General features: G+C 36.6%; 2 protein-coding genes across 2 annotated transcripts; both read left to right on the top strand.

Moving 5' to 3' along the window:
- The first annotated feature begins 22451 nt into the window (after window positions 1–22451).
- WDR49 (WD repeat domain 49) lies at window positions 22452–210318 on the top strand. Its single transcript, XM_045386671.2, is given in 19 exon segments — window positions 22452–22642; window positions 27037–27274; window positions 53670–54110; window positions 60313–60489; window positions 61350–61524; window positions 78811–78978; window positions 81029–81177; window positions 111629–111862; window positions 127945–128109; window positions 133246–133361; window positions 148003–148133; window positions 151925–152023; window positions 153616–153780; window positions 155937–156124; window positions 157152–157349; window positions 162701–162870; window positions 184009–184118; window positions 188407–188553; window positions 210011–210318. Coding segments are annotated over 18 exon segments (3117 nt in total). The 5' UTR covers window positions 22452–22642; window positions 27037–27109; the 3' UTR covers window positions 210130–210318.
- Window positions 210319–217306: 6988 nt separating this feature from the next.
- SERPINI2 (serpin family I member 2) lies at window positions 217307–246863 on the top strand. Its single transcript, XM_065540142.2, has 8 exons — window positions 217307–217564; window positions 221941–222171; window positions 223552–223746; window positions 223827–224019; window positions 236132–236229; window positions 239742–239828; window positions 242340–242429; window positions 246622–246863. Exons 1-8 carry the CDS (start codon window positions 217318–217320, stop codon window positions 246696–246698), a joined length of 1218 nt encoding a protein of 405 aa, XP_065396214.1. The 5' UTR covers window positions 217307–217317; the 3' UTR covers window positions 246699–246863.
- The last annotated feature ends 1407 nt before the right edge of the window (window positions 246864–248270 follow it).

The following is a 248270-nucleotide window of genomic DNA, read 5'->3' as shown; positions in this document are numbered from 1 at the left end:
TATATCTGAAATAATTTTAGAATTGCTTTTGCCTATATCACTGTAAAAACAAGATTTATTTTCAGTTCTTTACTCATATCCTGCTCAAGGTTAAGGATAATGGCTACATTGTGCATTTATAAATTAGTTGTATTTTTTTTTCTCCTTCACTGTAGTTATGTTATTTGAAAGATAACATATTTGCCTTCAGGTTTGAAATTTTTCTCCCAAACTCCTCCCATTCTTGTTGATCTAATTTTATTTAAAAATTTTATGGGCCGGGCATGGTGGCTCAAGCCTGTAATGCCAGCACTTTGGAAGGCCGAGACGGGCAGATCACAAGGTCAGGAGATCGAGACTATCCTGGCTAACATGGTGAAACCCCGTCTGTACTAAAAAAATATATAAAAAACTACCCGGGCGAGGTGGCGGGCGCCTGTAGTCCCAGCTACTCAGGAGGCTGAGGCAGGAGAATGGCGTAAACCCGGGAGGCGGAGCTTGCAGTGAGCTGAGATCCGGCCACTGCACTCCAGCCTGGGCGACAGAGCAAGACTCCGTCTCAAAAATAATAATATAATAATAAATTTTATGGAGCCATAACACGCTTCTAGAAGTTAGAACCTTACCAAAACATATACCCAGAAGCGTAACTTTCTCTTCTATCTGTTCTGACCCATTCCCATCTGTTGTAAGTATCCAGCTTCGTTGGTTTTGGTTTTTGAAGCTTCTTTTTTATGGAGGAAAACAAAAAATGTATATTTTCTTTCCATTCTTTCTTATACAGAAGGTAGCATACCTAAAGGGAGACCAGACCAGCCATCTTAGTTTGCTTAGTACTGAGAGGTTTCTTGGGACAAAGAACTTTTAGTGCTAAAACTGGGACAGTCAGGCAAACGGATGGCAGGTCACCTTACATACACATTCTTCGTTAAAACAGTTTTGTTGATGCATAATTTGCATACCATAAAATTCACATATATGTCTCTTTAAATATTGAGGTATAATTTAATGCCATAAAATTTACTCATTTTAAGACTGTGCTATTTCGTGATATTTGACAAATTTACGGAGTTGTATAACTTGACCATGGTCTTACTAGATTGACATCATTGCTACAAAATATGCTCAGTTACAGTTCATCCTTGTTTCCTCTTCCAGCTCCAGGGAACTTCTATCTAGTTTCAGTCCCTATAGATTTTTCTTACCGGGACATTTCGTATAAACAGAATCATCTAATAATACCTTTTGAATCTGGCTTCATTTGCATAATATGTTGTTTTGAGGTTCATCCATGTCATAGCATATATAGGCATTTCTGTCATTATTGCTGAATGGTATTTTATTATATACCATATTTTATCCATTTACATGTTGATGGACCTTCGGACTGCTTCTTTTTTTTTTTTTTTTTTTTGCAGTGATGCATAATGCTGCTATGAACATAAAAGTGCAAGTCTCTGAAAGTGGCTTTTCATTTAGGGGTAGATATGTAGGATTGTAGTTGCTGGGTTGTGTGGTAAATTTATATTTATTTAAGAAACGACCAAACTGTTTCCTAAATAGCTGTATCGTTTTACATCCACATCAACAATGGATTAGGGTTTCCTGTTTCTCCACATCCTTACTATTTGTTAATGGCTTTTAAAAATTATAGACATTCTTGTAGGTGTGAAGTGGTGTCTCACTGTAGTTTTAATTTGCATTTTCGTAATAACTGAACTTTTTTGTGTGTGCTTATTAGCTGTTTCACATACATGCTCTTATACATATTCCATTTTTCACTTACTGTTTCCATAAATCACTCCATGTAAATTCAGAGATCTCTCGCTCTCTCACTTTCTCTTTTGTAGTATTCCATGACATATAGATGCCAAAGTTTTTTCTAATCAGTCTGCTATCTATGGGCATTTAGGTAGTTTTTAATATTTTACCAAAATACAAATAATGCTACAATGAATCGCCTTACATGTGTATTTCTGTTTAAGGTATTTCTTCAGGCTACATTCATTGAATACTAAGTCAAAGGATATATATATGCATGTGTAGTTTTGTTGGATATTGCCTTTCCATAAAGGGTGTGGCATTTCAGATTCTACCAGCAATGCGTGAGACTGTTTTCCCACAACTTCACTAATAATGATATGCTGTAAAGCTTTTGAAGTTCTGCCAATCTGCTAAGTGGAAAGTAATATCTCATTATAGCTTTAATTTGCATATTACAAATGAAGTTAACATCTTCAAGGACTATTTTTCTAGTTTGTGATTGTGTGACTGTGTTTATGGTGTTACATTGCCATGCAAACTTTTGATTTATGTTTTGGTAGTCAAATTGATTAACTCTCCTGTGAAACCATCTGAGTTTGGTGTTTTTTGGGAACTAGTTTCTTGATTATTTCTTATATTTAAATTGATTTCTTTACATTTTTGGCTTAAAGCGGTCAGTTTGCTAAACTGTATATTTTTAAGAAATTATCCATTTCCTCTTAGTTTACAAATGTATTTCCACTGAAGTAATCTTTTATGTCTTTTTAAAAAATTCCCTATATCAATAGTTATTTCTCCCTTGTTATTTTTTCTTCTATCTGCACTTTCTCCCTTTTTAAAAAAATTAAACTAGCAAGTCATTTGTTTTATTTTTTTTTTATTTTTTTTCAGGACTTTACTCATTAATTTGATATCCTGCTTTTCTATTTTCTATCTCAATTTCTGTTCTAATAATATTTTCTTCTTTGGACTTTTTTGTATTTTACTTTGTTCTAGTTCTTTCAAGTTAAAAATTTAGCTCTTATGGATACAGGTATTTAGGGCTATGATTTTTTTTTCTGATTACTGCTTAGAATGTATCTCATAGATATGTTTATTACCATTATTTTTCAGAAATTTTGTAATTTTTGTTTGTATTTCCTATTTTGTCCAAGCACTAAGTTTAACAGAATATCTTTAATTTACAAGTAGAAGGGCCTTTTTGGTTTCATTTTTAATTTCTATTTTTATTGCACTGTGATCATTGGTATTGTTTGTAATAATTTTACCTTCTACTACCTGCTGATATTTTCTTTGTGCCCTAATATATGTTCAAAACTTTTAAATATACATGTGAATGTATGTATAGATTGTATATTCTTTTATTATTAGGATGTAGTATTCAGTATATATTTAAACATCTACCTTGTTGATTGTTACTTAGTTCTTATGTATCTTTGTTTTTTGTTTGCTTGACCTGTCTTCTTGTACTGTGTGTTAAAGTCTCCTTTTAGTAGTATGTTTGTCTTTTTGCATCTGTTGTAGTTTCTGTTTTAGGTAGGTGTTGCTGTATTGTTGTCTAGATACGTGTTACATCCTAAATGTGAAATGTGGATTTTAAAATTATAAAAGTGTCCTTCTTTGTTTTATTTAATGACTTTTGAAATGTGTCTTTTGACCTTGAGTTAAACCCATTCACATTTATTGATATGTCTGTCATGTTTAGGCTTAATTCTATTTTTTTTTTAAATAATTTTCATGTGTATTACGCCATACTTACTGTGTCTTTCAAGGTTTGGTATGTTTCTGCTTTTACAGGAAGATTTACATTTTTGTTCCAGTGGTTGCTTTGTATTAATATTTTATAGTCTTTTAAATGTATTAATATTTTATAGTCTTTAATATTTTATAGTCTTTTTTTACTTCAACTTTTACTATCAGATATGTTGTCTTTAGAACATATCCTTTAACTCTCACCTGTTACCTAAGTAATAGTCAGTGTGCTCATTCATACTTTTCTCTTTTTCTCTCCTTTTTCTTTACATTTTAAATTGCATTTTTCTACTTCATCAGAACATCGAATGTTATATATTACTATTTTACCCGTGTTCCCATCGTTATTTCAGTCTAAACTTTTCAATTAAATATATGCAGTGCTCACTGTCAGTCCTTTTGCCAAAGTTTTCTTAGTCATTTATTGGTTAGATGAAGTTCATCTTTTAGCAGATTCCTCAGGAAAGGCACATCTATATAGTATTCTTTGAGTTATTTTGTGTTCAACATTATTTTCCTATGGTCTTGATACTTAAAGAATACTGCGGTTGTTTATAATATCCTTGTTTCACATCTTCTTTCCTTAAGTTTCTTGAAAACATGGCTCTGCTGTTTCCTGCTTTGTATGTTATTTGGTAAGTCTGCTGTCAGTCTAATTCTCTTGCTTTTAAATTGTTTCATCTTTTGCCTAGAAGCCATTCAGACTTTTTCTTTAATTTCAGAGTCTAATAGTTAGGATATGTATCACTGTGGATTAATGCAGGTCAGTTTTCCCTCTACTTGATGGACATTTTCTGTGTGTAAATAGAGGTGGCCTACTTTCTTCTGTCTTCTGTCTTCTGTCTTCTTTCTTTTTTCTTCTCCTTTCTTCTTCCCTTTCTCTTCCTCCTTCTCCTCCTCCTTCTTTCTCTTCTTTTTGCTCCTCCTCCTATTTTTTTTTTTTTTTTGAGACAGGGTCTTTATTGTCCAAGCTGCAGTGCAGTGGCACAAACATGGCCTACTGCAGCCTTGACCTCCCAGGCTCAAGCAGTCCTCCTGCCTCAGTCCTCCAAGTAGCTGGGACTACAGGTGCATGCCCCCATGCCTGGCTAATTTTTGAATTTGTTGTAGAGACAGGGTTTTGCCGTGTTTCCCAGGGTGATCTTGAACTGAGCTCAAGTAATCTGCCTACCTCAGCCTCCCAGGTACTGAGATTACAGGCATGAGCCAATGCACCTGGCCCAAGGTCTTTTTTTATTTCTGGAAAGTTTTGTTAAATTAATAGTTTAAAATATTAGTTTTTTCCCATTGTTTTTGTCTTTCTGGGTCATCAATTAAATATATGTTGGACCCTCTTTGCCTGTCATCCATTTCAACCACTTTATCTCTGGCCACTTTTACTCCTTGCCTACCTCATTTTTGTGATCACAGTTCACGGTTGTTTTTCTACTTTTCTTTAAGACTCTATAACTTTTGTATCCAAATATCTTCTCTGAGCACCTTTTAATTTAATTTGTGTTTTTGTTACATATATTTTTCTATTTCTTTCTTGCATTTAATCAACTCATTTTATTTCTTATTATTTTTGTGCATTCTGTTCTGTGTTTGTAATGCTTGTGCTTCTGATTCAGTCCAGTTTTTTAAATATGCTTGAGAATATTTAGTTGGAATGTGCTGGTGCAGTTTTCATTGGCTTGTATTTTTGTTTTTGTTTAATTTCTTTTAGATAAAGGGAGATTTTCATCAGCAGAAGTGAATTGTGTTGATGTTGAGAAAAGAAGGACTTCAGCATACCTTGCTCTTTTTATACCATCAGAGATTTAATCTTTCCTTCTTATTTTATTCTTCCCTTTCACTGCCTCATTATCCTCTGGAAGCAGTGCTTCACTAAAGCTTCCACTTCCAGTCTTGCTTCTTAATATGTAAGTAGTGTTGTAAACTATCAAGTACTTACCTGTGTTCAGAATTTTAGACTTTAATATTGCACTTTCCCTTTCTAGGCAGAAGTTTTCCTTTGCTTTGTCTAAGTCTTCTGTCCCCTGTACTCCTTTTCACAGAATCCCTTAAGACTCCCCTTGCCTACTCTCCACACTTAGAGGCTTACAGCATCAGGGGAGCAGTAGGAGCTCTCTGTTGGAATTTTTCTTCTCTGCTTAGAGGTGACTTGAAGGCTGCAGTACTTTCTGAATACATAGGTCATCTAAGGTTTAATTTATTCTCTTTGTTAATATATCATTTCATTTAGTAGGATATGGGGAACATTCATAGCTACCATTGTTCTTTGGAGCTATAAGATTCTTTTCCAGTTTTTAAAGTAATTTTGTTTGTGAAATTTATTATTCCTGAAATCTATGGATTAGAAGACTGACCCTTAGAGATAAACTATCCTGTGCTGTCTCTTGGGAGGACAGATTCAGCAGAAAGTTATTGGCTCTTCTCAGTTTTTCCTTTTTCCTTCTCTCTGAGATCAAGGTGCCAGTATGGTTGAGTTCTGGTGAGGGTTCTGACTTCCACACAGCTTTCTCACTGTGCCCTCACATGGCAGAGAGAGGGACAGAGAGAAAGCTAGCTCTCTGATATCTTTTATAAGGGTATCAATCCTGTTACGAAGGCCCCACCCTTAAGATCTCATCTAAACCTAAGTATCTCCCAAAAGTCCAATCTTCGAATACCATCACATATGGAGTTAGGGTTTCAACATATGAATTTTGGGGGAATGCAATTCAGTCCATAGCACCCCTCAAGATAGTACCTGCTTGGAGTATAGAATTCAGGATTCTAGCAGGGCAAGGAAAGTCTGACACTGGTGGTTGAAAAGAATAGTATTCTTGAAAAGAACAGAAATAAGTGTATTGTTGATAGTGTTAGCTAAGTATCGTAATCAAATGGAGATGAGTTCCACAAAGAATTGAGAAAGAACACGAGAGATGGCAGCCAAAAGAAATGGTGAATGCTTATTAATGAACTGCAACATAGCAGGGATAACGCAAAAGAAATCAGTGAGAAATGAAGATCATATATTAATATATTAGATATTCCTGAAAAGACCCCAGAAGATAAAACAGCAACTCAGATATAAAGACATAGAAAGTTCTTCTTTTTGGGATGTTCTACTTTTCCAGAGGGCTATACATAAATGGAAATTATGTTGTAAATTTTATTTCCCTAAAACCTGTCTGTGGGTGGGATAACTAAGCAGAGTCTTATTAGCTGTGTGCTCTTATATAAATCGTAACTTTCTGAGCTTTAATTTCCTCACATAAAATTTTGGGACACATGAGACTTTCTTCCCAAAATATTAGCCCACTCAATATTTGCTTTCTTTTAAGGAGACTATCCTCATTATATTTTGTTTTTGGTTCCCTCTCTGCATTCTCCTAGTAGAAGATGGGATAGAGAATAGGCAGTAGAACTGTGTATGAGGGTTCTCCAGAGACTAGGATATAAATATATGTGTGAAATTAGCTCATGATTACAGAAGCTGATAAAGTTCCAAGATCTGCTTCAAGGTAAGCTGGCAAGCTGGAGACCCAAGAAAGCTGATGGTTTAGTTGCAGTCTGAGTCCAAAGGTCTGAGAACCAGGAGAGCCAATGTTGCAACTCCAGTTCAAAGACCAGTAGGCTCAAGACCCAGGAAGAGCCAATGTTTCAGTTCAAGTCTGAAGGCAAGAAAAAAGCAATGTCTCAGTTTGAAGGTAAAAAGAATTTTCTCTTAGTCAAGGGAAGGTCAGCCCTTTTGTTCTAATCAAGCCTTGAACTGACTGAATGAGGCCCACCCACATGATGGAAACAATCCTGTCTATCCATGCCGCTGATTTAAATGTTAATCTCACCTTAAAACACTTTCACAGAAATACCCAGAATAATGTTTGACTAAGTATCTTGGCACTCTGTGGCCTAATCAAATTGGCATGTAAAATCAATTGTCATAGTTGACAAGAAGGGAGTCTCGTCCTGTTGGCAAGACTTGCCGTAGAGGGAAAGGAAACAGCAAAACAACCTAGAATCAAAATTATAAATAATTTTGATTTAGAATTTAAATCACAGGAAATATTCTATTGTTTTTGAAATGTGATTGTGACATCACCAGTGAGGCCAGTCTTTACAGTAATTTTGGTTCTGAATATGAAAATCCTTAATTTTTAAAATTGGCAAATCAATGGTCTATTTTGGGACCACCTCCCCCACTACCTCCATGAAAGCCAAACTTTATAGCAGCGGAGTCCAGTCTTTTGGCTTCCCTGGGCCTCATTGGAAGAAGAATTTTCTTGGGCCATGACAATAGCAGATGAGCTTTAAATATATATATATATATTGCAAAAAAAAAATATTTTAAGAAAGTTCACAAATTTGTGTTGGGCCCCATTCAAAACCATCTTGGGCTACATGTGGTCCATGAGCCACAAGTTGGACAAGCTTGTTCTATAGCTTACCAACAAGTAGGCCTAAAGAAAGAGGAAATATAGTTCATTTTAAGGGGAAAATAGCCTACAAAAGTTTAACCTGAAAAGTCAATTGAGGCTGTTGAAATAAACTGATAATGAACAGATTAATTGGAGAAAAGGCATACAGATTTATTAATATGCACACGAGCTGAATAAAATGTGAGACTCTGAGAAGGGCCACATAGCTGAAACATAAATAGCATAAAGGAATAGGAGCTTGATACATTGGGGGGGAGGTAGCAACAAGTTAGGGGAGGGAAAGGGGAGGAACCAAATGATGAGCAAAGGCTGTCTTATTATTTAGATAAAAGTTGTTTTAGAGCTGCATCCGAAAGAATAGGTGATAGCCTGTCTGCCTGCAGTGATGAAGTAATCTCCTCTGTGGTGATTAATCTTTCCTGGTTGCTTGATAAGTTTCCTTGGAAAAGGATTCCAGACCATTCTGTTCCTTTTGGAAGAACTTCCTTCACTCAGTCAGATAAGGGAACTTCAGAGAAAGGCCCTCCCTGCACTTCAGAAGAGAAGTTGTGGGAGGAGCAGAAGGTCAGAGAAAAACATTGGTTCTTTCTGGAGCATTTTAATCTCCTTTGTTCAAAGCACTCAGCATGTTTGGGGTGTCATTTTCTGAGCCCCAATACTACTAAATTGTCAGATTACTGACCTTTCAATATTGAAGAATGTCATCTTCCTAAAACATACACACAAAAGAATACAGAGACCAGAAGAAGGGCAGTATATTATCTAGCCGAGCATCCAGCACAGTGCTTAACACTTAGTAGGTACTTTATAAATATTGAAGGAATGACCCTTTAGACTTCTTTTGCTTCAATAATATCAAGTATGTATTACTTACAGAAAATCTGTAGGAAAGATAAAGTTAAGAGATTAAAGGTGTTAAAACAGAGTTTTTTCTTGTAGAGAAACAAAAGAATAATCAGGGAAGAGAATGCTATAAAAACTAATGAACCTTCCGACATCTTAAGGGAAACCTAAGATAGATGGTCCCTCTTGCTAAAATTAATACTAAAGAAAGGAGAGGAGGCCCATGGCGCAGAGCAGGGTGGGCTGGGTGGGGGTAGGAAACCACACAAGAATGCAAAAGTGAATTTGTTTACCATGCCTTTCAGCTATAAGATTTATAAAAAGAAGTTGGGAGAAGAAGGAAAATGTCCTGAACAACTATTCTAAATAACATTACCTTATAAATGTACTGAAATGTTAACTCAGCATGAAATAATTGAGATATTTGTTATTGTTTTGTAAAGATGCTAAATAAGAGGGCAAACAGCACTTCAGAGAAGATGTCTCTTCATCTAGGCACAGCCTAAAAAGCTGAAAATTATCAGCAGATACTATTCTAAATGGGATATGGAAGAGAAGAAATTTTGTGGATTAAATTCCAAATGAAATTAAGATTACTGTGGGAGAAAACTGCTGCATACTGTTCTATTTCACCTACTTTCTTGATTAGCATTTGTATTTGACCTCTTTATCATATTTATACATTTCTATTTTCTATTAGGCTTCTCCAAAATTTGTTTTATAGAGTTTTTATGATTTTGACAGTTCAGTGTTTATATTCCAAGCAAAAGTGATAAGCTTTTTCAGGCATGTGTTCCTAAGGTCTTAGAGAAAATAAACCCAGTCATTTGATACAACAGCAGGGAAATAGGAGTCATCTTTCTAAATCAAACCAGCTATTCATACACCTATTTATTATCTCATTTTATTCTACAATTATCCTACATACCTGGTTTTTCAAGTGCGCATAGGAAGCTATTCTGTGCATGCCAGTATACTCACTATTTCTTAGCTCTTTCTTTTGTTTTTAAGACAGAGTCTCACTGTGTCCCCCAGGCTGGATTGGAGTGCAGTGGCATAATCTCAGCTCACTGCAACCTCTGCCTCCCGGGTTCAAGTGACTCCTGCCTCAGCCTCCTGAGTAGCTGGGATTACAGGCCCAGGCCACCACACGTGGCTAATTTTTTTTTATTTTTAGTAGAAACGGGGTTTCACCATGTTGGTCAGGCTGGTCTTGAACTCCTGAACTCAAGCAATCCACCCGCCTCAGGCTCCCAAAATGCTGGGATTACAAGCATGAGCCACTGCTCCCAGCCAGCTTTTTGTTTTTTTGATGATACAAGTGCTAAATGAGTTAGTTACCTTAGTTTTCTCTAAAGTCCCCTTCTGAAGGAAGCTGCCTCACCTATGCAGAAAGAGATCTGGCCTATTCCTATGTGACCGTTCCCAGGTACAGTGATTAACTAGACCAGCAGCAGAATCCTTATCCAAATGAAAAAGAATGCTGACTTCTGGCCTTGGAGATAGCTTTCCTCAACCATGATGAGCTGGGTCACTTCACATTCTTGCTCCAGATTCTAAACCAGGTAATTCTAAGAAGTACTGGTTGGCAGTGAGAAAGGAAGCTGAAAGGATACGAACAGGCTCATAGCAGAAGGAAGCACACAAGAGCCAATATTCGGAGAAAGCAGAAAGCATGAGTAAGAATGAGGAGAGAATTGATCAAATGTTAAGTTGTCTGTTGATAGAGAAAGAGCAGAGTATAGAAGAGAGAAACAGCTGGAGAGTTGTTTAAGTTACAAGGAGATGAAAGTTCACCTGGCTGCTGTTGAGATAAAATAATCCAATCCCCAGTCCTGATTTGTTTCCAGAATGACCTCCCAGTTCCAAACAGAATCAAACTTGGCTGTTCCATAATTCCTTACTTACCTGTTCTTTTGCCTCCTTGTGTGTTCAAAAATACAATAAAACAAAACAAAACAAAAAAACAGAGAAATATAGGCAAATGATTTCAGGTATAACTGCAGTGAATAGTGAGCAAAATGCTGATCTGCACTTTATAAAAAGAAGAAATTGGGAGAAGGAAAATGTCCTGGATGATAATTCTAAAAAAAATTACTTATTAAATGTACCGAAATGTTTAAACTGAAATGTTTAATACTGATCTTATATTGTCCTCCCTTCTACTCCCTCCTCCCTCCATCCTCCCAAAATACAAAACACCTAAGAAAACACACTCTGACACACATAGCCAATTTTTGATTGGACATCCCATTGAGCTGGTTCTCAGAAGCCTAATACTACTATCATGTTCCTAATTGCTGTATTTGTTAGGAATGTATTAGGTTACGTGCAACAAAACTAAGTAATGTTTAAATAATTTTTTTAACGTAGAAAGAAATTTAGAAAAATGCAGTTGCAGATATTGATAGTGTCTTAAATATAGACTTTGGGAGACTTTCATAGGCTTTTCCTCAGTTGCTCATTCATGTCCACATTTCAGGCAGGGTAAAGGGAGGAGGGATTCTCTTGTCTTACTAGATAAAGTGAAAGTCTTTCCAGGGTCCCCAACAGTCTTCCATGTATGCTTTCATTGTTAAGAATTGTGTCACATGGTCATTTCTGCTTATTAGGGAATCTCGGAAAGTACTGGGTAATAACTGGTGTTGGGCACCATGTTCTTCTGCAGGAAAAGGAGTTTCTATTAGCAAGTAATAGATGTTATAATAGAGATGATAATACTGATGGAATGGACTCTGTGACACTATGACACCAAATTATAAACAAGCCCCCTAAGGCCATGCCTTGAGATAAGCAATATTAAAACATTTGCAGCTCACTGACTGCCAGAAGCTGACTGATACTCTCCCACCCCTATTCCACAAGCCGTAAGTACAGCTTCGATTTGACAAGAGACTGATTTCAGTAACTTTGGGCCGATGAGAGACTACTGGCCATGGACTTGTTCTGGCCAGTTTACAGAGGCTGCACACTGAGTGCCTTTGCCTCTGCTGCTTCACCTTTTGACATATTGAGCTTCACCTTTTGACATATTGGGCCTAAATACGTTTAAATGTTAAGTCTCTATGCCAAAGATGCATGCATGCACGTTTGCTTAATACACATGCAGATGTCCCCCACTTTGTCAATATTCATAGTTCCTCCTATAACCTGTTGAATATATATACCTAGCTAACCTGCTTAGCATAAATTCCTGTCTCACCTTTCCTCCAAAGTGACTGTTTTTGGCCTCTGCTGGAGGCTATCTATACTTCCCTACAGGCTGCAACACTTTATAAGAAATAAAGTTCTCTTGAAATTTGTGAACCTTGAGATGAATGAGATGCAGACAGACAGCACTGGAGAATGAACACTAGTCATGGACACCTGGGCATAGCCCAGAACCAGGGACTTACCTGGGTAAGGTTGTCCTCATACTCAACTAGCCATCTGTTGGTGCTACAACAGCTCAAGCCTAAATCCTGAAATTCGCACTTTTCTTTTAGCTTGAAAAAAATTTAAAGCTACAGAAGAATTGCAAGAATTGTACAATAATATGTCTATATGTATGTATGTATCATTGTTATATAATATATATTATCATCATTGTTGAACCCGTTTTAAATGTTGCAGACATGATGACCTTGTCCTAAATACTTGACCATATATCTCTTAAGAACAGGTATATACTTTTACATAACTTAGGGCAATAATCAAATTCAGAAAATCTGATATTGATTTAATACTGTTATCTAATATAGTGTCATATTTCAATTTTGTCTATCCTTCCAATACTGTTCGCTCCCCACCCTCCCACCCCAATTCAGGAGCCAATCTAGGATTATGACATGCATTCAGTTACCATCTATCTTCAGTTTCAATTTTTCTTTGTCTTTTCGTAACATTGACTTTTTTTTAAGAGAACAGCTGGTCATTTTATAGAATTCCATCAATTTGGGTTTGTCAGATTATTGACTTATGATTATATTTAGTTATGAATTTTGGCAAGGATATTGCAGAAGTTATGGTAGGTTCCTCTTAGTGGATCTTACCAGCATACACATGATGTCTGTTTGTCCCATTATTGGTGATGTTAACTTCCGTAACTTGCTCCAGAGTACCCCCTTTCTTTCTGTAATTGTAAGTAATCTATGGAGAAGATGCTTTGAAATTGTATACATATTTTATTTCCTAAGAAACTTTCATCTATAGATAATCCTTTCCTGAATCAATTATTATTAAAGTTTGTTGTAAAATAATGAATTTCTATCTCTATCAAAATTTCTTTACTCCCTTGCTTCTTCCCCTCCTTCTTCCCTTGCTTCCTTCCCTTCCTCCCTCTCCCCTCCCTCCCTCCTTCCCTCTCCCCTTCCTTCCTTCCATCCTTCCTTCCTTCCTTCCTTCCCTCTCTCCCTCCCTCTCCCGTCCCTCCCTCCTTCCCTCTCTTCCGTCCGTCCTTCCTTCCTTCCTTCCTTCCTTCCTTCCTTCCTTCCTTCCTTCCTTCCTTCCTTCCTTCCTTCCTTCCTTCCCTCTCTCCCTCCCTCCCTCCCTGCCTTTCTCCTTCCCTCCCTCCCTACCTCCCTCCCTCTCCCATTCCTTCCTCCCTCCCTCCCTTCCTTCCTTCCCTCTCTCCCTCCCTCCCTACAAAACTGCTACAAGGAAACATTGGGGAAAATCCCCAGGACATTGGTCTGGGCAAAGACTTCTTGAGCAATACCCCATAAGCACAGGCAACCAAAGCAAACATGGACAAATGGGACTACATCAAGTTAAAATGATTCCACAGAGCAAAAGATGCAATAAACTAAGTAAAGAGACAACCCACAAAATGGGAGAAAATATTTCCAAGCTACCCCTCTGACGACAGATTAATCAGTAGAATATATAAGGAGCTGAAACAACTGTATAGGAAAAAATTCTAGTAATCAGATCAAAACATGGGTAAGAGATTTAAATAGACATTTCTCAAAAGAAGACATACAAATGGCAAACAAGGATTTGAAAAGGTACTCAACATCACTGATCATCAGAGAAATGCAAATCAAGACTATAATGAGATGATTGTCTCACTCTAATTCAAATGGCTTTTACCCAAATAACAGGAAATAGCAAAGACTGGCAAGGATGTGGAGAAAAAGGAACTCTTGTACACTGTTGGTGGGAACGTAAATTGGCACAACCACTATGGAGAACAGTTTGGACATTCCTCAAAAAGCTAAAATTGAGCTTCCATATGATCCAGTAATCCCAGTGCTGGATAGATACCCCCATCTCCCACCGGAAAAAAAAATCAGTATATCAAAGAGATATCTGCACTCTTATGTTTCTTGTAGCACTGTTTACTAAGCTAAGATTTTGTAACAGCACAGTTTACTAAGCTGAGATATGGAAACAACCTTAGTGTCCATCAACAGATGAATGTATAAACAAAATGTGGTATTTATACACAATGGAGTACTACTCAGCCAGCTGTAAAAAGAATGAGATCCAGTCATTTGCAACAACATGAATGGAACTGGAGATTATTATGTTAAGTGAAATAAGCCAGGCACAGAAAGACAAACATTGCATGTTTTCACTTATTTGTGGGATCTAAAAGTCAAATCAATTGAACTCGTGAACTAGAGAGTAAAAGGATGGTTACCAGAGGCTGGGTAGTGTAGAGGGGGTTTGGAAGGAGGTAGGGGTGGTTAGTGGGTAAAAACAAATAAAAATAGAATTAATAAGATCTACTTTTTGATATCATAATAGGATGACTGTAGTCAACGATAATGTATATTTTTAAATAACTGAAAGGTAATTGGGTTGTTTGTAACTCAAAGGATAAATGCTTGTGGGGATGGATACCCCATTCTCCATGATGTGCTTATTTTACATTGCATGCCTGTATCAAAATATCTCATGTACCCCATAAATATATGCACCTACTATGTACCCATAAAAATTTTTTAAAAATTTAAAAGTTGAAAAATGTATTTTTTTAATGATCCTGATTTGGTCAGTGGGAGCTCCTTTTTGGTTTCTCTTATTTTCTTATTTTAAAAGCACTTTATTACTTCCTAGGCAAGAAAACATTCCAGATTTCTTACACTAACCCAAGAATCATTCATTTCTACAAGTAGAATCGTATTTAGAAATGAAGACTTGGACTGCAGGTGTCACTTTGTAACTGAGATGTCTCAACAGTCAGTGATAGGAAATAAATGTGTTTGTGTGTGTGTAAATTTATACTGATAATACTCATTCCCATCCAATAGCACAGAGTTCTTCCTTGCCTTTCTCCTTTCCATATTTGTATCTCTCTTCTGCTATAATGGAAACCCTGATTCCTAAAATAAAACAATGTTTACTTATTTGTACAATTCTATAATAGTCACAAAATTGCTACTCCCATGCCACCACAATCTAGAAATCTGTTAGAGGTCAAAATTTCTTTGCACATGCTCTAAAGTTCCTCTGGATTTCCCTCCGCCCCTTGTGGTTATGTCATGCACTTGGTTAGGTTCATTTGTTTCTATTTGTATTCAATTTTAGTTTGTTCCCCAATTTTGTTGACTTATTTTTATTTTTTAATGTTTAAAATATTTACACATTTTCTGAATTCAAAACTTTGCAAAAAGATATTTCAGAATTATGCTGATCCATTCTTGATTCTTCTCCTCTATACTCACTGAATACTCTTTCTTGTATTTCTGATCTTTTTCTAGGGTGTAAATAAGCCATCATCACCTGTCAACTTGATTATCTCTGTTGTCTCCTAGCTGGTTTTGTCCCCTTTCAATCCAGTGATTTGAACCTGGGCTGCACAATAAAATATTTTAAGGAATTTTAAAATATATTGGTGCCTAGATTCCACCTCCAGGGATTTCAAGTAATTCTTCTGTAGGGGGCTGTTATTGGATTTAAAAACAAAACCAATAAACAAAAACTGCCTAGATCATTTATGAAAATACCTAGATGAAAACCACTGGGCAATTCAATGATCTTTCATCAATGAACATGTCATTATATTACATTCCCAGCCTAAAATTGCGATAGCTTTCCAGTGTCCTCAGCATGAACACCTAACTCCTCCCTATGGCTCCATGATCTAGGCTTACTTCTCCAGTCAGACTTGTGCCCCTTCTCCCTAACCTTCCTTACCTATGCTATAAGAGCCATCCAGAGTAACTACTTTTATCCCCAGGTATCCAAGGGGATACCAAGGGCCTGGCCACCTCCAGACCTTAGCACACACTGTATCTTCTGCTTAAACCCTCTTTTTCCTATTCTTTATCTGGCTAATATCTAATCATTTGGGTGCCATCATAGATAAGACTTATTTTAATCACATCTTTCTTACCTGATCTTCCATATCTGGTTTAGGAGCCTGCGTATGTTCTTCCTTGGACCCCCTTATTACTCTTTTAATAAAAATGTGTAGTAACCTTCTGCTTTTTGCTTATCTCACCCTACTAGATTACAAACTTCATGGGAGAAGGGCCAGCCTGTCTCTGTCATCATCAGTGCCTATCACCATGCTTGGCCATCGTGGCTGCTCAATGAACGAGTGGGGAAATAAATAGCTGTGTGGATAAACAAATAAATAAATTGCATTCTTTTGATAGAACCCACTTGCCATAACCAAGTTCCAAAATCCTCACTGGTAATCCAGTAAGAGAAACAGGTAGTGCAGGGCTAAGTGTGTGACAGGTTGTACAGATGCTTGACTGACAGGTCGACTTATTTATCCATATGATGATTTCATTTATAATTATCAAAAAAGTATTTACAATGTCCACAGTCATGTTCTGAGTACTTCCAGTATAAATGCAATAATATTACCTGAGACATAGTGTCTTTTATTTTTCTGTAGAGCTGTCAGTATTCTTGTACTTTCCCTTCCCCATCCTTCTTAAATTAAGTACCAGAAGAGACTTTAAAGAAAATGTAATTTAATCTTTTAATTTTACAGATGAAGATTCTGAAACCAGAGAAGTTAAGTAACTTACCCAAGGTCATGCAGCTGTTTATTGTCATATATCTGTATCATTTTCCTCCTAATTGAAAACTTAACTCATTTCCCTAAATTAATGTCCCACTTGGTAAAGTTGTAAGCCCCATGATTTCCTCCACTGTATTTTCCCAATAGGTACATGAGCTCTGTTTCCTGAGCTAATCACCACCCAACCCCCCCCGTGTAGTGGACTTGAACACAACAATTATCACTTGTACCATTTGCTCTGAACATACAAGAATACGTTTTTAAAGTTCTCCTAAGAACCTCATATTGTTCAGACAATGGCAAGAGTTAATCTTGAAAATTGCAAAACCAAAATGTGTTGAGTAAATTGAGATCCATTTTCTCTGACAGCATTTGGCCTAGGCAATGATTGCAAAAGCTCCATCTGCATTTTTGTAAGATGTCTTCTTTATGAGTACACTTGCAACAACTTGATTTAGGAGTGCACTTCCGATATTAATTTGATGATTGCTGCTCCTGCTGTGGAGAAATAGAGGCCTTTGGTCTTCATAGCTTTCAGTCAAAGGCACCATGCTCAGGAGGTACACTATGTTCCGTGAGAAAAATTTATTGTGCCAGTATTCTCTCTTGGGACTATAGCTTTCAATCTTTCAAAGTGCATTTTGTTTCAGAACTTTGATTTTTACAAGTGTAAAATTCCTTTCTATTGCCCTTTTTCCCTTTTATTTGTTTTCCTAGACATAATTTCTTAAAGTAAACAAAGGTGAAGTGGTAGCATTTTTCATAGAAATGTGGATGTTTCTGATTTTTTTGTGGTAAGTAGAGGCTTTGCCCAGGAAAAAAAAAAAAAAAAAGAGGATGAAACAGATTAAAACATGTATTTGATGCCAGTCCATTCCTCTTTCTGTGATCTCCTTTTTGTTGGTTAAAACATTCATTCAATATTTATTTGGTGCCTACTATGTGTCAAGCACTGTGCTGGGTGCTTAATATTGTAGGTATATTATTATAATATAATGATTCTATTTATTTGTATCTTATATTAGTCTAATAATAACAAACTTCAACAACATACATTTCTACCCATAAACTTGCTTTGCTGTGTTCCCATATAACCAAATGTATTCGTTTCCAAGGGCTTCCATAACAAAATACCACTAACTCAGTGGCTTAAATTACAGAAATTTACTGTCTTGTTTCTAGAGACAAGAAGCTGACATAAAGGCATTGGCAGGGCCATATTCCCTATGAAGGCACTAGGAAAGGATCTATTCCAGGCTTCACTTACAGCTTCTGATAGTTCCTTGTCTTGTGACAGCAAACTCCAGTCTTCACATGGCTTTCCCTGTGTGTTTGTGTATGTGTGTGTGTTTATAGACAATTTTCTATTTTTATAAGGACACCAGTCATATTGGATTGGAGCCCACACTACTCTGGTATAACCTAATCTTAACTAATTACATCTCCAATGACCCTATTCCAAATAAGGTCACATTCTGTGGTACTTGGGTAGCCCCAGTTGAGACTTCAACATATTAATTCTGGGGCACACAGTTCAAGCCATAACACCCATTCAAATGTCACCAATTCCAAAGCCATTTTTACTCAATCTACCATGCCTCCTCAACCATATATAATTAAGCAATATTTTCCTTAACATCCGTACCATTTCACCTATACCCTTTTTTACCTATCTGATTCATATAGATGGCTTATGTCATTTTCTGGACTTTATGCTCCTTAATATTAAGACTCATAACTGATAGCTATTGGGTATCACTAGGGTAATGCTCTACACACGTTAAGTCACATAAACATAAAAAATGAATGAATGATCCAACCAAAAAATAAATATTTACATAGCCATTTCTGGCTAGAAAATGTTTTTCTATACATGATTTCATTTGAGTCTCAAAGTAATTATTTGCACTGTGCATGTAGGAATCATTATCGTCACTTAGGACTGTGGAAACTGACACCCAATGAGTGTAAATTTTCGAGTCATATGGACATGGTGGAGGCTGCACCAAAATCCAGGTCTCCTGACTCTAAATTTAGAATTACTGTTTCATTGTATTTTATTCCCTTCAGAGATACTCTTATCGCTATGTTATACTTCTGCCACCCCAGTTAGTGGTCAGTGTACCCAAAGTACTATAACTTCCCACAGTTTCCCCTTATGAGGCAACTTATCTAAGAAACTTCCAGTCTTATACAGTGACATGTCTCCCCTTCTCTCTATCTCTCTTCTTCTCTCTGTCTCCTCTGTGTCTCTGTCTCCGGGTGCGCGCATGTGTTTATACGTATATATCTCTTCCTTTGGGGTTAAGTCATTCAGTGAGACCAAATTAAAATCGACTTTCTTTCTAGAATAGAGCGTTTAATGTTTTAGGGAAAAAAAACGTCTGATTCTGGGGATTCGGGCACTCAGACAGTCTAAGAGGGTCACATTATGGTAGACAGTAGTTACACTGCTTTGAATATCATTTCTGTTGTTGTTAAAAACAGATTCAGACAGTGCCGAACAGACTAAGCCCTCTTAGGGACAATGTCTATAGTTGACATTAACTCTGACTAATCATAAGGAAGGAAGTATTTTTTCAAAATGATAAAACCACACATCTACTAACTCATACAAATGTGTGTGCACACACAATCATTGCATTTAATAACTAACATTGAAATATTGATATAGCATTGCTCTCTGGGATAGATTTAGACATAAGACCTTCCTAAACACAATGAAAATGATTACAGAATCTCAGCTTTAACGTGAAATGTCATGATATAGATAATTTTGCTTCATTCTGTTTTACAATTCTAATATTCCCATCTCTCTGTGAACTCCTACCTTATTTTCCCAAGGTTGCACGAAATACACCTTCTTCCAACTGTGTAATAATATTAATGTTAATTCATGTGCATAATGTTTTAAAATTTACATAGAGTTTTCACTGTATTTTCTCTTTTTAACCTTAAGACTATTCTGTGAGATAAACAATTCTGCTATCTCATTTTGAGAAATGACTCAACCTGCCCGAGATGATAGGGCTGAAAATGAGAGAAACAAGACTTGAACCTGGTATTTTGACTCCAAATTTTAAGCCCATTTGACTTTATTTCCTAGTATGAGCTTTCTTATTTCTTTACTTTTTGCACATTTTAGCTCCTGAACTGGGTTAGAATTTATTGTGGTGGTTAGCAGTCTACCCTGCACAGGGCTTTATACTATGGAGAAACTTGGGGTTTCAACTCCAGCTTTTCTACTTCTTGCTGGATGATCCTAACACGTCATTTGCCCTGCCTAAGCCTCAGTTTCTTCATCTAAAAATGGTGACAATAATAGCACCCATATCATCGGATTTCTAGGAAAATTAAAGGAACTAATGTATGTAATGTTCTTAAAGTGCATAGCGTCATTCTATTGGCCACTGCTACATTATACAACTTGCAAGTTGTAAGTAGTTGGATGAGATATTTTTTGTTTTAGTTTCCTCATCTGTCAAAAAAAAAAGAGGAAACATTAGGTACCTTGCAGAGATATCACAAGGATTAAACAAAATAACATTTGTGAAAGTGCTTAACACAATGTTTGGCGTATACTAGGAACTCAATAATTGTTCATTTCCCACCTGTTTTCTGTCTTTCTTCAAGGAGGCAATCAGTAAATGCTTACTGGATTATGAGTGACTTCTTTCATGCAATGATTTTATGACTGTTTTCTAGTGGCTCTAAACATGGTTGCAAGTGTTCGATATTTAGGTGACTTTGACAAACTGTTCTAAAGCCCCAAGTAGAATAGCAGACAGTTCTCTCAGAGAAGCAATGTAAAGAAATGTAGTTAGGTAGTTCAGAGCAATTGCCAAGTAAGTGGCTCCCTTATGAAAGCCCCACTGGTGTCTGAGAGACCCACATATGACTGAAAACAAGGATGCTGGATTTCAAAGGGAAGATACGTTAAAGCAAAGAGGGACAAAAGTGATTTGTTGTTGGAAACACTCATCAGAATTTGCATACATAGACTGGCCTTCTGAATACTTTTTTTTTTTTTTTTTTTTGAGACAGTCTCACTCTGTTGCCAGACTGGAGTGCAGTGGTGCAATCTTGGCTCACTGCAACTTCCGCCTCCCGGGTTCAATCAATTCTCCTGCCTCAGCCTCCTGAGTAGCTGGGATTACAGGCATGTGCCACAACGCACAGCTAGTTTTTGTATTTTTGTACAGATGGGGTTTCACCATGATGGCCAGGCTGGTCTTGAACTCCTGACCTCAAATGATCCTCCTGCCTCGGCCTCCCAAAGTGCTGGGATTACAGGTGTGAGTCACTGTGCCCAGCCATGAATACTTTCAAGTACTGATCTCAATATTAAATTTGGCGGATTCTAAGTGTCTACTGATAAAGTCTTAGTGCACTTTTTTCAAGTAAGTTAGAACATTTAAGTGAAAAATTTTCTCAATTTTACAAGCTACTTCCACATCTATTTTTAAATTTGGCTACCGCTGCTTGCTTCTTTATGATGTGTAATTTACTACAAAATTATATATTTAGTTGTTTTAGGATATCATTATTTTAATAATTCTGTGTTCAAATACTTGAAAAGTTTGAGAAATGCTGTCATGAAAATCCAGTTTTGTCTGGGTACAGTGGCTTATTCCTATAATCCAGCACTTTGGTAGGCTGAGGCAGGGGGATGGTTTAAGCCCAGTAATTCAAGATTAGCCTGGGCAATATAGGAAGATCCTGTTTTTGCACAAAAGTTTTAAAATTAGCCAGGCATGGTGGCACATTCCTATAGTCCCAGCTACTTGGGAGGCTGAGGTGGAAGGGCCTGTGAAGTTGACGGTGAAGTGAGCTGTGATCACAGCACTGCATGCCAGCCTGGGTGACAAGGCAAAACTCTGTCTCAAAAAAAAAAAAAAAAAAAAGAAAGAAAGAAAATAATAAAAAAATTACAGTGTTGTTACTTTGAATATTGTTCAGCATATCAAAAAAAAGAAAAGGCTAACGTTATGTTGCTCAAGATTAACAATGGAAACTGCTTTCTCAAAAGATAGGATGAATTCAAAGCCAACATTTACTGTGATACGTGTCTCTGAGCAATGATGGGCACAGAGACCTATCTCATTTATCTTTGCTTTTCCAGTGTTTAGAAGCAGTACCTGGGACAGAGTAAAGCCTCAAAATGTATTTGCACATTACATAGAAATTGTATGGAAAAAAAAAAAGAAATGAATTTTTTCAAAAAGCACTTGATAATTTTGTTAAGTGGCTTCAAGATGCTGTCTCAAATTTTATTTCTGTCACTAATTTTCTTTCTCTCTTTTTCTTAATGAACTTTGAGTCATATGATTTTCTTTTTTCCCAGAATTCTGCTGCTCTTTCTGATTCAATGCCACCTATTCCCAGGCCCCTTGCTTGGTAACTCAAGGTTATAGGTGAATGTCTCCTTTACCCATCCTGTTTACAAACGAGCATACATTACTGTAGTGTCAAGAAATTTATGCAACATGCTGTGTTGGGAAATGTAAGGCTACAGCATTAGTGAGGTATCATCCCTGTTCTTAGGAGTTAATCTAGTGGGAGAGAGAGCTACACAGACAACTAATTACATTACAAAGAAGGAAGAAAAAGTGCTGTGGTTAAAGTCTGAAAAAAATGCTGTGGTTGCAGAGTGAAAGGAATAATTAATTCTAACTGAGAGGATAAGGAACAAAGAGGGAAAGAAACTAATATCTGTTGAGAGCTTAAAAGGTGCCAAGGGCAGGGCCAGAGCTTTCCCGAGGCTTTGAGAGGAAGTTCCCTTTACACAGAGCCAGCGGGTGTTTGGGGCTATCCTGAGAAGGCCTGAGGTCAAGAGGCAAGAAGCTGATGGGAGAAACATCCTTTCTTTCTCTTCCTGGAGAGATGAGGGCTGGAACAAGGAGCAGTGAGGACTTGAGAAGGCTTGGATGGAAATGAGGTTGGTAAAGTAAAACTGATTTCAATTGAAGCGAGGAGGTGGAGGGAGAATTTAGGCAAAGATTAATGAGTAAGAACAGGCTTCAGTGTGAACGGCGGGCAAAGAAAGAAAGAGGAGTTAGAAGAAAAGGAAAACGGAGATCTATATGTTGGTGGGGATAAATTGTGGGGGGGAAGGAGAATGAGGATAATGATCATAACTGCCTTGTAGGGTTGTTTTGAAGCTTAAACAAGACAATGAATGTAAAGTTTTAGTGCCTAGCACATGGCGACTACTCAAAAAAAGTTAATTTTTCTTCTTTTACTTGCCCTTTTTATTATTATTAGCTGAACCAGTAATGACACTGCAAGCAGTTTTATCATTAGATTTATTATATTATGGTATACTGTGTTTTTCTCACATTTTCAATGAGTTGGAAGCTTTTTTGGACCATCTCTATTTTATATACATAGAAACTAAGACAAAAAGAATATAAGGAATGGATTCCTATCCTATAAGAATAAAACATTTTCTGTGTGTAAAACATACAATTCCAGAATTTCATGCTCTTTTCTTTGGCTAATCATATTGTTTCATAATATGTATCCTACTTTGTAGAAAATATAATAGTAAAAAATTGTCCTTAAATAATATAAAAGGGAGGTCTATATTTATGTTGGTGGCAATAAATTGTGGGGGAAGGAGAGAGCAGGGATCTGGGTATGGACTGTGAATTGTGATAAAGACAGAGATTGGTGTGTCTATTTAGTGGGGAGAATTATTCAGTCCCAAAGTGTCGAAGACCAGTGGATGTATTAGCTTACTCTGCCCTCTTGGTATTAGGGTTCCACTATGCTGGCAGGTGTTGGCTGATCCCTATAGGAGAAGGGAGCAAGTGTCAATCTGCTTTTTGGCCTTCTAAAGGTGATTAAACTGTCACCATCTTGATTTTCACAATATCATAATAGATGCATGACAAGCAAGAGGGTAAATTTCATCAGTCAAGAGACTAGTTATGGATTTTACAGTGCTGCAGAAATTAAGCTGAAAATTAACCACACAGTTACAGAGAAGGTTAGAGCCTCTTAAGACTTTATGATGAAGAATTATTTCTAATGCCATAATTTTATAGCAAGAAAACTGTGTCAATTGATTAACTTCTACTGTAATTTGTTAGCTGCTCATTATACTTTCCTGTTTTGACTAATGAAAACACTTAGAGCTGCAACTTTATGGCAGCTAAGTAGGCCAGGCAGCTTGTCTGTCTTAGAATAATTAGAGAATTTTGCATTGTCGGCCAGTGGGATACCTACCTCTCATGGTGCATCTTTACAGAATGTTTTTCGTATTTCCTCTTCCTTCCCTCATTAGTGTCTGTTACTGAACTAAGCCCAACTCTCTAGAATATCACTATAAAACATTTTACAAACATTTATGGGGCTGATCCAACAGATTTAAACTATTATTAACTTACTAATTAGGGTGGTAGGTAGACAAATTGTGTTCCCATGTAAGATAACTTAGGGGAACTCATAATATTGGGGTTAAAACTGTTTTCCTAACTTATAAGAAGGGCTTATCTAAGAAAAGCAAATCTGGTAAATATACCCTCTGTTCTGTGTGTGTGATACATATCTATCTCTATCTCTATCTCTATCTCTATCTATCTATCTATCTATCTATCTATCTATCTATCTATCTATCTATAGAATTCCACTCTTTTCCTTCGAGCCTAGCTATGGCTTCAGAATCCTCTGAACATAGCACTATAAAGAGCAAGAGGTTGGAATTGGCATTAAAGATGAGCTAGACGGATAATTGCTCTGACTAGACTGTAAAGCCCTCATGGCAGGCAACAGGTCACAATTCAGAACTTGACATATATTAGGTGTATACACACACACACACACACACACACACACACACACACATATATATATATGGAGGGAGGGAGAAAGAGAGAGATAGAGAGAGAGAGAGAGAGAGAGAGAGAGAGAGACAGTGTCTATCTCTGTCACCCAGGCTGGAGTGCAGTGGTGAGATCTCGGCTCACTGCAACCTCCACCTCCCAAGTTCAAGCGATTCTCCTGCATCAGCCTCCCCAGTAGTTGGGATTACAGGCACCCGACCACATCCAGCTAATTTTTATATTTTTAGTAGAGATGGGGTTCCTCCATGTTGGCCAGGCTGGTCTTGAACTACTGACCTCAAGTGATCTGCCCGTCTCAGCCTCCCGAAGTATGGGATTACAGGCGTGAGCCACCATGCCCTCCCTATTAGGCTATTAATAAATGGTTTTTTGAAAGAATAATGATAGATAGATGGATGAATAAATGAAAGCATGAATGAAAGCATAAATGAACTTTTCCATAATGGGTACAGGAACTCCCACAGGATGCTCTTCTCTCTGTTCTGTATGATGCCTCTAGTGAATACCAGCTCAGAGAATGTTAGAGCTGGAAGAGACCCTAGAGAAGATGTAATGCCAACTTTTTAGTTTACAGAAATAAAAATAAAGTGTGACAGGCACATCCATCTAAAGTACAGTGATACGGTTTGTCAGTGTCCCCACCCAAATCTCACCTTAAATTGTAATAATCCCCATGTGTCAAGGGCGTGGCCAGGTGGAGATAATTGACTCATGGGGCAGTTTCCCCATACTGTTCTCCTGGTAGTCAATAAGTCTCATGGAATCTGATGGTTTTATAAATGGGAGTTACCCTGCACATGCTGTCTTGCCTTCTGCCATGTAAGACGTGACTTTGCCCTCATTTGCTTTCTGTCATGATTTTGAGGCCTCCCCAGCCAAGGGAAACTATGAGTCAATTAAACTTCTTTCCTTTAAAAATTAGCCAGTCTCAGGTATGTCTTCATTAGCAGTGAGAGAACAGACTAATACATGCAGTCTTTGAAGTTTGGGAGCCATTCTGTTCTCTTCCATGTGTTACTAATTGTGTGAGCTTTGGCATTTTCTTTGCTTTTTTTTTTTTTCTTTTTTTTTTTTCCTTTTTTGAGACGGGGTCTTATTCTGTTGCCCAGCCTGGAGTGCAGTGGCACAATCTTGGCTTACTGCAACCTCTGCCCCCCAGGTTCAAGGAATCCTCCTACCTCAGCCTCCTGAGTAGCTGGGATCACAGGTGTGCACCACCATGCTCGGCTGATTATTTTTGTATTTTTACTAAGACACAGTGTCTCATCATGTTGCCCAGGCTGGTCTCAAACTCCTGAACTGAAGCCATCCACCCGCCTCAGCCTCCCAAAGTGCAGGGATTACAGGCGTGAGCCCGTGTGCCCGGCTTTTTACTTCTTTATCAGTAAAATGGGGATAATGATCATATCTGCCTTGTAGGATTGTTGTGAAGCTTAAACAAGACAATGAACGTAAAGTTTTAGTGCCTGGCACATGGTGAATACTCAAAAAATGTTAATTTTTCTTCTTTTTCTCCTCCTTTTCATTATTATTAGCTGAACCAGTAATGACACTGCAAGCAATTTTATCATTAGATTTATCATATTATGTTATGCTGTGTTTTTTATAACATTTTCAACAAGTTGGGAGCTTTTTTGAACTATCTCTATTTTATGTACATAGAAACTAAAACAAAAAGAATATAAGAAACAGATTCCTATTATATAAGAATAAAACATTTGCTGTGTATAAAACATAAAATTCCAGGATGTCATGCTTTTTTCTTTGACTAATCATATTGTTTCATAAAATATGTCCTATATAATGTTAAAAGTCCTTAAATAATACAAATCAATTAAATACAAAAAATTAATAAAAAATGAGTGAAATGAACTATCCTTTTATTAAAAAAATTTCAACATTTACATTATATATTCAAACTTTCAGTTCAGTCATTAGCTGGAGAGGGGGCAGTGAAAGGGAAAGTTTTAGTTGGCTTTGTGTTGGTTGCCAGGAAACATACAAAGGGATCAGAACAGATGAAACAAACAACTCCACATTGCTGGGAATGTGGCCTTCAGAGTCAAGTACTTCATTGGTAGGGAAACTTTGCAGCTTTGTCATCTAACTCTGCCAGACAAGAAAGTGGAGTTGACAACTACAACATGTTAATGGAAGCAAGGTTAGCCAAAGAGAGTTTTGGGAAGGTGATTTTCTAGTGCATTTAAAATGAAGATTGGAAGTTGTTTTCTGTGTCAGTTACTATAAATGTGGGGAAAGCTTTACACATTTTTAATCAAGCCAGGTTAAACAGAGTATAACGAAGGGGTAAAAAATGCCATTTTAAAACCATTCAACTAAATTTTGAAAATAAACTCTGGAATCAAGTAAGTGAGGGGGTTGAGGGCTTTCATTTCCCAGCTCCGCTTGCCTCCTAATCGTACGCCTTGAAAGGTTTGTACTTTCATTTTGGAATTTTATTGCTAAGTTGAGTTTCTTTTCAAAGGCACCTGTTGAAGGGAAAAAAGATCCAACCATCTAGAAATAGTTGAAGGCAGCTGAGAAAACGTGAAGCCATTATGAGTTGCCAGAAAGCTGCACTTGAGTTAAACACAGGGTCACAGCCTGGGCCAAAGAGCCCTGAGAGAACAGAAGATGTAACTGCATTTGAAGACTATGGCACAGGCCTGCTTGAAAACCAACTCAGCGTGTGTGACTTTGTAAAAATACAGAAGGCCTTTGAGGTAAGTGTGAAGCTTATTGACTAGATAGTTTGAGTTGTTCATGAAGGAGCCTAGAATGAAACACAGAGATATTTTTCTTTCAGCATTAAAAAAATATACTTAATGGTTATAGCAGAGAATTAAACATAATTGGTTAGACCTAGATTTAACACAACATGCTTGGTAACTTTGCCCCCCAGTTCTTTGGGCCAAATAATATTCTTTAGTTTGAAATTGCTTCACTGAATTTCATTACTATCAAGAAAGAACTATCTACTCTTGGAAAAAAATTTTTTCTCAGAGTTCAACATATTTTGGGGAAACAAAAAATTACGGTTGTAAGTGAGGAAAGCCAGATCTCTAAGGTGACCTCCAGGAATAATTGTTCTTGCATTTAATACGGACATAGAACTCAACAAATGCAAATATGCATACACAGTTTGCAAAAATTTCCTCCTGTCTCACTCACCCTAAGTGGCACAGCTCCTTTTCTAAGCTGATTTCGGCGCTTTGTTGTCTCAAGATCCCTTATGAGGGATGAGTCTCCCATTTATTTTGTAAATCCTGGAACAATGCCAATAAAAACAAAATTAGAATTTTTCATTTTAACTCTACATAAAAAATAAACTGTAGGAATTTAACTAACATGAATAATTTTCTTCTTTCTCTGTTAGTCAATTAATTTTGAATTCTGCAGCTACGCATAATGAACAGCATACATCAAAGTGATTTTTAGTTTCAAATATGGATAGAAAGAAGTGCTCTTCCATGATGTAGAATTTAGGTAGTCATGAGCCTCCAATGTTTCTACTATATTATGTTTGCTAAAATATGATCTAGGGGCTTCTTAAGATTGTCTGTGGGTGCTAGGAGTATCCATATTAATTTGAAATAGAAAATATTTTGGAATACCACCTGGGAATTAATAAAACATAATAAAAGCTCACAATATATTGGCCTGTAATAGGCACACATTTTTATCTTTAGATATCCACGAAAGAATATAACAAGTTGGGTTCCACCTGTATTGATAAATTAATGTCCCAATAGTGTCAATTATTTCTTTATAATAGAACTTACCATATTTAGTAGCAAGACATGCTCTGTCCTACACTTTTCTCATTTTAACCTTCATATATTTGCTATTCACCCAACCTCATTTATCTGAAAGATTTCACTGCTGCTGCTCATGCCCAGTGCCCCAAGTAAATTTGGCATATTTTGATAGACATAGCAAACATTTTGACAGCTTGAGGACATTCAGTAAAATGTAACAGCAGATTATGACAGCTTTGACTCTGTAGTGAACAGAAATGTGGCAGTTTTGTTCTGGTGCTAAGAACATAAAGAATTTGAATGTTAGGGCCTATTAGGAGAGTCTACATTATAAAGTTGATGTGTTAGTGAAACTGCTACAGAAGGTTAGAGGTGGGTGTTCTTTCCAAACTAAAGATTAGTCTTGAGTGAACCCAAGTGAAACTGGAAAATTCAACCTCAAGTTTTAATTTAATTTTATTTTATGTTAAACATTTCAAAGGCCAGACCACTTAGTTTTTCATTACCAGTTGGAAAAGCAGGAACTAATGGACCCAAGGAGAGAAGAGAAGGTAATTTAGAGCTTGTATGAACATAGATAGTTTTTTTAAAAACAGAAGTTGAGCTTTGCAGGTGTACCTTCAAAACAAACAAACAAACAAACAAACTGAAGTTCATCCATTTTAGCAGACTCAACAGCCAGTGAATGGAATAATCCCATGGCAAGTGTGCAGCCAGTACTAAAAGTTAGACCTTTGAGCCAACATGATTTCCAAACACAGCATGGACACCTAAAGAAGAATGATGCACTAGACAATTTTAATGGTATTCAGTCCATCTGTCATGAGTTTTAGGCCCAGAGGCCACAGGTATAGATTTTTGTAAAAGGATAAAATGCCCTCAACAGCATTCCTGCAACTTCAAACTCTAAAGGCAGTTATTTGTGGTCCAATTACTAAGGACATGCTCTCAGAAATGTCAAGATTCTGGCACCAGATTCCCTTTATCTTCATTTTTTTTTTCTTACACAGACTGCTTGTTTGGGGTTGAAGAGTTGTTAGATATTAGGTGAAGTCCATCTCCTTAAATAGCAGTGGCAATTCTTAAGTGAAAAAACAGGAAGTTGGGCCTTTGAATTACGCAGTAAATGTTTTACATATCTTTCCAAATAAAATATCACGTACCATACGAATTGTAGTAGTAACATTTAGGAATAAAGCAAGTAGTGCTCATGTTCATTGTGCAATGGTATAAATGGATCAGAATCATGCAGTGTTTCAGATCCGGGAGTCAGATTTCCTGAGCTTAAATCCCAGCTTTGACACTTACAATGTGACTCTGTGCAAATACTTAATCTCTCTGGGCCTCAGTTTCTTTTATTTCTAACATGAGGATAACAGAGTTTTCATGAGGATTAAAAGAGGTACTATATGGAAAGCACTTTAAAAAGTGCATGCCACAGAGATTAAGTGCTCAATTAACATTAGATATTACTTATTTAGTAAGTAGAAGTTAAACCATATGACCTCTGACAGTACCCTGATTCTAATTCATACATTTCTTAAAGGAAATTAAACTTCAAGTGACACTTGCTGCTATGTGTCTTCATTCCTATTAGTGGTGGAAAGAAGTAGTAAGAGTTGCAAAGACATAAATTCACATAGAAGAGTAAAAAACACAATTGTTCTATCTCTCATTTCATATTTTCTTAGCAGGCAAAAAGTCTAATTGATGTCTTAATTCTTTTCTTTGGAACAAATAAGTTACTCAGGTAGAAGGACAGAAAAGTAACTTGTGGATTTCATTTTCCTTTAAGTGATGGTGTCAAAAAAGGCATATATCAGCCTGAAGGGAGAGAAACTTGCATTATTCATGGAATCGTAAAATGGTTGTTACTCAAACTTTCCCGTAGCATTTGCAATACTTAGAGAAATGACATGGTCTCTGGATGCTCATGTGATTTTGATGTCATCCGTATCTTACATTTTCTTTGAAACTACAAAAGCCAACTATTATTTGAGGAAGAGTAGTTGTGGTTTGCTGATTTTGTAGGAGTGGGGAGAAGTAGAAATTTTGGTCTAAGGAAAATGGAATTTTGGGAAAGCCATGGGTCCTAATATTTACTGAGAGTAAAGAGAGTCTGGCTATGTAGGTATCTGAGTATTTCTTTTTTTTACATTTTCCATTGTTGATCTCTGTATATCAACAATGGTTTAACATTAGGCCTTGATCCTAGATTAATTGCTCCTGTTTGCCCTGTGCTCCTGGGCTCTCCGGGTTAGGTCCTGAACTGCCTTTATCAGCAACTGTGTCTATATCTTCTCCTGGCATATCTGTTCTGGCCTGATTGTAAGCTGAGAGCTGGGGGCTGGCCCTACCCTGTCAGCTCCGTGCTATCATTTGGCCAAGTCCTGCTAAATCTTTAGCTTTAACTATAGCTAGAAGTGAAACCTCCTGAGCCACACGTAAAATGTGAGGTATTTATCCTTAAAGTAGGAAGGGCCAAATAGTTTAGTGTAAGAAAGGCATAGTAAAAATCCTAGAAAGAATGCCCCAGAGACTATTCGGTGAGAATTCTTAAAATAAATGTGTTTTGGAGGTGAATGAGATCTAAACACAATGCACTTATTCAAACTGAATCTCAAAAGACCAGAGAAGTTCAGTAGTCAATTCTGCAAGTTCTAGAATTGTGCTTAATGGGTAATACAATTACATTTAAAGAATTTTGATATTCTCATCCTTGATTATCTTTATAAAATTCCCAAAACACCTGAACAGTATCTTGGGAATTTTAGAAAGCATTCTACAGCAGGGTCTATGAAGTGTGCTTGTTTGCTTCAAGACAAAGCTGAGAATGTTGATGTCCTGCCAGGAAAGTTAGGCTCTATAGGAATATAGAAAGTCAGATCGGGCCCTTTCTTATCTTCTTTTACTTGTCCTTCTTTCTGAACTGTCAAGCTTCCTCCAAATTTATGGAGGACTCATCCTTCTGTAGGCCTTCACGTTGTCCATTGTACCTTCACTACTAAGGTACCCAAATGAACAGGTCTTCCTAGACATGTCTCATACTCAAAAACTATCCTCATCTCTTGCTTCTTTCCTTTCCACCCAGGCACCACCATCCCAAACACATAAATAAAATTACCCATTTTTGTTTCATTCCCTTTCCCCAGAACCTTTAGATGTTCTTGTCTCTGATAAAATGAGATGGTTCACAAAGTTCATTTAAAATTTTTTCTTAGATAAAACTGTTAAGGTGTAAAGCTGGATATTATACTATCCAACAATGTTGAGAATTAGAAAATCTTTTTTATAGTGTATGCAAACTGTGTAAAATATATAACATCTGCAACATGACAGAGGTATTATTTCCTGTTCACATAAAGTAAAAAGCAGCTATTTCTAATGGGCAAGCAATTGCAAGCAGGGATTCAGGTCTCAGGTTGTTCCCACCTTCTGCCTTCTACACAAGCCATGCATCAGCTGGTAGCAGTGGGGAGCACTGGGGAATTTTTGCAGTCCAGCTCATATCCCATTGGCTAGCACTCAGTCATATGTCTACATGTAACTTCAAGTTACTTCAAGTTGTATGGCAAATAGGGACAGCTGTGCGCTCAGATAATGATCTCACCCGTGATCCTCTTAGAATTTTGTGGAAAGAAAACTTTCTTCTCTCCTAATGAACCAGCATGCTTCAGTTTGTAAATTATGGAGACTTTTGTGTCTAACTGTATTTTGTGTTCTGTCTTAGCTGCCAGGAAGTTCAAAGCTAAATTTAGTGTTCAACTGTTACAACCATGCTTAACTTAGGTTTTCTGGGACAATTATCCGCTATTTTTATTATATGATTCTTGTTCTTTTATCTTTAATAGTCAGTCCTATTGCCTATGTATCTTCTGTTGTAACTGAACTAAAATTCTTTCTGAAAATCAGTGTAGGTAAAAATGATGAATAAAAATTTAATACCTTTCAAGTATAGTAAGATTTTATAAAGCACTTATGTTGGCATCATGTTATTTGTTCCTTTACCAGGCTGAAATATAGGCATGGCATACATTTTTACTTCCCATTTACAAATAAGGAGATGAAGGACTAAAAATATTCAACTGAATTCCCCCATGGGCAGAGCCAGAACTCAGAGGCAGATTGTCAACTTTGGAGTCCATATATGGCATGACTTCCACTGGCCACAAGGTAACCTTCCTTTGGCACGTTGCTCTAAAGAGCATGAATCCAATAGGATAAAGATTTCCTAAACAAAATGCATGTTAAATTAATAGTGCACAGGCCCTGTGCTTTGCTAACTTGGAGCTAATGTATAATCAGCAAATAGTCAACAACAGCTACAATGAAATCAATGTAGAGAAAGGGTGGAAGAATGAAAAGAAAATAATAACCAATTCCTTTTTTTAAAAATACTTTTTTTCTTTCTAAAGGCATCTGAATGGAGACTTGTGAGAAGGTAAACAGGTGACGCTTAGTCTCACCTGTATATAGTAAATAGTGCATTTTGCTGCCTCAGTCAATTCATCATCTGTTCAACAAAGACAGCAGGTCATAGCATTTCTCACCCATCGCTTTTAGTGTAATCAAAATACCTATTTTTAATGGCAGCAGAAAATATTAAGGTGATAGCATGAAGACAAATCCAATACCACTGCAGTTGGCACAGTTAAAAATGGCAGAGGAATTCTGTGGTGGTTTTATCTGATTTCTTAAAATTCACGAAAAATGATAGCAAATGGCGTCATCACCAAAACCCAAGGAAGTGAAGTTGTATCTCACTACAAACAAAAAATTTGCCTTTCTGAATCCTGCTGCCTTTGTGCTGAATTTTGTGACAAGTTCTAACAGTTTCCTGCCTTTTCAACCCTCTCTGTGTACTTTTATAACAGGCACTTATAAAAATTAATCTGGATCAGTGTGTGATGAAGAGTGCTTTTAGTAAACAAGTGTTTTAACCTTGAGTTTTGGCCAAAACTGAAGAAGTAAGGACAACCAAGAAAAACTTATTACACAGGAGGGAGGGAGAAAGAAAGCAAAGATGTCTATTGCTGTTCATGTGTAGTGCATCAGCTTAGCCAGACCTGTGAACTAAGGGCACTGCTACTTTTGAAATTTTCCCGAGAGTTAAACAAGGAAAATGAATAAAAGAATGAAAGAACCATTATTTGTGGCATTTTGGCATCGTTTTTATCATATTTTGCCAAGTATAACATATTAATGATGACACAAGACACCCCCAGCTCTACTGCTAGAAACAGGAAGCCTCTAAACTGTCCTTTAGTGATTTCTGACCTTTTCCCAAGGCTCTGCCTCATACTTGTGCAGGAAAAAGTCCCTTGGGGTCTTTTTCCCTTCATCATGTCTCACCAACATTCTATGGATGTGACTATCATGAAATCCTGGTTCTCTAGGCACCGACATCTCTGTCGAGGCATTACCAAAGACATTATTTTCCTCTACTGCTTCACTTTCCATGTGTGCATGCATACACCTTTCTCTAATCTTCTCAATACACCCAAGGCCAAATTATCACACTAGTTTTGCTACAGATGTGTACTCTTCAATATGTGCTACACTTGGTTATTTAAATAAAATAAGAATTTCATAAAATAAAGTTCAGTTCCTCACAAGCACCAGCCATTTCAGGTACTCAGTAGCCACATGTGGCTAGTGGCTACTATACTGGACTGCAAAGAATATAGAACATTTTCATCATTGCAGAAAGTTCCACTGGACAATGCTACTTCCAACCCTTTCTCATGACTTCGTACTAACTCGTTCTGCTTCCTCACTTCTGGACATATATTTGTGACCAAGGAGCTGCTCTCAGCACCTCAAGCCCCCTGTAAACACATCAGACTGCCCATGTCTTAGAACCCAGAGACCAAACTGATTCTTTGTCCCAGAGATAGCAGAAAATATTTTCTTCACTCTAGTCTAAGACCTGTTTTTCCATGTTCCCTTCGTAGGACTGTAAAGAATGGGAAGATCTATTCCTTTCAGGGGAATATTTTCCTTCTTCCTTCTGGTGCAACTCCCCTCCTCTCAACTCCCAACACACACACACAGGTGTTTAGTCTGGACTTATGGTTCCAACAAGTCCACCACAAAATTATCTGACCTGGACCATTACCCAAAGCGTTTCAGTCATGCTGATCGTATTTTACTTACTTTTGTTTTAGGGCTTACCAGATGCTGGTGCCTCAGTCTGGAATATTTCTCTCCCATCCCCAACAATTTCCTGGCTAACTCCTACTCACATGCTTGTAAATACCACTGCCTTAGGAAAGCCTTCTCTTACCATGAAGGCGAGATTAGCACCCTACCTTGACCCTGCTTTCTCGTCTTATAACTTCCTATATGTTCCTTTGGTTGCTTTCATCTTAGATGCTCTGATTAGTGCAATGCCATTATTTGTTTAAAGTCAAATAGAAGTCCCAGGCAGGCTATGAGAGACAACTGAGTGTGAGAAAATCGCAACATAGATTCTGGAGGAGACAGACCATGAGATGAGATATCTGGAGAAGAGAACAGACTGTTTAAGACTGGACTTGACAAAATTCTTCAAGGCTGTGGAGAAATAGCTGGAGTTGATAGATACAAGAAATAAAGCAGCTGAGTTATTTTCCAGAAGTAGAAGGAGAAGAAGTAAACAAACAAAAAAGGAGGGTATAGTTAGCCATATAAAATTTCATTTATTTTTATGATTCCTATTTAGCAATCCTTGTATTATTAAAATAAATAAAGCTGGGCATGGTGGCTCATGTCTGTAATCGCAGAACTTTAAGAGGCCAAGACCACCTTGGCCAGCATGGTAAAACTTCATCTCTACAAAAATATGAAAACTAGCCAGGTATGATGGCAGGTGTCTGTAATCCCAATTACTTGGGAGGCTGAGGCGGGAGAATCGCTTGAACCTGGAAAGCGAAGGTTGTAGTGAGCAGAGATTGCGCCATTGCACTCCAGCATGGGTGACTGAGCGAGACTCAATCTGAAAACTAAAAATAAAAATAAAAAAATTAAATTAAATACATAAATAAAATAAAATAAAATAAATATAAGTAACACATTATTCTCATGGTAAAAAATCCAAGTTAAACATGAAATTTCCCCCTTAGCATGGCCCACCCTCTGTCATTATACTCCCCTGGGTAACTACTTTTAATAATTTCTGATATATTTTAAATGCATTTTTACAAATATATACACATATACATATCACATGTAGCTTTGTTTTATGTAGAATATATTTACATACATTATCATATTTTATATATTCAAGAAACAGTGCTATACAAATAGCAGCTAATCATGTGAAAAGGCACCCAAACCCATTAAGAATTTGATTTGATACTCTAATCAAGAAAGAAGACATTCTTTTTACAATCATCAGATTGGCAAATATTAAAAAGATCAATAACATTCACTGATGGCAAAGAACCAGGGGAATAGGCACTCTTACTAAGATTGTAAATTGACAAAACTTTTCTGGAAGGCAATTTGCCATTACATATCAAATATAAAATGTACCACATGTATACTTTTTAATCAGCAATTCTAATCCTCCCAGCTACCCCAAATACATTCTGAAGTACAGAAGAAAATACATGCAAAAGTATGATTGTAATATCACTTATAAACTAGAGTATTTACAATCCAAATATTCATCAATTGGATGAATAGATAAATTATGGTATACTCCTATTACTCAGCTATTAAAAAGAATAAGGGAGACTTACATAAGATTGCCAAGATTTGATGTTGAGTGAAAACAAGAAAATCACTTAATAGTGCATAATCATGTTCTAAAATAAAAAAGTACGCATTTGTGTGGTGTAGAGGTTATAGAAAAAGAGAACTGTGATTGTAGTGGGGTAAGTTATAGCAAATGGGTTTGTGGGCACCTTATCCATACCATAATTCAATGCAAACATAAACATTCTTAAAATGCTGGTATATCTTCATAACCTAAAGACTCCGTGGTACTATTTCTAAATGTATGTCTAGCAATGCTGAAATTAAGAGTACTGAATTTAAAAGTAGTGCCTTTTATAGATACTATGTCCTTCTACTCAGAGCATTAACTTCCTTCCATTGAATTTTAGCATTAAGAGAGAGAACATAGAGAACCACCACTATGCTGTCTTTATTTTACGGATGATGAACAGAAATCCAAAACAAACAAACAAAGGTGGTAGGGGTGGGATTTCTCCTTTTCTATTGGGTGATTTGCAGAGCCAGAACATTGTCCAACATGGTCTGGTAGCCAGTTTTTGTTTCTTTTCTCTAGTGAACAATTTAATTCTATTTTAACTTGTTTATAATTTCCCAAAGTTATTTTATACATTATTATTCTATAATCTTGGCCACCATTCACTATTATGACACCCTCCCCAAACTTGCTATTATCAGTAAAACAGATGAATATCTCTTTCTCAATATAGAAAAGAATGTTTACAATATATTTATCATTTACTCATTCTTACAACAGATATTTATTGAATGTCTACCCTGTGGCAGTTAAAAGCTGCTTAGACCCAGGCCTTCCTTTATGGAGGGCTATATTTTAAGTAAACTTCCCTAGGAACAAAGGCATTCTTCTGGATAACCATAATGCCATTTTTTTATACTCAGGAAATTCAACTTTATACATTACATAATGCAAAAGTTGATATTAAAATGTCCCTTCTTGTCCCAGTAATGTCTTTTATATAGTTCTTTTTAAAATCACAGATCCAATCCAGAATTATACATTTGCTTTAGTTGACACATCTCTGTAGTTTCCTTTAATCTTGAGGAGTCCCCCATTTTTTCTTGTCTTTCATGACATAAACATTTTTGAAGAATTCATGCCAGTTGTTTAGAACATCCCATAATCTGGATTTTCTTATTGATTCTTTACTGTTAGATTCACCTTCATCATTTTTGGAGAGAATATTGCGTAGTTATCTCCACTTCTTGTATGGCATGGAGAGTCCCATTATGTCACTTTTTCCCATTACTGGTGATGTTATAAGTTGGATCCCTTGATTAAAGTGGATCCACCAGAGTTATCCATTGTAAAGGAACTTGTAGGCTGATACTTTTATAGTATATTGTGAGTATTCTTCAACAATATTTCATCCATTGGTTTCACTACTGATTGATTATCTTTGCTGAAAACAATGACTGTACCAAAGGTTGAAAAATGGTGATTTTTAAATGCTATTGATTCTTCCTCATTTTCAGTGTGTCATTTTTCTTTCTGTAAGAGAAAGTCTTCTGTCCCTCTTCTCTTTCACGCTCTCATTCTCTCTCTCTGCCTTGAGTCTGACCACAGATTTATGGATTCGTTTATTCTATTCAATGTGCTGTTTTCTATTATGGTCATTATTTTATGATACTCAAAATGCCCCAAATTTGGCTAGTGTGAGACCCCTTCAAACCATCTCTTATTTCCTTTTAACATATTTTCATCAATCTCTTATTACTGCTTTGCTTTCCGGCACAAGATGATGTTACTGCCCAAGACCTGGAACCAGCTATTTCTCAAAGGATCCCCAGTTCCATTTATTGGAGAATGGTATTTAGAGTCACAGGATCTGGGTAGTAGTGTGTTCATTGCTATTAGGGGTGTCATTGCTTCCAGGTCCTTTCAGTTGACATAGCTAGGATATATGTATACCTATCTAAATCAATCTTTATATTTATTGATCTATACATATTTTTAAAACTAATGAACGTATACTAATACTTCCAATTCAATTCAAACACCACAGGGTTCTTCCCCTCCCTCTGTCACTCCATACTTGTATCATTTGTATTTCCATGCTCTCACATTTTGAACCTTTGTTCTAGCAGCATTAAAATGTTTATTCATATGCTTTATTCTATAATGTACATGAAATAGTATTGAACTATTACATCAATACTACTCTAAAGATGAAAGTAAAATTCAAGACTTATTTGCAGGGTTTTTTTTTTTGCATTATATTGCATTAAGGGCACATGGGTTAGAGAACTGGGCTTATAGATGATACTAAAATTAATTTATCTTATTGTGTGGTTGTATAAGCTTGTTACATGGTTAGGTGAGTATATATACATAGTAAATTTTAGAATTTAAAAATTCTTTGTTTTGATTTTATTTTGTTGACTATATGAAACATTTTTATGGTTCTCAAGACAAAACAGTATAAAAATGCATATTTAGAAAAATGTTATTATCTTCCCTATCCTTTTCTTCCCATCCTCTCATTCTGCATTGATAATAATTTTCATTAACTTCTGAAAATTTTTTCTGTGGTTCTGTTGTTTTAAATACATGTTTCTCTATGTGCATTTTTTTTTTTACCTTCTCTCTCACATAAAACATAGCATACATTTATTCTCTGTGGCATTTTAATTGTATTTGATTAACAATGTATCTCCATATAAGTTGATAGAGAGTATTTTCATTTGTTTAACAGCTGTATTATACTGTTTTGTTAAATGTAGTTTGGTTCATTCAACCTCTGTCATATTCATGGACCTGTAGGCTGTGTTTTCCCCCAGTGTTTAATTCTGAAAATATTTAAATCTAAAGAAAAGAGGAAAAACAGATTATTTCTGAGGGAGAATGAATTGTTATTTAGACATGTTGATTTGAATTATCTATACAGGACTTCCAAGTTAATATATCCAGAAGGGAAATAGGATATAAAGATTTAGTGCTCAGAAGAGAGGTCTAGATAAAGATATTTCTTTGGGCATTCTCAGCAATTAGACCATGTTTGAAGCCTAAGAAATTGGGTCATATAAATCAGCTAGGGTATATGATGGGAGAAGGGAACAGGTCATAGGGCCAAAAGCTAATACCTCATCCTGTCTTATCTTTGTTTTATCTTTCTGTAAGTACCACAGAAAAAGTGGTACTTACAAGAGATACTGAGAAGGAGTGATCAGAAGTGTTGCTGAGAAACACAGTGTAATGTAAACCAAGGAAAGCAAATGTTCTTAGAAGTAGGGAAGAGTCAACAGAGGCAAATTCTGCAGAGATACATATTAAAAACACATAACTCATGGGTGAGAGTCTTCCAAACTTAGAGAGATGGAATCATTGGCTCGAACCCTTATGCCATAATATTGGAAATCCAAAGCCCTTTCCAAATTTCTGCAAATGTAAAATCACCTCTGCCTGCCCTCCGTTGCAGCTGCGATCTCTCTTCTCTATCAGATTAACACATGCCTGAGACTCAGCTCCTTATGTAGTTATTCAAGACTTTCCATTCAGAAAGCATTTACAAATCAAGTAGATGCAACTGAAGGTTTTTGGGAAGTAGGTGTGTGGGTTGGAGTGGGAAATATGTCAGAAACACACAGATACTCCCATTATTAAAATAATTTTAGCCATATTGCCTGTGGGGTTTTCTCAATGGCACTTTATTACTATGCAACCCTCTGCCATCTTGGAGTCTCCCATCCTTTCCACCTCCCATTTCAGCCACCGTTTCCTTCTCTCTCCCTCTGTCTAATCGAATAAAAAAATCAAGAAAAACAAACACTAAATTAGTTTCCTCTTTTTTTACAGCAGCTTGATCCCTGTTCTTTCTTGATTGGGGTCTTGCACTTAACTCAGGTTTCATTTTCCAACTAAATGGGGACCTCAAGTTATTTTCCCAAACAAAGATATTTTGGCACTAAACATTAACTTGGTACATTTTTACTTTTATCAGATGAGAACCAAACCAGAAAAAAAATGTATTGAAATGTTTAGCCACAGGATTTTTGGTCTTCTTGTTAAGAGCAGCTTCAGTGGAGCTGCTAGATTGCAATAGGTTGAGTAAGCTGGAGGTGAAGAAATTGAGACAATGTGAGAACATGATTATTTCAAGTTGGGTGAAAGAAGGATGAGACACTAGCAAAAAGCAGATGGCAATGTCAAGGGAAGATGGTTAATCGAATGACTTGATCATGTTTAAATGCTGATGAAAAGGAGTCAATAGAGATCAAGAGAGAATAACAATAGAAGAGATTCTCTAGGTGGTGGGAGAAGGATGTATCCAGAACACAGAAGTTCTGCTGTCACAGGGGAGAAGGAGATGGCTGCAGATACAGGTCATTATATATTTGGGTGTAAAAACATTGAGGATATTTCGACCTAATTGATTCCTCCATTTCTTTCTCCCCCTTTTCATTCTCTATCTTTCGCTCCTTTTCCTTGTGGGTTAGGAGTCAAATTTCTTTATTAGGAAGAGAAGGGAAATGATAAAGTAGGAGTTTAAAAGAAGTAGAGAATAAGAGTGAGAGTTCAGCAAGAAAACGTGGAAGCATTCCTACTATTATAGAGGGACATTTGAGGTTGGAGATCATTATTTTGTTGTGGTGACATCATTCTGCCCTATCCATTAGTGTTCAGCAGCCTGGGTATAGGCACAGAGAGGATACTTTTCCAGTGCTGTGTTTTGCCAGATATCTGGGGTGAAAGGATGGCAGAACCAAAGAACGAAGATAATTACCAGAGATTGGTTGAAGTGTGATCTTTGGTTTGAGAAGGATGTGACAGTAAGAAAGAGCTGATAGTTTGGTGAAAAGATTCCCCTCAGAACGTGGATTAGAATCTTTCTGACTTTTTATGCTTAGCTTATCGATTCAAAGTTTATATGTGAAATGTAAGTATATCATTATAAAGCTTTAGGCTTCTAAATAGATAGCTTTTATCAAAATAGTATGAGATTATTTGGGAGTATACATTCCAACCTCATATTTTTCTGGTTTGTTCATGACTGTGTTATCCTAAAGAAAATCAGATTTTGTTGAAGCCAGTGTATTTGAAGTGTGGTAAAAGTGGTTAAGAATTGGAAATTCTTGGTTCTAGGTCTGTTTCTGCCAATAGTGAACTATGTGACCTCAGAGAAATCTTTTCTTAATAAGCCTGAACATCGGTTTCTTCCCTTTAAAGGAAGGGTTTGGTGTAGATTCTCTAAACTTTCTTCTAGCTCCAACATGGTATGAATCTATGATCCTATGGATGCATAAACTTCTTTGCCATAATCATGGTCTCCAACAAAGGAATAGCAATTTAAAAAAATATATCTTTGTATTGCTACAGTGAGATTTCCAAATGAAAATCAATGTAGCTCAGCTCTCTGTTGGCTGCACCATTTCACTGGTCACTCTTATTCCCCCAAGTTTCTACCCTAGGCGCAAAAGATGATAGTGATAAACTACACTTTAGATCCATAGCAGATATTGAAGAATTTCACAGACTTAGAGAAAATTATTAAGAACAATTATATTTCTCAGGGGTGATGATCATCTTCATTTAAAAGAGAAAGATTTATTGAGTTTTTCCTCCTTCAGCTTTGATTCACTTCTAATTCACCAGCTAGATAGGAAATCGAAATGTTGAATTATTGACTTGTGAGAGTTTGGTTCCAAACCTTAAATTCAGTCAAGGTTTGTGTCTTTGTTAGTTACGAAACTTTAACTTTATTCAAACTGATGGGCTCTTGAATAATTGATAGTATAGCAAAAATGAAAATTAAATTCTACTAAAATCTATTGAAGCAAGAAAAAAAGAGTGCTATGGACCTTGACTAGCAGACTAAGTTCCCCTGTTCTGTTGTTCATTTTCTCATAAATGTTCATCAGTAGGTAAAAATTGCAGGGGATGATATAAACTGATGCATCTGTTTTGCAATAACATATCTAATCTTCTGCTCCAGGAGACGTTCACAGAATTTGACAGCAAACCCTAATACATATTCATAACCAATATGCTTTGTAACCAAGGGAAATTGAGGCAAGTACAACAGAATGAAGCATGAGAAACCAGCATGTTAATTTTAAATGTAATTATAGTTATAGGGGAAAAGGCTGCATATTGATAGCGTATACTCATTCAGCTGTCATGGAACATTAAAGAAAAATCATGCCGAATGTCTGACAAAAGAAATATTAATTTTGGTGAAGTGTTGATAAAACTAGCAGCTTATGAAGAAAATAAAATTTTGAGATCCTATTATGAGCAATTTTTCGTGTAGATAAAAAAAGCATTGTGGCATTCTAATCATCTGAAATAAAATCAGACAACTTCAAAATTATGGAAAGGTATCTAGTCCATACAAAATACGTTTTAATGGAATGTTTCAGCATGCTTAAAGGCTACATGCCATTTAAAATTAGGAAAAGCAATAGTTAATGTGATGCTTGTAATCTTATTACTTTTGATAACCTAAAAACATGTGTTATTAGTAACCAGCACACCTAGTCTCTACACTGAAGTGTGTGTATTCAAAGAGCATTGATCTTGTCGTCTTGTTCAAAGTAATTGGTAAAGAGTAAGTCAAACTGTTGCTGTTTGCTGATGATATGACTCTGTACCCAGAAAACACTAAAGACTACTCCAAAAAGCTCCTGGTACTGATAAAATAATTCAGCAAAGTTTCCAGATACAAAATTAATGTACACGCATCAGTAGCTCTCCTATATATCAACAGCAACCAAGCTGAGAATCAAATCACGAGCTTAACTCCTTTTACAATAGCTGCAAAAGAAAAAATAAAATACTTAGGAATATACCTAACCAAGGAGGTGAGGTGAAAGACTTCTACAAGGAAAATTACAAAACTCTGGTGAAATAAATCATAGATGACACAAACAAATAGAAACACATCCCATGCTCATGGATGGATAGAAGTAACATTGTGAAAATGACCATACTACCAAAAGCAATCTGCAAATTCGAAGCAATTCCTATCAAAATGCCACAATCATTCTTCACAAAACTAGGAAAAACAATCCTAAAATTAATATGGAACCAAAAAAGAGCCCACATGGCCAAAGTAAGACTGAGCAAAAAGAACAAACCTGGAGGCATCATGTTACCTGATTTCAAACTATACTTTATGGCCATAGTCACCAAAACAGCATGGTACTGGTATAAAAATAGGCACATAGACCAACAGAACAGAATAGAGAACCCAGAAATAAAGCCAAATACTTACAGCCAACTGATTTTCAACTAAGCAAACAAAAACATAAAGTGGGGAAAGAACACCCTATTCAACAAATGGTGCTAGGGTAATTGGCAAGTCACATGTAGGAGAATGAAACTGGATTCTCATGTCTCATCTTATACAAAAATCAACTCAAGATGGATCTAATACCTGAAACTATAAAAATTCTAGAACATAACATTGGAAAAACCATTCTAGATATTGGTTTAGGCAAGAATTTCATGACCAAGAACCCAAAAGCAAATGCAATAAAAACAAAGATAAATAGTTGGGACATAATTAAACTAAAGAACTTTTGCACAACAAAAGGAACAGTCAGCAGAGTAAACAGACAGCTCACAGGGTGGGAGAAAATCTTCACACTCTATACACCTGACAAAGGGCTAATGTCCAGAATCTACAATGAACTCAAACAAATTAGCAAGAAAAAAAGAAACAATCCCATCAAAAAGTGGGCTAAGGACATGAATAGACAATTCTCAAAAGAAGATATACAAATGGCCAACAAACATATGAAAAAGTGCTCAGCGTTACTAATGATCAGGAAAATGCAAATCAAAACCACAATGTGATATCACCTTACTCCTGAAAGTATGACCATAATAAAAAATCAAAAACTAATACATGCTGGCATGGATGTAGTGAAGAGGGGACACTTCTACATTGCTGATAGGAATGCAAACTAGTACAACCACTATGAAAAACAGTGTGGAGATTCTTTAAAGAACTAAAAGTAGAACTAGCATTTGATCCAGCAATCTCACTACTGGGTATCTACCCAGAGGAAAAGAAGTTGTTTTACCAAAAAGATATTGCCCAAGCATGTTTACAGCAGCACAATTTGAAATTGTGAAAACGTGGAAGCCACCCAAACGCCCATCAATCAACAAGTGGATAAAGAAACTGTGATATACATATATATATATGCAATCAACAAATGGATAAAGAAACTGTGATATACATATATGTATGCAATCAACAAGTGGATAAAGAAACTATGATATACATATATATGTGTGTGTGTGTGATATACATATATATATACACACACATACACACAATAGAATACTACTGAACCATAAAAAGGAATGAATTAATGATATTTGCAGCAACCTGAATTTAACTGGAGACTATTATTCTAAGTGAAGTAACTCAGGAATAGAAAACCAAACATCGTATTTCTCACTCACAAGTGGAAGCTAAGCTATGAGGATGCAAAGGCATAAGAATGATACAATGGACTTGGGGGACTCAGGGAAAAAGATTGGGAAGGGGTTGAGGAATAAAAGACTATAAATTGGGTTCAGTGTATTTTGCTCGGGTGATGGGTGCACCAAAATCTCACAGATCACCACTAAAAAACTTACTCATGTAACCAAATACCACCTCTTTTCCAAAAACCTATGGAAATAAAAAAATTTTAAAAAATTTAGTGGTGAGTACTTACAATAATGTTTGGCATGGAACCGACACTTAATAAACATTTGTTGACTGAACAAATAAGTATACCTATGCTGTGCTGCTTTATATGGTATACATCTTTAATATACATTTATTAATGAATAGATCAGTAGGTGGAAGGATGGATGGATGTATTTCTCCCAGTGGCTTACAACTTATCATTTGACATTTATTTTCAGTTTCTGGAAACACATACTCACCAATGACTTAAGGGCAGTAAACCTTGGGTCAGTGAAATGCTAACCCACTGACAACCTTTGACAGAAGAGAAAATACCCAGACCAAGTTGGATTGTGCTTTCTCAATAGTGTTGAACTGGGACTTTTGTCTTGGCCAAGTTCTTATTTGCAGAGTAGGAGAAAAGAAAGTATTTCTTTCCTCATTTCATTATGAAATATGCTATTGGAAAAAGGGGACAAAAATATAAACAACATTTCTAAGGGTTGGCAGATTTTGAAAGATAAAATGTCCGCTTTAGAAATATATTTTTCCTCCAGAAAGTAAGTAATATTTAGGTTTATTTAATAGAACTATACTTTAGCAACCAATCGATAAGTCTTAAGAAGAATAATACCACACCTTTATGAGGGTCTTGAGTACAGGCAACCTCCTACTTTGTTGATGGGAATGTAAATGTATTCAACCTTTTAGAAGAGGATTTGGCAAAATATATTTAAAAAACTTTCAGGACATGTAAATTCTTTGATTCAGTAATTATGCTTCTAGAGAATTTCCCTTAGGAAATAATTGGACAGCTTAGCAATGATGTATATGTAGGAATATATATATGTTGCTGGGTTGTTTATATAAAATTGTAAAGCATTGGGAACGATTGAAATTTTTAATAATGGGATTATAAATAATTGTATGTCTTCGCTATAAAATATTGTGCAGTCATTAAAAATAGTAATAAAGACCAATGTATATTGTAAGAGGCATAGCTTTATGGTATGATATAAGTGGAAAAAGCAACATAGAAAGATATGTATGTATATCATGATGCTATTTTGTAAATAATAAGTGGTCATTTCTGTTTCTGCCTAGAAATAAATCTGAAAGGCTGATGGCATTATAAATGATTTTAATTTTTAAATTATCTTCATTTTCTATAATACATGTGGATTCTTTTGTGCAAAAAATAAACATTTGTAAAAGTATGTTGGCACACTCAAGTTGCCAATGGCACATGATCTCTTCTTAATGGCAAAAATGCCTGTCGAGTGTCAAGGTTTTTTTTTTTTTTTAAGTTTTGCACTTATGGTTAGAGCTCACTTTTCATATAAATTATGGTTAAATCCAAATCTTATAAAGCTCAGAACTGAAGGAAATTTTAGAGTTTATGCTTTTTCTAAATAGACAGGCAGCTCACTAGAACTGACTGTAACTGCAAAACATGCTTTTTAGGCAAAAGGAAATGATTTTCAGAATATTCTTTGAAAAGAATTCAGGAAGACAGGAACATTTTCAAAAGGTCTAAAGTTGTGTCTAGTGATATAATCAGCTGGACATTCTGAGTATATTAGCTTTCTGGCTCTTGCCACAACAAGTGTAGACAATTTAATAACTGGTTATTTTCTTAGTAGTTAAATAGATATAGCAAAATAAATGTACAAACATTGTACTAGGAAGAGCTGAATGAGATCATGTTTTCTAATGGCTCATATACTTTTCACCTTTATTAGAAGAGGAGTTCTAACAGAGGCATGAGCACTATTATTACCTCAAAAAGACCATACAGATAATATAGATTAATAAAAATCAAAGGACATATCTTTAAAACACTATTAAGTAGTTTTTATTTGAAAGCCTACATTTGAATGGGAGCACATTGTTTATTGGAATAATAAAGATTTTATTAAAGCCATAGTAATTAAACTTTTCATTGAAGGAAATGAGAATTATTTTATGCTCTATGTTTTATAATGAAGTAAAATTTCCTGAAGTCCTAATATTTCCCTATCTATATTAAGTGTATACTTGTGAATTCATCCTGTTGCAGATGCGTCAGCAATAACTGATGCTTGAATAGAGTTGTCTAATGTAAAGAAAATGGCCTTCATACAGATTATCTTTTTGGTACTTCATGCAAACCCGGAGAGAGGTCATGACTGCCTTAAGGGCATACAAATGTTACGTGTCAAATCCAGGCATAAAGCCCAGACATAAACTAAATTAGCACTAATTTGAAGATGTATGTCTGTATATGCATGTGTATGTATATCTCTAAAGACAGCTCAATGGTAAATTATTTCGTCACTCAGTATTGAATCTAATGCAAACTAAGAGTTTGTAACAACTAAATGATGCTCTATGCAAGTTCCTTTTTAGATTGAAAGGTTATCTTTGCTTTCTTTCTGTGGAATTACTTTCCGCCAGTAAGTCCAGGATGGGGATATTTGGCTCACAGAGCAGCACTATGAGTGGCTAAAGACAAGACAGAAGCTGGGATTACTCACATGGATGAAATGTCGCTCTTTTATATGTGAAAGAGCCATGGTTCTGGGAACAGGTAAACTTTACTTTCACCAGGCTCACTTAGGACAGTTTTATATTTGTGCCTTTGAAGAAGAGCAACTGAAACAGTGTGTATGGTTGTTTCTTTTTAAGACAAAAATTAGATCTGCTGCTATGATGATAATAGTCATAGAAGCAGAGAGTTTCAGACCATTCTGCTGGTACAGTATCCTGCACCTATTCTCTGGGCCCCGAACAAATCTTTAAGAACTATCTAGTTAGCAACTAGCCACCCTGGTAGAGATCACTAATATTAGTAATTATGAACGTCTCCAAAGCCTTACACACACACACACACACACACACGAGTTTGACTAAATTCTCAGAAAACCATGATTGCTGACATGACGACTCAATTTATAATTTTTCTATTCCCCAAACCCTTTAGCAGGGCATTAACATTTATTGAATATAAATGTGCTATACATACATTAAATTATCCCATGTGCTATATGTACATTAAATTTTGAATAGATCTTCATAACAGCACTAGGAATTCATTATTATTATTCCTATTTAGAGGTGCCATAATTGGGGCTAAGACTTAGAGCTCCACCTTCTTCACTACCACACGATTTCCCAACCACAGTGTATGATATATATAGTATGAAGACATGAATGAATTAATTCTAGTCCCAGAGGGTGGGAGTCACTGATGAAACAAGAATTAATTATGTGGTAAAAGTTAATGCATTTGTGCTTTTAAGCTTGTGTAAAAGATCAATTACCTTAATTGTACATTTAACTAATTTATTCAAGTTGGCATATGATAGAATTAATAAACAACATATTAATCAAAGCATCATGCTTCTTCAAAAAAGTTGGGATTTTTTAGTAAAAATAAACTACTAGATTTTAACTGAAGGTATGGCTAAAACATGGTTTCATTTTCAAACTTAACAAGCTAATGGGTGAACAATGGATAACAGAACTGCCAGGGATATCATACAATTGTACTTTCTGGGCCAAATTTCATAACCTAGCCATATTTCTTGTCTCTTTCCCCAGTGGATATTGGCATTATCAATGTGCAGAAAGTATGTAGTTGATTGCTTATATTACTTTGGGAAAGAAAATTTGTCATTTACAATTTGTTTCTAATTCTACATTCTTAAATGTAAAGAAGAAATTGTTTTGATATTTGTCAGAGTAGTTTCTTATTCTCAGAAATAAAAAGTAAACTACCAGCTTATAGGAAGAAAATACACTGAGATCCTGCTTTTAAATGTTGTTTCATTGATGAGACAATCTAAGAGACTGATTGATGCCATTATGTAATAGTTTAAAATAAAAATCAACATTGCCTTAGTTTTCAGAAATAGCTTGCAGTTTTGACACAGATGGAGCACTTTTAGGACCAGGTTTCTTTCTCTACCCTTAAAATCTGGGTCCCTCAAAAATGTCCAGCTATCTAAACATTTTAGACTAAAAATAACTGAAAAAAGATACGAATAATTAACTCCTGGCTGGTTCAAAGGGCTTGATATCAATTATTTCTCAGAAAGTTATTTTAATTAGTTAAGTGCCTAGACTAACCTCCATTAAACTAACCTCTATTATCTCAGCTAAGCTTCATAACAATTTTCTTACAACTGATACTGCTTTACCTACTTTACAGATGGGAAATTAGCAGTGAAGTACCTTGCCAGTAGTTCTCACAATCTCTGGTGGAACCAGGCTTAAACCTACATTGGTTTGACCTGCTCCACAGTATGCTGCCTCTTGTGCTTCTTCCAGGCCTGACTCTGGCTCTGACATGGTGGGAAAAGTTTATTCTCTCATAATGAATCTCACTGAACTAAACAGCCCATCAATGTTAAGCTAAATACTTGTTTGAAATACAGTTAATCTTCATTATTTGTGAATTTTATACTTGAAAATTTGCCTACTTCCTAAAATTGATTAATCCCCAAATCAATACTCGTGGCACTTTAATGGTCTTTCCCAGACATGTGCAGAGTGGCAAAAAATTTGAGTCTCCCAATGTGTACATTCCAAGCGGAGATCAAACAAGGCAACAGTGGGGCCGGGCGCGGTGGCTCAAGCCTGTAATCCCAGCACTTTGGGAGGCCGAGGCGGGCGGATCACAAGGTCAGGAGATCGAGACCACAGTGAAACCCCGTCTCTACTAAAAAAATACAAAAAATTAGCCGGGCGCGGTGGCGGGCGCCTGTAGTCCCAGCTACTCAGGAGGCTGAGGCAGGAGAATGGCGGGAACCCGGGAGGCGAAGCTTGCAGTGAGCCGAGATCGCGCCACTGCACTCCAGCCTGGGCAACAGCGTGAACTCCGTCTCAAAAAAAAAAAAAAACAAAAAAAAAAAAACAAAAAAAAAAAAAACAAGGCAACAGTCTGCTTTCTTGTTCAGTTCTCATATTGTAAGCAAGCGTCCTTTTTAACCTCTCTCTCGCTCTCTCTCGCTCTCTTTTTTTTTTTTTTTTTTTTTTTTTTTTTTTACCATACGGCAATTTCTTTTTTTCTTGTTTTTCTTTATTTATTATACTTTAAGTTCTAGGGTACATGTACACCTTGTGCAGGTTTGATATGTAGGTATACGTGTGCCATGTTGGTTTGCTGCACCCATCAACTCATCATTTACATTAGGTAATTCTCCTAATGCTATCCCTCCCCTAGTCCCCCACCCCCTGACAGGCCCCAGTATGTGATGTTCCTCACCCTGTGTTCAAGTGATCTCTTTGTTTTCAACACCTCTTTAGTGCCACGTTTTTCACATGTTGTGCTTATTGTTGGGGATTTCACACTTTAAAATGGCCCCCAAGTATGGTGGTGGAGTGCTGGCTAGTGTTCCTAAGCACGAGAAGGCTGAGATATGTCTCACCGAGAAAATATATGTGTTAGCTTCATTCAGGCACAAGTTATGATGCTGTTGGCTATGAATTTAATTGTGATTAATTAACAATATATTAAATAACATGTCTTTCAACAGAAACACACATAAACAAAATTATGTAGTGAGCAGTTGTGCAGAGGCTTGCAGAAACTTAACCCTGTGTTTCCCCTAGGAGCAATGGTTCAGTATCTACTAATTTAGTGTTCTCAGAGACTTTATAGAATATAGCTACGAACAGCAAGAATCAATTGCATGTGACTTCACTGTTCTTTATAATGGCATATGTATAGAAGTTAACTTATTGCCCTTTCATTAAAGTTTCACCATGGGGTAATTTTGCTGGCTTCACTAAGCATTCTTCAGGGATTCACCCAATTTTCATCAACCACTTGACAGGCACACCTTGGAGATAGTGCAGATTTGGTTCCAGACCACTTCAATAAAGTGGGTATCAGGATAAAGTGAGTCACACACATTTCTTTGTTTCCTAGAGCAATAAAAGATATATTTAAGCTATACTGTGGGGTATTAAATGCCCAATAGCACATATCTAAAAAACTGTACATATCTTAATTAAAAAATACTTTATTGATAAAAAAATTAACAATCATCGGAGCCCTTGGCGAGAGGTAATGTTCTTGTTAGTGGAGGGCCTCAATGTTGATGTCTGCTGACTGATCAGGGTGGTGGTTACTGAAGGTTGAGATGGCTATGGCAATTTCGTAAGGAAGATAACAGTGACATTTGCCACATCGATGGATTCTTCCTTTCATGAAAGATTTCTCTGTAGCATGAGATGCTATTTCACAGTGTTTCACTCACAATAGAATTTCTTTCAAAATTGAAGTCAATACTCTCAAAACTTGTCACTGCTTTATCAACTAAGTTTATTTAATAGTCTACATCTTTGTTGTCATTCAACAATGTTTATGGAATCTTCACCAGGAATAGATTTCATCTCAAGAAACAACTTTCTTTGCTCATCTGTAAGAAGCAACTCCACATCCATTCGAGTCTGATCATGAGATTGCAGCAATTCAGTCACATCGTCAGGTTCCACTTCTAATTGGAGTTCTCTTGTCATTTCTACCACATCCGCAGTTAACTTTCTTCATCTAAGTTTTGAACCCCTCAAAGCCTTCCATGAGAGTTGGAATCAACTTTTTTCCAAACTCCTGTTAATTTTGACATTTTGACCTCCTCTCATGAATTATGAATATTCTTAATGGCATCTAAAATGATGCCATTCTAGTGAATCCTTTCCAAAAGGTTTTTAATTTATTTTGCTCACATCCACCAGAGGAATCACTGTCTATGGCAGCTATACCCTACAAAACATCAGAAATGAAAGTTGAAGTTATTTCTTAATCTATGGGCTGCAGAATGTACATTGTGTTAGCAGGCATGAAAACAATATTAAACCCCTTGTATATCTCTGTTGGAGCTCTCGAGCCACCAGGGACATGGTGGAGCAGTACCTTTTTAAAAGGAATATTTTTTCAAAGCAGTATGTCTTAGCAGTGGGCTTCAGTGAACCGTGCTGTATATTCAGTAAACCATGTATATTCAATAAACCATGCTGTAAACAGTGTGCTATAATGCAGGCTTTGTTGTTTCACTTATAGAGCACAGAAACAGGGTCTTTCTCTGTTGGCCAGGCTGGAGTGCAGTGGCGCAATCATGGCTCACTGCAGCCTCTACTTCCCAGGCTTGAGTGATACCCCTACCTCAGTCTCCCAAGTAACTAAGACTATAGGCTCATGTCACCATGCCCAACTCATTTTTTTATTTTTTGTAGAGATGGAGTCTCACTATGTTGCTCAGTCTTTTCTCAAACTCCTGGGCTCAAGCAATCCTCCCCTTCAGTCTCCCAAAATTCTGGGATTATAGGCATGAGTCACTGTGCCCAGTCAGATTTAGCATAAATCTTAAGGCCTTAGAGATTTTTGGGAATAAAAATGAGCATTGGTTTCAGCTTAAACTCACCAGTTACATCAACCCCTAACAAGAGAGTCATTCTGTCATTTGAAGCTTTGAAGCCAAGCATGGCTCTAGCTATGAAAAGTCCTAAATGGCATCTTCTTCCGAATAAGGCTGTTTCATTTACATTGAAAATGTATTGTTTAGTGTAGCCACCTTCATCAGTTACCTTAGCTAGAGATTCTGAATAACTTGCTGCAGCTTCCACATCAGCAGTTTCTGCTTCATGTTGACTTTTATGTTGTGGAGATGACTTCTTTCCTTCAAACCTCATGAATCAACCTCTGCTAGCTTTCACCTTTTCATCTGCAACTTCCTTACCTCTCTCTGCCTTCATAGAATTAAGGAAAGTTAGGGCCTTGCTCTGTATTAGGTTTTGGCTTAAAGGAATGTTGTGCCTGGTTTGATCTTCTATCCAGACCACTAAAACTTTCTTCAAAGCAGCAATAAGGCTGTTTAACTTTTTTATCATTCTCGTGTTCAAAGGAATAGCACTTTTCCTTCAAGAACTTTTCCTTTACATTCACAACTTGGCTGTTTCGTGCAAGAGGCCTAGTTTTCAACCTCGCTCATCTTTTGGCATGCATTCCCATTAAGCCTAATCATTTTTAGCTTTTGATTTAAAGTGAGAGATGTAAAACTCTGACTTTACTTAAACATTTCGAGGCTCTTATAGGGTTATTAATTGGCTTAATTTCAGTATTTTTGTGTCTGAAAAAATAGGAAGGCCCAAGGAAAGGGAAAGGGAAAGCGGAATGACTGGTTGGTGTAGCAATCAGAACATACACAACACTTACGAATTAAGTTTGCTGTCTTGTATGGGCATGGTTCATGCTGCCGCAAAACAGTTACAGTAGTAACATCAAAGATTACGGATCACAGATCACCGTAACAGATATAATACTACTACTAATAAAATTTTAAATATTATAAGAATTACCAAAATGTGACACAGGGATATGAAGTAGGCATGCTATTGAAAAAAAATGGCACTGATAGACTTGCAAGGTTGCCGCAAACCTTCAATTTGTAAAAATCACAGTATCAGCAAAGTACAATAAAGCGAAGTGCAACAAAAGGAGATATGTCTGTATTAATTTCCTGTTGCTGCTGTAACTAATTACCAAAAACCATGACTTAAAACACACAAATATATTAATATACAGTTCTGGAGTTCAGAAACCTCAAAGGGATTTTACAGGGATAAAATCAAGTTGTCAGGATTGCCTTTCTTCTGCAGACTCTAGGGGAGAAACCTTTCCTTGCCTTTGCTAGCTTAAATAGAGGTAACCTGAATTCTTTGCTCACAGCCTCACATCACTCCATGCTTCCATCATCATATCTTCTCCTGCCTTACTCTTCCCGATATAAGGACTTTCATGATTGACTTTTTGTGACTGAGAATGTCAACTTCTAGTCCTGTCAGTTACTTGGTCCCCAGCTTAAGTTCACTTGAGTATATTACTGTTATCAAGCAAAAGACATTTTTCTTTTCATGTTGGCAGAATTGCTGATTAAATTCACCTTTGTGAGTAGCACACATATGATGCTTTCACTGTTGTCTCATTATTGTTTTTGGATTCCCGTTTCTAGTCCCCAGAGCCAAGGAAAATCATTTGTATGTCCAGAGAAGACTTTACACAGAAGATGACAGAGATTGTTGGTTGGGGCACGAAGGAAGAATATGGGGAGCTCTTTGACAAAGTGGATGTGGCCCAAGATGGCTTCATTAATTGGGACAAGCTGACTTCCTTTATACTGCTAGAGCTTAACAAGCAAGATGAACGAGCAAAGGCAACTGTGGTGCCCCAGTGGAAGGACCTGGAATTCCTCCCAGTAAAACACAAGGACAACATTCAAAAAGTAATTTTCTTAAAAAGTTCAAGTCATTATCTGACGATTAGTAAAGAAGGTTTATTAGCAATCTGGGGAGAGAATTTAAAGCTGCAAGAAACATTCCCCATCACTTCAGATGCCACCAAGCTCAAACACCTGTGGGTGACAAGCCTGGTTTCTCTGGAAAATGTAAACAAGGTACAGACTCTTTATAAAAAAAATTACTGTTTGTAAAAGAGGAAAAAGTTATGGGGTGGGACTCCTGGCTAGCAGTAACAGAAAGCTATATTACTCTTGGTGGCTTTCTCCTGACCTGGAGGGGGAACAGGTAGTGCCAACAGAACTACATGATTTCCCAAGCTGTTCTCTTGGGTGCCTTGTAATGACACTGTGGCTGATGGCTCAGATTCCTGGCTCTGTCTTCAATGAGGCCATGCTTCATTATTAGCTTATAAGAACTTTACTCCTGTATAGTTTACAGCAGGATCATGGATCTATATGTAGAACTGAGAGGCTATTACTGTGCATGGCAGGATTCAGTGCAATTAAAGAGAACTGCTTATCTAATTTTGATCACTGTACTAGTCAGTGTCTTCATTCTAATAGGGCCTACTGGGTCTAAACATCTTCATATACCTATACCTCTCAGAAAGATAACATACTGTGAGTAAAATAATTTTGACATGGAAGGTTGGATCTTGAAGAATCCACATGTTAATATTTTATATTAAGCAGAAGGTAGATTTTACTATGAAAATTTTCAAGTGCATGCACAAGCAGAGAGAATAGTATTAGAAACCTGATGTACTCAGTATTCACTCAATAATTTTCAATTCACAGCTAATCTTGTTTCATCTATACCTCCCCTTTAAGATCCAAAACATCATATTATTTCATCTGTCAATATTTCTGTATTTCTAAAAGATGTCTCTATTTTAGCATAGCCAAAATACCGCTATCACACTTAATATCCATAGCAATATTTTCTTAATATCATGAAATATCCAGTCATGTACATATTTTCCTGATTGTCTTATCAATAGTTTGTTTCAATGAAGATCTGAATAAGGTCCAAATATTGTGAATGGTTAATATGTCTCTTTTGATACACATGCTTTTCTTTTTTCCTGCTTTTTTTTTTTTTTTTTTTTTTTTTTTTTGCAAATTTTGGCTGTTGCTGTTGATGTTTTTGTTAAAGAAACCAAGGTTTGTCCTTTAGAATTTTCCACAGTCTGGATTTCACAGACTGTGTCTACATGGTGTTGTTTAATATGTCCAGCCATTCCGTGATTTTTCTAGTGAATTGGTAGTCAAGTGTAAAGCCTTGTGTAGTTTTGGAGTGGTTAGTTTGTTTAGAACAGATGACTATGTGTTCTTCAGCCAGTAGGTATTAAATACCTGGTTCTCCCTCTTCTTGAGATGTTAGCAGTTATTGCTGACTATTCCTAAATCCATGAATTTTTTTAGGGGTCAGAAGATGATATTCTAATTTCACAATTTCCTTTTCCTTTAAGCTAGAATACCTTATAAAAAAGAAATAATCCCATTAATTGTTTAGTCATCATGTGGTACAAATTAAAGGCAGAATAAATGCGTAATTTTTCACGTTTTTTGCCAGTTTTCAAAATAATGAGCTGGTTTTCTAATATTGTCTAAAAATAAACAATGAGTACTATTATTATTATTATCAGTATAATTGAAAAATCATGGATTTAAAATTTTTGATTTGTTTTAATCTACTGAGTTGTTATCCCATACCAGAAATTGCACCCTCTTTAGAGAGTGGGAACAATGCAGGTTGGCTTCTGAGTCTTTTTATAATCCTGACAGCACTTGAAAGCTTCTTTGTTTCCTGGTATGACAAAATGTTCTAGAATCATCTCGTATATTTCCTATGCCAGACCTAAAATCAGCATTTCTCCAAAAAGGCAAGTTATTTTTAGTGGGAAAATGTATGCTCTATTGTTTGGAACCATAAATCATTCTCATCCTCAGTAGCTTCCTATGCCCTTATCTATTCATCCTCTCAAAATCACCATGGAGTAGTTATTATTCCCACTTCACAAATGAGAGACTGAGCAAAGAGAAGTTGTATAATTTACCCTCAGTCACAAAGGATGTAATCAGGGTTGCCAAGACTTGTAAACTGAGGTAGGCCAACTTTAGACCTGGGCTTCAGTCTTTGCTGCCTCCATAGTGACTGCTGACATGAGATCCAATTCCTTTTTGCTAAGTATCTAGTGCTAATATTTAACTTGTATGAATTAAAAGATATAGTCCAGATGATTTTTTTATATCTGTGTGCAGTGTGCTGTTATTATTATATGATATTTCTGTTGCACTATTTCTTCTTTTCAGCACTGAACTAAAATCTTAGTCTTTCTTTTGTGCTTACTCAATATAGAATCTTAAAGAATGTTGCTTTTATTCTTTTTGAAACAGATTTATTGAAATATAACTATACAAAATACACTGCACATATGAAAGTGTCCCAAGTTGATAGATTTTAACACATACATGACCTGTGAAAAATCAACAGTATGAAGAAGACAATGAACATATTAATCACCCTCAGAAATTTCCTTGCAGTGTTTAGTAACTCCTCCCATCCCTTTTTTGTTAAGCAAGCACTGATCTGCTTTCGGTCACTATAGATTAATTTGGATTTTCTAGAGTTTTGTATAATTGGCACCATACTGTGTGTACTCCTTTTTTTCTTTTTCTTTCTTTTTTTTTTTTTTTAACATGGCATAACTATTTTGAGAATTATCCATGTTTTGAGGTATACTACTAGTTTTTATTGCTCTGCAGCATTCCATTTTGTGGATATGGCCTCACAAACATTTGGTATGATCAGTTATTTTCTCTCTCAATTTTAGCCATTTTAAAAGGCCTGCATTTAGATCTTATTATGGCTTTAATTCATATTTACCTAGTGACTAATGATGTTAAGCATATTTTCACGTGCTGGTTTGCTACCTGTACATCTTATTTTGTAAAATGTCTATCCAAATCTTTTCCAATTTTTTATTAAGGTTGTTATCTTATTATTGAGTTTCGAGAGTTTTTATATATTCTGGGTAGATAGATTTATCAGATGGATACTTTGCAAAACCTGCATCTTAGTTTTTACATTCTCTTAACATTGCCTTTGGTAATTTCATTTTTAGATTGTTCATTGTATAGAAATACAATAGATTTTTCAAAAATGATAATATATTCTGCATCTTTCTGAAGTCATGTGTTAGTTCTGTAGTGTTTTTGAGCATTTCTAAAATTTCCTATATATAATATCATGTTATCTCCAAATAGATATAGAGATCTAGTTTAACTTCCTCCTTTTCAATATCGATATTTTAAAATTTCATTTTCTTGCTTAATTTATCTGGCTAGAAACTCCATACCATATTAAATAGAAGTGGTGAGAGTGAACATCCTTGTCTTATTTCTGATCTTATGGGGAATATATGTATTTTTTCACCAATATGTGTGATGTCAGCTGTAGGATTTTTGTTGTTGTTGTTGCTGTTGTTGTTGTAGTACATGCTGTTTATGAGGTTGAAGAAATTCTCTTCTATTTCTGGTTTGTTGAGTGTTTTTATCATGAAAATGTGTTGGATTTTGTCAAATGCATTGTTTGCATCTACTGAGATTACCATATAGCTTTTGTCTTTTATTCTATTAATATGATGTATTACACTGATTGATTTTTGCATGTTAAACAAACCTTGTTTTCCTGGGATAAATATTACTTTGCTATGATGTGTAAACTTTTTTGTATGTTGCTAAATTCTCTTTGCTAGTATTTAGTTCAGTATACATTTTACATTTATATTAAGAGGTATAGATCTGCAGTTTTCTATTCTTGTGATGTCTTTCTCTGGTTTCAGTATTAGGGTAATCCTGGCCTGATAAAATGATTTGGGAGGTGTTACCTTTGCTGTCATTTTTTGGAAGAGTTTGAGAAGTATTGGTGGTATTTTCCTTGAAACGTTTGGTAGAATTTATCAGTGAAGCCATCTAGTTGAGGATTGTCTTTGTGACACTTTTTTTGACTATTAATTTAATCTTTCATTCATCATAGTTCTGTTGATATTTTCTGTCTTATTGAGTTGGTTTACATAGTTTTTGTTTCCTGAAATTTATGCAGTTCATAAATGTTAACTAATTTCTTGGTATATAATAATTTTATCTTACTAATACTTTTTTATTTCTGCAACGTCGATGGTACTGTCCACTCTTTTATTTCTGATTTTAGTAATTTATATCATCTCTTTTTTTCTTTCTTTCTTTTTTTTTTTTTTTTTTTTTTGAGACGGAGTCTCACGCTATCTCCCAGGCTGGAGTGCAGTGGCAGGATCTTGGCTCACTGCAAGCTCTGCCTCCCAGATTCACGCCTTTCTCCTGCCTCAACCTCCTGAGCAGCTGGGACTACAGGCACCCGCCACCATGCCTGGCTAATTTTTTGTGTTTTTAGTTGAGATGGGGTTTCACCGTCTTAGCCAGGATGGTCTCGATCTCCTGACCTCGTGATCCACCCGTCTCGGCCTCCCAAAGTGCTGAGATTACAGGCGTGAGTCATCGCGCCCGGCCTATCATCTCTTTTTTTTTGGTTAGTCTAGCTAAAGTTTTGCCAATTTTGTTTATCTTTTCAAAGAACTAATTTGATTTCGTTGTTTTTCTCTACTGCTTTTTCATTCTCTATTTGCTTTATTTCTGTACTAATTTTATTTTTTTCTTCCTTCTGCTGGCTTTGGATTTAGGTTGCTCTTCTTTTTCTGGTTTCTTAAGATGGAAAGTTAGGTTATTGATTTCAGATTTTTTTTAGATTGATGTTTGCAAATATAAATTTTACTCTAGACATTGCTTTTACTCTATTCCATAAGTTTTTTGTATGTTGTGTTTTTGTTTTCATTCATCTGAGTGTATTTTTTTCATGTCTCTTGTGATTTCTTCTTTGACCCATTGGTTACTTAGAAGTGTGTTGTTTTATTTCCATGTAGCTGTGAATTTCCCAAATTTTGTTTGGTTGAATGATACTTCTAATTTCATTCCATTGTGTTTGGAGAATATAATTTATATAATTTATAATCTTTTAAATTTATTGAGATTTGCTTTATCACCTAATATATGGTTTACCCTGGAGAATGTGCCATGTGCACTTGAGAAGAAATGCATCCTGCTGAGGTTGGAATGGAGTGTTCTTTAGACATACCTGAGATCTAGTTGTTTTATAGTGTTTGTCAAGTCTTCATTTTCTTACCGATCTTCAGCTCAGTTGTTCTATCTGTTATTGAAAGTAGAGTATTGAAATCTCCAACTGTTATTGTTGAAATGCCTACTCTGTCTTCAATAATTTTAGTTTTTGCTTCATGTGTTATGGGGCTATACTGTTAGAAAAATGGCAGATGTAAATCTTACCTTTTCAGTAATCATATCAATGGACTAACCACTCCAATTAAAGGGCAAAGATTGGCAGAATGGTGATTTTAGTAATTGATGCATGTTTCTTAAAATTCTCTATTTGATGAAACATCATTCTCATTTCTTTCTTTCTCTCTCTCTCTCTCTTTCTTTCTTTCCTTCTTTCTTTCTTCTTTCTTTCTTTCTTTTTTAAAGATGGGAGTCTCGCTGTGTTGCCCAGGCTGTTCTTGAACTCCTGGCCTCAAGCAATCCTCCTGTGTCGGCCTCTCAAAGTGGTGAGATTACAGACATGAGCCATCACACCCAGCCACATACTTTCCTTTACTTCTTTAGACCTCGTTTTCTTTAGTTGTTTGAAAAAAAATATATATATATATTTGTGTGTGTGTGCGTGTGTGTGTGTATGTGTGTGTGTATATATATATATGTTGAATTGAAGTCTTTTTCTAGTAAATTCAATGTGTGAATCTTCACAGGGACATTTTCTATTGACTTATTTTTATGTTGTTAAATATTTTCCCCTTTCTCGTATAGCCTTTAGGGTTTTCTCTGACTTCAGATAAAGCTACTTATAGAGTCTGTATCAAATGATTTCCATGAAAGTCTCTATTTGCATCATAAAACATGGTTTGTAAAGTTTCTGGTATGACTGTATAATGCCATATCTTTGTGCCTTAGTCTCTCCTATGTGATTAGAGGTCTAGTCTCCCATGGATGGGGATGTTGGTGAGCGTGTGGAATAGGGATAGGAAATAAAGCATGTTCAAATGCTTCTAATAGGAAAAGTTTCTTCTTGGCTGGATTCCACAGTTAGGATAAAGTACATTTGTGCCACTGTTCTTTGCTTCTGTAATACTGTTAAGGATCCTCAGAGAACAAAGTCTGATTTGGCAATTAGAGTGGCATGTCTGCTTTGCATATTAATTTTGCTAAATCCATCAGAATTACTTTCTGATTTTCTACTCTGCTACTTTAGATAGCAGTGGCTTTTACAAGTAAAGAGATTTGTTTCTATGATCTGCTGTCCAAAGAAGAATTTGTTTGCCAGTAAAAACTCCAAGGCCTGAAAGGAACACCAATTTGCATGGATTATTGGTATGATCCTCTTGATGCCAATGAATCAATTCTTTCTTTTGGGGATATAACTGGAAAGGTAAGTGAGGGTAGATTAAGATTGAATACTATGGATTTAATCATCAAACTGTAGTTTAAAATAGAAATTAAAATGCAATGAGTGTGACCTCCAAATTTAATTACATTATGGCTTATATGCACATTGGACATGGAAGAGATGGATTAGGTCACAGTTTGTCTTCTTGCTTACAAAAACAAATCTTAATTGTGTGTGTGGGTTTGTTTGTTTTTTGGTCTGTCTATAGTCTCGCTTTTCTCATTTAGAAAAAAAGATCTTCCTAACCTTTTTCACCATAGGATGCTTAATTTATTAGATCCCAATATGAATAAATGTTTAATATTAAATGATTACATTTATTCCTCAAAATGCTTTCAAATTTATTGTTCTTGTTTTCCTACATAGAATATTGGGTTTCTCAGTACCAATTTCCTAGTGAGTGCCCATTGCCTGTATCATATAACAAAAGGATTAGAGATGGCAGCTCTGAAACCTAGATATTGGATACAAATATTTCTGTCTTCCTATCAAATTTCACCTGACCTATGAAAAATTATTACTTACTGAATGAAACTAGAATATATCTGTGACCTCTGAAGTAGGCTAATTTAAACAATTTCCTTTTGTAATTGTGAAAGGTTTTCATTCTTACTATTTTGACGACGAATGTGTCTTAAAAACAAGTAAAAGACTGCCCTTTAGTAACTGTGTCACCAAACTAATAATTGTTCTGTTTTTTAGTATAACAGCCTGCATCCTTTAAATAGTATTGAAGAAATTCTTATTAAATTAAGAGCTATTCCTTATTAAACTAAAATAACATAGAATCTTCTTGCAACAATTATCCTGTTGACTGTTGTTCTTTCAATGTCTTCATCAAGGTTCAAGCGATTGCTTTCACAGCAGCCTTGATTTCCCTGTTTGAACGGCCTGCTAGTGCATGTGAAGATGGAGAAGCCACCATGACCATTAACTGGGCAGAGCTGCTCTCTGGATGTCACAAATGTTGCCACATATTAGAGCATAAACTTCATCAAGGAGACTGGGTCAGGCAAGGTATTGAATTTGAACAGTAATGAAAGTAAATGGTCACCTCTGACTTGTACATTTATATTATTTGATGAAAATGCTTCACACAAAACGTTTAAGTCTAGAAACCAATAACTGGTTCTCTGGAGGTTGTGGCCTGCACTCTGCTATCCCTTGAATGCTGGCAAGGATTCTTTTTGTTTTTTTTTCCTTCTGAATTTATGCCTCATACAATTAATTCAGGTGACCAATGTGCTCAAGAAATCTTAAGAGAAAGGAAAACATTGTCGTAGAATTCATTTAGCTTCAACTCAACTCTGATCCTAGCTAATCTCATCTAGTTACATTCAGGGCTGTTTAATAAAAGAAATTAACAAGTTCCCTCAAGAACATTCCTTTGTTTTCTTTATGTTCTCATGGGAAGCATATTAGTTTGACTGCCTTTAAAATTGAATCGTCTTAATTTTCTTTTTTTGATGTAATGACCGAATTTCTCTAATCTAGAGTACTTGAGTGGCGGTTCTTTGTGTAATAAGACTATGTTATAAAATCAGTGTCTATAGAAAACCAGAACTTTCTTAAAACATAGTCACCAATGAATTAGTTTCATAAAATATCTTAATTTTAACTGATGGCTCAAGATTCAAATGTGCAATATCTGCATTAATATTTCTTTGTTTAAATACTAAGGAGTATGATAATAAATTGCTGCATTAAAGAATGTTCACTGAAAAGAATGAAAATTAACAATCTCATTGACTTTAATGAAATTTGGTGAGATTAATGTTATTGGTCTATTCCTAATATAGTTTGAAGAAGAGACAGTCAACATGGATCCAACTGTTGGCTTTTATGGTAATTTAACCCTCTTTGGGTTTCAGAAGGTTGAAACTAATTCTTTAATGTATAACCACAGTAATAATTTCCTATGTGAGGAACTATGTGCTCTGCATTTTTTTATTTTATATAAATCATACCATGCCTTTAGTACCTTCTTTACATTTTTAAATTCTGGCATGATATTAATTGCAGGAAAAACAAAAGATGACAGTTTTTGGTCATCTACTAAGTGTGACAGGCAGAAAATTACGTGTTAAGTTTTCATAACATGAAAATGAGAATCAGAGTTTTAAAAATATCCGGAATGGAGCTATTTCAACTTCTTCTGAAAAACATTATATTTTTAAATTTGTATTCATATTCATATTCATATTAGTATATTAATATGAATATTCATATTCATATTAGATACATATGCCAAAGACTAGATTATAATAATAAAGTGATAGTTTTTGAAATTTACTTCCAGTAGGTTCTCTGAAATTTAATGTATTATTTGAGTCAATAATCTTAAATTAATATGAGTAAATACAGAGAAGCCTATAGAAAGCTGTCTTAGAAAGGGTTGGAGAGATAACAAGTAAGGCTTTTAAATTGTGATTGTCTTTTCCGATGATGCATTATATCTATATACTCTCATGTTTAGGAAGAGAATGGGAAAGCTCTCACTGCAGACTCTGCCTCAATTTTATTTAAGGTTCTCAAAAAATCAACCATACCAATGAAGTAACCTATCAGTGAGCATTTGTCTCTTAAGTTATAGGACAAGGATTGTTCTCTAGGTCAATGCTGATTTGCTACTTATCATGTGTCCATCATAGCATTCTGATCTTTGATTCCCTCCTCTACTGACAAACAAACATGGGAATTTAGTTTAGTATTAGCAGTGGAGATTCACGTTTATGACCTAAGGAATCCAATTTCACAGTCTGGCGTCAAATCACTGCAAAGTAGGAATTGGCTACAGAGAAGTTTTATGTATATATAAAGAACTATGTATGTAATACAAATTAGGTATATATATATACACATACATACATATATAGTTAAGAATCTTTGCTATCTTATTCATATTACATATTTCTCAGTTCTTTGATTAAAAATTCATTATAATCAAGTAGATAATTTTTGGGACAACGATAGGAATACACACAAACACATTTACTTTAAACAGTTTATTTGATTTATGGACTGGAGTGTCAATCAACAATTATTTATTTATCTTTTATGTGTCTTAAAACGGTCTTAGGCATTTGAGACTATAGAAGAAAGATTAATTATAGACTCAACCCTCAGAAAACTTAATAACTGAAAGAAATAGAAACTAATACAAGTCACCTTATTAGAACATTGTTCAGTGGTACTGAAAATTAACTACTAAACCTTATAAACAAGATTTTGACTCCTAGAGTAGTTCTTAAGCCTGAAAAGCCATAAGAAAAAGCCTTAAGGATTAGTGGTGGTACTTGAAGGATGGATGAGGGAGAGAAAAAGAGAACATGGGCAACATGAGCAAAAGTAGACAAGCAGACACAATGATGACAGAAGGAGAGGTAAACATGAATAGATCAGACACTGAATATTAGGGAAATAAGAAACAAATAGGTCATATGGGAACATAACGTTGGAAGATATGGGCCGTGAAACATTGAAGGCTTTTGAGGAAACTTGGACAGACCCAATGCAGACAGCATTTAGGAAAAATTTGCTTGGTAGTTTGTTCAGCATGGATTGGAGGAGAAAGAAACTGCAATCAGACTGGCTAGTTAGAAGGTTTTTGATCATTAGAAAATGGAAATGATAAAGAAAGGACAGAAACAGGCAGCTCTCTGAAGCAACCGTCTTCAGGATTGGAGGTCTAAAAATGTGGAATGATAAACCATCTTAGGATGTCTTCTAGAACTTTCCACTTCTAGCTAGGGAATTTTTTATTTGAAGATTACAGATCCTACCTGGCCCAATGCACAGACTCTTCACAGCTCATCTTCTCCTCCTCCGGAGGATTCTTCATTCTGAGATACCCCAGATTCTGCAACCAAAGACGAGTATTTCTTTTAAAAAATGTTTTTGAAGTTTCTTTTGTTTATTTGTTTGAGATGGACTCTCACTCACTGTGTCGCCCAGGCTGGAGTTCAGTGGTCCGATCTCGGCTCACTGCAATCTCTGCCTCCCAGGTTCAGCGATTCTCATGCCTCAGCCTCCTGAGTAGCTGGGATTACAGGCACATGCCATCACGCCCGGCTAATTTTTATATTTTTCGTAGAGACTGGGTTTCACTGTGTTGACCAGGCTGGTCTCGAACTCCTGACCTCAAGTAATCCGCCCATCTGGGCCTCCCAAAGTGCTGGGATTATAGGTGTCAGCCACTATGTCTGGCCTACCACAGAAGAGTCTTTCTTGCCAACGTTTTTCCTGAAACGTCCTTTATTTTTTGCCACTTCACCTTACATCAAACTCTTTATTTTGCCTCTTCCTCTGTCTAATTCAGATGGACTCTTCATTGCATTATTTGCAAGGTTCTCAATTTTGGCATTGCTCCTGAATTCTTCTTCAAAATCTTGCTTTGCAATGCTGCCCACCCTGTGAACCAAACCTACCAATTTCTGTACCCACGTTAGAATTTGAGTCCTGCCTCTTACCTTCCCAAGCCTAGAAGGAAATTTGAATGCCCCACATGAAATTACATTTACATATAAATGGAAATTAAAACATTCTTCTTGGGGCAAGCACTATATTGTTCATTCACCTTAGTATCTACTATAACACGGAATACAATGTTTTATAAGATTTTCTCTTTATCACTGATTTTAAGCCATTTGATTATGATATACCTTAGTTTTTCGTGGGGTGTATGTGTATATGTGTATGTGTTTATACTGGTTAAAATTCATTAAAATGCTTGGATTTGTGAATCTGTAGTTTTCATTAAACTTGGAAATTTTTCTATTGTTATTTTTTCAAAATTTTCTTTCTTCTCTCTCTCTCTCTCTTTTTTCTCTAGGACTGTCCCATATTTTCTAGCTGCCTCATGGTCCTCTAACTCTAATCTTTGTTTCTCCAACTCTGGAGACTGCTAGGCTCTGTGTGGTTTCCTGCTCTGTGTGCTGATAGTTTGGAAATTTCTTCCAAGAAAGGCAGAGCAATTGTAGGGCCCACTTCATTTGTTTCTCTTCCTTCAGGGTTCACAGTTCTACTTTGCCTACTGTCAAAATCTGAAAATATTGTTGCTAATATTTGTCCAGTTTTCCAGTTGTTTATGGTGAGAGATTAAATTCAGTGCTTGTTATGCCATCATGGCTGGAAGCAGAAATCCAGCACAATGCTTTTTAAATAGTGAATATACAATAAATATTTGTCAATCAGTTAGTCTCTTTCTTTTGTTGAGATCTTTCAGTCACCTTAACGCCCTTTACCAGCTGCAAGGATAGGAACTTCTATGTGATATTCACCCAAAAAACATTTGCTAGGTAATTACTATGTAATAGGCACCATATTAAGCACTAGCATATTTCAGCTGAATTCTGTTATCTAGATCCATCCCAAGAAACTTAACTTCTAACATCCGACTAACTAAGATTTTTAAATAATCACTTCAAGGTTTGTTTATTATCATGTTCACTTTGAAGCACTCAAAACTAAGCAGCCAGTCAGTAACACTTAACAAAGTATCCTTCTGCACATGGTATTGTGTACTAGGAGCTCTGTGATAATTATTGTAGGGAACAATGGATAATTTATTTATCAAAAGATGCTGGAGTGAGTGTCTTGTTGAGATTAGTTAAGGGCAGAGAAAAACTGGAAGCTTATCTATTGATGCTGAGAAACTGAGCTGTATTTTAATATTAGTGTATGCCAAAATGAACTATCTGAAGTCCCGTGAAAGCATTATATTAATTTTCTTCTTCCTTTTTTCTTTTTAAAAGAATTGCACTTGTGTCTCTAATTAATAATTCCTATTAGTTTCCACTATGGGATTTTATGTTTTGATTTTGAGCAAAAAAAGCCATTTTGCAATTTGACTTTGAAGGTCTTAGATAAATTATTGGGTGAATTTTCACAAGAAAAGAGAAATACCAAAATAAATTATGTTAATATTTGTAGAATTTCTTTCTTTCTTTTTCTTTTTTTTTCTTTTTTTTTTTTTTTTAATGGAGAGCCAGGAGTGGTGGTCTATGCCTGTAATCCTAGCATTTCAGGAGGCCAAGGTGGGTAGATTGTGTGAGCCTAGGAGTTTTAGACCAGCCTGAGCAACAAGGCAAAACCCTGTACTCTATAAAAACCACAAAAATTAGCTGGGTGTGGTGGCATGGGCCTGTAGCCCTAGTTACCCAGGAGGCCAAGGCTGGAAGGATCACCCAGCCCAGGAGATTGAGGCTGCAGTGAGCCGTGATCACCACTATACTCCTCAAGTACCTCTGAAAGGTGAATATACTTCAGTCCTAACCAACGAAAGAATGCCTTTTCTTAGATTTAGTAATAGAGATTAGAAACTTAAATATGACTTTTGGTTGTTGTTTGAAGCTCAGTTATTTCAATACGAGAAAAGAGAGGAAGACTGAAATGAAGAGGAAGGCAGAAGGAGGAAAGGCAGGATGGATTCAAATGTAATAGAATGGGATTTGTAGTTGTTTTGGATTCTGCTCCTTTGTCTGCAAGATTTGCTGTATCAGGAGCGAGCAACCAATGGCTGTTTAATTTGGGATTCTCTTTACCCCAGTAACATGATTTGATATTCTTAGAACTCTTCATGAAATATTTTTGGTGATTTTTGTCTCAGTGTGAAGAGGGAATATACAGTTGAGAAAAGAAAGAAACCCATGAGCAAATATGCTAATAATTTTTATTGACGCTAAGGATAAAATATCTGTAAAAATGAAATGTCACAGGAAAAACTCAGTTTCAGACATAAGAGTATTAGCATACTGCTTTAAGATAAGGTTCAAATTTCTTATTTAAAACTTTGAAGGAGTGAATGTTTTCATCTTCTCTGAGTGGTTCTGTGTCATATTTTAGTGGAAAAATAACTACATTCTGAAATGCTTGTAAAGTAATTGTAGAGATTTTGTGTAATAGTGCTAAGATATAAATGTCTTGAATTTCAGAGAATTTTCCTTTTTAATAATTTTCTCCTCATATAGACAGTATCATTGGAAACCTTGGAAACCATAGTCTGGGAATGCAGATATTGAAAGAATGAGGCCATGAGCATTGTCTCATGCCTGTAATCGCAGCATTTGGGCAGGCTGAGGTGGGCAGATCACCTGAGTTCAGGAATTCGAGACCAGCCTGGCCAACATGGAGAAACCCTGTCTCTACTAAAAATACAAAAATTAGCCAGGTGTGATGGCGGGCGCCTGTAATCCCGGCTACTTGGGAGGCTGAGGCATGAGAATTGCTTGAACCTGGGAGGCAGAGGTTGCAGTGAGCTGAGATTGCACCATTGCCCATTGCACTCCAGCCTGGGTGACAGATCAAGACTCCATCTCTGGGGCAGCGGGGGTTGGGGAGGGAAGAAAGAAAGAATGAACATGAAATTGCCAGCAACAAAAGTCATTGATATTTTATTGCGTTGAAAATGTTTTCTCCCATTTGACCAGGGTTAGAAGAAGACACAAAACAGTTTGAACTGTTAACAAAATCACTAATTGCTTTTTTTGCTTTTTTTTTTTTTTTTTTGAGACAGTCTTGCTCTGTCACCCAGGCTGCAGTGGCACAATCTCCGCTCACCGCAACCTCCGTCTCCCAGGTTCAAGGGATGCTCTTGCCTCAGCCTCCCAAGTACCTGGGACTACAGGCACGTGCCACCACGCCTGGCTAATTTTTCTATTTTTAGTAGAGACGGGGTTTCACCATGTTAGCCAGGCTGGTCTCAAACTCCTGAACTCAGGTGATCCTCCCACCTCGGCTTCCCGAAGTGCTGGGATTACAGGTATGAGCCACCACACCCAGTCGCTAATTGCTACACTAATTAGTGGAACAAGTGCCAGAAAATTTAGAATACAGACTCCTCAGGGAGTCTTTATAATTGATAGGGGCTAAGTTGGCAGAGAAGCCAGATTTAATATCTTGCTTGTGAATGGCTCTACTTCCCTGCATCTAAATCAGTCTTCCAGACCCTACCGAGGTAGCTAGACCACACTGCCTTTCCTGCCAGTTCTGTCACTATGTTTAAAGCAGTTGAAATCCGCTGTGAGCAGTGACCCTGGTTTGAGGAAAGGGCTCTATGTCCTACAGCTTATTCTGTAGCATGGTAGAAGAATATGATTCATTTGTATCATGGACATGGGCCTACTTGGCGCTTTGAAAAGTAATTGAATTAATTGCATTATTATTTTTAAATATGCTTAGCAGTGCTGAATTCTTATTTTAAAGATAGAATAGACAGTTATACTTTATTTTTTAATTTAAATTTTTTTGTGGGTACAGAATAGGTGTATATATTTATGTGGTACATGAGATGTTTTGATATTGGCATAAAATATGAAATAAGTACAACCTGGGAACTGGGGTTTCCATCACCTCAAGCATTTATACTTTGAGTTACAAACAATCCAGTTACACTCTTTGAGTTATTTAAAAATATACAATTACGTTATTATTGACTACAGTCACCCTGTTGTGCTGTCAAACAATAGCCTTACTCTTTTTAAGTATTTTTTTTTTTTTAACAATCCTCACCTCCCCACTAGGCCCCCACTACGATTCCCAGCCTCTGATAACTATCCGTCCACTCTCTATGTTCATGAGTTCAATTGTTTTGATATTTAGATCCTACAAATAAGTGAGAACATGCAATGTTTGTCTTTTTGTGCCTGGCTTATTTTGCTTAACATAACAAGATTTCTTCCCAATTCAGTCTTGGTGGGTTTTATGTATCTAAGAATTTTTTCATTTCTTCTAGATTTTCCAAGTTATTGGCATATAGTTGCTCATAGTAGCCATTAACGATCCTTTGAATTTCTGCAGTATCAATCATAATGTCTCCTTTTCCGTTTCTGATTATATTTATTTAGATATGCTCTCTTTTTTTCTTAGTCTGGCTAAAGCTTTGTCACTTTTGTTTAACTTTTCCAAAAATAAACTTTTTGTTTCATTAATCTGTATTTTTTTCAATTTTATTTATTTCAGCTCTGATCTTTATTATTTCTTTTCTTCTACTAATTTTGGATTTGTTTTATTCTTGCTTTTCTAGTTCTTTAAGTCGCATCATTGGATTGTTCATTTGAAGTTTTTCCTTTTTTTTTTTTGATGAAGGCATTTTTAGCTGTAACCTTTCCTCTTAGTACTGCTTTTACTGTATCCTATAGGTATGTAGTTTTTCTATTATCATTTGTTTCCAGTAATTTTTCAATTTCCTTCTTAATTTCTTCATTGATTGACTGGTCATTCAAGAGACTATTGTTGAATTTCTATATATTTGTGTAGTTTCCAGAATTACTCTTGTTATTAGTTTCTAGTTTTATTCATTGTGGTCAGAGAAAACACTCAATATTATTTCAATTTTTTGAATGCCTTAAGATATTTTTTGATACCTAACATACGCTATATCTTTGAGAATGATTCATGTGCTGAGGAAAAGAATGTGTATTCTGCAGCTCTTGGATGGAATATTGTGTAAATATCTATTGGATCCATTTTGTCCATAGTGTAGATTAAGTGTGATGTTTGTTGATTTTCTTTCCAGAAGTTCTGTCCAGTGCTGAAAGTGGGGTGTTGAGGTCTCCAGATATTATTGTATCGAGGCCTATCTCTCTCTTCAGCTCTAATAATATTTGCCTTATATATCAAAGTGCTCCCATGGTGGGTGCGTTTATGTTTAAAGTTTTTTATATCCTCTTGCTGAATTGACCCCTTTATCATTACATGGTGATGTTCTTTGTATCTTCTTATAGTTTTTATCTTGAAATCCATTTTGTGTGATAAAAGTATAGTGACTCCTACTCTTTTTTGGTTTTCATTGACATGGAATATCTCTTTCATCCCTTTTATCTTCCATGTTTCAGTCTATGTGTGCCTTTATAAGTGAAGTGTATTTCTTGAAGATCACATATCAATGCATGTTGTTTTTTTGCCTATTCAGCCAGTCTGTGTCTTTGATTAAAGAGTTTAATCCATTTACATTCAATATTATTAATGGTGAGTAAAAACTTACTCCTGCCATTTTGTGATTTGTTATCTGGTTTTCTCTTCCTTCTCTCTTTCCTCCTTATGTTCCTCTAATGAAGGTGGTTGTCTCTGGTGATATGATTTAGTTTCTTGCTTTTCTTTGTATATTCATATGTTTTTTGGTTTGAGGCTACCATGAGACTTGCAAATACTATCGTATAACCCATTATTTTAAGCTGAGAACACTATTTGCATAAAGAAACACAAAGAAAACTAATCAAAACTCTACACTTTAACTTCGTCCCTCTGCTTTTTATCTTTTTGTTATTTCTATTTATATCTTATTGTACTATGCCTTGAAAAGTCATAGTTATTAGTATTGATTGGTTCATCATTTAGTCTTTCTATTTCAGATAAGAGTAGTTTATACAGCACAGTTACAGTGTTAGGATATTCTGTGGTTTTCTGTGCACTTACTGTCACCAGTGAGTCTTGTACCTTCAGGTGACTATTCATTGCCCATGAATGTCCTTTTCTTTCTGATTAAAGTATTCTTAGCATTTCAGACCTCAGACTTGATCTGGGAAAATTCTCTGGATTACCAGAGACTCTTGTTCTCTCCCTTACTTTCTCCCAAACATACAAAGTCTCTCTCTCTCTGTGTTCTGAGCCACCTAAAGCTGGGGGTGGAGTGACACAAGCACTCCAGTGGCCACCACTACTGTGACTGTGCTAGGTCAGACCTGAAGCCAGCCCAGCGCTAGGTCTCACTCAAGACCTGCTTTAACCACTCCCTGGCTACTGCCTATGTTCACTCAAGGCCCTGGGGCTCTGCAATAAGCCAGTGGCAAATTCAGCCAGGCCTGTGTCTTTGCCTTTAGGGCAGCAAGGTCCCCCAGCCCCTGGGTGGGTCCCAAAATGCCATCTGCAAGTCAGGGACTAGAGTCAAAAACTTTAGAAGTTTACCTGGTGTTCTCTTATTGCAGCTGAGCTGGCACTCAAACAACAAGATGCAGTTCTTCCCACTCTTTACTCCTTTTTCCAAAGGCAGAGAAGCCTCACCCTGTAGCCACTGCTCCCCCAGGCCAAGAAGAGTACTTCCAGACTACTGTTGATGTTCCCTAATGGCCCACTGTTTCTTAAGTCAGCTTGTCTGAATGCTGCCTGACCCAGGGCTTACCCTTCAGGGCAGTGGACTCCTCTCTGGACAAAGGCAGGTCAGAAATTCCATCCAAGAGTCAAGTCTTGGAATTGGGGTCAGCTAAGAGCCTGCTTGGGTGCTCTACACCCCTGTGGCCATGCTGGTACCTAAGGTGCAAGACAAAGTCCCCTTTACTTTTCCCTCTGCTTTTCTCAAGCAGGAGGAATTTTTCCCCATAGCCTCCACAGCTAGTAATATGCCGAGTCTCACCTGAAGCCAGCAAGTCTCAGAGGCTCATCCAAAGCCCTCGATGTAATACCTGAATATTGCATCAGGGGACGAGGGCTCTTCAGTTAGCAGGTGATGAATGCTGCCAGGAATGGCTCCTTTCCTTCAAGGTAGTGGGTTCCCTTCTGGCCCAGGTTGTGTAGAAGTGTCATCCAGGAATGAGGGCCTGGGTTGGGGGCCTTACAACTCTAACCAATGCCCTCTCCTGCTATGGCTGAGCTGATATCCTAGATGCAAGGCAAAGCCCTCCCCACTCTTCCCTCTCCGCTCCTCAAGTGAAAGGAAGGCACCTGTTTTGGAGCTGTGAGCTCTGCAGCCTAGGGTTAAGAGAGGGTGATGCCAGCCCTCCCTTGGCCGCCCCAGCTGGTGTCTCAGTATGTCGTGCCCCCTCAGTCCATTGTTTCTGGGCCTAGTTCCTCACAAGGACTCACTTATGAGTTGCAGTCTTCATAGCCTAGAACTTTATGGCATTTCAAGTTTATTTGGAGACAAAGTGTTCTGTAGCCCTCAGTGGTGAGGTTTACTGGTGCTCAAGGTCAGACCCCTGGGCTGGGTGATTCCCCTCTGCTAAGGTTCCCTCTGTGGGTGGGCATCAGTTGAGTTTGGTCCAGGTTTCCTTTCTGCTCTACCAGGACGCACAGAGTTCAATGCCACACAATTGCTGTGCTCTTTCTCCCCCAGTTCCCAGAGAAGCTCTCAGCACCACACAGTGCTGCTAGGGGTGGGGAAGGGTGGCATTAGTGATTCAGGACTGTTTTTTTTTTTTTTTTTTTTTTTTTTCTATCTCTTCAGTGCTTCTTTCAATGATATGAAGTGAAAACCAGGTACAATGAGGGCTCACCTAATTTTTGTTTTGTATAAAAATGTTTTTTCTGTGTAGATTGTTAACTTGTTGTCCTTGCCTGGGTAGAGGGGAGAATTGGTGGAGTCTTCTTTCCTACCCTGCCACAATGTCTGTCAGTTGGCAAACGTTATAGAGTGCCATATTTTATCTTACTCTAAGTGCACTTAATAGCGTTACTTACTTACTAAGCATTACTTACTTAGTTTTTAGGTATCACCTTTCATTTTCAAATCACTTTCCCACATTAACTAATTGCTGTTACAGAGGGTCATTTTGACAGCACACATGAGGACACAGATCAATGGCAGGGTTCCTTAATATCTTTTTTTATGACTGTGTGGCAAGAGAATTAAAGAGTTGAAAGTCAGCATCTTAACGGACAAATATAATCAAGTTGTTTTTTTCTCTATGATGTTATATAAAAGTAATTTTAAAATATTTTCCTCTACCAATTCCAAAACTTACTGAGAATATGAACAATAAATCATTTATTTTACCAGCTTATCCTATTCCTTAGCTTGATGTTTTTAAAACTTTTCCATCATAACCTATCATTTCCTTACCTCAATTCAAGAAATGAGAAAAACATTTTTATTTATCAGACAATTTGATTTTAAGGAAATGGCTTTTCTCTCACCTTTTACTCAGGCATTCTCAAGAACTCTGGCATTCTACAATTTAATCAGAAACAAGTTGTATCTTGGTTTAGACATTAAGTGTGAATTGTTGAGCCTCCAATATGTAACACTTCAGGCCCATAAATGTCGTTTTGTAACCTGGAGATTTAAATCATAAAGCAATACTTCGGATGCCAGAGCAGCATACACTTCCTTCTATGTATTTCTTTATAACCTGAAAACTAAAGATGATAGTTGGATGAAATGGGGAAACACATGACGAAGTAATTTTCTGGGTAGGAATATTTTATTATGATTGTATTGTAATTATATTATGGGATTTCCATGCACTTGAAGATATAATTGTAGTATTATGTTGTATAGTTTAGGTCTTATAATATTGTTTGACTGAGTGTCAGGTTATAATAAGCCTTTTTTGTAAACAAAGAGAATATTTTCAGTGAGGCTGCTTCCTGAATGAGAATCATTGCCATCAGATTTTATACTATTGGAACTTCTAGTACAGTAGTAGTAGTAGTGCAGCAGGTAATCATGGGACTTTATGTCCCTGAAATTAATTGCTCTCCAATAAAACTTAAAGGATTCTCCTTTATAGAAATGAATTACTTCCCAGATCCTTGCCTTTCTTTCTCTTCCTCTCTCCCTCCCTTTTTTCCTCCCTCCCTCTCTTTTTTCCTCCCTCCCTCCCTTTTTTCCTTTCTTCCTTCCTTTTATTAAGAAGAAAGGAAGGAAAACGATGAGAGAGACCAAGGAGGACATAGAAATACTGTTCCCTTGGGGATCAGAGTGAAGTGATCAGGGAAGGGAAGACTCAAGACAAATTAGGAGCTTGGTCTGGTATTGAGGGTATGGGAACAGAAAGGTAGTTGGTAATAAGAAGAACCCCAGGTCTGGACCTGTGATACACAGCGCAGTGAGGCTTAGTACAAAAGATGGAGGCAATAGCACAGGAAAGGAGAGTTGACAGCCAAACAGGACTGGGTTCAATCTCTTCTCCACCTCCAATTAGCTTTGTGCCCTTGAGCAAGTTGGCTTTCAGATTGCTATCTTCTCATTAGGAAACTTGGAATAATTTACCCACTAAAGATTATTATAGGGTGGGAGCACCCAGAGTGGTACTTGTACATGGGAGCGATTCCAAAAATAATCCAATAATTATTTAAAGTAGTCATAGGTCAAAGAGAAATTCCATATGGGGGATAAGCAATAAACGTACTGTTGGGGCTCTGAAAATGATACCCAAAAATGAAAACCTCAGAAGCAGCCTCCAGAGCAAAGTCTTTCTCTGACCTTCTCCTGCCCGTCTGTCTCTCCTGCTCATTCTTTCCTGAGCCAGGTCATAGAAGCTAGAACTCCTTTTCCCCAAAGGTAGCCGTAAAGTCTAAAAATATTATTCTAACATTCCCCTACTTTTAGTGTAACACCTGACCATAAAGAAATGGAATGACATCCCTCATTCTAGAGTGGTCCTACCCCATACCCAGGAGAAAGGAATGCCGTATAGAGAAGTCAAGAAGAATCTGAACAGACAAAACTTGCTGGGTTTTCCACCCAGTCTATTTCCATTAATGCATATTCCTTTTTCCCAGTCACATTTCTACATGGCTCTCCCTGTGTCATAGAACCTAAGTATAAAAATGGACAGTGTCTTGTATATCTTTGGGTCTTCATTCTGAAGGTTCCTGTGTCATGTAGATCTATGATCAAATGAATTTTTTGTGCTTTTCTCTTGTTAACCTGTCTTTGGTTATAGGGGTATTGGCCATGACATTTATCATGAGGAGGAAAGGGGTCACTGTCCTCTCTACCTTTATAACACTATCCAGGTAAATTCTACGCAGAGGGGAGAAACAGACCATTTTGGCCTTTGGCAGCACTTTTGTGTTTCATGACACCCTTCCCAGTGAATTATTCTGTGAGCCAGCTCTGTAAGCCAGCTCTACTCTGGTCCCCTTTCTGAATGTCTCCTTTGTATCCCATTCTCTCTTTATTTTCCTCTTAGAAATAATCTGCTACTAGCAGTATGCCAGTATCAAGGGCCAGTTACACTCATTTACATTAAAGAAGTGGAAGCTTAAAAGAGGAGCCTAAAGTGGGTATTGACTAACACAAAGGACGTACATCATTAGTAATAGAAATTTTAAGAACCACTTGAGGAAGCAGGTGAAGAATAATTTCTCACTCCAAAATTACCTGTGGCTGGAGGTTTATCACCTAAGTTCCTCAGAACTATTATGGTTGGGCTTTATGAGTATAGTGAGGAGGTTCTCAAGATCATGATATTTTATATAAAATTTTGTGTGCATGTAACCTTTCTGATGGAGAGGGTCTACAGTTTTCATAAGATTCCCAAAGGGATGTTCGACCTCCCAAATTTTAAGAACTATGGATTCATATACTCTCTAGAGTATAAAATAATGGCAACACTTGCATTCTAGTGCTTTGCTACTTTGTGTGGTTCTCAGAGAGCATCAGGAGCAACACCTGGGGATATGAGAAATGCAGAGTCTCAGGTTTACATTGAATGAGAATCTGCATTTTCACATGGTGAGTTGTGTGCATGTTGAAATTTGAGAAGCCGCGTTCCCGTAGTCAAGAGATCAGGCCCTGTATTCTGAATTTGTACTCTGGCTCTGCCAAATACTAGTGTCCTAAGCTTCGATTTATAATATTGCATGTCATAACACCAAACTTAAGAGTTAATCTCAGAACTTCAGACCTGAGTTTGACAATTACTTGCTGACTTTGGCAAATCATTGAAACTGTGTGGATGAATCTCTATTTCTTTACCTATGAGATATAGAAGTAGATTAGCTCTTTTTCAACTCTCAATTCTGGAGTTTACCTTTTGTTTCCCACACAGGTGATTTGTAATGGCCTCTCATCTATTGAAATGCTTTTTGTCAACATTCACCAAATGTCTCTTAAACGCTGAAAGGCACACTGATTTCTTTCTTCTTTGAAATTCTGTTATACATTTTGTATCGTTCAATTTATCACTTTATGATGTGCTAAAATTGTCTCTAATTGTTTGATTTACATGTTTTTTCTTCCAAGTTTGGGGCCATATAATTGAAGTCCAGGCTGCGTCTAGTCTATTTCTTTCCTTGTTATCTTTATCATAGCACAGAACACATTGTAGATGCCCAATACATCTTTGAGGATTGAATGCCATGTTTTGAGAGACGATATCTGTAAATGACACATTGAATAGTCTCAACTTCATTAATTTAGTTATAAATTGGTTGTGTTAAGCCATTTATTTCCTAGGGAGATAGCTATGAAATTTTCTAAATCAAACTGTTTACATATCAATATGAGCTCTTGAATGAATAAATCTAGTTACATTTAGAGACAGCCCAACTGAATATGTAAGAGGAAAAGGAATGCATTGAGCTATTTTCCTGCTTCTCAGAACTTTCTTGCCTTTAGTAATTGGAAATGTATAAATACCTGTGTGTGTGTACATATATATACACACACATACACATATTACAAATATATGTGTGTATATATACTCTATATGTATATGTTTACACACACACACACACACACACACACTCACAGCAAATTAAGTTATCATACCAAAATAGTAAAACTGGATACTGTTTTTAACTCTTTAATAAGGGATGCTCTTTTTATGAAGCAGAAATTTATTCTCATAGTTCTGGAGGCTGGGAGTCAAAGATTAAGGCACCGTCAGATTTGCTGTCTGGTGGGGACCTACTTTCTGCTTCCTAGACAGTGCCTTCCACCTGTGCCCTCACATAGCGGAAGGGGCAGACAAGCTTCCTTGGACCTCCTTCATAAGGGCATTCGTCCCATTCTTGAATGTTCTACTCTCCTGACCTAATTACCTTTCAAAATTTCCACCTCCTTGTATCATCATCTTGTGGGTGAAGGTTTCAACATATGAATTAGGTGGTTGGGGGGTGGGGAGAAGGCCAGAAATACAAGCATTCAGACCATAGCAGTGCCCATTAAGAACTGTGAAGGGTCTAAACTTTTATGTTATTTTCTAGTTACCTATTAACAAGTTTGCTTACCATTTCCAGCATAATGAGCAATACAAATATTGTGATGCTTACTTGGAGAGAGAAACGTTAAAAATCTTACAATGACAGAGGACATAAGACTTCCATGTCAGAGAGGAAAAAAGACTATTATTCTCAGGAGAGCAACAGCATAAATATCATCACATTTATTTCAGTTCCCCTGGCCATCAAGTCCACAGAGGCAATGCAGATGGGCCCAGACAAATCCCTGCACAGGCACTGTATTCCATTACAGTAAAGGAACCCCAAACCTAAGGAATCTGAATCTTTTATGTTGGACAGAAGGCATGCCTAACTTTTGCTCCAGAGGAAGACATTATCTTTATTATTCTGGGCAAAGGGAGATGCTATCTTTACATTCTATGGCCGTTTGCTATGCAAATAAAAACTCTTTGAAAAGATAATCCAGAACAAAGGGCAGTGAGTTCTTAGCTTCACAAGAAGTGCAGAAATGCTAGCAATCCATTGAGAATTGACTCCCCAGAATACGTTACCCCTGATTCTATGTAATAAATTGATCACAAATATTTCTGAGCCATTCTACTAAAAAAAACTTCCCTTAAGCTTTATAAAGCAACAGCATTCCTCTTTGTGTGGGGCAGGAATTTGATCTTGAGGTCAAATCAGAAATCCTCCAACTGTGGGACACAAATAATTGAGCACAATGCCAAAGAGAACTTCTGCCTAACCACAGAGGGCATGGTGGTTTCAAGTTGATCAAAGAGCAGCTATGGCTGTTCATTGGCCTTCTGGAGCCTGTAGGTGTGAGAGTAATGGCAAGGTTCTCCTAACAAAAGGTAGTAGGATCTTTATCCTTGCTTGGAAAGTGTGAATTTGCTCCACAATGTCTGGCACTGGCTCATCAGGAATGCAGAAGAGCCACTTTGACCTGAGCCTGTAGCTTTGTTTGTGAATCTTGGCAAGGAGTTGAGTCCTGGCCATTTCACTCTCCAACAGTTTAGATCAGTCAAAATTTAAATAAACCACTGTTTAGGCATGAGCTGGACCTTTGGGGAGCAGCAGATGGTTGATAAGCTCCTGCTTGTCCCAGACCCAGGAGGAGGAACATAGGAATTTGGCCAATTACTCATCTTACAGCTTCAGAACCCCATATGGTTATTGTGATTAACATTGTTTCGTGCCCTGTGTTCCAATTTTTAAAACTTCAAGATATCTCTAGATTGGGGGCAAAGTCAGAATGTAGAATTTCCTGTAACTTCTCAATGGAATTGTTTTGTGGGAGGTGGGAGAAGGGGTTTGTGAGGTGTTTTTTAAGTGTCAGTTTGTATCATCATAGTTTGAGTTTAATTTTTAACTTTACATGTTAAAACAGCTCCATTTTACTAATATCTTGTGAAGAATCAACTAAAGATTGTTTTTCTCTTTTTAATTTTTTATTAGTTACTTACAATGCATCTTTAGATGCTATCATTTCCAGTACAACCAGCAATACAAAGAGTGTGGTGCTAGCTTGGAGAGAGAAATCAAAAAAGCATCTTCATATGACATCCTTCAACATTGCCCAGGGCATTCATGCTTTTGATTATCACTCTCGGCTCAATTTAATTGGTAGGTAAAATAAATCTTGATAACTATGAGGGCCTCATAAATAGTCTGGGGTGCATTTGTATGCATGGAGCCTTCTCCACCTTGTTGTTTTATTGCTAGAGAGACCATCTTGAGCAGCTCACATTTTATTGCCTGAGAATGTCTGATAATGATGCATTATGACGGGCAGTGTATATGAACTACATTGGGGTAAAAATATGAGAAAGTGCCCAATGCTTTAATGAGTCTTTTTTATTACAATTGGTGAAGGGTGTAAAATGATACAGAGAAGGAAGACAGTTTGTGCAGCATCTGCCATTCTGCCATCTTCCTAACACCACCAAATGCTCCACCCAAACAAATGCATTTTTTCATTGCTACTACTACAGCTACCACTACCAGCGCATGCACACACACACACACACACACACACACACACACACACACACACACATCCATACACAAGGGAACTGCAAAATATAGACTGTTTTTCAATTACCTTTCAGAATACAATCTCTAATGATTTTTGAAAATGTTCAGATTATCCTAGGTTTGTTTACTAGAGGGGAGTTCTTTCGATGTAAAAAAGAAGTATATTTTAGCTGAGGAAATATAAAGTTTCTCAGGCATTAACTATTTAAATTAAAAATTTAGATATTCTGAAAGCTGATAATTTGATATACATATTGATATTAGTTCAAACATAAAAATGAAGTATAGATGTATTATTGAAAAATTAATAGGGTAGTTACAGAGCATGCACATGGTCTACAGAATGGGTCATATTAACTCACATTCAATAGTTGTCATTCATACAAAGAGTATTAATATTAGCTAAGGAGCTGTGTCCATAAAATTCCCAAAATAATACCTGACAATCACAGTAACAGATACCTTGAATATGAATTCATGAATATGCCAACATCAAATCTTCAAGGAGTACTGTAGATTTATTAGAGAAGGATAGAGGAGTTGGTGACTCATTTTGGCAAGGACTCAAATAGCAACTATTTAATACATTGATTGGTTAATCATTTCAATCTCTGTAGAATAATAATTACTTTGTACCTGCTATGGTGCTGGAAAAAATAAGGATGATTAAGTTCAGCTCCACAACTGGCCCTAAACTAGGAAGCAACAAAGAGTATTGTGTTGTATTGAATAGATACATTTCCTGCTCTTGAAGAGCTCCCTAAATATAACTGATTGATGTTCAAAAATATCTTATTCCATTAATAAAGCAGGTCAAAAGTATATTTGTGCTGCTTGTTTGCTTGCACATACAGTCGTGCATTGCTTAATGATGGGGATAGAAAGGCATCATTAGGTGATTTTCCATTGTGTGAACATCACAGAGTGTACTTACACAAAGAGATGGTGTAGCCTACTACACAGCTAAGCTATATGCTATAGCCTATTGCTCCTAGGCTACAAACTTCTATATCATGTGACTTACTAAACACTGTAGACAATTGTAACACAATGGTATTTATGTATCTAAACATATAAAAGGTACAGTAAAAATACCATATTATAGTCTCATGGGACCATATTCGTATATGCTGTATGCTATTGACTGAAATGTTATGAAATGCATGACTGTACTTGATTATTTGATAATTTGTCTTTTTATACTTTTTAATTAATTTGTGAACTTTCAACATTGTTTTCTTTCTTTCTTACACTTGGGATAACTTTAACACTGCCTACATTTCTAGGTGAAGCTGGCTGGAGAGGGGAAATATCAGGATTAGAAAGAAGGATTCTGTCCCTTCCTGGTTGAGCTGTTGGTTGGTTTCTAAATGGGACTATATGTTTTCTTTCACCTCATACGTAGCCTTTTCCCCTTCATGAATTTTTTCTTCCCTACTCCCTCCATTTCAACTATTTCTATTGACAGAACTCATGCCCTATTAGCCTGGTCTAGTTAGACAACGGCAAAACAGGGTGCATTAGTCAATCTACAGTTGACATTTATCAAGCTACAGTTATACGGTAAACTCATTTCACAAAGAAAATGCTGTGGGCTATTTATGCTACTAAACTTTTTTTTCTTTCTAATTCTGATTAGCAACTGCTGGCATTAACAATAAAGTTTGCCTTTGGAATCCCTATGTTGTCTCTAAACCAGTGGGTGTCCTTTGGGGCCACTCAGCCAGTGTAATAGCCATCCAATTCTTTGTGGAAAGAAAACAACTTTTCAGCTTCTCCCAGGATAAAGTAAGTAACATTGTTCTTTTAATTAATTTAGTTTTGCTTCCCTGGTTCCTACCCAAATCAACTCTGGGATCTGAATTTCTCTGAGAGATTGTGTCAGTTTTTAAAATAGACTGGCTAGCTACTTACGTTTTTGGAAATCTATATTTGGAAAAGGTGTTGGTTGATGGTTACTTAACAGTAGTCCTAGACAACTGGGCAAAGTATTTCATTAAATTTTTTCAAATCACATACTCAGGGATTTAATCTTTATTGGACTCTCAATATGTCACACCTTGACAGCTTCCAATGTTCTCACAAATTCAATAGAAAAAACAGAAAATGAAATGTTGCTTTGATAAGATAGTGGCCAGGCATAGTCAATTAGATATTATTGCTTTGGTATTGAAGAGACTCAGTTAATTAGAAATTGAAGTTAATCTGAAGAATATCAAACACATTAAGAACCTTTTAATTAAATATATCAGTTCATCTCTGTTTTATGATATTGATGGGATATTTTAAATATGGTGGAAAAAATATGGCACTGGAGTCATAGAGTCCAGGTTGAATCCTGACAACACTATTTATCACTTATATCCACTTAGGCAAATTTCTCCTTCTCTGAGTCTTGACTTTTGTTCCTTGGTAAAATTTCAATCTTATTTAATGCCCAACTTAAAGATCCATTTAACATGATAGATTTCAAGATAGTTGGTTATGAAGAGGAGGGTGCATATAAAGTGATTGATGATAGTCTTTGAGACTCTTTGAGTGAATATAAGTTTTTGGTGTATTCGAAAATATATGCAAACATAAATTACATAGAAATTCATCTTCCACTCCTTAGCCACACCCCATAAATTCTACCAAAAATTCTACCAAAATTAACCACCATAAATTCTACCAAACTTACTTATTTTACTGTATTACCTAGCATGTAAACTTTTTCTTGAACTTCAACAATCAACTGCCAATTCCTGTTGATTTTATCATCAAAATATGTTGATCAGTTTCACCTCTCCATCTCAGCTGCTACTGCTATAATGCAAAATCTTATCTTCTTTTTCCCAAAATACTGCAAAGGTTTTCTAACATATTTCTTTATTTTTGGACTGATCTGACTCTAATCTGCCCTCCATTCTGCTAATTTGCAAGAAGCTTGCAGAACAATTTTTCAGTCTTTCATCTCTGCCCTCTATGTAAATATGAACTCCAAAATTCTTAAACTTTTATACAAAGCTTCCCCATCTACTAGTCCCACTTCACTTCCCACTTTTCTCTTTCAAATTCATTTGATGCTCCAGTCATATCAAATTATTATCTTTTCTCACCATGCAGTTTCATGGCTTTGCAACGTGCTCTTCCTTCTGCCTTCAATTCCCTGTCTTCTATTAATTGGCAGACGCCTATGTATCCTCCACATTTTAGACTTTTTGAAGTCTCTTACGCAGACATAGGTGTTTCTTTCTGTGTGCTCCTGTTGCATTTGTGTGTCTCTCATTACAGCATGTATCATGCTGTACTGATATTGTTAGTTTGCTTTCTTAAGACGCATCAATATTGAAAATGTAAAATAGGGATGGAGCAAGATTATGGAATAGAAAGCCCCACCAAAGGTACCCCCCTTAGAATTTAACAACTATCTCCACATACACAAAAACACCTTCATAAGAACCAAAAAAGTCAGGTGAGCACTCACAGTGCCTGGTTTTAACAAAGAATCACTGAAGAGGTTAGGAAATACAGTCTCAAATTACCAATGCCACCCCTTCCCTTTTCCCACCACAGTGTCTGTGTGACATGGACCACAAGGACTGCAACTCCTAGGTGAGTTGTAGTGCCTGAGAAGGGCTAAAAGTCAGTAGACTTGGGGGAAGGGTGGGGGGACATGACTTACTGAGATACCAGCCAGGGCAGCTAAAGGAGTGCTTGTACCACCGCTCCCCCAACCCCGGGCAGCACAATTCACAGCTTCAAAAGAGACCCCTTCCTTCCACTTGAGGAGAGGAAAGTAATTCATAAAGAGGACTTTTGTCTTGCAACTTAGACACCAGCACAGCCACAATAAGATAGGTCCCTGGTTAGAATTTTGAGGTGCCCCCTTCCAGGCCCTAGCTCCCAGATAACATTTCTAGACATATCCTGGGCCAGAAGGGAACCCGCTACCGTAAGGAAAGGACCTAGTCCTGGAAGGACCCATCACTTGTTAACTAAAGAGTCCTTGAGCTCTAAATAACCACAACAGGGATACCCAGATAGTACACCATGGAACTTGGATGAGACTGAGATGTGTTGACTTCAGGTAAGACATGGAATATTACTATCTGTGGTGGCTACAGTGAGCCATTTCTATTTGAGAAAAGCAGAAGTAAAGGTGATTATTGTCTAGCACCTTAGGTACCAGATCAATCATAGCGAGATAGAGCACCAAGGAGGTCCATGATTCTAGCGTCGTCCCTTGGACGACCCTGAGCCATAGCGGAGCCCACTGCCCTGAAGGGTGAGTCTCAGGCTTGGCAGACTTCACCACAAGCTGACTGAAGAGCCCTTAAGCCTTAAGTGAACAATGGCAGTAGTGTAGCAGTTCTCCCCATGGGACAGTGGTGGTGATGGTCATGAAGTGAGGCTCCTCTGCCTGTGAAAATGGGAGGGAAGAGTGGGAAGAACTTAATTTTGTGGTTTGAGTGCCAGTTCAGCCATAGTAAAATAGAACACCAAGTAGATTTCTTAGGTTTTTGACTATAGCCCTGGTTCCTGGACAGCATCTCTGGACCTGCCTGGAACCTGAGGGAACTAACTGCCCTGAAGGGAAGGACACAAGGCTGTCTGCTTAACCACCTGCTGGCCATAGAGCCCCAAAGCCTTGGGAAAACATAGGTGGTAGCCAGGTAGTGGTTATAGCAGGTCTTTGGCAAGACCCAGTGCTGTGCTGGCTTCATATCTGACCCAGCATAGTCTCAGTGGTGATGGCCATATAAGCCTGTGTCACTCCACCCTCAACCCAAAGTGGCTCAGAATAGAGAGAGAGAGAGAGAGACTCTATTTGTTTGGTAGAAAGTAAGGTGAGAGAACAAGAGCCTGTCTAGTAATCTGGACACTTCTGGATTTTATGCAAGATTCCAAACTGGACCTTTATGAGTCTGCAAGAACTATAGCATTACTGGGCTTGGGGTGCTCCCTAATGAAGATACAGATATATCACAACACTCAAGTCCTTTCAATATCTGGAAAGCCTCTCAAAAAAGAATGGTGTATTAGTCCATTTTCACACTGCTACAAAGAACTACCTGAGACCGGGTAATTTATAAAGAAAAGAAGTTTAATTGATTCATGTTTCCACATGGCTGGGGAGCCCTCAGGAAGCTTACGATCATGGTGGAAGGTGAAGGGGAAGCAAGCCACATCTTCCATGGCAGCAGGAGAAAAAGAGTGGGGTGGGGGAACCACCATGCACTTTTAAACAATAAGATCTCATGAGAACTCACTTACATCATGAGAACAGCATGAGGAAACTACCCCAATGATCCAATCACCTCCCTACTTTGACACATGGGGATTACAATTTGAGATGAGATTTGGGTGGGGACACAGAGCCAAATCACATCATTCCACCCTGGCTCTTCCCAAACCTTATGTCCTCCTCACATTTCTTTTTTCTTTTCTTTTCTTTTTTTTTTCGGTGGGGGTGATGGAGTCTTGCTCTGTCACCAGGCAGGAGTGCAGTGGTGTGATCTTGACTCACTGCAAACTCTGCCTCCCAGGTTCAAGAAATTCTCCTACCTCAGTCTGCAGAGTATCTGGGACTACAGGCACCTGCCACCATGCCCAGCTAATTTTTTGTATTTTTAGTAAAGACGGGGTTCACCATGTTAGCCAAGATGGTCTCGATCTCCTGACCTTGTGATCTGCCCACCTCACCTCCCAAAGTGCTGGCAGCCACTGTCCCCAGCCCAACCTTCTCACATTTCAAAACACAATCATGCCTTTCCAATGGTCCCCCAAAGTCTTAACTCATTCCAATATTAACCCAAAAGCCTAAGTCCAAAGTCTTATCTGAGACAAGGCAAGTCCTTTCTGCCTATGAACCTGCAAAAGCTAAAGCAATTTAGCAACTTCCAAGATACAATGGGGATACAGGCATTGAGTAAATGTTACCATTCTAACAGGGAGAAGTGGGCCACAACAAAGGGGCTACAGGCCCCATGCAAGTCCAAAACCCAACAAGACAGTCACTGAACCTTAAAGTTCCAAAATTTCCTTTTACTCCATGTCTCACATACAGGACATGCTAAGGCAAGGGGTGGGCTCCCTGACCTTGGGCAGATTTGCTCCTGTGGCTCTGCAGGGTACAGTCCTTGTGGCTGTTTTACAAGCTGGTGTTGAGTGTGTGTGGCTTTTTCAGGTTCATGACGCACCTGAAAGGGTACATTCACCCTTCTGGGGTCTAGAGGATGGTGACCCTCTTCTCACAGCTCTACTAGTCAGTGCCCCAGAGGGACTGTCTGTGGGAGCTCCAACCCCACACTTCTCCTCTGAACTGCCTTAGTGGAGGTTTTTTATGAGGGCTCCCTGCACCCAACTTTTGCCTGGACATCCAGGCATTTTTGTTCATCCTCTGAAATCTATGCAGAGGCTCCCAAAGCTCAATTCTTGTCTTCTGTATGCCCACAGGCTCAACACCATGTGGAAGCTGCCAATGCTTGGAGCTTGCACCCTTTGAAGTCACAGCCCTAGCTGTACCTTGGCCCCTTTTAGCCAAGGCTAGAGCTAGAGCAGCTGGGATGCAGGGTACCATTCCTTGAGGCTGCACAGAGGCAGCAGGACCCTGGGCCAGGTCCATGAAACCATTTTTCCCTCCTAGGACTTTGGGCCTGTGACGAAGATCTCTGAAATGTCCTGAAGACATTTTCCCCATTGTCTTGGCTATTAACATTTGGCTCCTTGTTACTTATGTAAATTTCTGCAGCCAGCTTGATTTTTCCCTAAAAAATGGATTTTGCTTTTCTACCACATGATTAGGTTGCGAATTTTCCACACTTTTATGCTCTGCTTCCCTTTAAACATAATTTCCAACTTCAGACCATCTCTTTGGGAATGAATGTAACTGTATGCTTTCAGAAAAAGCCAGGTCATATCTTGAATGCTTTACTGCTTTGAAATGTCTTCTGCCAGACACTCTAAATCATCTCTCTGAAGTTCAAAGTTCTACACATCTCTAGAGCAGGGGCAAAATGCCACAAGTCTCTTTGGTAAAGAATAGGAAGAGTGACCTTTGCTCCAGTTCCCAATAAGGTCTGCATCTCCATCTGAGACCACCTCAGCATGAACTTCATTGTCCATATCACTATCAGCATTTTGGTCAAAACAATTTGACAAGTCTCTAAGAAGTCCCAAATGTTTCCACATCTTCCTGTCTTCTTCTGAGCCCTTCAAACTTTTCCAACCTTTGCCCGTTACCCAGTTCCTATGTTGCTTCCACACTTCCAGGTATCTTTATAGCAGCACCCCACTATCTCAGTGCCAATTTTCTGTATTAGTTTGTTCTCACATTGCTACAAGGAAGTACCTGAGATTGGGTAACTTATAAAGAAAAGAGGTTTCATTGGCTCACAGTTGCCATGGCTGGGGAGACTTCAGGAAACTAAAATCATGGAAGAAGGTGAAGGGGAAGCAAGGCACATCTTACATGGTAGCAGGAGAGGCAGAATGAGAGATGGAGACCACTGCACACTTTTAAACCATCAGATCTTGTGACAACTCTCTATCATGACAACAGCATGGGGGAACCTCCCCCATGATCCAGTCATCTACACTAGGTCCTTCCCTCAGCACATGGGGATTACAATTTGAGATGAGATTTGGGTAGAAACACAGAGCCAACCATATCAGATAGCTACAAATAAGCCAAGACAGTGAAGACTACAATAAATACTTAACTCTTTGATGCCCAGACACCAAAGAACAGCTACTAACATCAACACCATCCAGGAAAACATGACCTCACTAAATGAACTAAATAAGGCATAATAACACATCCTGGAGAAACAGAGATATGTGACCATTCAGACGGAGAATTCAAAATTGCTGTGTTGAGGAAACTCAAAGATATTCAAGATAATACAGAGAAGGAATTCAGAATTCTATCAGATAAGTTTAACAAAGAGATTAACATTATTTTAAAAATCAAGCAGAAATTCTAAAGTCGAAAAATGGAATTGACAAACTGAAGAATGTGTCAGTCTCTTAATAGCAGAATCAATCAAGCAGAAGAAGGTAGTGAGCTTGAAGACAGGATATTTAGAAATGCAGTCAGAGGAGGCAAAAGGAAAAAGAATAAAAATGAATGGAGCACACCTGCAAGATCTAGAAAATAGCCTCAACAAGGCAAATCTAAGAGTTATTGGACTTAAAGAGGAGGTTGAGAGAGAAACAAGGTAGAAAGTTTATTTGAAGGGATAATAACAGAGAACTTCCTAAACCTAGCAAAACATATCAGTGTCCAAATACAAGAAGGTTATAGAACACCAAGCTGATTTAACCCAAAGAAGACTAATGTGAGGCATTTAGTAATCAAACTCTCAAAGGTCAAGGATAAAGAAATAATCCTAAGAGCAGCAAGAGAAAAGAAACAAATAACATAAAATGGAGTTTCAATATGTCTGGCAGCAAAATTTTCAGGAGAGAATGCATGACATATTTAAAGTTCTGAAGGAAAATAACATATCTGGCAAAAATATCCTTCAAACATGAAGAAGAAATAAAGACCTTCCCAGACAAACAAAAGCTGAAGGATTTCATCAATACCAGACCTGTCCTACAAGAAGTGCTAGGGGGAGTTCTTCAATCTGAAAGAAAGGAATGTTAATGAGCAATAAGAAATCATCTGGCCGGGAGCAGCTGCTCACGCTTGTAATCCGAGCACTTTGGGAGGCCGACATGGGCAGATCACGAGGTCAAAAGATGGAGACCATCCTGGCCAACATGGTGAAAACCCATCTCTACTAAAAATACAAAAATTACCTGGGCATGGTGGTGTGCACCTGTAGTCCCAGCTACTCGGGAGGCTGAGGCAGAAGAATTGCTTGAACCCAGGAGGTGGAGGTTTCAGTGAGCGGAGATGGTGCTACTGCACTCCAGCCTGGCGACAGAGTGAGACTCCATCTAAAAAAAAAAAAAAAAAAAAAAGAAAAGAAAAGAAAAAGAAAAAAAAAAAAAAGAAATCATCTAACAGTACAAAAGTCAGTGGTAATAGTAAGTACCCAAAAAACCACAGAATATAACCCTGTAACTGTGCTGTGTAAACTATTCTTATCTGAAATAGAAAGATTAAATGATGAACTAATCAAAAACAACTATAATAACTTTTAAGACATAGGCAGTACAATAAGATATAAATAGAAACAACAGAAAGTTAAGTGGGAGGATGAAGTTAAGGCATAGAGTCTTTATTAGTTTTCTTTTTGCTTGTTGGTTTGTTTATGCGAACAGTGTTAAGTTGCTGTCAGTTTAAAATAATAGATTATAAGATAGTATTTTCAAGCCTCATGGTAACCTCTAACCAAAAATCATACAATGAATACACAAAAAAATGCAAAACAAGAAACTAAATCATATGACCAGTGACAGTCACCTTTACTGTAAGGAAGACAGGAAGGAACGAAAGAAGAAAGAGAAGACCACAAGACAAGAAAACAACACAATGACAATAGTAAGTCCTTATTTATCAATAATAGCATTGAATGTAAATGGACTAAACTGTCCAATCAAAGGACCTAGTAGAGTGATTGGATAAAAAAAAAACAAGACCCAATTATCTATTGCCTACAAGAAACACACTTTACCTATAAAGACACACATTGACTGAAAATAAAGGAAGGAAAAATAATATTGCATGCCAATGGAATACAAAGAAGAGCAGGAGTTGCTATATTCATATCAGACAAAATAGATTTCAGGCCAAACCTATAAGGGACAAAGAAATCATTATATAATGATAAATAAATTAGTTCAGCAAGAGAATATAACAATTGTAAATATATGTGTACCCAAGATGGGAGCAGCCAGATATATAAAGCAAATTTTATTAGAGTTAAATGGAGAGATAGACCACAATACAACAATAGCTGGAGACATCAACACCCGTTTTTCAGCATTGAGAAGATCTGAAAATCAATAAAGAAACATCAGACTTTACACTATAGAAGAAAGGGGCCTAATAGATATTTATAGAACATTTCATCCAACTGCTGCAGAATACAAAATCTTTTTCTGACTACATGAATCATTCTCAAAGATAGACCATATGTTAGGTCACGAAACAAGTCTTGAAACATTCCAAAAATTTAAATAATATCAAGCATCTTCTCTGATCACAAGGGACTAAAACTAGAAATCAATAACAAGAGTAATTTTGAAAACTACAAATACATGGAAATTAAACAATATTCTCCTGAATTACCAGTGTGTCAATAAAGAAACTAAGAAGGAAATTGAAAAATTACTTGAAACAAATGATTATGGAAACATGGCATACCAAAACCTGTGGGATACAGTGAGAGGAGTACTAAAAGAGACGTTTATAGCTATCATCAAAAAAGAGAAAAAACTTCAAATAAACAACCCAATGGTGCCTCTTAAATAATTCAAAAAACGAGAACAAACCAAACCCCAAATCTGTAGGAGAAAAAATAAAGATCAGAGCAGCAACAAATGAAGTCGATATGAAGAAAGAATACAAAGATCAATGAAATAAAAAATTGGTTTTGGAAAAGATAAACAAAATTGACAAACCTTTAGCCAGACTAAGAAAAAAAGAGAGAAAACCCAAATAAAATAAATAAAAGTACAGATGAAAAAGGATATATTATTACTGACATCACTGACATTCAAATGATTATTAATGGCTACTATGAGCCACTATATGTTAATAATTTGACAAATCTGGAAGAAATAGATAAATTCCTAGACGTATGCAAACTACCAAGATTAAACCCTAAAAAATTTCAAAACCTGAACAGACCACTAACAAGTAATGAGACTGAAGCCATAGAAAAAAGCCTCTCAACAACGAAAAGCCTAGGACCTAAGGTCTTCGATGCTGAATTTTACGAAACATTAAAAGAAGAACTAGTACCAATCCTATTCCACTAAATAAGGGAGGAAGGAATACTTCCAAACTCATTCTACAAAGCCATTATTACCCTGATACCAAAACCAGACACAGACACATCAAAAAAGAAAACTATAGGTCGATAGCCCTCATGAACATTGATGCAAAAATCCTCAACAAAATACTATCAATCAACATTTAACAACATGTTTAAAAGATCATTCATTATGGCCAAATGGGATTTATCCCAGGAATGCAAGAATGGTTCAACATTTGCAAATCAATCAATTTGATACATGATGTCAATGGAATGAAGGACAAAAACTAAATAATCATTTCAATTGATGCTGAAAAAGCATTTGATAAAATTCAACATCTCTTCATGATTTAAAAGACTCAAAAGGTTTTAATTTAGAAGAAACATAACTCAACATAATAAAAGCCATATATAAAAGACCAACAGCTAGTATCATATTGAAATGGGAGAAAGCTGAAAGCCTCCCACCTAAGATCTGGAACACAAGAATGCCCACTATGTTATTCAATATAGTACTGTAAGTCCTAGCTAGAATAATCAGACAAGAGAAATATAAAAAGGGCATCCAAATTGGAAAAGAAGAAGTCACATTATCCTTATTTGCAGATAATAAAATCTTGTGTTTGGAAAAACTACTCCACCAAAGAACATTAGAATGGTAAGCAAATTCAGTAAAGTTGCAGGATACAAAATCAACATAATCAGTTGCATTTCTACATGCCAACAACAAACATTCTGAAAATCAATAAAGTAATCCCACTTAGAATAGCTACAAATAAAATTAAATATCTAGGAATAAACTTAACCAAAAAAGTGAAGGACTTGTATGATGAAAAGTATAAAACATTAATACAAGACATTGAAGAAGCTACAAAAATGGAAAGATATTACATGTTCATGGTTTAGAAGAATAAATATTGTTAAAATATCCATATTGCCAAAAGCAATCTACAGATTTAATGCAATCCCTATCAAAATACCAATGACATTCTTCACAGAAATAGAAAAAACAATCCTAAAATTTATGTAGAATCACAGAAAACCCAGAATAGCCAAGGCTATCCTAAGCAAACAGAACAAAAGTGAAGGAATCACACTAACTGACTTCAAGTTATACTGTGGAGCTGTAATAACCAAAATGCATGACATTGGCATAAAAACAAACACATAGACCAGTGGAATAGAATGGAGAACCCAGAAATAAATTCATCGATCTACAGTGAATTCATTTTAGACAGTGGTGCTAAGAACATATATTGAGGAAAAGACAGTTTCTTCAATAAATAGTGCTGGGTAAATTGAATATATGCAGAAGATAAAATTAGACACCTAAAGCTTGTCATTTACAAAAATTAAATCCAAATTGATTATATATTTAAAACTAATACCTCAAACTATGAATCTGCTAAATAAAAACATTGGGGAAACTCTCCAGCATATTGGACTAGGCAAAAATTTCTTGAGCAATACCCCAAAAGCAAAGGCAACCAAAGAAAAAAATGGACCAGTGGGATCACATTAAGTTAAAATGCTTCTGCACAGCAAAGTATACAATCAGTAAAGTGAAGAGAGAACCCACAGAATGGGAGAAAATATTTACAAACTATCCATCCGACAAGGGATTAATAACAAGAATGTACAAGGAGCTCAAACAACTCTAGGAAAAAAAATCTAATCATCTGATTAAAAGTGGGCTAAATACCTGAACAGACATTTCTCAAAAGAAGACAAATGGCAAACAGGCATATGAAAAGGTGCTCAACATTATTTATTATCAGAGAAATGCAAATCAAAATTACAATGAGATATCATGTCACCCCAGTTAAAAATGGCTTATATCCAAAAGACAGGCAATAACAAATGCTGGTGAGGATGTGGATAAAAGGGTACTCTCACGCACTGTTGGTAGGAATGTAAATTGGTAAAACCACTATAATAGACCTAAAAATTGAGATGCCATATGATCCAGCATTCCCACTGCTAGGTATATACTCCAAAGAAAAGAAATCAGTATATTGTATGGATATCTGCTCTTCCATGTTTACTGTAGCACTGTTAACAATAACCAAAATTAGGAAGCAACCCCAATGTCCATCAGAAGATAAATGGATTAAGAAAATGTGGTATTTATAAACAGTAGGGTACTATTCAGTCATAAAAAAGAGTGAGATCCTGTCATTTGCAATAACATGGTTGGAACTGGAGGTCATTATGCTGAGTGAAATAAGCCTGTTAGAGAAGGAAAACTTTAAGTGTTCTCACTTATTTGCGGGAGCTAAAAATTAAAACAATTGAACTGATGGAGATAGAAGAATGGTTATTAGAGGCTGGGAAAGGTAGTGGTGGGGGAGGTTGGAGAGGAAGTGAGTATGGTTAATGAGTACAAAAAATAGAAAGAATTAAGAGGACCTAGTGTTTGCTAGCACAACAGAGTGACTATAGTCAAAAATAGTTTAATTGTACATTTACAATATTTAAAATAATATAACTGGATTGCTTATAACACACAGGATAAATGCTTGAGGTGATAGCTACTCCATTTACCCTGATGTGATTATTATGCAGTGCATATCTGTATCAGAATATCTCATGTAATCAATAAATATATACACCTACTCTGTATCCACCAAAATAAAAATAAATTAATTAGAAAAAATAAAAAGAGGGCTGCCGTGGTACCTCACGCTTGTAATCCCAGCACTGTAGGAAGCCGAGGTGGGTGGATCACTCAAGCCCAGGAATTCAAGATCAGCCTGGGCAACATGGAAAAAACCCATCTCTACAAAAAATACAAAAATTAGTGGGCATAGCTGTGCACACCTGTAGTCCCAGCTACCAGAAAGACTGAGGTAAGACAATCATCTGAGCCTGGTAGGTTGAGGCTGCAGTCAGGCATGATCATACCATTGCACTCCAGCCTGGGTGACAGAGAGGGACCCTGTCTCAAAAAAGAAAAAATGAACAAAAAAGTTCGGTGTCTTTTCAGCTTGTATTCTTGGTATTTATCACAGTGCTTGGCACCTTGTAGTGCTTATTCAATAGTTACATGTTGACAGCTTGAAGTGAAGACATATTACTTTGAGTCTAAAGTACCAAAGAAACTTGAGTGAAACCTTTTATGATGCCTGAGTTAGATTTAGCTGGCCTACTTTTTGAGATCTTTTAGCACTTTGTTTCATTTCCATTATTGAATTTAACACAATCTGACTTGGATACCAGAGCATTGTATATGTATATTTTGTTTTTCATTAGATTCTGATTGCTTGAAGGTAAAAATTATTGGCTGAATTTATTTTTGTGTTTCCCAAGACCTAGAAAATATTAATGTATTAAATACATGTTTTATACAATATATGAAATCATATAATTATCAACTAAATGATAGGATTCATCAGGTTAGGGGCAATGTCTTTCTGGAATTATGCCATATATCTACCAGGTCCCCAATAACTTGTAGTTAAATGAGAGAATCTTTATCAAATATATATATGAAACAAGTATCAGATATTTTATCATTACAGACTTCTATGAGAGGTTTTATAATGTAAAAGCAAGTGAAAAAATGTCTTTAGAGTCACAGTTGATTATGTACAGCCATCATCAATGCTGAGACTACCTGGCCTCTTCTAAAAACAGTTTATCTTTCTATTTTTGTTTTGTTTGCATTATGTTATAATGAAGCTTGTCATGCTGTCTTTCTGTTAGTCTAAACCTATTTCACTTTAATAAATGCACCATGATCTCAGTCTTTATGTCCTTACAACAAACAACAATGCATTCCGCCACCAGGGCAAACCTCTGCTTTACTGCCATCAAATTCTTGTGGATATTTTATAGGACTGGGGCTAAGTTAGAAAAAATGAAAACACATTTATGTTTTCAAGAGCTTTTGATTGAAACATGTTTTGGTCAATGAATTGCTGAATTAGAAGATCTGTAGACAAAGCAATTTAGATCTACAAAATTTTCTGCAAAAATGATCTGAAACTTCATTTCTTTTTTGGAAATCTTCTCTATTGCTACTTTCCAGTGATGATTAAAGAGTTCAGTTGTATTTTGCTTTGAACTCCTAAACTGATTATCTTGAGATGGCAGTCACTGGCGCTGAGGCCCTGCTGAGGGCAAGTAACTTGGTCATTTGGAGAGGAACCACCATGCGGAGTAAAAAAGATTTTCAAAGCCTATGTCAAACCTCTCTGCTGGAGATTGACATTCAGCCTGTGAGCCTAATTCAGTTTTTTCATTACTCCTAACTATTCTCCCCTAGGCCACTAATCCTGATTTGGTCAGAGGAAGCAAATCAGTCTGTGACTTTATCCTTTGTTTGAGGTTCTGCTTTTTCTCAGAGCCTGGCTTCTATATTGTAGACCTATGGTTGGTAAGAATATAATCAGACTTTTGTGTGGAATGACTACATCTTACCCATTTGTCTTCTTTTCTTTTTTCCACACTGTTCCCCACCCCGACTTCCATCTATCCATCCAGAAACCAAGCATTTTCATTTAAAGTACACCAGTAAATGGATTAATGCCATCCTATAAAAATTACAAATGATGAGGAAGCATGTAGTGCAAAAAGTAAATATTCCTTATGATCATTTCACCTTCAAATCAATTTCTTTCCCAAGGAATAGCTATTAACCACCCTTGATGTATATCTTCTTATATTGTTTTGCTATATACTTAATATGTTATACTTAATAATGTATTATAATATCATTATAATAAAATACAACTTTAATATGTTATTATATATTATCCTATGAGTGTGAACAAATACAGGGTAGTATTTATTATTAGTTTTTATGTAAATGGTATCATATGACACATATTTTTCACAATTTGCTTTTTCCTAAACGGTATCGCTTGAAGATCTTTATAGATAGACACATAGATATACATATATCTGCATTTTTTGGCTATATAATAATTCATGGTATGGATGGCCATAATTTAACTACTTAATCACTTATTGATTAAAAGAAATATTGTTTCTAAGTTTTTTACCTTTGTTAGCCATGATACACACACACACACGCGCGCACACACACACACACACGCGTGCACACACACACACCCCTTTAAGACCTCTTACGGTTTTTTTTTTTTGTAATAAGTTTCTAGAAGTTATGCTACTATTAGATCTCAAAGGCTTTCCATAAATATTGCCTATTACAGTGAAGAAATGTACCCATAGGCATGCTCATCAGAAGTATAGGAAAGTGCTTGTTTTCCCATACTCTTGTCAACAGTGAAAATGGGTTCATTTTTGTGTGTGAACCTGATGAACAAAAACTAGGGTGAATTTCTTTTACAAATATTTATTGGCCATTTATATTTATTGATTATTGCATTTATTGATGCAATATTTGATCATGCCATTTATCTAAGGAAACTATTTCTTAGACTCAATTTTATACATATTTAAAACTTTTAAATGAAAAAAACAAAGTTTGACAATTTATGCTTTAAAGAGGCAAAATATTTGCAATGTGTATAACAAGAAAAGACAACAAAAAATTTTAAGCTATTTCAATCAAGAAAAAGTCAAGACTTTAAAAAATGAGTCTAAGGAATGGTTTTCTTTATGGCTTTAAATTTTGTGTCTAGCTTAGACACAAAATATCTTCCACATCTCCTATTTGTAAGTTATTATAAAAATATTCTTTATTTTCTGCTAATACTTTTTCTATTGTTGATTTTTTTTTGCATTTAACTTTATAGTTCATTTTTGTGTAGTTTTTTTCTACAAATGGTTGCCTAAGGTTATTTTTTGAATAATCTGTCTCTCCTACTGGTTTGAAATGCCATTGTTATCATCATCTGAATTACTATATATACATGAATTTGTTTGTATATGCTTTATTCTTTCCATTAATTTACTTATCTTTTCCTATACTATTATACCATGGTTTAACCATTCTATCTTTATTGTGTATTTTGATGCCAGGTAGGGTAATTCCTACTTATTGTTTTTCTTTTTCCATTTGAACTATCCTCTGACATACTATCCTTCCAAGTAAATTTTAGGATCAATACCAATGTCCCATTCCCATGAAAAGCCCTATCAGTATTTGGATTGAAATTTCATTGAGTTTGGTAATGCTTGACATCTTTAAAACATTGAGAAAGAGCTCTCAGTATTTCTCTGTTTATTCAGTCTTCACTAAATTCCGTAAAAATTGCATGCTTTAATTTACATCCCATTCTATGTTCAGATTTGTTTCTCTGTATTTTAGGAGGCATTCTTATCATATTCTTGACTTTCTTGAGATTGTTTCTAATGGAGAGGAGGCCACTTTCTATATTACTCATACATTGGGTTTTAATTTCAACTAACTTTTTTCTAAAAGGTTTTTTTGAACTCTCTTGTAATTTTGGATAGTCTCTTGTTGCTTGTTCATTTAGGGGATCCTGACTTTTAACTCTTTAATGTTACACCTAATTATTTTACATTCTTGCTTATAATGAGAATATCTGGAGTTCTTTGTGTTCTTAATTTGAATATTTGCTATTCTGGTGATTCTTCCTCATAGTGACTTGTTTCCTTTTATGTTTGGTTATCTTTCTTGTTCCCTCATTTTTTACTGTTACTAATGTATAGTTATTCTGAGGAACTAAACTGAAGATGCTTTCTTCCAGAGAAGATTTGTGTTTGTTTCTGTAGGGTATAAATGTGCAAAACTACTGTCTTGAGGCTACTACATGCTACATCTCAGTTGCCCAGTTTAAGAGTCTCACTGCAATGGCTATATCTTGCTGGAGGACCAAGGCTTAGGCTTCTGGTTGTAGTTCTTTCCTTTATGTCTACCGTTACTGTCCCCATTTTAAGTTTGTTTCTTTTTCCCTTGTTTTGTTTTTGGACCCATGGAAATGCTTCTTACTTCCGGAAGGTCCAGCAAGGCAACAGAAAGTATGTTTTATGTGTGTGTGTGTGTGTGTGTGTGTGTGTGTGTGTGTGTGTTTTAAATAGAGACAGGGTCTTTGTATGTTGTCCAGGCTGGTCTCAAATTCCTGGCATCAAACGATTTTTCCCACCTCAGTCTCTCAAAGTGCTGATTCCAGATGTGGCCACCACAGCCAGCCAAAAATTATGTTTTATTCAGAACTGTATTTCTTTGAAGCAGGAAAACCCCTTACAAAAACCTAGTTTTTAATGATAATTGAATCAGAATTCTCATGTTGTAGCTGCTTTTGATTTTTTTTAAGTTGTTAGTACAAGTATTGAGTAAAAAAAGAATTTTAAAATTTAAAGTGTTTTAATTTGTAAATTAAAAGAGGAGCCGTCATCTTTGAAAGTTAAAAGACATTTTAAAGGCAAAGAAAAATTCTGTTAAGATTTTAATTTTATGTGAATAATGATAATTGCAAAGAATCCTGAGATTTATAAATTCTCCAAATGGGCTGGGCACAGTGGCTCAAGCCTGTAATCCCAGCACTTTGGGAGGCCGAGACGGGCAGATCACGAGGTCAGGAGATCGAGACCATCCTGGCTAACACGGTGAAACCCCGTCTCTACTAAAAAATACAAAAAACTAGCCGGGCGAGGTGGCGGGCGTCTATAGTCCCAGCTACTCCAGAGGCTGAGGCAGGAGAATGGCATAAACCCGGAAGGCAGAGCTTGCAGTGAGCTGAGATCTGGCCACTGCACTCCAGCCTGGGTGACAGAGCGAGACTCCACTTCAAAAAAAAAAAAAAAAAAAAAAAAAATTCTCCAAATGAACTTCTGTCCTAAAAAAGGAACACACCTTAAACGAAATGTTGGCATTATTTAAATTTATTGTAAATTTGTTTCTCTCTCTCTCTCTCTGTGGTGTGTGTGTGTGTGTGTGTGTGTGTGTGTGTGTGTGTGTGTGTGTTTGTTTTGAGACGAAGTCTCGCTTTGTTGCCCAGGCTGGAGTGCAGTGACCTTGGCTCACTTCAACCTCTGCTTCTCAGGCTCAAGCAATTCTCCTGCCTCAGCCTCCCATGTAGCTGGGATTACAGGCCTGCACCATCATGCCCAGCTACTTTTTTGTAGTTTTAGTAGAGACGTGATTTCACCATGTTGGCCAGGAAGGTCAACTCCTGACCTCAAGTGGTCTGCCTGCCTCGGCCTCCTACAGTGCTGGTATTACAGGCGTGAGCTACTGTGCCCAGCCTATTGCAAATTTGAACTGGGAAATCAATGAGATTTCTGCCCAACAATTCAGAGTTGTTAGAAAACGTTTTGCCTCTTTTAAGGTCAATGAAAAAATAAACAGACACATAATGGAAATTCGAGTCTTAGAGCTGTGTGTCTTCTCTCATTTCTGTTGAAGAGAACTAAAAAAATAGAAGATAATGGTTTTCACTCGTGTCCCTGTGAAGAGACCACAAAACAGCCTTTGTGTGAGCAATAAAGCTTTCTAATCACCTGAGTGCAGGCGGACTGAGTCCGAAAAGAGAGACAGCGAAGGGAGATGAGGGTAGGGCCGTTTTATAAGATTTAGGTGGGTAGTGGAAAATTATAGTCAAAGGGTGTTGTTCTCTGGTGGGCAGGGGCAGGGGTCACAAGGTGTTCAGTGGGGGAGTTTTTGAGCCAGGATGAGCCAGGAGAAGGAATTTCACAAGGTAGTGTCATCAGTTAAGGCAGAGACCAGCCATTTTCACTTCTTTTGTGGTGGAATGTCATCAGTTAAGGCAAGAACATGCCATTTTCACTTCTTTTGTGATTCTTCAATTACTTCAGGCCATCTACATGTATACATGCAGGTCACAGGGGATATGATGGCTTAGCTTGGGCTCAGAGGCCTGACATTCCTGTCTTCTTATATTAATAAGAAAAATAAAACAAAATTGTGTTGAAGTGTTGGGAAGGTGAACATTTTGGGGGGTGGTGTGGAAAGATAATGGGCGATGTTTCTCAGGGCTGCTTCAAGTGGGATTAGGGGTGGCATGGGAACTTAGAGTGGGAGGAGTCAAGTTGAAGGAGAATTTTGTGGTAAGAGGTGATATTGTGGGGTTGTTAAAAGGAGCATTTGTCATATAGAATGATTGGTGATGGCCTGGAAATGGTTTTGGATGAATTGAGAAACTAAACAGAAGACGCAAGGTCTGAATAAGAGAAGGAGTAAAACAGATGTTAAAGGACTAAGAATTGGGAGGACCCAGGACATCCCATTAAAGAGTGCCCAAGGGGGTTCAGCATAATTACTTGCTTGGTTGGCAAGTTTAGGCTGTATCCTTGAGTTTTTTTATGTTGTCATATACCAGGCCAGATTGATTTAGGTAAAAACAACACTCTTCATTTAAAAATACGCAGAGTCCTTTTTTTTTTTTTTTTTTAAGCAGTGAGTAAGTCGAGGCCTCGGCAATTTTGGAGGAAAGAGAAATACCAAGCTAGCAATTGTTTGTTAAAGAAGGATTAGAAATGGCTAGGAGAGAGTGACTGAGATTGATAGTGTGGTGGAGATAGCTGGGGAGAGGTAGAGGTTGGCATAAGAACAGGAACGAGAATAAGAGTAAGTATAAAAGTAAAGAATAGGACTTCATCAGGGTGAACGTATTGGAGTGTGCTCTATCACTTAAGATCTTCTATCCACTTAAAGAGAGACTTAAGTGTGGCAGTTTGAGGTAAAACCAGGCGCTACTGAATACCAAGACTCTGAGAAACTGCTTGGGTGATTTGACTAGTAAAGGCCAGTCCGTTATCGGACTGTATAGAGGTGGGAAGGCCAAACCAAGGAATTATGTCTGACAGAAGGGAAGAAATGACCATGGTGGCCTTCTCAGATACTTTGGGAAAGGCCTCTACCCATCCAGTCAAAGTGTCTACCTAGACCAAGAAGTATTTTAGTTTCCTGACTCGGGGCATGTGAGTAAAATTAATTTGCTAGTCCTGGGCATGGGTGAATCCCCGAACTTGATGCGTAGGGAAGGGAGGGGGCCTGAACAATCCCTGAGGGGTAGTAGAATAGCAGATGGAACACTGAGAGTGATTTCCTTAAGTATAGATTTCCACGATGGAAAGGAAATGAGAGGTTCTAAGAGGTGGGCTAGAGGTTTGTAACCTACATGGAAGAGGTTATGAAATGATGACAGAAAAGAATGGGCCTGTGAGGCTGGAAGGAGATATTTTCGTTGGTCCAAGAACCATTTGCCTTGTGTGGAAAGAGACTGATAGGTGGAAGTTTCAGTGGAGGAGTAAGTAGGAGTGGCCAGATGAGAAGGAGAAAAACTGCCGTGAGGGATAGAAGTTGGAATGCTAGCTGCTTTTTTAGCTACCTTATCAGCATAAGTGTTGTCCTGAGTGATGGCATCTGATGCCTTTTGATTGCCCTTGCGTGAATGACTCCAGCTTCCTTTGGAAGTAAAGTGGCCTTGAGAAGCATTTTTATTAAAGAGGCATTAATGATGGAGGACTCTTGCATAGTGAGGACATTTCTTTCTGCCAATACAACAGCATGGTGGTGCAGGATATGGAAGGCATATGTAGAGTGTAGATCCTAAATATTGACATGTAGTCCATTTGCGAGAGCGAGGGTTTGAGTTAAGGCAATGAGCTGGGCTTGCTGAGAGGTGGTGGAGGCAGTGGGGCAGAGGTAGTGGTGCAGAGTGGTAGCCTCAATGATAGGTGTGGAAGATACTATAGCATAGCCTGCCTTTGCTGGTGAGTGGTGATTAGGCCTGGTGAAACTGCCATCAATAAACCAAATGTGATCAGGGTGAGGATCAGGAAAGAAGGAAATATGGGGAAATGGAGTGAATGTCAGGTGGATCACAGAGACACAGTCATGGGGGTCGGGTGTGGTATCCGGAATAATGTGGGAGGCCAGATTGAAGTCCGGGCCAGGAACAATGGTAATTGTGGGAGACTCAACAAAGGGTGAGTATAGCTGAAGGAGCTGGGGAGCAGAAAGCATATGCATCAGGTGTGAGGAAGAAAATAGATTTTGGAAGTTATGAGAGCTGTAGAGAGTGAGTTGAGCATAGTTTGTGATTTTGAGGGCCTCTAAAAGTATTAGGGTGGCAGCAGCCACTGCACGGAGACATGATGGCCAGCCTAAAACAGTAAGGTCAAGTTGTTTGGATGAAAAGGCTACCGGGCACGGTCCCGGTCCTTGTATAAGAATTCCGATTGCGCAACCCTGCACTTCAGCTGTGTGTAATGAAAAGGGTTGAGATGAGTCAGGGAGAACTAGTGTGGGAGCAGTCTCTAAAGTTGTCTTCAAGGAACAAAAAGAGGAGTGGGGAAAGGATTTAGGATCTATGGGGTTAGCTAGATTTCCTTTTGTGAGTTTATATAATGGTTTTGTTAGGATGGCAAAACCAGGTATCCAAAGGTAAAAGTACCCAACCATGCCTAGGAAGGAAAGGATTTGTCGTTTTGTAGAAGGTGTTGGGGTTTGAGAGATCAATCGGACAGGATCAGCAAGGAGACCATGTGTGTTTTTATGAAGAATTATGCCTAGGTAGGTAATGGATGGAGAATAAATTTGAGCTTTGGAGAGGGATACCCAATATCATTTAGAGAATAAATGTTGAAGGAGCAGGAGGGTGTCTTGTTGGGAAGATTCAAAGGAGGGGCTACGAAGTAGAAGGTCATCAATATATTGAATAAGATGAGAAGTGGAGGAGTGGAAAGAAAGTAAATCATGAGAAAGAGCTTGGCTGAAGTAATAAGGGCTGTCCCTGAAGGCTTGCAGCAGCACAGCCCAGGTAAGTTGCTGGGACTGATGGGCGTCAGGGTCAGTCCAGGTAAAAGCAAAGAGAGGCTGGGATGAGGGGTGCAGGGGAATAGTGAAAAAAGCATCTTTAAGATCAAGAACAGAATAGTGAGTTGTGGAGGAAGGTATTGAGGACAAAAGAATGAACGGGTTGGGCACTACAGGGTGGATAGGCAAAACAATTTGGTTGATAAGGCACAGATCCTGAACTAACCTGTAAGACTTGTCCAGTTTTTGGACAGGTGAAATGCGGGAATTGTAAGGAGAGTTTATAGATTTTAGAAACCCATGCTGTAGCAGGCAAGTGATAACAGGCTTTAATCCCTTTAAAGCCTGTTGTGGGATGGGATATTTGCGTTGAGCGGGGTAAGGGTGATTAGGTTTTAATGGGATAGTAATGGGCATGTTATCGGTTGCCAGGGAGGGTGTAGAGATGTCCCACACTTGCAGGTTAAGGTCGGGGGATACGAGAGGAAGATGCAAAGGAAACTTTGGGTTGGAAAGAAGGGATGCAATGAGACGTGGCTATAGTCCAGGAATAGTCAGGGAAGCAGATAATGTTAAAATGTCTTAACCTAATAAGGGAGCTGGGCAGGTGGGGATAACTAAAAAGGAGTGTATAAAAGAATGTTGTCCAAGTTGGCACGAGAGCTGGGGAGTTTTAAGAGGTTTAGAAGCCTGGCCATCAATACCACAGCAGTTATGGAGGCAAGGGAAACAGGCCCTTGAAAAGAAGGTAATGTGGTGTAGGTAGCCTCCATATTGATTAAGAAGGGGACAGACTTACCCTCTACCGTAAGAGTTACCTAAAGCGTCTGTGATGGTCCAGGAAGCTTCTGAGGCATTTGGGCTGAGTCAGTCTTCAGCTGCTAAGCCTAGAAGATCTGGGAAGGAGTCAGTCAGAGCCTTGGGCAAGTTGGACAGTCTAATTTCCAGTGGGGTCCCGCACAGATGGGACATGGCTTAGGAGGAATCCTGGGCTCTGGGCATTCCTTGACCTAGTGGCCAGATTTCCGGCACTTGAAGTAAGATCCTAGGGGAGGAGGTCCTGAAGGAAAACCTGACCACTGTGGCTTAGGTGTGTTGAAGTGCTTGTGTGCTGGAGATGTCCTGGGGTTTCTCTCACAATGGAGGCAAGGAATTGCAACTCAGAAATATGTTGCTACCTGGCTGCCTCTACTCTATTATTGTACACCTTGAAGGCGGGGTTAATTAAGTCCTGTTATGGGGCTCAAGGGCCGAAATCTAATTTTTGGAGCTTTTTTCTAGTGTCAGGAGCTGACTGGGTGATAAAATACATATTGAGGATTAGATGGCCTTCTGGCCTCTCTGGGTCTAGGGCGGTAAAGCGTCTAAGTGTTGTTGCCAAATGGGCCATGAACTGGGTTGAGTTTTTATATTTGATGAAAAAGAGCCTAAACGCTAACTGATTTGGCAGAGGTCTGATAAAGAAAAAGGAGCATTAACTTTGGCTATGCCTTCAGCTCCAGCCACCTCTTTAAGAGGAAATTGCTGGCCAGGTGAGTTTTTATATTTGACGAAAAAGAGCCTAAACACTAACTGATTTGGGAGAGGTCGAATAAAGAAAAAAGGAGCATTAACCTTGACTATGCCTTTAGCTCCAGACACCTTTTTAAGAGGAAATTGCTGGGCAGGTGGGGGAGGGCTAGTCGTGGAGGGAAACTGTAAGCCGGACAGAGGGGGTGTGAGGAGGGGAGGTGATAAAAAGATTATAGGGTGGGGGGGCGGAGGCTGAGGAAGAATTGGGACCTGCCTTGGCCTGGCAAGGAGCAGCCTGGGGAGGAGGGTAGAGGTCAGATGGGTCTGTAGAAAAGGAAGATTGGAAAGTCTCCGCGACGCTTGGGATTGGGACTGAGGGGACAGGCGGGAGGGAAAGAAGGAGGATTGGGGAGGAATCGCATTGGGAACAGAGACTAGGGAGGGAACGAAGTGTGGGAAATGCCTGAATGTAAGGCACCTCAGACCAGTTGCCCATTTTTTGACAAAAATTACCTAGGTCTTGTAGGATGGAGAAATCGAAAGTGCCATTTTCCGGCCATTTAGAGCCATTGTCAAGTTTGTATTGGGGCCAAGCAGTGTTGCAGAAGAAAAAATGGCATTTAGGTTTTAGGTGAGGTGAGAGTTGAAGAGGTTTTAAGTTTTTGAGAACACAGGCTTAGGGAGAAGAGGGAGGAATGGAGGGTAGAGGGTTGCCCATAGTGAAGGAGGCAAGCCCAGAGAAAAGAGAGAGTAGAGACACAGAGAGAAGGGGTGGGAGGTGCTTGCCCCCCAGAGAAGTGGTGCTTGCTGCTAAGGGTGAAAGACCAAGGCAGGTGTTCCCGCATGATCAGACACCTCTGAAATGTGGGTGAATGATGAAGCAGGCGTCCCTTGATTAACACCAAAGAAAGACTGTCTTCCCGAGCCCATGACTGGCGCTGGAGTTTTGAGTTCACCGATAAAACGCTACTCCTCTGTCTCTACCAGAAAAGGAAAGGAATTGAAATGTAGAGAAGGGAGAGATTGAAGGATGGTGCCAGGATTGAAAGGAGAAAGAGGTTGAGAGATAGTGAGAGAGGTTGGAGAAGAGAGTAAAGAGGCCGCTTACCTGGTTTTAAATTGGTGAGATGTTCCTTGGGCTGGTTGGTCTGAGGACCAGAGATCTTAGGAGGATCTTTCTTATGGAGCAAACAGCAAGAGGACAGGGGCTTGATCTCTCAAGGGAGGTCCCCCAATCCGAGTCATGGCACCAAATTTCGCTTGCGTCCGTGTGAAGAGACCACCAAACAAGCTTTGTGTGAACAATAAACATCTTTAATCACCTGGGTGCAGGCGGGCTGAGTCCGAAAACAGTCAGCGAAGGGAGATAGGGGTGGGACCGTTTTATAAGATTTGGGTGGGTAGTGGAAAATTACAGTCAAAGGGGGTTTTTCTCTGGTAGGCAGGGGCAGGGGGTGCTCAGTGGGGGAGCTTTTGAGCCAGGATGAGCCAGGAGAAGGGGTTTCACAAGGGAGTGTCATCAGTTAAGGCAGGGACTGGCCATTTTCACTTCTTTTGTGATTCTTCAGTTACTTTAGGACTTCCAGATGTATACATGCAGGTCACAGGGGATGTGATGGCTTAGCCTGGGCTCAGAGGCCTGACAATAGTTATAGTAGCAATTTAAAGATAAATGGCAGAGGAGAAGATTTTAATTTCAAACTAGTATTTTAAGTTTGATTTCAGTCCTGGGAAAAAAATAGCAAAAATCTTTTTTGAAGGAAGAACTGTTGTATGACTTTAAGATAAAAATGTTAGCCAAGGTATTCAGTAGAATAGTTCTGCTAGCATACATCATGTCAAACAAAATTGTCTTTAAGCATTTACTGATTATGCTTTTGTGGATTACTGAAAGGCTTAACCTCTAAATAAATAAAATAGATTGTTACTACATAAATGTGTGTTCAGGAAAAGCAATGCCCTCCATTCCTGTTATCCTATTATCTGCAAGTAGGCTATCATTTGTGTGGGTTGCTCCTGGTGAGCTGGGCTGCTGCACTGCTGTACTCAAAAATCTCCTAGTAACACACACACACACACACACACACACACACACACACACACACACGGAGGCATATACACACTCTCCCTTTTTTCTTATTGTTATTTTATATCTATCTCTTACAGGATGAAGGAGTTAGTAAATGTTTGATAAAGCCAAGCAGGTCTCCTTTAAATGGAATCATCTAAGTCTGTTTTCTACTTCTCCTTCACTTTTATGCCTTTATGAGGAAATTACAAATTGTTTTATTTTCTGACTACTTTGAATTAAACATGTTGCTAGTATGTAAATAATACTGATTTGGATTTAAAAGTGCACTGAAAATAGATTTTCTGTCCATTCACGCATCTATTTATACCCCTACCTATATCTATGAAGTTATCCATTTATAAACGTAATATTTGTACCACAGAAGAAACGCTTTATTTCTTTATTTACTTATTTATTTATTATAGCTCTGTGATGCCTATGTGAATAACAGTGATTCTGCCCATCTCTGGTGGGAGTAGGGGATTCTTCAGCAAAGCTAGACTGAAAACACGGTGATGTCCTACATTTCTTTGATTCAATCCTCACAATGTACCTTTTTAAATTTGTTTGAAATATTGCTATTTTAGAGTATTTAGATATTACATTGTAGACAAATTTGACAGAACTCCAGAGCTGGCAGAGGCCCCTTCAGCAGAAAGATGAGCAAATGGAAAGATAAAAATCACATACCTGAACTGACTCGGATGAAAACTAGGATTGGGTGTCTGGAGTCTCAATCCATTGATTTCTAGATCTATAGTATATAAATAATACAATATTCACTTGTAATATTGCATTGCTAAGAGGTTAACAGTTAAAAGAAGATAAAGATTATGCAAGAAAATGTCATTATTTGAAAAGCTATATGATATTACTAATTAAGGCAACATTTATTTGCCTTAATATAAAATCATAAACTTAGGTGATTATTCTTGCTAATATAAAAGTGAACATGAAATACAGAGCTCCCAAACATGCCCGTTCATGGACTTGATTTAGTAAGTCTGAGTTTAGACAGATATCACAAGTTCTCAGATATAGTGATGTAAATAGATACAGATCAATTTAAATAAAACTTTGTGGATAATACAAATTACAAAAAGTATTCCATTGTAATTTTCAAGCTTAAAGGTTTGTGAATCTATTTTTCTACTAAGAATAAAGAAAACCTTTCTAGGATATCTGAAATGAAAATTGAAATTAAACATACTCCTTTCTGAACTGTGGTTTAATTCTATTCCAGAAGTCAACTTGAATATAAAAGAAGGTGAGAACGCAGGATTCTCAAATAATGACTAGATATTTAAATGACATTTTTGTCAAAGGACTTGATTAATAAAACTGAATTAATGTGAGGGCTTTTATGATTAAAAGGATATAGACTGATTAAAAAAGAAGGGGAATACAATTATTTGGTTTAAAGCCAAGCTATGCGATATTACTAATTAAGCTGAGGGAAAGATTTCTTTTTCAAGGAGATTATTATTGACCTTAAAACAAAACAGAGAAGTTAGGTATAATACAAAGGAAATGCCTGGGAAAAAATTAAAAAGAAATACTAATATCTGAGCCCCATCCTCAGAGATTCTGATTTAATCGGTCTGGGAAAGGGTCAAAGCATAAGAGATTTCTAGAACATCATAGTTGTTTCTAAAGTCAAGTTTAAGAACCACTGGTAGGAAAAATTAAGAACATAAGGGAGGTCATATACCGTCACCCATTTTATGCTTTCATGGCTGTACTTCAATGCTGTTGCTTAATTCTCAGCAGAAAGCAAAATTAGAGAATTAAAGATGGAAGGTAAACTTAGTGGGATCATTAATTGAGAGAGTTTAGGGTTCCCCAGAGGAAGAAGAACAGTAAACATTAATTTAAAAAATTAATGAATGTGCACATTCTGATAAAAATATTTCTAGTTTTAATTCCTGACAACAAGAAGTAACCTGTTGTAGACTAGGCAGGTTATGACTCACCTGTTTTTAATTTATCATATAATTTATTTTACTAAATGTCAGTGAAATATCAAATCCAATATAAATTACTTAACACAATGAAAAATGATTCTGGAGAAATTATAGTTCATTAATACTGTGGAGTTATTGTCAATGTGTACTCGACTATACCCTATATTATTATTCTGACATGAAGTTAGTTTCTGTTTCTTAGAAGGGTCCGTACTGAACAAGACAGGATTTTGAATAATGAAGGCATGACTATCATTAGTAATGTAAGTATTTGAGAATGATCTAAATATGTCTAATTTTATAACTAACATTCAAAATAAAAGCTTATCAATTCTATTTATATTTAGAACAGAATTTATATATTTTTTAAGATAAGCATTTCCTGGAGAGCTGCCAGAATGTTTTAAACTTTTTTTTTTTTTTTAGTGATGATTAAAAACCCAAATGAGTTCTTTAATAAAAATCTTTGGCAAGAAAACCCAATTTTCTCTATGAATCCATATTTTTCGGGTCAGAGGGATTGGTGATGTGGTTTACTAAGTAGAGATTAACTAGGCTAGTTCAAGTTTGTTATAAGGGCTGGTAGTTAGAGTAAATGGAGACATTACCCTATGCTAGAAGCATAATTATTTTGCAAGATATTTTAAAAAGTCCTGTAAATTTTCATTGTGGATTATGTGAGATCTGCAATTGGGTAAATAAATATGTGGAAGTGAAGGAGACTTTTTGTGTGGGAGTGTTGTATTCTTGGGCCTATCCTGTTTGATCTTTTCATCAATGATCTGGGTATAGACAGAGTGAGCCACAATCTTTAATTCAAAAAATATTTATCGAACACTGCCTATGTCTGTATTAGCCCATTCTCACACTGCTATAAAGAATTACCTGAGACTAGGTAATTTATAAAGGAATGGTGAGGAACTGACTTACAGTTCCACATGGCTAAGGAGGCCTCAGGAACATACAATTATGGCAGAAGGTGAAGGGGAATCAAGGGCCTTCTTAACATGGCTGTAGGAGAGAGAATTGCAAGCAGGGGAAATGCCAGATGCTTACAAAACCATCAGATCTCGTAAAAACTCATGCACTATCACGAGAACAGCATGGGAAAAACTGCCCCCATGATCCAATCACCTCCCACCAGGTCTCTCCCTCAACACCTGGAAATTATAATTCAAGATGAGATTTGAGTGGTGACACAATGGTACAAAGCCTAACCATATCAATGTCCTATGGGATATGTGGAGAAATCAGGGAGGAATTGTCAATATAATTAAATTAGGATTCAAATGATATTATCACTTGAAACTCTACATCAAAAATAGGAAAAATTTTAGTCTTAATTAAAAAATGTATTTTTGGAAACAGGAGAGTAGACATCTGGCTTGGTTATTTGTTCATGGGAATAATATGTAGAATTTTGCTCAATTAAGACATCAAGGCAAGTGAAAAGCATAAAGGAGAGTCTTAATCAGCTAACGAAAAAATAGGCTGCCTTAAAGAAATAATAGCACCTGTAATGATTAGAACACAGTGGAAATATTGGCTCAATTCTGGGTGACTTCCTTAAAGCAGATCCTTAAAGATTTTTGGGTGCTTACAGATAGTGTTAAATTAATGGGTCAATAATTAACGTATAAACATATTTAAAATTATGACCCCAACAGGCCAAAAAAAATTAAAATGCTAACTTGGGAGATATGAGAGGAGAAAGGGAGAAAAGGAGTATAAGTAATTTTTCTTCTTCTTTCTGAGTCACTAGATATAGTTATATATAAAGTATATACACTACACACACATATATACACACACGTGTGCACAATTATATTATTTAGTGTTATGGAAAAAATCATAACCCAGAAAGAATTAAAGAGTAAAAGAAGGCCATCTCTAAGGATTGGGACTGGAGTAGAATATATGAGTTGAGATAAAAGCCTTCTGGTGCTATTTGACTTTATACAATGGACACATCTTACTATGGTTTTTAAAAAGTAAACAAGGTCTGGATGACGACCCTCCCCTAGAGAGAAAGCGGAAACAAAGTCATTGAGAGAATCAAGTGGCCATCATGGTAATACACGAGCACCATGGTAAGTGGTAGTGAGATCTGAAAACTGATATTGAAATGGTTAAGGAATTGGGATCATTTAACCTGGAGAAAAGGGGTAAGAGGAAGCTTATGCAGGTGTGAGAAGAGGGTAAGGTAGAATGAAAAGGTAAAAGAAGATGTCTTTGGATGAACATATTTAATAATTACTGTAAGGATTCCTATCTTCTAGATTCCTAGGACCTGTTGGTGTATTTGTGAGGTGTGTCTATGTACCCAAATAAATTATATGTAAAATTTTATGTATATATGAGTATATGCATTTGATGAGTTGGGATAGAACTATCATTTTCAAGGGATATATGATTTAAAATAGGTTAAAAACTATAAGGTTGCTTGCCTTACGGGGTAATAAGGACTCATCTAAACAGAAACTATCTTCTATAGATAATTTAGAAATATTTTTCAGGTTGGATAGACTAGTTTATTTGAAATAACATTTTCTGCTTTTAGGTTCTAATATTTACACAATGAAAAAATAAAATAGACATAATAAGGAACATTCACTGAACACATTACAGGCTTGTCATCATGTTAAGTGCTTGATACAGACTCTCATTTAATTCTCATAGCATTAGGTGAGGTAGAAACTACGTTAAAAACTCAGATGAAAAAAAAATTACTGGAGGTCCCCCTGTTAGTAAGGAATAGAACTGAGATTAGAACCCAGGAAATCTGACCCTAGGTTACAGAGATATGGTTAAAATAAAAGCCCTGTGATGCTTCTAGATTTTGTACGACAGACACATTCTACATGTTTTTTAAAAGTAAACAAGGTCTTGATGACTTGCTTGATATCCCCTTTTGGAGAGGTTTTTTTTTACTGCCTCAATAGCCTCTCTTAATTCTGTACCACTACTGATAGCACCAACACTTGCACGACAAAGCTATCTTTCTGTTTTCTTCCTGGGACACTTAGTGTGACTCACCTTCTTTGGAATGAAGGGAGCCATGAGAAAATAGAAGAAAAGGAAAAACAATTTTTTAATGTCTGTTGAATCTAAAGCAACCTATTTCTTGAGCAAGGATTCAGTGTTTGCCTTCTACTAGCCATTGGTAAATGCATGTCATTTATGTGTCTTGAAGGTGTTTGAACAAGAATTTAATATCTATGGTTATATGAACTTGACCTCATTTAATGCCACTTCTTTTATTTTACCAAAAATACATATATACATATATACACATACATACATATATATGCGTATATAGCTATATGCACATATATAGATACATATATCTACACACACATATATACATATACATGTATACACACATATATATATAGACAGAGAGAGAGGGAGAGAGAACTGTATTAGTTTTCTATTGCTAGTATAACACATGAGCACAAACTTAGTAGCTTGAAACAGCACAAACTTGTTTTGTGTTCTGTAGGTTAGAATTTGACATGAGTCTCATTCTTTCTGGCGGCTCTGAGGGAGAAACCATTCCTTTGTCTTTTCAAGCTTCTTTGGATCATGGCCCTCTTCAAAGCCGGCAAGACTAGGAAGAGTCCTCATATTGCACCACTCTAATCATTTTTCTGCCTCTCTCTTTCACATTGAAAGACCTTTGTGATTGGACTCACCCAAATAATCCAGGACAATCTCACCATCTCAAAGTCCTTAATTTAGTCATATCTGCAGAATCTCTTTTGCCACCTAAGATAACATATTCACAGGTTCTAGCAATTAGGATACAGACATCTTTGGGGGACTGTTATTCTGCCCACCACAAACACATACTAAATGCCAAGCCTTATACCAGGGACTGAAAGCGAACCCAGTCCCTTTCCTGGAGGAGCTTACAATTTAGGAGATATTTAAACAGGTGACTGAAATACAAAATAATAGGTGCTATGACAGAATTGAGAACCAGTTATCACACTGTGGAGGAAACAACTGTCTGCCTGGTATTGAGGGTGAGCTGGAAAAAAATTGGCTACAAAATTAGAATTATCTTTGACATATTGAAATGATTTTATCACCTTTCATCCAGGTTTTGAGACTCTGGGATATTCAACACCAGCTGTCCATCCAGAGGATAGCTTGTTCTTTCCCCGAAAGTCAGGACTTCAGATGTCTCTTCCACTTTGATGAAGCCCATGGACGACTTTTCATCTCATTTAATAACCGGCTAGCATTGTTGGCAATGAAAAGTGATGCCAGCAAGAGGGTGAAAAGCCATGAGAAAGCAGTCACTTGTGTTCTTTACAATTCTATCCTGAAGCAGGTAATGATGCTTTCTTTGCTTTCACTCTCCTAATATATCTCCAAGTCCAGAGGCTCATTTACTTCATTCGGTTTAAGGTAAAATGGAAGACAAATATAGTAAAGGCAAATATGGGAAGAAATGATTTAATAGCCATATGCTTTTCTGCAATAATACGTATTCAGGTGGACTTGGAGAATGATTTCATTTTCAGCCAGTGACCCCAGGAGCAGTGATAGAGTTATAAGGAATTACAGCATTCCGGCTAAAACAAAACAACCTGTAAGATAATCGAACTTAAATCTTTGTTATCTGCTAGTCTTGAGCTGAATGCAAGTGACCCTGCTTGTAAAATTCCCTTTTATGAATACCATCTTCCTGTATCCCTGTGGAAAGTTCTGAAATATGCATGAAACATAATTAGCAGAGATCCATTTTGCCAGCATATTTTACACCAGTGGTTCACAGTGGCAGCCTGGAATGTATTCATAATAAAATGATTCAGTTAAATGTGATGCCACTTGGTATGCAGCACGAGTGTTGTTTGTCTCCCCACCACTTTAATGACGCTTCGCAGCCTTGGCTTAGGGGACCATTACCTGCATCTCAATGAAGAAGCAGGGCTCCCCTGGAGCAGAGTTGCTGCACAGACCACAGCCCTTCTTGGATGAGAGCGCGGCCCAGCCAGTGAAGCCAGTGATCTCAGTGTGGGGCAGCCTGTGGGTGCCATGAAGGGAGCAACCAGCATCAGAGGTTAGCCTGCTCAGCGATTCCCTCAGGCCTGATGGTAACAGCACAGCAGGAGCCAAACAGAAGCAAGTCTCCAGCTTGCAGCCAATTAAACAGTAACTCAATCCATTCTTTCTTTTCCCTTCTGCAGAAGTTTCTGCATTCACACAGAAATGACTAGTGGAGATTTTGTGCAAGGGGTGGAAAGCCCTTTGTTAGTAATGAGTAGTGTGTCATGTCACTATTTAAAACACTGTTTTCTGGTTATTCTAGGAAATAAAATCATTTAGAAAACAACTCATTTTGAATTCCATCTGCGGGAAAACATTTCCTGCTAAATGTTTTACTGAACTTTATGAAGGCAACCAGTTAATTTGACTCCCTGGTGGCCACTGAAAGATGTATTTGTTTCCAAGAGAACATTCTCCTAATTGAGATCTGCAAAGTTAAAATGCTAAATTTGTGTGTAGATGTTAAAATCCTCTGTTGCCTGGCCATAAGATGAGCAATATTCCCTAAGAAATTCAGGAAATTAGACACAAAGAAGATCTGGATTTATTTGGGGCACAAAGACAAAGCCAAGGTAACTCACATACATGCAACTTATAGACAACCAAAGAACAATGTACATATCGTATATGATATAGGATGTATCACTATATGATTGAGTTGAGTATTCACACCTCTACTTGCTGTGAATAACATAAATAATGATAAGTATTGATATGTATGTAAAGCACATAGAGCTGTGTATCACATACCTCAGCATTTCCTATTAGCTGCTAAGCTATAGAAACATGAACACTGTATGTGTTATATTTATAATTATAAAAATGTATTGCAGAAAAGTGCAAAGAAAATATCACTCACATTCCCATCAACCAGTGATAACTTATCATTTTAGAGTAATTAGACAAAGCAAATAACACAGTTTTGAACAAGTGTCAGTTGCCAAGGATGAAGAATTAGAGATTAATAAACTAGTTTACTCCCCCAGTAGCTCAGGAAGATTCTGCTCTTTAAGGGAAGATCTGGGTCCTACCCGTAGTGCTGATAATTGCTGGACAGGTGCTCCTTACAGGATTGTGGAATGAAGGAAGGGAAGGGAGACATATTACTAACAAGGAAACAGTAGAACGCAGTAAAATGAAGTGGAGGTAAAACCCAAGTGCCCTTTATGGAGAGCGATCAGTTCTGCCTGGGGCCAGTGTTGGTCACATTTCAGCAGAACCCTGAAAGCTAAAATCTCTAAAAGGAGGAGGAGGTAGTTCTAGACCGAAGATACAACGTGAGCACCTGCAAAGAAGCTTGAGCACTCACAGTGCATTTTTGGAGAGAGGGTTTATTTTGGGGTGGCAAGTTTGGGAATACTTCGCAGACATTGTGGGAGTTAAAGCAGTAAAGGGATCTTAGGAGCATATTGATGGCCATTCGTTGAATGCATCACTGTCTGGTCTTGGAAAAGTAAAGCATAGAATTGAGATTAAAACAACATTTTTCACAGTGTGATCTTGGACCTCTGGGAGACTCAGATTCTCTCAGGGAATCTGGGAGGTCAACACTATTTTCATCATAATATTAATTTATTGTTTTCTTTCTAAACTTTCATTCTCTCAAAAGTGTACAGTGGAGTTTTCTAGAGGCTGCATGATGTGTGTTGTGTGATAACAGCATTGCTCTTATGACTAAGGGAATGTGTGCTGTTATATTTTTGTGCATTACTGTCTCCCTATAAATGTCTAATATGGTAAACATATATAAAAATACAGATCGATCTATCTGTGTTATATATGTGTACGTGTGTGTGTGTGTGTGTGTGTGTGTGTGTGTGTGTGTATTTCACATAAAGCTATTTGGATTCTTCAATACTTTTTCAGAATGCAAAGGAATCCCAAGACCAAAAGTTTTCAGAACTGCTGGGTTGGAAATATGTGGGTTCAAATTCTGAACAGACTGCTTAGCCTGTCTGAGCTTTAGTTTGCCAGCTTCTTAAAATGTGTGTGTCTGTGGGGGTGTAGGAATAGTAATGGGAATAACATGTGCCTCCCTGGCATTGCCTTGTTAGGACTGAAATCTTGGAAGTGTCCTCTTGTCTCTCATGCTGCCAGCCCTGAAAGGTTCTTTCAGGTCCCCCATACCACATAGGGCGAATGTCGCTGCATTATGACATCTCCTTTTCTTATTAACTTCTTGAGATTCTTTAATCTTTATGTTAACACTGTGGCATGTGCTAACAAATGTTAGGAAGAATTAGAAGGGTGAGGACACCCTGAACTGCAGTTTGTCCCTACCCCTGCTTCTCCTCAGGAATGCCCCTTGAGGTGGAAAAGTTGTTTATCCTCCTCCTTCTCTTCTTCACCATTGCAGTTTCGTCTTGTAAACATTTAGTTGCAAGCCTCAGCTTTGGTCCTTAGCTCCCTGAAGTCTCCAGAGCCATCTCAACCCACACTTACTTCTCCTCTTCCTGGGCATTGGCCACATTTTTTAGTTGTTTTCCCAGTTAAACACTTAACTAAACTTATTTCTCTCTCTTCCTATGTTTTTGGTGTGAGGGGAAGAGCCTTTACTTCCATTTGTGTGTTTTCCCACAGCTCCAACACTGTTCTGATCACAAAATGAATGCTCAACTACTAGACTTGATAAATTATTGCCATTTTTCATGTCAAGCGTAACAGGAAGTCATGCTTTTTCAGTCCATGGTCTCTTGATCTTTGGTTATTTGGTTTGGTGTCTTTCTTGAACATTTTCCCTTTGCTTGAATTTAATGAAAACCTTCCCTTCTGTTATCATTTCAACATGTTGCCTACACTTTATTATTTCTTTGTATTTGAACTTCAGTGGGGACCCAATATAATTCCTATATAAAAGCAACTTGGGACATTTCCGTGACTTTTATTTATCTTCCTGTCTTTTGAGGCCCTTGTATCCTAGTCTAGGAAAGTGGTGTTAAGCCATGCAAAGCCTTTTAAAAGAAATAATATACTTTATTTCACCTGGCAAAGTTTTTTCTCACAGCCAGCAGCACAACAAGTTGGGACTGGATGAAGGAGTCCTCTGGAATGTACAATTTGGAAAGAATTAAAGCAATCCTATATCCTGGAAGCAGATCTAATGAACCATCTCTGCACTCAGTTCTTATGAAGCTTTTTACAAGAAAACAAAAGAAAACAAAAAAACACTCATGAATTTGGAAAATTTTAAAACATGTATTTCTAGATATATAAACTAGAATAGATGAAATATTTGTGTTATCACAATGAGTCTCATCCTAATGATGTAGGTTTATGTATTTTTGTAAAATAGATAATGTTTCAGTTTGTTGGGAACCTTGAACACATTTATAATCAAGCTAGACATTTAGGTGTCATCAAATTTTAATAGACTAAATGGTATTTACAATTTTTCTTATCAAAATAACTTTTTTTTTAGTAACTGCTGCAAAATGTTACATGATTATTGTAAGAAATTAAAGCAATGCAGTAAAACTCAAATACAAAACTATTGCTGATATCAACATATTCTAAACATCTTTCTGTGCATAGACTATTTTACATAAACAAGGCTCTGTAACATACTTTTTTATTCAATAATATATTAGAATATATTTCCTTGTGGCGAAATGTAGAGCTACTTTATCATTTTTAAAAGGCAGCATAGTAGCCCATTGTATATATGTATCGTAATATACTGATCCATTTCCCTTGATGTAGACTTTACTATTATGATTTTTTTTTTTTGTAGATAAATACATTGATACTTATGACTATATCGCTTTAGGGTAAATTCTTAGGAGTAAATTTCTAGGCTAAAGGATATGAATATCAGATAATTTGAGAAACAAATGCCTCCTAGAATCTTACTTTTTTATCCCGCTTCTAACCTCTAATATATTAATCACATACTTGGTTACATGAAGAGATAGGTCAGACAGTGATCACCTGGATTATTCCAAGAGACCTCCTGAGATTCTCTGTGGGGTTTTCATAATCCAGAAGCATGCTGGCTTTGCAAATTTCAATACTAGACCCTCTTCACTTTATCTGGCTTGATGCTGTTTCTTGAGGCTTGATTATTACACTATCTACAAACTGCCAAATTATTTATTAAAAATGGGGGCTGGTCCAGGTCACAACCATAGAGTGGTGGTGCCCTTACCTTTGGTTGCTTCAAGATTAACTGACAAGCAAATATTTCTCATCTTTGTTTTTTTGAGACAGAGTCTTGCTCTGTCGCCCAGGCTAGAGTGAAGTGGTGCTATCTCGGCTCACTGCAACCTCTGCCTTCTGGGCTCCTGCCTCAGCCTCCTGAGTAGCTGGGATTACAGGTGTGTGCCACCACGCCTGGCTAATTTTTGCATTTTTAGTAGAGACAGGGTTTCACCATGTTGGTCAGGCTGGTCTCGAACTCCTGACCTTGTGATCCACCCGCCTTGGCTTCCCAAAATGCTAGGATTACAGGCATGAGCCATTGCACCTGGCTTTATCATCATTTAATTGCAGCTTTTTGTTTCTTTACTGTGGCACAATATAAAAATATATCAAAGGTAAACACTAAAAAAATCTTTCTTGTGAAAAAATTCCATTATGTATACATGTAAAGCATCTGTACAAAGTTATTATCTATGCCATCATATTCAAAATTTTATAGTAAACTTTTCCACCCTTAACCTTATTTACAATTTATAGTTACCTTATCTTAATTTAGATTATTGCAGTCCAAACAGCTCCATGTATACATATGCATGTCCAAAATTTATAATAAACATGTGGCCTTCCATTATTTAAAAAACAAGGGATGAGGTATAATTTTCTCTTGATAGCATATCTTTTGTCCTCTTTTCTGCACATACTTTTTTGGAAATTGAACGTATTTGAGAACCCAAACAATTCAATTGGTGGTTCCTTTGGTAACTGTAAAATCGGAGAAAAGAGGACAGGCTTGAGGGAAATTTATTTCCATCGTACAAGACAGTCTACCTTTTTAGGACTTACGCTTAGTGCAAAATCCATGAGTTTCTTTCTTGAACAGAACTGGATTTACACAATGAAAATTTTCTCCTTTCCTGCCTCTTTGCTGGGCACCAAGCGACATCCGTTCTGTTAATATAGTTGTGTTTTTTTTTTTTGTTGTTGTTGTTTTGGCTAGCTTAAAGCTGTAATTTGTTATATGTCAGTTCTGAGGCTGTGTGCTGTGGTCACTTGATAAGAAGTTCCTAGTTTTAGAGGTTGTACTAAAACATACATGTACATACACACATACATGTCCGAACAGATACACATTTATTTAACGTGATTAGTTTGGAAGAAATAACATGTTTACATATTGAAAAATTCAAAACAACAAAAAGGAATATGGCAAATATTTTCTCTTATCCCCCTACTCAGTTTCCTTTCCTGTAGGCAACCAGTTTTATGACTTCCACAAGCAATGTTTAAGGGCTATTCTACTCTTAAACAAGTGAATATATATTTTTCTTTATATATACAGTTGACCCTTCAACTTCACTGGTTTGAACTGTGAGGGGTCATATGTATCTGATTTTTTTTTTTTTTTTTCTTCACTGTGTTGTCCAGGCTGGAGTGTGTGGCATGATCATGGCTCACTGCAGCCTCGAACTCCTGGCCTCAAGTGACTCTCCTGCCTCAGCTTCCTGAGTAGCTGGGATTACAGGCATAGCCACCGTGCCTAGCTTCACATGGATTTTTAAAAATGAATGCATTGGAACTTTTTTTTTTGATCTTTGCGACAGTTAAAAGAAATACAGATAAATCACCCAGAAATATAAAGAAATTAAGAAAATATTATACATAGAATGAACTCATAAAAGATATATATATATATACACACACACACTAGCCTATTTTATTAGTTAGTACCATAAAATATACAATATCTATTATAAAAAGTTAAAATTTATCAAAACTTACATATTCAAACACAGACTGTACATGGCACCATTTGCAGTCAAGAGAAATGCAAACAAAAAGATATAGTATTAAATCATAACTGCATAAAATTAACTGTAGTACAGACTGGGTGCAGTGGCTTATGCGTGTAATCTCAGCACTTTGGGAGGCTGAGGCGGGTGGATCACGAGTTCAGGAGTTCAAGACCAGCCTGGCCAACATGGTGAAACCTTGTCTCTACTAAAAATACAAAAAAATTAGCTGAGTGTGGTGGTGGGTGCCTGTAATCGCAGCTACTCGGGAGGCTGTGTCAGAGAATTGCTTGAACCCAGGAGCCAGAGGTTGCAGTGAGCCAAGATAGCACCACTGCACTCCAGCCTGGGCAACGGAGCAAGACGTTGTCTCAAAAATAAACAAACAAAAAAATTAACTGTAGTACATACTGCACTACTGCAGTGATTTCATAGCTATCCCCTGTTGCTGTTGTGGTGAGCTCAAGTGTTGCATTTGTTTAAAATGCCATGTGATACTAATCATCTCCAAATGAGCAGTTGCTCTCTACATTAAATGACCTGTCTCAGGAAAATGTGATCTCTCGAACTTCTTGCATATTTTCATCTTGTTTATTGCAGTACCATAAACTTTAAATAATACCATGGAACTCATAAGAAGTGTCACTAGGGATGCTGTAAATATTACCAAGAAGCAGAGAAAACTGATGACATTGCAAGAAAAGTTGAGTTGCTTGATATGTACCATAGGTTGAGGTCTGCAGTTGTGGTTGCTTGCCATTTCAATATAAATGAATCCAGCATTAGGACCACCATAATAAAAGAAAAAGAAATTAATGAAACCATTGCTGTAGTTACACCAGCATGTGCAAAAACCATATATATTTTTTGTGAAATATCTTTTTACCTCATATTGAAAGTATAGGTCTTATGTGGGTGCAGGTTGCTATAAGAAAGGCATACCTATAGACTAATATGATTAGAGAATGAGCAGTTATTATACAATAATTTAAAGCAAAAGAAAGGCGAAATATTCTAAAGCTGGAGAATTTAATTCCAGCAAAGGATAGTTTGATAACTTTAGAAAATAGTTTGGTATAAAAAATATCAAAATAACAGGAGGAGCAGATTCTGCCAATCAAGAAGCAGCAAATGAGTTTTCAGACACCATTAAGGAAATCATTGAGAAGAAAGGATTGCTGCCTGAACAAATTTTTTTAAGCAGATGAAAATGCCTTATTCTGAAAGAAAAATGCCACAAAGAATGTTTACTAATAAGGAAGAGAAGCAAGCATCAGGATTTAAGGCAGGAAGGAATAGGCCAACTCTGCTATTTTGTGCAAATGCAGCTAGGTTTTTGATCAGGACAGCACTTGTCTACAAAGCTGCTAACCTCTGAGCCTAGAATGGAAAAGACAAACATCAGCTGCTATTCTTTTGGCTGTACAACGTGAAGGCCTAGACAATGAGAATGCTTTTTCTGAACTGGTTCCTTCAATACTTTGCACTTGAAGTCAGGAAGCACCTTACCAGTTAAGAGACTGCCCTTTAAAGTTCTTTTTATATTAGACAATGCCCCTGGCCCCACAGAACCTCATGATTTCAACACTAAAGGTATCAAAGTGATCTACTTGCCCCCAAACACAACATCTCTAAATCAACCTCTAGACAAGGGGGGTCATGAGGACGTTTAAGGCTCATTACACATGGTACTGGGATTTTATGAAAAAGACCGTCAATGCTATGGAAAAGAATCAGAATAGAGAGAACGTCATGAAAGCCTGGCAGGGTCACACCATTGAAGATGCCATCATTGCTATAGAAAAAGTCATGAGAGCCCTCACACCCAAAACAATAAATTCCTGCTGAAGGAAACTGTGTCCACCTGTTGCACATGACTTCACAGGATCTACCACAGAGCCAGTCAAGGAAATCATGAAAGAGATGGTGAACATGGCAAAAACGGTGGGAATGGGGGTGAGGTGAAGGGTTTCAAGATATGGATTTTGGGGAAATTCAAGATGTGATAAACACTAAATCAGAGGAATGAACAGAAGATGACTTGATGAAGAGGAGTGCCTTCAAACCAGTGACTGAGAAAGAAGACATAGAAGAAGCAGTGCCAGAAAACAAATGGACGTTAGACAATAATGGACGTTAGGCAATCTGGCAGAAGCATTCTGATTATTCAAGACTGCTTTTGACTTATTTTATGGCATAGACTTTTCTACAATATAGGCACTGAAACTAAAAAACATATTGGAAGAGGGATTGGTACTATTTGAAAACATTTTTAGAGAAAAGAAAAAGCAAAAAAGTCAGACAGAAATTACAAGATGTTTCTGTGAAGTTACACCAAGTGTGCCTGCCTCTCCTGGCCTCCTGCCTCCCCGTCCACTTCCTCCACCTCTTTGGTCTCTGTCACCCCTGAGACAGTAAGTCCAACCCTCCGTCTTCCTCCTCCTCAGCCTTCTCAATGTGAAGAAGACACAAATGAAGACCTTATGATAATTGACTTCCACTCAATAAATAGTAAGTATATTTCCTCTTTCATATAATTTTCTTAATAACATTTTCTTTTCTCTAGCTTCCTTTGTTGTAAGAATACAGTATGTAGTACATGTAACATACAAAATGTGTATTAATCAACTGTTTATGTTATCAGTAAGGCTTCTGGTCAATGGTGGAATATTAGTACTTAAGTTTTTTGGGGAACAACATTATACATGAATTTTTAACTGTGTGGGGGGTAGGCATCTCTAACCCCTGTGTTGTTGCAGGGTAAACTTATTCTTTGAAATAGATATGTAATATTTAATAACTCAATATTTAAGAATATATATTATTTTATAGGTTTTTTTTTTACAAAAATGAGAGCATTTTATGTGTGCAGACAAACTGCTTTGTACATTGCTTTTATACGTAACAATACATCCTAAAGATAGTCTTATCTCATTACCTAAAGAGTGTCCTTGTCCATTTTCACAGTGGCATAGTATTCCATTGCATGCATATTCCAAACTTTGTTTAAGCATTTAGGTTAGTTCCAGCAGTTTTTGTTACAAATAATGTTGCAGTTTTTCACCTTGGGCTCAGAACTCTGCACTGATGAGAAAATACCTATAGGATAAATTCCTATAGTTAGAATTATCGGGGCAAGGAATATTCACATCTGTAATCTTGACAAATGTTGTCAAATGCTCTCCAAAAAGCTACACTAAACCAGTATAGGAGAGGACCCTTTCCTCAGCCTCTCTCATCATCACAGTCTTAACTGTTTTTAGAAGAAGATTTTTAGAATAAGAGAACTGGTGGAGTTTTAGAGTCCGGCAGAGTTCCCAATACTTTACACAGACTGGGTGATTCAACTCCTCAAGTTTCAGCTTTCTTATCTATAAAATACTAATTATAATACATCCCTTGCAGAATTTTTATTAAGAACAAGTGATATTATATATAAAGATACATGAAATAAAGCAAGGGTAAATGCTTAATTAATATTAGCCAAAAAGAGGAAAGTTTTTTTTTTTTTTCCATTTAAAAAATTTGTTCCCTAGTTCTTATGGGAGTTTGGTAGTTTTGGATTGTTTTGAATCTCTGTGCACCGACTGCAGGCAATGGCTCCTCCCTTCCCTCACACTGCTTAAGCCTTGATGGCTTCCTTGCTATTCCTTGAATGTGCCAAGGACACTGTGCCTCAGGGCCTTTGCACTGCTGTTTCCTTTGTCTGCAACTCTTTTCACCCAAGTATCTGGTTGGCTCACTTCTTCATCTCAGTTATGTCTTTCCACAAATGATTCCTCAGGGAGACCTTCCCAGATTCCCCAATTTAGCACCTACAACAAAAGCCCTCTGCTTCCTTCTCAGCCATATTTTCCTCCATAACCTTTATTACCACCAAACATCATGTGTGTGTGTGTATATATATATATACACACACACATATACACACACATATTACATATATGCACATGCATTTTACATATATGTGTGTGTGTGTTTGTGTGTGTGTGTGTGTAGATAGATATGCTTTTTTCCCTGATCTTGTTGCCTCTCTCCCTAGACAAAATGTAAGAACAGAACTTACTCACTGCTGAATCACTAGTTTCTAGATCTAGGGCCTTGCCTATTACAGGTATTCAATACATTCAAATAATGAATTTGAAAGAGCAGATTACCAATTAATTTAAGAAGAGACAAAATCCAATTAGCAAGATTTATAAATAAAGAATGGCTGCCCTAAAATATTTGAAAAATTTGTACCTGTACTCTGAGACATCATCATTGTCTTCACCTCCCTATTCACTGAAATATGACTTCTAGAGATTTTCTACAAAATGGAAATAAAGGAAGTAACCTATTTTATATTATAGGATCATAAACAGCACTAACTAAAATAAATAAAATCATAAACAGTGATGGAATCAAATATCTCAACCCTCTGTTAGCTCGTAGCATTTGCTGCTGTAATTTTTGGTTTCTGTTTTTTTTTTTTTTTCTTAGACCTAGGAGTTGAAATCCACATAAAAGACAACTAACGTGCCTACTGTTATTGGAATAGCAATAAGACAATTAGGTAACATGAATACAACCTCACATATCTTAGAATTGTCTGATTAGCTGTGACAGCTTCAGATGAGAGAAACAAAATGGAGACACATATTCCTAAACAGTTACTAACTGAAGTACATGAGAGGGAGACTGTTCCCATCAGAACGACGATCGACTGAGGAGGCCCACGTGCCCTGGAGTGTGGTTGTTAGCACCATTTTCACTCTGCAGAGTGTCAGGGCCCCATCCTCATCAGCTGAGGTCTAGCCTGATAAGAGATAATCAGAAATAAATTGCAAACTTAAAGAGATTTGGTATCATTAAAATGTGGCATATAAATGTGACGCCAGGACTTATTCCTAGGCTTTATTGCTGATGAAAACAACTTGCCAAACACAGTTTCCACTGTCATGAAGTGAATCCATTTTCTTCATCTGCCAAGTAATGTTAAATGTACTCCTCTTTCACTAAACTTCGAACGCCTTTTCACCCATATTGTTATTCTTGTATTCCAATATTGTCATAAGTGAGAGGAGATTCTGGTTAATACTGGTTGGATGTTTGAGACATAGTCAGTTTCAACACACTGTTTTCCCGCAAACTGTGCCGTGAGGCAGACTGCCATAAAATGAAATCAGACTGGCTATATGCTGTTATCATGACTGATTTAGATTTCATGAGAAATTGTTAAATGAGTAGAGAAAGGTGATGAAAACTGGTGAATAGTATGTTGGGGCTCAGTCATGTGGGCAGGGGAAAGAGTATAAAATGGCAAAAAGTGAACATTACTAATTCCTCATTGAATATCTACATTAGATAACAATGGTGAATGATTAGATGCTTTGAAATGTGGGTGATGCCCACCCCAAACAGGTAATCAAGTCTTTTCTTTGAACATGGCTCTTTTATTTCTGTTAGGGAAATAAAAAGTACCATCTTTTGGTACTGAAATGGCTAACGTATAATAGCTGCTCAGAAAATGCTTTTTAGTACAGCTAGATCAGAAGAATAAGTTCTAGTGTTCTATAGCACTATAAGGTGACTATAGTTAACAACAACTTATTGTATATTTTCAAACAGCTAGACGAGTGGATTTTGAATGCTTTAACATAAAGAAATAGTAAATGTTTTAGGTGATGGATATGCTAATTACCCTGTTTGATCATTATACATTGTGTACATGTATTGAAATACCACACGGTACCCCATAAGTATGTAGTTATTATGTGTCAATTTAAAATAATAAAAACAAACAAATAAATCCAAAAAATGCTTTTTAATAGAAATAATAAAATCCTTCACAATCTTTAACCTTTTCTTAAAAGACCACTATCAAAATTTTCACATAAGCTTGGCAAATTATACTTTCATGATTTTATCTTTAATGAATGTAATCCAACTTCCTAAGCACTTCCGTAAGAAATTCACAAGTATAATTCAAAATTTCAATGTGCATCTAAAATCTGGTTTCTAAAATATAATTTGTCTACATTCACTGTCATAGTTGGAGGAAAGCAAGATACTATTTTTCTTAAATTGATTTGGATATGCACAGTGATACAAGCCTAAGAGGTTAGGTAAATAAAGCTTAGATGGCATAGTAACACTACTTAACTTTTATGGCTTATTTATGGCTATGCCATGCACTGTGGTAAATGCTTTAAAAATATTAGTTTGTTTAAACTTCATAACAATGGTTTGAAGTAGTTACTATGAATAACTCTGCTTTACAGATAAGGAAGTTGAAGCATAAAGGTAAGTAATGTGCTTGACCTTAATGTCCAAGGTAGAAAAATAGTGAGGCAGCTGACATTCAAACTTAGGCATCCTGACTCCAGATCCAGTGCTCCTAAACACGGTGTATAGTGCACAAACACAATCAAATAGAAACAGTTAATGACATGGGATGATAATTAATGTGTTGTTACATTATTTCAAAGATCCAGATCATTTGGTCTTAGAAATTACACAGTAGTTTAACAATGGTAATTAAATATTTAAGGTACCTTTGATTTCAGTGAGAGAAAATGTGTAGCATAAATACAGGTTTACTTCATTTAAGAAATTGTCTCATTAGAGTTGTAATTTCAGAAAAAGAAGGGCTAAAAGGATCATATGCTCATTATCCGTTCTTTGTTTTTTTTCTGTTTTTTGTTTTTTGTTTTTTTTTGAGATGGAGTTTTGTTTTGTCACCCAGGATGGAGTGCAGTGGTGCGATCTTGGCTCACTGCAACCTCCGCCTTCTGTGTTCAAGCAATTCTCCTGCCTCAGCCTCCCGAGTAGCTGGGATTACAGGTGTGCATCACCACGCCTGGCTAATTTTTGTATTTTTAGTAGAGATGGGGTTTCACCATGTGGGTTAGGCTGGTCTCGAACTCCTGACCTTGTGATCCACCCACCTCGGCCTCCCAAAGTGCTGGGATTACAGGCATGAGCTACTGCACCTGGCTCATTTCTTTGTTGAGATACAAATGTTGCTAAGTCATGGCCCTTTCTTTCAATTGTTCCCCTCCTTTGTACCCCAGAACTACTCTATTAGGTGAGAATCTCTTACCTGTACTCTTACAGCAGCCTCCAAATGGTCTTCCCAAAACTCCAGTTTATTCTCCATACTGTTGCAAGAAGTATTTTTACAAGTCAACCAACAAAAAATACTATATTACTCTTTCCCTTATTAAGAACAATAATAATGTTTTTAACCTTTTAGATTAATCATTGGCCCCCAATGATAATTGATGAAAGCTGTGGGCCCTCTCCCAGTAAAATTGACTTTATACATTACTCAGTATTCTCTGGAGCTGCTTACCAGAGATTTCTAAAGTTTCATCTTCAGCTTGCCTCCTCGTTTGAAATCCCACCATATTTGTCACTTCAAATACTCTGCACTCGGGCTCCATGAAGCTTTGCATTGTTTCTCATTCTTGGAATATTCTCCAAGTGCTTTCCTAAGTGAACTGTTAGTTGTCTGGAATACTGTGCTGGAATAGAGGAAGACCTTACGATGTGGCTTTCTATGTCTAGAATTCAAATCTGTAAGTTTGGGGACATTGTTAGCTAATTACAAACTCAATTTCATCATTGGTAAAATAATGGTGCTAACATTATTTCATAGAGTTTTCGTAAAGACCCAATGAGATTATAAGTGAAAGGGCTTGGGGTACATCTCATAATAAATATATGTCTCCATCTTCAATCCCAGATCAGTTATCACCTTCTCTGTGAATCCTGACTTGCCCCTTGCTCCTCCACTCCCTAACCCAATCCCCCACTCCAGCAAGTGGACTTCAGGTTTTCCACTCTGTGCTTCCACAGCACCCAAAGGTGATACCTCTAAACTTGAAACATTGTTTAGCATTTATCTGTTTCTTGCCTGTTTCTTCATCTAGACCAGCAGGTCATAGGTCAGCCTGTAAATTTAAATCACCTGTGATGCTCTGTAAAAATCAATTTCCTTGGCCAATTGAATCAGAGTTTCTGGTCTGGTATGCAGTGATGCTTCTTAAAGTTCCCCAGGTGGTTTTAATGTACAGGTGTAAACTATAGACAATGGACTCCTTGAGAGCAGGATTTTGCCAGTGAAGTTCCATTGCCATTATGGAGCCTGGATGTTATGCAAGTGGCTGTAGAATGAATGAATGAATGCATGCATGCATGATGGCCAGTCCTGAATATACATTTGATAAACTTCAACCCGTTTGATTATGAAAATGCAGCATTTAAATTTAACATATCATTAATACATTTACATTTATACAATGGTAATGAATACCCAAACAGAAAAAGAAATGCTTTACGCTTTCTTTTTTTTTTTTTTTTTTTGAGACGGAGTCTCGCTCTGTCGCCCAGGCTGGAGTGCAGTGGCCGGATCTCAGCTCACTGCAAGCTCTGCCTCCCTGGTTTATGCCATTCTCCTGCCTCAGCCTCCCGAGTAGCTGGGACTACAGGCGCCCGCCACCTGGCCCGGCTAGTTTTTTGTATTTTTTAGTAGAGACGGGGTTTCACCGTGTTAGCCAGGATGGTCTCGATCTCCTGACCTAGTGATCCGCCCATCTCGGCCTCCCAAAGTGCTGGGTAAAATCTACATATTGCTTTAGACAACTTCCTAGCTATGCATTTATGTGCTTATTATTTTTCTTTCATTATTTTGGTTTTCAAAGTCATATTAGCTAGGTGGTTTTAACCTATGAATCTCTTAAATGTCTTGAACTGAAATTAGCAGTCCACTTGCCACCATAAAATTTCTCATTTTTGAACTGCTGTATATAATCCTTTCCCTTCCAGCATTTGTCTTGTTGCCTTTCTCTCAAAGTGTGCATGTAGATTTATATTTAACCTGTGCTTGTTTGTTTTAGTGACCTATCAGTAATTGCATTTAGCTATAAAAATATACACAGTAGTTTGGGAAAAAAGAAAGCAAAGGACTAATGGCATTAAAAGCATAGTTCTAGTAATTCGTTGAAATTAACATTTTCCATAATGGCTGATAGAGCTTCTTTTCTGAATGCTAAATGAAAGCTGCTATATTGTGAAATGTTTCTTTTCATATAGTAAATAGTGTCAGAGCACCATGACTAGTAAAATCAGCTTTCTCATCTAAGTGGGAAAGGTTCGTAAGTTTATTTTCAGAATTTGATTTTGGAATGGCCTCTAGATACTAAAGCTGAATGGTGAGTAAGGAAAGCAGATTCCTATCTCCTCTGATAAAGAGGATCACGACTTCATTACCTCAGGTCTAGTCGAAATTGAAATGTTATCGGCTTAACAGAAAGAAAGTCCATTACAAAAATGTCTCTGACTATTGGGCGATCTTCGGACTAGAAATGCACAGGCTGGATGTCTTTATTGAAATATAAATGGTTGATTCTGAGACTATATTTAATTTCTTTAAAATGTAATTTTCTCTTAGGTAATCAGCTCTGATACAGGGTCTACTGTTTCCTTCTGGATGATAGACACTGGGCAGAAAATCAAACAGTTTACTGGTTGCCATGGCAACGCAGAAATCAGCACCATGGCCCTTGATGCAAATGAGACTCGGCTTTTGACTGGCAGCACAGATGGAACTGTAAAGGTGCGAACACAATGATGCTTTTCTATCCAGATATGAGGAGATTAAAATACTATGCCAGAAGACATGGCTATAGATATTCTCATTTTTGCCTTTTTGGCATTGCAAGAAGAGAAATGAGACATGATAAGAGTGAGAAAATTCCAACCATCTAATAACAAAACTGCTAGGAAAATAAACCTCTGTGGAAAAATGAATAAATAATTTTTCTGAATAAATTATTTAGAATGAAAATATAACTTGGCTTACTAATTTCAGAAAGCCCCTTTTTTATCGTAGTGAATAGGGGACTACTTTGGGGAATACGACGCCTGGATAATTTCATGTGCTTCGGCTAATGTCTGTAGTTTTCCCTTTTTAAAGTTGATTAAATGAGAAATCAGGACTACTTAAGTAAACTTTAAAAAATGTCATAGATGCAAATTTTTCAAGAAATAAATATTTAAAAGTAAACTATTTTGTAATTTTAATTTTTGTTATGTGAAATTCAGATAGTAGAAAGAATAATCATAATCTTATCCATTCTAAACTAACATGATTTGATGCTTCTAAGTTTCTTATTCTATATTTATCATTTGTTTCTTCTGGGAGGAAGGTGCTAATTTCTTTTGCAAAATTATCAACTTTTCATGAAAAACTAGTTACTTGATATCTGAAGTCATGCCCACCAGTGAATCTTCTCTGCTCCCCTCAGCCCCAAGAGTAACGAGTCTTTGATTGGAAATGGCTTGTGCCACTATGAGACAATAGAAGGTAATTTCCTGAATAAACTTTGAATGTTTCTCAAACCTGCTAAAACTGGGCATTAGACTACCTTCCATGGTGTAGTGTATGATGCACTCAGTTAAGCTGTAGGGGAGGGTGATGGAAAGCTACCTAGATATGTAGGTAGAACATCCTAGAAGTTTCAGTATTCAATGGGATTACAGGCTGGCAATTATTAGTGTGAGGAAAGTGCTATGGGGCGTTGAAAAGGGAATCTCTGGAAATTAGTAGAAGTTGGCCTATGAGAAGGTTAATGGAATGAGGTATGGACTGGAGATTTGGGTTTAAGTAAAGTAATCTAGTTTACAGGAGAGCTGATAAGATGTGTGAAGGTACCGGGACAACCATAATCCCAATAATTGAGGTGAAATAAAAGAGAAATAACTGGAATTGGAGTATTAGACAGTGGTTCAGGCAAATAGGAAAAGCCAATATCTCACTTACCAGTCCTGGGGTGTGAGAATGAATTGAACATTGGAGTGAATGGATTAGGTTCTATTTAACTCTATCTCAGAAAGTAACTGGGTATAGAATCTAGGGTAAGGCTTACCTTGTAGATGTTGCTAAAATAATCCCAACTAAGGGACTTAGTAGGACCTGGGGACATTCAGATCTTTGCAATACCTACTTGTGGAAATTATTTAAGGTGGACTTGGTAAGAGCTATGTTTAGAGGAAAACATAGTGACATGGATGAAGAGTATGTGTGTGCCTCAAGTCTCAACTGAAGCTTTGACATCTTAGAAGTTAATGTGAATTTAGTAGTATAATAACTGCTTCTGAAGGTGCATTTATCTTTATCACAAGAGCACAACAGAATTCTGAAGTCTGGCAACTTCTGTGTAGGACACATAAATCAGGTTCGAGTTGCTATGGCCGTATTCTATGAAGAAACAAGAATGAATGACATTTTCCAATCTAATTTATAATTTAGAATCCAAATTCAGTACCTATGTAATCAAAGACTTAAAATTATTAACTTATTCATCATGGCTTTGAACGGTCTCTTTTTAAATTAATTAATGTTTTGAATAATTAATGTGTGCATATAATAAAATTTTTGAAATATAAAATGGATGTATAGTGAAAATATATCATCGCTGTTTCCAGCTCCTTCTCTGAGGCTACCACTGTTACTGTTTTCTTGTGCATCCTTCTGGCCATAAGCACCATATGTTTGTTTATTTTCATTCAGTCATTCTTGTTTGTTTGTTTTTAGAGACAGGGTCTCACTATGTTTCCTGGGTAAGTCTCAAACCCCTGGGTTCAAGTGATCCTAGTGTCTCAGCCTCCTCCTGAGTAGCTGGGATTACAAACACGTGCCGCTGTGGCTGGCCATTTGTTTCTTGATGGCAGCCTACTATACATGCTGTTCTGCATTTGCATTTTTCTGTCTTGGATATTGACTCATATAAATGGATACAATAATAATAATGTTAGCTAATATTTATTCCATGCTTACTATGAACCAGGCACTATTCTAAGAACTTCACACACACATATACGTATATCTACAAGGTTGGTACTCTTATCATCTTGATTTTACAAACGAGGAAACTGAAGCCCAAAGAGTTAAGGCAACTTGCTCAAGCTTCCATAGGTGGTTGAGTTTTGGCAGAGTCTAGGAAAATGAAAAATGGAAATGACTCATTCTTCTTTACGGCTACATTATATGCTACTGCATAGACAGTCCTTATTCTGATTGTGCTATTTTCTTACTAGTGAGCAATTACATTGATTCAAATCTTTTGCTTTTTAACAATGCTGCAAGAATAGGCTTGAAAATATGTCATTTTACATATATGAATGTATCTGTGAATGATTTTCTAGAAGCTGAACTTTTAAGCCAAAATTTAAGCCAATTTTTAATCATCTGTGGCATGATTTTCTAGAAGCTAAATTTTTAAAGGGTATAGGCCTTTTAGTAATTATTATTATTTTTTGAGACAGAGTCTTGCTCTGTTGCCCAGGCTGGAGTGCAGTGGGACGATCCTGGCTCACTGCAACTGCTGCCTCTCAGGTTCAAGTGATTCTCCTCTCTTAGCCTCTTGAGTAGCTGAGATTACAGGTGTGCACCACCATGCCCAGCTATTTTTTTTTTTTTTTGAGATGGAGTCTCACTCTATCGCTCAGGCTGGAGTGCAGTGGCACAATCTTAGCTCACTGCAACCTCTGCCTTCTGGGTTCAAGCTATTCTCTTGCCTCAGCCTCTTGAGTAGCTGGGACTACAGGCGCATGCCACCATGCCTGGCAAATTTTTGTTTTTTTAATAGATAAGGGGTTTCACCATATTGGCCAGGCTGGTCTCAAACTCCTGACCTTGTGATCCACCCACCTCAGCCTCCCAAAGTGTTGAGATTACAGGTGTGAGCCACTGTGCCTGGTCCCACCTAATTTTTGTAATTTTAATGGAGACAGGGTTTCACCATGTTGGCCAGGCTGATCTCAAACTCCTGACCTCAGGTGATCCGCCTGCCTCCGCCTCCCAAAGTGCTGCGATTACAGGCATGAGCCACGGTGCCTGGCCTGCATTTTAATTTCGATAGTGCCAATGTGACCTCTGTGCATGATGTGCCAACAAGGTTTCATAGTAGAGCTTAGTTTAAACTGCTACTAATCTAATGAGGCTCTCCTTAAAGTATGCCTATTGGGCTTCAGTTTTCACTCCACTGCCTCAGCAGGTAAACCGGAACCGCTTGCGTCCTCTTGAGGACTGTGTCTAGCACCCACTATCAGCAGGAGGTTTTATTGGTAGAGGATGAGAAATCTAATAAATGATGACTGTTTCAGGTTCTGTATCAGCTGTTTAATCCTCCAAGCATCCCTGAAGAGTAAAGTTCCTGTGTCACAGATGAGGAAGCAGAAGTTTAGACATAGTGAAAACTTCAGGATGTCAACAGATTCCACAGTGGTTTTCTTCATGATTTTGTATTGTGCCTCCATTTAGAATACATATTAACTTACAGTATTTGAAGAACTATTATTGGAATAGATTGATAGAGTTACAAGTAGAGTCTAAAATATGTACAGTCATGAACTGTCGAACAACATTTCAGTTAAGAACAGACTGCATATATGATGGTGGTCCCTTAAGATTATAATACCATATTTCTACTGTACCTTTTCTGTGTTTAGATACACAAATACTTACCATTGTGTACAATCGTTGATAGTATTCAGTACAGTAATACTTACCATTGTGTTACAATTGTTGACAGTATTCAGTACAGTAACATGCTGTACAGCTTTTTAGCCTAGGAGCAATAGACTATACCATATAGTCTGGGTGTGTAGTAGATTGTACCATTTAGGTTTGCATAAGTACACTGTATGATAGTGGCACAATGATAAAATCACCCAATGATGCATTTCTCAGAATGTATCCTGTTATTAAGTGATGCATGACTTTATATAGGAAAAAAAGTCAGTTTCTCCTACCATCACACTGAATACAATACACACCTCTGGTCACCAATATATGTGTAGGGATTTTTCCCATACACCAATTCTGTGGTAGATTTTCCAGAGGACGCCAGTTGGGTGTCCTCCAATTCAATTCTATTCTGACACTAGCTACTTGGAGATAGAGTCAGATCCTATAGGTTGAGGGCTCAGTCCCATAAGTCTGCTTCTTTCTTTAGATGCCAGTCACAAGCATAGGTTGTAACTTGTGATTCTGACTGATGGGCTGTAAATCAGCATTCTTGTGACTCTCTCCTTGGATCCGATTAATTTGCTAGAGTGACTTACAGAACTCGGGGAAACACTTGACTTACATGTATTCATTAATTATAAATGATATTACAAAGGATACAGATGAACAGACAGATGGAAGAGATGCATAATGCAAGGCATGTGGACACAGCTCTTCCATACTGGGCTTTTCACCCACCAGCAACCTCCACATATGTTCAGCTGTCTAGAATCTCTTCAACTCCCATACTTTTGGGTTTTTATGGAGGCTTCATTACACAGGCATGATTGATTCCATCACTGACCACTGGAGATGAGCTCAACTTTAAACTCCTCTCTGCTCCCTAGGGGTTTTGGGGTGGGGCTTGGTGTTTCTTGAGACCGGCCCCCACTCTGAAGCTATTTAGGGGATCCCCAGCCTGGAATCATATCATTAGCATACTAAATACTATCTTATCATTAGAGAGAGTCTGAGGGCTTTAAAAGTTATTGTGCTGAGAAATGGGGATGAAGACCAAGTAGATATTTCACAATATTACTAGAGTAATATAGTGGCAAAATTCAATGATGAGTTGATTTTCTTTAATGATTACATATCCTGAATGAATTAATCCTAGTTCAGAATATAAACACAAAAGTTTACCTTCCTGTCTCAAAGGTGGTTTTAATTTTTCTCTTAAAGATATGGGACTTCCATGGATATTGTCACCATACACTGAATGTTGGGCAAGATGGAGCTGTGGATATTTCACAAATCCTCATTCTTAAGAAGACAATACTGGTTACAGGCTGGGAGAGGTATGATTATGCTTCATGGAAAACTATAGGAAGGTAAAAAGGAGAATGTTTTATTTTAATCAAAATCTAAAAGAAGAAAGAACATAAAAATCTTGGTTGACTGTGTGTCATTAAAACTTGCCGGTGACCTAGGTGAGTGATACCCTAGTTGGAATTGACTGAATGCTTAGTGAATAAAATATTAGAAGATTGCATAGCTTGGGTGGCTTTGAGAATTGTTAGAAGGTTTTCTTCTGGCTTTGGAAATTTCTTCTGGCTTTGGAAATTTTTCTTTCTTTAACCATTTCAGGTGGGGATGTATTACCACTTCCTAGGTTCCAAAAGTTTCCCAAATTTTATGGTCAATAAATTCTTAACTTGTAAATTACATTCCTTCAACTGTAAAGGAAACTCATTACTTCTTTTCTCCTGACTTATTTTCAATTGCAACACAAGAAGGAACTAGCCAACTGAGTCCTGTGATAGCTCCTCCTTTCTATCAGTGCAGAAAAGGGCTTTTCAAAAGGCACTTACTCTTCTCGAGGAGCATTACATCCATTTCATTACAAGGAAAATTACTTCTGTTTCCTTTTCTTTCTGACAGAACTAAGGATCATAAACAGTTCTGTGGCACTGTATAAGCAGTAGGAAAATTAAAGTGTGATATGTTTTGAAAATATATTGTCCATTAATTCATCAGTTTAGAAAATATTGCTCTAATAGGTAATCATCCAATGTTATTCACTATAGAATTATGACCTTAATGCTTTGAAGCTAGGATTACATCAGACTTTATACCTAGAAAACCAGCAGTATATATATATGGGGATTTTTATCAATCACAGGGAAGAGTTTTTTCTAATGCAAATGTGCAAATACAGACCAGCAAACATAGTGCCACACGCTACCTTATTTTTAGGAGTAATTTGACAATAAGAAAGTAAGTATAGCCAGATTATTCTACTTGATATTAAGAACTAATTCAATCATCCTCATCCATGAAGGACAAGACTTCTTCACATCTCGGAAAGGATTCATGATCCATTATCAACCCACAACCACTCCACAGTCTATGATCTAATGATCTCTATAATTAGAAAATAGCAGTGAATAAGTTTAGCTCTCTACCATGTGTGATGTCCAGCTGATTCAATTTAAGTTTTAAACATAACAAAAAGGAATTTTAAAAAATAATCAAGTCAAAACTTGGCAATGCCATTTCCTTAATTTATTTTTAGATATCCATAGTTAGGAATTAGCATCAACTGTAAGTTTTTTTGATTGCTTACAAGGGAAAATTGGAAAGATTAGATGTAGAGTCACCTAAAAGTGTTTTAAAGGAACATCTATTATTCTATCTATGTTGGTGGGTGGTCACTTTCTATAATTTGTGGAAGAAGCTTTGGAAAAACTGGGATGAGAGTAGGAAAAATTACCACTTTTTCCATCTTCTTTCATCTTTTCCATTATCCTCAAGGTTGTCAGGACTTGGATACCTTAGTTGAAATTGAAAATTGAATTAATACATTCTGTTATATTATTTCACTTTTATATTGGTGAATTTAAAAATTATATATTCTAAGTCAGAGGCTTTATGTTAAGATAGATTTTACAGGATCTAAGACAGGATTCTTTTTACCAGGAGGCATGTAACAAAAGAGGCAACAGGGCAGGAACTGTTCAGTTGTAGTTAGAGGAGGATGGACCATTAAGCCAACTCCTTAATAGTTTAGTGATTAGAGAAGAAATAACTAGAAGATTGACAGCCGTCTTATTAAGCTTTCTTCAATGCATTGTTTTAGAGTCTATTAGGTTAAGTTGTAACTTTTACTTCAGATTTTATTCAAATTCAGAGATTGGTTCAAGAATTATGTGCAGGATGGAATGGTAATTACATTTTTGAGTAAAGTACTTAAATAAGCCATCCGATTTATTTTATTTACAGTGCTGTGTAGCATTAGCCACTTTATGCACATTAGCTAATTTAATCCTTAGCATCATCTTGGAAGGTAGGCAATATTTTATAGATACCTCAAATGTCTGTCTTCAGGTCTTATCTCTCTAAGCTCAGTTACCCATTTGCTTGCTGTATGTGTCTGACTGCAATCTCAAATTCAACATGTTCTCAACTGAAATAATTATTTATCTCCTTTCCAAAACTTGCTATTTCTCTTTTATTTGGAACTTCAATTAATTGCCAGAGACCAAGACATCCACTCTGCTTCTCTCTCTTTGCACACAACAAAGAAATCACTAAGTCATATCTATTTTATGCCCTAAATATTTCTTAAACCTGCTCCTATAAATTGTACTATGGTATTAGTATAATTCGAGCATAATTTCCACTTTGATGAATGCCACAGCCTTCTAACTTGTCCTTTGTCTTCCTAATGCCCACCTCTCACTTCTTAAATAGATTCTGCTCGCTTTAGCTACAGTGATTTCTTTCTCCAATGAATTCTATGTTATGTCCTTGCTTAAAACCTTTCAGAGTGTCTACAAAATAAATCTAAGCTCCCTCTGACCTGGATCTATTCTTTTATTTTCTAGTTTCATTTTCTCCCATTTTCTGTATATTCTAAACTCTATCAAATAGCAGCTTCCTTAGGGTGTTCGCATACAAACCATACTGTTTTACACCCTTATGCCTTTATTCTCTCATCTAGAAATCCCTGTCAAACTTTGCTCATTTGGCTAACATTTATTCCTATTTGAAGACTCGTTCAGATATCTTCTCCACCAGGACATTTCTCTTAACTCTCAGTATAGAAGACAAAATGTCCCCATTTTGTCTTTGTGCTCTCTAGTTTCTTGTATTTTCTTTAATAGGGATATTTGTGTATGTGTGCATTCCTGGAGCTTACTAGAAACTTGGTGATATTCGTTGAGTGACTTAATAAATGTTAGTTGAATAGACAGGGAAACTAGGGATTAGAGAGATTAATTACTCACAATCACATTCCTAGTGAGAGGCAAGCAGCATAGATATTAAAATCTATTATATTCTCTCTTCACAATGAATCAGAAGTCTAAGTATTAGCAACCCCTTTTTACAAGGAAGGCTACCGAGGCTTGAAGAGGTTGGGTAGCTCAGCCAAGGTGACAAACTTAGTAGGTCGCTGAGTTAGAATTCTGTGCCAAAGTCAGTACTCTTTCTACCACTCCTGGGTAGGACTGATTGCAAATGGAGTCATCACACCATGAGACAGCAATTATATATTTTAAAATAAATGATTAATTGAGCATTTTTCATTTTAATTGAAGCTAATGAATCAGTACATATGAAGAAACACACACACACAAAACACGTGTTAGCAACTTAACAACAACTCAGATATATAGCTTGCTCTCTTTTTTCCCTTTCCTTCCCATATATATTTTTAAATTGCACTAGGTTGAAAGCCCTGAGTTAGAAACTACAGAAGGCTGAATGTAAAGAATCACGATTCCTGTTTCAAACGCATCCACTTTTTTATGGATGGCAGGTCAATACATACAAGGCAGGATATGGTAAATATGAATGTTTGGGCCTAAGCAAAATGAACTAGAGAGCACATGTTAGCTATTTAGGAATACAGTCATTCATATCTAGAGAATTTTTCTGTCAGTAAAAAGAAGTCCCAAATTTAGAACCGTAGAAATGTGTTTCTCATTATTTTCAGCAAAATATACTTAGAACTAAGTTGTGAGTTGGCATAGAGTCAATTCAAAAATACCTGGTTGAATCTGTGGCCATATTTATGTTGCTAAAATTAAATGGCTAGATTATCAGTTAAGTTTGCATTTGTTCAAAGTAGGCATATAATATGTATAGTTCTAGTAAAATTAAATAAATACTCTTAAGAATTTAAGATTTTATCCTGCCTCCAAAATCTATGATTTTATAATATATTTAAAGCTCTCTAAAAAAAAAAAAAATACCTCTTAGTTCCCCCCATTTTAATTTTCTCTTTTCTGTAAAGGAGAAATCTCTGTAGTTTTCCCTCCAACTTTATCCAGGTATAATTGACAAATAAAAATTGTATATATTTACAGTACACAGGTAATGTCTTGATACTTGTATACATTTTGAAATCATTAAATCAAGCTAACATATCTGTCACCTTATATATTTATTGCTTTCTTTTGTGAGAAATTTGTTTATGAAGATTTTATCTCCTTAAAAGTCTAGACATACATACTAAAAAGAGAACCTTTCATATAATTTTAAATGATTCTGAAGATTTTATTTATACTAGCATCCTTCACAGAGCACTGTAGAAAGTAGGAACTCAATAAATAGCTATTGATATAATTTGATTTTTAAAAGTATTTTTAAGTGAAACGAGACTAAAGATTTGAAGTTACTCAAAAATAAAACTTATATATCACAAGATATTACATTCTTAATAATTGCCTTACTAAGAAACTATAACTCTATATGACTCAATTGGTTTCCATTATTAGGATAAGAATCAGCATGGAATATTCCAAAGTTGTAATTTATTTTAGAATAACCATATTGGAGGGAAAGAGGGGGCAGGTATTTTTGAAATTCACAAATAATTCTTACATATAATTTATACTTATTCTAGTATTCAAAATTTGACTTTACAAATTTTAGGAAAATTGGAAAATGACTAAAAATAAGCTGATTTATATCAAATGAATTCTCTGCCTTTGAGATACCCTTTTTAAGTCTAAAAAGCAATGAATTGAAAAACAGGCATTAAAAAGACATGACAATAGGACTAACAACAATTAACTTCTGAGGGAACAAGTAGTTAATTGAATTTTTGTGTTCTCTCCATGACAATTTTTACATGATAAGTTTGGGTTAAAAAGTTATTTGCCTAGCTCATTCATCCTAGAAAAAAGATGGTTTTAAACATTTTTCTTTTTGTATTTTTTTTTTTTTTTGCACTTGACAGGTAAACTAATTTTGTTCTCACAGACTTGGTCGTCATATCAAAATTCGAAATTAGAGACGTGATTCATTTTCACAAGATGATACAATCATTCAGTAGCAGTACTTGTGATACTCTCAGGGTGGCAAATGTGGAGTGTGTACTGGAACTAGTAAACTCCTTCAATGCCAGAAAAAGAAGTCTCTCAGACTCCTAAAATGGCCTTAAAATTGGCTCATTCTGAACTTTAATTTTACTTGGCAAAAGTATAAACTTAAAAACCGTTATCTTTGAAATAGAAAAAGTAAGAGCTGCAGTGTAGATTCTTAAATTATTTTAAGGACAACTGTCATTTCAAATGAAAGTTTCAGGTTCGGTTTCAAGGGGAAAGTGGTAGCTAACTAGTTTTTCAACATTTTGACACACAAGGTCAAATATCAGAAAGACTATTTTTTATGGATTTTGTGCTTTTGGGTGTTATTCTCTGACTATACCTAGTATGTCAATTTGATATGAATATCTTGGCAAAAAGACATTAGACATTGAATTTTGCTTGAGAGATAATGCAAAATATGTAAGATTGACCTTCTATCTCCCATTGCCACCTCACTGTCTCCCTCCTCAAAGGGTAATCTCTTCAACCAAATTTACCAGGAGGAAAAGGGAAAATCAAAAATACATACACATAAAGCTACTATGAGATTAAACTGCAATTTCAGAACTTCAAGTTACCTTGTGTTACCTTATCTTGTGAAGCCTTATTAATAATATTAAAATAATATAGCTATTAATATTACATTTATTTATTTATTTGTTTGTTTTTTATTTTTATTTCAATAGTTTTACGGGAACAGGTGGTGTTTGGTTGCATGGAAAATTTATTCAGTGGTGATTTCTGAGATTTTGGCGTACCCATCACCCAAGCAGTGTTCACTGTTTCCAGTGTGCAGTCTTTTATTCCTCACTCCCCTTCCCCCCTTCCCCGCAAGTACCCAAAGTCCATTATATCGTTCTTATGCCCTTGCATCCTGATAGCTTACCTTCCACTTATAAGTGAGAACATACAATGTTTGATTTTTGCATTCCTGAGTTACTTCACTTAGAATAATGGTCTCTAACTCCATCCTGGTTGCTATGAATGTCATTATTTCAGTAGTATTCCAGGGTGAATATATATATATCCACATTTTCTTTATCCACTTATTGATTGATGGACATTTGGGCTGGTTCCATATTTTTGCAGTCATTAATTGTGCTACTGTAAACATGCATGTGCATGTGTCTTTTTCATATAATGACTTCTTTTTGTCTGGGGAGATACCTGATAGTGAGGTTGCTGGATCAAATTGTAGATCTAGTTTTAGTTCTTTAAGAAGTCTTCATACTGTTTTCCATAGTGTAGTTCTAGTTTACGTTCCCACCAGCAGTTTAAAAGTGTTGCCTTTTCACCACGTCCATGCCAACATGTATTATATTTTGCTTTTTATTATGGCCATTCTTGCAGAAGTAAGGCGGTATCTCATTGCGGTTTTGATTTGCATTTGCCTGATAATTAGTGATGTTGAGCATTTTTTCATGTTCGTTGGCCATCTGTATATGTTCTTTTAAAAATTTTCTGTTTATGTCCTTTGCCTACATTTGGTGGGATTATTTGTAATTGTTGTTTTTTTTCTTGGTGATTTGTTTGAGTTCTTGCAGATTCTGGATATTAGTTCTTTGTTGAAAGCATAGTTTGCAAAGATTTTCTCCCACTCTATGGATTGTCTGTTTACTCTGCTGATAATGTCTTTTGTTGTGCAGAAGCATTTTAGTTTAATTGGGTCCCATCTATTTTTTGCTTTTGTTGCATTTGATTTTGGGTTCTTGGTTATCAACTCTTTGCCTAAGTCAATGTCTACACAAGTTTTTCCTATGTTCTTCTAGAATTTGTGTGGTTTCAGGTCTTAGATTTAAGTCTTTGATCCATCTTGCCTTGGTTTTTCTGTAAGGTAAGAAAGAGGCAAGGATCCAGCTTCATTCTACATGTGGCTTGCCAATTATCCTAGCACCATTTGTTGAGTAGGATGTCCTTTATCTACTTTATGCTTTTGTTTGCTTTGTCAAAGATCAGTTGACTTTAAGTATTTGGTTTTATTTCTGGGTTCTCTATTTTTGTCCCACTGGTCTATGGGCCTTTTTGTGCCTATGTCCCACCAGTCTATGTCCCACTGGTCTATGTACCATCCTGTTTTGGTAGCTATAGCCTTGTAGTATAGGTTGAAATCAAGTAACGTGATGCTTCCAGATTTGTTCTTTTTGTTTAGTCTTAATTTGTCTGTATGGACTACTTTTAGGTTCCATGTGAATTTTAGGATTGTTTATTCTAATTCTGTGAAGAATGATGATGGTATTTTGATGGGAATTGCTTGAATTTGTAGATTGCTTTTGGTAGTATGATCATTTTTGTAATATTGATTCTATTTGTCCATGAGCATGGGATGTGTTTCCATTTGTTTGTGTCAGGTATGATTTCTTTCAGCAGTGTTTTATAGTTTTCTTTGTAGAGATCTTTCACCTCCTTGGTCAGGTATATTTCTAAGTACTTTATTTACTTTTTTTTTTTTTGCAGTTGTTGTAAAAAGGGTTGAGCTCTTGATTTGATTATCAGCTTGGTGGTTGTTGGTGTATAGCAGTGCTACCAATTTGTATACATTGATTTTGTATCCTGAAGCTTTACTGAATTCATTTATCTGATCTAGGAGCATTTGAAGGAGTCATTAGGGTTTTCTAGAGGAGTCATTAGGGTTCTCTAGGTATACAATCATATCATTGGCAAACAGCAACAGTTTGACTTCCTCTTTACTGATTTGGATGCCCTTTATTTCTTTCTCTTGTCTGATTGCTCTGGTAGATCTTCCAGTACTATGTTGAATAGACATGGTGAAAGAGGACATTTTTGTCTTGTTTCAGTTCTCAGGGTTAACGCTTTCAACTTTTCCCCATTCAATATAATGTTGGCTGTGGGTTTGCCATAGGTGGCTTTTATTACTTTGAAGTATGTTCCTTTGATGCAGGTTTTGCTGAGGATTTTAATCGTAAAGAGATGCTGGATTTTGTCAAATGTCTTTTCTGCATCTATTGAGATAATCGTGTGATATTTGTTTTAAATTCTGTTTATGTGATATATTACATTTATTAACTTGTGTATGTTAAACCATTTCTGCATCCCTGGTATGAAACTCACTTGATCATGTTGGATTATCTTTATGAAATGCTGTTGGATTTAGTTGGCAAGTATTTTGTTCAGGATTTTCGCATCTATGTTCATCGGGGTTATTGGTCTGTAGTTTCCTTTTTTTGTTATATCCTTTCCTGTTCTTGGTATCAGGGTGATACTGGCTTCATAGAATGATGTAGGGAGGATATCCTCTTTCTCTATCTTTTGGAATAGTTTCAGTAAGATTGGTACCAATTATTCTTTGAATATCTGATAGAATTCAGCTGTGAATTCATCCAGTCCTGGACTTTTTTTTTGTTGGCAACGTTTTTATTACTGTCTTAATCTCACTACTTGTTATTGGTCTGTTCAGAGTTTGTATTTCTTCCCAATTTAATCAAGGAGGGTTGTGTATTTCCAGAAATGCGTCCAAATCCTCTAGATTTTAAAATCAGTACATACAATAGGGAAAGACTGACACACTGATATTAGTAAGACACCACAGGAATAAAGGACATGCTACAGTTTCTGCAACTTGTCTTAATGCAAGTAAACTCCCAAACTGGGGCTCAGCCTGAGAGCATTCTTGGCTTTGCACAGGAAATAATTTGCGTCCAAATCCTCTAGATGTGTAAAGGTGTTCATAGTAACCTTGAATGATCTTTCATGTTTCTGTGGTATCAGTTGTAATATCTCCCATTTCATTTGTAATTGAGCTTATATGGATCTTCTCTCTTCTTTTCTTGGTTAATCTCACTAATGGTCTACCAATTTTGTTTACCTTTTCAAAGAAACAGCTTTATGTTTCATTTATCTTTTGCATTTTTTTGTTGTTTCCTTTTCATTTATTTTTCTGTGATCTTTGTTATATTTTTTCTTCTGCTGGGTTTGGGTTTGATTTTTTCTTGTTTCTCTAGTTCCTTGATGTATGACCTCATATTGTCTATTTGTGTTCTTTCAGACTTTTTGATATAGGTATTTATATGAACTTTCCTCTTAGCACCACTTTTGCTGTATCCCAGAGGTTTTAAAAATTTGTGTCACTATTATTGTTCAGTTCAAAGAATTTTTAAAGTTCCATCTTGATTTCATTGTTGACCCAAAGATCATTGAGGAGCAGATTACTTAATTTTCATGTATTTGTATAGTTTTCAGGGTTCCTTTTGGAGCTAATTTCCAATTTTATTCCACTGTAGTTTGAGAGGGTACTTGATATAATTTCAACTTTCTAAAATTTATTGATATAATTTCCATTTTATAAAATTTATTGAAACCTGTTTTGTCACCTATCATATGTTGTATCTTGGAGGATGTTCCATGTGCTGATGAAAAGGATGTATATTCTACAGTTGTTGGGTAGGATGCTCTGTAAATATCTGTTGAGCCCATTTGTTCTAGGGTATGGTTTAATCCGATATTTCTTTGTTGACTTTCTGTCTTGGACAACCTGTTTATTAGTGTCAGTGCAGTATTGAAGTCCCCCACTGTTACTGTGTTGCCATCTATCTCATTTCTTATGTCTAGTAATAATTGTTTCATAAATTTGGGGGCTCTCATGTTGGATGCATATGTATTTAGGATTGTGATATTTTCCTGTTGGATTGTTTTTCTAATCATTATATAATGTTCTTGTTTGTCTTTTCTAACTGTTGTTGCTTCAAAGTCTGTTTTGTCTGATATAAGAATAGCTACTCCTGCTTGCTTTTCATGTCCATTTGCATGGAATATCTTTTTCCACTCCTTTACCTTAAGTTTATGAGTCCTTATATGTTAGGTGAGTCTCTTGCAGATAGCAGATACTTGATTGGTGGATTTTCATCCATTCTGGCATTCTGTATCTTTTAAGCAGAGCATTTAGGCCATTTACATTCAATGGTTAGTATTGAGATGTGAGGTACTGTTTTATTCATTGAGCTAGGTTTTGCCTGAATACATTGTTTTTTTTCCCACTGTGTTATTTTTTTCACAGGCTCTGTGAGATTTGTGCTTTAAGGAGGTTCTACTTTGGTGAATTTTGAGGTTTTGTTTCAAGATTTAGAACTCCTTCTAGCATTTCTTATAGTCCTGGCTTGGTAGTTGTTAACTCTCAGTATTTTTTGGTCTGAAAAAGACTTTCTCCTTCATTTATGAAGCTTAGTTTTGCTGGATACAAAATTCTTGGCTGGCAATTACTTTGTTTGAGGAGGCTAAAGATAGGACTCCAATCCCTTCTGGCTTGTAGGGTTTCTGCTGAGAAATCTACTGTTTATCTGACAGGTTTTCCTTTATAGATTAGCTCATGCTTTTGCTTCATAGGCCTCAAGATTCTTTCCTTTGTTTGACTTTAGATAACCTGATGATTATGTGCCTGGGCGGTGATCTTTTTGTGATGAATTTCCCAGGTGTTCTTTGAGCTTCTTGTATTTGAATGTCTAGATCTCTAGAAAGGTCATGAAAGTTTTCCTCAATTATTCCCTCTAAGCAGTTTTCTAAACTTTTAGATTTCTATTCTTCCTCAGGACCACCAATTATTCTTAGGTTTGTCCATTTAACATAATCTCAAATTTTTTGGAGGCTTTGTTCATTTTTAAAAAATTATTTTTTGTTTTTCTGATTGGGTTGATTTGAAATCCTTGTCTTTGAGTTCTGAAGTTCTTTCTTCTACTTGTCTGATTCTATTGTTGAAACTTACCAGTGCATTTTGTATATCTTTAAGTGTGTCTTTCATTTTCAGAAGTTGTGATTGTTTTTTTCTTTATGGTATCTATTTCTCTGGAGCATTTTTTTTCATCCATATCCTGTATTTTTAAAAATTTCTTTTCATTGCTTTTCACTCGTTTCTGGTATATCCTGGAGTAGCTTAATAATCCACCTTCTGAATTGTTTATTTGATGATTCAGAGATTTCTTCTTGGTTTGGATTCATTGCTGGGGAGCTAGTGTGGTCTCTCGGGGGTGTTATAGAATCTTGTTTTGTCATATTACCAGAATTACTTTTCTGATTCCTTCTCATTCAGGTAGACTATTTCAGTGAAAAAATCTGGAATTCAAGGGCTGCTGTTCAGATTCTTTTGTTTCATGGCATGGGGCGATCCCTTGCTGTGGTGCACTGTCCCTTCCCCTAGGGATGGGGCTTCCTACAAGCCAGACTGGAGTGATTGTTGCTGCTCTTCTGGGTCTAGTCACCCAGTGGAACTACCAGCCTTTGGGCTGGTACTGGGGAGTGTCTGCAAAGAGTCCTCTGATGTGATCCATCTTTAGGTGTTTCAGCCATAGATTCCAGCACCTGCTCTGGTGGAGGTGTCAGGAGAGTGAAGTAGACTCTGTGAGAGTCCTTGTAGATATATTTAGTGTGCTGACTTTCTTGAATGCTCATTATGCTAACAGTCAAGTTGTCACATGGACAGACTCAGGACTGCTGGTTAGCCAGGATGTTACAGGCAGTGGGATTAGCTGTTGTTTTCTCCTCCCTTGGAGCAGGGTTGTTCTGTCATGAGTTGCTGTAATGTCCTGAGTTTGTTGGCCTCCAGCCAGGAGGTGGCGTTTTTGAGAAAGCACCAGTTTTTCACCTGTCTCATGGAATTTACAGGAGCCTGTTGCTTCATTCAAAGGATCTGATTATTTAAAATAGAATAATTCGTACATTGATTTGGCATATATTTATTAAATGCCTATCATGTGTAGGTATTATTCTAGATGCTGCTGTTGTAGAAGAAAAAAAACAAAGTCCTTGATCCTCTAGAACTTACTTTGTAATAGGAGAGATAGAACATAAGCAAATAAATATAGAACACAGTGTCATACAATGGTAAGTGTTATAAAAAATGAAATAGAGTAAGAGATGAGAGACTCAGAGAGTCTTCAGATAGGGTGGTCAGGGAAGGCTTGCCTGAGGAGGTGACATTTAAGCAGATAATTTTTTCTTCATTTATGTGACAGATATTTATTGAACACTCAATATGTATAGGTCACTATGCTTGCTACTGTAGGGTTACAGATTAAGACAAGATGCATGGTTTCTAGGAATTTATAATTTAGCCAAGGAGCTGAAACTATATAACACTGGATGTTGTAAGTTAAATGTGAATGATGTTAAGAGGTCAGAAGAGGAACTATTTCTTTTAATCCTAGTTATTAAGGAATTCTACCAGAATTAGATGGGCCTTAAAGAGTTGGTGTGTGGTTAGGTTCATGTGAGTCTGTGTGTAAAAAGAAATTCCTAAGGGCATGAAAAAGCATACCATGAATGAAAACAAAACAAAACAAAACAGAGAGAAATGTCAGAGGTACCTAGAGAAGACTAAGAATATTGTTTAGGTTGGACAAGAAGTTGTGCTTCAGAAACTTAGCTCCTAGCAGTTCAAAACAGCTACTGCAAGCAAAAAATAAATTTAAAACTTTGAATTCCTTTTTTGAAATTCAGGTGAACTTTGCATTCTCTTGCATTAATTCATCTATCTTTATTTTATTAGAAAATTATTCTTCCTCAAACTTTTTGAGTAAAATTAACACTTAAGGTATACCATATTTACCCTATGGCTTCCAGTGCCTCTGTCAAATATTTAATTGGACATTCACATATAACTGAAAAGCAAGGGTAGAAGAATAGAGAGAAATAATTCTGAAAACATAGATTAGATCTATGTATTATTGGGTCTTAAATAACAGATTTACACATTTGAATTTTATCATGTAGAAAATGAAAAACTAACAAATGTTTTCTAATGGGGCATTAGCCTTATCGTTTATCATGTTGTTTTCTCCATCCAGAGTGTTTTCATCTTGCAAATTCTACCCATATTTTATGGTCCAGTTCAAATATCAGTGTTCAACTCAGCCTTCTTTGATTTCTACGCCAGCCTTTCATGGCAGTTAATCAGTACTCTCTTAGCACTTACCACATTTTACCTTGAATTTAGTCATTTTATGCTGATGGCTCTGTACCCTGCATCACTATGAACTGTGACTTCCATGTGGCAAATAAGAAATTCTTACAGAATAAATGAAAATGCCCCAGAGTAGAATAATTAATCTAGTAGCCAGATGAAGAATGTGCCAGAGATGGGTAAACTAGAAGCAGTAAAATTAATCAGTAGGCTATTACAGTCATTCAACCATGAGGTAGTTAGCACAGAACCAGGAAGCTGTCATTGACTGTTTGAAGTAAAATAGTAAGAAATGAATATGTAACATATTGCAGAGATATAATCTAAGTATTTAATTTGACTGGGGAAGAGAAAGACATCCAAAGAGGCTGGAATGTTAGTCTATTAACCATATTTGGGATTGCAGACAGAGGGCTGGTATGGAGGGAAGATGTCAAATTTGGATTTTTGACATGTTGAGATCTTTTGCTGATAGAAGCATTATATGGAACTGTCAACTGGCAAATGGAAGCTATTTCTGGCAAAGATTATGAATGAAGATAATTTAAGAGCCATTTGTATAGCAGTGACATTGGAACTCATGGAGATATATGAGATCTCTAAGCCAGTTTGAGTGGATAGACAGAAGTGGAGGAATGAAGATAAGGAATGTTCCATTGTGTATATATACCACATGTTAAAAAGGGTGAGAGAAAGAAGGGAATAGAAAATAAAGAGTGGGGAAAGAAAGATGAGGAGGCAGGAAGAGAAGCAGGCCACTGGAAACTCTGAGGCTGAGGAGTAACACTGGTAGGACAACTAGGAAACCTTTAGAGTGGTGGAAATAAAAGATCTCAAGAAGGTGAAGAGAGAATGATGGTGAAAGACCCCATAACTATGGTTGCAAATGCTCACTTGAGATCTAGATGGCTCTAGAAGAAACAAGAGGCTTAGCATAGGCTGCTGGCCAGAGCTCAGATCAGCAAGTGAAAACAGGGTGGTGTTAATGCCCCCAAAATGGAATCTTTACACTCCTCCCTTCCCCACCAGGCACAAGGCATTTCATTCTTTGCCCATCCTGTCCTATTCTCAAATTTATCAGCAGTGCCCCCAGATACTGACCTCTCTAATACTGTTCTTTCTGTTCAAAATGTATCTGTTCTATGTCCCACTTCTTTGGGGTGGCGTTTTCTAAGTGTGTTCCACAAATTATAGTTCTTCAAGATGCTGTAGATTCCAAGAGAATGGATTCTGTGATCAGTTAAGTCTTGAAAATGCCACAAGGAGTGCTAAATGTCCTGAGAAATTTTGATGGAAAAAAAACCTTATTGATTTTGTTTGAAGTACAAAACATTATTTGTTCATAGGCCTGCCCTCTGTTTTAATTGTTATTACTATAAAACTCAGTGATCTCATAATACCCATGTGGGGAAACTTTGCTTTAGGGTCATGGTGATGGATAATTAATCTGATAAATGGTTACATGGTTTGTTGTTAATGATTGTGAAAGGATAATTAACCTTCTATTGTCAAAAATTTATAATTTACCAGATAATTTAATGAGGTAATAAAAATGTTTAGTGTGGGAAACTCAGTATTATGGATGTCAATTTGGGATAAATTTTGGGCAGCATAGTCTTTTAGAAGTCTCTAATCACATCATTCAAGTGGATAGTGGTTACTCAATATCTACATCAATTTTAGATCCACAGCTAAATTCTATATCCTTTTTGCTAGGGCTATTACTGTGTTTCGACCCCAAAACTTCAATCAATTTTTCATCCAGCCTGAAGAATGGAAAGGAGGCATACAGCACCATCATGACATCTTATGTGCTGCGTTTTTACCTCCACAAACTGTTGTTACAGGTAAATTGAACTTTCACTTGACAATCATTGGTGAAGTTTGGTTTGTTTTGGTTTGTCTTGGCTCACTCACTTTTTAAAAAGCCTTTTCTCAGTTGTTATATATATATGTATTTTGAGATGGGGTGTCTACCTATTGCCCAGGCTAGAGTGCAGTGGCCAGATCTCAGCTGATTGCAATCTCCGTCTGCCAGGCTCAAGTGATCCTCTCGCCTCAGCCTCCTGAGTAGCTGGGACCATAGGCGCGCCCCACCATGCCTGGCCAATTTTTTGTATTTTTAGTAGAGATGGGTTTTTACTGTGTTGTCCAGGCTGATCTCAAACTCCTAAGCTCAAGCAATTCACCTGCATCAGCCTCCCAAAGTGCTGGGATTACCGGCGTGAGCCACTGTGCCCGGCCATATATTTCTTTTTAACTTATGATTGACACATAACATTAATAATTGTACATATTTGTGAGGCACAACATGATGTTTCAATACATGTATAAATTGTGCAATGATCAAATCATGGTAATTAGTGTATTAATAACCTTACACATATATCATATCTTAGTGATGAGAACATTAAAAAGTCTTTTTTCTAGCTCTTTTGAAGTATACAATACATTATTGTCAACTCTAGTCATCCTACTATGCAATAGACCACCAGAACTCATTCCTCCCGTCTAACTGTAACTTTTTACCTGTTGACCAATCTCTCACCATCACCTGCTCCCTTCTCCCCTCCCCATCCTCTGGTATCCACTATTCTACCCTCTACTTTTATGAGAATAACTTTTTAGATTCCACAACTGAGTGATACCATGTGATATTTGTCTTTATATGCCTGGCTTATTTCACCTAACATAATGTCCACCAGGTTCATTCGCGTTGCTGCGAATGGCAAGATTTTATTCTTTTTATGACTGAATACTATTCCATTGTGTATATATAGCACATTTTCCTTATTCATTTATTCATTGATGGACATTTAGGTTGATTTTATATCATGACTATTGTGAATAATGCTGCAATAAACGTAAGGGTGCAGATATATCTTCCACATGCTGATTTCATTTCCTTACCCAGTAGTGGAATTTCTGGATCATATGGTAGTTCTATTTTCAATTCCTCCATATTGTTTTCCATAAAGGCTATACTAATTTACATTCCCACCAGCCATATGTAAGTGTTCCCTCTGCCCGATATCTTTGCCAATACTTTTATCTTTTGATTTTTTGACAGGATCCATTCTGACTGGAGTGAAGTGATGTCTTGCTCAGGTTGTTTTGATTTGTATTTCCCTGATAACCAGAGATGTTGGACTTTTTTTTTGTATGTCTGTTGGCCATTTGTTATGTCTTCTTTTGAGAAATGTTTATTCAGGTCTTTTGTCCATTTTTAAATCAGGTTTTCTTTGTTACAGAGTTGTTTGATTTTCTTATATATTTTGGATACTAGCCCCTTATACTATCAGATGTACAGTTTGCAGCTATCTTCTCCCATTTTGTAGGTTGTCTCTTTGCTTTGTTGATTGTTTCCTTTGAACATGAATGGATTTTTGAAGAAGCAGCGCTTGCTCTTCTTAGTCCTTATTTCTAGGGAAATATATTAGTAGTTCTGATCATCAGCTCCTATGCCTGGCTGTCTGATTTCCCATCATGGTTCTACCAATTGCCACAACTTGATAATGAGCAAGTTATTTAAACTCTAAATCGTAATTTTGTCTGGAAGATAATAATATATCTATATTTTGGTTTATAGTTCAGATTATCTGTGCAAGAGTTTAACACAGTTCTCAGCACACAATAAGCTCATCCATAAATATTAGCTTTTATTTGTATTGTCCATTTTCCAGGAGCAGCATTAGGGCTATTGGGTACGAATCACACATTGGTGGCACTTAGACGTTTCATAATGTGAACATATTAACTCTTTGGCATAATTTAGCCCAGATAATGTTGATAAAAGTCTGTCCTCACAAAATGTCTACAAATCCAAGCTCTTAAAATGATTCATAGGCATGCTTTGATGTGACATATTAAAGAGAATGAAAAATTGTTGTATCATTTCTGGCCAAAGAATACAATTTATAGAGACAGATTGCACCATGAAATTTTCAAGTCCATATTTTGACAGCTGAATTTTTTTTTTTATAGAACCAAAAATGTCATCAATTAAGAGGAATGAAAACTTACAGGAAAAGATCCAGGATATCTATGAAGTGTTACAATATGAGGTTTACTGATCTATCTACATTTAAAGTTCCCCTGTTTTCAGGACTAACCAAATTACTTTCTAGTAAGACCAACTCTGTAGATAAATTAGCTTTACAGTCACTGGAAGGCCACCCCTGCAGGGAGGATCGCATCCTGAAATGTGATGGGCAGTGAAGTGCAAAACAGTGTGGTTGTTATTGTGAAAGTATTAGTAAATACCATTGTATTGGTGGGTTGACAGTCTCTTCTCTCATTCTCCTCCCATCAATCCTATGTGGAAATATTTGGTCAATCACTGCTAGTAAAGCATAAGAGAAGATGGATGTTTCTATGGACAGCTGAACTCCATCCCCCTGGTTCAATTTGTGAGCTGCACAGATTGCTCTTTCTTTCTTTCTCTTTTTTTTTTTTTTTTTTGAGATGGAGTGGAGTCTTGCTCTGTTGCCCAGGCTGGAGTGCAATTGTGCAATCTTGGCTCATTGCAACCTCTGCCTCCAGGGTTCAAGTGTTTCTCCTGCCTCAGTCTCCCGAGTAGCTGGGATTACAGGCACATGCCACCACGCCCAGCTAAGTATTTTTTTTTGTATCTTTAGTAAAGACAGGGTTTCACCATATTGGCCAGGCTGGTCTCACACTCCTGACCTCCTGATCCGCCCACCTCGGCCTCCCATAGAGACTGCTCTTTCTAGGACAATACAGTTTAGTGTGCATTTCTCTCTTTTCTCCCCTATTCCCAAAAAAGTCACCATTTGTACATCCCACCCAAACTCTTTTGCTCTCCTTGCCATAGACACTCTGCTCAGTGGGTAGCTGTCCTCACTAAGTCACTGAGAACAATGGTCTGGACATTGCTGCTTTGTTCCTCCACAGGACATGGTTGCTCAGACTTCACCTCACTTTGGGCTTTTGGGCTATTTGGGCTTTTCTTTGTTTTCTGTGAAGAGGAGTACTGAAGGACTTTCTGTAGGAAAAACTTTAGGATTGTGGAAGACAAGAATGAAGAGAACACACACACACCCATCCACACACATACACACACAAGAAGGGATGTGTGAAACAGAAACATAGGAGGACTTGATTTACTTGCCCTTACCCAATAATAAAAAGTATGATGGTAATTAACATTTTCTCCAGTACTTACAATATGCTCAGTGCTACTGTAAGTACTTTCATTCTCTACAATAACTCTAGGAGATAAATACAATTATTAACTATTTTTTATAGATGAGAAAATTGCAGCATCAAGTAGAATTAAATAACATGTCCAAGGTCACACAGTAAGTGAGAGAACCAAGACTCAAGCTCCAGTTTTTTATCTGCAAAGCATTTGTTCTGAATGCTTTATTACCATAAGATAAAAGGAAACAGCAGTAATTTCTACACACATATGCTCAGGTTATACTGTGGGGATTGTAAGCTCTAAAGTTAATACAAATACCAATTATTATTATTCATGTTTCTAAAAATATAGAGTGCCCACTATGTGCCATATTCTGTGTAAGATATACTGCTAATAACTTCTTCTGATTGCTGTTGCTCGTATTTTCTATCTTAATCTCCTGGCAATTTATATTCTCCATCCTGTCTTGTGCAGGGAGTTATGATGGAGAAATTGTTCTATGGAACAGTAGCACAGAGAGTGCTCACCATGTTCTTCACCCTGATTACCAGAGGTTGCTAAAGTCAAAATTAGGTAAGCGTGAGTTTGAAACTAAAATAACATGGCTAGTCAAATCACTGTAGGCCTTGTTGTTCATGCACGTGCCTACTGCAACTTGCTCCTAAATTATAGGTGATTGGCTGTAAGCACGAAGGATTAGGGATATCATTGTCTTGTCAAAGTGGCTAAAGAGAATCTTGAGATTTACTTGGCTTAGCAAATTCTCCATGGCATGCCATTTCTTTTCTTTATGCTACATTGACATTTCTGAACTACTGATAGCAGGGAGCAAGACTCTCATTTTTATTTAGTTTATTTTTTTCAATAAACCTTGCCAAATTACCTAAGAGTGAACGTTAGATACCCTTTGCTAAGAAAATGGAAATTCATATTCACTCGATAGGCTGTTGAGACTCAATCTAGAGCTTGTAATAAATATTATGCCACCTGGAAATCTTAAATTATTCCTTGCTTTAGAAGCCCATGAGGAACATTAGATGGGAGTATATTGTATTTTATGGGAGTTTAGCAGAGCACATGAATATTTTATATTTAAGTAAAATGTCTTGACAATTGCCTTTCACATTTTATTTCAGTTTCCTTAGATACTAGAGGTTTTTCTTTAGACTAATTTATTTTGGTAATGAAAATGTCATTCCTCATGGCCCAGTGAGGTTCTGTTGTCTCAACTGAATAAACTCATAGAGGCTGAATTGAACTTTAGGAATGGACTGGTCATCAGATGCAGTTTTCTTTCTGGGTGAAAACTGAGAAGCTATTTTATTAAGAGTAGGAAAGCAAACAAGAGATTTAGGGGATACTTGGCTGCAAACACAAAGCTCTGACCTGCTTTATGTCTTAAGAGCTAATCATTTTAGGATTCATTTGAACTCATACCATGAGGGGTTTGGAATTCTGCCTCTTCCTCTACACTGGGCTTTACAATACATAGAGAGATAATTAAGGAGAAAAGTGAATAGATGTCAAATTTCTGAAAGACATGAAAGGCACTGCAATCGATTTCTTATTTGGGAATTTTGAAAATATGTCTGTATAGATTTTTCATAATTATGGGCGGACTGTTCATAGATTCTGAGATAAATATCCCCAGGTTTTACTAGTGTGGCCTGGAGATGATGTCATTACATAATTGAAGTATGCTTAGAAATGTTTTCTCCAGAGTAACTCACTAACAAATAGTATTGTTAAAAAGCCTCATTTAATTAAACATAGTCATTAGAGCTCATGTTCATTATAATATTTCCAAGATTAATTTTAATGATTAATAAGTTGAAAATGCCACAATATCGGAATTACATTTGTCTTGGGCATATTAGGATCCCTAAGATGTTAGCATTGATGCCAATATTAAGTTCTTATTTAATTCATATCAAGGAAAACACAGCAAGTTTGTATGGAACATGAAAAACAAAAATAAAGTCAAACAGTTCTTCCAGCTGTGGTTAAGAAATGTCAGAAGGCTTGATAGATGTTGACTGGAAGTCTATTGTGAGACTTGGAGTCATTGGAGATAGTGATAGATGGCGGCCTGTTGTTTCATAGGCACTAGTTTTCAAAGCAGATATTTTTCTTCATTAATATACCTGGCTTTGTCTCCATCACAGATACAAAACCTCAAAAACTTCTTAGTGCTGGGAGAAGCCACTCCACCCACCCCGTGGCAGACCAATCTACCATGGGAGTCCGCAACTTTGAGATTGACACTGAGGGCAAAAATGCTGTTATGAGGCTTTGCTTCCTCAAAGTAAGAAAAAACACTGCAGTGACAGGTAAAATATATATTTACATTTTACATGTAGTTGGAAAGGGAGCAATAAAGAAAATCCACTCTATTTCTACTAGATCTTGTAGAATTTGAGTGCATGTAGCTAACCAGTCAGGAGTGTGTCATGTGAGGTCACAGACCATGGCAAAGGAAGTTGGAATTGAGGAGGATGGGTTCAAGAGCAGGAGGCAGACTATACCCCACTACTAATTTATCCAGTGTTGTATATGTTAAGATCAGGAAGGGAACAATTCTGACAAATTATTGAATACGGGCAACAATCAGAATTGTTGTCCCAGACATGGCATAAAGAGATTTTAATACCGTAGGGGCACAGCAAGATGTATGCCAGAGTCAAAGCTTAAGTCCACATATAGCAGAAGAGTTGAGTCTGAGACTCACTATATGAGTACCTAATCAAAATAGGCTGGAAGAGAATAATGAGGAGCATGGATGTTAAGCACAGTAACAGAATTTGAAAGAATTGCTAATCCCAGGATAAGAGCTGCCTGCTCTCTTCTCTGTTCTCATCTTTTTTTCTTTTTTGAAGTATTAGTTATATATTCTAGAGATGTATACTAACATTAATGATATTTTATGATTTACTGTAGTTATTTGATATTATGTAAATGAAATAACCATTTGCTTAATTTTTTCCCTGTTGTCAGTGGCAATATTAGCATGGTGTTGATGCAGGCTGCATCTTTCCGAAATGAAAATCTGCCTTGGAGAATAATGCACATATGTATTGTGTATTTGAAATCTAGACACATGTGTATTGTGGATTTGAAAAGGAAATGAACATATCTGAATTATGTTTATTGTTTCCCATATTTAATTTACAGATGAAAAATCTGTATAATTTTCATATAAAATTTTTAATCATTAAGAATCAATAAAGGTATAGTTTAAAAACATTCTGGGTTGTTTAGAATAAACTTTGAAACAATTAGATTCTAAAACTTTCCATTTTCTAGAACTTGCTTATACTCAAAATATGAATTATTATCCTGAAATTACTCTCATTTCCTCAATACTAATTTTAATGTTATCAGTATTCCCAGATTGTTTTCACTGAAGCAGCTACGTGTTATTATTTCTACCTTAAATAAATATGATTGTTAATTGGCAGTACATTTGTGAGGCAAACTGGAAGTCATTCAGAGAGTTATCAAATAATAGGAACCTTGCCACAGAAGAATAACTTAGGTAAGGTGCTTCAACAAAACATAAAAATGGAAAATGAAAAGGTTAGTTCTAGACTCATTCACCAAAAAAGGGTTTTATAAGGGTTTACAATGAATTATTGATGAAAACATATAAAGAAAGCTCATAAATAGAATTCTAAGCATGCTGCCAAATGGAGAAGTCAATAGCTATTCTGCTGTCACTACATATTCCATCCAAATCTGTGCATGCAGACTTTTACTTCACTGTATATATCCAATGGGTTATTAGGGAAGATGAATTTTATATAATGAGAATATTATCATAATGTTGGAATTAATATTTCATGTTTATCTGAGGAAACAAATTAATTCTATCTAACTTTAAAAAACCCCCGGGCCGGGCGCGGTGGCTCAAGCCTGTAATCCCAGCACTTTGGGAGGCCAAGACGGGCGGATCACGAGGTCAGGAGATCGAGACCATCCTGGCTAACACTGTGAAACCCCCGTCTCTACTAAAAAATACAAAAAACTAGCCAGGCAAGGTGGCGGGCGCCTGTAGTCCCAGCTGCTCGGGAGGCTGAGGCAAGAGAATGGTGTAAACCCGGGAGGCGGAGCTTGCAGTGAGCTGAGATCCGGCCACTGCACTCCAGCCCGGGCGACAGAGTCTCAAACAAACAAACAAACAAAATAAATAAATAAATAAATAAATATAAAAACCCCCAAAACATCAGAATAATGAATGAAGAAAAGGGAACTAAATGTAATGGGACATTTCAATATCCTATGTCATTTAATACTCAACACAAACCAGTGAGGTTATCATAGTGTTACCTCCATTTTATATTTGACAAAATTAAAGTGATGCTGGGAATTGATCTCAGGGCTACTCACCTCTCCAACATCATATGCTTTCCACAGGGAAAGTCACTGAAGAAGTTATTTCCGGCATGGGTTGTTCAGTTTTCTAATTAGATTTTCCCTTACATGTTAGGAGGAGCTAACCTGGTATCATGTGGAGGATCTGGTTATGTCAGATTTTGGGATATATATAAGAAGCAACTTCTGGCTGAATTTTTGGCTCATAGTGGAGCTGGAACGATTATTATGTCTACTGATAAGATGAATCGATACCTTACCACAGGAGATCTTGATGGATGGTTGAAAATCTGGAATATAGAGGTAAATTGAAAAACATTATCACATTACCTTTAAGATTTTTGGTGACCCTTTGTTGCAAGTAACTATGAATCAAGTCTTGTCTGTCTCCCAAACAAAGGAAAAAATGTTTAGTCTAAGTGTTTTAAATAAAACATTTACAAGTTTCATGCAGAGACTTCTTTTAAATAATTAATGAGGAAAATCATATTTTTCTCAATATTGACAGCCTTCTGTTAAGTAAGTCATCCAATTTAGAAATGCCATATTGTTAGGAAGGCACTGCAGCATTATTTGAATGTAAATAATTAGGATATACCTTATTTTTAATGTATTTATTTATTTATGTATCTATTTATTTATTTTGAGACAGGATCTCCCTCTGTCACATAGACTGGAGTGCAGTGGCATGATTATAGCTCTCTGCAACTTCAAACTCATGGCTCAAGCCATCCTCCCACCTCAGCCTCCTGAGCAGCTATGACTACAGGCGTTTTCCACTATGCCCAGCTAATTATTTTATTTTATTTTAATTTAATTTTATTTTTTGTAGAGACAGGGTCTCACTATGTTGACTGAGGTGAGGCTACACCTTATTTGCAATGAGACTGTAAATGTAATTTAAATACTAGAGGACTATTCCCTCATCTAACATTATTGTTACCCTGAGTTAGTTTGGGATTTTTTTCTTTTTTATCACTGATTACCTCCTCAATTTTCCAATAATATTTAAAAGTTGTATATGTGACCACATATGTGTGGTAAAGTTCATCTCTATTAAATAATTGGCTATACTATTTAGATTTTTCTTTCCTTCCTCCTTCCCCACTAGTTCCTTTTTGTATTTCCCAAGTAGTCAGATAAGTTAGAAACCTTTTTTTCTTAATGTAATTTCATTTTCTAGCCTCTTTTATCATGAACTTTGCTTTCGCATTTGGATCACAGGTTATTGTTCCCAAGTTTGAAAATCGGCCTTTTAAAAAAAGTGTTATGTCATTGTAATCGTTTCATATTTGAATTTTTTAGAGGTCTGGTATTTCTTTTCATTCAGGAGTACTGTCTTAATTCCAGTAAGAACAAAATCACAAAGGCCCCAACTCTGATAAGATCATTCCAACCTCATGAGGACCGGATAAGTTCCTTAGAGATGTGTGAGCTGGGTGGTCAGTTACTGATTATCTCCTCCTCTGCAGACTGCAGCATTTGTGTGACTGGTGTCTGCAATGCTCCTGTTTGGATCTTTGGTCAGGTAGAAATATTGCTCTTTATTATTCTAGTATTTACTTGACATTTAGTATTAACTTGGGCTGATTTCTATTTGAATCTCATCAGCTGTTTAATGTTCATTAGTCATGAAAGAACTGACAACATTTCTGAAGCAGTAGCTCCAGGCAACTTTGTCCTGTTTTCCATTAACCAAGACAGTTTCATCAAGCGGAAGACACCAGACACACGGAAAGATAGGAGCTCTGTGCAGCTCAAAATATTCCAAGATTTCTAAGAAAAAATTCTCCTCTAAAATAAATTCCTTCAATTTCAAAATTTAGTAAAAGTTCAACGTGGATAAAATGATCGTGTTACTAAAAAGACAGGTGATTATGACTGTTAACTAAGAACGTAATAATCAAATGTAGAAAATTTTAGGAAAAAACCAATCATCCTATTCATTCTCTGGTTTATTGCCGCAAATAATAATAGTTAATATTTGCTGAGTTTTCCTTGTGTACCTGGGGCACTGTTCTAAGATTTTTTTCAAGAATTAACTCATTTAATCTTCACAATTGCTCAATTCAGGAGGGGGCAGCTCTCACAATTCCCATTTTACAAATGAGCAAACAGAGGCACAGAGAGTTTGAATTAATCGCCTGAGCTTGCAGAAGCTAATTGTGGTAGAGTTTTGCTTTTAACTCAAGTTGGGTCACTTTAGAGCTCACATTTTTAACCCCTTTCTCAAGATCTGACTTGTCCCTGCCTATGAAATGAAATGGAAGTAGGGGGCATGAAATAAAGGAAATATTTAGTCTCATATTTTCTGTTCTTTTATCCTTTTGCCTTCTTGGGAACTTTTCGTGTTCCATTTATGCTTTTGGGGACAAAATATGTTTGACTGGTTTCAACCAGTACTATTCAAACCTGGTATAAGTTTAAGGTGAAGCCTCAATTTCTGTTCAGCCAGCTGATTTGGTTCTATTTAGGAGCCTCAGGTGCCAATCTTACTCTGGAGAGTAGGCAATTCTTTTAGTGTCGGAAGACAACGTTTGTTGTTGCTGTATTTGTAAAGTCAGTTTGATGAGGCCAACCTGTGTGGAAAGAATTCTAAGCAACCCTTTAGGATGCAGAGGGTGTTGGCAAATCAGAAAATCATCTAGGAGGTGGACCCACATTGGCTGGACAATGAGAGTGTCAATGTAACACTCAGGAGCTGTATCAATCTCTTGTATTTTTGTAAACAAGACGAGCACTAGATTTTTCTCAGTCAGGAAAAAAAGCGGCTGAGTGGGAACTCATATGGGTGTGTGATGAGTGAGACAGAGTGGGACATGGCTGGCAGTCTGGACAGGAAAGAAGGTGGAAGCCTGCCTCGGGCCACTGAAGAAGCCAATGCATTGCTGACGGAGGCTGTGGCAAGATGAGGTGGAGGTTTGAACAATGGTAAAGAAACGAAACATCATCAAGTGAGTGACCTAAGAAGTTCCTTAGACATCTGGGGTTGAACCAAGAAATAACACCATTCTAGGTGTAGGTGCCATATAAAGTTCACCCACCAAACATAATCTGTAGCTAAATTTTATTTTAATGCAGAAATGGGTGCTTATAAAACTACTTATTTTTATGTTATTGATATTATTTGTTGTTTCTGTGAAATCTTGCGTTGTTTAAGGACTTCAGACCCAAAAAGCCCTCATGAGAATAATTTTATTTTTTCCTTTCTGTTCAAGACAGGAGAAGAGTCATCAGACCTGGGTCAGTTTTAAAAATTGAAGGCTAGCAAAGCTAGGGAAAACGGTTTCCTAGTTCCTTCTGTTTGTGCTACTTCTTCTTCTTCTTCTTTTTTTTTTTTTAAAGGATTTACTTTTATCAAGCTGTCTTGAATATAGGTGCCATTAGTCCCAAGATGTAGAGCAAAGAGTGTGGGGAAGAGGAAATGGAAAGGAGAGGAAGGGGAAAGGAAAAGAGGGAAAGGAAAGAGAGAGGAGAGAAGGGATTTTTTTTTTTTTAAACAAAACAAAACTTAGAATCCCTTTTATAACATAGCTATTGGGCTTAGGCTGGTTTTCAGGTTAGATTTTTAAAAGTAAGTTGTGTGGTATGTCTATTTCTAGAGTTGGAGAAATAGGAGTGAAGAGGATTTATTCATGAATGCATGTTTATCCCACGAAGCTGTCAGGTGATTGTCGGATAAGAAGAAATTCAAATGATGCTTGAAATTCTTCAGTGCCCCTCTTTGTGCACTAACTACTGTTATGCTAGGCAGAGTTTATGTACTGGCAACTCTCCTCATCTGATTGATTTGATGTCCAGTGACTTTGATTGTGTCTCTTCATCCAGTGAATAATTAAAATTTGATTTAGTTGCCCACATTTAAACAATAATAGATTTCATGTAAAGATTCAAGTTTCTAATTTCTCTTAAAAAAAAGCAATCAGGCAAGAGAAAGAAACAAAAGGTATTCAAATAGGCAGAGAGGAAGTCAAATTGTCTCTGTTTGCAGATGACATGATTGTATATTTAGAAAACCCCATCATCTCAGCCCAAAAAATCCTTAAGCTGAAAAACAAATTCAGCAAAGTCTCAGGATACAAAATTAATGTGCAAAAATCACAAGCATTCCTATACCCCAATAATAGACAAGCAGAGAGCCAAATCATGAGTGAATTCCCATTCACAATTGCTACAAAGAAAATAAAATACCTAGGAATACAACTTACAAGGGACATGAAGGACGTCTTCAAGGAGAACTACAAGTCATTGGTCAAGAAAATCAGAGAGGACACAAACAAATGGAAAAACATTCCATGCTCATGAACAGGAAGAATCAATATCATGAAAATGGCCATACTGCCCAAGGTAATTTATAGATTCAATGCTATTCCCATGAAGCTACCATTGACTTTCTTCACAGAACTAGAAAAAACTACTTTCAATTTTATATGGAACCAAAAAAGAGCCTTTATAGCCAAGACAATCCTAAGCAAAAAGAACAAAGCTGGAGACATCATGCTACCTGACTTCAAACTATACTACAAGGCTACAGTAACCAAAACAGCATGGTACTGGTACCAAAACAGATATATAGACCAATGGAATAGAACAGAGGCCTCAGAAATAACACCACACACCTACAACCATCTGACCTTTGAAAAACCTTACAGAAACAAACAATGGGGAAATCATTCCCTATTTAATAAATGGTGCTGGGAAAACTGGCTAACCTTATGCAGAATATAGAAACTGAACCCCTTTTTTACACCTTATACAAAAATTAACTCAAAATGGATTAAAGACTTAAATGTAAATCCTAAAACAATAAAAAATCTGGAAGAAAACCTTTCAAAACCATACAGGACATAGGAATGGGCAAAGATATCAAGACTAAAACACCAAAAGCAATTGCAGCAAAAGCTGAAATTGACAAATGCAATCTAATTAAACTAAAAAGCTTCTGCACAGCAAAAGAAAATATCAGAGTGAACAGGCACCCTACAGAATGGGAGAAAAATTTTTCAATCTATCTATCTATCTGCCAAAGGTCTAATATGCAGAATCTATGAGGAACTTAAACAAATTTACAAGAAAGAAACCAAACAACCCCATCGAAATGTGAGTGAAGGATATGAGCAGACACTTCTCAAAACAAGACATTTATGTGACCAATAAACATATGAAAAAAACCTCATCATCACTGGTCATTAGAGAAATGCATATCAAAACCATAATGAGATACCATCCCACACTAGTTAGAATGGCAATCATTAAAAAGTCTGGAAACAACAGATGTTGGCAAGGATGTGGAGAAATAGGAATGCTTTTACACTGTTGGTGGGAGTGCAAATTAGTTCAATCATTGTAGAAGACAGTGTAGCAACTCGTCAAGGATCTAGAACCAGAAATACCATTTGACCCAGGAATCCCATTACTGAGTATATACTCAAAGGGTTATAAATCATTCTACTATAAAGACACATGCACATGCATGTTTTTTGCAGCACTATTTACAATAGCAAAAACTTGGAACCAATCCAAATACCCATCAATGATAGACTAGAAAAACAAAATATGGCACATATACAACATGGAATACTATGCAGCCATAAAACAGGATGAGTTCATGTCTTTGCAAGGACATGGAGGAAGCTGGAAACCATCATCCTTAGCAAACTAACACAGGAACGGAAAAGCGAACACCCCATGTTCTCACTCATAAGTGGGAGTTGAACAATTAGAACACATGGACACAGGGAGAGGAACATCACTCATTGTGGCCTGTCGGGGGGTGAGGGGAAAGGGGAGGTAGAGCATTAGGATGAATAACTAATGCATGTGGGGCTTAAAACTTAGATGATGGGTTGATAGTTGCAGCAAACCAACATGGCACATGTATACCTATGTAACAAACCTGCATATTCAGCACATGTATCCCAGAACTTACAGTGGCAAAAAAAAAAAATAAAATAAAAAAAAAAATAAAAAATACAAAAAAAGAACATACATCATTCCTTAAGAGTAACTATAGCCTTTATGTAAAATGAGTTCTCTTTAATTCAGTGTAGCAGTGTAGTCCTTGAATTTTTTTATTGCCTTAAATACTGAGGGTGAGTTTTATTTACTATTTATTACCCATTTATTTTCTTGTATTAGGTTCAATTCATTCATTGATATTATTTGACTGGCCCTGTAGGCATTTTATTCTGCAAACACTTATGACAAGGCTGATCAATTTGCAGACCAGCCAAATATCTGCAGGATGCCTACGGTTCCCCTCGTATCTCACAGGCTGCATTCTTTGGAACATTCTGTGTGCATGAAGCGAATTGATATAAGACGAGAAAATCGGCTCTGTATTTAAAACATAAAATAGATTGTTAATGGGAAACTTTTGTTAGATTAATGCATTTTAAGAAGTGTAGCCAAAATCTGTGGAAATTATTATATAACACATATAATTTTTAGAAAATAATATTTAATAACTGAACTAGCTTTTGAAAACATTTTAAGGAGATAACATGCAAATAAAGTAGTTGAGGGAAAAAATAACTGTGGCAATTCTTTAACAAAAGCTTTGTTTTGTTTTTAGTAAATATACATCTGGCTATTCAGAATTTTAAAATAGGAATGGTAAAAAATTTTTTGTAGTTCATTATTATCTTTTCATTGTTTCTTATGACACATCTCATTTTCTACCTTTATTAAAGGTACATGAATCTCTTTCATTTCCCCTGTAAAACTGTAAACTTCTTGTGGAGAAGAGTCACGTCTTTTTCATCTTCTTGTGTGTCCCACCCCAGGACTTTAATTAGTAATCTAGCACATGGTAAACACACGTAAATGTTTGAAGAAAATAAATTTCATAAAAATAAAAGATGTTTTCGTTTTTTTCAGGCAAAGCACTGGCATATTGAAAACTACCTTTTCCTTCCTAAAAGAGATACTAATTTAGTGGAAAGTGATATTCAAAAGGAAATTTCTTTATTTTCTAAGGAGGAATCTTGTTTAGACCCAACAGAACATTCTCTACTTAACAAGAAAAACAAAGATGACTCAACATACAAGTAAGTAATTTTGAACATTAGCCAGATGTCAACTGGAGTCTAGGTAAGACATAGATAAGACTGGTCCAAACTTCTTTCTGTCCTCTGTGGAATGTTCAGTGACTACCTTAAGATTTTTCCAAAATTTGAGGTGTTGGTAGGTATGTATGGATGAGTGACTTATATTATCGAGGCCATATTTGGTTCTTATTTCTTGACTACATTGATTCTTGATATGTGTTAAGTGCCATCTAGTCTTATATTTCTACTCCATCATCAATCTAATTGTGAAAATTGACCCCTTTCTTCAAAAACTATCTATCTATCTATCTATCTATCTATCTATCTATCTATCTATCTATCTATCTATCTGTCTATCTATCCATCTATCTATCTATCATCTATCTATCTATCTATCTATCTTAGAAAGTGTATCAGATTTTACTCCTGGTTTTGATAAAGTGCACAGGGGTTTATGTGACAAAAGTTCAAAGAGCTTAACTTTGAAGTTAGACATCATTTCTTTAAGGCTTCTCATGCCTCTAGGTTGCTCAGACGTTCTTCTCTTCACGTCACTCTGCTAGGTCCCATATTTACACTCCATTTATGCTCTCATGTCAAGGAGTTTAGTTCTTTTGTTTTCTATGCTTTTGCCAAACCATGCTCTCATAACTTAACTTTTATGCTAAATGGCTATTTTATTCTCGTAGAGATAGATATCCAAGCTTATTACTTGGAGAATAATAAAAATATTTTGGTGCCTTTGATTTATTATCTGTTCCATGTAAGAAAAGAAATGGAGCTTACTCAGAGCTGACAAGAAAATAGTTCTTCTATAAAACTCCCACCATGTTTTAATTCAATGCTTTTGTAACATTCTATGTTAAACAGGTGAAACACCAGAGAGGACTGTCTTTCCTTCTTCCCTTTAACTCACTAGTCACAGTTTTCCTTTCATTGAGGCTCTACAGGTGGGTTGGGAGGCAGGAAAAAGGTAGCATTGCTGTTCTTGAGGCTTGGCAGATGTGCACAGCATACTCTTCTTCCTGGCGATATAGTTGAGGGTTCTTTGATGACCCCACTCAGGGACCTCTGCATTGCACATTTCCAAACTCATAAACTCTTTGGCTAGTTTCTTATGGCTCACCTCCTCCAGCTCATGCCCCTTGTAATACACATCACAGTGTTTTCTATTACAGTCCTGCACATTGCCAAGCCTCCCCTCTTGCACAACTGCTGGTTTAACTTCTGCTTGGCCTATAGGAAACACATTTTGCAACACCAACTTTTCCACTGTTTCCCCACTGCTCCCTGCAACTCCAGGTACAGCTTTTTGCCTGTAGACTTCTTCAGATGTTAGTGAGACAAAGGTCTGCTGTGTCCCTCTCATTGTTACCCTGGAAGACTACATTAAGCTATTTGGGCTATGTGAATAGAGGCTAGAAATGAAAAAGAGAAAACTTTCCTCCCCTCCAATGGGAGTGGGTCACAATTCGCACATAAGACTCTCTCTGATGCAATCATCTCTTATAGTTTCCGCATCCTTTGTTTATATCTTACAGTGATGTTGGCTTAAGTGTCACAAGATCAGTTTTGGAGCTACCTTCTTGGCAAAGTGACCCTGCACATAAAGAGTCAAACCACCTCATGTTGGCATGTAGAAATACTTTTGTATTAAACATCTCAATAGATTACTTTGCTTTCAAACTTTTTGAACCTCTACTGACAGATAGATAGAAGAAAAAAATTCCCCTTTAGCATTCTGTTATGCTAAATTACTTTGGTATTTGTTCTTCCATTTCCTTGAATTATGGCTTGCAGAAATGTCAAGTGGCATTTTACATTTAGGCAGAAGGATATTTTCAATTTAGAAATCTAGCATGAGCAATCCTGTACAATCATAGAATGCTGGGAATGGAAAGACTTTACATAGGATAAAATGTCCCCGCCTACCTATCCTACTCAATCTTACAGATGAAGAAATAAAGTTACCTTGGGATAACACAGATAGATCATTTTTTTTTCTCTTTCCATCACATGCATAGAAGAGTGAAGGCAAGTGTTACAGATTCCTGTTTAAGAGTATTTCAGCCAATATAATACTTTCCCATTCCTTATGACACACTCAGTTATCCTTTAAACATTTTTTTTTTGAGGCTGTCTTGCTTTGTCGCCCAGCTGAAATGCAGTGGTGCGACCACAGCTCACTGCAGCAGCAACCTCCCTGGCTCAAGCAATCCTCCCACCTCAGCCTCCCAAGTAGCTGGGACTACAGGCATGCCACCACACCCAGTTTGCACACACACACACGCGCGCACACTTTTTTTCTGTACAGATGGGGTTTCATCATGTTGCTCAGGCTGGTCTCGAACTCCTAGGTTCAAGTGATCCTCCCACTTCACCCTCCCAAAGTGCTAGGATTACAGATGTGAGCCATCACTCCCGTCCTAAACACTTTTTTAAACCATTCTTTTCCTAGATTCAAACATTGGCAATTTGAACTCTTTACTTCTTTCCTGACTTCATTTTCAGTTAATTTTGTTTTCTATTGTTCCTGAAAACTTTTTGTTATGCAAATCAGTGCTGATATATACAGTTATTAAAAAAATTATTTTAATTTCTGGGGTACATGTGTAGGATTCACAGGTTTGTTACATAGGTAAATGTATGCCATGGAGGTTTGCTGCACCCATATACCTATAACCTGAGTATTAAACCCAGCATGCATTAGCAATTTTTCATGATGCTCTCCCTCCCCATTCCCTACCCCTGGACAGGTTCCAGTGTGTGTTGTTCCCCTCCTTGTGTCCATGTGTTTTCATTGGTCAGCTCCCACTTTTGAGTGAGAACATGTGAATATGTGGTGTTTGGTTTTCTGTTCCTGAGTTAGTTTGCAGAGGATAATGGCTTCCAGCTCCATCCATGTCCCTGCAGAGGACATTATCTCATTCCTTTTTGTGGCTGTATAGTATTCCATGGTGTATGTGTACCACCATTTTCTTTATTCAGTCTATCATTGATGGGCATTTGGGTTGATTCCATTTATTGGCTATTGTGAATAGTGCTGTAATGAACATATGTGTGCTTGTATCTTTATAATAGAATGATTTATATTCCTTTGGGTATACACCCAGTAATGAGATTGCTGGGTCAAATGGTAGTTTAAATACTATTTCTGGTTCTAGGTCTTTGAGGAATCACCATACTGTCTTCCACCATGAGTGAACTAATTTACATACCCACCAGCAGTGCAAAAGCATTTGAATCTCTCTGCAGACTCACCAGCATCTGTTGTTTCCTGACTTTTTAATAATTGCCATTCTGACTGGCATGAGATGGTATCTCACTGTGGGTTTGATTTGCATTTCTTTAATGATCAGTGATGTTAAGCCTTTTTTCATCTGTTTGTTGGTTGCATAAATGTCTTATTTTGAGAAGTGTCGGTTTATGTCTTTGACTGCTTTTTAATGGTTTTTTTTTCTTGTAAATTTATTTAAGTTCCTTGTGGACTCTGAATACTAGCTCTTTGTCAGATGGATAGATTGCAAAAATTTTCACCCATTCTGTAGGTTTTCTGTTCACTCTGATGACACTTTCTTTTGCTGTGCAGAAACTTTTAGTTTAATATCTCATTTGTCAATTTTTACTTTAATTGCAATTACTTTTGATGTTTTCATCATGAAATCTTTGCCTGTGCCTATGTCCTGAACTATATTGCCTAGATTTTCTTCTAGAGTTTTTATAGTTTTGGGTTTTACATTTAAGTCTTTAATCCATTTTGAGTTAATTTTTGTATAAGATGTAAGGAAGGGGTCCAGTTTCAATTTTCTGCATGTGGCTATTCAGTTCTCCTAGCACCATTTATTAAATAGGAATCCTTTCTTCATTGCTTGTTTTCATCAGATTTGTTGAAGATTAGATGGTTGTAGATGTGTGGTCTTATTTCTTAGCTCTGTATTCTGTTCCATGGGTCTATGTGTCTGTTTTTGTACCAGTACCGGGCTGTTTTGGTTACTATAGCCCTGTAGTATAGTTTGAAGTAGGGCAGCATGATGCCTCCAGCTTTGTTCTTTTTGCTTAGCATTGTTTTGGCTATGTAGGCTCTTTTTTGGTTCCATATGAGTTTTTAAATAGTTTTTTTTTTTTTTTCCTAATTCTGTGAAGAATGTCAAGAGTAGTTTGATGGGAATAGCACTGAATCTATAAATAACTTTGGGCAGTATGGCCATTTTCATGATATTGATTCTTTCTGTTCATGATCATGAAAAGTTTTTCCATTGTTTGTGTCCTCTCTGATTTCCTTGAGCAATGGTTTGTAGTTCTCCTTGAAGACCGTTCTTCACTTTCCTTGATAGCTGTATTCCTAGATATTTTATTCTCTGTAGCAATTGTGAATGGGAATCCATCTATGATTTGGCTCTCTGCTTATCTGTTATTTGTGTATAGGAGTGCTTGTGAGTTTTGCACTTTGTTTTTGTATCCTGAGACTTTGCTGAAGTTGTTTATCAGCTTAAGAAGCTTTTGGGCTGAGTCGATATGGTTTTCTAGATATAGTATCATGTCATCTGCAAACAGAATTTGATTTCCTTTCTTCCTATTTGAATACCCTTTATTTCTTTCTCTTGCCTGATTGCCCTGGCCAGAACTTCCCATACTACACTGAATAGGAGTGGTGAGAAAGGGCAACCCTGTCTTGTGCCAGTTTTCAAGGGGAATGCCTCCAGCTTTTGCCCATTCAGTATGATATTGGCTATGGGTTTGTCATAAGTGACTCATTATTTTGAGATATGTACCTTCAATACCTACTTTATTGAGAATTTTTAACATGAAGAAATGTTGAATTGTATCGCAAGCATTTTCTGTACCTATTGTGGTAATCATGTGGTTTTTGTCCTTAGTTTTGTTTATGGGAAGAATTACGTTTATTGATTTACCTACGTTGAGTCAGCCTTGAATCCTGGGGATGAAGCCAACTTGATTGTGGTGGATACGCTTTTTGATGTGCTGCAAGATTTGTTTTGCAAATATTTTATTGAGGATTTTTGCATTGATGTTCATCAGGGATATCGGCCTGAAGTTCTTTTTTTGTTGTTGTTTTGTTTTATCTCGGCCTGATTTCTGTATCAGGATGATACTGAGCTCATAAAATGAGTTAGGGAAGAGTCACTCCTTTTCAATTGTTTGTAATAGTTTCAGAAGAAATGGTACCAGCTCCTCTTTGTATCTCTGGTAGAATCAGCTGTGAATCACTCTGGTCCTGAGCTTTTTTGGTTGGTAAGCTATTTATTACCACCTCAATTTCAGAACTCATTACTGGCCTATTCAGGGATTCAACTTCAGTCTTGAGAGGGTGTTTGTGTCCAGGAATTTATCCATTTCTTCTAGATTTTTTAGTTTATTTGTATAGAGGTGTTTATAGTATTTTTTGATGGTTGTTTGTATTTCTGTGGGGCAAGTGGTGATATCCCCTTTATCTTTTTTTGTTGTGTCTATTTGATTCTTCTGTCTTTTCTTCTTTATTAACTTAGCTAGCAATCTATTTTATTAATATTTTTTAAAAAGCCAGTTTCTGGATTTGTTGATATTTTGACGTTTTTTTGTGTGTGTGTGTCTATATCTCCTTCAGTTCTGCTCTGACCTTGCTTATTTCTTGTTTTTTGCTAGGTTAGGGGTTTGTTTGCTCTTGGTTCTCTAGTTCATTAGTTGTGATGTTAGGATGTTGATTTGAGATCTTTCTAGCTTTTTGATATGTGCATTTAGTGCTGTAAATTTCCCTCTTAACACTTTTTAACTGTGTCCCAGAGATTTTGGCACATGGTCCCTTTGTTTTCATTAGTTTCAAGGAACTTCTTAATTTCTGTCTTAATTTCATTACTTACCCAAGAGTCACTCAAGAGCACGATGTTCAACTTCTATATAGCTGTGTGGTGTTTAGTGAGTTTCTTAATATTGAGTTCTAATTTAATTGTGCTGTGGTCTGAGAGACTGTTATGATTTCAGTTCTTTTGCATTTGCTGAGGAGTGTTTTACTTCCAATTATGTCATCAATTTTAGAGTAAGTGCCATGTGGCACCAAGAAGAATGTATATTCTGTTGTTTTTGAGTGGAGATTTCCGTAGATCTCTATCAGGTCCACTTGATCTATAGCTGAGTTTAAGCCCTGAATATCTTTTACACTTTCTGTCTCGATGATCTGTCTAATGTTGACAGTGGGATGTTAAAGTCTCCCTATTATTGTGTGGGAGGCTAAGTCTCTTTGTAGGACTCTAAGAACTTGTTTTACAAATCTGAGTTCTCCTGTATTGGGTGTATATATATTTAGGAGAGTTAGCTCTTCTTGTTGAATTGAACACTTTATCATTATGTAATGCCCTTCCTTGTCTTTTTTTTTTTTTTTTTTTTTTTTTATCTTTGTTGGTTTAAGGTCTGTTCTGTCAGAAACTAGGATTGTAACTCCTGCATTTTTTCTACTTTCCATTTGCTTGGTACAATTTCCTCCATTCCTCTATTTTGAGCCTATGTGTGTCTTGGCATGTGAGATGCATCTTTTGACTACAGCACACCAGTGGGTCTTTACTCTTTATGCAGTTTGCCATTCTGTGTCTTTTAATTGGGGCATTTAGCCCATTTATATTTAAGGTTCATATTGTTAAATGCGAATTTGGTTCTGTCACCATGATGCTGGATGATTATTTTGCAGACTTGTTAGTGTAGTTTCTTCATAGTATCATGGGTCTGTGTACTTCCGTGTGTTTTTGTATTGACTGATAATGGTTTTTCCTTTTCATATTCAGTGCTTCCTTCAGGAGCTCTTGCAAGGCAGGCCTGGTGGTGAAGAATTCCCTCAGCATTTGCTTGTCTGAAAACAATCTTATTTCTCCTTTGCTTATGAAGCTTAGTTTGGCTGGTTATGGAATTCTGGATTGGAAATTCTTTTTTTAAGAATGTTGAATATTGGCCCCCCAATCTTTTCTGGTTTGTAGGGTTTCTGCTGAGAGGTCTGCTGTCAGTCTGATGGGCTTCCTTTGTAAGTGACCTGGCCTTTCTCTCTGGCTTCCCTTTAAATTTTTTCCTTCATGTCAACCTTGGAAAGTCTGATGATTATGTGTCTTGGGATTGATCTTTTAATGTAGTATCTTACTGGGGTTCTCTGGATTTCTTGAATTTGAATGTTGGCCTGTCTTGCTAGGTTGAGAAAGTTCTCCTGAAGTATGTTTTCCAACTCGTTTCCATTTTCTCCATCTCTTGCAGGTACCCCCATCAGTCATAGGTTTGTTTATATAATCTCATAGTTCTCGGAGGCTTCATTTGTTCTTTTTCATTCTTCTTTCTCTAATCTTTTCTGTCTGTCTTATTTCAATGAGATAGTCATCAAGCTCTGAGATTCTGTCCTCTGCATGGACTATTCAGCTATTGACACTTGTGATTGCATTGTGAAGTTCTCTTGTTGTGTTTTTCAGCTCTTTCAGGTCATCTTTGTTCCTTTCTAAACTGGTTATTCTGGTTAACAGCTCCTGTAATGTTTTATCGTGGTTCTTAACTTCTTTGCATTGTGTTAGTACATACTCTTTTACCTCAGTGAAGTTTGTTATTACCCACCTTCTAAAGCCTACTTCTGTCAATTCATCCATCTCAGCCTCAGCCCAGTTCTGTGCCCTTTCTGGAGAGGTGTTACAATCTTTTGGAGTAGAAGAGGCACCCTGGCTTTTTGAATTTTCAGCATTTGTGTGTTGATTTTTTTCTCAACTTTGTGGGTTTATCTACCTTCAATCTTTGAGGCTCCTGACCTTTGGATGAGGTTTTGTGGGGTCTTTTTTGTTGATGCTGTTGTTGCTTTCTGTTTGTTTTTCTTTTTAACAGTAAGACCCTTCTTCTGCAGTTTGCTGGGGGTCCATTCTAGACTCGATTTACCTGGGTCCCTCCTGCACCTAGAGGTATCACCAGTGGAGGCTGCAGAAGAGCAAAGATGACTGCCTGCTCTTTCTCCTGGGAGCTCCATCCCAGAGGGGCACTGACCTGACGCCACTGGGAACTCTCCTGAATGAGGTGTCTGGTGACGCCTGTTTGGAGGTCTCACCTACTTAGGAGGCATGGGATCAAGGACCCTCTTAATGAAGCACTCTATCTGTCCCTTGGTGGAATGGGTGTGCTGCACTGGCAGGAATTCCACTGGTTTCGACTGCCCTGATTCCTCAGAGCCAACAGAAGGAAAGACTAAGTCCACCAAACCAGAGACCATGGCTACTCTTTCCCGCAGGGGCTCCATTCCAGGGAGATCAGAGTTCTGTCTGTGAACTCCTGGCTGGAATCGCTGAAGTTCCCACAGGGAGGGCCCACCCAAAGAGGAGGGATGGATCCAGGTCCCACCTAAAGAAGCAGTTGGCCACGATCTGCCACAGCCACTGTGCTGCCCTGTGAGGTATTCCTCCCAGGCCAAACTGCCCAGTCTCCCCAGCACTGGCAGGGGAAAACGGCTGATTGGAGCCACAGTGATGGTGACCGCCCCTCCCACTGGGTAGTTGGTTGTCTTAGGCAGTCTCCAGCATGCTGCCACTGGCTGCAACCCAAACGGTCACCAAGAATCTGCACAGTTCTGTGCTTGGAACCCAAGGCCCTGGTGGTGTGGGCTCACGAGGTGATCTGATTCATGGGTCGCACAGATCCGTGGAAAAAGCATGGTTTCCCTGGGGGGTAGCTCAATCACTCACCAATATACAGGTTTTGTAGTTCACAGATTTCTCTTAAAACTGGAGCTTTGTTGTCTATCAGATTAAATAGGAGTACAGCAAACAGGTCTTCTCAGGTTGATTATAAGATTATACAGGCATTGGTAGACTTCTGGGGGTGAGAGGCAAAGTTATTTCTCCTGTACAGCAGTTTGTAAAATGAAAAATAATACATCAAAAAGTACTTGTGATCTTTAAAGTTTCTGTCTTAATCTAATTCAGATGAGACTGCATTGATATAATTTTAAGACTTTGTAATAATCAGATATTATAGAAAAATGTCATTTAGGAATTAAACTAATAAAAAAAGGGTTAAAAACATATCCTCAGAATTGATTATCATGTACATCCTTCAGTTCTCCCAGGAATATGATCAGGAATCCTTTGCAGAAATCAGACAAACACAATAAAATTATCAGCTGTAGAATGTCCTTTGTGCTTTCCATCTAATACAGAAAATATTATAAATCATTTTATTTTTAAGAAATATTGTTCTGAAGAATCTGCCTCTTTACCTAATCAGATTGGCAGATTCAAGGAGAGAATCATGCTAGCTCTCATCCATATGAAAAAATATGAGAGGAAAATAAATGTGTGAAAGAATTTAGACTACAGGGCAAAAAGTACATTTGGTGTATATATGCAGGTGGGGGTATGTTTAGAGAGGGGGGTGTGCACAGGAAGAAAGATGAAGGAAAAAAGAAAAAGTCTAAAGAAAATGGGAGAAACAAGAAACATGAAGAAAAAATTAAGTGTTTTAAAGCTATTTTCTCATTTTAACACCTAAGAGTCTTTTTGCAGATTAAAAAATTATATATATAATTTTTTATATATAAAAATTATATATATATATATATATATATATACAAACATACCTGGGTTTTTGCAGGGCTGAAAGTATTTTATAATACTATTTGTGAGAAGTAGGTAGATGGTAAAGAATTATCTTCAATTTAAGTCCTGGGGAGATGAATATAGAATTTAAGAGATTAATAGAAAGGCCTAATTCTTTTTTTTTTTTTTTTTTTTACAAGACTTTATTTGTTTATTAATAAAGTAATTCATTATGACTTTTGGGAAAAAAAAGTTGTAAAATGTTCTGCGTACATGTCAATGTAGGTTAGGCCAGCCAAAAGACAAAGCAAAGCGTCAACATTAAGTCACAGGCTAGGATTATACAAATAAGAACAAATACACGGCTTATAGTACTTGTTAGGTAAACACAACCAAACTAAACTGTACTTCAAATTTGTTTATATAAAAGCATATTAAAGCTCACTTTAAAATAGTGTCCATCTTTTCTTTTAAACAGGCATAGACTCATTTGCAGTCATGTACAAATATACCTAATAGCTTTCTTCATCTTTTAATACAAGTGCAATTCCTTGCTTCTTTATGCAACCTAACAAAATAATATAGAATGAAGTCATTAGAAAAATATGAACCTTTCTGAATCTATATTACATTTTAATTTAAATTGGAAAATACAGTTTAGATCATATGAAACATATGGATTTCAGACATGTATTATCTGTTTCTAACAGATTATCAGAGATGGTCTTTATTTTGGCTGAAATGCAAAAATATGACTTTCTTAATAACAGATTAGTTAAAAATACTTTCCATTGATAGCAGTGCTAGTCCCTAAAACAAAAGGTAAGCAAAACTTATTTGTAAGTTACTGCCTATTCACTGCCCAGAATATGTAGAGCCTAACTCTAAGCCCTTAATATACATCTGTTTTAAAGATAACTGAAAGGCGATCTCACATGCCTGATAATCCTTAATTTAAACAGTCCTGTAAACATAGTCAAAATCTGCTAATAGAAATACAATTCAAGTAAACATTGCATATTTGATTTAAACCACCTTACAGTTAAATTCACTCATGACACATTGGATCATAACCACTAATATGTAAAAAGTTTTTAAAAAATCATCCTTATGTATAGATGAAAATAAACTTTGTAAACTTGTTCATTTAAAATAACTAATGTACTGCAGCTGCTCTTTGGTTTGGCATGGTTTCAGGTACTGAATATTCAAGTAAATTTGTTCCCAGGTAAACCACGTCTCCTAATTTGTTTTTAATGGCAATGGTAAGACCTGAACTTCATTTTTCTTAAGGTGTCATCACAAATGTTCAAGTGTTTGAAGGACCAAAGATAGTACTTATAAAATTTGACAGGGCTTCATTTTGATTTTTTCTCCCCAAATAGTTGATAGCAATAATCAATACCAGTTGAAATACCAAAGAGGCAGCCTTTCCCTGATTCCCACACCACTTGTAGGCCTTTGCTAGAATGGTCATTAATACGCATGAAGCAGTTCAGCTAAAATATACAGTAAGCACATTTTCATATTAGTTAATATGAGTATCCATGGACAACAACATTTATAATGACTTGTAGCTTTTTAACCATTTTCTTTATTTCAAATACATAGATTGTTTACAAATTTTAACTGGGAAAACACTTCTTTGAATACTTTCATGTGCACATATTAGAATATTTTATTGAATTCATAATTAGAATAAATTCTTTGAAGAGGAATTGCTGAGTCAAAAGGCATAAAGGCCTTTGGGTCGTCTTGCTGAAGGTCATCTTGCTGTCTGGACGTATCAGCTCTCCCTCCAGCAGCAATACAAATGGTTGCTTTCCTGCCTTTGAACCAAGAATGGATGTTATTGCTGTCTTAAAAGTGTTGCTATGATATCTTATTGTTTTAAACTACAGTTTTTGATTATTTGTGAAAGTAAACATTTTCAGGTTTATTCAATAAACCTGAAAAATGTAATTCAGTAATTCAATAATAAATTTGAAAGGGATACTCGAAGTCTACTAGACTAACTCCTGTGGTATCCTTAAGAGAAACACATCCCAGCCTTTTTGAATAGTTCCTATATGACACACTCACATCTCACAGATACGTTTCTCTATTATTGGACTATTCTTAATGTCTCTAACGTTAAGTAAAATCCATCTGTAGAACTCTCACTTATCAAGATCTTCATTCTTATTCTAGAGCAACAAAGAGCATAAACTACTCCATTTTTATTATCTGACATATTTTCCTTTGGTTACCATTTAAAAAATTGCTTGTCTGGAAGGGATTCATTATTAGAAACGAGTATAAAGAGTCAGATGAGAAATGAAACAAAAATTCTGCTAGTTTCCCAGTAATTTTATATAAGGGAGAAGGCACACCTCAAATTAATGTTTCTTAAACATGGAAAATAATTATGATATTTTAAATTCCATGTTATTGTTAGGAGGAAACTGATATTTAATATTATTTACATGCTTTTGATTACCTAGTTATTCTGTCAGTAGATTTCACATGAAAAATTAAATTATAAAATAGATAAATAGCTATAAGAAAAACACAAAATATTAAAATCTCATTTTAAATTAGGCTATATGTGGTGTAAATACTTGAAGAATTGGCAGTCTACTTTCGCCAACAATCTGGCAATAACTATCCTATGTCCATGTATGACAAATGAAAGCATATGATGCTCTATTCAGTTTTTGAAATTTGAACTTTAAAAATACTAGAGCAATAAATTATTATTTGGGGGAGTGCCACATCTTTTTACTTTTTGTCTGATCTTTCTGATAGTTCTCAAAAATATTAGAGCTGCTGTAGGGGGATGTTAGAACTCCCTGCTTGGAGTGAAAAATATTGTCTCGTTCTTGCTTAAAGTGATAGTAGCCAACACCGTCTGAGCCCTGACTATATTTCAGGGCCCGTTCTAAGGTCTTTATGTGTTTGCCTAATTTAATTCTCACTGTAATCCTTGGAGATAGCTACTATTATCATCCCCGTTTCACAACTTGAAAAACAGGTGGAGAAATTTAGTGATTTGCACAAGGTCAACCAACCAAGAGGTGAACCGGGGATACAAATGCAGGCATTCAGGCTCCAGAGTCAGTACTTTACCTAACAAGCATCATGTGAAAATATTGACAAATTATTGGTTTGTGAGTCAAGCCATCAAATATTTTATCAAGTACCTGCTATGTATAAGCCACTACTCAAAGCATTTTTCACTCCCTTTTTTATGCCTAGGAGGGTACTTGAGTGATTGTCACAATCATACCTCCCTTCCACAACCAGAGCCAAGAGAAGGGAGATCAGTTACAGCCTTTCCTTCTCATATTATTTATGCCAAGGCTAGTGGATCCCATAGTAGATCACCTTCCTGCATCACCTACTAAGGCATTTTTGCAAAATGTTTTAAAACTATATTTAAGCCTGGAACTACAGTCTTCTGCTTCTTCTTCTTTTTTTTTTCTTTTTTATTATTATACTTTAAGGTCTAGGGTACATGTGCACAACATGTAGGTTTCTTACATATGTATACTTGTGCCATGTTGGTGTGCTGCACCCATCAACTTGTCAGCACCCATCAACTTGTCATTTACATCAGGTATAACTCCCAATGCAATCCCTCCCCTCTCCCCATAATAGGCCCCGGTGTGTGACGTTCCCCCTTCCTGAGTCCAAGTGATCTCATTGTTCAGTTCCCACCTATGAGTGAGAACATGCAGTGTTTGGTTTTCTGTTCTTGCAATAGTTTGCTGAGAATGATGGTTTCCAGCTGCATCCATGTCCCTACAAAGGACACAAACTCATCCTTTTTTATGGTTGCATAGTATTCCATGATGTATATGTGCCACATTTTCTTAATCCAGTCTGTCACTGATGGACATTTGGGTTGATTCCATGTCTTTGCTATTGTGAATGGTGCTGCAATGAACATACGTGTGCATGTGTCTTTATAGCAGCATGATTTATAATCCTTTGGGTATATACCCAGTAATGGGATGACTGGGTCATATGGTACTTCTAGTTCTAGATCCTTGAGAAATCACCATACTGTTTTCCATTATGGTTGAACGAGTTTACAATCCCACCAACAGTGTAAAAGTGTTCCTATTTCTCCACATCCTCTCCAGCACCTGTTGTTTCCTGACTTTTTAATGATTGCCATTCTAACTGGTGTGAGATGGTATCTCACAGTGACTTTGATTTGCATTTCTCTGATGGCCAGTGATGATGAGCATTTTTTCATGTGTCTGTTGGCTGTATGCATGTCTTCTTTTGAGAAATGTCTATTCATATCCTTTGCCCACTTTTTGATGGGGTTGTTTGTTTTTTTCTTGTAAATTTGTTTGAGTTCTTTGTAAGTTCTGGATATTAGCCCTTTGTCAGATGAGTAGATTGCAAAAATTTTCTCCCATTCTGTAGGTTGCCTGTTCACTCTGATGGTAGTTTCTTTTGCTGTGCAAAAGCTCTTTAGTTTAATTAGATCCCATTCGTCAATTTTGGCTTTTGCTGCTGTTGCTTTTGGTGTTTTAGACATGAAGTCCTTGCCCATGCCTATGTCCTGAATGGTATTCCCTAGGTTTTCTTCTAGGGTTTTTATGATATTAGGTCTAACATTTAAGTCTCTAATCCATCTTGAATTAATTTTCGTATAAGGAGTAAGGAAAGGATCCAGTTTCAGCTTTCTACTTATGGCTAGCCAATTTTCCCAGCACCATTTATTAAATGGGGAATCTTTCCCCATTTCTTGTTTTTCTCAGGTTTGTCATGTTTTGTCAGGTTTGTCATGTAGATGTGTGGCTGCAGATGTGTGGCATTATTTCTGAGGACTCTGTTCTGTTCCCTTGGTCTATACCTTTGTTTTGGTTCCAGTACCATGCTGTTTTGGTTACTGTAGCCTTGTAGTATAGTTTGAAGTCAGGTAGCGTGATGTCTCCAGCTTTGTTCTTTTGACTTAGGATTGTCTTGGCACTGTGGGCTCTTTTTTGGTTCCATATGAACTTTAAAGCAGTTTTTTCCAATTCTGTGAAGAAACTCATTGGTAGCTTGATGGGGATGGCATTGAATCTATAAATTACCTTGGGCAGTATGGCCATTTTCCCGATATTGATTCTTCCTATCCATGAGCATGGTACGTTCTTCCATTTGTTTGTGTCCTCTTTTATTTCACTGAGCAGTGGTTTGTAGTTCTCCTTGAAGAGGTCCTTTACATCCCTTGTAAGTTGGATTCCTAGGTATTTTATTCTCTTTGAAGCAATTGTGAATGGAAGTTCATTGATGATTTGGCTCTCTGTTTGTCTGTTACTGGTGTATAAGAATGCTTGTGATTTTTGCACATTAATTTTGTATCCGGAGACTTTGCTGAAGTTGCTTATCAGCTTGAGGAGATTTTGGGCGGAGATGATGCTGTTTTTTAAATATACAATCATGTCATCTGCAAACAGGGACAATTGAATTCTTCTTTTCCTAACTGAAGACCCTTGATTTCTTTCTCTTGCCTGATTGCCCTAGCCAGAACTTCCAACACTATGTTGAATAGGAGTGGTGAGAGAGGGCATCCCTGTCTTGTGCCAGTTTTCAAAGGGAATTTTTACAGTTTTTGCCCATTCAGTATGATATTGACTGTGGGTTTGTTATAAATAGCTCTTATTATCCATTTCTTCTAGATTTTCCAGTTTATTTGCATAGAGGTGTTTATAGTATTCTGATGGTAGTTTGTATTTCTGTGGGGTTGGTGTTGATATCCCCTTTATCATTTTTTATTGCATCTATTTGATTCTTCTCTCTTTTCTTCTTTATTAGTCTTGCTAGCAGTCTATCAATTTTGTTGATCTTTTCAAAAAACCAACTCCTGGATTCATTGATTTTTTGGAGGGTTTTTTGTGTCTCTATCTCCTTCAGTTCTGCTCTGATCTTAGTTATTTCTTGCCTTCTGCTAGCTTTTGAATGTGTTTGCTCTTGCTTCTCTAGTTCTTTTAATTGTAATGTTAGACTGTCAATTTTAGATCTTTCCAGCTTTCTCTTGTGGGCATTTAGTGCTATAAATTTCCCTCTACACACTGCTTTAAATGTGTCCCAGAGATTCTGGTATGTTGTATCTTTGTTCTTATTGGTTTAAAAGAACATCTTTATTTCTGCCTTCATTTTGTTATGTACCCAGTAATCATTCAGGAGCAGGTTGTTCAGTTTCCATGTAGTTGAGTGGTTTTGATTGAGTTTCTTAGTCCTGAGTTCTGCACTGTGGTCTGAGAGACAGTTTATTATAATTTCTGTTCTTGTACATTTGCTGAGGAGTGCTTTACTTCAAATTATATGGTCAATTTTCAAAGAAGTGTGATGTGGTGCTGAGAAGAATGTATATTCTGTTGATTTGGGGTGGAGAGTTCTGTAGATGCCTATTAGGTCTGCTTGGTGCAGAGTTGAGTTCAATCCCTGGATATCCTTGTCAACTTTCTGTCTCATTGATCTGTCTAATGTTGACAGTGGGGTGTTGAAGTCTCCTATTATTACTGTGCGGGAGTCTAAGTCTCTTTGTAAGTCTCTAAGGACTTGCTTTATGAATCTGGGTGCTCCTGTATTGGGTGCATATATATTTAGGATAGTTAGCTCTTCCTGTTGAATTGATCTCTTTACTACTATGTAATGGCCTTCTTTGTCTCTTTTGATCTTTGATCGTTTAAAGTCTGTTTTATCAGAGACTAGTATTGCAACCCCTGCTTTTTTGTTTTCCATTTGCTTGGTAGATCTTCCTCCATCCCTTTATTTTGAGCCTATGTGTGTCTCTGCATGTGAGATGGGTCTCCTGAATACAGCAAACTGATGGGTCTTGACTCTTTATCCAATTTGCCAGTCTATGTCTTTTAATTGGAGCATTTAGTCCATTTACATTTAAGGTCAATATTGTTATGTGTGAACTTGATCCTGTCATTATGATATTAGCTGGTTATTTTGCTCGTTAGTTGATGCAGTTTCTTCCTAGCATCGATGGTCTTTATATTTTGGCGTGTTTTTGCAATGGCTGGTACTGGTTGTTCCTTTCCATGTTTAGTGCTTCCTTCAGGGTCTCTTGTAGGGCAGGCCTGGTGGTGACAAAATCTCTAAGCATTTGCTTGTCTGTAAAGGATTTTATTTCTCCTTCACTTATGAAACTTAGTTTGGCTAGATATGAAATTCTGGGTTGAAAATTCTTTTCTTTAAGAATGTTGAATATTGGCCCCCACTCTCTTCTGGCTTGGAGAGTTTCTGCCGAGAGATCTGCTGTTAGTCTGATGAGCTTCCCTTTGTGGGTAACCCGACCTTTCTCTCTGGCTGCCCTTAAGATTTTTTCCTTCATTTCAACTTTGGTGAATCTGACAATTATGTGTCTTGGAATTGCTCTTCTTGAGGAGTATCTTTGTGGTGTTCTCTGTATTTCCTGAATTTGAATGTTGGCCTGCCTTACTAGGTTGGGGAAGTCCTCCTGGATGATATCCTGAAGAGTGTTTTCCAACTTGGTTCCATTTTGCCCCTCACTTTAAGGCACCCCAATCAGACGTAGATTTGGTCTTTTCACATAATCCCATACTTCTTGAAGGCTTTGTTCATTTCTTTTTCCTCTTTTTTCTTTAGACTTCTCTTCTCACTTCATTTCATTCATTTGATCCTCAATCACTGATACTCTTTCTTCCAGTTGATCGAGTCGGTTACTGAAGCTTGTGCATTTGTCATGTATTTCTCGTGTCATGGTTTTTATCTCTATCAGTTTGTTTATGGCCTTCTCTGCATTGATTATTCTAGTTGTCCATTCTTCCATTCTTTTTTCAAGATTTTTAGTTTCTTTGTGCTGGGTACATAATTCCTCCTGTAGCTCTGAGAAGTTTGATGGACTGAAGCCTTCTTCTCTCAACTCATCAAAGTCATTCTCCATTCAGCTTTGATCCGTTGCTGGCAATGAGCTGCGTTACTTTGGATGGGGAGATGCGCTCTTATTTTTTGAATTTCCAGCTTTTCTGCCCTGCTTTTTCCCCATCTTTGTGGTTTTATCTGCCTTTGGTCTTTGATGATGGTGACGTACTGATGGGGTTTTGGTGTGGGTGTCCTTCCTGTTTGTTAGTTTTCCTTCTAACAGTCAGGACCCTCAGCTGTAGGTCTTTTGGAAATTGCTTGAGGTCCACTCCAGACCATGTTTGCCTGGGTATCAGCAGCAGAGGCTGCAGAAGATAGAATATTGCTGAACAGCCTGTGTACCTGTCTGATTCTTGCTTTGGAAGCTTCGTCTCAGGGGTGTACCCCACCATGTAAGGTGTGGGGTGTTGGTCTCCACCTAGTGGGGGATGTCTCCCAGTTAGGCTACTCAGGGGTCAGGGATCCATCCACTTGAGCAGGCAGTCTGTCCATTCTCAGATCTCAACCTCCATGTTGGGAGATCCACTGCTCTCTTCAAAGCTGTCAGACAGTGTCGTTTGCATCTGCAGAGGTTTCTGCTGCTTTTTGTTCAGCTGTGCCCTATCCCCAGAGGTGGAGTCTACAGAGACAGGTAGGCCTCCTTGAGCTGCTGTGGGCTCCACCCAGTTCGAGTTTCCCAGCGGCTTTTCTTATCTACTTAAGCCTCAGCAATGGCAGGTGCCCCTCCCCCATCCTCACTGCTGCCTTGCGGTTAGATCGTAGACTGCTGTGCTAGCAATGAGGGAGGCTCCCTGGGTGTGGGACCCTCTTGGCCAGGTTTGGGATATAGTCTTCTGGTGTGCTCGTTTGCTAAGATCCTTGGTAAAGCGCAGTATTAGGGTGGGAGTTACCCGATTTTCCATGTGTTGTGTGTCTCAGTTCCCCTGGCTAGGAAAAGGTACTCCATTCCCCCTTGTGATTCCCAGGTGAGGCGATGCCTCGCCCTGCTTCAGCCCTCGCTGGTTGGGCTGCAGCAGCTGACCAGCACCGATTGTCTGGCACTCCCTAGTGAGATGAACTCAGTACCTCAGTTGAAAATGCAGAAATCACCCGTCTTCTGTGTCGCTCGCGCTGGGAGCTGGAGACTGGAGCTGTTCCTATTCGGCCATCTTGCTCCACCCCTCTTCTGCTTTATCTTCATCCATCACTTCTCCTCTTGAGAATATTTGCCTTGTTCCAGTCCCTTGTGCATTTTCAGAGTAACCACTCCTGCAAATGTCAGATGTCTACCTGTGAAAAGAAAGCAATAGATCGTTGACTTTATTTGTTGTGATTTCCAAGAGATGCTTTCCTACCCTCTGCCTACTTTTCTCCCTCTGTGGATAAAACTCTTTAGTGGAAATGGGCAAAATGTTTTGCTTTGATTTAGATTCCACAGGATGAGATAGTCAGAAAGCAAATGGTCTGAAAACAGGGAAGAGTTTAGTGTATTTTGGAAAAAAAATCGAGGTATGTCGTTAACTACTCTAAAGGGGAACCTCTTTACCTGTGCTCCCCCAATCTTTTGCACATGTTTACATGAATAATTCTTTTCTAGAAAAAGGTATATTCTTAATCCAATAACTGCAGGGCCTAACTGTACTACACTCCATGCTTTCAGTATCCAACACCAACTTCTTATTTTTGTCGATCCCCTTACTATCTTAAAATGCCTCTCTAAGGATATCATTATTTCTTGTCTTGAAAGCCTAAATAGTGGCTAAATACTAATTCTTACTCACATGAGATGGCATATGGCGAGGGATGCCATTCCAGTGCAATTGGGGAAAAACTGCCCACTTACCCAATCACAAAGCTCTCCTAAAAGGAAAAAAAAAATCTATAATTCCAAGTAATTTATGTTGATACTCTCCTGATTCAAGGAAATCATGATTAAGTACCTCCCCCTATCCCCTCTTAAATGTGCGTTGTGCTTGAAAACTTGCTTCCAAAGAGTAGTATATGGAAAAAGGGAAAAAATAACTGTACAGTAGCTATTGTAAACATTACTAAAAACTTGGCAAATACAATGGTGGCCAGGTATTTGAAGTTAACATCAACCATGGAAGTCAGGTTGGTAGCATGCACACTTGGTTTGATGGGATAAGAGCAGCAGTTCACCTTTGTTGCTTTCCTCTCAACAACTCATAACCCCAGTCTCACTGTGAGAAGAATATCAAATAAACCCAAACTGAGGGATATTCTACCAAAAAAATCTGACAAGTATTTCTTAAAACTGTCAAGATCATAATAAACAAGAAAAGCCTCAAAAATTGTCACAGGCCAGAGACTAAGGAGTTAGACAACAAAATATAATGTTGACATTACAGAAAAATGACATTAAGAAAAAACTAGTAAAACTCTAATAAAATATGGAATTCAGTTAATAGTAATGGTGCTCTGAAGAGACTAATAACATTTTTTGGCAATAGTAATGTACCAATATTGATCTCTTTATTGTGACAAATGGTAGTGTAAGATGTTATAATAGGGAAAATTGGTTGAGGGGTATACTGGAGCTCTACTAACTTTTCTGCAAATCTAAAACCTCTAAAATGAAAAGTTTATATATGAGAAAGCAATTAATACATTACTACTTAAAGTCATGCAAATAGCATCTGATATTAAATTTAAGAGAGATATATAGACTTTTTACTTGTATTGATATTTTAAAATCTTTTAAAATTGGAAGATACAGTAAAAATAGGGTGAAGGAAAAAGAAAGCTGGAAATGAACATTACTTGAATGCTATTATTTATTAGGCACATTTCTGAACTTTCATCCATCTTATCTCCTTTAAATCTACAGCAAGAGTCCCATTACATTGAGGAGAAAATTGAGGCTGAAAGTATGGGAAACAACTCAGGGTCTTATAGCTACAAAATCCATAGAAGATATAAGAATAAAAGTCAGGGAGTGGAAGAATGGAAAGGAACTATAAAGGGCTGAGGGATGTGGGGAAGGGAGGCAGAAGGAAGAGGGTGAGTCAAGATCCCCAGGACTCTCCACGATTTTGTGATGATGGGTGTGTTTTCTGGCATGGTGCTCTGAAGAGACCAATAATTTTTGGCAACATAACTTATAGCTGTTAAGGTTGAAGTCTATGACAGTGAATTTTAAATAGATTTGAGATCATTTTCTGTTTTCTCACAAGATTATATACAGCTATGTAATGATTTTTTTCCCATGTTTTATTGATAAAAATTCTTTCTATGGATTCAAGTTACACTAAAGTTTTCTTATAAATTCATATGAGAAAGCCTCAAAAATACTGAACTTTTTTACATTTGGATGCCATAACCATAACTAAAGATACATGCCTAACACTGAATAAATAAGCTTTGACACAAAGCATTGATGCTTACTTCTCATTTTGTAATTTATTAATAAGGCAAGGATAATGTATGTGTTTCTGTAAAATTTTCTTCTGAATAATTTTTTCTCTAAACTTGTTGCTATGGGGACAGGGTCTTTGTTTGATTAGACTCTTGGACACTCTGGCTCTCACTCTTTTCTATTATCACCTGGCTAGTAGGCATTTTGTTAAAAGATATGGCTTGATTAGTGTAAACAAATATCACTACTTCTGTTCACAGGAATAGATTGTTTCTTTTTTCGGTCAAAGATACATCTAGCCAGAAAGAGTCTCTTCATCCCAGTGGTTAATAATGTATTTCAACATGAATTATTTTCTTCCAGTGTCAGACCATCAGAAGATATAAATTTAGGCATAAAATATAAGGAAAGAAGTACCTACATGAAAGAAACACAAAAACCTTATTATGGTGAAGTTATAAAAAAATCATTCAGTAAGTAGTCTCTGTTGTTAATGTATTTTTATAATGTTATTTAATAGATTAGTGTGAATACAAATGGCTACTCTGTGTGTTGGGAATGTACCTATTCCTTAATAAACATGAATATAATGTCCTGTGAACCCCATTTAACAAAGGAGAAAATTGAGGTACAGAGACATTAAGTCACCTGTCCAAGGCCTCACAGAATACTAGCGGAAAAAGTGTAAGGTCTAAGTCAGTGTGTTGGACCACTCTTGTATTGCTACAAAAAAATGCCAGAAACTATATAATTTATTTTTAAAAAAAGAGGTTTAATTGGCTCACAGTTCTGCAGACTGTACAGGAACTATAATGTTGGCATCTGCTTGGTGGAAGGTGAAGCAATAGCAGGCACGTCACAGGGTGGGAGCAGGAGCAAGAGGGAGTGGGGGAGGTGCTACACACTTTAAACAGCCAGATCTCTGAGGACTGACTACCATGAGGACAGCACTAAGCCGTGAGGGAATCACCCTCATGACCCGAACACCTCTCAACAGGCCTCATCTCCAACACTAGGGATTACATTTCAGCATGAGATTTGGGCAGGGACAAGTATCCAGGGTATATCATTCCATCCCTGGCACCTCCAAATCTCATGTCCTTCTCCCATTGCAAAATAAAACCATTCCTTCCCAATAGTCCTCCAAAGTCTTAACTCATTCCAGCAATAACTTAAAAGTACAAAGTTCAAAGTTTCATTTGAAACAAGGTAAGCTTCTTCCACCTACAAGCCTGTAAAATAAAAAACAAGTCATTTACTTCCAAGATAAAATGGGCGGTGGGGGGGGGTGGGGTGGGGGGTGGGGCGGGTGAGATAGGCGTTGGGTAAACATTTTCATTCCAAAAGGAGAAATTGGCCAAAAGACAGGGGCTATAGGCTCCAGGCAAGTCTGAAATTCAGCAGGGCAGTCATTACATCTTAAAGCTCCAAAATAATCTCCTTTGACTCCATGCCCACGTCCAGGGCACAATGGCACCAAGGGTAGGCTCCCAAGGTCTTGCACAGGTCTGCCACTGTGTCTCTGCAGGGTACAGCCCCTGTGGTTGTTCTCATGGGTTAGAGTTGAGTGCCTGCAGCTTTTTCAGGCATAGGATGCAGCTGCCAGTGAATCTACCGTTCTCAAGTGCGGAGAACGGTGGCCCTCTTTACAGAGCTCCACTAGGCAGTGCCCCAGTGGGGACTCTGCATGAGACCTCCAACCCTACATTTCCCATCTGCACTGTGCTAGTAGATGTTCTCTGTGAGGGGTCTGCCCTGCAGCAGGTTTCTTGCTGGGCACCCAGGATTTTTTTTTATATTCTCTGAAATCTAGATGAGGCTGCCAAGCCTCCTTCTCTCTTGCACTCTATTTACCTGCAGGCTTAGCATCACATGGAAGCCACCAAAGCTTGTGGCTTACTCACTCTGGAGTGGCTGCCTGAGTTGTATCGGGCTCTTTGAGCCACAGCTGGAGCTGGAGCAGCAGGGATACGGAGAACAGTGCTATAGTCCTTGTAGGCCTGTGGGCCTGTGATGGGAGGGGCTGTCTAGAAGGCCTTCAAGGCCTTTTACCTGTTGTCTTGGATATTAGCTCTTGGCTCTCTTTTAGTTATACAGATCTCTTTGGCAAATGGTTGCTCCAGAGCCTGCTTGAATTCCTCTCCTGATAATGCTTTTTGTTTGTTTGTTTGCCACATGACAGGGCTTCAAATTTCCTAAACATTTATACTCTGCTTTTTCTTTAAATATAACTTCCAACTTTTAATCATTACTTTGCTCCTACATCTAAGCTAGGCTATTAGAAGCAGCCAGGGAATATCTTGATGCTCTGCTGTGTAGAAATTTCTTCTGCTAGATACCCTAAATTATCAATGTTAAGTTCAAGCTTCCACAGATGCCTAGGCCATGAACACAATGCAGCTGAAGTCTTTGGTAAGGCATAATATGGGTGACCTTTGTTCCAGTTCCCAGTACGTTCTTCATTTCCATCTGAGACCTTGTCGGCCTGTACTTCACTGCACACATCACTGTCAGCATTTTGGCTACTACCATTTAACCAGTCTCTAAGAATTTCCAAAATTCCCCTCATCTTCCTGTCTTCTGAGTTCTCCAGACTCTTCCAAGCTCTGCCAATTAGCCAGATCCAAAGCCACTTGCACGTTTTTAGGTATCTTTTTAGCAATGCCCCACTCTTGGTACCAATTTTCTGTGTCAGGCCATTTTTTGCATTGCTGTAAAGAAATATCTGAGACTAGGTAATTTATAAAGAAAAGGGATTTAATTGGGTCACCGTTCTGCAGGCTGTACAGGTATGGCACCAACATTTGCCCACCTTCTGGTGAGGGCCTCAGAAACCTTACAATGATGGTGGAAGGTGAAGGGGAAGCAGGCAATATCACATGGTGAAAGTAGGAGCAAGTTGGGGGTAGTGCCACACACAGTTAAACCACCAGATCTTGTGAGAACTCACTCACTATTGCAAAGACAGCACCAAGGGAATGGCACTAAACAATTCATGAAAAAATATATCCCCATGATCCAGTCATCTTCTACCAGGCCCCATCTCCAACACTGGGGATTACAATTCAATGTGAGATTTAAAGGGAACAAATATCCTAACTGTATTAGTCAGAAAATATGTGTGAAGTACCTAATACAGTTCTAAAAAAAGAGATGGCACCAGAATTTTTATATTTCCCTTTAGTGTTTAAGAAATGAAGATGAATAAAAACTATTTTTGCTCTCAGAAATCCTGAAGCCACACAGAACAATGCATTAGTCTAGTTGTTGACTGACCAGAAAAGAATTATAAGACCAGTAACCTAAAACAAAGGAATCATTATTATACTAAGGTATATTGTTTAGAAACATAGATGAGAATCCTTCCTGAAGCTTTATTTTATATTAAAAATATGTTACTTACTACAAAATAATCTTTTCAACTTATGTCCAAGGGAATGTCACACTTTCATAGAGCAGATATGTTGATTTCTAAATTTCTGATGAAATTTTGCTGTAAAAAGCTGCCTAATTATTTGTTAACATTCAATGCCCATTTATCAAGTAATCTCCACAGAATTTTTGTTAGGTTTACATGAGATAGATATGTAAAGCACTTTGACTACTGCCTGGCATATTACAGCAACCAATACAATCTTATTAGTAATGTTGTTATTGTTATACCTCGGAGCATAACCTTTGGGATTAAACATATTTCAGCCTAAGTCCATGGTCTGCTATTTAACAGTTACGTGAACTGAGACAAACTACTAAAGCATCATAAGCCTCAGTTTCCTCATCTGTCTTAAGGGCACAATGATACCTTACATGTTGTAAAGATTTCTTCTTTAATTTGACCTAGCACATTAAGTTTTCAAGGAGTGGTCCCTGGCCTAGCACCATAAGCATCAACTGGAACTTACTAGAAATGTAAATTATGGGACCCTCATCCCTGCTTTCCTCCATTAGTCAGAAGCCAAGGGGGTCACACAGCAGTCTATGTTTTAGTAAGCCCTCCAGGTAATTCTGATGCCTGTTATAGTTTGAAATCCACTAACATAAAACAAGACTTGTTCCATATCAGCTGCTGAATATGGATTAGTTTCCTTTTCTTAGGTACTGAGCCACCATCATGACAAAAACCCAGTTCCTACTTTCACAGAACTAACAAAGAAACATAAAATTATATCTCAAATTGAGCTTTTATAGATTTCCATTCTATTATCCAATTATTACATGAAGCACAGAGAATTTCTTTTCACTTTGTTCAAGACTTTGCTTTTAAGAGCATGATTAAAATAGATTTCTATCATCTCATTGTGTGCATAATAAATACAGTAACACAGCTCTGGTTTATTTGATAACATTATTTTAAAAGTACCTGCCAATTCAAAATTTTAGATGTTTTGTTAAACTAAACACTGAAAAAAATAGATTCCATTTCACAAAGGATACAATTTTCTTGTAGATAAAAGAAAAACTGGAGCTTTTCCAAAACTGCAGAATATTCATTTTCAAGGGAAAATAGCAGAAAAATACAAAATAAAAAAAATGAATGGGAAGCCTTGAGTTCCTTTTGGTTCCTTTGAATAAAAAGCACTATGGATTTATTTTGAACAGCTGTGTTTATAGGGTTTGCAGATCACTGCAGCTGTACCAGCTGAGTAATAGGAAGGTTAAATTTATAAATGTTAACTTGAAAATGTGCTAGCTCTTTTCAAGGAATTAATGTTATTGTACTCTTTTTCTCCCTGTCTTCCTCTAAAACCTGCTGTTGTGAAGGTGCATTTAGGTCATTAAGCATTGGAGTCCTGGAAGAGCTGCCGGAAGTGAATAAACCTGCTTTCCTTCTAGACTCTGAGAAATACTTTAGGAAAGAGCCAGAGGAGGAGCATCCCCAAATTCCAGAGGCCCCGTCACTTTTTGAAAGTAAGTTCTCAGCCATCATACACCTCTACTATCCCTTTTCATGAAACTTAATCATTTAAAAATAGAATAGAAAAGCATGAAAATAACAAGTGTTTGCCTTGTAGGTTGCCGTGAAACAAAGTGTGGTTTGACTGTTAAGATTTATAGTTCAGCTGCTGATCTGTGCTTTCAGATAGGACAGCCAACAGGCTGGGATATATGAAATGAATATTTTTATTTTGTTCCTTTTCTGAAGTTAGAATGCCACGAACACGTATCCATGAATCTTCCATGGATGAGAATCTCTCTCCCCAAATAACCTTAATTTTCAAAACCGTTGCTGGAGGAAGCCATCATAAGACCCCTTTAGAACACAGTGTCTGGCAATCTTGTTTATTTTTATGTGAAACACTCTAAATAGAGACGACTTAAAATGTATTGTCTTAAAGTCTTCCAGCTGCAGAGCTAGGCTAATGAGATGAGAAGACAAGAAAGCTTAAGTTGGAAACTATAAGTGAATGATGTCTAAAGATATAGAAACAAGATGTACAAAATAATTCTTTATTTTTCAGACTATTATAGTCTTCTGAATTCTTAAAAGTTTGAGGAATAATTCTGTAGAAAAATTCTTCCAGCAAAGAAGGGTCCTGTGGGAGAATAGGTAACACAACCTGATTCTCAGTGAAGCACTCAGAAAGCATATGGACACTGCAGGGAAGCTCATTTAAAATAATTAATAAAAAGTTCAAGTTTTCAGCTTGTAAGAATCAGAAAAAATCAGAATTAAACTAAGCCATCTGAGATCTGTGGTTTCAAAACTGTTAAAATCCTCTGAGCTGGGATTCAACATCATCCTTGAGAAATAATAATGTTTGTAGTAGAAAGGTGTTTCCTTATATCCACAGTTAGGGAAGTTTAAGAGTCTCCTCTTTGCTTTGTGCCTATGGAAAGGGAGAACAGCTGGTCAACATTTTTGTTGTTGTTGAAATTCTACTTATAGGCAAGGTACAGCTGTCATACTTCATTACCATAGTTTACAGTCTAATTATTATCAGGTATTTTTTTTCTTTTTCTTTTAAAAAAAAAACATTTTCTTAGAATTTCTCTTTGCTTGCTCTTGTGTGGGTAATCTATGGTTTCTGCTCATTTCTCTTAAAAACGAAGCCAGAACTTTAGGGCTTTTTTGCGGGCTCAGAAAATGATACCCCAAAATATGCCACTTTGGCATGTTAAGTGCTTTGAATGAAGTGGATTGAAAGGCCTCAGAACCAGTCTGTCTTACGTTCTCCTGCTGTCTACCCTGCTTTTCCTTTCAAAGTTCAGGGAGGGTTTCTCTCTGAAATTCCCCCATCTGACTGAGGAGGGTTCTTCCTAAAGAAATGCAACTGTAGTGAACCCCCTCTCTAGGAATCTCATCAAACAACCTGTAAATGTTATTTATCAGAGGAGAAGTTAAAAGTCATCACCACATCCAAACAGGCTATTGCCTACTTTTCTGGAGGATGCTCTAAATAACTCTTTTTTAACCTAAAAGACTACCTGCATAATAAGACAACCTTTGTTCACAGTGCAGTTCTACCCCTCACCTTTTAAAACTTGTCATCAGCTCCGCCAGAGCACAAAGAAACTTTGTCCCGGGCTATTTTCTGTTCCTTGGGCTCATTCATTTCCTCTAAAAAGTATTTACTCTTCCTGTAAAATTGCCTACCCCCTCACCCTCCCTCCTCCACCCTGCCATTTGCCATTTCCCTCTTCTCTGTGAATAGGGTATTTAAACTTCAACCCTCTGGCCCTTCTTTGAGTCTCATATTTTGTGGGGTTTTCATGCACATGTGTACATTAATAAATTTGTATATTATTACCTGTTAATCTTCGTGTTTTCAATTTACTTCAATAAGCTCAATTGCCCAGCCTCCAGAGGGAAGGTTTAAACTCCCCTACAGCTCTAAATAACTCTTAGTGTGGCTGATAAGGATTTCAGTCTGTCATCCCATCATTTTTCACCAGGATGACTCACTTTTAAGAATGAAATGGGGGCTGGGCATGGTGGCTCATGCCTGTAATCCCAGCACACTGGGAGGCCAAGGCGGGTGGATCATGAGGTCAGGGGATTGAGGCCATCCTGGCCAACATGTTGAAACTCTGTCTCTACTAAAATACAAAAAATTAGCTGGGCATGGTAGTGCATGCCTGTTGTCCCAGCTACACAGGAGGCTGAGGCAGGGGAATCTCTTGAACTCGGAAGGTGGAGGCCAAAATTGCACCACTGCACTAGCCTGTCGGGGGGGAAAAAAAAAGAATGAATATGGGAAGTACTTATCTTGTCCTTGTGAGCCACAAATAGACATGAAACAGGAACGACCACTAAAAAAGATCCGGACATAGGACAAGGTTGTAAAGATAGTCCAGATACAGGTATACATACAGGAGGAAACCGAGACAGAAAATGGAGTCAGAATTGAGGCAAGATGAATAGGTGACAGAGAATATGCAAAAGCTGGAGGAAAGAAGCGAGAGAGACAGGTAATGAAAGCAGAAAAGACCTCTCTTCAGTGGGTGAGAGTTCCTGCTTCTATGAAGAATCTTTTATATAATCTGTGGCAGAAGGAAGCCACACACGAATTCTTCACATGGGCAGGGAAGATGTGTGGGTGAAGAGGTGGGGTTAATGGCTGGGCAGAAATAACCAAAATACTTAAAAGACTCTAATAAATTTTCAAAGAGAATTTTTTTCCCCTGGATTTCTTATTAAAATTTCCTGTAACTTCCCCACGGTTTTTAAAAGATGTTTTCTTTCTTTTGGTTTTTAATTTTCTTTCTTCAGTTTTTCTTCTTTTACTTCCCTGTTTTGAAAGTGTTTCCTCTTACTTGCCTTTTCTGCAAGTGAAAATAATTTTCTTTTAAAAGCTTCACCAACTTGTGAGAGAAACAGATGCAGATTATTGATGACATAGGACACCACCAATGAGGTTCCATGAAAATGCCAGGAAAAAAGTTTGACTCATTCTGGCTGGAGCATGGGAAAGAATTCAGTCACATTCGAGCTGGGACTTAAAGGATGAGTGGATCAAAGATGAGGGAGAAAACAAGGAAATAGTGAGGAAGGACATATCAAGGTTGAGGAAAGAGCAAAAGTCAAAATGAATCCAAGTTGGCTACAATGAGTGACTTCAGGCATTGAGACATTAACTGAGTTTTACACGTGTTAGTAGAGGTAAAGTAAAATGTGTTTGGAAGGTGTTAAGTTAGAGGTACTGGTGTGCCATTTACAAATAAAGTTCTGGAGGATTGAAGCAGATTGTATATACACTCTGTGATATCATAGTCTTTCACAAGCAGATACTGAAATAATGTTTGTTCATTTTTGTATTTAGCTTTTCCTAGGCTAGATTGCATATAGTAGCATTTGTGCTGGATGCTGAAGATGCAGAGATAATATGTAGATACCCAGCCTTCAGAGATCTTGACATCGAAGTGGAGTGGGGAAATAGATAAATAGACAAATAATTATATTCTACAACAAGGGCTATGATAGAGATACATACTGCATACTATGGGAACACATGAAAATCCAGAGATGACTTTTCAGGAAAACCAGAGTATACCCGAACTAGATGTTAAAAGTTAAGTTGCTATGAGCCAGGTTGGAAAAAAAAAAAGCGAGGGATGATACTCTGGTAGAGGAGTGGTATAGGCAGCTCTAAGGTGGTATAAATAATATGATGTGCTAAGGGAGTTACATGTAGTTGCCACTGGCTGGGTTCTAGAAGGAGCTTGAAGAAAACTAGGCTAGACAGGTAGGTGGGGGGCAATGGAGCATCTAGTAAACTATACTAAGGACTTTGACATTTATTTAATCAGAAGTAGGGAGCTATTGAAATATTTTAATCATTCTGAATTTTACCATTTTATATCCTATATTACCTCTTCAATGTTTATATTTATTTGTATTATTCTTAAAGTGATTGTTCTAGAAGTTACAATGCTTTTTCCTGTGCTCTTTATTCCTTCTTGTGACACTAGGCTTTCATCTGAGACCATTTTCCTTCAGTCTGAAGAATTTTCTACAGAATTTCTTAAAATATGGGCCTGCTTGTGAATAATTTTCCCAGCTTTTAGATGTCTGAAAGATGTATTTATTTCATTTTGACTTTGGAAGGATATTTTCATTGGATTTAAAACTCTAGATGTCAGGGTTGTTGTTATTGTTGTTGTTTCAACTTTTTAAAGTTAACATATTTCCCTGCATCCATAGTTTCTGTTTAAAATCCTGCTCTTAATATTATTGAATCATCTTATCCTGGCTGCTTTTAAAATCTTTCTCTTTAGCCTTGGTTTTCAGATGTTTTACTGTGATGAGTCTAAGTACTGTTTTGTGTGTGTGTGTGTGTGTGTGTGTGTGTGTGTGTGTGTGTGTGTGTATTTATGCTACTTGGGGTTCATAGAAAGTTATCGAATGCATCTTTCTTCAATTTTGAATAATTCTCAGCCATTATCTTTATCCAAATTATGTTTTATTCTATTCCTGCTCTCTTCTGTGATGGAATAGCAATTACACATATGCTAGACTGTTTAATTATATCACAAATGTTTTTGATGCTCCTTTAATAAATGGAATTAAAAAATGGAATAAATAAAATGGAAAAACATTTTATTTTTTTAGGTAGGCTTCAGTTTGTATATTTTATATTGACCAGTCTGCTTTTAAACCCATCTAATCAGTTCCCAGTTTCAGATTATACATTTATGTATATCTGAAATTATATATATACACACATATTTATATACTTTCAGTTTTAGAATGCCACTTGAATCTCTTTTATACAGATTATAGTTCTCAGTTAAATTTTTTTCATCCATTTTGTTCATCTTTTCTCTCTGTTTTTGAAACATGTTTATAATGGTAATTTTTAAAGTCCTGGTTGACTAACTCCAATATCTGGATAATCCTTGGGTTGCTTCTAATACATGTTTTTTTCCTCTTGGTTTTTAGTCTCATTTCTCCTGCTTCTCTACAAGTCCTGTAATTTTTTATTATATGACAGAAAATGTAAAAGATCTATAGACACCAAAATTAATATTTTCTCTCAGCAATCCGTTCACTCTTTCCTTAATTCAGAAGAGAGAATAAGACGCTGATGACCTTAATCTAATTAGGACTTGAGCCGGGTCAGTGCTGAGGTACAGGTTTAGTTAGGCTTAGTCCACTTCTGATTTCAAATGTGTGTTTTAGGTTTCTCCTTTTAGTGGGGTATTGTCTCCCACGTAATGCAAAACTGCAGAAAACATTACTCTGCATTTCCAGTCCAATCCACAGTCTCCCACACCACCCCAGGGCTCAGAGAATGTCCTATGGGAAAGAAGGACCAAACTCTGACATTTCTCTAGATTCCAATACATCACACCAACCCACATAGCCATCAAAACACTTCCAAATTTACTTTCCCATGATAGAGTCTCTCAGTCGAATGCAGGTCTGTTTCTTAGCAATGCCCAAACATAATAAATCCTCAGAAAGAAGAAAATACTTGCAATTTTAGCTCATCTAGGAAGGGCCCTACCATCTCTGGAATTACTTATTTTGGTCATCATTGCTTCCACAGCCTTCTGATGGCTTTAAACATATCATTTGTAATTTATCTTTTTTTTTTTTTTCCTATCTGGTGCAGTGAGAAAGATAACCAGCAACTACCTATTAAATCCTATCCAGAAACAAAATTCCTGTTGAAATGTTTAAAACAAAGTGTCATGACCAGATCTGCATTTTAGAGAAGCGTTCTGAAAACTGTGGTAGATACATTAGTCTAATGGGGCTAGACTGAAGGCAGCAATATTATAGTAATGAGAACTTGTGTGCAGTCAGCTCTCTGCTTTTGAGTCATCACTTCGCCTTCTACTATTCGTTTATATCTGAATAAATTATTCACCCTAGTAAGTCTCAGTTTATTTTTCATCTGTAAAATTGGGATAATGATGCCTGCCTCTTGGAGTTATGTGGGTTGATTATAGCGCGATAGCTAGCACACTAACCATTCACTAGATGATATCTATTATGATTTTGAAGATGAGGAAAACCTAGAAAGGAAATAACTAGCTTGAGAGACATTAAGGAGGTTGAATTTAAAGGATTATGTACCCAATAAGAGATGTATGTCGATCAGTCTTCTAGTTTGGGTAACTATGTTGAAGTAAAAAGACTATCACTGAGAGAGGAAATACAGAAGAGGATGATATAGAGTTAGAAAATGACATTAGTTTCTAAGATATGTTGCGATGGAGGTGACTATGGGACACTTACTAAAGAAAGCTGACACTTTTCCAAGAAACTAGCCATCATAGAAAGGAAAAAGAAGTGATAACTGAAAAGAAACTATAGTTGATAGGCCTGTTTTAGAATTAAGTTCAATATTTTTCTTCTGATTTTAGATTTGATGCATGTGTATTATAGAAAATTGACTAGTAAGAAGTAAGCAGAACTCTAAGGAATATAGGAATAGGAAAATGAAAGAGCAGCCACTACTTCCCAGGCCTGAGATATATTGACCGAGGAAGAGTCCCACCCATCCCAGGGCTGCCTCACTGAATGGCAAACCCACAGAGATGCTGTATGTGGAACTTACCAGAAATCTACCACCAGGGTTTCAGGAGAAACTATCCATAGGAAGGTGCTGTTTCTCAGAACTTACTGCAAACCCATTAAGAGGGTACAGGGGAGGCTGTTCACACGGAAGAGTCACACAGTTGGCCTCTTGCTTGTCAAGGATATTATGGAAAACCATTCATGGAGTGGTACCAGATAGGTGGCATATTGCTGACAGGGGAAACTGCTAGCTCTGGGTTCTGGAGAAGCCTTACCTGCGTTGCCGGAGTCAGGTGCTGGAAAAGCTACTGCAAGAGCTTGGTACTGGAGAAGTCATCCTATAAGAGCCTAGTGCTGGAGAAACAGCAGGGCAGGATTCTTGGGAGAGGAGCACAGAGAAACTGGAACTTGGAAGACAAATCCATTTCTCCTCCAGTGTCTCTCCATTGCCCCTTAGCCAACAACATGCCAGCTAGCAAAGGAGACATTGTAGGCTTGAGTCTGTCATCACAGAGCAGGCATCAAAAAGTTTGGGCAATACATTTGGGCATATTCTCATCTTATCTGCCCCTTCATGCTTGTTCTCCACTCCTGGTCCTTCTACATCATGTTAGGACCTTTAAAATTACAGTTTTATCCCCAGTAAGTTATAAGGTGTAACGGTTGTCTTTGGGGGTGGGGGTGGGAATTGCAATTTATAAAGAGAATAAACCATGGAAATGATAAAGGTATAAAGACAAAATTTTAATTGTAAGACTGGTTTCAAAACAAAGTTCTACTACTTGCTAGTTTTGTAAACTTAAGCAATTCAAGTAAACACTGTGTGCCTTAGTTTCCTCAACTGAAGGTAGGCTTCATCTTAGTTATCATCATAATGTTTCTGTGAACATTAAATGATGTAACCCATGTGAAGCCCTTAGCACAGTGCCTGATACCTAGTAAGACTTGGATACATTTTATTTACTGGTAATGTCCTGTATTATTATTCAACTAAATAGTTCTACAGTGTAGGAATTACTATTCCCCACATTTTTTATATGAAGAATTGTGGCATAAAGAATTCAAATAACTGACCTAAGTTCACATAGATAGTAAGGCTAGAGCCTAGATGGGGATGCTAAAAAACTGACTCAGGTGTTTATGCTATTAATATTTCTAAATGCAGCCTCCCCTGTTCAAATAGTATTCAAATCAAATTCCCTAGTTGCTTATTCTTGCTCTTATTTCTAAAACCAGCCATTTTACTGTATTACCTCTTTTTATTATTTTCATTTAAAATTGTTCATCTTTTCAGAAGGATAATGCTGAATTAAAAAATTGTTATTATAAAACAACACTTCAAAAAACCTCAATTACCAATATATTTCTCCTGCACACTATCATTACGGAATCTACCTTATGTATTTGTACTGCATTTTACCCACCTTGCTGCAATCTCCATAATTACCTCATGCATAAATTATTTGGCAATTGTACAATGAGAGGCATTTTGCCAGTCTCACTTTCAATGTCCTAAACTATCACTTTGGAACTTGGGACGGTTTTCAAACACTTTAAAATCCCCAGGTGATGTTTTAGCCATACCTGCTGGGTTTTTTATGTCCTTTGGTATTCTCTTTCTTTCCCTTTCAACTTGAAACATCTTTCTTCGCACTTTCCTTTTAGCTTTCAAGTTGTTCCCAGTTGGTTCTTAAACAGCTTGAAACCCCTCTTTGATATGCCTTATTTAAAATCCTGGAAGCTACTTAGAACTGGCTCTGGGTCAGGTTTTGCCAGTAAATTCCCCAGGACCCATTCACATTGTATCTGTAAAATCTTTAAAACTTGAAACAGTGTGGAGAAAATGCTCTATTAGTGATACTTCAGGTGAATTGTTTTGTTGTAGCTGTTGTTGTTCTGTGAAAGACAAAGTGTATGAAACAAAGAGATGGTTTTATTCAGCCTACTGCAGTACGGAGAAAGTTCATTAAACAGGAACATCTCAAAGACAAGAAAGGAGGTCTGAGCTTTTGTAGAGATAGGTAGATGAGAAAGTCATCTATGTTTCTTATAGGACTCATGAGGAAGGAAAGAGAGGGTCTTAGAATATACGAGAGGAGAGGAGTCCTTTGTGGTTAGCTGTTTCTAGAACATGAAAGGGTAGAGAGATTTCTTAAATGTCTTCACTTTCCAGGAGCACTGGACTGAGGTAAAGTTCAGCATTGTCAGTCTCATCCACCTTTTGTTTAAGAAAAATGAGTATCACTCATTGCTGAACAACCTAGAAGTGATCCTAAAGCTCCTGGGTGGGGCAAAGCAGAGTCTCAGAAATAGTCTCTCAGGGGTTCTTGTTGGTGTTGCTCCTACAAAACCACTTGAATTTATATTGCCAGGTGGAGGCAAAGGTCAGCTGTTTTGAAATCCTGAAGATCCTGGGAGAAAGGGATAGCTGCAAGGCAACCGAAAGTCTGTATACGGATCTGGGATGTCAGGTTTTAGTTCTTGGTAATGTCCTTAGGTGGGAGGGAGAAAAACTGAAAATATTAGTTTGGAAAGTAGTAGTTAAATGTGGAAAAAAAACATATAAGATTGAAAAGTTTGGAGAGTTGACAATTTGTGCAAGGTAGCAGACTCCAGTCCAATTTGAAGTAAATCCCAAAAGTGGTGTTTCCAAGGAGAAGAGGAAATCAAATCTCTAGTAGATAAGAAAAGTTTGCATATCCATCAGAGACTTGCAACTTGAAAAGAGGGACAAAAATAATTCAAAAACAGTGAACTCAACCAGAATCTAACAACCCAGAAGGGTGTGCTGGAGATAATACATAGGGTTTCATTGGAACACACAATGTTTCACATTACCCCTTAAACTACAGGTGAAAAATATACACATAAGCTTTTAGTAAAATCTAGTTTAATGTATCTTTCTTTTAGAATATTGTTTAAACTCTAGCACCAGTAAAGAAAAATAATCTTTGATATTATATAAAAGTTCTTACTTGAACAAACAATTAAAATGCAGGAAGAAAGCATTCATAGATATATACATTGACGATATGATAAACGAGAGATTGCTACACATGGCTTACCTCAGAACCTTTTAGATAGTGAACATCTAGAATGAACAGAAAACTCAGGGGCATTTTAAAAGTAGAAATCCTTCCTATTGCTCTACATTTTTGTTTACATAATACTAAATTATCTCAAAATTCACAAATACAATACACACATACCAAAAGTTGGGGTCTATAAAACAGAAGTCATTAATATGTGAACAACATATTTAAAAGGTTCAACAGGTCCCAAGCAACCATTATTCGAGAGTCATATGAAAACTATTGAAGTATTTTGATTAATCATCACCACTCTTTCTCACCAACCAGTTGCTTTGTTGCCTGGTTGTTACTGGATGGTGGCTGAAATAAAAGGACATTTGACAATACTGACCTAGAGCTTAGATTTAGAAATCAGAACCTTGACATCAAGATGCGGGCAGTGGATAGCAGCATGGGCATCACCTGGGAGCTCCTTAGAAATGCAGCATCTCAGGACCTACCCCAGATCTGTTGCATGAGAATTTGTATTTTAACGAGATCCCCAGGTGATTCTTATGCACATAAAAGTTTGATAAATAAGGATGATTTGTCTAGAAGACACAAAATAGGACACAGAATAGGAGGAAGAACGTGAATTAGGAAGGAGTTTTCAGAATGCCGTACACTCATAGACAGGTAGTCATTGCATACTACATTACATAGCTGCCAAGTCCCTTGTTGCCAGGGTATCTTTGTGAGTTTTGCCGCTGTTGTTCAGCTGATATAGTTAGTTGCCAATTAGCAGGCAAGGGAAAGACCAGAAGATAATATATAAACCAATTCTTCTGTGTTGAGATCCTTGAATCATTTTATTATAGAGAAAATGTTTTGGATACTTTCCTGACCACCACATCTTCCCTTTTCATCACTGTGAAAACAGCTTTTGGCTATCATTATAACAAACCTCGTCAGGCAACCAAGTATAAAGAGAAGTGATGAGTATATAAATGTCATATTTTCCCAGGAAGGGAATAGTGAATGTAAGTGGTTACTGATAACACTAGATGTTAATTTTTAAGAACTTGGTTGTGGTTACATGGATGTATATGTATATATATGATGTGGAGAATCACCCTTTTATCAATATTATAGGGTCCCCAGGTCTCTGGAATGCAGGGATTCCAAAGGGTGAGGAGTGAGCCAAAGCCTTTGCATGCCTGAAAGTTCCTTCATTCATGTGCTCATATATTTAACAAATGTACTTTTTGAATCCCTTTCCATGAACCAGATACAATGCTGGGTACTAGAGATATATGGTATACAAAGGCAAACAAAGTCTACTGCTGCTGAATTTATTGTCTAGGAATAGAGATAGGTAATAAGTAAGTAAATAAATAAAGATGATAAGTTTGGAGAGTGATATTGATAAGAGCTAAGAAGAAAATAAAACAAGATAATATAATAAGGTGACATTAGGAAGAACATCAGTGGAGGTCTCTCTAATATTTAAGCTAAATCCTAAGATAGAAAGTTCTGCAAAGATGTTGGGCCAGAATGTCCCAAGCACAGGAAACAAGTATGAAGCCACTGAGAACAAAATTGACATGTTCCAGGGACAGAAAAGCGGTCACTGTTGCTAGAATGGAGTGAGGAGACAGGTATCAGATGAGATTAGAGGGCGATCAGGGGTCTTGTCATGTGGGACCATGTTGCCTGGGAAAAAAAATTTGATTTAAGTATAAAGGGAAGCCTTCAGAAGATTTAAAGAGGAATGTGACCTGATGAATCTAGACACAGTGTCTGTTGCTCACTATTCTAAGCAAACTACTGTTCAGGATTCTAAATAAGTTATATGGCCTGGGAGGCAAGAAGTTGGAGGCTTGAGGTTCCTAAGCTTGTGATCATATGGGAACTTGAGGGTGCTTTAAGATAAGCTGTATATTTATTTATTTATTTATTTATTACTTTTTTAAAATGTCAGCTTTTATTTTAGATACAGGGAACACACATGCAGGTCTGGTACATAGGTATATTGCACCCAGGTAATGAGCATAGTACACAATAGGTAGTTTTTCAAACCATGCCCCTTACTCCATCCCTGTCCTAGTAGTCCATAGTGACTATTTTTATCATATTTATGCCCATTTGTGCTCAATGTTTAACTCTTACTTATAAGTGAGAACATGAGGTATTTGGCTTTCTGTTCCTGCATTAATTTGCTTAAGATTATATCTTCCAGCTTCATCAGTATTGCTGCAAAAGACATGATTTCATCTTTTTTATGCTTGCATAGTATTCCATGGTGTGTGTGTGTGTGTGTGTGTGTATGTATCTGTGTGTGTGTATCTCGCATTTTCTTTATCCAATCCACCATTGATGAGTACCTAAGTTGATGACACGTCTTTGCTATTGTGAATAGCATGGTGATAACACATGAGTGCATGTGTGTTTTTGGTATAATGATCTATTTTCCTTTTGGTGTATTTCCAGTAGTGAGATTTCTGGGTCAAGTGGTAGCTCTGTTTTAAGTTATTTTAGAAATCTCCAAACAGCTTTCTGCAGTGGCCGAACTAATTTACATTCCTACCAATGGTGTATAAGCCTTCCCTTTTCTCCACAGCCTTGAAAGAATCTGTTGTTTTTTGACTTCATAATAGCCATTTTGACTGGTGTGAGAAGGTATTTTATTGTGGTTTTGATTTGCATTTCTCTGATAATTAGTGCTGATGAATATTTTTCCTATGTTTTTTGGCCACTTGTGTGTCTTCTTTTGAGAAGTGTCCATTCATGTCCTTTGCCCATTTTTTGATAGTGTTGTTTTATGCTTGTTGATCTAAGTTTTTCTTTTAATAGAAATTGGACGTTGAATCTTTGTCAGATGAATAGTTTGTGAATATTTTCTCCCATTCTGTATGTTGTCTGTTTACTCTGCTGATGGTTTCTTTTGCTGTGAAGAAGCTTTTTTATTTATTTAGGTTCCACTTATCAACTTTTGTTCTTGCTACCATTGCTTTTTGGAGCTTAGCCAAAAATTCTTTGCTGAGACTGATGTCAATAAGGGTATATCCTAGATTTTCTTCCAGAAATTTTCTAGTTTTGGGTCTTATATTTAAATCTTTAATTCATCCTTAGTTAATTTTTGTATATGTGTTGAAAGGTAAGGGTCCAGTTTCAATTGTCTGCATATGGTTAGCCAGTTATCTCAGCACCATTTATTGAACAGAGAGTCCTTTTTCCATTGGTTGTTTCTGTAGGCCTTGTTGAAGATCAGATGGTTGTAGGTAGGCAGCGTTATTTTTGAGTTATTTTATTCTTTTCCATTAGTCTATGTGTTTGTTTTTGTGTCAGTAGCATGCTGTTTTGGTTACTGTGGCCTTATAGTATAGTTTGAAGTCAGGTAATGTGATGCCTCTAGCTTTGTTCTTTTTGCTTATGATTCCTTCAGCTATTTGGGCTCTTTATTTTTGGTCCAATTTGAATTGTAGAATAGTTTTTTTCCAATTCTTAAATGAATGACATTTATTGTTTTGTGAGGAAGCATGTGGTTGATCTTAGAATATGTTCTATGTGCAGATGAGAAGAATATATATTCTGTTGATTGTTCGGTGGGGTGTTCTGTAGGTGTCAATTAGGTCCAACTGATAAAGTGTAGAGTTTAAGCCTAGAGTTTCTTTGTTAGTTTTCTGCCTTGATGACCTGTTTAATGTTGTCAGTGGAGTGGTGAAGTCTCTCAGTATTATTGTGTGGTTGTCTAAGTTTTTTCATAGGCCAAGAACATGTTTTATGAATCTAGATGTTCCAATGCTGGGTATGTGTATATTTAGGATAGTTAAATCTTCTTGTTGGATTATATGCATATGCCCTTCTTAATTTTTATTTGTTTAAAATCTGTTTTATCTGGCTTAAGAATAGGGACTCCTGCTCTTTTTTGTTTTCTGTTTCAATGGGAGAAGTTTGTCTGTTTCTTTACCGTGAGCCTGTAGGCATTTTTACATGTGAGATGGGTCTCTTGAAAATAGCAGATGATTGGGTCTTGTTTTTGTAACCAGCATGCCACACTATGTCTTTTAAGTTAGGTTTATAGCCCATTTACATTCAGGGTTAGTATTTGTATGTGAGATTTTGATCCTGTCATTATGTTCTTAGCTGGTTGTTATGTAGACTTGATCGTATAGTTGCTTTATAGTGAACTGTGGGCTATGCACATAAGTGTGTTTTTGTGGTAGCAGGTGCTGTTCTTTTGGTTCTGTATTTAAGATGCCCTTAAGAGACTCTTGTAATTATGGCTGATCCCATTGAGATAAATTCCCTCAACATTTGCTTGTCTGAGAAAGATTTTATTTCCCTTTTACTTATGAAGCTTAGTATGGAGGGATATGAAATTATTGCATGGAATCTTTTTTCTTTAAGTATGTTGAAAATAGGTCTCCAATCCCTTTTGGCTTGTGAGGTTTCTTCTGAGAAGTCTACTGCTAGCCTGATGTGGTCTTTCTGTATGTGACTTGACTAACTGCCTTTAAGATATTTTTTTTCTTTTGCATTGACTTTGGTGAATCTGCTAACTATGTGCCTTGGGGATGGCCCTCTTGTATAGTATCTTGCCAGGATTCTTTGTATTTCTTGTATTTGTGTGTCAACCACTCTAGCAACATTGGGGAAATATTTGTGGACTATATCCTCAAATATATTTTCCAAGTTGCTTATTCTGTCTCCTCTTAGGATTATCAGTGCGTCCTAGATTTGGTCTCTTTACATAATCTCATAGTTTTCAGAGGTTTAGTTCATTTTTTATAAATTCTATTTTTGTCTGACTGAGTTGATTTGAAGAACCAGTCTTTGAGTGCTGAAGTTTTTCCTCAGCCTGGTCTATTCAGCTGTTAAAACTTCCAGTTGTATTATAAAATCCTTGTAGTAAATTTTTAAGTTCTAGAAGTTCAGTTTGGTTCTTTCTTAAAATAGCTATTTAATATTTCAGCTCTTGGATCATTTTACTGGATTCCTTGGGTTCCTTACATTGGGTTTCAGCTGTGTCCTAAATCTTGTTGTGCTTCCTTGCCATCCAGATGCTGAATTCTATGTCTAAGTTGTGTATTCAAGTAGACATAAATTTTCTTGTTTTCTCAACTTTTATTTTTATTTATTTGTTTTTATTTTTATTTTACTTTGAGTTCTAGGATACATGTGTAGAGCGTGAAGGTTTTTTACATAGGTATCCATGTGCCATGGTGGTTTGCTGCACCTATCAACCTATCATCTAGGTTTTAAGCCCCACATGCATTAGGTATTTATCCTAATGCTATCCCTCCCCTTGGCCCCCATCACCCGACAGACCCCGGTGTGTGATGTTCTCCCTGTGTCCATGTGTTCTCATCGTTCAACTCCCACTTATGAGTGAGAACATGTGGTGTTTGGTTTTCTGTTCCTGTGTTAGTTTGCTGAGAATGATGGCCTCCAGCTTCATCCATGTTCCTGCTAAGAACATGAACTCATTCTTTTTTATGGCTGCATAGCTTTCCATGGTGTATATGTGCTGCATTTTCTTTATCCAGTCTATTATTGATGGGCATTTTGGTTGGTTCCAAGTCTTTGCTATTGTGAACAGTGCTGCAATAAACATACGTGTGCATGTGTCTTTATGGTAGAATGATTTATAATTCTTTATATACCCAGTAATGGGATTGTTGGGTCAAATGGTATTTCTGGTTCATATTTTTTTTTTTTTTACAAGTGGTATTCAACCATCTCCAGACACAAACCACAGGAAATTTGACAAATCAGCCTGTTTGCTATAATAAGAACACATCACTTTTTTGTTGTTGTTGTTGTTGCCATCATCCTGTGATAGTGTACTTCATGGAAAGTGTATCAGTCAGAGGGGAAACAGGGAAGTAAAATCAGCAGGACTCCATATTGAGATTTATTACAAGAAGTTGACTTACGGGTTTGTTGGGTTGGCTGAGCAAGTTCAAAATATGTAGCACTAAGTCAAGAAGGAAGGATCATGGGCAGGCTGGGCACAGGCAGAAACGTTCATTGGTAGAATTTCTTCACTCTTTTAGGGAACCTCCAGTCTTCTTTTAAGGCCTTTTATCTGTTTAAGTCTGGCTTGCCAGATTATCCAGGATAATCTCCCTTATCTAAAGTTCGTTGATCAGGGACTTGAACTACATTTGCAAAATCCCTTCAAAGCAACACTTATATTAATATTTGACTTCATAGCTGTGAACTTTACCCTACGCAACTTAATACATCAAGAAAGTCATCACAGTAAGGTTAAAAACATTTAAAAAATTATTGTAAGCAAGTTCAATAAATGATTATTTCTTACATGTATTATGATCTACTACATACTCAACACATCATCATAAAAAATCATTATGCCATTAACCTAGCAGATGTTACTGCGAATAGTGAGAGGAATTGATTACCATTATGCATTTAAAAGATGTTAAGTTAATGACATCATTTTTGCCACATACAGATTTACAAATGAAGCTAATGAAGGTTAAGTTTTCTGGGCTTCATCTACAAAGACCCTTTGAGTATTAGAAATTGCTAGGAGTTTGAGAGTGTTCTAGGTGAAGAGCAGAAGCAAGGTTACAAGCAACAATCATTTCCAGGTAAGCATTTCAGGTATCTTTTTAAAAAGAGATCTCAGGAGAAAAGGACCTAACTCTAAAAATTACTAGAAATTTGTTGAAATTTATTTTATCCTAAAAAGCCACTTTTATAAATAAATTTATATTTGTAATTTTATATTCTTTTTTTCTAAAGAGAGCTCCCAAAATTGTAACTTTCAGGCCCAAGAAACAGGGACCCACCCCTGCATATGTACTTTTTATAATCCGTTTGTTAACTAAAAAGAAAAAAAAATTAAAAATGAACCATCCAAGTGAGTTTGTCTCTTTCAATATCTTACAAAGACTTATCAGTTATTGGGTTAATGGTCTTGAAACCCAGTCAATTACAATGAAAATTTGTCATCTAGTTGAGAGACAAATCTCAGTAAAACAGAATTTATTTCAGAAGTAACATTCTGGCTTTTACAGTATATCTCAGAAGGGCTGAAAGGCGTCAGAATTGCTTGTGCTTCTAAAGTGCTAATCTGCAGTCATATGGGACAGGACCAGCTGCTGATGTACAGATATCCACATTATCTCATATCACTGGTATTAGGCAAATAGAAAGTGTTGTCTTTCATTTTATCTCTGCTTAATGCTAGTTCCAGATTTATTCATTTTCATCTTATTGCTTAAAAAAAATATTCACAGAATTCAAATATTAGAACATACAAAAAATTATTCATTGAGAAGTTTCCCTCCCTCCTATGATGATGTTCTGTATTGTTCCCACTGTCATCTATTTCTTGCAGCCGCTATTACAAGTTTCTGTGTAAACTTTTAGGGTTTCTGTATGTATTTATGATTTTGAACATGATCCCTGCTTTCTTTGGCAAGTATGTCAGTCAAGGGTGAAACTTCTTTCATTTGTCTAATATATTTTTTCCATTCTTTTATTAATAAATTCCTGAATCATTTTATTTCAGATGTGTTGTTTCGCTTTTAATCCATTTTTTAAAAATCATTTTGTTAAAAAAGTTGGGAAATAGAGTATCTGTGTATTTATATATTAAACACTTTGTTTCTCAGACTGTTTTATGCTATTTATATATTTTTAAATTTTTCACTGCATCTGTAGCTTTTTATTTGTTTATGTTTGTGTGTATATTTATTCTAGTGGTTAACTTTATAATCATAGGAATTATGTGATTCCTCTAGTTCTTCATTTCTCTTAGACACTGTTAGATCTATGCTCAGTGATGATAGAATAAACTTGTTTTCTCATTCTCCTGCCTCCCTTCTACCACACAATTTCATTCCATAACATGATTTTCTTTATGCTTACTTTTATTTTGTTAAATTTGCCTATGCTATTAGTTGATTTTTCAGTTTTCAATGTTATTCTTTGTCTCTGATTTATCATAAACAAGATTTCTTTCTCCTTTATCCTCATAATTTTTGTCAATTGTATCATTCATACATTGTCAGGCACATGGACTTTACCTTCTATTTTTGTCATCCTTAACTCCACATTGTTTTAATTTTACTTCTACACTTAAATATATTCAGTGATCACCACCAAGTTATTTTTTTCAAAAATTTCTCAGTCATTTCTCAGTTTAGCTTTTTTTTTTTTTTCTTTTTTCTTTTTTTTAAGATAGAGTCTCCTTCTGTCGCCCAGACTGGAGTGCAGTGGCACAATCTTGGCTCACTGCAACATCTGCCTCACGGGTTCACACCATTATCCTGCCTCAGCCTCCCAAGTAGCTGGGACCACAGGTGCCTGCCACCACGCCCGGCTAGTTTTTTTGTTTTTGTTTTTTTTTGTATTTGTTAGAGACCGGGTTTTACTGTGTTAGCCAGGATGGTCTCCATCTCCTGACCTCTTGATCCACCTGCCTCAGCCTCCCAAAGTGCTGGGATTACAGGCGTGAGTCACCGTGCCCGGACTCAGTTTAGCTTTTTGAAATTTCCTCAAAGAGGACTCTGCGGAACAATGATCCCTAAATTTCTTACATATTGACACCATTGATAGTTTTTGGATTTGAAGGACAGCTTGAATGTATGTAATATTCTTAGCTCACATATTCTTTCCCTGATTATCTTGTAGGCAATGCTCTACTCTTTTCTGGTGTTGGTCATTCCTATAAAATATCTAAAGCAAGATACTTTCCTCCTTTTTAGGTCACTTGATTATTTTGTATAGTTGCCAGAGGATTTCCTCTTTATCTTTAAAGTCTAATAACATTACTGGGATATGACTTGGTTTTGAGTATTCTAAGTCAATTATTCCTAGTGCACAATGTGTCCTTTCGACATATGTCAGATTGACTTTTATTTGAAGAAACCTTTATTAAATGATGCCTTTAAATATTTGTTATATTTTGGTTTTCTTTCTTAAGTACTGATACGGTTTGGCTGTGTTCCCATTCGAATCTCAATTTGAATTGTATCTCCCAGAATTCCCACGTGCTGTAGGAGGGACCTCGGGGGGGGGGGGGTAATTGAATCATGGGGGCCAGTCTTTCTCGTGCTATTCTCATGATAGTGAATAACTTTGATGAGATCTGATGGGTTTATCAAAGGTTTCCACTTTTGTTTCTTCCTCATTTCTGTCTTGTTGCTGCCATATAAGAAGTGCTTTTTGCCTTCTGCCATGATTCTGAGACCTCCCCAGCCACGTGAAACTGTAAGTCCAATTAAAGCTTTTTTTGTTCCCATTTTCGGGTACGTCTTTATCAGCAGTGTGAAGGCGAACTAATATAATACCTACTCTAATTATATGTTTGTAGATCTATTTATTTGTGTGTCTTCAACATTTATTATTTTTCTAGTTCATTCTTTTTATAATTTTCCTTTTATTATATATTTTTTCTCATTTCTATACTCTAGGTTTCCTATTGTGTTCCAGGAACTCTGTTTTCCCTGGTGATTTTTTGCCTCTATTTCTGAGTTTTGCTACCTCATATTTAATCATTTCCTCCTGTGTCTTCATCTCTTCCCTGAGTTTTTTCACTTCTGCTCTGTGATCTTCCTTCATGGAGGCAACTGCTGTTTTTTAATTTTTAAAATTTAATTTTGTCAAAATGCTTGGTAACAATGTTTGTGCAAGATTTTTCTGGTGGTAACTCATGTATTGATTAGTTTTGCTGCTCTTTTTTCAATTTGATTGGTTTTAGTTTTTCCTTATATAAGTTTGTGTTCATGCTGTGTTAGTTTTAAAAGTTTCCTCTTTTAATTAATTAGCTTTAATGAGGTGGATTTTTTTTTTTTAACTTGAAATACGTGGTAAATCCTTGAGTAAGAGGCTGGGATGTGAGAACAGGGTATCCTTCAGGTTTTACATCCCATGGGGACAGAGTGCTTTAGCGAAAAATGACTCATGTGTGTGATACAGGTAGCCCTACCTCATCTATTTCACCGATCCAAACAAGGTCCCAGAGAGCTTCTGCTTCCAGCTACCTTCACCTCTTTTTAGCATCCATGTATATAAGGAATAAAGCATTTGTATTTCCTGGTGAGCCTGTCACTCACAGTGACTATCTTTTTCCCAGCACATGCTAAGATGCTGCTGCTGGCCTTCTTATACTCTCTATACTTTTCACTTTTTCTTGAGCAACTTTTGTCCTGTCTCAGCTGTTCTGCTTCTTTATATTTTGTGAGCTGCAGATTACATCTGTCTTTGAGTTTTGTTAAAGTACAATTTATTTGCAAAGTTATTATCTCTCATTTTCTTGGTTGCTTTTATATGATTTCCATGAGAAGAAGAGGGAAGATCTTGACTTCTGTAGCCAAGGTCTACATATACTTCCTATATACAGTATAGTGTATACTGGAAGGGGAAAGTTTTTGTTTTATTTTGTGTTTAATCCAAATATATAAAGATGCCACTATACTGTAAAGTCATTCGATGTTTGCTTTTTAAACTTCATATTTTTTGGTTAGTGTTTAAAAAGTTCCTAGGTCCAGCTCCAACTTTATTCCACTTTACTTTCTTTCACATATTTTATGCTTCTTTTAAATTGTACTGAATTATTTAGAGTTATTCCAATAGTAGTTATTATTTTTCCATTCTGTTTGTTTGTTTGTTTATTTATTTATTTTTGAGACAGAGTCTCGCTCTATTGCTCAGGCTGGAGTGTGATAGTGTGATCTCGGCTCACCGCAACCTCTGCCACTGGGGTTCAAGCGATTCTCCTACCTCAGTCTCCCAAGTAGCTGGGATTACAGCCACCTGACACCATGCCTGGCTAATTGTATTTTTAGTAGAGATGGGGTTTCACTAAGTTGGCCAGACGGGGCTTGAACTCCCAACCTCAGGCGATTCACCTGCCTTGGCCTCCCAAAGTGCTGGGATTACAGGCATGAGCCACCATGCCCGGCCTATTTTTCCATTCTTTATTCACCATTTTTTCTCTAGTTGACACTTCCTATCCAACCCTTGCCAATTCTTCCCCACCTCCATGTTTCTTATTATCAATTAAAATCCTATCTGGAATTCAAGACCTACCTCAAATAAGTACCTAATTCTTAAAGCTTTTAAAAAAATCTTTATATATTGTTATAATATCTCTTACATATTTATACAGAATTTGCATTGCTTATATTCTCTTGGAATGATATCTTATTGTATATGATATTTTGGTTATTTGGTTACTGCTTCTAGTTTCCACCAATTGGAAGAAAGGTCATGACTTAGTCGTATTTGTGCCTCATTTATGTCTGAGCATAGAACATTGTGTATAATAGACATTCAATAAGCATTTGTTTAAATAATAAAATTATGCAAAATGCCAAAATTATTTTCTAGAATGCATGGCGCAGTTTCTTCCTACTTCTCACTGATGCACAATATAACCACTTATGGAAATAATTTGGTTCTTTTTTTTCCTAAAACTGCAACCCCTATGGATGTGATTGTAGATGCACTTCTTTATTCATGCAGACAGTAAAACTGTGTTTTGATTATTTTAATTGTCTTATTTCAATAAAGAATAATTTTTTCTTGGCTCTTTATGTCTTGATAGCTGTTAAGTAGATTAAAAAACAAAAACGGAAAACACAAACTTCTATAATCCTCTACCCTTAGAATGGTGGATTTCTATTAAGATATATGCATTAAAAGAACAAACTCTACTAAAATTTAACTTTTAGATGTAAATTGAAACAGAATAGCAGAAGCTTAGAGAAAATTTCCCCAAATACACTCTGTGTTTTACAAAGAGTTTTAGAAAAAGCAAAATTTGAGAATCTTCTTCCCACTATTTCATTTAAATAGGTCTCTTAACAAATATAATTTACTTTTAATTTTCCTCATCATTTTATAGCTTTGAAAGCTGTATTTGATGAGAAAAACCTGTTTCCCAAGGAAATTCTGGATCATGAACGAAAAGCCAAGCAATTATGCCAAGAAAAAAGTTGTGAAGTGAAGAAAAATAAGAAGTAATTATAATAGGAAAAACTTCATCGTCACGTAAAGTACATATATAAAATGCAGAAAAAGCATCAAGAATTCTGCCTTTTATTTTATATTTGAACTTCAGGAAGTTTTGTCTTCATGGGATAATTTAGTACTGCTCTTATCCATCATCTTTCAATTTCTCTGTATTCCTAATAAAATAAATATTGAACTAAAGTTGGAGCATCATCTTGGTATTTATTCTCAAGAATTTTTATATAAAAAATTTACGATTCCAGAACAAAGTTCTAACCAGTTGCCCTTCTGGTTGTTCCTATAGACAAATATTTTTGATCAATTTTCATTGTAAAACCTGCATTGAAATATATGAAAAGTACTGATACAGTAAATATCTACAAATGTGAATAAGAAAACTGTTTCCACTTTTTTACACTTTCTAGTGCTTTTTAAATAATTCTCATAATAGTAATCAGACCTTGTCAATAGCATCACTTCTTGTTAGTTCCTATTGGATTTTATTCATTCTATAAGCTTATTGGGAAATTACTGCATATGATCTACTTCAATAGTTCATTATACTGTACTTTAAAATTGAATGTCTGCACATTGTGCACATGTACCCTAGAACTTAAAGTATAATAAAAAAAAATTGAATATCATAGCACATCAAAGAGGTAATAGTCTTGAAAAAAATCAAAGGGCCTGGGGTTATATAAATGACCCACTTTATGTGGAAAGTCAAGTGGGAAATATTTGGTTCTGCAACTTACTGCCTCTGTTTGTTGACCCATTTTTATTTATAAATATAATCATGTTCCAGGCAACTAATATTATTATTCTGCTTTATTTATTGTGTCCTATAGAAAGAATTGGTAAATTCATTTACATAACTATAATGACTTACTGTATATTTATATTTTAAAGAGTCCTTTCAAAACAAGCTGTAGTCTAAGAAGAATTTTTCAATAATACATGTAGTAAAGGAAAATAATTTGCAATATGTAGGGGACCACTTGGTATAGCAACTGCAAATGTCCATTGTGTTTAAACCACACAATAATCATATGAATATATTAGCTTAGAGCTAAAATATGAGATATGAATCTATTAGGAGAGAGCTCAATTATCAATGGCAGAGTTGAGATTGGAGCCCAGGTCTGTTTTACTTCCAAACCGTGGTATTTGTCATTTATCATTTGGTTCACTTGCTTCTTAATAGTATAAAGCCATTGGAATGAATTCTAACAGTAGACTTTCCAGCACCAGTGGAACAAATATTTTTGTTTGGTGGAGAAGGCAGTGACGGAAAGATTTTCAGAAGACAGCTGCCTATTCTAACTACATTGAAGTGCATTCTGAGTTAGGCATTACGACTGCTATTCATATCACCTTCCCTCCTCATGGAATGAAAATTACATACAGGAAAGACTGTAGGAGAAAAGTATATTTGTCTCTGTGTGTGTGTGCATGTGTGTTTGTTTGTCTGTTGGGTGGTGTGATGATGTAGGAGAGTGTCCTTGTTTTAGAAAAATATAATAATAGAATGTTTACGTATGATAGAAATTATGTTTTCAGCTTGCTATAAAATGATTCAGAAAATACTAATTATATGTATATATAAAATGTATATATATACACACACAGGTGACACATATACATATCTATATTTACATCTGTTTATTGATTGGGAGGATAGATATATAGATGAAACACACACATGCAGTAGATGCCAACAATTGGGGAAACAGGAGGAGGTGGAGATGGAGATAGCAGTTCTTTGAACTATATCTGCAACTTTTATGTAAATTTGAAAGTATTTCAAGGTAAATTTTGTTTAAAATATGAAAAGTTGCTTTTGGACAAAAAGATTATTTGAGGTGTTCAAGCAGACACTGGGTAACTGTCTCAAAAGGAATATTGCAAAGACTTCTTGCACTGGGTAGGAGGTTTGATTGGATAATCCATCATTTCAAACTCAGAGCATATGATTTATGAATCATAGGTTGGTGATAGTACAATGGAGTGAAATCTGAGCCAATTCCCAGAAATTTAATGGAATGTTAAGATGTTATAGAAGTAGAATGCGGGTACCAAATAATTTGCAAAGGCTCTTTTCCCCACTGATCCAGCCATCCCTCATGTAAGTATTGAAGGCATGTACAAGAGACTATTTTAGGTACCAGATATTCACATATAAATAGAATGCACCTTTTCTACCCTCAGCGTTCTGAAGTGAAGCTATATAAAACGTAGTGGTTTATTAAACCAACACTGAATGAGCCCACTGGCATAAGTTGGAAATTCATCATTTGGCATATTTTTTTCTGGCATAATTTGGACATTCTTTTGCTCAACATATGTTACTTTTTACCCTTGAAGATAGCTTTGTTTGATGTGATAGCCTGAGATAGTGCGGTTCATATAGACAGACCTTCTTTCTATAGCCTACTACATGTGCATAGTATTATGCTGTAACTCTAATTCCACCCTTAATTGACATCAGGGCTGCTTCTGTAAAAGGAATTAAGAAGAGTTGTCTCATAAATATATTCAATGAGAAGGGAACTTTTAAAGGTATGAGAGTTTCTTTTAATGTAACTGTTTCTAATAATTTGGAGAAAAAACACAAAAAGAAGAAAAAAGACAATATCTTTTTTATATGTCTTACTCTTCTTTTGTAACTCACAGCATCTAATTTTCTAGGCAGGTAGCAGGATCTCACCTATCAACTCTTAACAGAACTGAAGGCATTATAAGCTGTTTCTCAAATTAGCATTCAGATTCAATTACTTATGATCCATTTTTCTATGGTAAAAGGAATTGGTCACATTAAAATAGGATATGTCATAATCTTCAATAGGCTACCTTGTTTGTATTACTTATATTTACACTAAACATAATTTAACCTTTTCTTTTGACAGAACATTTTCCTATTATCACTCAAAATTTAGGAACAATCTTGACCAAGAAAAATTGCCTGAAATGAGTCCTCGCTTAAATGGAAGAATTAACTTTTAAGTTCTTTACTGTTGAGGGCATTTGCTTATATATTTTTAAAGTTTGGAATTAAGTGCATTTTTACTTGAAAAAACTATAAAAAGATAAGAAAAATGATGAGATAATAACTGTAACCCCTTGTGTGGTTTTTATATCTATTCCCAGGTTTATACTTTACAGTGGGGCAGTAATGGTAATCAACCTTATACTAAGACACCTTGGCTTGTATTAATGAATAATTCCCCCCACCCCCTGATTTTCTAGGAGCAAAATAGGATTGCAGAAAGAAGAGGTTTGGGAAAATATTTTAAAAATTTGTGCAATATTTTATGGAAAATTGTATTGTCTTCATTGTCTATTAAAAGAGTATAAACCAGGGAGAATAAATTTATGGCTATTGCTTTTTACTCCTCAAGAGACAGGAAAATGAACATTCTGCCTGAACTGCTCTAATATAAGGTCCTTGCAGAACAATTTCATTAAATGGTCTTAGTAGGACAGAGTGATGGTCTCTGCCATTGGTAGGAAAAGTAATGGCCTATTTCTGGATAAATCACATTGTGATCTGAGCAGTGTACAGACATAATAATGTGGTAGCCAAGGGTACTGATGATGTATGTTTGCTGGTGTCAGTAAATGGGTAGAAAAGCATTGATTGAATGATAGTCTTGACATTCAGACTTAATATTTATGTATTGCAGTGTGAAGCAAGTAGAATGATAGTATTCTTGTGTTGCACAACTCTTTTTGGAAAATTATCTCTGTGTTAACTTAAAGCTACACTAGAGTATGCTTATGTTAGAGTAGGAAATATTAGAATAAAACTCAAGATCTAGAAAATATTTGGAGATGCCTATATGGGAAATCAAAAATTTTAGTTGATTAGTAGATTATGGCCTGCAATGATCTACTCTCAGGCCTATTTTAAGTTATAGTCATGTTAGGACACGGAAAGATGTTAACAGGGTCCTCCGTGAAATAAAGCGAGTGTAGATAGCTTTAAATGGAACTCATTTTATTAGTTAATTTATTAGTTAATAAAATGAGTTCCATTTAAAGCTATCTACACTCACTTTATTTCTTTTACACGAGTTTATCAGCAATAGTATTAAATTTGGGGATCAACAGATATTTGTTTAATTAAAACTGGCCTAATTTGTTTCTCTTCTCAAAGGCCATGGATAAATAATACAATGTGCTTAATATCTGATTACCATTGAGGTGATTGATTTGAACTACAAAAGTGAGATGAAACCCATTAAATTATGCATTTTTTAATTAATGACTTTTTATTAATGACCTTTTTGCAAAGAAAATCGTGTAGAGTTTTAAAAGTATATAAAGGTAACACCAATTTTTATCATTAAATTACCTACGGCTAATAGTATTATCCTGATATATTTTGGCAAATCCATTATCTTTTTTGCTGGCCTTTTTGCTCACAATAAAGAACGTATTTATTCAGTATCCACTCTTTTTCTTAAGAATTCAAATGCACCTTATATCCACAGGAAAATCCTCTGACTATTGTATAATTTGACAAATTGTTGAGAACTCTGTACATGCAGTAGTAATTTGTCTCTGTTTCCGGACTTGATTTAGCTTTATTCTTTTTCTCATAGGCATTCTGAAATATTTATGACGAAGTGCATTGGTAATCTGATGTGGGAGTCCTGTGAGAAACAAAAAGAACTAATTACTAGCAAATTTACAACCACCAGCACATCCTTTCAAATTCTGTGCAACTTTTAAAATAAGTAAAATAATGGATAAAATAATAATATGAACTTAAGAATTTAAAAAACTCTATAATTATTTTATTTCTCAATTCTTGCACATTTCATCAGTTGATCATTAACCCGATCATGTTAGTTCTGAATTCAAATGTAGTGAACACCTGCTTTGGTTCTAGAGTAATTAATCAAGCAATGTTCAAGATAAGTGGAGTTGGCCTTGATTGCTCAGGTGTTTATGTACGAGGGTTTTCCTGCAAGCATATTTTAGTTGTAATATTCCGGTGAATAATCAGAAGCCAATTTGGGGTAAGTACCTTAGAAATAAATAGCTTTTGAATAAGTATATATGAAATAACATTGTGTATGAGTGTTTAGTAAAGTAAGGAATGGCATTTCAATTTGCTTTGGTGTAAAAATCATTTGAATTTGTTTAATTAACATATCGCTTTTATTCTCCTTAAATGATTTCACTACAAATCAGAAGACCCAGTTCTTATAGGACTATTCATCAGGTTGTTTAGTTCAGCAGTACTTTGTGCTTTCTGATAAGATATGATCCAAAACCCAATGAGGCAAGTGAATTTTTAAAACAGATATTTGTCTGAGGTTATAATTTATTAAGTGCTTAGAAATTTTCTAGAAAAAATGGATACTCAAATAATACAAATTTAATTATTAAGATTATTAATAATATTGAGAAGGAAACTCTAATACTGAGATTCTACCGCAAAGAAAAACTTACATTTTTAATAATACTGTTCATTATTCTAATATAAACCAAATATATAAAGCTATATCTAATGTATTTCCACTTGATAACTTAAAAGTACTAATAACATTTTGACTGAGTATCTACAAGCACATATTTTGATCAGAAGGCTTCTGAGAAATTGAATATATTAGAAGATAATGATACATAGACATTTATTTTGCATGTAAAACTTCTCTTACTCACTGGTTTTTAACTATTATTGCACTGTCATTTACAAGCTTGTATGCTAAATTAATCCCTAATGAAACATTTGCTTGATATTAATAGCATATGTCTACATCTAAAGTTTCCCAACACATTTTCTAACAATTGCCTTGGATTGTTTTTTGAGATTTTTGTCTTTTGCAAATGTATGTCTAAACAAATACAGTTTAACAAAATACATTGAAAGATAATTTGAAATATCTAAATAATAACTCCATAGTTTAGTTTGGAAGAAAATTTGACTATTAGTAATCTTTATATATAAATACAGTTGTTCTTAGTGACTCCTACCCATTTGTGGGTCATGGTGGCCCCCTTAATGATCTGCAAAACACTCTAGAAATGTAAGTCTCTACTTAAGGCTGACAACACACTATTCTGAAGACTTTCATCTTTACCACTAATTAATGGTTACGTTCTGGTAACTTACTGATGGATACGTTTTTAAGGGTTACTAACATGTGTTATTTATAAGGTAAAATTATTGTTACTAAAATTTATGAGGCCTTGGAGTCAGCATTCTACCAAATATGTGGTAATATTGCAAAACTAATTCTGCTTGAGGTATAATCAAATGGTTGAATTTCCTGCAATTTTAGTGGAGAGCACTTTAATAGGGTATTATTAATCTTGTGAATTGTTTATGGTTTTCAATTGCTGCTACTCTTATGTTAGTATTTTTGTCAATTCTTTGATATTATATTTCATTTATTTATATTTTTTCTTTTACAATTTCAACTTTTATTACAGATTAAAAGGTACATGTGCAGGTTTGCTACATGGGTATATGGCCTGACACTAAGGTATAAATGATCTCATCACCCAGGTAGTGAGCATTGTACTTTATTGTATCATTTATATTTGATTGCCATTTTGTCTCAAACTTTGCAGGTTTTCTGCATTGCATTTTTCTTCTTTTGGAAAAGCAGGAAGAGGGCTTTGGGTTATTTTGTCCTAAGAAATAAAGAGTGAGGAAAATTGTAAAAAGTTAGCCCGATTACTCAGTTATTTTAGAATACATTAATTTTCTAATATTATAGGTCTAAAATCACACGGGAGTAAGTCTGTCTTTATTCCATTTCTCCTCGTGATGTATAAATTACTGTAGAGTAGACTGCACAGAAGGTTTACCTGATGTCAGAGTTACAGTTATCCCACTTAAAAAGCATGAGAAAAGATAGAAAAAACTATTGTATAACTATTTGGAGATTCCATTGCCATTGATAACATTCCGACACTGCAGTGTATTTTTTGGTTTTTGTTACAAAGCTACAAGTAAATTTTCTACTGGTTCTTGAAGATATATAAGAAATACCATTAGCACTTGAACCATTTTTTCTAAACAGATGATACTTAGAAATCTAATTGTATAGAGTTCACTCGTGCTAGTAAGTTCTATTAAGATAGAAAGCTACAATAGGTAGAAAGTTTTCTGTTGAGCTCTCTATGGAAAACTCTATTTTGAAAATGAATACATTTTGATTTAAACGATACAGAGGAATCAAAATGGACACAATCTTGTTGTGGAGTCTCCTATTGCTGTTTTTTGGAAGTCAAGCCTCAAGACGCTCAGCTAAAAAAAATACCGAATTTGCAGTGGATCTTTATCAAGAGCTTTCCTTATCTCATAAGAACAACATTATATTTTCACCCCTTGGAATAACTTTGGTTCTTGAGATGGTACAACTGGGAGCCAAAGGAAAAGCAGAGCAGCAGATAAGACAAACTTTAAAACAACAGGAAACCTCAGCTGGTGAGACCCTTACATCTCCTTACTTATACTGGATAAGATAAGGACACATTCATTTTTTAATATTAGAAGTTCAGGATAAAAAAATTTTAATAAGTGAAAATGTAATGAAAAGTAGAAAATTGTAATAAAATGGAGAATTGTAAATATAATTTTCATTTGTTTAGAATTATTTCCTCTAAAAAGTTACAAAAATTATTGAGAAATTGACATCTGTGTAAATGTAAAATTAAGTATATATTTGTACATTTTCTTCTGGTTTGTTTTAGCCAGTTTTAATTACTTGAGATTATATTGGGCGTGCATATGTGTGTGTATGTACTTAGTCATAAAATATACATCTATATACATACATATTATTTCACTATCACTATGTTGTGATCATTTTCCCATGTAATGGAACTGATTCAAAATACAATTTTAATTACTGTATCTTATTAGAAATACCGTTACTTATTTAGCCTTTCTTCAGTAGGTTGTCTCCAACATTTCTTTTTAAAAAAATGCACCTTATCTGTAACAAGACCAAGAAAAAACATTAATTTCTTCATTTTAAGAGGTTGTTAGTAGTTTTAAAAGGAAAGTAGGAAAAAAAAAAAGGATTTAAATCATCAGAGGTCTTTGTGCTTGTGAATGCTGGTTGTTTTGTTGGAGTCTCCTCATGGTCTGTCTGGGATAGTGTCTATCCCTCTTACTGGGATATTGTGCTTTTGTGCTGGCATCCCATTTGAAAGAATTGTTGCTTGGCTGGCATGGTGGCTCACACCTGTAATCTCGACACTTTGGGAGGCTGATGCGGTGGATCACTTGAGGTCAGGAATTCGAGACCAGGTTGGCCAATGTGGTGAAACCTCATCTCTACTAGAAATGCAAAAATTTGCAGGGCATGGTGGCATGTGCCTATAGTCTCAGCTACTCAAGAGACTGAGGCTGAAGAAGTGCTTCAAACCAGGAGGTAGAAGTTGCAGTGAGCTGAGATCGTGCCACTGCACTCCAGCCAGGCAACACAACAGACTCCATCTCAAAAAAAAAAAAAAAAAAAAAAAAAAAAAGTTGTTGCTCATCTCCTTAGCTATCTCATCCTCTCAGTTTCTGTAGTTGTTTTAATTTTCAGCTTTTGGATTACTCTGAGATACTGTGTTTTAAATATAGATTTTTGATTTGGGAATTTAGTTGCTACAACTATAATTTCAGTATATTTTTCTTGTCACAGGGTAACTGTATTTATAAATTTGCTTTCCTGAAAATACTATTTACAAGACTGTATTTGCTTCATTTTAAATAAAGACAATTTTATACAGAAAAGAAGTTGGTGATAGTGAAGTGAATTGTAAGAATTTTTCTTTGCAAATAGTGCATACTGAAGTCAATGTATTCCAGATTTAACTTGATTAATTTCAGCAAATCCCACTACACCACTCCCAGAAATGTTTAAATCACATGCTATAGCTTTGAAAAAGTAATACAATATTTGTGAAGATACATAAATTAGAGTCTGTGGAAACTAAATGACTTTAAATGGATACATCATATAGAGAAACACAGAAGTTTTAACAAGTGTGAATTGTGAACATGATAATAATAATAATGCACTGTCAAAAATACAGATAGCATATCAGCCACTGTTTCATGCGCTTAATGTATATTCTCTCATTTAATATTTATAGTTAGTTTGTTAGGCAAACAACCTTCTAATAAACCTCAGAAAATTGAGACAAAGAAAGGTTAAATAATTTGCTCAGCGCTAATTCCTAAAATAATTCAGTGACAATTAAGAATATAAGAGCAATATATTCTCATTAATACATTAATAAGAATATGAATTATTATATATTATGTAAGACTCTCAGTGTCCTCAGGTCTTCTTCTTTACTTCATTGTCAAAACATCTGCTCTGAATTTACCACCTCCGTTTTGCTGAACATCTGTTAATACTCCCTTTTACTTTACCTCTGTTAGTGCTGATGACGAATGAAAGGCAAAATTGAAGGTGCTTCTTTTTTCCACAGGGTTTGAAAAGAGAACGGGACATGAATTCCTGTCCCAGTTCTGCAACTAAATGACCTTGTGATTTGGCACAAGTAACGTCACTTGTGAAGCTTCTTAATCTCTCTGGGCCTCAGATTCCTCACTGTAAAAAGAAAAGTTGAGGTTAGGTAATTTATTTGGACCTTCTGGCTGAAATAATCTATAATTCTATGACTACCTTTGTTTTCATCTTTGGATCTCCCATATGCACACAAAATTGGCTTTTAGACTTTTACTAGCAGAAGAGAACATGCACTGAATTTTAGAACATTTTCTGGAGGTCTGGTACAATCAAATCAAGAGCCACATTCACCCATGACCTGTGGGTTATCCATGGCTCTATTTTAGAAAATGAAATAAACTTGTTCTCATTACTTATTAGGAGATATATATACACACACACACACACATACATATACATATATATATACATATATACACATATATATGTATACATATGTGTATATATACATTCTTTTTTGATCTGTGCTAAAAATGTCATTAATCTAGAAACCAAATAAAATTTATAGGGCAGCTAATGTTATATTCTTCTCCAGGCTTGTACTGCTTGGTGACGTTTTTTTCATTGACTTCTGAGTTCAACGATTTATCAAAGGGCAGCTGTTTGTCACCTAGACTTAGACCTTAAGTACATGACATGTACTGTTTGCTTTGACAAATGATTTGAAACTACTTTTTCTCCCCTTATTTTTTTTTATTCCTTTAAAAATGTTCATGTATTTCAGATTTCTGAAAATTAGTTTCAGATTCTGTCACTTCATTTCTGACCTTAATTAATTCTTTTGGAAAAGCTCTCATGTCTTTACTCAGAAAGGCTTTTCTGGAGCCGCCTAGCGATGGAGATATTTGTTTCAGGCTTCAAATAGCAATAAATGGTTACATCTGAAATCATTACATAAATCGTAAAATGGCTTAACTTTCTTCCCTTCCTAATGTAAGGAATTTCAGGGTTATAAAGAATTACTGAAATTCTTCAGATCTAATCATATGGAAGCAAGTTTTTTTTATATCTGAAATTGTTTATACCTGTGTCTATATACTAGTTAACAGAGAATCCTGGAGTTTGAAATATAATGTAATATACTTCATAAAGCCTCCTGTGAGATTGTGAGAATGCCAGGCCAAAAAGGCAAGTAGGGACTGAAATGTAGTCTCTACCCAGCTGGACAGGATGAGAGGCCATGGAACTGCCCAGCCCCCAGAGAGGGAACTATTTTTATTTGCACAAAGATGCCCTATGGGCTGCTAGCTTTCTGATTTTAAAAAAATGTATTTACACAAGCATAGGTACACACACACACATCCTCCTTATTTCCAATAGAAATCTAGTAGTAAATCCCTCTTAGTAATACCCAGTTTTCTTGAATAAAGGTTAATTGAATATATCAACTTCTACATTATGAAAGTGGCATTTGCAGTATTTAACTGAAAATATAATGAAGGCCCTGAAAGAACCTGTTTGAAATAGAGTTACAAGACTTAATGATTGAGTTCTAAGATTAAGCCAGAAGGAAATGAAAACTGTCAGTACACTTTGGCAATGAACAGGAAGCTATTGAACCAAATATCAGGGTAGACTTCTCTCATAGGCATATATAGCTTCCGGACAACACGGCAGTCAGAACAGTCCAAAAATAAACAATAGGCCTAAAGTGATTATTTCAGTTGACTCTGACTGACTTATTTTGGCTAGTGGTTAGAGTTAAAATGGTTAAAGATTTTTATGGTTGATGTCGACAGCCAAAGTATATAAATTCATGAATTGTAGAAATAGACAATTCTGATTCTTACGCATCTCTAGAGATGATTACAGAGGTTGCCTTGTAAATTTTAAAACCTGTACAGGTGCGGTTGCTTATAAGAGAACAATTTTTTTCTTCAGCTGAAATAAAAGTAATATTGAAAAGGATTGCTCATCACTGTCATATCCCCATCAGCATTCATTAGCATTCCCTTTTCAAAGGAATCACATGCTCACGTTATGCAAAGAATAAGATTCTAAACATAAACTTCAACAACTAAAAATGAGCTAAATGTGACTATCAAGAGGGACTTCCCTTCAGCTTCTATAAATGCATATTCTTGTTTTTGACAAATTTCAAATTTACATGGACGTTCTTTTTTCCATATAAAAGATGATTTCTCTACAAAATGCATATTCTACAGGAGATACATCCTTAAAATATTTATATTAACTTTGAAGGGATTGTTAGTTATACCTAAGGGTGCAAAAAATGGTGATATGAATCAGAGCGCTTAGATAGCAAAGCTGAAAATCTGTTGTTTTTATGTTGTTCAATATGCCAATATGTATTAAAATTATTTTCTAGGGGAAGAATTTTTTGCACTGAAGTCATTTTTCTCTGCCATCTCAGAGAAAAAACAGGAATTTACATTTAATCTTGCCAATGCCCTCTACCTTCAAGAAGGATTCACTGTGAAAGAACAGTATCTCCATGGCAACAAGGAATTTTTTCAGAGTGCTATAAAACTGGTGGATTTTCAAGATGCAAAGGCTTGTGCAGAGATGATAAGTACCTGGGTAGAAAGAAAAACAGATGGTAAAGTTTCCCATTTTTCTAAAATTATTATTTGCCATTGTATTCATGGTTTTTAATATCCTAAAGTAAAGAATGGCTGAATATTTTCCTATTGCACTATGGATCAGAGGAATCAAATGTCCTATTTCATTTCATTGTTATTTAAATTAATATTAAATTACAAAACTGGAGAGAAATTGTAAGCTGCTTTGAAAAGTATACTGATTCTTTTATTTTATTTTTAGAGATACTTGCTTATAGACTTTTTAATGAAATAATTTTAATAATAATTTTTGTTAAAACCTAGATTTTTCAGGTATAAAAGCAGAAATAATCTCTTTGGCTAGGTAGAAGTTAAATCTGTCAATCCCAAATGGCTTCTTTCCCACAGATGCTGAAAACGATTAACACATTTTAGTTGAATGTGTTAATATTTAATAATAAATGTTAATAGTTCTATCATAAACATGGTAGTCTAAACTTTAAAGGCAAGCTAGCAAAAATTTCATAGTTTACTACAGAGGGATATAGTAAATTTAAATTCATACAAATCTCAGTTGAAATCTTGGAAAGTTATAAGCTATGCTCCATTTAAAATGAAGATATTATTAAAACATTTCAGAATTCTTTGGAATTTTAATAATAATATATGTGAAGTGACAAGCATATACCAAGCCCTCAATTAATAGTACTTTGTTTCTTTATTTAATCAGCTACGAAAACTGTTGTTATAAGACATATGCCTTATAGGAAGCCTTATATGGGGAAGCATAAGTTGAAAGTGTGAGATAAGTGTGGTGAGTCATGTTCACAGCTGTGGGAAATGAGGACATCACTAGACAGCTCCATGGCACCCAGTCATGCCTATTTCTCATAACTTGGAAAAACTCACTGGACATAGAAGTAGGAGATCAGTTATCTGGAGGAAAATAATCATGCTAGTAACCTCCATTCTCTTCCCTTTCCAATGGTCAGTGGACGCAGCTGTCACACTGGCAAGTTTGGGTGTACCATTAACTTACTTATGACGACTGACATGTTAGAAGACCTTGAAATAGACAGAATAATAACAGTAAATATGGAAGAAGAAATATCTTTATTCTTTATGTCTGACATACAATGGATACAAATGATCTTACTGAAGAGAGTCTACGTATATCTAAGTTTGCCTAAAACAGTCTCATATTTCTAATTTCGTAGTGAAATTCCATTTGCACCTGTTTCTTCATGAAATATTTAACAGCAATCCTGTTTATTCTCAAATTTACCATATTTAGATGATAACATGCCCTATCCAAAACTGATCTGCAAAAGACACTTTTGCTTTAATTCTATTCAAAGCGATTCCACTGAATCACTATTGCACATTTCTTCTTACCTCCTCCTCCACCCACTTCCTAGGAAAAATTAAAGACATGTTTTCAGGGGAAGAATTTGGCCCTCTGACTCGGCTTGTCCTGGTGAATGCTATTTATTTCAAAGGAGATTGGAAACAGAAATTCAGAAAAGAGGACACACAGCTGATAAATTTTACTAAGAAAAATGGTTCAACTGTCAAAATTCCAATGATGAAGGCTCTTCTGAGAACAAAATATGGTAATGTGAGAAACCACAGTTCCTAAGCATAGTCTTGAGAATTGCCAAGTATATTTGATATTTTATTTTGTCTATTCCAGGTTATTTTTCCGAATCTTCTGTGAACTACCAAGTTTTAGAATTGTCTTATAAAGGTGATGAATTTAGCTTAATTACCATACTTCCTGCAGAAGGTATGGATATAGAAGAAGTGGAAAAACTAATTACTGCTCAGCAAATCCTAAAATGGCTCTCTGAGATGCAAGAAGAGGAAGTGGAAATAAGCCTCCCTAGGTTAGTGATGTTATTTTATTATACGAGTTCTTACGTTTCCACTTACGTAGGATTTTGAGCAGTCAGCTGAAAGGTAGCAAATACCTGAAAAGTCTATTGACGCAAATGAAAATACAAATGCATTTGGAAATTTTACTCTACTTTTGGATGCTAAAGCAGGGTTTACCTGTGCTAGCATTGCTTTACTGTGAGAAGAACTGAATTTAAGGGCTTAGTTTTCTCTCAAAAAGATAAGTATATGTCTTAAAATTAGAATGTTGGGATTAGAAGGAATTATTGTCCTTTTATTAGGCTAATTTATCTTTCTCCACTTTTTTCCTGATTAGAATTTTTAATATTTATCTCTTGTTAAGAAAAAATAATTATAATGGTGTGTTTTATACAATTGAAAGATATGTCATATCACTTTGACAGATAGTGCTCTAATCATTGAATTATAAACAGAATCCTATAGTCAATTTTAGGTAGTTAGTACAAAATGGAAATTGCAAAGAGTTATCTCAGGAGGCAGTAATTATGAACTAATTTTTTAACATCATGCGTCTAAGAGACAGGAGAAAATTCAAAGAGAAAGTTGTGCCCAAATGACTCAATTCACACTCTACCCAAGCTTTTAAAAAGAGATTTATGTCCAATAGGTTATATACTGTCGTTTTATTTCTAAATTTTCTTTCAGACTCATGAATCCCTAATTATTTTGTGCTCCCCTGTTTCTGGCCATTGGTCTCTCAAACCTCTTGGTTTTTACTTCCTTTTCCACTAAGCCAGGATCTAGTCATTAGTTATTTCAATCATAGTCTCATTAACATTTTTAATGTTTTTGCCTCCTTGTCTTTATCCCTTTCCTAATTCTCTTCTCAATTATCCTCAATTCTGAGTACACTCAAGAAGCCACTCCTGGCCAGGCATGGTGGCTTATGACTATAACCCCAGCACTTTGGGAGGCTGAGGCGGGCAGATCATCTGAGGTCAGGATTTTGAGACCAGACTGGCCAATGTGGTGAAATTCTGTCTTTACTAAAAATATAAAAATTAGCTGGGCATGGTGGTGGGTGCCTGTAATCCCAGCTACTTGGGCGGCTGAGGCAGGAGAATCAGTTGAACATGGAGGTTTGCAGTGAAAGCCGCTCCTGTTCTTCAACTACTGCAACTACTGCAACTGTTGATTTTGTTGGAGCAAAATCCTGGAAAGGAGTAACTTCTGGCCTCACCAAGACTAGAGCTCAGCACTCCTTGCTTACTCTTGAGAACTTTCTTTACTCCTACCCACACCACACCAGGACATTACTTCTCTCCTTCACTTACTACTCTAGGTTGATTTCTCTTACTTCCATCAAGTGTGCCAGTCTCCTATATCCTAAAGAAAACCTATTGTCAGGTAAACTTTCTCCTCTTTATTTATACAAGTCATCTCAAATTTTATGTAAATCTTTATTAATCTTTACCTTCTTTGATATTGTGGAGAAAGAAGTATCCTCTACTTCTCACATCCTAACTCTGGGATCTTGATCAAAGTATTATTAAGCATCCCTTTTTTTCTAGAAAAGCTTTCTTCCTTTAGTCCCCAGGACACTACTGATTTATTTCTTTCTCGCTTTCTGGAAATTTTCCTTGTTCCTTGACTGACTCTTATTTTGTTTCTGTTCCCAAGCAAAAATTTTATCAGTTTCATCTTCAGAATTTTCCTCTTCTTACTCTCTCTGAGAAATATTATTTATCCCCTGTTATTCTGGTTTTTAAAATCTGAATCTCTAACCCCAACTTCTCTTTCATTTCCCAGCCATTTGAATATCTCTACTTGACATTATTCTTTTTTTCAAAGGATTTTTTTAGCACCTACTGTGCCAAACACTGGAGTTTAATGGTGTGTATGACAGATTGTTTACCTTCTAATAATGAAATAATATTTTTTGAAATTAAATTGTTTATTTTCAAAGTTGCTTCTCTTAGCTTTGAAATGATCACTTTCTTGGAGACAAAAACAAAATTACTGAGTTTGAAAACTGTCTGTGACATGTACCACCAGTGGGGTCTCAGGAGAGTCACTTGACCATTTTGAGTTGCGGTTTTCTCAATTTAAAATGTGGATAATGATACTGATTGCCAGATTTTTCAGTCTAAATAATAATGCATAAGCCCCAACCTCAATTGACAAGAAGAAATACAAGCTTTCACCAGAATTTCCTTTGACAGCATTTTTAGGAATCCTTAGAGGAAAGTTTCACAGTCCAAAAATCTGTCCAAGCTGCCATAGTGTAGACAACTTCGAACTGTTTGGCCTTATTCTCAGCATCTCCACTCCAGGGCCACACTTCCCATACAACTACTCCCACAGCGTAGACAACTTTGAACTGTTTGGCCCTATTCTCAGCATCTCCACACAGGGCTACACTCCACACTTCCCATACAACTACTCTCACAGTGTAGACACAGACTTCTCTCTTAATTCTTCCAAGCACAACTGTTATGGGTTGAGTTGCATCCCCCCACCCAGTAACTCAGAATGTTGCCTTATTTGGAGGTTTTTACAGAGTAATGAAAGTGAAGTCATTAGGCCGGGCTGTAATCCAACATGACTGGTGTCATCTGAAAAGGAAAATTTAGACAGAGATATACATGGAGGGAAGATGGTGTGAAGAGACACAGGGGAAAAAATGGTCATCTACAAATCAACGAGAGGCACAGAACAAATTTTTCACTTACAGCCTTCTGAAGAATCCAATACCGCTGATATCTTGATTTTAGACTTCTAGCCTCTGCAAGTGTGAGACGATCTATTTGTGATTTAAGATACCCAGTTTGTAGTACTTTGTTATGGCAGCCCTAGCAAACTAATACAAGAAGAACGACTTCAACGTTTAAGCAAATTTTACTGAAATCTTGGTGATAGTGAAAGGGGCTTACAACATAGAAAGCAATTTAAAACCAGGTACCAATCATGACAGTTCCTTGAGTGTGGACTATTTCTTGTACCAAAGAGTCCTCTTCTGTCCGTTGTTATATTTAGCCTACCATTGCAACGGTACTAGCACCCACCTTCACCCAAAAGAGTTATCTTTACACCTCCCTGCTATTCAGCATTCAGAGTCCTTCACCATTTCCCCGTATAAAGAGAAAGTGACCCAGATTTTCTTCCATGCTTTCTAAGGCCAGTTTCCCAGTTGTGACAAGAATCTATAGTTGCCAGGTGTGGTGGCTTATGCCTGTAATCCCAGCACTTTGGGAGGCCAAGGCAGGAGGATCTCTTGAGCCCAGGAGTGCAAGACCAGCAGGAACAATAAAGAAAGACCCTGTCTTTAGAAAAAAAAAAAAACAAAACATCAGTTGGACATGGTGGTGTGTGCCTGTAGTCCTAGCTATTGTGAAGGATAAGGCAGGAGGATCGCCTGAGCCCATGAGTTTGAGGCTTCAGTGAGCTGTGATCCTGCCACTGCACTCCAGCCTGGGCAGCAAAGCAAGACCCTATCTCCAAAAAAAAAAAAAAAATCTATAGCAGAGATTTCAGTGAAAACAATGTTTTCATATCATATAAAATAGCTTATGCCCTCGTCATCTCAAACTCCATCTCCCTCCCACTGGTTCTGCTTGCAAAATGAAAAAGCCCATTGTATTGCTTTCCCCAAACAAAAGAACAATTTGCCTTAAAACCTGAATTTGAATCTTCATTTATATAGAAACAGAAACAATAGTTGGCAGTTGTATCCCCCTTTTCCATACAAATTCCAGCCACCAATGATATTTAAAAACTTGGCAGTTTCAGTTACAGTATCTCATTACATACTTCTATTCATAGCACAAAGTCTGGCAACTAGAAGGTGCTAAATAGATGACAGCTTTATTTTATTTTTTTCTTTGTTAAGAAGATCACTGCCTAGTCAGTACCAAACTAGAAACAATGTCTTCTCTGAATTCTCTGACTCCACTCCTTTCTCTTCTGTGTGGCAGGCCCTTCTCTGTGGTGTCTGACCAATAACTTCCCATTAATCCTCCATGGTTTCCCTTGAAGTTATTGCTTCCATGTAGATATACTCAAATATGCCTAGTTAGAGTGAACCATTCCTTACCTACATTTCTAGAACATTTCAGGAAAATTTACATCATAGCACTTGTTACACGGCATTTTTATTTCTTGCTCACATTCCTGTCTGTCCTATTAAAATGTGATTTCTGGCCGGGCACGGTGGCTCACGCCTGTAATCCCAGCACTTTGGGAGGCCAAGGCGGGCGGATCACGAGGTCAGGAGATCGAGACCATCCTGGCTAACACGGTGAAACCCCGTCTCTACTAAAAATGCAAAAAACTAGCCGGGCGAGGTGGCAGGCGCCTGTAGTCCCAGCTACTCGGGAGGCTGAGGCAGGAGAATGGCGTGAACCCGGGAGGCGGAGCTTGCAGTGAGCCGAGATCGCGCCATTGCACTCCAGCCTGGGCGACTAAGCGAGACTCTGTCTCAAAAAAAAAAAAAAAAAAAAAAAAAAATGTGATTTCTGGGACAGCGGGTTAGGTCTCGTTCATTTTAGTTTCTGTTGTTCCTAGCATGCTTCATGGTATATAGTATGTGCTAAATGAGTATTACTGAGTTAAAGTACACAAATAATTTCAAGGAAAGAAATTCTATTTTATTTCTCTTTATTTAATTTTAAATATCTTCAAAACCAGAATTCAACTTTCCAGTCACTCTAATTTATTCTCTTTGGGGACCCTGAATGAAGCTTTCCCCCCTTTCCATACATATGGCATCATGAAAAATAGGACATTAGACATTTACTTCAAAACTTCTCTCTAGAGAAGGAAAAGTGAGATTTTTTTTCTAAATTCAGAGGATAGAAATTTGTTATTGTTTAATCACATTAATACAGAATTACATGTAAAATGTGTTCATTTTTTACTAAATTAATGTCTTCTGATTTGTTAAAGGAACAATTTGCTTATGTATTTGGTTCATTAACAATTTTAACTTATCCGAACACGTTTATGAATTAAGTTTCCTGAGCACTAAAATCATGGATTAAAACTTCTGAAATACATTTCTCCCAAAAGGAACAATTTCCTCACAACAAAAGAATACCTGTTGAAAATATGCGTTTGGTAGAGAAGAGAGAAAACAACGTAGGCTCAATCAATGTTTGCGGTAGACTGGCAGATTTATATTTTATTACTGAATACTGTGGTTCTTTTACATCTGAATAAATGTGTAATGGCTTTCAAACTGATAACTAAATATTTTGATAAAATTGGAACAGCTTAGTCAACTGCATTAATTCCTAGAGCTGCTATAACAGCACAACGCAATAGAGTAGGTGGCTTAGAACAACAAAAATTTATTCTCTCACAGTCTGGAGGCTAAATGTCAAAATCAAGGTGTCAGCACAACAGGCTCTCACTGAGACTGTTAGGAGAATCCTTCCTTGCCTCTTCCTACCTTCTGATAGTGGCTGGAAGTCCTTGGTGTTCCTCTACTTATAGATAAATCACTCCAATTATTTCTTCTGTTGTCATGTAGCCATCTGTCTTTGTGTGGTGTTCTCATATCTGAGGATACCAATCATATTGGATTAAGGCCCATTCCTATTTCCAAATAAGGTGACATTAAAAGATACTGGGGGTTAGGGCTTCAACACATGAATCTGGGAAAGGGGGTATGCACAATTCAACCCGTAACACCAACTGTAATAAAATCTATATTGTTGTAAAACAAAATAGCTCTTTGGTAGCAAAGTTTAGTACATGCCAAGAAAACAACAACAACAACAACAAAAAAAAAACCAACCCATAAGAATGCTTATATTTAAGCTATAGTAGAAAGGAGCATGTGAATGACTATTTATAGTTACTGCTTAAGAAATACTTCCCCTTCCCCTCTATTGTGTATAACTAGTTTAGAATCGAGGCCAATAAGATATCTAAAAATACTCGAGTGCTTTCCATTATTTATTATCTGTAATATACTAGATATATAATTTTGGACATCATCCTGCAATTGAATGTCAGCTAAAATAATTATATTACTTTGTCTAAATGTAGTATGAGATCCTTTAAAAATTTTAGTAATAAAGTTTCCTTTGGTTGAAGAGTCTAAAACAAAATTGCTATACGCCAGATTCTCTCTGTAGAAGAAACATTCTGAAAATATAGTTTAAAAATTGTGTGTATGGGCAAAAATGATAGTTTAATACATATAAGGTAAATAAACACATAACTTTTAGCTTTGTGAAGTGTTAGCATTTATATTTTAATAGTAAATGTTGTGATTTTTATCATCTGACTTGGTTATTCTCCCATTTCACAGATAAGAAAGCTGAGACACTGAGAAGATAAATTGATTGCCATTCAATGAGTATTGACAGGGAAGGATTAGCTCTCATGTCTGTTGGGTCACAGCCTTATTAGTTTGTCACAGCCTTATTAGTTTGATAATGATTAGAAAGTGTATTTCCTGTTCAAAAACATTGATTGGGATTCTACTGTGGGCAAGAGGCTGAGATAGATGTAAAGCATTAGGTTCTCTACTGATAAGATGGTTACCACCTATTGATAAAATGGAATAGTACTAGATTTGTGCAAGAAATTCACTAAGATGACCCGGCGCGGTGGCTCACGCCTGTAATCCCAGAACTTTGGGAGGCCGAGGCGGGCAGATCACAAGGTCAGGAGATGGAGACCATCCTGGCTAACACGGTGAAACCCCATCTCTACTAAAAATAATAATAATAATAATACAAAAAATTAGCCGGGCCTGGTGGCGGGCGCCTGTAGTCCCAGCTACTCCGGAGGCTGAGGCGGGAGAATGGCGTGAACCCGGGAGGCGGAGCTTGCAGTGAGCCGAGATCATGCCACTGCACTCCAGCCAGGGTGACTGAGCAAGACTCCTTCTCAAAAAAAAAAAAAAAAAAAAAAAAAAATTCACTACACAGCAATGTACAGTAAGTACTAAAAGAATGGTATAATCAGTAAGCATTAGAAGGTTCACAAAAAGGGAGAGTGCACAGGAAACTGGAATTGTAAACAAAGGCTTCGTGAAAGAAGGACTTGAGTTGGGTTTTAGAAGAGTTGAGGAATAAATCCTATATGCAATGAAGAATTATTGACTATGTCCAAGTAAGTCGATGAAATGATTAAGTCAGTGTTTTAAAAAGGTATATGTAGTAGTCAGAATTGTTCACCCTGGATAACTTGTCTGAAAAATTTCCCTGTTCCTCATTTACCCCCCACCCCTGCCTACGGTCCCTATTTTTCTATATAACTTTTATTTGTCCTTAAAATTAAGTATGAGTTTTAGAAAGGCTTTCTGATCTCTCCATGCAATATCATACAAGCATCTTCCCTTCTCCCCCTGGGAAAAATTCTCCTAGTACCTTGTGTTTATTTCTGCATAGCAATTGCATTAAAATGAATTGTTTGTCTTCCCCTCTGACCCATAAGCTACTTGAGGTGAAGAGCTGTGCATGTTTTCTCTCTGTGACTGCAGCAAAAAGCATGTATATATAAAAAGGTAGCTATTCAATGAACATTTGTTGCTTTAAACTGATCTAGTGGTAATATCCCGGATTTGATAAAGAGGGAAAGACTAAAGCCTAAAAGATCAGTTTAAAAACCACTGCAACAATTCAGACATTAAGTAAAGAGTGTTTAAAGGGAGCAGCTTCACTGGGAATAGTAAGGAACTGGTGAAGTTATTGGAATGTGTGACTAACTAGTAATGGGTTAAGAAGAAATAGGTTGTTTTGGGGTTTCAGGCTCAACTTACTAGAAAACAAGAGGGCTGTGAATTCTTGCTTTTTTGTAGTAGTCCTTATCTGGGCACCATGGACTTCTAGAGAGGTCTAGGATATACTTCCAAGGGTCCTTGAAACCCTGAAATTATTTGCAAGTTTATGCATGTAAGGTTAGGTATGTATTTTCCTTGGGAGAGGCTTTATAGTTCTCACTAAATTTTTGGAAGTCTAGGCCTTTAAACTTGTTAAGCACTACAGTTCTATTCAAAAGTATTTATCTTAATAATAGCCATAGTCTTTCTGAGACGTATCATTCTTTAAAAATATTGACTGATGTGGCACCTCACAGTATCTTTTGTCAATTGTTGAAATCAGATTACTGAAAATAATATTGAAGACCCAGAGCCCTGCCACTTTCTTACTATATAACTTTAAGCAAATTACTTTTCTTTAAGATTTTTCTATTCTATTAAATGCAATAATGATAATACATGCCTCTTACTGTTGTGAGGACTCCATGAGATAATGTGTATACAATTTTTAGTACTCAATGTTAGCTAAATATTATTTGTATTATTACTCATTTAATTCTAAGAGTGGCCATATATTATAATGCCAACATCGTAATAGGTGACCCCCCCATCATATCTCATTTAATTCCTCAATCAATTTGATGAAGATCTAGTTTTATGTTCAGGTTACAGACAAGATGGAGACAGGCAAATACCTTGCCTGTGGTCACACAGCTAATTAATGGCTGAGCCAATACTAGAAGAGGTCAGCCACGCATCTGAAAACAGGTGACTATAGGGCAAGCATGAGAGGGAGCACAGAACAGATCAAGCAGTCAGTGATAGAGTGAGCAGTAGGATGAGAGATCTGGAGTAGCTGTACCAAGGAAACTTTTCAAAACATGTAACACTTACCACATGACATAAAGGGTCATCTTTTTGCTGGTTAGAAATTAATTCTAGGCTTGACCAGCATTGGATCTATAAGTGGGTGAATGTAAATTGTGTGTGGGTGGAAGGAAGGCAAGGAAAATGAGACTGCATATGCGAATAGATACGTTGTGACCAGCTGCAGTAGTGATTACAAAATGTTCATTTACTTTGACCTATTGGACATGGATAAAAATGGGAATACTAGGCATACATTATGCATCCAGATGTTTCGTATGTGACAGAAAGTATTTTAAATTCAGTCTGTGAGGTTAATAGATTATTTTAATTATTTTACACACACAGACTCACACACACACACACACACACACACACACACACACACAGAGGTAATTGATTGGAAAGTGACCGGAATTTACTGTGTACTCACATAACCATCTAGGGCCACCGTTGTCAAAGATTGTGTTGTATTATTCTCCTCACGAGCAACCCTAAGATTTGGTTTGGTTGATTTCAGCTCTGAACAGTACAAGTGATAGGGTTTGGATTTATGTCCCTGCCAAATCTCATGTCAAATTGCAACCCCCAGTGTTGAAGATGGGGCCTGGTGGAAGGTGATGGGATCCTGGGGACAAATTTCCCCCTTCGGTGCTGTGCTCATGGTAGTAGAGTTCTCACGAGATCTGGTTGTTTAAAAGTGTGTAGTCCCTGCCCCCTGTTTCTCTTCCTCCTATTCCAGCCGTGTAAGACATGCCTGTTCCTTTTTGCCTTCAGCCATGATTGTAAGTTTCATGATACCTCCCCAGTAACCAACAAATGCCAGCATCATGCTCCCTGTACAGCCTTTGGAACTGTGACCCAATTAAACCTCTTTTCTTTATAAATTACTCAGTCTCAGGTATTTCTCTCTCTCTCTCTCTCTTTTTTGAGACTCAGGTATTTCTTTATAGCAGTGTGAGAATAGTCTAATACACCAAGAATGACTCAAGCCCACTGTATCAAAGCTGGGATTTCAGATAATAAGGACACAAACCCAGAGGGAAATTGATCCAAGGCTTTTTTTCATTAAAGAAGAACTCTGGGGATAAGGGGAAAGGAAGGGCCAATACCATTCCCCGGTAGGGCCTGGAGGCCAGAAGTAGGTCATTCTTAAAACAAAAATTGGGATTGTTTTTCATTTTTCTGCAGCTTTTATCTATGTGAGATCTGTTTCAGCACAATGGTTACATTTGGGAGTGAATTACTGTCTTTTAAACAAATAGATATTATTTGTATATGCTAAAAATTCCATTCATGATTTAGTTGCTAATTGTTTATCTAGCATTTTGCTGCTCATTCTTTTACCTTTGCCTGCTGTTCTTTTGACAATTTTAGAGGAGGATTAAGGAAAAGGGAAAATGAACCACAACTGGGAGAAATATGAAGACTCGTAAACTTTGGAAGAGGGACATTATATATTGACCAATATGGTGGTGTTGAATTACATTTTGATTAGAAGGTAGTGGCAGTTAGCACATTAGCTTTGACTTCAAATAGACCTGAGTTTAAATCATACCTCTGGAACCTACCTTAACCTTCAGAATGGAAATTAACCTCCTCAGGCTTCTATTTTCTTATACATTAATGGAAATAATAATGCCGACTTCCTTAGATTTTTGTAAAGATTAAAAACTGTAATTTATATTAAGTGCCTAACACATGGCAGTGCTTCTTCACACCTGACTATTCATAGCTCCAATAATTAAGGATAATTAAGAATTGGCTGTAGATTATACTTTCATTAGATGGCTGAATGTGTTTCTATTGCTGTAGGTTTCATCGGACTATATTATGAGCAGGACTGTTACTTAAATGACTCTCCAGTGATAATTAGGCATTATTAGAAGTTGTAATAAGTCTTGCAGTATTCTTGTCATTATCCTAAAATTATTGGACTATTATAGCCCATTTATAGGTAGATTAGAACATATATTCTCCACCCTTTAAAAGCCCATACTCCATTCAGTTTAAAGACTGTGGTAATAAAAACAGGAAAAAAGCAAATCTCCCAAACCATCATGCTGCATATTATCTTTCTTAGTAGTAAGTTACAAGGAAGAAGTTGAAAGCAGTGGGCGTAGAATGAGCTATTTTCATTATCAGCTGATTTTAATGTGCATGTTGTGTCCATTCCCAGGTAGATAGGGTTCTGAATGAGTTGCCATCTTCCAAAAATACATATTGTTTTGCCAAGAAATAATTTAGTTCCAGTAGAGTTCTGCCACACCATGTTCATTGCTTTGGAGAATTATAATTAAGAAGATCATTCAGTATTTGCCAGTTAAAACAATGATCTAGTTAGACTGATCGCCCCATCTAATTTCTAGCTCCAGATATGGGCCTCCTGCTGAATGAACACATATCCTTGAGCACTAGTGTATGCATTCTAACGGGAGCACAGGGGCCAATGCCCAGAGGGCACAGACAAAGCTCCTCAGTAGAAATTGCCTGGAATTTTGCTGATGTTGGAAATATATATAGCTCCCTGTTTAAGATTATTACACATGTCTTTTCTTTCATAAACCAGGTTTCCAATCTGTATTTAAAATGCAAATTAATGCTTTAAGCATCTATGAAGTCAATAAGTACTACCTTCCCCCTGCCCCCCACCCACTTTTATTTAAATGGGAAAGTGAGGTTCAGTGATTGCTTTTGATTTGGAATCATAGAAGATCAGTGGCTGAGAAAATCTTTTGGGATTATCTGGTTAAGTTCCCTTTTCACAGGTGAGGCAAATTAAGGCACAGATAGGTGAGCCAGACACTAGCCTCCTAACTTATGGTTCGGTGTTGGAAGCACTGCCTAGCTGCTTTTTTTTTTTTTTTTTTTTTTCCTCTCCTGTAATTTTTGTCTTTTATTTCCTTTGACGGAAATCTGGTTCCCCTTCCTTTATCCTTTTACAGGACCTATTCTAAAGATATTATGCCTGTCCATAAACTGAAGAACATCTCATTGACTGTGACAATGGGCGAGATGAATGATAGGTTATAAATATTTCTCTATTGCTTAATAGCTAACAATCTTCTCCAAGGACTGTGGACTCCTGTTCTCTGCTCATCATGTCATGGACATCTGCCAGGAACCATCTTTGATGGTGTGAAAATCTTGAATACCTAAGAGGGAAATTTTAGACTTACTAGAAAGGAGCCAAGCAATTGAGACCTTAGATATAACTTAGAATTCTCACCTAGTTTTGTTGGGTAATTGTTACTTCAAAAAAATGCAATTTCTGTTCTTTCTTTCCTCCAACCATTTATCTGGGAAGCAAGTTACTGGCAACCCAGAACTGATTGTTGGAGCTGGGGAAAAATGGTGTGAGATGTAAGAAAATGTAACTGAGATAATACAAACAAAAGATTTTACAATATATAATCCTCCAAGACATCCATTAAAAAAATTGATAGCAAAAATGTGCAGTGTTTCAAGACTTTTCTTTTTCTTTTTCTTTTAAATAACAGATTTAAAGTAGAACAAAAAGTAGACTTCAAAGATGTTTTATATTCTTTGAACATAACCGAGATATTTAGTGGTGGCTGCGACCTTTCTGGAATAACAGGTAGTATGATAAATAATTCTTATATTATCATGTTAATTTGTTTTGTTAGGACTACATTAACTAACTGAGCTTAAAACCGAAAGAGCATTCAGCTCTGGTAAATATACACACAGTGAATAAATGTCATAGCATGTTGAGCTGTCTGTAAACAAGTACTTTATTTTATATTTAAGTAGTTTTTCTTAATGAAAGTCAAAAAGCATTTTGGAATGTTAGATAAGCACTCTGGCTATACTTCTAATAAAACTACATAAAAGTGTTATATGGGTTTTTATTTCTGCCCTGTTTGGATTTCCTCATCTGAATAATGGGAATTACAACTTTGAGTCTCTCATCTAAGCAGAGCTAATACAACTCTTAGAAACCAATTTGCAAATGTTAATTCACTAATATGAGAACACATGCAATAGTCATCCATAAGCTGCAGGATGATGAGCGCAATCAAGAAATTGTAATGCTACAGCTTGCAGATTTAGCAATGGTGTCTTTTGGGCTGACAACAAATCTGAGAAGATGGAGCTTTTATGCTCACTTGCACTGGGGGAATCCTGCATGGTTAACACGTTCATTTGCACAACAAAGCCAACACAGTCTATGAATTCTTCGAGTTTCAGTGGTACTCAGTAGTTCAAAAATAACTAGCTAAAAAAAAATGGATGAAGAGAGCCAATTTGTCCCAAGTTACTTACCCTCTTTTAAATTCAGTCTTCTGTTCTATAAAAAGGGGCCTAGGCGTGTCTGTCTGATGAGGTTGTAAATCATAACGTGAAATACTGCAGAAATGTTTTATGTATTTATTTCTATATAGTTATCTGGGCTTTAGAAACCTGTTGTTAATTTAGTCATCATTCATCAATTATGTGGGCAAATGAATAGAATGAAAAACTTTCCTGATGGAGGAGGTGAATGAGGTCACAAATATCAAAATGTTCATTATCACCTTCACACATGATGTGGCTACTCGTTCTCACACTGACAGATCTGACTTCACTGACAATTTTATCAGCACTAGGTATGAGATGGTCAACATTAAATACTGCAACAGGATGCTCTGTGTGCCCTGAGACACAACTACCTCTTCAACCTTCAATAATCCAAACTATTTGTCATGCACTTCCTTTTCTTAAACTTCTTTCCAGCCATAGGGAGATCACTCAATATGCCTCAGACACTTCAAACAGCCACTTGTTCTGCAAATTCCCAGCAATTTGTGACTTCTAAAAAATCTCCTGTTACAGGCAGATTTTTAAAGAAAATACTTCCAAAATGTTTCATAGAAGACTTTATTCAAGAAAATAACCCAGTGCAGAAAAGAATAAATGTCTAGCATTTTCTGTTCTTTCCCTCTTGAGTTACCTATTTGAGCTGTTTTAACCATTTTGGTTCTGTCTTATTGCCTAGAATAGAATAGTCATAGCCAATGCTGATACCTCTACTGGTAGCTAGGAGCACAGTAAATTCTCTGCTATCTCTACTTATCATTTGTACAATAAACATTCACTAAAGGCTACTATGAAACAGCCCAACACTAGTCTTATGGGCCATCAGTGTGAAAGGGACACTACCTTATATTTATATAGTTCACAAGTTTTGAATGAAATGATTGTACAGAGTTACTTTGGAAACTTTGAGAAAAATATTTGACTTCTCACTCAGTTACTACTCCTTGTGTAACCCGTAGTAAAATATTTAACCTTTCTGAGTGTAAGCATTCCAATCTGTTAAGTGAGACAATATAGTGACTGGGGAAATAAATAAAAGAATGTATGTAAATCATCTACTTTAACATTTGGCACATAGTTAAATATGAAACAGCAAGTGGGAAAAGTATCACATTAATATTACTTGCACATCTAGCAAATGTATTGTTTTCTTGTTCTCTTAATTTAATAACAATGTACTTAGAATTTTTATTTAAAAATTAAAAGAAATAATTATTATGAAGGTACAATGAATGAGTTTATAGAATTCGCATTCTTCTAACCTACCATATTTCAGGGCCTGTTCTTTTCCTAAGACTGGGTTTTGTCTGCAGTGAGATGGAACAAAGGAGACTAAGTGGTGTAGTCTAATAGCGAGGGAGTCATTTGGGCTCGTGCCATTGCTAAACTGGGTGAAATTCTTTACTCCTTCCTAACCTGCTTTGTGGTCTTTCCTCTTGGTGTGGGCCACTAGGTCATTCCCTCTATGCTTATTTGTCTTATTCCAGGCAATCCTGGGAGAAGAAGGTGCTTATTTGCCAGACCTTGAGAGAACATTCTCTTGCATTTCAGTTAATTCACACTAATAGAGTAGATGCCCGTCTCTCTCCACTTTGCAGGTTTCTATCACTAGACATACTCAGATGCATTGACTTATTTATTATTGGCTTATATATGACAAATATTTATAGCAAGCCAATTATGAGCCAGGCAGTTTTCTAGAGCATGCTTCCTTTGTCCTCTGAGGAACATTGTCAGATCTATCTTGTCTTGCAAGGCCAGCTTGACATGCCTTCTGGGCTCCCAGTTTCACTTCTTCCTTCTTGAGGAGATTATACTTGCAAGTCACTCTACCAGAAACGCTTCACCTACACATCAGTTCCACCAAGGGGAGAAAAAGGAGCATTCATTCTCAGCTTGTATCCACACCAGAACAAAACGTTGTAAGACACGATCTTATGCTGAAAACTTTAACAGGTTTTAAAGTGTATCTCTGAAGTGATTTTGTAACCGGTGACACGAAAGTTCCTTAGAATTTCATAGCTTCCCCAGATTTGAAGGCAAGTACATTTTATTTTAAACTAAGATCAAAACTAAATACAGAATATAAAAGGCACTTTGGCTTTGAGGTTAAATATATAGAGTGAGATTAATTCAAATCTGGAAAGCCTCTTTCATTCTGTCTATAGACAATGGCTAAGGGAGGAAAAGCTCTCTGTCCCTTCAAATATTTCACTTAGTTGGATACGTGATTTGAGGCTTACATCATTTACCTTTTATATCACAGAAAAACTTGATCTCTCTCTCTCTCTTTCTGTATATATGTCGTGTCTGGAAGAGCTAAGTCTAAATCACCTTTATCTGTAGCAAATTGACTAAATAGGAAAAAGTTCATTTATTTGTCTCCTTGCCTTTGATCATTTGAAAATGTAATTATGCTGGGCGTGGTGGCTCATGCCTGTAGTCCCAGAAATTTGGGAGGCCAAGGCAGGCAGATCACCTGAGGTCAGGAGTTCGAACCAGCCTGGCCAACATGCCAAAACCCCATCTCTACTAAAAATACAAAAATTAGCCGAGTGTGGGTGTGGTGACAGGCGCCTATAATTCCAGCTGCTTGGGAGGCTGAGATGGTAGAATGGTTTGAATCTGGGAGGCAGAGGTTGCAGTGAGCTGAGATCGTGCCACTGTACTTCAACCTGGGTGACAGAGCAAGACTCCATCTCCAAAAAAAGTAATTAATCTGGGACCTAATAGGTAATGGCTTTTGATTTTAACTCTTAAATACACTTTTGTGTATTTTTTTTTAACCAGATTCATCTGAAGTGTATGTTTCCCAAGTCATGCAGAAAGTTTTCTTTGAGATAAATGAAGATGGCAGTGAAGCTGCAACATCAACTGGTAGGGTGAATGATTTCTGGCCGAGCTAGAAGGAAAGATGGGGAGAGGATGAATATTACGGTGCTGACCCTTTTGAAGTATTGTAATCTTTTTCTTCTGCTATCTAATACACTTCAGGAGGAAAAAAAGGAAATGGTTGTATACGCTGTTCATATTTCTCTTCAGTCACAGCATGATACAAAAAGGAAGGGAAGGAGGAGGAGTTGAGGCCTGTCTACTGATATTTGCTCACTTGTGAATTGGATTGCCTGCGAATTAGCAGATAGGACCTGTGGAGAAAATTTTGGGGTTCAAATATAAAATCATTATTTTTTAGGAATGCTCACCCTTACATAATTGTATTTTATTTCATTCTTTCACTACACCAAGTTAGTCCCCACTTTGCTAATTTGATTCTTGTTATTATCTCTGTGGCAGTGGCTCTCAAACTTAACCTGCACATAAAAATCACCTGGGAAGCTTTAAAAACTCCTATGCCCAGTCCATACCCCAAAATAATTAAATCAGTATTTCTGGAAGTGAAATTCAGACTCCAATATTTTCTTAGGTTTTCCTAAGCGATACCAATGTGCATCGAAGAACCAGTGCTCCATAGTGGTTTGCAGCTTGCCCTTTTTATTACAAATGTGGTGCATCGACCAACAACAGCACCACTTGGGAGCTTGTTAGAAATGTAAAATCTCAGGTCCAAAACCTAGACCGACTGAATCAGAATCTGCATTTTGCAAGATCACTAGGAAATTTGTATGTATATTCTAGTTTGAGAACCACTCTTCTAGGCCATATTTCCTTGAACAAATGACATTTTAAATAGCATCTGTGCTACGTGTAAATAATGCTTGAAAAATAATTAGAAAAAAAGCCCTAAAATCAATTAGAAATGGACAAGCAACTTAAATGAATTCCTTATAAGTCTATTTTAATTCCTCATACTATTTGGATTTTAATCAATATTTAAAAGCTATTTATCATTTAAAATGTCTTACTGATAAATATATAAAAATTGATATTCATTTATTAATTTCCTGATTAATTTGCAATGCTGCATTGGGCCGATGGATTTTGACATCTGGATGAAACACACTGGACTCCATTACGATTTTGTCATCTGAAAGATTTTGCATTGCTGTGCTCAAGGAATTTGGATTGTAGGGGATGAACTATATTAATCTTTGGAAAAGTAAAAAGGTTATATTTGGATGAAATTGCTGGATCATGTAGACAAATTTTCCAGTGCTTTCAAACAGTACTGAGAAAGTCCTTATAGATTTTTGTTTGATCTCATTATATTGGTGAGGAAACAGTCCCAGCAATGTAAAGTGGCTTACCTGAGGTCATACTATTGATTGACAGCAGCATTTGAACACAACTCATGTTCCCTGACTTTAAGTTCAGAGCTCTTTATGTTATTGCCCACTGTCTCTCATTTTAAGTCTAAACTTTTCTAGCATTCTGTAACAATCACTAAGAGAAAACAGATGAATCAATAGTAAAACTCCTCAGAGTTGTCAGCCTGGATATTTTGACTTTCAGAAATCCACTCAGGGACTGCTCAAAAGCAGAAAAAGTCCAAGTATTCACTGTGAATGGGAATGGGAGTAAAACTGACCTTGCTTTTGGATTTATCTTAATAATTCGTACATGAGCCTATATTCACTGGTTATTTGGGTAACATACTCTTGATGTTCTGGATAGGAGAGTGCCAATCATGTTATCATACTAAGATTATATTTGACTGTTTTACAATTCTAATGATATGTAGTGATTTTATTTTTCCTGGGGTCTGAAAATAACAGTACAAAATAACTATATTATTGGTAAAGACAGTATCTGAATTAAGCATAAAACATTTCATCTAGATAGGAAAAATATGTAACTTTTTATATTTTCCCATTCTAAATATTGACAAATGATATAATGGAGCAGCATAATATCAATTATCACAGAAAGTAATTTTTAAGGCAGCAGATTTCTGCTTCAAATCTCAAATAAAAATCTCACACACATTCACTGCCAAATCCTAAAAACTCTGAGCTCACAGAATAATTTTGAAAGAGTAAGTAAAAAAAAAAAATTAATTTGAGCTCAGATGTGATTACCACAAACCCGAAGTATAAAAACGAAGTGCAAACATACCTAAATAGGAATTAGGAATTACAAACATTGTAGAAATAAATCATATAATGCAAATAAAAAGTGAACAGAAAATTACTGTTTAAAAGATAAATTTTTTCAACTGCTTTCACTAAATTGAATCTGGTATCTGGCTTTCTTCTTCACTGAGCATAAATATAAAGTTAGAATTATTCTGTGAGTGACCTAATATTTATTCTTCAGTACTTTGGTTTTTAAATTTATTGCAAATTCCTCCGTATGTAGAAAATGGTTACTTTTCCACGTTAACTCCTTACACAAAATGACTTTTCCTATCTACAAAATGTATTATGAATATACTTTCTTTACTGATCTTTTAATGCAAGTATCTAAATAACTGTTGTCTCTATTTTATAGGCGTACACATCCCTGTGATCATGAGTCTGGCTCAAAACCAATTTGTAGCAAATCATCCATTTCTGTTTATTATGAAGCATAACCCAACAGGTACCGTTTTTGCGAATTCTTTGGGGAACTGATTATGTTAGGCAGAACTAGTTCCAGTTTCTAATTGCAATGCACATACCTGAAGTCATTTGTTCTTTCAATGGATATTTGTTAAGTGCACTTTTATATACCAGGTACTGTATTTTAAGAGAAGACAGAGGCCTAAAATAGGGCAGTGGTAATAATAACTGCCATCAGGGCTACTATATATGGTAACCATTTCATATAACCATCACTAAAGCTGAAACCACTCCAAAAGATTAGATATTTGACTAGTAAAGACACAAAAGCTCAGAGAAAGATTGTATAGTTTGTCTCAGGTTACATAACTAGAAAGTGTCAGAGTGGGAATGCCGGTCAACTGTCTGTGTATGATGCCACATTGGGGATGGAAATTGAGAGGTGTGGAGTTGTGAAAGAACTCAGAGGTGGATGCCAAAACAGTAAGTGACTAGTGTAGGTTCTGAGGGGAAGGAAGGAGTCAAATCTCCAACTTGGTCAACTGGTGAAAGATGATGCAGTTAGGTAAAAAAGGGAGCGTGGAAGTAGTGGATTGGATTGGCATTGGACACAATGCCAACACAGAGAAATGCAGATTGTCTGGATGGATGCTTCTGCACTTTCTCCTGGGAATAAGAAAAGCCAGAAATGTGAATACAGTGGGAAAACTGTCAAGTTTATGTTTAGGATCCTTCAGCAGTCATAATGCTCATGTGAGAGTTACAAGCCACAGGATAGTAGAAATTACATTTTACTTATCTCTGTATTCAGGCCAATATTTGGCAAAACGCCTTGCACATAATATCAGTTTCCCTATAGACACAGGGTGTGAAATTGGGTAGGGCTCAAGTTCCAGCTGAATTCACTAACAGTTGTGAAACAAGTTGCTTGTCCTTTCTAAGCCACATTTCCCCTGTATCTTATTTGAACATAATAGTAGTACTTATCTCATAGAGTTACATAAAAGAATTTTTGAAGCCTGTAACACTGTGCCTGGCACATACTAAGTGTTCATTATGAATAAATTAATATGAATGAGTGAGTGAATAAAAGAAGAAAGGCAAGTGAAAAAGTATAAAGTCATTTACAGGGAGAAGAGACAAAATTAATTGCAGAATCTGAATCTGTTAGATTAACTAGGGATACTGATATTATTGGCCCAGTAAGGGATACATCACTCTTTTTTTGGCTCCATGAAACTCATGCTGAGTGACTCTTCTGAAAGTCATATTTTAAAAACAATGAAAGTTTTAGAATTGATGAGACTGTATTAACACAACTTCAATTCTAGTAATGGATATGTCAGTGTTCAAATGTATTCTAAGTATGTCATTTGATCTCTACGTCTAACCTTTAGATAATTCTAATTTTTCAGAATTAATATATAATTGTGTAGTATGGAACTTCATTGGCCATCAACGCACAAGTAAATAATGGAATTTAGAATAATTATGTTTTACTATATTTTCCAAGTTGATGACTTGTTATATGTGAAGGCCAAGTAACAGCTATCAGTAAAACAGCAGCAAAAATTCAAAACCCACTTATCTGTTTATTTATGATAATGCTTCACTAGCAGATCTTAATGACAGTTTGAACTGTTTTATGTTCTTTATTGTAATGAGACTTTCTAAACTAGGGTTGCTCCTTTAAAGTATTGTTTAAAATAAATGGACATTCATTTATCAGGGACTGTTCATTGTTACCTAATAAAATATAGAAAGGGCTGTTATCTTAGGATAATACATATTTAGTGATTTATCAATTTTTCTCTTGCAAATGAACTCAAGAAATCATTGAGATTAATGAAGATAGTGATTTAGCATCACCATAGTGAACTATGAAATGGCTTCATGGTATACATAAAATGTATTCTGTTGATGATTTCTGAAGTATGAGGACGAATGATTTCAGGTTTAGTACAACCAATTTTTACGTAGCCTGGAAATTTTCTTTTATCCGAACAGTCCTTTTGTGTAAAATCTATACATTATTTGGATTTTCCTATCAGATGAATTTTATATTGCGGTATATTCATCTAAAGCCCTTACTAAGCTAAACTTCTAGAACAATAAAGCACCTTTTTAAGGTTGAGGATATAGGCCCACTTTATAGGCTTTGAGAAGAAAATTGTGAAAGATACTCATGAAAGGTACCATTCCTGAAAAAATAGTCAATTATGATTTTGAAATTGACAGGACTCCAGATATAATGAAAGTTATTGCGTTTAGAACTCTTTTGGGTTATGTGTTGAGGGGAGAAGCAGATTGCAGAATATCCATTAAGAATTTTTTTTCTAGCCATTAGCTTGGTAATGCTGTTGTATTGTAATATTAGGAGGTAAAAGTTGCTTACATCTGATGAAGATGTTGTATAAATATGTTGATTAAATACGGGGATACCTATTTAGAAAGGAAGCATGAAGATAAAAAATAATAATCATTTTTGCTTCAGTCTGCCTCTAAATTCTTCACTATTATGTCAAGGGAGATTTTGTTAATCTGCCCAATTTATTAGTGAGTAGATTGATGATGGCATGAAGACTCAATTCAAAATGTGATTCTTCCTGAAGAAACAGATTGAAAAGGCTGGTACTAATGGCTTTTATGTAACATTCTACACTTCTAGGTATTTAAAATTTTAAGATATTATGTTCAATTATAAGTTAGTGTTTATAGAATTTACTTTAAAATGTTTCCAGGCAAACTATTCTAATGAACATTTTAATGCCATAGCATTATGGCATTAGTATTATGAAGATAAAAGAGTCACTGCTTATTCCTATTGTGACTAAATGAAATATCTATTCTGGGAAATGTATTTATGTATCTTTATCTATCTGAAATATTGGGGTATTTGTTTTCTTTTTCCCATAATTATTTTAATATTTTGAAACAAAACATTGTTGACTATAATTATTCATAATAAAAAGTAAAATCTGGGTTGGGCGCAGTGGCTCACGCCTGTAATCCCAGCACTTTGGGAGGCCGAGGAGGGCGGATCACGAGGTCAGGAGATCGAGACCATCCTGGCTAACATGGTGAAACCCTGTCTCTACTAAAAATACAACAAATTAGCCAGACGTAGTGGCGGGCGCCTGTAGTCCCAGCTACTTGGGAGGCTGAGGCAGGAGAATAGCGTGAACCCGGGAGGCGGAGCTTGCAGTGAGCCAAGATCGCGCCATTGCACTCCAGCCTGAGCGACAGAACGAGACTCCGTCTCAAAAGCAAAAACAACAACAACAACAACAAAAACAAAACAAACAAACAAAATATATAAAATCTTCTGGAGTTTATATCTATTTTCATGTTATTGGTTCTTCAAAGAGTGTGTCTTTGGACTGAATAGTAGAGTTAATAAAAAAGGGCCATCCTACTATTATTTTAAATACATTTAAATATCATTTTCATTAGCTTTAACATTATGCAAAATTGATCACTTTGGAAATTAACCTTTATTACATCTGAGTGTAAGGAACTTAAGGCAACATTTGACACTGATTGATTTAGGTCACTTCTCTTAACCCAGTTGAAAAGAACGGTGAGTAGATTTTGGTACATCATTCTTTCTGTTTTGTCCTTCAGTTCTTAGTTCCTTTTCACTTGCAAATACAGAATGGTTGAAAACAGGTATTTGCATTTATGCTGTATAGTATATCACTTTGGTGAGGATTTGAAAATACTAGAGATATAAAAATATTGTCTTTGGCGGTAAAGTAAGCTTTGATTCAGCGCTGAAAAAGGAGAACTGAGAAGTTGCACTTTTAACCCTGAAGCGTTACATTATATGCATAAAATGATGACTGTTAATGCCTTAAATTTAAAACTCTACCATGCTTATCACCATTTTATTATGCTATGTTCTCCAGACTGGGTCTCTATATTTAGAAGAACACCTCTCTGTCACTTTTTTTTTTTTTTTTACTTCCCTCTATGAAAAACAGGATTAATGCTTTTTCCATGACAAGCTGTAGTGGGTGTTAATTTACTTCATAAATTACCAGAAAATGATTAATAATGATATAATTATGAATTTGAGACAAAGGAGAAGGCTTTGCTATTGGACACCGCCTATTTATCTTACAGAGAAAAAAGACCAAATAATATGTTAAATATTAAGAAAAACTAATTATTGTCAGTTGTTTTCTCCAGAAATTCCTAAAATATGTTTGTTTGTTTGTTTGTTTCCCTAGAATCAATTTTGTTTATGGGAAGAGTGACAAATCCTGACACCCAAGAGATAAAAGGAAGAGATTTAGATTCACTGTGAATGAAAACACAGCCTCAGAATAAAAGATGATTTCTCGAAAATAGTTGATTGGCTAAATATCATCATCTTGACAATATTTGCTCTATATCTTATATCTTTTCTGTTTTAAACTGTGCCTGTGTTAATAGATATCTGTCTTGATGAATAAGTAAAGTTAGGTATGCATTTGTTTCTGTTCTTTTTGTATGTTTTAGAAAATCTATGTGCGTCTAAAGCCTTGAGCGTATATAAAATATTACCATTCACATGTTAGAATAATCCTGTCTATAATATCTTAAATATCAAATTCTTGTCTTATATATCAAATTTATTATATCCTAAAATACTGGACTATTAAACTCACACATAGCACCATTATCTAGCTATGGGGAGGTAAGGTCAAGAGACCGTGGCCATGGTACATGCCTCTCTGGGGTGTCGCTTAAGACACAGAGATCCAGTATTCCTTGCAGTAGAGGAGCTTTGGGCATTTCGCTAATCTTAACTTGTTGTTTGACATGTTACATTTAATAATTTTGAGACATACCAGTTTTTTTCCTACTGATTTATGGTTTTAAAATGTATACAATATAGAGATACTGAGCACTTTTGTAAAGCATTCCTCTTTTTATAGGTGAAAGTGGCAGCATAATTAGTGTGACTTAGGAAGCTGAACTTCCACAATTTTACAATACTGAGCCAAGGAAGTGTTAGAGTCAAGATTGTGCACTATAAAGATTAAATGCAGATCCCTTCCCTTGAATACTCTGAAACATCACATCTAAATATCAAAAGCTAAAACTACATTCCAATATTACTTCATGTAACATGTTTCATAGTTTTTCGATTTTCAAGCTAATGTTGTAAAATGCCTTTTGTTTGTTTGTCGTGGGAATTTTGGCAGAGAGCTTAATGATAATGGCTACACCTCACTGAGCCCTAATTGTGTGTTGGGCTCACTGAAGTAAGCACTTTTTACATTATGTTAAATGTACTAAAATTTTTATGAAACAGCATTACCTAAATTCCTGATAAAGAAACTGAGATTCAAAAATGTTATAAAATTAGTCAAAGACACATAACTGATAAATATGGTGGGTAGATTTGAACTCAGAACTACTCGAGCTAGAAGTCTATGACCTTAATTACTGAATTATATTCCCTTTGCAGGGAAGGAAAAAGTAATTTTCTCTCTACTTCTCATAGCTTTGAGCTAGTATCCATTGTAACAAAAGGCAGGATAGCCAGGTGTGGTGGTTCACATCTGTAATCTCAGCACTTTGAGAGCCTTAGGTGGGAGAATCACTTAAGGCCAGGAGTTCAAGACCAGCCTGGGCCGCATAGTGAGATCCTGTCCAAAAAAAAGTTAAAAATAATAGCCAGGTGTGGTGGCACATGCCTGTGGTCCCAGCTACTCAAGAGGATAAGGCAGAAAGATCACTTGAGTTCAGGAGGTTGAGGCTGCAGTGAACTATGATTATGCTACTGTACTGTAGCCTGGACAATAGAGTGAATCCTCATCTCATAAAACAAAAGATTCACAAGAGAAAAACAGACATTTGTTAACACATATACCACATGTACACATAGAAG

The sequence above is a fragment of the Macaca fascicularis genome, chromosome 2 (genome assembly GCF_037993035.2).
Source record: "Macaca fascicularis isolate 582-1 chromosome 2, T2T-MFA8v1.1".
NCBI lineage: Eukaryota > Metazoa > Chordata > Mammalia > Primates > Cercopithecidae > Macaca > Macaca fascicularis.
The sequence above is the reverse complement of the archived record's forward strand: the minus strand, read 5'-3'. Positions and strand labels throughout refer to the sequence as shown.

What these genes read in the sequence shown, in the direction of transcription:
- SERPINI2 (XM_065540142.2), top strand. Translation starts at nt 217,318, where the DNA reads ATGGACACAATCTTGTTGTGGAGTCTCCTATTGCTGTTTTTTGGAAGT. An exon ending in GGTAGAAAGAAAAACAGATG is followed by an intron (nt 222,172 to 223,551) that starts GTAAAGTTTCCC and finishes CCCACTTCCTAG; the next exon opens with GAAAAATTAAAGACATGTTT. An exon ending in TGAAGCTGCAACATCAACTG is followed by an intron (nt 239,829 to 242,339) that starts GTAGGGTGAATG and finishes TCTATTTTATAG; the next exon opens with GCGTACACATCCCTGTGATC.